The 202694-nt window shown below is 34.6% G+C and overlaps 7 protein-coding genes and 1 non-coding gene across 12 annotated transcripts; 5 read left to right on the forward strand and 3 right to left on the reverse strand.

Moving 5' to 3' along the window:
• Positions 1-6507: 6507 nt before the first annotated feature.
• On the forward strand, positions 6508-11929 carry RpLP0-like (ribosomal protein LP0-like). The gene is made up of 3 exons (XM_089649945.1): positions 6508-6732; positions 6869-7113; positions 11467-11929. Exons 1-3 carry the CDS (start codon positions 6705-6707, stop codon positions 11920-11922), a joined length of 729 nt encoding a protein of 242 aa, XP_089506071.1. The 5' UTR covers positions 6508-6704; the 3' UTR covers positions 11923-11929.
• Positions 11930-14259: 2330 nt separating this feature from the next.
• Lpin (phosphatidate phosphatase LPIN) lies at positions 14260-115579 on the reverse strand. Of its 5 annotated transcripts, XR_016305190.1 has the most exons (17): positions 85688-85851; positions 54342-54675; positions 32243-32490; positions 31079-31759; positions 30616-30809; positions 29209-29424; positions 28315-28465; positions 25631-25859; positions 24734-24888; positions 24352-24479; positions 23527-23759; positions 22621-22769; positions 22350-22488; positions 19713-19928; positions 18201-18304; positions 15428-15738; positions 14300-14437 (listed from the first exon to the last, which is right to left on the reverse strand). XR_016305190.1 is itself a non-coding variant. In XM_089649896.1 (16 exons), exons 2-16 carry the CDS (start codon positions 54528-54530, stop codon positions 14260-14262), a joined length of 3210 nt encoding a protein of 1069 aa, XP_089506022.1. In that variant the 5' UTR covers positions 54531-54675; positions 115448-115579. The 5 variants fall into 5 exon arrangements, 4 of the variants coding, with proteins under 4 accessions (XP_089506022.1, XP_089506039.1, XP_089506014.1 ...); XM_089649896.1 differs by lacking the exons at positions 15428-15738; positions 85688-85851 and adding an exon at positions 115448-115579 and having other exon boundaries at positions 14260-14437; XM_089649913.1 differs by lacking the exon at positions 15428-15738 and having other exon boundaries at positions 14260-14437; positions 24358-24479.
• Positions 115580-120411: 4832 nt separating this feature from the next.
• On the reverse strand, positions 120412-128727 carry RagC-D (Ras-related GTP binding C/D). The gene is made up of 8 exons (XM_089651002.1): positions 128533-128727; positions 128302-128450; positions 125468-125696; positions 124384-124479; positions 123190-123408; positions 122100-122242; positions 121575-121723; positions 120412-120758 (listed from the first exon to the last, which is right to left on the reverse strand). Exons 1-8 carry the CDS (start codon positions 128533-128535, stop codon positions 120538-120540), a joined length of 1209 nt encoding a protein of 402 aa, XP_089507128.1. The 5' UTR covers positions 128536-128727; the 3' UTR covers positions 120412-120537.
• Positions 128728-130166: 1439 nt separating this feature from the next.
• Positions 130167-134589, forward strand: LOC149425185 (uncharacterized). The gene is made up of 3 exons (XM_089651003.1): positions 130167-130525; positions 131824-131959; positions 133462-134589. Exons 1-3 carry the CDS (start codon positions 130343-130345, stop codon positions 134502-134504), a joined length of 1362 nt encoding a protein of 453 aa, XP_089507129.1. The 5' UTR covers positions 130167-130342; the 3' UTR covers positions 134505-134589.
• An 8691-nt stretch (positions 134590-143280) lies between these two features.
• LOC149425186 (uncharacterized) lies at positions 143281-165536 on the forward strand. The gene is made up of 7 exons (XM_089649866.1): positions 143281-143435; positions 158519-158655; positions 159716-159980; positions 160352-160563; positions 160646-160868; positions 162678-162934; positions 164428-165536. The coding sequence occupies exons 1-7, from the start codon at positions 143423-143425 to the stop codon at positions 164653-164655; spliced, it is 1335 nt and encodes a 444-aa protein (XP_089505992.1). The 5' UTR covers positions 143281-143422; the 3' UTR covers positions 164656-165536.
• Positions 165537-168303: 2767 nt separating this feature from the next.
• LOC149425187 (uncharacterized) lies at positions 168304-172124 on the reverse strand. The gene is made up of 2 exons (XM_089651004.1): positions 171781-172124; positions 168304-170705 (listed from the first exon to the last, which is right to left on the reverse strand). The coding sequence occupies exons 1-2, from the start codon at positions 172040-172042 to the stop codon at positions 169753-169755; spliced, it is 1215 nt and encodes a 404-aa protein (XP_089507130.1). The 5' UTR covers positions 172043-172124; the 3' UTR covers positions 168304-169752.
• A 1937-nt stretch (positions 172125-174061) lies between these two features.
• On the forward strand, positions 174062-196714 carry LOC149425188 (A disintegrin and metalloproteinase with thrombospondin motifs adt-2-like). Its single transcript, XM_089650745.1, has 12 exons — positions 174062-174148; positions 182777-182961; positions 183351-183534; positions 183657-184094; positions 184434-184645; positions 185772-185963; positions 186161-186289; positions 186493-186751; positions 188296-188517; positions 189233-189356; positions 190226-190401; positions 196478-196714. The coding sequence occupies exons 1-12, from the start codon at positions 174062-174064 to the stop codon at positions 196712-196714; spliced, it is 2445 nt and encodes an 814-aa protein (XP_089506871.1).
• On the forward strand, positions 191937-192077 carry LOC149425189 (U4 spliceosomal RNA). Its single transcript, XR_016305721.1, has one exon. It is a non-coding gene; the product is annotated as a U4 spliceosomal RNA (small nuclear RNA).
• Positions 196715-202694: the final 5980 nt, after the last annotated feature.

The raw sequence follows: 202694 nt of genomic DNA on the forward strand, positions 1-202694 counted from the left end.
AATAAGAAAAAATCAGAAGTCAATTGAAATGCAGTTTAAAATAAAATCAGAGATACTTAAAACAAACACAACATATGTAACTAATAAGTACAAGATAAAGGTCTTACATCTAAATAGGAACATAATATTTAAGGAACTTGAGATCATTCTTGTGAAAGTTTTTGCTGGAAAACTATTTCAAATCAAAGTTCGGCAAATTTTTGAAAGTGAATTGTCCTCTTTCATTCTCATCTGGATCTTGCAAGCGCTGAAGAATTTGTGATTCCAAAATGAAATCGTCGTCACTAATTGTTGGCCAGACAAATTTTTTGGAATTCCCTTGAGCTTTTTTCAAAACAATTACTTTGTACTCTAGTGTGTACTCATGTTTTCCAATAATTTTCCCAATGAAATGATGTGTCGTGTTAGTTATTTTATATTGAACCATTATCCAGTCATCTAAGTAGTATTTGAATGGCGCCTCCTTATCCTCTTTGTTGGTTTCCTCGTCAATGTCCATGTGTGGGAGTTCCACAGTTTTGGGGGACTGCTGTTTTGATTCATCGAAATCAGGATATTCTACTCTTAGGGATCGGATGAACTTCTCGAACTCACATTGATCGAAAGGATTGAATTCTTGCGTACTATTTTTATAAAGGGAATAATGCTGATAGTCGAACGGGACGTTTGAGAGTATTTTCACTTTACATTTCTTTTCTATAGTTTTAGCAGGCTCTGGCGTTGAAGCTATGTTAACTATGTCGTTTACTTTTTTCTCTACTGTATCTTCGATTGGTCTATTTACGTTTTGTAGCTGCAACGCCTTCAATTTCTTTTGTTCGTTTCTTTTCTCGTTCCTGAGTTTGCTTATCTGGTCCTGTAACGTCTTAATGATTTTCAATGATCTATACCTCAATTTTCTAACATTCGTTAGACCACGCACATTTTTTTTAATGATTTGTTGTTCATTCTCGACTGCGAGAGGGTCAGGATCTAGAGTATTTTGCACATTATTGGGTACTTCCTTGACATTTTCATGAATTGGAGGCATATTTTCTACTGTAATCGTTTCTATTTTACGCTGCTCCTCTTTTTTCTTCCAATAATTTACAGAGTTCTTTCGCCATCTTCGTCTTTGCTCTCTCTGGGCTCTTTCACTCATATCTTCAATGCTGCAAATCTTTTTTTGCGCTTTTCGCATTAAGTATCTTTTTGAAGTGAAACTTCTTTAGGCGCGTAATGGTTTGGGGACGGAGTAAAACCGAGTCAGGATCGACACGAAAATGCGGGTACCCCCACCACCGCTCACCGTTCACTGTCCCTCTCTCACCATATGCGCTTGTTGAGGTGGGGGAGCCGCTCACGAACGTTCTCTCTCTTCTCTTCTTTCCTCTCTCTCAGACACCAGCGAACTGCGCCACGCCAAGCATCAGCTGCTTGGTTAGTATACTGCGTCGTGAGTGTAATACGAGTGAAATACGTAATTGATTGTGGTTCATACGGTTTAACAAAAGAAGTTTCACTTCTGTCTTGCGTAGGCTTGACACACCCACTTTTTTTTTTCTTTCGCTTTCTGAAGACTGTACAGTTCCGGATTGTTTTTAATCTCAGCATATTTTTGTTGCTTACGCAGCCTGTCCTTGGATAACTTTTCTTCTTTTTTCAGTTTTTTATTTAACTTTGCCATTGTGGATTATGGTGTTTAGCCTGTAACAAATAATAAAGAAAAATTATCATAAGTATCGGATCAAGTGAGAAGTTGAATAACAAATATGGATAATTTCAATTTCGTTACTTTTACAGGAGAGCCCAAAAATTGTTACACTACTTTTATATCTTTGTTTAATATTTTTTTCCCTAAATGATTTAAAATCTAACAGTAATGATATGGTTTTTTAATCAAGAAATTTGCGTAGGACTCTTAATAATGCCCTTTATATAGATTTTTGTTCAAATCTGGATTTGTTTAGAAACTTGAAATTTTGTAAAAATTCATCTGTTTTAATAGACAACTGAAGTAATGAAGATAAGTAATGAAAATAATTGTGACTGTAGGGGAATAATTAAACCATTTGTTTAATATATTATTCGTTTACATTTGAATAATTATAATTATATCATTGAATAAAAAAATCGATTTTCAAATAAAAATTCGCAGGGTAAATTTTAACAGATTGTTTTTCCATATCAGTAAATAGATAAAACGAAAATATGTATTTCACCAAAACTGAAATTGTCCGACGCTAGAACGCAAGATACTGCTTTTATTGATAATATTAACTTTTATGAACCCCCAAACATGGTCCCAGATGCACGTAAAAATAACCCTTACAAATTTATCATTACCCTCCACACCTCTAAATTACCATCCGGCAAAAAATTTTACGATACGGAAGGTAATGAGACGGAGGGTAATGAGGTTTTGACAATCTTTCCTTAATAACTCGCTTAATAATGACATTACAAATCTTTATGTTTCAATAAAAAATAGTCCGACTAATTATAGTTTATAGGTTCATGATTCGAATTTTTAAAACATGTACTTACTTTAAAAAATGCTGGAAGGTAATGATGCCTGGTCGGTGACAAAGTCGTTTTCGAGCACGGAGATCGCAGATATTTCTTTATTCAGCGACGCACGTCCTCCCCCGTCCAGATATAGCGGTACACTGATTAGTAACGGAGGCGCGGGGTGGGGTACAGCTGACGAACAGTGACAAACACGGTCACAATTTTAATTACCGCTTTGGCGGAAGACGACAGCGATTTTTTCTGGACAAAAACAAAATCTCAATTCTTTCTATGATACAGTAACTTTAAAAATAAATTAAACACCAATAAATATGCAAAATTAGTTGTACATTCAGGTTGATTAATGAATGTAGTGATTTTACTAGTGTAAAATGTTCTTATTTATTGATCAATTTACCGGTCCCTCATTTACACGGGGAAGGTAATGAGATTTTAGCATGTTTTTTGTATACCATAAAGTTATTAAGTAACAAATGCCTAATCCGGTAAATACTACTTTTTCCTTTTTTAAATAACTACATTTTCCAATAAAACTTTCTTGAAAAACATTATTTTTCATATGACTTTTTTGCAAGAACATGCGATTTGAACGAAACGGCGGAATGACCCATAAATGTAAGAAAGAAAATATTTTTTTTAGGAAAATACAATTTAGCAGTAATAAACAATAAAATCCAGATAGGTACATGTAAAATATAAAATAAAAATATAATATATCAATGTAAGAAAGAAAAATAAAAAAATATTTTTTAGATAAATACAAAATACAAAATCGAAGAAATCAACTCAGACTACGTTTTTTAATAATTTTTCGGAATCTGTCCTACCTAAGTCTAATAACCATTTAGTAATTTTAGTACCGAAGGCTGATAATTCACACAGTTTAAATTGATAGGGGATTTTGTTGTATATTTTTGGTCCCAGGTATGAGAAAACTTTTTGATAAGCCGCAGTATTGCTAGTTGGAATAGAAAGGTCGTTTCTGCTCTTACTTCTGGTTTGATGATTATGATCGACTGTTATCGTTTTGTTTTTATTTTTGTGGACGCAGATTGTTAATTTTTTTATGTAACACTGTCAAACATCAAGCACATTAAACTCCTTGAAGAGAGCGTCGCTCGAGTATCTGAAGGGTTTCTTCATAATGACGCGTAGAATGGATTTCTGTGCCTTCAGTAGCGGGTATAATATTGTTAATCCTGTTCCACCCCATCCAATGCAACCGTAGGTTATGACTGAGTTACAGAGCCCGTAGTATATTTTTTTAATGTCTTGAGTTTTTATAATTTCCCGCAATGCTATAAATATATAAATAAGCTTGCGCACTTTATTAGCTGTGTTTTCAATTTGTTGTTTCCATTTAAGATGGTTATCCACTATTATACCTAAATATTTAACAGATTTAACACATTCAAGGGTTTCGCATTTACAAGTATGGTTATTATTTCCAAGGCTACACTTAATATTATGTATTGTGAGGTGATGAGGTGTTTTGGGTTGACCTGCAAGGGTAGCGCTAAATGTGAGATATTTTGTTTTTTGTATGTTTAGTGTAAGCAAATTACTGTCCAGCCACTGTTTTACTCTGTTTATACCTGTGTTCGCAAGGTGGTGTGTTTCTTTCCAGTCATCTCCTTCAAACAAAATAACTGTATCGTCAGCGAACGTGATAATTTTGCCACCAATGTGTTGGTTACAAAGTTCGTTTATGTATATAATAAAGAGAAGGGGCCCAAGTGTACTTCCTTGTGGTACCCCAAAAGTGTATTTTAGTGAAGTGCTAATAGCTTCGTTAATTCTGGTTTGTTGAAATCTATTAGATATATAACTTTCTATCCATTGAAAAGCTTTTTCCTTTATTCCTATGTTTCTAAGTCTCTGTAAAAGAATTTTATGAGATATAGTGTCAAATGCCTTGGCCAGGTCCAGGAAAAGGGCAATAGTTTTCTTGCCACGGTTCATATTCCCTGCAATAGTTTCAGTGAGACATGCGATGGCATCATCCGTTCCCTTACCCGACCGAAAGCCGTATTGGTTAGGACTTAGAATGTTATGTTTCTCCACATATTCGTTTAACCTAGTTTTGAAAAGCTTTTCAATGACTTTGGATATCGCGCTTAATAGTGATATTGGCCTATAGTTTTCTACAAGAGATTTAGGTCCACTTTTGTGAATTGGGACAATTATTGATTTTTTGAAGTGATCAGGAAATATTCCTGATGCAAAACTTAAGTTGTAAATATATGATAGCGGAGCAGAAATCTGATTTTTAATTTTTTTTAGTATTTGTGTATTTAGACTATCTGGACCCTTTGCATGTGTAGTATTAAGGCTGTTGATTATTTTTAAGACCTCTTCTACAGTAGTTGGTTTAATATTAAATGAAAAAGATTGTTCCTTTGTTTCAATTGTCGATGCTAAAGAGTCTTCCGTTTTCTGGGTTTCTAATAAATTTTTTTTTGCTAGATTTGATCCAACAGATGCAAAATATTGATTAGTATGACATGCAATTGATTGATTGTCAGTTATAATCAAATTTCCGGTATTTAATTCAGTTACAGATGCATTGGTATTTCTTTTACTTTTAGTTATGTCTCTGACAACATTCCACATGTTTTTGCTGGAATTATCCTTATCAAGTAAGAATTTATAATAACGCTCTTTACATTTGCGAATAACGGTTTTGCAAATATTACGGTATCGGTAATAGTTTTGCTGTTTAGTATCGTTCAATGGGTCTCGTTTAGCTATTTTATGAAGGTGATTTCTTTTGTGTATAGATTTAACAATGCCGTTGGTAATCCATGGTGTGAGATGTATTTTACTATATGGAATGCGTTTAGTTATTGTGTGTTTTGTTATGAATGTATCGATTTCATTAATAAAATAGTTTAGAGCATTGTTAACTTCAGTCTCTTTATAAACATATTTCCAATTTTTATTATTAAGATCATTTAATAAAGCCTCATAATCGATAATCTGTTTGTGATTAATTTTATGTTTTTTGGGTGTTGAGTTTGGGATACTGATTGCAGTGGTGTAATGATCAGTGATTGTATTATGTATTACAAATGCATTTGAATTTGTTATATTTCTGGTATATATATGATCCAAACATGAGCTTGAGCTACCTTGTACCCTAGTTGGAGAATTAATATTGGAAATAAAGTTACTTTCAGCCATAGCACATAAGTAGTCGTCGGACTGCCTATGCAATACTTCTCCTATAGTATTTATATTCATGTCCCCGATCAGTACATATTGTGCATAATCCTTAGTTTTTTTTAACTCACCAATAAGATTTTCCAGGAAATCTTGGATGTCATTGAACGATGGTGATCGGTAGATAGCTAGGATACCTAAATTTTCATTAATGTTGATTTTTAAACAATTACACTGATTGATGTTTATTTCTTGTACTAAGGAATTTAATGTGTTGTCGATATATACTACTACTCCGCTATGTGTCTCTTTCTGTTTTTTTCTCTCATTATATTTTTTATGTATATATATGTCTGTATGTAATTATAATTAGTTAATTCTCGCCTTGTCCCACCTAATTCTATTTTCGTCATAGCTTCCTTGTTTTTTGCAAAATTATGTTTTTGCAAATTCTACCGTCTTACCAAATAACGTGTTTACATATTCATGAAAATTGTTTGTAATCTTCCATGCGTAGTTTCCCCATAATAGCCGGTCATATTTTGAAAAATGATATTTTAAACGTTTTCTTAAGGATACGCTGTCGTTTAAGAGGATAAAAAGTAACTCAAAACTGAAACATAGATATACTACTCAATTGAAATCAAGGATCATTTTAAATTTAGTTTCAGTTGTGAGTGACCAACCGACTTATTTAACCGTTTTTTCTAGTAAGAACCCCGCCCGATCATGTTCATGCGCCCGATCGACATTTTATTCCTGTAGAAGCTCGATCACGAGTCGCAACACTGAACATGAACATTTAAAATAAATAACATAATTTACAATCTTTTCCCTTCATCTTTGCCTCTCTTGCTTCTATTTGCATCCTTAACTTTATCTATGATTAGACTGACAACATGGGAATAGTGGTCAAAGCACGTGTTTGACATTTGTGACTGATTTGTAACCTATAAAACGCATTATTGTTGCTCCAAATAAAGATTTTAATAATATTTCTCCCGATTTGATTGTCCTAAAACAAATTCAAAATGCCAAGGTCCAAGAGAGATAAAAAAGGTTTGAATTAACTTGCAATTACAGTACATTTTAAAATTTTCATTTGATGTTTTAATTTCATGTTGTCTTGAGCATTTATTTCAAATGAATATCATTTGCATAACCACAATGAACTAATCTTTTTTTCTTTTTTCAGTGTCCCTCACCAAAACGAACAAAAAGGGTTTAGCTCTTAAACAAAACATAATAGATGAAATCAGGAAGTCAGTCGAAAAGTTCTCCAACATTTTGTTATTCACAGTGCACAACATGAGAAATACAAAATTGAAAGACCTTAGAGCAGAATGGAAGGATTCCAGGTTTTTCTTTGGCAAAAACAAGGTCATGGCTCTAGGACTGGGGAAATCAGAATCCGATGAAGTACACACTAAGTTACACCTGGTGAGGTTCCTTCTTATTATCTTATTAACCCCTCAGGCCTCTGCCATGTTGATCTTTATAGTTAAAGACGCAATCAGAAGGTCGGAGAAATTGTATGTATTTCCACTTTGCCATAAAATTCACAAGATGTAATATTTCTGAATGCATTCGAAAACTAAAAACTGTATTTGAAAGGTGATGAAATACCTTTTCAAATTTTATTATTATAAATAAACATAAAATTTTGTTAACCTGTTGAAGGCCACAGCACATAATAGAAAAATTATTTTTAAGCGCTCAGGCTCCATTCATAATATTAAAAGTGGAATCTAAAGTTTTATTAGCCCAAGCGATGTTGATTTGGTTTTCGTACATTTTTCAAAGCATTAAGGTCAAAAGCGCATTGCAAATTAGTCCACTTGTTAAGGCTTTAAAGGTTTCTTCATCTGGTTCACTGCTACCAAAAAATTCCTCATTTATATAATTTGTCCATAATATCTCTAGCTTGCACTATTGTTATTTGTTCCAATTCTACACTCATAATACCACCATCACTGCTCTCATCATTAGCATTGTATCTGTACGATATCGCTATCGTACATATACAATGCTATAGATATCGTTGGCTTTAGCCGTGTTTAGTGACTAGATCTGAATAGCCAGGTACTTCCCCACCTTCCTCTTTCTTCCCCTTCCCCACTTACCTTCAGCCTCACAACATCCCCCAATTGGGGATGCCATAGTCTCACTGGCTCCAGACGGGAGCAGTTGGGACCAGAAGCGGCCCGTGACTGTAATTACCAGCAGTGCATTTCACTTTTAAAATATACCTAGTCTGTAATTTAGGTGGAGCATTTAATGAATGGGAACACCTACTGCAATTCATTCTATCTTCTAAGTTATATTTGTAAAATAACTGATTAAATAATACAAAATTATCTCGAAAATAAAGGACTCTCAATTCATCGTTGAAAATATAGCGAAACCGTTTGATTTCACCGCGAACGAGTTCCAATGTGTTAATGTTGTTGCGTTAACATTGAACATTAGTATTTCTAAGCGAATCCATTCCAAACGCATTGGATTACGCATGATCAAAGTGATGCAAAATTCACTCGCCGTCAAAACACTTCGATAATGCACGGATGGGTTATGTATCTGCACTGCTCTAACACGTAATTTGACGTTAAGAGTGTAATCTGTCTCGCTCATGTCACCGTTTCGGCTACTTCGGGCTGTCTCGATACTGCCCGACGCTGTTTTAGTAGTATGGTAAAAGTTGGTTTTGTGCATATCTGGGTATGCACGACCGCTTGCTCTTGGACGGGATTTTTTTACTAGAAGATAGCTCAAATAATGACCTGACGGGAATTACGAATTTCTTACATCGATCACTGGGGCACAGATGTCGTTGTAATTTGTTATGTGGAGATTGAAGACAAGCAGTGCAATGCACAAATGCACGTACCAAGGAACCGCCTCTGGTTGGGACTCTTGTGAGGTATTCACTATAAAAAAAAAAAAAAAAAAATCTGTTGGGAGTCTATATGTCGACAAGCCCATACACAAAGTTAGCATTGTCCATGTTGTCTTCTTCGTGCAGATCATCGGTGCTTGTTGTTGACGAAGATTTTACGAAACAATTTGCTATTGTTCTCGATGAAACATTATTCCATGCACTGTTCAAAAGAATAATCACGTCCAATATTGTTAAAGTTTTATTAAAAAATTTCGCCCTCTGGCCAATAAGGTGTGGTACAGCGAACCTCTGATAAAATTTCTTTGAACTGTTTATTACACCCATGTCCATTGGCTGCAAAATGGATGTAGTATTCAGCGCCAGAAACACAAGCTTAAGGTAAGACAAGTTTTCAATGTTAGGATGCACAGGACAGTTATCTATACTGGAATGTTTTTATCTATAAGGAATGTTTTTCGTCTTAAAAAGCTCTTTGTTCCAGGAATGTAATAATGAAAAATCTCTGATGTCATCTGTGCTTTATTTTTTGTTGTGTAATCTACAGCCAGTTTTGAGAATTGACAGACACTTCCTCCTGTTAGTGGGTTTGCAATCGAAGGGTTTACTTATTACGGATTAGAGATTTGGTTTTAATAAACTTACGCTTTGTACAAAGGTACTCACGCCTGCCTATAATAAACATTAAATTTATGTTTTTTAAAATGTGCCTGGGAAATTGGGAAAACGGATACACATTTGACATAGAGTGGTAAAACAAAAGAAGTTATAAAAGGAGAACAGAATTAGAAAGCCCAACTTTCGTATAACTTGTTTCGAGAATTGGTTTTTTTTCAGACACAACTATCTATTTAGAAATTGTGTTGACAAAATTATTTGTACGTTATATCAATGAAGCAATCTCCTTTCTTATATGTGTTCATAATTAACTAATTAAGAAATAAATTATTTTTATTAATTATGTTAAAATTAACAATTTTATTTTAATTCTGCTCAAGCGAAACTGTAGGAAAAGCTTCAATTTTTCTGAAGCATATTTTGTGGTATTCATAAAGATTAACCGAAAGTGATTTCACTGATAGGTTCGCCTTAATACACAAAAAAATATATCCTCCTCACTGCGGTTTCTAAATGAAAAAGCTGAGGATCCGGCATCGGGATATACTCCAGGTCTTACGGGGACTTGATGTTATCCAAGTAAAAGTAAAGCTAGCGGGCTTGACGGAATACCTGCCCTGGTATTGCACGGGTGTGCTGCAGAAATAGCTCCAATTTTAACAAAGTTTTACAAAATGTCCCCTAAGTCTGGCTCTGTACCCTCTGGATGGAAAAAAAGCGGTCATTCACCCTATTAAATTATTATTATCAAAGAAGGGTGACCGCTCCAACTCGACCAACTACGCCCCATAGTGATTATATCCATTCTATCCAAGGTGATGGAACATGTGATCAACGACAAACTGCTCACATACAGATTCAAACTGAATGAGTATGTGACGCGTGTTTGGGGGCTTGTGCATAGATACATCTGGCGTAGTGGCGAGCTCTGGCGTCATGAAAGTTGCACAACTTTTTCTGTAAATAATTTTTGTACTAAATAAAGCCAATATTCATTTGACATTGTACTTTCGACAGTTTTATAGTTCTATGGAGTAATGAATTTTTCATTAACTGCAGATAAGTAACATTTTTTAAAGACAAGCATTTCTGGGTTACGAATAACCAATATTTGAAAAACTTCTACTACCATCATTATAAACAAGTGCAATGACATAAAAAAATTTACGTGCAATGATGGAGGACTTACAGGAATTGAACCCACGACACCAGGGTGGGAATGGGACACCCATCATTTGTCAAATCAGTCATTAATGGCTGATTTAACAAATAAAATAAAAATTTCATTTTGCCTAAGTTTTAAAAAGTGTTGTCATTGAGATAATGACGTTTCTTTGGACAACTTATTGTATAATTTATATTAGAAATAAACAAAGTTATACAAAATATATGTTTTATAATTAAGTATGTATTTATTTAAGAACTTACTTACAAATCATATAATTTTTGAGGAAATTTGGTTTTGATTTATTAAATAAGAGAAAATAGGAAAAAAAAATTTTGGCGCGAGGAAACTAAGTACAGAACTACTAGTTATTTATAAAGAGTGTTAAAAGTCAAGCTTGGCTTGATTGTAACTATCAGCTCTACTTATCGGAAATGAGTATTCTGCAAAATACTAATTCACTCCAGTCAACCCTCGGGTCAGCAGTGTCATCAGCTATCGGAAGGTTGAAGAAACCAAAGCACACACCAAGTACCAAGATCGGTGAGAGTGCTTTTGGAGTATCAGGACCTAAAGCCTGGAGTGGACTGCCAAATGATTTAAGAATGATCACAGAATTCAGAGCTAAACTTAAAACTTACCTTTTTATAAAATCAGAAACCTTTCACCGTTGCAATCCACGACATTGTGATTAACTAAATGTGTAAAAAAACAACTAAGAATTTGTAAGCTTTTTAAGGTCATTTCATAAAAATTCTCCTGTCCTAAAGAGTCCTTAATTTTCCAGTCCTTATATAAATATCAACTCTACTTTTGCCACTAATTTTCTAATAATTGTAATATCAATATATTTAAAATCAATATTCACAGTTTTTACTATAGTGTCCTCTGCGCTATGAAAAGAATCTTGAGGGTGAAAAACAATAGTCCGTAATTTGGTAATAAAAATATCAGGTCTAGGAATGACATACGAAAGGCTTTATCTAGTTTTAAGTAGCTGTTTTTAATTCCCTCTGAAGCATTATACTAAAACCTACCATTTTATGTTATTGTGTGAATATTTGTAAACTACTTTTGTGTTTATTATAATATATTAGTGCTATTTTTTTTATAGCTATCAAAGCGACTCATCGGACAGTGCGGCTTGCTGTTCACAAACCGACCCATCAAAGAAACAGTAGCATGGTTCCAGACATTCACAGAAGCAGACTACGCCAGAGCGGGATTTAAGGCCACAGAGGATGTGCTTCTACCTGAAGGACCCCTGGCGGACTTTCCTCATTCCATAGAACCTCATCTGCGTCAACTGGGGATGCCAACCAGTCTACAGAGAGGAATCGTCACACTAGTTAAGCCATTTGACGTCTGCAAGAAAGGACAAACACTCACTCCGGAACAAGCCAGAATACTTAAACTGTTAGAAAAGAAAATGGCTGCTTTCGAGCTGACAGTCAAATGCTACTGGTCCAAGGACAAGGGTTTCCACAAGATGGAAGTCAAGGATGCGAAGGAGGTTGACGATAGTGTCAATCAGGATGAAGATGAAGAGATGGAAGAAGATGAAACATAAAATGAATAAACTCTTCAAATCTGGCAATCAGCATTTTTATTTCAATACACAGTTCACATAATAAGCGGAACATAACTCTAATCTTCCAGAGATTTTTATGTCACAAAAAGATTTTTTAAATTCAAGCATTTGAAAATACATATTTATTTATTGGTAACAAAGCTTTGTGCCGAGAAAATCTTCAAATGTGATAAATAAGCCTACAAAATAATTGATTGTTCAAACTTATCTAACTCTGCAAATAACTCTAGAAACTTTGCATTATGCTGCCGCACTCACTTCTTGCGGTTTAAACATCTTAATGATGTAATGGAAACAAAAAGACATCCAATTGCGAGTCAAACCAACACAATCGCTGTAATATTTGGAATATGTTACCACCATTTTTGGGATAATTCAGGTTCATCTTTTATCTATTGTCGAGTTGTCAGTTTCACCAAATAGCAAGAGAATAACTTGTGATAGAAATTATCAGAAAAGCCATCGACGAGTATTTTCAAATGCTGTTTGTTTTTTTAAAGTAGTTTTCAGTGAAGCCGCCAACAACACCCAAGATTTAAATTGATTTCCTGTTCCCTACAAATTATAAACTAATTTTATTAGCTTATACATCACATGGGTGAACATTTTATACAAAAATATTTAAAATAAAGCCATTTTTCCTAACGTAAATAATAAAATAAAATTACCTAACATTGTTTGTATACATACATAAAAGAGAAATAAGATTTTAGGTACTTTTTTATCACTATTTCTATGTATGCCCGCTCTCATGAAGCAATACATTTATTATAAACATAATATTAAAACTAGGTGGATGATATCGATACTCGTAATCTCTTAGTGATTTGATTTAAAACATGAAAGATTTATAATTACCTTCATGAAATAGACTTGACATTGACAAGTTACAACAAAATATTGAACTCTCTCGCGACTGAGTGTATTTGTATTTTTATGCAGCTGGATCGCATGTGATCGTCAAACTCTCTATAAACGAACCATCATGCTAAACTGCTTTGTTTGGTGAGGTGTTCTTCCAGATTCCAGACATAGTCTTCTAATATTACATATTTTTCAGTTGCGATGCAGTCAAACAATTTCACTATTTTCTCTCACGAGGTGAGCACGGCAAAATGGTTGGCTTTACATTATAAAGAGCAAAAATGATGTTCTCAGTTAGAATGCATTTTCAATGCAAATCATTTCAAAAGCAAAGAATATCATCCAATGCCAAACATGTCAATTTCATTGATAGTTTTTTTAGTAATTTAAAATTAAAGGTGGTATGTTCATTAAACGTTTTTAATACATATAAACTAAGTAATGTCAAAAAGTAGCTGCTTATAATATTACGCAGAACATTTAAAGTGCACAAAAATATTGAATTTTCTACCGTTATATAATTCTGCCTCCACAACTCAAATCTAAGAGATAATTTGGGCATGATTTGGCACAAACTATTAAGTATTTAGTTTTCAGTGTCTCCAGCCACCCTTCATTGTCCTCAGAAGATGTGATGCGAGTCTACAAATTTTGAATCTAATGATTTGATGAAATGTAAATATAACGATTTTAAACTCTAAACTTCTAGCAACTCAATTAGACATTTTCCGCAGCCTATAAAAATTGACTGAAGCGAATACATTTGGCTATTAAAATATTTAAACATAATACATTATGTATTTATTGTGGTAATAATATAATATGGATAGTAGCCAACGCAACACTCAATAAGATATTAAAACCGTAGCACGAAAAGCTTAGGTTAGTTTAAGTTGATTATTAACTAGGAGATCTTTATTTAAAATATTCAAATGTTTTAAATGCTTCTGTCTATATCCATACAAAAGAAAAAATACATATGTTTTTATAGTTTGCTGTCAAAATGGAAACTGTTAATTCAATAACAATAATAATAATCATCTTAAAACATAGTTTGTTTAATTCACACATAGGGTCCTAAGATAAACATCAAGGAATGGTCCTTTGGGGGTAACGCAATGATGGAAACATCACACAAAGGAGCCCTGTAAAAAATTCTAAATAAATAAATGAATAATCTTAGTCTTGGGCAGATACAAAATTACATCTAACACGGAAGGCTAGTCTCTAGTGCAACAATGGGCTAAATAAGCGGCCAAGGCTAGGTTGTGGGGGAGTTGAATCTGTCTAGCCGGAGGGCCCCTCAGGTATGGAGGCCAGCATGGTGGGCTGCGAGGGGGAGGTGGGGGTGGGGCAGCGCGGCCACGGGCTCCCTCCAGAACACAAACTGGGAGAAGTCCTCACACAGCTAAATAAGCGGCCAAGGCTAGGCTGTGGGGGAGTCGAATCTGTCTAGTCGGAAGGCCCCTCAGGTATGGAGGCCAACATGGAGTGCTGCGATGGGGAGGTGGGGGGTGGGGGCAGCGCGGCTACGGGCTCCCTCCAGAACACAAACTGGGAGAAGTCTTCACACAGCTCCCCGCGCACCGGTGGGAACAAGTGGTCCACAATGTAGCTCATGTTTGAATACCTGAAAGATGCAATTCTGTTAGTATTTTACCCTTTATTAGCGCATTCCTTCCAAAGTTGATAGTAAATTATATTATATTCAATTTTGTGTGCAGTTTTCAATACTTTATTAATTTGGGTCAAACGTCAAAGTACATACACGTACTCCAGTTATTAGTAGGTTGTGCATCAATTTTATTAAAACAGGGTCTGATTTTTAAATAACCATGATTGGAAATTGGATATTAGCATATATTATGGGTTTTTGAGTGTTGGCTAAAAGAAAAAATAAACAAATGGGATTACTGGGAGCTCATGGGAAACAGCATTTCAATCTATTTGTGTTGTTTATTTTTAAAGGTGACAGTTATGATGCAATTCAAAGTTTATCGAATCAAGACTGGCAGGGCCCATATTTTACGAATTGAAAATTTTTAATAATATGTAAATATTTTTACAATACCACACAAATCAAACCTTTAATGTACTAACTCAGAAATAACTGCAGAGGCAATGTGTTTTTCATAAGAATTAGAAATACACAATAGCAAGTAAACATTGAGAGAAGGTTAGAATCTGCCGTGCAATCAGGGGAATGTATTTTTAAAGTCAGGATTCATTATGAATGTCATGTTCGCTTCTTTATTTGTATTTTGTGTATATGAACTAAGCAAACTAAAATTTCAATCAGACTATTGCGTGGATTAAAAACCAACGGTAGAATATTAATGGTGACCTGTTAACAAAATGAAATCAAAAATTCAGTAAACAAAACACAATATTATAACATTTTATCTTCGGTTTCCGCATATAGCGATACTTTTGATAAACAGATACAAAAACAATCAACAAATGAATAATAATATATTAGTGGACACATCCACCACAGCACACCCGATATAATGAAGTAAGCAATAATGAATCCAACACAACTCGATTAGCAGTTATCAAGCACAGATGGGAGGCCAGAGTGATTGAGGCAGTGATGAGAGAGTGTTTCAATTAGGCTTACCGCAGTCAGTCAAATCTGGGCACCGGACATCTAAATCCATTCCTCATCTACTATCGATATCTCATCGATGTCTACAAAATATACTGTTGCACATAAAATATCACATTGTTGTCTTTGACTATAAAATACTCGTAAAAAAGTGTATAAAAATTACATATATAATAGATATATATAATTTTATTTGATTTATGTTAATGATTAGGTTTATTTATTATTAAATTGACATGAATCGATTGTATGCAATAGGATGTGCAAGAGAATGTTTAACCAGAGGGAATAACTCATTCACCATGTCACTGTGTCCAGTATAGCTGTAAAATAAAAATATCAAATAATAATATGTGTGCAGGCTACAATAATAAGCATAATAAGTTAAGCTAAATAGAAATAACGATCTTCTCACATAATCACCATTGGAGAGATGGAAATATTTCCTTCCAAATAATAAAATATATAAGAGAGTAAAAACAATCCAGAACAGACTTACAGAAATATATTGTATTATAAACACATGTAGAATATGTACATGCAGTGGGGAAAATATTTGATAAAATTAATACTTTTTTTTGTGATATACATATATATATTTCACTAGTAATAAGATAAAAGATACTATGATATGATTAATATTTATTATTTTTCAATGTTCTCCCATAATAAGCAATTGCTTGTGTGTATGGGATGAGGTATGTAACACATGTATGCAGTGGCGGCTCGAGCACATTTTCGGTGGTGGGGACCGTCATTTTTTATGTGTAGATACTGACATTTCATTGCCAGAAAATGGGAGTACGAGATCCAATATAAATATATACACGAATAGGTTTTTTACTGCAACAAAAACACTAGCACATAACCAAGATTTTTTAGAAAACCACTCTGGATTAAAATTTAACTTTTTACGAGTTTTAACAACATGAAACTCCATTACAATGTCTCTAGGTTGGTGAGCACCTAGGCGTTTCACTTCTACTTTTTCGTCAAATGTTAACGTACTGAATTTATTTTTCAGTAAAAAGTCGACTTCATTCATTTTTTTCGAATAATTTCTAACAAAAATTATTATTAGATAAGAAGATAAGTCACGCACCTAACCAGAAACACCAAATATTCATAAATATTACGTTTAATAAAAAATAACACAAGTTAATCGTAGATACTTCAGTTTAAAGCGCTTTTACCACGAGAACGGCGCTATAGAAATAAGAAATGATCCGATCAATCGATATCAATACTATTATTTTACTTAAACGTCACAAACGATTATAACACGACTAACGCATATTCTGACCCGTGCATAACTGACCTACTTCAATAATTAGAACTAAAACAAACCATCACAAGGGGATTTTCAAGTCTGTCCCCTGAGATTTCGTTAGAAGATTCAAATACGCATGCGCAAATTCATAACATTTCATACAAGAGTATTCTGTCCAAGTAGAATAATCACTTTAGTGGGAATAAATCCCTGGGGTTGTCCCCCAACTGCGCAGAACGTTCTGCGCATAACTGGACGCTAGCTAGTTCGGGCTCGTCGGTCCCGTTGGTATTTAGTATGCTGCAAGGAACGGAGGAGGCTAGTCGCACGATCGTCGGAAGAAACTTTTCAAATTTCGAGCTTAAAAATTACCCTAATGAATTTTTAGTTGAAATTTCTGCAACTGTTAATTACTTTCATGTAAAGAATGCATTCATTATTTTTTGCGAACTGAAAGAATTGTCATTTTTTTCTTGGTAGATTTCTGGAATATCTGTAGTGGGGACTGTCCCCACGGTCCCCTTGTGAAGAACCGCCACTGCATGTATGTATATACATGTGTTCATTACGCAAACAACTATTGTTTGTCAATTCAATTGTGAAAATGTAAAAGTAAGATAAAATAAATATGATTTTCAAAACATATTATTATGTGGTGTTTGAAAATCATTTGGACTACGGGAGGGGGGGAGGGGACAGTTGTGACTGAATGTTTGTGAAATTTTTAAAGGATTTTTTTTACATGAAAATTAATTAAATATTGATGAAAATGTTAAAAAAAAAACCAGTCAGTGAATATTTATTATTCTCTTCTCCAAAATAGAAAACTAAAAAATAATAATAAAAAGCATATTATTTTATTTATATTATTTTTGTAAGTGTGACACTACATAATTGAAAGTAGGTATACATTTTATAAAGCATTAGTAAAAAATCTAAATTCTTACTTTTGATAATCTTGCTATCTAGCACAAATATTAATAGAATAAACCACAAAGCCCATATTAAAAGTAAAACAGTGCATACACACACACACATAAATGAGTACAATATTGAAGTTAAGTTGTGTAAAAATCAAATTTAAAGTAGTGATGTGAAATCAGGTGCTTGGCACAATTTATTTTTTTATATTAAATTCAAATCTTTGCCAAAATAAACCATAATAAATCAGGGTTGTGCCACATTTTATCATCACAGGTAATTTATCATATGGGAATCAAAGTGATGAGAATAAACCAAGGACAAAGTGTTCATTTGGCTAAAAGCCAAGTTATCATCGGAAGAGTAACTCAAAAAAAGAAAATTTAAAAAAAATCTACTCATTTATGCAATGGAGCTATGTTCTTAAGGTTTCAATAAAATCCAAATCATTTGTTAGTATACAACGTTTGTTAGTAGACAACCTTTGTTAGCAAAAAGCGTGCATTAGCGATATCAACATAGTTAAGATTGTAAAGGAAAATTACAATTAGTGTATGTGAGAATGATGATTCATTGAATTGTTTCAAAACTTACGATGATTGGAATGTCTGTGTTAGCTCGTGCTTGAGTTCGCCTTTGTAATTAATAGTGAATATACGGACTATGGGGATTCCGACAGTCTCATAAGCACAAACATCCTGAAAACAAAACAGATAAAAAATTAGCAAGCTTAAATAAATTTACCATAATTTTCAAAACTTTTAAGCAATATGTTAACAGTGAGCAAAAAATATTAGTGAATGTGACTGTTACCAAAGAAATCCATATCTCTAATTAGTATAAAGAAAAATCAGTCAGTTTGTGCGCTTAGTTCCACAAAACTATGCAACTGATTTTGACAGGGTTTTCACTATCATTAAGAGAATTTCTTCCGAAAGGTTTATATATAAATACATAATACTTGCATATAATGATATTAAATATTATCATATAATGATATTACTCATCTAAGATATTCAGGAATTTAAAATTAAATTAAAAAATTACCTAAAACTACTATAAAAGTCCATATCTTACTCTTATTATTATTTCCTTCAAATCTTGAAACTGTATTATTGATAAATCTTGCCTATTTCTTACTTATCCCTTTGGTTTTGCAAATATATTATTTACTTACTTACATGATTCCATATAATTGAGCTAGGATTCACTCACCAAACACAAGAGCCTCGTCTCTTTATGGTGAGGAAAAGCTATTATTATTTACCTTACCTTGATAATATTTATAGAATTTAGAGAAAAATCAATGTTTTGTAATCAAGTCATAAAAAACATAATTTTCGGACGCTTACATTGCTAACGCTGCCTAACCTTATGAGATACATCAAAATAATATACTGCGGAATTGTATATCGTAAAAAGTCCCCAATAGCATACGTCTATCTCCTAAGGATAACCCCCAGCAACACCAGGTTTACGTCATGCTTATAAAGTTATTGTCCAAATACAACAATATGTATTAACCTTCTAAACACCAGTATACTTAAGGATATGTTTAAAAAATCATATCAACCAAATATTTCTCTGAATATAACTTCATAGTTATTTTAGGGAAAATTATATACTTTTTTCATTAATATATTAACACATTATTTGGTAAGACAGTACAATTTACAAAACATAATTTTTCCAAAAACAAGCAAGACGAAAATAGAAACAGGTGGCAAACGGCGAGAATTTTGCTTCGACAAATCAAGAGTTAGTAAAAATTATGATAGAAAAATCACTAATGTAAACTATACAGCAGTACCTAATCTGTATGTTTATCTCAACAATTTGAGCAAAACAACTAAAAATTTGATTAGCTTTTCCTTTTGAATTTCTAGGTCAAATCAATTACTTTTAGCTTACAACACTACTACCGTCATGAGCTGTGGAGCTTCAAAATATCCATTTAAGTTATTTACAAAAAAAAATTAGAGGCTATCATATTGTTTGTTCCTTACATTCTATCTAAATCTCAGGGGAAGCAAAATGTAAAGCTAGTCATGAAAGAATAAAAAATAAAAATTATACGAGTAAAGAAATATGAATCTATTGACTAACGTTCACTCTGTTTCCATAGCCAGCGTAGAACGGCTTGCTTCCTTCCGGGAAGAGCGCCATGATGTCAGAGAGACACTGGATCTTGAACTCCTCGGGCTTCTTCTCGATGACCTCCCGGTGGAAGGCCCTCAGCAGCGAGGTGGGGTTCAGTAGTAACGGACCGTCAGGCAGAGAGAGGTCACCCTGTTTGATGGAGCGCAAGTATTCACGGGTAACCTAAAAAAAACAATGAGTTAAATGAGATTAGACTCAAACATAAGAGGCTGAAGACTCTCAGCTTTAAAAGAGTTGTAGATACTTTCAGCATCACCCTAGGGAAAGACCACTGTTAGATATTTCTAGTTATATTTGGTGACCAGATCTGAATAGCCCCATGTTTTTCCTTCCCCACTATGTTCAGCCTCACAGCTTACCCCAATTGGGAATGCCACTGTCCTACTGGCAGTTTAGTCTCTTATACGGTTTTCATGTGTTCAGGATCCAGAATCCTGCCAGAGGACAAAAGTCTAAACTGCCGTGGAGTTCCATTTAAATGCACTGCATACCATTTTCCACGCTCATACCACATAGGGGGGGAGGGAGATTATTCAAAGCAGTTCTATTTAAATAAAAATAAATTGTCTAGCGTAATCGTAGATTTACTTTTGGAAGGCGTTAGGTACATGCCTAAAGCCTAGTAACAGCGGTTATTCATTTCCAAAGACATTCCAATTATCATTTCAAAGACAAACAATTTAAAGAGTGTGCATAAATTTAAAATCAAGTAATTTATAGAACAGCTGACCGACGACTGCAGAGAAATAATAATAAGTAAAAAGGTGTGTGATTTATATAAACATTTTGTAAACTGCAGAAATCTAATCAGAGAATTTCGCCAAAGTGTGTACATTGCATTTTTCATACTTTACAAAGTTTCACGGTACGAGTGTGGAACCCGGTTTATTTGATGTATAAGAGAATTTCGCCAAAGTGTGTACATTGCGTTTTTCATACTTTACAAAGATATATATTTTTAATACTTTATAGGGTCAGTTAAATACAATTATGGAAAATGTATGTATTTTTTATTAATTATTTAGATCAAAAGAAGTGTGTTTTATTATGTCCTATTTCTACATTCAATTAAACAAAGACTGATTTCGTATTTAATTTTAGATATGAGATTAATTTGGTAGTGTCTCAAATAGCTTGCATAACATATTTTTGGAAAATATACAGTTTTCACATAAATTTGAACCAACATTGAAAAAAATCAACATTTCTGGTAAAGAATCCATTACATAGTTCTATTCCGTGTACATATATTATTTTTAAACCCTTTTCAGGGGCTTTCACATAGGAATAGTTTATAAAATTATTTTAATAAACAGTTTTTTTACACATAACTGTAGTGGTCAGCAACCATGTTTTGAATTTATTAAAAAGGAAAAAAAAAAAAAATGATAAATTGAAGAATCACATTATTACCCTCCATTAGTATTCTGAACAACGAGGAGTACATAAAGTCTCAGAAATTCTGCACTGAAAAAAAATCCTGTCTTCTAGTAATCTGGTATTGGTGGAAACTTGTAAACGTATAAAAATGATAAAAACATGTACACATTTTGGTGAAAATACCCACATAAGTCCACAACGTTTTTCATTTGAGGAAAGGAAAATAATTATGTAGGTTTTTTCGGGTAACATCTATGTGACCTCTGTAGAGTAGGAATTTGACTTTAGTCAGAAGTTTAGTATTCAGTTACTGTTACAAGGAAAAATATACTGATAACAATTTTAAAAAATCGATACATAGTTGAGTATTATGTTACTTACAAAAAGTCGATACATAGTTGAGTATTATGTTACTTACAAAAATTCGATACATAGTTGAGTATTATGTTACTTACAAAAAGTCGATACATAGTTGAGTATTATGTTACTTACAAAAATTCGATACATAGTTGAGTATTATGTTACTTACAAAAAGTCGATACATAGTTGAGTATTATGTTACTTACAAAAAGTCGATACATAGTTGAGTATTATGTTACTTACAAAAAGTCGATACATAGTTGAGTATTATGTTACTTACAAAAAATCGATACATAGTTGAGTATTATGTTATTTACAAAAAGTCGATACATAGTTGAGTATTATGTTACTTACAAAAATTCGATACATAGTTGAGTATTATGTTACTTACAAAAAGTCGATACATAGTTGAGTATTATGTTACTTACAAAAAGTCGATACATAGTTGAGTATTATGTTACTTACAAAAAGTTGATACATAGTTGAGTATTATGTTACTTACAAAAAGTCGATACATAGTTGAGTATTATGTTACTTACAAAAATGGCCCTACAGCTGTTTAACCCCTTCAGTAATCATTTAAAAAATTAAAAATGGAAAAAAACATCCTTTTTTTTATCAATGAATTTTATTTACTCAAAATATATATCCTCATATGAAAGCCATTTCGGGCCCAAAATGGGACTGAATATTGATGTTGTGGTGCATAGTGTGAAAAAATAATTAAAATTTTTCTTTAGTATGAATTCCGAATTCTGGCACTATTATGTGCCGCCCGAGTATACTCGGGCGTGGTCCTTAAGAGGTTAAGGATCAATAAAATATATATTTTTTAATGCTTACCTTGGCTTGACCAATGGCACGGGCAGACAAATAGAGAATTTTGTATCCGTTGTTCTTGATTTTGGTGAACAGTTGTGCGACCCCACTCTGCGCCCAGTCCTTCCCAACCAGAGGGAATATGTGGCCGAGAACATCAGACCTGGGTACAAATAATTGGATTATTCACAAAAGTACAAAAAAAACGATTAAACTATTAAATTAGTAAAATAGAAACAGAATAATAATAAATATAAAACAAAAATAATGCCAGGGACTCATAAATCAGACTTACTTGGTAATGGTGCCGTCAATGTCAGAGATGACAATCTTGTCATCGTGCCGCCAGCGGAAGACGTGGCACTTGCACCGAGAGGTTCCCTGGTAAGCCGTGGTGACGCTGAACAGCATCTCGTTCATGCCCTCGCGCAGGTTTAGACTTGCCTAAAATTGCAAAGAAAATAATATATAATGTTATTTAGGGGAATTGTTTTTCAAAGAACTTATGATGGATAGATTGAATTAATATTGTGTAGTAATCAGACTCTTCACGATGATAAGCATTCAGGTTGTAGGCCCATTGTGTTATCTCCCATGTTATACCTTATTCTCTTGACATTAGCCTAGTCCCATTAATTAAATGCTCTTGGGTTGCCATTTGGTAGATATTTAGCAATGATTCCTGCTTCTGTAATGCGGCTCCCCTGGTATCAGAGCCATCTTCCAAAGCGTACAAATTAAATAATGTGTTTAATATGTAATATAATTTAATTTGTCTGTCTATTTAACAAATTTAATTTGTCAAATAGAAACAATTTTTCAATTTAAAACCGTTGTGTGATAAAAAAAATGTATTCACAAATTTATAAAAAAACCATTTTGATAAGGAATTTGTTGTATTTTAATATTCTTCTATTATCTTAAAAATACATGGTTAGTTTATCTTAGGGTAGGCACAGCTATACAGTCGTTAAGGACTGCATGCCACTGGCTGCTACACCTAAACCAAACTGATGATAATTTTGGATTAGGTGAGGTTAGGTTATATTGTAGGACTGTACAAAAAACAATTCACAAACTGGGAAATAATACACCGTAGTATGTATTTACATAGTTAAATCTTGAAGGTAAAAAAAACAGTAAAGTTACATTTGCAAGAAACTACATGACAGCGAATTAGTCAGATTTTTTATCAACTTACAATCTGGTCGGAGGAGAGTCGCAGGGTCTTCCTAAATCTATCGGAGTATTTGGAGTGGCCTTGGGTAGTGTTGGTGGAGGTGACGCCGCCCTCATCAGACTCCTCAGAGCTCTGGGAGCCGCTGTAGCCACCGCCCGCTCCCGAGCCCCCGCTGCCTACCAGCAGGGGGAAGGAGGTCTGGGTGCTCACCTCCTGGGGGCTTTCGCACTCGTCCGTTTTGGGATTGTCCAGATCTGAATTTTTTTAATTGGATTATTGTTAATTAATGCGACAAAAGTGGGGTAATTCTCTAAAGACAAGTACAGATATTATACTTCAATGAAAACCTAACCTAACTGAGAGACTATTGTATGAAGAATGAAAACCGAACCCATATAGCTACGTAAGCAACGTAAGACAAATACATAGTCTAAGTAAGTAATTCATGGGAGATTGTGAACATAACCTAATCAAAAGATTAAAAAAGTCAGTTTCAGCTTTTGAACAAATTGTGATCAGCAAAGGAGGACATCTACCATGTTGTTGAAACTGAAATGCATCTAGAATCAGTGTTTAACGGGGATCTTTAAAACGTCAAAAAAAACAAAATGGCGCTGAATGGCCATTTGATGACTTCGTCAAACGTGAATTTCTACAAAACAACTGGGCATAAGATTAATGAACAAATTGTTATGTTAGATTAATGATAACCCAAATTAACTAAGTAAGGAATGTAACACTAACAAAGAACGTTACATTGATTACGTGTAAGTAATCAATGTAAGATGAATGAGATAACTAGTAAGTAATGTAAGGCAAATGAAAATGAATAATCAACGGACTTACCATCACCTTTTTCTATGTCAAGATGTTCGATGGTGGTCAGTTTCTCCTGAATGTTGGTGGTAGAAGGTTCCTGCTCCAAGATGATCCGACTTCCGTCAATATCATCAATGCTAGGCTTAGACGCATCTCTGAAGAATAAACAACTCCATTAATTCTCTATCATGCTGAACAGCACTAATGCGTCACAGGTTAACGTTCTACAACACTCATCAAGAGGGAAAGACTCGGGAAGAAAAAGCACTAATAAAAGGTGAATAGATAGTAGGGAATATTGGCATGGCAGAACTTTATGAAACTTTGAGAAATATCTGCTAAAAGTTATTTACATAGAAGTATGTTTGTAGTGTTTTAAAGAAGGTATTTAGTAAAGGTTTAAACTCACGCAGGTGTCTGCTTGTCGGTGGACCTTCTCCAGTACCACCAGGAGTAGCCCTGCCTCTGCTGGGCCTTCTCTGGGCCTCCTTCAGCCCCCACCCCTCCGCCACCAACTTTCTCCCTAACTCCATCCACCGCTCCGGGCAGGTTCTGCACCACACTCTGGAAAAAGTAACACAGATTGTTATAATTAATCAAAGGTTAATTAATATTTATTAATGACAAGGCCTATAACCGGCAGTTAACAGGGACAGTTCAAATGTCATAAAATAAAAATGGCGCTCTTTGTCAACTTGATAATGACGTCAACTGTAACAGGGGTTAAAGCAACTAGATCTAAATTAAAAATATTTTAGGTACTGATTTGTATATACCAAAAGACTGTGGCAAATAAGGAAAAAGAGCAAATCTACTGTATATATATATAAAGAAGAGTGTCTGTCGTGGGTGGCCTGTTTTTTAATATTTTTACTATCTACAGTTTTATTCCGAGATCGGTGAAATTTTGCACACTAGACCTTCAAAACAGGAGGAAAGTCACTGTCTACATAAAAAGAAAATTACTGTCTATATCAGATTTCGAAAAAACTCTGTGTAAAACTCGGGCAATGCCGGGGAGTTTGGCTAGTACAGGAATAGATAAGAGCAAAATATAAATTGATAAAGTAATTCATATAAAGGATTTCAGGCAATGATAGAAACGAAAAAGAATATTTAACAGTTATAAGTCGTTTATTAGATTTTTAACATGCCTATGCATCCTGGGTTTAATTCTTCTGCAGGTTAAGTCCGCCATCATTACAAAAGTAAAATCATATATTAATGGTAGTAGAAGATTTTCAAATATTGTCAGGTTATTCTTAACCCAAGAATATGACTTTCTTAAAGAAAACAAAAAATGTACCTTGGGCAGTGGGCGATGGAAAACGATCAATGAAAGCAGCATGGGTGCGGCGGCCAGCCACGGCATGTACTGGTCTCCCAGGCGCACCACCAGGCGAGGGTTCTGCAGCAACGAGGGGTCGGAGCACAGGCTCTCGAACCTGATGGCCTCCTGCTCAAAGGCCTCGGACAGGGCGGCCGGAGACTGCTGCAGGCAGGCGGGGCCGCAGAGGGACAGGCCTACGTACCCCCTGGAATAAAATTATTAGAATTAATATTTATTTTAGGTAATTAAGCAATGCCAGTGGTTGAAAATGGAGTTCTGATCAACCCTGATGAATGGAACTGGTAAGTAAGAAAAAGGATAACAGTAGACTAAATGTATGTACTAAAAATAAGATCCCCGAGATGAATGTATTTAAAAATACATGTGCAGCAAGATTACAAATGTGGGGATCCAAAAATAATGTAATACCAATGTAAATTTAACTCTTGACAGGCCAAGATGCCAAACAAAAAGTCTGTAACCAAGTGGGTCTTCTGAAGACTTATGGGCTTTTAAACTATAGAAGTCTCAATTATTAATGGTAACTTATGTATTTGCGCAGGAATACGTAAAATACTAAAATGATATGTCAAATATTTATATATACAGAATATCGACAAAATACATTATTTGCGCATGGTCGGATGAAGAAATGGCAAAAGAAGATATTGCTCAAGTGAATCAAGTACTGGAGTCGGACCATGTCATTAAGTCATAATAGAAAAGTGCGTGTGTAAGACATGTATGAATGTGAAGGCATTACGAAGTGTGTGCCAAGCAGAGATGTGCTTTATTTCAAATAAATCCATTTCAAATGGAAATGCAAAATGCAAAATGGGTATTTTCCATTTTGCATTTTAAATGCTTTTCTAAAAACCATTTTGCATTTTGCATTTTAAATGCTTTTCTCAATGCATTTTCCATTTTAAATGCTTTTTTGCAACATTCTTCCTACTATCTCCACTCATCTTTTTTTCATATGCCCCAAATATCAGTTGGTCCTCAACCTCACTATGAGAGATAATTTACATTTGTCAAGTTGCTCCCTGATAGGAGCCCTGGCAATTGAGTGATACCATTACAAAAAATACTGAACATGGGGCCATGACGCTGTAATATTAAATGTTAGATAGCAGTTTCTATGTTTTTACGTTGGCAACATTAGTCCCGCGCAAATTTTTTTGTGGTTTCATATTATGTAGTCGTGTTGTTTTTGGATTTACCATCATGTTATATGTTTGTTCTACATTGATGTCCATTATTAAATAAAAAAAATATTTAAAAATTCTATAATTATTTTAATTGTTTGACCTGAGAAACCATTTTGAATTTTCATGGCATTTTGAAAATAGGTATTTTGCATTTTGCATTTGAAATGCTTTTCTAAAAACCATTTTGCATTTTGCATTTTCAAATGGAAAAGTTTTGACCCATTTCCATTTTGCATTTCAAATGGTTTTGGGTACCCATTTTGCACATCTCTGGTGCCAAGACACTCGTATGGCACTTCATCCTCTCTGCCTACCCTTTCAGGAAAATAGCATGATGGTTAGTTAGTTATTGATGGTAGTAAAATAACATAATATTATTCAGTCAACGTCATATCAATGTCATTGTCTAAATTTCAACCTTAACACTATTTTTCAAAACATAATGAGCATAAGTAGCATTCTTATTGACTGATTAACTCCTCATGCTAATTTGTTCAGTTTTGGAAACAAACAGCTAGTACCCTTAAAGTGAATTTGTTCACTTTTTGAACAATTCATATGGTCTCATAAAAATTGTTGTCTCCGTTACCGTCATAGTTAGAAATATGAACTAAACAGTGTTAAAAAGAGAAAACACCAAGCTTTATATTCAAATATAAAAGTTACCCATAGAAAAATGAAAATTTACACCTCTATCGAACCAAAGGTTACGACCGCATTTTCAGAAAAATGTATGAATTTTTTTGTTTTAATTATTTTTATATGACAACAAAAAAGTGAGGTGGCTATAATTTTTAGAATACATTTGTATATTAAAATATGTTTAGACAGAAAAACGTAAGGCGAACCATTCTTAAAACTTTTTTATGTTTGCATTAAATACATTAATATTTCAAAAATTATATGTTTATTTCTAATATTAAAATTTGAAAGTGTATTTCATCACCTTTCAAAAACAGTTTTTGGTTTTCGGATATGTTCAGAAATATCCCATTTATTTGGATTTAAGTCAAAATACGCACAAATTCTCTGACAGCTTTTTTAAGAAATATAATAGTCAATATGTCAGAGGCCTGAAGGATTAGTATTATCTTTTAAAACTAGCGCATAAATAGATGCGGAGATTATTTTTTCATAATTTGGTTTGGAAAAGATGTTGATGAATTTTCATGTATTCTTTATTGTTATTTAAATTGCAATAAATCATTTCAATGACGACTACCGTGTGGATGAGTCAAAGTTAAACCCATGTCACTTTGTTATCGTATACCCTTGAAAAGCTGAGAACGTAAAATAGTTACTTTTGCCATTAATGCAATTGTAGTTGTAATTAAAAAATATTTTATATTTAAATATTGAGGGATAAATAGATTTTTTAAACCAAAAATCTTTAACAATCCGACAACAACAAAAAAACAGTGACAAGTACATTTGTCGATATACACTTACTTGGAGAAAATTTTGATATCATCCTCGTCTGAGTTACACATGGGTCCCTCCACAGATGAAGGAGATTGGGGAAGAGACGGTCCATTTCCTGATTCGTAGTCTTCCTCTGTTGCCATGGCAGCGTTGACATCCACAGTTAGGGATTCTGTCACTGAAACAAGACAAATTAATAAGGGCAATTGCATTAAAGTAGCCGATGAAGGCTCTGATAAACAAACAATTTTTTAAGACAAAGTATTTCCATCAAGATTTCCGAATTTATCAATGTTATCATGTATCGCCTATTCTTGTCCCTATTTTGTCAGTGAGTTCCCTACCCTGACTATTATTGCTCTGTTTTGATGGTGAATTTGCTCGTCTACCGATATTACAACAATATTGCCGTACCAAATCTATTTCCTTCTCACTCTGTTACATACATGTTAGTCTTTGTTCGCCACCTACCCAATATTAAAATTTTCATAATTTTATTAATATTAATAAATAATTTATCAATTTTTTTTCCAAGTTTATACAAATTTGGTGGAGTTATTGCAGGGGACCGTTTTATTATGTTGTGAATTTGTCATAAACATTTGCAATTATATTATACATCAGCAATCTGGACGGGACCCGCCAATATTGAGTGCCAGCACCTTGTCCGTCAAGTCAATTTTTCTGCAATAGGCAATAATAGGAAATATTTTAACTTGCTCGTTTACCAGCGCCTTAATACATTAATATTATTGATATGAGGTTGGTCTACACAGAACACAGGCAAAATGGACGGAGGCTGTTGAAGAAGCACACGACAGAGATGCTTGGATATACTTTCTCGAATTATTGTGTCGAAACAATGGGTCCCCGGCCTCTATAGGACAAGGGTAAGGTGTTCTATATGTCATTTGGACTCACCATTAGCAGAGGAGTTGTTCCCCTGGCTGGGAGGGAAGTACAGGGCAGCGACCTCGGGGTCTATGGCCCCCGTGGCCAGCTCCGCCAGGTACATGCCCTCGGTCTCGGGGGCGGCGGGGTGGGCACCCCGCGATGGCTTCATGAAGTTGAACATGCCGCTCAGCATGGAGGAGCTGGTGCCCGGGGCTCCAGCGGCGGTGGGGATCTCCATCTGACCTGGACATTAGAATTGCAGATTTGATGAAGTTTATTTATATTATTGTTGGTTAGATTACTGATGTACTATGTTTTATATACTTTGTTTTATTTTTGTTCGGCTTTTAAGCTATGCTCGCTTGTTTAAATAATTATTGAAGTATAAGGAGGGTAATTCTCTTTTACTAATTGAATTGAATATTTTGAGAACAAACAGCAAGTTTAAAAGCAAAATAAAATAGGGTCTTAATTATTTTGAGTAAGTAAGCCGCAGTTATTTTTGTGAAAACATCAATGGTGTATAATATGGGTGTGGTAGTAATATTGAAATTACTATGCAACTTAAATTTATTGAATACAGGGAGAAGTAGTACAACATATGGCATCGAAATTATTTGAATACCTCTTGCAAGTGTCAAATCTAGTCATTCTCTTTGGAATTTTGTAATTCTATTTGTACTTTACCCTTATATTATTTACCAACGTTTTAAGAAAATCAGTAAGTTTCAAACTTTTTCAAATTTACACTCGAATATTTTCAAATTTTGAGATACACAATTGAAACGCAGGATGAGTCATGACTTACATACTTCTCTTCAAAGCAATTGGTTCACTCGGATCGGATAATTTTAGATCCCGTTTATAGATAAGTGTGGAAAATCGTGGATTCACTTTGCGCATGTGCAATTTGCGATGTACGACTGCCACGAATGTCAAAGCAAAGGGACGAACTTTCATCTTTCCTCTTTAAAACGAAACTAAGATGGCGGCGCTGCCTATTTTTAGCTGAATTATTCAAGTTCGAAATGACACCAACAAAAACTGTCAAACTCTTGGGCTCGATTACTCACACCTGGCATTGATTTTAAAGGCCTTTTTAAGTCAAAATCTCTATAATCATAAAAAAAAATTAAGATTATTGTAATGGCATTTTAGCTATAATTGAACTGCACTGCAGGCTATAATAATGGCATTGTCATAAAACAGTGTTATTTTCAGATAACCTACTTTATGTAGGGCACAACTAGAAAACTCCAAGGTTTTATTTTACAACTACATTGAATAGTTCAAACACAACAACATTTTATTAAAACATATTTAGTTAATAATATTTTATCTCTTTGATGTTATTAATATTAACATATTACATTATTCAAGTTTACCTGTTCTGGGGCTAATGTCTGGAGTTAAGAGAGTAAATAGAGTTAATACCTTTATCCTGCATATTGAGCTCCTCCTGGGCACAGGTGTCCAGGGGCTGGCTGTTGATGGGGGGCGGGGAGGGAAGCTCCCCCCAGCGCCAGTTCTGGCTCGGGGGGCCACCCTGCTCGGCCCCCGGGCACACGGCCCCGGAGCCTCGGGCCATCTCCAACTCCGAGTCGGACTGCACCGGCGTGCCGTCGCTCCTGGAAAAATAAATCAGATATAAATAAAAGATGGAAATAAGATTTACCGTCATTCTTTTAAAACATACGCGAATTATATGGAGGCACAAGTTATTTGCACATATTACTTGGTTATCAGCGGGTGGGTTAAAGCAATAGACAGTGACAAATTAATGAAAAAAAAAACTGTTTTTACTCTTGCTGAACTCTTAACAGATAATTAACCAATAGTCGAGTCATCTGAGAAAAAAAATCAGCCTTCTAAAGAAAATAAGAGATGTTTTTCCTACCTGGCGGTATCGCGTGCCACGTCTGTGTCACTGTAGAAATGCACATCGGGAATCATCTTTGCCATGGAGAAAACGGGACTAGGGGAGAGGTCTCCCGTTTCTTTCTGCTCGACACTTAGCCTATCAATGGCCTTTTCAGTCTCAACGGGTTCAGAAACAATAGTTTCGGATTGACTAGAATAACCATTCGAACTGGAGGATGACTTCCTCTGGGCATTCTTCTTCTTAGAACCGGATTTCTTTGTCTTCTTCTTCTTTTTGTTGTTTCCGTTCTGTGTTTTTGGCAGTTCTTCTGGTTGGTTAAGGGTAGTGGACTCCTCTACGCTTTTCACTTCGGTCGTGGGAGGAAGAGTGGGATCTTCGATGGTCATCGATATTGGTCTAAAATCATTGTTTATACTAATTTTCCTAACAACTTCTTTGGCATGGCTGTCTTTGTCATTTACTTCTTCCGCTCGGAACATTTTGGCTGCTCCCATATTGGTAGCGGAGACTGGTTCAATCTTGCAGGCAAAGTCTGGTCGAAGATCATCGTCCATTTCCATGGCGAACAGAGGCTCTTGTTCTTGGTTGGTTCGACTTTGGTCAAAATCGAACATTGTGTCTTTGATCAATTGGTACTCTCGTTTTTGTGCTGAGAAATCTGTCTTTTGGGCTCCATGATCTTGGCCGTCAGTATACCTAGAAAGGAGTGATGTTTAGAACATAAATTAAAAAATGTTAGGTTACAACAAGTATGGCAGACTAAACATTAAAATTCATCAATGAGAATATAATGCATCATAAGCAAAATATCTTTTGAGCATCTCCAATATTTTTAAGTTTCCTGGTTTTAAAATGTTGCGGAAGGTGACTTTTTGACTTGACTGGAGGGCTAAGATTGACGAAACTAATATAAAGGGCAAAGAACAAGGATGGAAGATAGCTGACCACTAAAGGCGGCAGGACAGAGCACGTTGCGGGGCTTATACATATTGCTGAATCTGAAGGCATAAGGAACCGGAAGAAAAGAGCATATTCATATCAAAGGAACTGTACAACAAAGTATTAGAATATCTCGGAGTAAGTTAGTATCACTGACTAACCCAGTTCTACCCTATCAGATTTGTCGGCAAGTGGCAGGTGGCGTTGATCGCGCAAGTGGTAACGAAGAACATAACCCACCTCCTGTGCGAGTAATCCGACACCTGATTTTGGTACTTGTCCAGCGGGTAGTCGGCAGAGTTACGGCGCGGCAAGGGGGCGGCTTGCGGGGGGGGGTACAGGAAGCCGCTGTCGGGGATGGGCGAGGTGGCCAGGTGCGCGGATGCCTCCACCTCGTCCTCAGGCACTTCCTCTACGAAGAATGCTTCGCCCGACTCCCCCAGCTTCATGTGGATGTTGAGCGGCTCACCGTTGAGTTCCAGATCAACCTAGGAATAAAAAAATTTGTGATTATTGATTTGCAGACGTTGAGTACTTAGGTTGGGTTTATAGCTATAACATAATATTAAAGCTTCTCTCGCCTTAACCCTCAAGGCATCTGAAAACGATGGTGAGAATATGCACTTCAGGATGAAATTTGTGATTTATTTATACTACATAATAATAAAAGCTTAACTAGTGAAGAGTCAAATCTCATAGTAGGAATTAAGTCTCCTTTTCAGTAAAAGTTACATGCTTAGTGAAAAGATTCGTCTATACCTACAATGCTTAATGTACCACTGCTTATTTCCTAAATAAATAATCTTAAGCGCAGAATTCACAAACTGATCTGCTCGGCAGACAGATCCACCCGTGTATTCATGCAACAGACAGATCGGCTAGGTCCGTCGGTCTGCTGTCCGTCACGAGCCGATCCGTGTAAAAGTTAACACAAATCGTTTTGCCGAGCATGACGTCATTTGCAGTCGATGAGCATGAGACCTAATTCTGCGATGGTATATGTCCAAATTTTTTTTCCCCTAGATTTCTGAATGAGTTTGTATGAGGTATGTAGTGAAATAACCCTGAATATTCTTATATCCAGAAGGCAGGGGGTGATTTAGTATTAGATTTTGTGCTCTTTCCCTTGTCTGCATGTATGCCGAAAAAATTTGTTTGTGAATTCTGCGCTTTCGAGCTTTTTTAAAACTGCAAGGTGGGAATAGACACCAAACATTTCATTTCACGACTATTACTCAAGTACATTATGATTTATTTCAATCTAATTCGTTGGTAGAATAGGGTCTATAAATTCTAGCGTGTTATTTGTACGACATAAAGGGAACTTCTGTTTGCATCAGAAGTATTTTTCTAAGCAAGTAAAGCCACGAAAACGAAATATGTAGACAACGGTCGCCATAAGAAGCCATCTAAACCCCTCAATATGAACAGGGAGAACTTCGACATCAAAATGTCTCGACACCGTTTATTTACTCTCGTTTGAAATCGCCTTTATCTTTCGTCAGAATATAATATTATTATGATGGACACCGAGGTCACAGTCACCAAGTCTGACAAAAAGTTCAAACACCCCAACACAGGACCCCAACCTAAAAGTAAAATTAAAGTTCTGATAGCAAGATGGCTAAACTAATTGAATTCGATGTTTACATTAATTAAGAGATAAAATAATATTATACATTTGACATAATGTACAAAATCCAGGGACAACCACAACAGCGTACGGCACAAATCCTTAATGTTAATTTTATTATGTTTTAAAATGTTGCTGTGAACTTTGTTTTGTCCCTCACTGTAATATTAACGTCCACCATAAATATCAATTTCAAATAATATCATTGTACCTTGCGCAAGGTTGGGTTCACTTTCGGGATCTGTGAAAGTCCTATTCAAGTTCTGATATTATATTATTAGAGACTAGTTGCTTGACAAAACTGAAATAAAAATAGAACTTGAAAAAATCCTTCACAGAACTTGAAAATCAACATTGAAATTTGATGAATTGTTCAAATTCTCCGAAACAACCCATCCTAAGACTTCAATTTGGGATTTTAACTGACATTCCTTGTTTTTCCCCTGTGGTCTTCAATTGTACCACCATGAAATTAATATTCGCGATATTAAGAGATTATATAATAAAAAATTGACAGTAGAAAAAAGGTTAGCTGTAGTGGAAATTCAACAAAACAAATCGCTGTGTAGTATTTGGATGGTTTATTAAATTTATCAAATTGATAAAAAATATTAATCGATATAAATAGCATTATTTGAAACTGTAGTGGGTACAAAGGAGCTGATAAAATAGCAGACATGTTAGGTAATGAAAATAATACTGTGAAAATTCTTGCTAATTCCGTGGATGACTATCTAATGATAGGAACGTTCAGATTTGCCTTGCTGAAAAATCAAAGTTCACATTGCTCGAAACGACTCTGTACACTGAGAAGATATCAAACAAAATAGTACCTAATGCGCAAAGTGTTGCTTGAAAAGTAATTTTCATAAAAATGTAGCGGGACCATAAAAGTTACCCAGCGTCATCCAATGAAAAATACATTAAAAATACATTAAGAAATACAAAATAACAGTCTGGGAAAGAATGCTTTACCGATTTACCTTGGTATTTTAAATACCTGATAGTAAAACTGGGTGAGTAAACAATATATTATTTAAATGTAAATAACGAACAACAAATATAAGGCATGATTACTTTTATTGGCCGTACAAATTTAATAAAAGCATAAAACTGGGATCATTAAAAACACTACAAAACAGACAATAGTGACAGGCCAGTGATATGTGGGCTTCTGTGTTCTATCAACACCTTCTTTCCCCTATGAATGCCTAAAATTGGCAGCCAAGATGGTAGCTGATCATGAGAAAAACAATTTCTTACATGGTGAGTATTTATTTATTTTATTGAAGGAGAAGATAATACTAATAAATCTAAACAAAACATGAAAAGATAAATAAAAAGGTAACGGTATCAACTGGGAATCGAGCACAGGATCTATCTTACCGGGACAACGCCTCTAACCACTCGGCCAATAACAATTAAATATTTTACATCACAACAATATTATCTTCAAATAATTTTTCCCATATTTTTAGCTGCTTGCTAACATTTTGAATGATTGCAAAGTTGTAAAGAATTTATTAGTAACCTAGATAGTGTCCCGGATAAATACATATTCATATATATTAAATTTTTCTAAAAGACTAAATGAGTATTTAATTTTTATTGGATTAACCACTTCTTAATAACTTTTGAAGGTTATACACAGTAATGTAATATCGTTGCATTAATTCGTAGAATGCGTAACTCCCAAATGTAAAATTTTACAGGAGGCACAAAAAACCTCGTAGTGAAAAAAAATGAAAGACGGCTTATTCTTTTTATTTATGTTTCGAACATATAATATATTTGGAAATTTATTTTCAATCATTAAACTTTTGTAAGTTAAGGCTTTCTATTTCAAATCGGAGTTAGGAAGTTTACGTAAAAACCGAGAATGGAGATACGCATTTTACAAAAGATACATACTTTTCTGCGAACAGTTTTATGAACAACCTAGCGGAAAATTTGGGAGATAGGAATTTTACATTTACAAAATAAAACACAACAATGTATGTGTATGTCGAGGCAGTCTATTTAGATGCATTTTAATGATTTTAATGATGCGGAAGGTTATCGTTAAAGGAGTGGTAATCCTTTTCTAATGTCTGTTTTAAGTCTTGTAAATGCTGGTACTTTTCCTTCCTTAAGGGATTAAATCTGACTCTCAAGTGAAATCTTCAAACTCTGGAGATCATTACAGATTCGGCGACGGTTTTGTGCTGGGTGAGATCTACATTGACCGGGAGTAGTCGTGTCAGAGATGATCGTTAAGTGACGCTTGGAGTTGATGAAGGAGATTGTAGAAGAATTTGATCTGACATTGTCGATCACCCTTGTTGTCCTGTAGAAATAAAACTGATGTACTTACTAGGGTTTGCAAGACCCGGGCAAAGAGTAGCCATGACAGGAAACGTTGTGAAAGAGACTCCTCAGAGTGTGAAGATAGGTGGGAGAGACTTGAAAGTGGAACTGGTGAGCAAACATGTGCTTTAAGCGTAGAAACTCTTCATGCTCAGCATCACTTTGGAGTAAAGTGAACGCTTCATCTTGCCCGGCTGGTCGATCCCGAGGCGAGAAGAAAGGACGTCGATAGATGCGTGCGTTCCTGCGTACAATGCAGGACAATTGACCCTCCACCATCATCCCATGAAGCGGGTAATCTTAATGTTGTGACAACCTGGAGTCGCTTGGCAGTTGATGTTACTCATTTCGGTAGGAAATGTTTACTCACATTTATCGATTGCGGTCCAAGTAGATTTGCCGTGTGGCGGGAAATCGAGTCAGATAATGCAGCTTCGATTATCAGACATTTGGAAGAAGTATTTCGGGAAAGAGGCCCGCCCAAAGTAGTTCTCATGGACAATGGTACTGCATTTTGTTCCTACAGTGTTACAGACAGAGATGTGCAAAATGGGTACCCAAAACCATTTGAAATGCAAAATGGAAATGGGTCAAAACTTTTCCATTTGAAAATGCAAAATGCAAAATGGTTTTTAGAAAAGCATTTCAAATGCAAAATGCAAAATACCTATTTTCAAAATGCATTGAAAATGCAAAATGGTTTCTCAGGTCAAACAATTAAAATAATTATAGAATTTTCAAACAATTTTGTCATTTAATAATGGAAATCAATGTAAAACAAACATATTACATGATGGTAAATCCAAAAACACCACGACTACAGATTATGAAACAACAAAAAATTTGCCCGGGACTAATGTTGCCAACGTAAAAACATAGAAACTGCTATCTAACATTTAATATTACAGCGTCATGGCCCCATGTTCAGTATTTGAATCAGTATTTTTTGTAATGGTATCACTCAATTGCCAGGGAGCAACTTGACAAATGTAAATTATCTCTCATAGCGAGGTTGAGGAACGACTGATATTTGGGGCTTATGAAAAAAAGATGAGTGGAGATAGTAGGAAGAATGTTGCAAAAAAGCATTTAAAATGGAAGATGCACTGGGAAAAGCATTTAAAATGCAAAATGCAAAATGGTTTTTAGAAAAGCATTTAAAATGCAAAATGGAAAATACCCATTTTGCATTTTGCATTTCCATTTGAAATGGATTTATTTGAAATAAAGCACATCTCTGGTTACAGATAAGTGTAAGAGATGGAATGTTCGTCAAAGATTTTGCGCGGCATACCGACCAGCTGGAAACGGTAAAGTTGAACGACATCATCAAACAATAAAGAGAACTGCAGCCAGAAGTGGAAGCGATCCCCTGCAGGCAGTGTTTCGGTACAATCTTTGGCTGCAAAAAGTGAGGATGATCGAGGTATTGCGCTGTCTAGTATAGTTCACACTTCACACTCGTGGAGACACCCTTCGGCGCAAGTGAATATAGAAGAGGAAGTATTGACTGAGCTCTAAGTGGGCGATCTTCTTGCGGTTAAACCAGTAGATGGGAGATGCACATCGTGCATGGAAGGGTGACAGGACTTACTTCAGTCAACAACATCGAAGTAGATGGCATACCAAGACATGTGCTTGACCCGCGGAAGATGCCTGACAGAGAACGGACTGTGTCTGAGGAGAGACGAGATGGAATTGCCGCACGTTCCACCGTAAATATTTTGGGTATGTTTGAAGAGGACAGTGAAGAACCGGATCCGGATATGCATCAGGAGGAGATCCACTTGCAAAGAGATGGTGACCTTGAAGAAGAGATAATCACAGAACAAGGACCTATTAGGTATTTACGAAACCGCAGAGGCACATAAAACAAGAGAGCTACGGCAGAGCGTCACACGGTGCAGAAGACGTCAGTTTAGACTACGGATACAAAACACTATTTGTGACTTCATAATTAAAATTAAGGTTATAAAATGTTCAAAATTGATTAATCAACTTATCTCAGTTAATTTCACGGTAAAACTATTACACCGTAAATAAATTTCCTCAGTCAAAAACACAACAAGCGTGCACGGCTCACCGGCCAATACTGAATTAAGGAGTTACGAAGTATTCGCGAGTAAAAATGGCACCATAATTTTACGCAGTTTTCTAATTTGTGTTTATCTAAAAGGTTAATTTTTTTTTAAATTTTCGAGTTTTACTAGTCGATGCGTGTCTAATTTTAACACCAGATGGCATTAAAAACGTATTTTCGAAAAATTTGGAGTTACGCAGTCTACGAATTAATGCGACGATATATCATTGAAGATTCCCAGTTGAGATCGTTTTTTTTCTTCTATGTCTTGTTCTGTTTCATTTTTCGTATAGATTTATGAGCAATATCTTCTTCTTCAATTATGTATTACATTTAGTGGGTATAACTTTCAACGGGTTTTTTCTCTCTGGTCCTTATTAAATAATAGTTTATTATGTTTTTTTTACAAATTTTCGCCAAAAAAATATTTCGCGATAGAGCACTTAGCCAGACATTGTTGGCATTCTGGCTCATCGCATATGGTTGTTAACCTTGAATTTATTTCACTTGAATTCACAAACACCGATGAAACTTCCTCCCATTTTTTTCTGGTTTTCATTTTATTATTTTTTTACAGGATTTCGTTTTGGCAAATGATTATCATCAATGTTCTCTAATAAGTACATTTAGAAAAAAATTACAGCTACAAAATATTTAAAAGAGCGGGGCGAGGGCTGGGAGATTATTGCTTTCCGCCGGAAAAAAATCCCCACCGTGGAAAAAAGAAATAAAGAAAAAGCTTTTTTTGTTATTTTTGTTATGTGTTACACATCTGCCCTGATGATGGACACTGCAATGCTGTCCGAAACGTTGGCTAAAGAAGGAGTTAGCGCAACACGGCATAATACCCCAAAAACAAATAACAAAAATACTTTTGGCCGTGAAAATCTTAAATCATATTTAAAGAAAAAGCTGTTCCTGAATATTCATTTAGACTTTAAAAAAAGTCCATAGGTATCCCATATAAAAATCGGATATGTTTATACCTTCAAAAGTTATTCCAACATAAATATGTTTATTTATTTACTCGTGTTCTCAACCCTAATACATAATACTATTATACAGGGTGTATCGGCACGTACCCGACAAACTTTTACCAGCTATTCCTTAGCACATTTGGAGTAAAAAATGTTATGGGCACTTTGCTGTCCGGTAACATTTTTTTTAATAAAAAATTTACTATTCTTATTTTCATCACATGTCACCAATGTTTTATCCTTTGTCAAAGTTTGAAAACCCATCTGGCAATATTTTGTTCGAGTTTCGTTGAGTAATGTACGTACGTACCTACGTTGGCGCGCTTTTACAATCACAACGAAATGGCACGGCATCATTCGTCTCATTTTTAGCTATTATTATTTTGTGTGTACGAAAGAGCGAGGACACTTTTTGACACACTTGCTAATAACAGCTGTTGAACACGAGAAACAATGCAAATAACAGTGACGGAGTGTGGATTTTTTATTGATTTTTTGTTTTTAATGGAAAAAAAATGTTACCGGACAGCAAAGCGCCGATAACATTTTTTACTCCAAATGTGCTGAGAAATAGCTGGTTAAAGTTTGTCTGGTACTTGCCGATACACCCTATATGTATAGTAGACAAATATTAGTATTACGAAAAAATTATAAACCAAAATGCATGAATTCGTAAAAAATGTCAATGCATTTACGAATACCTCTTAAGATTTTTGGCTGTTTTATATCTTCTCTCTCTCTCTTTTGCTGTTCCGGGATTTGGTGTTAAACAATTCAGGGACAATCCAAATTTGGAATCATACAATGGCCAGCGATAATATATTTGGTAAACATCTATAGGTTAACGACAACATGCAAGCATACGCCAGCTGCACGTGGTAATAAGTTGTGTCAATGCTCGTACGTAAGTCGAATTCGCGCCATATGTGTCAGATTTATTTAGACGTATGAGATTTTTCGCTGTTGATTGTTGACCAATAGTTGCACATGGTTTGGCTTGAAAAAAAAACTGCGCCCTGTGCGAACAGAGCTTTAGTGATTGGCGTATTCGATTTTTTTACGATCGAGCATGTTGATAAACGAAATATGTTGATAATCTAAAAAGAAATGTAGATAATAAAAACTATGTAGATATTAATCGGCGATTGGTTAAGAAACGTCTTTTGGATATAAAAAAAACGACGAATACGACTTTGATGTCGAAAAACAGACATCGAAATCGTCACACTGTCACAACACCTTACAATAATTATTAAAATGGTTCGATTATTCCTACTACATACATTGTTTATAATTGTACTAATTTACTCTGTTCCATTATTTCAAACAAATATCTGAATTATGCCTATCACTGCTTGTTTAATTAAAAAGCTATATACAGGACAATTCGCAGTGCACACAATTATGAATGGTATAATAACAATTCAATATTAATTGTACATAATCCAAGGCAATGTTTCCTATTGGTCACTAGTATGTAATGTTGTGAAAGAGTACCGTACGTACGCTTATTCTCGATTCGATTATTTCGGTACAGATCTCTCGATTATGTCCATCACTACTTGTTTCGTTAACAGCTGAACTGTAGTGCAGGCATTATGATATAATAACAACTATTCAAGATTAATAGTTACTTATTATTGTACCCAATCGAAGTCTGCGTTTTCTATTGGTTACGAGGATTGGGTAACAGTTGTTACTGTTCAGATTGCGATCGGCGACCAGCTTTTTGTTGATAGCAGCGAGTTTCAATAGAACCTGCTCGAGACTGGAGCAATGGTGAAAGAACTATGAACGGATTTATGGGCAAAATCCGTCGTATATTCCTGCGACGGACGACGGATCGGATCGCCGAGCGTGACCGCAGCCAGCGCTTGTGTTTACATCTTTTACGCTAGATCAAATCAAAATTACAATTTAATTTAATATTAATTTAAATGAGGTTCCCAAGAAATTCCCCCAGAATTTATATCCTAGGGGTGGGGGGGGGGTTTAGAGAATTTCAAAGATTCCAGTAATTTCCCAAGAATATTATGAAAATTCCCAGACTGGCTTGAGAATATTGACTACAAAATTAAACTTGGAAAGTATCCCATGACTTTGTAACTTTTCCTGAAAGTTTTTTCCCTAGATGTAGGGAAATTTTCCTAGATATACCAACACTGTATGAGATGTTTGCCGCTCGAACGTTCGAATGTGCGCGTGTTGCCGGACAGATCAGAGTGTGTGAATTCTTCCTTTAAATTTCGACCGCTTTAGACCGGTCACTCTGTTGTGTTAGGAAAACTGGTGGCATCCCGGAGGCAACAGGACTATGGCATCCTTAGTTTTGGGAGTGAAGTCAAAGGAAATGGAGAGGGAAAGGAGACGGGGAAGAGGAAAGTATCAGATCTGGTCACGAAAACGATTGAAGCCATTTGGAGCAACGTTTCAATTCTGAAGTTTGGACTTTTACTAGGTTAATAGGTAATGATAATAATACATAATAGTTTTCAGACATTTATGACAAATTCTTAATACACATTACTTACTGATTCCGTTTAATTTATTTCAGCGATCTCAGCTGGAATGACAATATTATGCTATTATTGGTATTCCAGCTGTAGAGAGCTAGAGAGGGTGTGAAGTAATTTTGATTTGAAAATAGTGCAAAATAATTAATAAAATAATCAATATTGCACACAAACTACAGTGTATCTGTGTTTAATTTTTATTCAAATAATGTATATAAACTCACAAACAAATAACAATAAAAGAAAATTAGTAATATAAAACCGCAATTTGGAATACAAACTGGTAAATTGGTTATAATAATTATTATTCTCTTCGTTAAATAATTCAAGAAAGCTGTTTACTGTGAGCATTGATTTAGAGTACTTATCTTTGGGATGAGAATAACTTTCACTCTGCGAACTCCGCCATAATTTATTTAATTATTTTACGGTAAGTTTACTTCGTCGGCGCGGCTCAGTAGGTACTTGGTGTGGCGAAGTCAAGTAATTTACTTGGTTAGGTACCTACGCGTGGCGAATATGAGGCAAACGTAGATTCGAGTGCGAGCTCCGAACAATGAGAAATTGAGGACAGCGTAAAAAGGACACGAAAGAGGCGAAGGAAGGATGACATTTATTTGAACATGGCGGAAATGTTATCTTTTATGAGTGGGAAGAAAAACCTATCTGTTATTATTTGATACAATAAAAATGGGCATGGTTTATGAGTGTCGTATGAAAGGAAAATGCATACTCTAAGCTAAGGTATAACTAATTAACCACTTTCATGCCGTTTTCTGGAGGAGTAGGTACTCAGGGAGGATTTGTGCATCGTTTCGTATATAGTTTTGTAAAGAGCTCTTGGGGGGATTATTCACAAAAACGACGCTATAAAAATTATCCAAATTCAGTACTCTTTCGGAAATCGAGGTTAAAACTTATTCTTATTACACTGTCAATGGCAGAAATAACCCATTATTTATTTACTCACGCCATTGTATACGTGTATTTTACACGTATAAAATGCTTAAGGTAAGCTGATCAGGAGATCAATAATGAGTGCATATTACATAGCATAATAAGCAGATACAATATTAGTTATCGTTGAGAGCTGTTGTACATTCAAGTAATAGTTCTTCAATATATAATAATAAGAGTACGAGATACGTATTTGGCACTATGAATGTAGTAGCGGAACAATATTTAATAACATCGTTGATGTTAGTAAAATAAATATGAAATGTTTTTTGTTGAGCATGTTAGTATTTAGCAAACCTTTATAATGCAAGATTGGGTACTATACACAACATAGCTTAACATTAGTTTAAAAACAAACAAGAACGCTTTGTTGTAAGTAGATTTATAATCAACAAACGTTTATTACGCCCGATTGGGTGTTTTAAGGAACATAGAAAAAATTATATAAAGATAAAGTATGCGTGTAAGAAAAAAAATATTTTGTGGAACAGTTACAAATATTCTAACTTATCGTTTTTTAGTTTGGTCACTGAGTGGTGACGGTAAACATCGATTGAACTCTAATTATTACCTAGTCTGTGTAGCCTCCGAATTGGTGAATTTTAAAAGACATTAGAGAATTACAGAAAATATTTTAAATTACAGAAAATGAAAATTGCACTGTGATTCTGCTGCTGAGAGCTCCACTGTAACATTTCGTTCGGTTAAATGTGTGGTTTATGAGAAAGAGTAAAAGGTTACAACGGAGCTATCACCGATGTGATTTTTATACCGTAAATGCCAAAAAACATCAGGACCGGTCTTGTGCAGGCTCAATTGGAGCGGTCTGCTCCGGGCACCGAGTTGCCAAAGAGCCAAGATGCTGATAATTCATAACACCTAACACAGCACCCTTGAAGTTTTTAGCGCCAGGCGTCGTTTGGCTCAGGGCCGGCCCTGGGCAAAATGATTGTAAAACTACAAAGAAGATACCCTTTTCACAGTCCGCATGGAACTGACGTAGTCGTAATGGTAATATAATCTTATTGCCAAATTATCAGTAATATCGGTAATATCAGGAGGAAGTACCGGGAAGGAAAAGGGTATGAAGGTTGGCTAGGAAACTGGAGGTCTGGATGTTCAAGAGTGACGGATGTATGAATCCATCCCTCCCTCTACGGTGCAAGGCGATTATCTGAGAGTCCTGCTGGAGATTTCATAAGGTCAGGTTTCAGAGGCATCTGTTGCCAAGACCCGGACAAATCCCATCCCATGAACCCGGGCACCCTTGCTAAGTCACAAAACGTAGCGAACCACTTGGGGTGACCTATGGCAGAAGTGTTGTTTATCCAATAAATTGTTCCCGGGCCGGTGGAACCCTTACCCGCCTCTCAAATTGAGGCGACATAACTTTAATTTTGAACTGCGATTGTGTGATTCATTAATAAAATCAAAGAAGAGAGAAGTCACTACTTAAATGCGAGCTTTGAACTCCAGATATTAATTTAAACAATAATGATAACATTTACGCGGGACCAATTAATGCACTATAATTTTGATGAGGTAACACGAGGTTTTTCCGACTATATCACTGTACAGTGTATATTATGATTGGGTGGGTACCAAAGTACACAAATTATACTAGAACCTACTGATTTACCTGACAGCCGTTAAATAGAGGTTATCAACGAAGCTTATTGCTGTCATATTCATTAAAAAAATGATTCAACAAAAAATGCCATTTTATATTGTTTATCTTGCACAATTCCGGCAATTGAACATACTTCACAGTTATTTTCCAGAGGATTGCGAGGTAATCCGTACAAAGTTCAAGAATTGATTTCACATATTATTATGGCGTGATGTTATTTAGTTGTTAGGTTTTAATCGTAATCCGGTGGTGACACACTGTTATATATTAAATTGTAATGAAACGGAAATGGAGAAATAAACTAGAAATACATTGTAATTCTGGACAATTTTTTACCATGAATGTTTACCGTCTAACTTTAATTTCAGTATTTTTTTATATTTTTTTACATAGTTAAAATAATTTTCAAAGTTTGCATTTTTCAAAGCCCGCCAATACGATAGAAATCTATCGGGGTACGCTTGACGTCATAAGTACCTCGGTTTTGTCGGTTAACAGTAAGGTCAATGCCACTTGGGTCGGTATGAAAACAAAAAAATGCAATTTTAATATTTTGTAAGATTTCCAAAAAACATGAATTCTTTTGAAATAATTTATAAACCGCAATATTTAGGACGGGTTGTTTCGGAGAACTTAAACAATTTCAAAGTTAATTTTCAAGTTCTGTGAAAGATATTTTTAAATTCTGTTTTTATTTCAATTCTGTCAAGCAACTAGCCTATAATGATATAATAACAGAATTTCAATAGGACTTTCACAGAACCCGGAAATGAACGTTGAAATTTGATGAATTGTTCGAATTCTCCGAAACAACCCGTCCTTAGTGAGTGACCCGTGTGAGTGTTACAAATTTGAACAACTTTCATTATACGTTTGTCTAATTAAATATGTTTTTTTTTAGTTTCGTGAAAAGTAGTAATTACAATTTAAACGATAAATATCATCGATATAAAAACTTTATCCTTGTTTGCGTTCAAAACTTTAATATTTTTAATAGTGTGCCTACGTCAATTTGTAATATTAAAATTTGACAGCCTTTCTTCTGGTTTCAAGAACAGTATTTTTATTTTGAAATACCTTCAAAAACAGCGAATCATCTGAAATCGAACTTAATGAGAAAATATTTTCCACGCAATCTACATTCTGACAGTTCTCAGAAGAGAAGTGCATTGCAAAATGTCAGAGGCTTTAGGGGTTAAACATAATGCCGAGTTTAGTACAAATAAAAATATCTCAATACATAATATAAAAGTAAGCGTACAATGTGCGTGACGCGAAACTCAAAAACGAGTTCCGGTATGATCAAGGGAGTTTGTATGATGTGGTAGTGGCCCTCTATCCCTCATCCATGTAGAAGGTTCCCGTTTTTACATGAAAGGCGTGCTTTTGAAGGGTTCCATGATAACTCAACACAGTGACAATTCAACACACCTTTAAAAAGTGATATAAAGTCATTAGAAACGATGAAAAAAAATTAAACCTTACCTACTTAACGCAATTAATAAAGTTTTTGTTTCATCACTTTCCATGACTTTATATAACTTTTTAAAAGTGTGATGAATTATCATTTTGATGATTTATCGGGTCACCCTTTTGAAGATACAAGCGCTGAAAGTTTCGCCCTCTAGAAATTTCTAAAACAGTCCAGAACATTTGAGAGTATTCGAGAGCATTCCACAACGTTCCAGAACATCCCGGAACATTCTGGAATGTCGTGGAATGTTCGGGAATAGTCCGAAACGCTAGGGAACATCTTAATATTTAAAAAATCAGCCTGATTATGATTGTGCTCTGAAAAATCGAAAAGTAGTCTACCGACATCGCTGAAAATTTCAAAGTTTGTTGTTATTATTGCCAGGAGTGTTTAGAGATGTTTAAATGGTAGAAGTAACCCGATATCTCTGCACCGTAATGAGATAAGGAGTAGAATTAAAGTCGAAGTAACGTAGTATTCTAACAGTAACATTGTGGTATACAGTAGCGAATGATGGAAGAAGTCGGAGGCGCCTGAGAAAGAAATTAGCAATAGCGAACCATTGCGAGGTATTCACTAGTAATATAATAAATTATTGTAAATTTTTATGAAAATAAATATGAGAATTATTGTTTAATAATAAATAACTATATATATAAAAAAAATTATTAAAAAGAAAGACAAACATTCCCGGGTTACGAATAACCTGACAATATACACATAACTGACTTAGCCAGTCTAGGAAATGAAAACACTACGCCTGGGTGGGACCCAAATGCGATGCCAACTCGGCCACTGACCGGTCATATAAATCCAATAATAATCCATCATACAAGGTCAATAAATCTACTTCTCATTTAATCTAGGTATTCTAATCAGTTACAAAAACCGTAACCAGTAGATTTGTTTTTGTAGTATTCAATAAATGTAATTACGCTAGTAATCATTACCTCCAACCGTTAGGCCACAGTGCCGTCCTTTCTTTGTTTACTAACACAACGGGTTCAACATCCACGCATGTTTTTACCGTAAACTGGTTAAAGATAACCCACGTGCTTACTTGGTTACTACTTTTGTCCATAGACAAATTTATTCCGCAGATGAAACCGGTTAAAAAAAAACAATAAAGAAAGTAGCTACTCAACTCGGTAGCCGTTTAAAAGATAACACAAAAACAATGCAGAACAGTCAAAGCTTATCGGAGGTTAATCCTTACGAATGATGATGGCTTAAAACTAAAGTGGGCCACTCAGCGATAATCATTGATGTACCCATAATATAAATATATAACTCAATGGTAATGATACGCTCAGTCGCGTTTGTGATATGGCCTATGAATATTTTTTAGCAAAGAGGTCTCTTGGTTCGATTGGTGAAAGCGATCGGTAGATCAGATCAGATGCATTTTCAGCATCGGATGATTTTCAGCCATCATTAACACAGATGTTAATTTTAATGATAATTGGTGTATTGTTTATTGATATATCTAATCCCGTTAATATAATCACTGGACAGATAAAAAATAATATGTAGGTATGTGCTATATATTTAATAATCATAAAGATAATCGGTTGAATTTACGATGGTCTAGGTATGATGTTAAATTGTCAAAGGTACATTTTTTATTTCTTGTATTACATTAATTATTAAATCAAACAAAACCAGAGCAGGATCAAAATACAGGGTTTTCCAATAAGATGTGTTATTTTGATATTCAAAGAGTTGTTATTTTGATATTCAAAGAGGTGTTATTTTGATATTCGTTGCTTGTATGGCACGTAGCGCCGTCTTGTTGAAAGTAAACGTTGTCCAGATCCATACCATCCAATTCCGACCATAAAAAATCATTAATCATCTCTCGATAGCGCAATCCATTCACGGTAACCGTTGCTCCAGCCTCATTTTCGAAAAAGTAAGGTCCAATGACTCCGCCGGACCATAAACCGCACCAAACAGTCACACGTTGAGGATAGAGAGGCTTTTCAACAATAACTCTTGGGTTTTCCGAGCCCCAGATGCGACAATTTTGCTTGTTGACGAAGCCACCGAGGTGGAAATGGGCCTCATCACTCAAGATGATTTGCATTTGATTCACTCAAGTGAATTTTAATAGTAGTAGTATGTTGACGGCCTCCGTGGTCGAGGGGTAAGGCTCTCGACTAACAATACGAAAGTCGCGGGTTCAAATCCCGGCGTGCGCAAGTAAATTTTATTTGATGAATTTGTGGTATTTCACAAAAAAAATTTATTAAAAATAATATATAGATAGTATACTGGCGGCACGTTATTCAGAATTGAAACGTTGCTTTAAATGGCTTTCGCCGTGTTTGGTGATCATATCTGAATAGCCGGGTACTCCCTCATCTTCCTCTTTCCACTTTGCTTCCCGTTCCCACTAACTTCAGCTTCACAACATACCCCAATTGGGGACAGTCTCACTGGTTCCAGACCTAGACGGTTGGAAACAGTTGGGACTCAATCAAGGGATAACGTTGCGTAATGTTACAGCAACTTATTTAATACACTTCTAATCAACATGAAAACACGTTTTATTAGTATGGTGCTAATTGAAATCAATTATTAATTTAACGTGGTCAAAGTTATACAAGTTGTAACAGAATTAAATTTATTAACGTTAAGTTTCGTTTATATTTTGGTAAGCGGGTAAGGGTACCTATTGGCCCGGGAACTATTTATTTGAGAATCAACACCTCTACCATAGGTCACCCCACGTGGTTCGCATTGTTTAGTGACTTAGCAGGGGTGTAGGGATTCATGAGGTTGAGGTTTGTCTAGGTCTTGGCGGTGGATGCATATGTCAAGTCACTGTGGGGCGGGCCGGATTCCAGGCTTGAGGGATACCTTTTGACCTCTCCAGCAGTACTCTCTCGGCCCTTCGCCTTCACCGCAGTGGGAGGGATGGAACCATACGTCCGTCACTGCTGGACACACTGACCCCCAGATGCCTAGCCACCCCTCATACCTCTTTCCTTTCCAAAACTTATTCCTAATAAACTTATACCTCCTGTGTGAAGCTAAATAAAAAAAATTAGAGTGCTATACTCGCCGTTTAAAAGTGAAGAAAATCTACACCTAATGCAGAAAAAAAAAACTTGCCTTTTCAAATAATTGTATAAATTCTATATAATGTTAACTACCAGATTTAAATAAATATGCACCTGGTTATTATTATTTAGTGTATAAATGGAAATAAATTCCCCGAAATCATTTTTTTCTCTCAAATTTTACGAACTACACTACGTTTACAATTTTTTTCTTTTTTTTTCTTTACGAGTTAAATACACATATATTACAAAACTCTAAAGCTCCATGATACAAACTACGTATCATGGAGCTATGAAAAAAAAGCTGTCGTGAAAAGGTTTCCGTTGACCTACAAATTTCAGACAGAAAAAGCTGAGGAAATTTCTTGACCTCAGAGCCAAATCGCGAGAAATTTGCGCGGCTCAATATTTGATAATAACTGATTAATGAAACAAATTGTTGACAACACTTTGTTCTTACCCACAGAGTAATGAAATATAGACGTCAGTGTTTTAACCACAAAAACAAAACATGAAATATAAATGCACTTTGGTATAATATAACATGTTATTACTATCACAAAATGATCATCTTTCATTATCTGGAACACATTGCGGTGGATTCATTATTATAATACTATCTGTTGATAGAATTCGCGGTATAACAGGGAGTCGACAAGACAACTAGATTTGCAGATACAACAAATTAAGGCGATGCCATACGTAGTAATTCAAAATCATGTGTTTTTGGTTTGAAAATTTGGTCGCCTAGAAATGTTTCAGATGCTTCAATTAAATACTGCGAGTAGAATACATCTTGGCCTTTGAAATAATCGAGTATTTTTTAGATAAGTCTTTTTATAAGCCCAGAAAAAATAATGTAAAGGCCTATGAAAACTGCTTTAAAGTTCAGAATCTCGTACTTACGAACCCATTTTCGGTTATGATTTTATTTTATAATGTGGTAAATTAAGTTATTTATAAAATGATCGAAAAAATTTAAATATTTATGCCTGAACATTCACAAAATAAAATAAAAGGCAGTTTTTGGCCATGTTTTTTTCTTGCACAAATCAAAACAGGCGGATGGTGTTAAGCGGGAATTTAAACCTTATCGCCATCTACGTAAGGGTTGTAATAATTGATAGTGGCTCAATTTAAAATATTACACGACGTAGTGCATCGCCTTAAAGCGGTTTTCTGCAGTCAGCTTATTACAGGTTTTTTTACTGAGGTCGTTTCTTTAGTTGAAAACTTTGCAAAAAGGTTGTCAGCATTGTCCAAAATAATAATTGTTATAATATTGTGATATTTTACAGTACACTCCAGTGATGGTACGCCCAAAATTTGGGGGAGGCAGGCGGGTGGCTAGACAATTACAGATTCCCCAGAATTTGACACCATTTTATCAACATTTCAGAATTTCCCAAGGTTGTTATGCTTTTTCCCTAAAAAAAATTTTTCTTTCTTAGATCTTGTCAAATTTCCCTAGAAATTACGTCACTGGTACACTCTCGAATGGTGAGCTGTCGTCGTGAAATTTGTACAGTAATTCCAGTCTGAAATTTCTTTAGGAAATACTAACTAAAAACTCTAGACCGGTGAATCCGTCACCATGAAATTTGCATAGCATTTTCTGTCTGAAATTCCAAAGCGAACGTGACTATATATAATTCGCAAAATTATTTCCATCATGAGCTACAGTGCTTTCAACTTTCAAAACGAAAAAAGAGTAACCTAACTACGTATTATATTTTATATTTGTGTGCACAATACAATTTGGTTGGTACACATAATATTTTAAAATTTCAATTTTATAATTTCAATCGTATTATTTATCGAGCTAAGCTAAATCTTTTTAAAATTAATATGAGTACTTCTAGTTTTTTTTACAGCGCTTGCAAAACATTCTTGATCTGACCTACATAAAACCAGAAGGCACCACTCTCAACTTGTGAATAATTCTAAAAATAATTCCGAACAAGAACGAAGAACGACAGAATACCAGGTTGACGACAAGAAAATGACGAATATTATTCAACCATAATGTGGAGGGGCTTAACCCATTCTCACACAAGGATAAGAAAAAACCATTTAGCATTGGTTGAAAACGACCGTGGTTCAGAAGGGTAAAAACTATAGACTCATAAAAAACTTTTTTATATATGCTATTTTACATGAAAAAACTAAAAAAAATCCTGACAACACTGGAACCGAAACAAAAGGTTGAGCAAATATTTAGCTGTCATCTGGTAAAAGTCGAAATTCTGGTAAATCATTTTTAATTGATATTTTTTCTTTTGTCGTCTTTTAGTTTGAAGTTCTAATTCAAAAATACCAATGAACAACACTTTTAACACATTTTGAGTTTTTGTTTTTACTATTCAAATTCTGACTTTTCTTCGATTTTCTGCTTCTTCCAGACTAGTATTAACCCTTTCAATCAGTGTCAATCTGAATCATTTAAATCTTATTTTTTTAGGAAGCATTCGTTTTAGAATTTTTTATTGAATTCTCATTCCCTTCACGTCTACCACTGTGATTCTCGATCATTTAGCATTTAATCTGTCTGCAAATATGTTTATACGTTCTGGTTCATGGCGATGGCCGTGTTGGATACCACCTTTTTATCCCACCGATCCCGCGAGTTAAAACAGGACTCCGTTACGATCCGTCAATTATATATAACAAACAAATGATAAGACTAGTGGAGATATCTAAATGCTTTTTATGGTACCCAGATAAAACAAAACATTGAAAATGAAATAATATTTAGGTTACGTTTTTAAGAATTGTAAAATGAATACTTTTAAAAAAATAAGGTTTAATTAAATGATTCAGATCGCCACTGATTGAAAGGGTTAATACTAGTCTGGAAGAAGCAGAAAATCGAGGAAAAGTTAAAAGTGTTGTTGGATGGTATTTTTGAATTTGAATTTCGAACTAAAAGACGACAAGAGAAAAGATATCAATAAAAAAATGATTTACCAGAATTTCGATTTTTACTAGATTACAGAAAAATATTAATCGACACTTTTTTTGGTTCCAGTGTTGCCAGGAATTTTTTAGTTATTTCATGTAAAACCGCAAAAGAGTCCCAACTGCTCTCAACCGTCTTGAACCAGTGAGACTATGGCATCCCCAATAGGGGTATGTTGTGAGGCTGAATGTAGTGGGGTAGGAAAGGAGATGAGTAAGAGGAAGGTGGTGATGTACCAAAGCCATTTTTAGCAACGTTTCAACTCTAAATGGTGATCTTACACAGAGTATTTTCAACTTTGGAACGTGCCGCAAATATATTATGTACTATATATTATTTTTAATGAGTAATTTGTGTTATAACACAAATTCATCGAATAAAATTATTTGCGGACGCCGGGATTGAACCCGCGACGTTCAGCTAATCATTATTATGAGAATGATGACGTCACTGCCACTCCAGCGTGATGCCAGTTAGTTAGTTCAATAACTTGGCCATGTCTAATAATAACACGATCAAACTGAAGCATCTATAAATTGAAACATGTGTTGAATTCGCCGGCCCGCAGAATGCAGAGCTGTCCAGATTTCGTAACAGGTAAACTCGTTCACTACATTTTTTTACGTATCATTGTACAAGTCTATAATTACAAGCAAGTAATAGCATAAATCAACATAACATAAATATGTTATGAAAGACGTAACATAATTTATGAATGATCTGGCGCTAACCTGTCTTCAAGTAAAAAAATATGACGAAAATCTCGCCAAGTAAAGAGATGAAGACCTCTAATTTTTTTAGACGTGTTTGGTGTGCACGTTTTAACTGCACTTGTTTAGCCTTGTGCGAACTCAGTTTAAAAAATGTATTAGCTAATTTTTTAATTTAATTTTTTTTATTTTTATTATCAATATAAAGTTTTTTTACAGGTTTTTTTTTTCGAAGTCTGTCTCACTAGGATAAACCTGTGTCGAGACAGACGTATTTGATACATGAATTAATGTTTACATATTTTTTGATACATAAACTATTTCATTACATAATGACATTGTGAAAAAGATACAAAATAATAAATAATAATAATAAATGATAAATTTGTTAATCAGCATCTAGTTGGAGTACATACTTATGTGGGGATTTTTATAAAATTTTTGATCATGGATCTGTCTTGGCTGATGATCCAAGACTTGATGTCTGTTTTATATTTCAAAAAAAATTCGTTCAGTCTAATGGCTAGTGGGAGAGCATTATATAGCCTTGTTGCAAAATATCTAAAATTTCTCTGGCCAAAAGTTGTTTTAGCGAAAGGGATTTGTAAGAAATTATGTCCTTTGGTTCTAGTATCACGAGCAGTTTGGATATTGTCAAAAGTAGTTTTGTGTTTGAAGAGGTATGTTAGTATGTTTTTGGCATAAAGTTGCCTAATGTCCATAACACAGATTTTCCTAAAGATTTCATCCGAACTGTTTGTGATTGGTAGTTTGAGGATAATCTTTATTATACGTTTCTGAGCTTTAGATATTGGTTCAATGGCGGCAGCGTTTGCTCCTCCCCATGCTATGATACCATATTCTATTAAAGATTGACAAAGTGCATAGTAGATTGTTTTGAGCTGGCTTAGGTTGAGAAAGTTGCGAGTTTGTCTAAAAAAATAAATGAATTTTCTAAGTTTGTTTGCTGTAGTGGTTATATGTTGTTTCCATTTTAAATTGCTGTCAAAAATAATACCTAAGTATTTAATTTTAGTTACCTGTTCTAAATTAAATGGCTAGTTAGGTAATGCACCTCCATGCGAACTAATGTAATAGAGTTATGGTTAGATTTTTTTGTAGACGTGTTGTTAGTCAAGACCTAACTGCTTATTTTATGCCGTAGCTTTGGTGGCCTCGATTTAAAAATAAAACGTTTCATTGACTAAAAATCTCGTCCTGACGAGACTTTGGTGCACCGCCTGTAAAGTAAGTAACTCTACAAGATGACGAGATATATTTGGATGTTAAGTTTTCTTGACGTGTGGTATTAGAAAACATTAATGTTGTGAGGGATATGGCAGAGGAATAAGAAAAGATATTACGGCACAAAATTAGAACAAAAAGCTAAGAAGAATTGAAATGGTATCGGAGACAAGCGAATGGTCGAAAAATCAGGAATGAATGATGAAAACCTAATTTTCAGAAGCCTCAACGTTCCGGAAGCATCGAAACGGGCGTACCTGAAACCCCTGAAATACAATACTTTTTTCCTGATTGTATATCGCAAAATATTTGAACGTAATGTTTTATGTTGTGAAAACTAATCATTGGTAAGATTTCAAACCAATTAACCTTTTAAAAACTAAAGTAAACTATTATAACAACTAAAGCAATACAAGTTCTAGAACCATGCTGTCTTTTGATTGTCGAGAAAAACACCGCAGCAGACCTCAAGTCTAAAATAATCAATGTCTAGAGTCGATCGTGCCAGGTTGATGTGGGCTAGAAAAAAATCACAGTTTCGATCAAACAAGACACAGAAAGGCATCAAATTTGTTTGTGCCAATTACATTACGGAAAAAGCGATATAATTCGGAGTAGGTACAGACCACTGAATAGTTGATAGTTCTCCTTTATAGTATGGCACACAAACGATTGGCTATTAGTTGTGATCAAACAGATTGATGTATTGTACACAAGGGTCAGGGAAAGAGAATGATAATGAAGGTTTACCACTTTGAGACGGCTCCTCAGCACTCCCAGCTTCCCGAACCTGACGTGGAAAGGAGAACACGTGAAGGTTCCATCGGGCTGTTCCACGACCACCACATCAATGGCCCCCGTGAGGGTGGCTGCGTTGATTTCATTGTAAAACTCCCTGAAGTTGGCAAACACCTTGCCCAGATAGTTCATGGAATACATGGCTGCAGATTTTTATTTCACACTTGTCACTAATCAGAATCCTTTATCACTGTTAACTTTTATTAAAACACGCACGTGTCAGTCTATATGATATCCATTGTCCGACTCTTCACCTGAGGCCCATGGCTGTGGCAGGCTGAATGACCTGGAGAAGAAAAAAAATTAAGAATAAGTTACAATACAATCAAAAAATAATGATAAAAACGTTAATTAATATGACAGTAAATGAAATGCAATAAAGATAAGAATAATATTAGTGGAATTAGCTCCTGTTATCTCATTCCTAACGCAATGTCACTGATACAACTACAGTGTTTGGTTGTTAACGCGCTTTTAGGTAGGTGTCTGTATGCATGACGCGTGATATTGTACGTGTTGACACGGTGTTCACAATAAATCCCAAAGTCGACATTGAATGTTTAACCTCACATAAAAAATATTTTGTTTTAATTTAAATCAAAGTGGGCTTTATAGGCACAGTTGAAAAGTGAACAGATGATTTTATTAAGGTTAAGATTATTGTGATGGAACAAACAGATTCACGTAAACACGAATTCACAAACAGATATCAATTAAATTAATCATAAAGGTTGTGTAATCGATTTTATTGTATACATTGTATAGATAAAGCATTATAAGATGACAATACATTTTACGATCTACGAAGGAAAAAGGGTAAACCAAGGGTAATCGAATTTGCTTGATTTGAGTCGCCCGTATGGTATGTATAAAATACTTAAAAAATTGCCCAAAAAACTATTTTAATAATATTATGTAAAAACATGGCGTTAATAATTGACGTAAAATTATCCGCTTTTTTAACGAAACAGCCACTAAAATGCATTATTTTCCATTTCCGGAAATCGAAATACCTACTCGTACTTCTCGTTATTATTTAACGGATACAAAGTCTCTCATACACATCTGCCTGATGGTGGACGCTGTAATGCTGTTCGAAAGGTTGGCTAGGTAGGTAGAGCAACACGGCATAATACCCCAAAAATGAATCACTACAATACTTTAGAAATAATACTTTGAAAATCTCAAATCATATCGGATGCAATTGTTTTTAAAATAAAATGTGCGTCTTATTTTCTGTATATTTACGTGTAAATGTGATATGGATACAAACATTATTGAAAATAATGTAAGCTGAACGTGAAAACAATAAAAAATAGATAAATGTTTGTCGTCAAATCGTTTCGTAAACGTCCAACTGATAATTAACCGCTTGAATAAACACTGCCAAACCAAACACACAAGAGGACAATTGACACAAAATAAATAATTATATGATATTCTGGAATAATATTGGCACGATGACGCAAAAGCATAAATAATACACATTATTATGTTTAACAATGCGTGTGCTAGCGAAAGATTTCCAAATAAAATACGATCACGTTTTGTAAGTTTGTCACGGACGAGACAATAAATTAAATAAAACAGTACATGATTTATAAATTGAATTTCCCGTCAAGAAAAGGGTGTTAAAAATTGCGATACATACGTAAAAACTTTACATCAAATTGAAGAAGAAAATTCAATATTGCAAAACAAAGGTCCTTTGCATTCGTGTTTTTTTTTGACGAGTTTATAAAAAAAAAGTTAATTGTTTCAGCAAAGCGACTTGAGACATGAGGTAAGACGTCCATTGACGAATAATGGACAATCGAGACTGTACTCTGTAGTCTGCGTTTACAGGAAGGTTTAGAAAAGGTGCCCGTATAACGAGAAAAATAATAGCGAATTGGCATCTTTCCCTGGTCCGGGTGACGCACAGTGGGCTGAAAATCGGCTTTCATAGACATAGAGACTTGAATTTTCAAGGGTATTTTTTTTGGCTAGAAATGGATTCTGCTGATCATTACTATGCTATAAAATGTCGTACGAAGCAATTGCGTGTACAAATGAAGGAGTTATAATTTTTTTAAGAAAAATTTGTATGGCGCTGACATTAAAAATGAGGCTATCTCTGGAATCATAAGGTTGGCCGTTCTATCCTTACACACAGATAATACTACTATTTATTTGTATTTTTTTGACATACTTCATATTGTGGCGCAAGGTGCGATTTTTTTTTTTTAAATCCTAAAGTGGAAAAAAAATCTTTTTTTTTGTTGATGATTCATTTTAATGCTTAAATGCTTTTGGGCTTGCAGTGAGCAGAATCCATTTCTAGCCAAAAAAAATACCCTTGAAGATTCAAGTTTCTATGTCTATGAGAGCCGATTTTCAGCCCACCGTGTGACGCCGGATTGGCGAGCTTCCACTTTCCCAACTAGAATTTGGCACCCAGACGTACAACTCCCAGATTGGCAAAATCTCTTCCTCAATGACTAGTACAGGATATTAATAAAGTGGCAGATGGTTTAGTCTCTAGTCACATCATATTATTACACCTGCAGCTCGAAGTCCAACCTGTCACCAGTCAATGAGATTGTAAACTCAAACGGAAGAACAAGAAATAAAATCTGATCTATAAAAGTAACTTATCTCAAAGTTGACAGAGTGCACACGAAGGTGTACGTATAAATAATAATATTGGCTAGTTTTGGGTAGGTATAACACAAATACAGAATAATTCTAACCTCTCTAACCCACCACCCAAAGGGTCAATATTTACTTATTTTCAGCAAAATGTTGCAGTTTGAATCACGAGTGATCGAACTCTCCTGATTCCATGAGATTACACCATTACTTTTGTGCTTAGACTAATATTAGACACGAAGGTGTATGTATAAATAAGCGTATTGGCTAGTTTTGGGTGGGTATAACAAAAATACAGAATAATTCTAACCTTTCTAACCCACCAACCAAAGGGTCAATATTTACTGATTTTCAGCAAAGTGCTGCAGTTTGAGTCACGAGTGTTCGAACTCTCCTGATTCCATGAGATTACACAATTATTGCTTTTGTGTTAAATGGCCTCTCGAATAACTGTAGGTGGGCATTTAACTGCCAACAAAGTTACTGATATACTCGTATATCCGACTGCACAGTTTTGGTAAAATATGAACCTTCTGAGTTAATCTGTTGAAACCCACTTATGTTAAAATAATATTGTCAGAGTTGGCAGTTTGTCTATCCTTTGATATTATTTATCGTGTTATTTTTACTGGTATACTATTTAGTAATTAGACATTACGTCTTCCTATCTAATTAATTTATCTGACGATATATTTAGGACGATCGAACGGTAATCAATGATCGATAGCGAATCCGATATTACTGCCATTAAATTTGAATTATATGAACTGCGAATTTATGATAACATTGATAACCTACGGAGAGAAGAAATGACGTAGTCGACGATTGTGAAAGATGCATAATCTTTTTGTGTTGACTTCACGATAGATTCACGTCCGCTGGGAAAATCTGGCAGTAAACAAATCAAGCGAATTGTGATGATGTTGAAAGAGTTCAAAACCATGCCATAACATATCGTCTGTAAACACGATTTATTTAGCAGGTAATTTGAATAAATCTATCAAAGCCAGTGATGGGAAATGTTGAAATATAATATGTGGTATTATTGTTTACAGTTAATAAATAGTTGGAATAACAATGTTGTAAACATAATTTTCCGGATAGAAGAAATATGCATTATTGTTTACAGTCAATAAATAGAATAACATTGCTGTAAACATAATAATTGAATAGAACGACGGATGTTGACATAAATATAATTTAAGCGTAATTTTGTGCATCACTTTGTATATTGTAAACACGCGTTTGAGTAAACAAGCATGAATAACACAAACACTAACATTGCACCAAGTAATAAATTTAAATATAAAACACATTATGTTCAAATAAAAAGATAGTTATATTATTTTTGTGAAGAACTTATCGGTCATGACTTGCAAGAATGTAAGTAATCCAAACACGCTGAATTGCACGTATCCTTGAAGAATATGTGGTAATCAACTGGGAGAAAATATCAATTTTGTATTCAAAGGTAATCCAGAAATATGTTTAAGTTGTCCAACATCTTAAGAGGTGACAAATATAACACTCAACTGATTATCTAGGGGAAGATTTATGGAAGACGTAGTAGAGATAAACGCCGCAATTCAAGGCTTCGAAACCTACGAGACTGGAAAGAGTGCAGTTCTACCGTTGTTCGGGATGCAGCTTGCATGGCGAAGAATGCCCTGATGATGGTCAACCTCCGATAGGACAGGGCACCAGTAGAAGTAGTAAATTGAATAATTGGTAATCGATAGAAAAGAAAAACTTTGAGATACCCTTATCCTAGAATTGGAAAACTGGTATACATAGAATTTAATATTTCTGATTATAATGAAAACTTCTTACTTCAACCTAAATGACTGAAATTTACGAGCTTTTAAGGAATTTTCCGTGGGTTTTTCTTCTGCCAAAACGTGAAGATAAACAGAGACGTTACATCCACTAAATAACAACTTCATTATTCAACCGTTTAAGCATTTGAAAGTTGTTTTTAAGCACACATATTTTCAATGAAAACTTTCCGTACACCACGTTAAAATTAATATATGTATTTTTTTAGTGTTTCGATCGATTTCGGTCAGTGTTTACTTTATGTATTATTTTAGAAACGTGGTTTTATAAATGTAATAAAATGTGTATAAATAGTATGCGAAAGTACTTTTCCAGAAAAACGTCTTAAACTCAAACACTTGTACAAAAATTAAAAAGATATTTATTTTACTTTTTACCGCAAGAGTTCCTACTGCACCCGACTATCCGAAATCAGTGGAATTTATGGTTCTTATCCAAGAAGACGGGGATATAATATTTTATATGGCACAAATCCGACGGGGAGAGGAAGGTTTGTAAGTACTAGGCTATTTAGATTTGGTCACCAAACACGGCTAATGCCAACTGGTTTCGATTGTGAATTGAAATATCTACCACTCCGGTCTGTTTATAATTTGTGAGATCGACCGTAAAGTTTGCTCCGAAAGTAAATTTAAATCAATCACACCAATTTTTAAAAAATTAATTGAAGGAAAATGAGATCGGGTGGAAATACGAGGCTGTTTAGCCCGTTGAATAAAAATGATTCATATGCAATTCTCCAATTACGTAATTTGATTCGTTGAATCGGTCGAGCAACTCTAGTAAGCACTGAATAATTTATAGTTAAATTAATACACAATAACATAATGAGATTCATGCAATGAATAATGTCAGGTAAAACTGCACGGATGAGTAGGTACTGAATAATATCCATTGATTTCCTAATTAACTTCCTGTCCACCACTGTAATTAATGTGCCAACTTAATCACAAGTTTTAGCAAATAAAAGCTCTGTAGCTCATGATGTAAATAACGTTTCCGAGCAGAAAATATGTCCAAATTTCATGATGCCAGAGCGTTTTTTCAGAGCGAGCCTTTTTATATGCCTAGAAAAAATTATGTATCAGGCCTTTAAAAACTGTTTTTAAGTTCAAAATCTCCTACTTACGAACCCATTTTCGATTATAGTTTTTTTGTATAATGTGGAAAATTAATTTCTTTATAAAATAATAGTAAAACATTTAAATATTTGTGCCGAACGTACGCAAAATATATTTTTTCCTTGCATAAATCAAAACAGGCAGATGATGTTATGCGGGAATTTAAACCTTATCGCCATCTACATAAGGGGTGTCATTGTTAGTGGCTCGATTCAAAATGTTACGCGACGTAGTTAACTCGTTTTCTTTCCCGAGCACGACTGCAGTATTGTCCGAAAACGTTGACGTATAATCGTCACTGTCGATAAAACCTTTTATCGATATGCTTTTGTTGGGGGTCTAGAATGTCTAGATCATGCATGCACATGCATTGAAAATAGGTCATTTACAAAATTATTATACAAACGCAGAATAATAATATTCTATTTTATCAGTTACGTTTGTACTTACGTAGATATATTTGAATTTTTTAATCAGCTGGCTAATAAGATAATGTTTAGAAAAGATAAACTTTTCCTACGCTACGTGATATTCCACTGGTGGCCAAAAAAACAATAATATTATTTACATACATCTTTGTCATTTTCTACATCGGAAAAAAATAATACGTCATTTAGAAGAGCGTCAATAATATGAGGATAAGATTAGAGAATGTTAAAATATCAAAAGTAAATATTAAAAAAAAAAATTATAAGTTTTCATAGTTCAAGGCCATGTAAATGTAAAATATTTAAATGCATTATGAATTCATAAACAAGGAACAAATATATGGTATTGGATAACCATATTACAAAATTTATTTATTCAGAGTTGAGAGCGTGTTTACAAGAGTGTCTTATTTACAACAGGAGTCTGTTGTTGTTTTTCAGCGATTATATTTTACACTCATTAAATTTTGTTGCATTTTCCGAACAGGGGAGAAAATTTTAGTAGGTAACTACCTGACTAACTAACCATCATGCCGTTTGCCGACGCCGCCGATGCAGGCAGAGAGGACGGACCGCCAAGCAGCTCGGTCTTGGCACGCAATCCTTGCCTTATTCACATTCATACGTCGTCTCATACATAATCTTCTATGATTCTGACTAATAGGTACAGCATACATAATATGTTCGCGTTATAGTAAAAATCCGAAATCGAATTAATGTATAATGTTTTGGGATACAAGACATAATACTGTTACAAATACACGGTGTCCGGAAACTAGTCGTAGAAGAGAGGAAACTGTGGAATCTACATCACATAAAAAACCCAAAAAGGGTATATTTTTTGTATTTTAAATATTTTTTCATACATTTTTCAGCCACTAAAACTTTAAAAACACTTTTGGAGCAGGGCTTACGTTTTTATGTACATATTTAAAATACAATAAACAGTCGATAGAAACCCCTCAGCCAACGATTTTGTTTAATTTAATATTAAAATTTTCAACTCCGGACTCGATTTACTCGAAAAAGAAAATTCAAATCAAAAGCCGAAGGTCGCGGGTTCAATTCCCGGCGTGCGAAAGTAAATTTTATTTGATAAAATTGTGTTTTTTCACAATTTATTCATTAAAAATAATATATAGTATGATTGCGGCACGTTTCAGAGTGGAAGATACTCTCAGTATCACCCTGGTGTAAGACCATCATTCAGAATTGAAACGTAGCTTAAAATGGCTTTAGCCGTGTTTGATGACCAGATCTGAAGAGCCAAGTACTCCGCCAACCTTCCTCTTCCCCATCTCCTTCCCACTACCTTCAGAATCAGGGAGCTAGTGGAGACAGTTCGAATCGTGTTAATAATAGTAACTACTTGTAGTTCTGTGAAAGAGTGAACAGCAGACCTCGCGACCAAAAAATGATGTTTCTAATTTTATCTTATTTTAAATGAAAACCACAATTTGTAAGATGGTACTTATATGTCTACCTACTTAAGACGGGTTGTTTCACAGGATTTGAACAATTCATCGAATTTCTAAGTTAATTTTTAAGTTCTGTGAAAGTTATATGATTAGTTCAGTTTTGTGAAGCAACTGGACCTACATTTATAAACACGACGATTTCACATTCGTAGAAAGAATCTTCACTGCATATATCGATATTACTGAAACGTTAAAACGGCCACGATCTTAAACCGGAAAGTAAAAAACAAATTGATAGACGGACGAAATGCTCGTAAATGGTCGAGTTAAAACAAGACTTCGCTAATCAATAATTGTTCATATTAATGGACATGTATGGAGTTACTCAGTGACCCTGAATATAAACGCATGTTGCGTTTACCATCTCGGCGCAACGTGCAAACGGTGACTGGTAGAGAAGACGTAGATCGTACGAGCCAATTATAATATAGAGTAGTGATGCACAAAATCAAATCTAGACACAATAACAGTAAATCAAGCAAGAAACAAAAGCCAATTATTCGAAACATTTCGTCTGCTAATTCACTGGAATTCATTTTGATGGTACTTATACAGGGTGTCCGGAAACTCGTAGTACAAGGGGGAAACTGGTGAATCTACATCACATTTGGAGTCGATTTTGTAGTATATTTTTTTTTATTTGAGCTTTCGTTATCGAGTAAATCGAGTTTGAATTGATTTTTTTTTTTTTTTTTTTTTTTTTTTAATCAAATTCTTATAAATTATTACTGAAGATCAAAGTACCCAACTAATTAAAACTGTTTGAAAGTAAAACAAATAAGGAAACACGGATTTGAAGCATTATTTTGAAATCACCCTTCATTTAACCCGGTGTAATCATAAAATATTTCTGCTCTGCAGGGTTAAAACATCTGATATTCAACCCTTAACACCAGAAAAAACTTTAACCCTAAAATAGCCGAAAAATATTTTTTTTTTGTTTTTTTTTTTTTTTTTTGAAAATGCTCAAATCAAAAAACTTTATGTTTTTTTGGGTTCCCCATGTGGTGTAGATTCTCCAGTTTCCCGCTTGTACTACGAGTTTCCGGACACCGTGTATATCTATTTTCCTGTAAGCTGGAGTATGTTTGGTTAGGCTATATACAGCATTATTATATTTTAGAGCTGGCAGAGAAATGGAACCTAGACAAAAGAAAAATACAAAAGTAATAATTATAGCCAGTGGAAATCTCGGGATCCGAAATTGCTGAAGCTGAAGAAACTGAAGGGAGTATGCGAGGAAGGAGATGGGTAAGAGGAAGTTTTGGAACTGCCTTGCTATTCAGACAGTCACTAAAGTCTGTTCAAGCAAATTTTCGATATTGAATGATTATCTTTCACCGAGACAATATTGTGATATACTCTAGAGCATTGTTACAATATAGGAAACCTCCTGGTTTTTTGTAAAAGTTTAGAAAAATAACCAAAATGACAGTAGAACTTTAAGAACTATTATTTTCTAGTAATCTGTAGATTGAAAGAGCAAAGTACACTTTCAGATGTGCTCAAAATGCTTCAGTAAAACGAGAAATACTTGACTATTTCTTACTTAGAAGCGAATTACCTATTTATGCAATATCGTCGTAGTAAAATATACACCACCGGTGTTAGATTATAAATTATAAATAATGGATTCAGTTTGATACGCGTCGGGAGGTGTGTCTTGGGATTCACAATCTCATTACGTCAAATGTGTCCTTGGCTCAAGAAAATAATATGTTCATAGTCACAAACTAACTCAACGCAATGGAGAATGTATTAAATTTATTATTTACACTGCTAGGAGAGAAAAACATGTTTTTAAGTAATAACCGACACGAGGCCGAAAAGAATAAAAAAACGATAACAGAGATAATAATATTACGAGATACGATAGTAATTTTATAGGTGCATAGATTTTCAACGAACATTACAAATCAAATTTAGGATAGGTTGTAGAAATGTTAGGTTAGATTTAATTCCATTTGTCACTAAGGTACATTGAAACAGCAGTAATGAATGTCGAAAGTTGACAATCTAAAATCTAAACGACTGAAATTTCATGAACAAACTGAAACATTTACGAACTTATTTGTGCAGGCAGCCAAGCGAGGAACTAATGTGACTACCGTACAAGAGTCTCTATTGCCCGGAATCAGTTACGGCATGCCTCGAAAGACTGAACAGAAAGAAAAATATAAGGGAAGTATCGATCCAGAACCCGGAGATCTGCCACTTTGCAAAAATTCTATACCCAGCTATACCTACATTATTGACGTTTTCAGTTTCTCGATTCATAATATTAGTAGTAACAGGAGTTGTTAACTCAATACAGTGCGAACTTTACAATAAATCAACTGTTCAGTAGGCACATATGACACTACACACTCTAGATAGTGTATTTAATCGGCCAAGGTCAACCGACTTAATTGAAAAATGGGCTTGACTCAAAGCAAAAAAGAAATTTTATTCATCTGTCCAGTTGAGGAGCAATAACAAACACTATTCAGCTTACTAAATATAAAATAAAGCGACTAAACTATTTATTGTTCACGGCCATTCACCGCGAGAAGGGTAATAAATAATAAATTTTAAAAAATTGAATACATTATAAAGTAGAATATTTGTTTGTTTGTTTGTTTCAGCAAAAAAACTCTCGAACGGCGATATCTGGAGTTTTGAAATTACATACACACTGCACAGCTCTTTCAAAACGAAATGTCTAGGTTAATGCAATTTCCATGATGAGCTACGGAGCTTTTCTATATCAAATTGCCTATCGTGTTCTGAAATCCTCACAACACATGGGTGTATCGGCTCGTACCCGAAAAACTTTAACCAGCACATTTGGAGTAAAAATGTTATGGGCAATTTGCCGTCCGGTAACATTTTTTAAAAATTAAAAACAAAAAAATTCCACAGTCCGTCACTATCCACAGTATAGGGGTTTTGTCCACAAATAAGCAACGCCGCGCTACCTAGCTGCTACCTTGCTTTTATTAGCAAGCGTGTCGAAAAGCGTCTTCGCTCTTTCCTACACACTAAAAAATAATAGTTAAAAATGAGACGAAGGTGTTGAGTTGCGACGCGACATGTGGTGAAAATATGAATAGTAATTTTTTTTTTAAAAAGTTACCGGACAGCAAAGTGGCTTTAACATTTTTTACTCGATAAATGCTCAGGAATCGCTGGTTAAAATTTGTTGGAACGTGCCGATACACCCTGTATACAGGGTGTATCGGCACGTACCCGACAAGCACCTATATTGGGGCACTTTTACAATCACAACGAAATGGCACGGCACCATTCGTCTCATTTTTAACTATTATTATTTAGTGTGAGCGAAAGAGCGAAGACGCTTTTCGACATACTTGCTTATAACAGCTGTTGAACACGAAAAGCAATGCCAATGACAGTGATGTAGTGTGGAAATTTTTAATTTTTTTGTTTTTAATAAAAAAAAATGCTACCGGACAGCAAAGTGCCCATAACATTTTTTACTCCAAATGTGCTAAGGAATAGCTGGTTAAAGTTTGTCGGGTTAGTGCCGATACACCCTGTATACATATCATATAGTCAATTTGTTAGGAAATCTGTCAATTCATTCGTTAAATGCCCGCGGTCCTGTTTTCAACAGGAATACGAATAATCTTATCGAATTTTTGATAAATTAGCAATATTTTATATCAGCAAGTTTTCTCCGTGTGTTGCATTATGTATTACTTGTTCATCTATCATAGACCTTAGACTTTGGATATTATCATAAAACAAAACCTATGTGACGCAGAGCACGTAAATGCCAGTTATCATTAGTGAAACAGGTTTTGTTCTACGAATCTCATTAGAGAAATTTAAGGCAATACAGGATCTGAGTTAAAAAGACGTCGTGCGTCTTAAAGACGTGGCACGTCTTCAGAAACAAAATGTGAGATATGAATATAATAAACTCAAAAGGAAATTGATTCAACTCAAAATAATTTAAAAACATACGGCATTAAGCCTAGTTGGCGTTTAGTTAACCCTATCAGTACCGCACTTTTATTTGCACATATAGATGATATTTTAATATTGAAAGCACCCTTCCAGCGTTTTAGGGACATATATGACCGGGCGTCCATGTTTTATAAAAGTATTTTTATTTTTTTTTCTATCATGTGGAAATACGTTATTTTTTAACGTTAGAAATAAAAATAATAATTCTTTCCAGTTTGCCTCAAACTTTTGTACTGGATGCCATTAATAAAATACAAAAAATAGTCAAAAAGAATAATTCATATTCCGCGTAACAATCGGTTTAACTTTAAAAAATATTCTTATTTTTTTGTATGAACGAGATAAAAGTGAAGTTACAATTTTTTTTCAAATTCCGCATACAAAACGAATGTGTATTAGAAATTTCGAGTTCTTTCAATTTGTCCACGATTACAGTAAAAAAAAATAAGTAAAAATGTGGTTAGCGCTTCTGACAACATTTTTCACTTTGATATTATAATTTTATTATTTAGAAAAAGTAATGTTTATTTTAAATATATACACCGGTAAGATTATTTTATCTAGTTTCTAAAACAGTATTTTTTTAAGGAAAATTTAAAAATAAGAATATATAGCGCATTTGAAATACACAGAAAACAAGGGTTAAACAATTATTTGAAAAATTTTGATGTAATTTTTTTTCTAATTTTATTTTTATTATTTTTAGGTCTCGAAGGGTTATTTTAGTCTGGAAAAAAACGTATCGAACAACCAATTGTTTAATTTAAAAACAAATAATGTAACATGCATAAATATGAAGATAGCATAAAAGAACATAATAGTAAAAATGGACCCCAGTCCAAGCAAAAAAGTCAAAGCGGGATGTGTCATTTTATTTACAGTATTTGTAGCTAGAATAAAGGTTGCAACCTAGCATAAAAAAGTGGGTGTGTCAAGCCTACGCAAGACAGAAGTGAAACTTCTAGTTTCAGCTGATGCTTGGCGTGGCGCAGTTCGCTGGTGTCTGAGAGAGAGGAAAGAAGAGAAGAGAGAGAACGTTCGTGAGCGGCTCCCCCACCTCAACAAGGTTTCACTTCAAAAATGCCACAGCCGAGAATCGAACCTCGCTTAACTGATTGAAAGCCAACCACGCTGAGCACCAACTGTAAGCAAAGCCGCATAAATTGATTATATTATGTAGGTTCTGAAAATATGAGAGCTTGTTATGTTTTATAATGTTACCTACATCACACCCAAAATATAATATATTTTTAAAAATAATGTACAATGTACAGAAATAGAATCCCACACAAGATCGCGTAGTGCGCTCTAGCGAACGGATATTTTATCAGAGGGAGATAGTTTTAATTTTTTTTTCTGTAAATTATTACATATTATCAAAATAAATAAATTAATTAAATAAATGTAATACAATTATCATAATATACGGATTAGATAATAATTTTAATCCAACACAATAACGCAAAGCGCGCTCTAGCGGAGTAATGTTTTATCACAGTGAGATAAGTGTTTTTATTATTTTGCAATATTATTTTCTTTTAAAAAATGTTCTGACCTACTAAAAAATAAGATATTGAATGAAAAAGGCGTTAAAAACAAAAAAATAATGTGCGATGGCCGAGAATCGAACTCGGATCAACTGCTTGGAAGGCAACTATGCTGACCATTACACCACCAACGCCAGTTGTCGGGATGAGCTAAGAAGCATTTATATGTTACTTCAAAACTTTGACTAGATCAAATGAACTTTAATCGGTGGTGGGGGTACCCGCATTTTCGTTTCGGTCATGAGTCGGTTTTACTCCGGTCCTCGAAATTGCATGACGCGCGTAAAGAAGTTTCACTTCAAAAATAGACGCCATTAGGAATATCCTTCACCAGCGATACGCAAAATATGGGGCGATTTGTCTGACAAAATCAAGAAATATTAATTCTTTTGTTCAGGAGTTCCACAGGAGGAACTTTGGTATTGAAAGGGTTAAAAGAAAATGTCTTTTAGCAAACTCATATTTCCGTTGTCTGGCGCCTCCCCAACCCTTAACATAAACCCGCCCTGCGTCTGAATAATAATATTTTTGTGACTCACCACTGTATACACTTACGTGGCAGAATATGACTGCATTATGCGAGTAGAGGGACACAACCAAGTGCAGTACATGAGTACACGATGCACATGATTTTAAGATCGCACGTTCGAATGTATTATAATTTGTGCACGCCGGTAGTGGCTCAAATTCGTTCGAAATATTTTGAAAAACCCCCACGCAGTCCATCTTACCCGCAGTACTCTTAGGATATAGTACACCACTACTACACAAGCAAGAATCTCTTAAAAATAATTCTATTGTAAGCAGGTACATGTTATGGAAGCACTATGATTCTTAAACAGAGAAAAATAAGTAAAAATGAGAGATTTCTTTAAGAGGAAGCTACAAGCCAAAAATGTGTATATTCTTGGTATACCTTATATCGTAGGTAATAGGCATTAAAATCGCTTGACAAACGGAGTCTAGAAACGTTCGATTTCAAGCAAAAAACTGCTTTTTATTTATTTTGTAAATAATTTTGTAAGAAAGAAAAATAGTTAATCAAGTGAAACTGTCACAGATAATCTTAGCTATAATACTGTATTTTTTTAAAGTTGTTTCGTTTATGCGTTCATACGTTTCTATTGAAAAAAAATTTTTAGTACTTTGCATTTATATTTTTTATTGAGTAATTTATATATTTATTTGTATTCTACTCTTGCGAAGCGATAGAAAAACCTTCAATTTATCTAAAGCATATTTTTTTTGTACTCATAATGTACACCAATTCGTTATAAAGATTAATCAAAATAGTGATTTGGCATTAAGCTTCGCCTTAAAAATAATTATATTGTAAGCAGGTACATGTTATGGAAGCACTATGATGCTTACACGGAGAAAAATGAGTACGGCTTTTTTTAATCAAGATTCTGTTATAAATGTGATCATGCATAATCATTTCCCAATAAAATATTAGTCATTCAGAATATGTCAGAACACGTGTTCACGCAGGTGCCCTTGTCCGAATAAATATAATGGACGAGATTATTATTTAGACATATCATATTCGTGCTTTACTGATAGTTTGTTATGAACTTTGTCAAATCATTCGTTATAGGCCTCCAGTCCCATTTTAACAGTAAAACGAATAATTTGACCAGATTTTAATAAAATAACAATACTTCATACCATTAAGTAACGGAGATTACGAGAGTTACACGGAGTAGGTACTACAAGGTATCACGGAAGGTACCTACTACACGGAGAAAAATAAGAATTGCTGATTTATAAATATCATGTTAAGAACGTGATGGCAGGCCATTTCATAACAAACTATAATTTAGAATATAGCGGAACACGTGTTCATGCAGCTGCGTTTACCCCAGTAAATATAGTGACGAAATGCGAAAATATTATTATTATGAATACGTGTTCCAACATCCCCATAACACATTCGTGTTTTACTGACAGTTTGTTGTTAGGAAACCTGTATATTCATTGCTAAAGACCTGCTCCCGTTTTCAAACGGAATATGAATAAGTTGACCAGATATTTGATATATTAGCAATATTTTATATCAGTAAGTTTTCTCCATGTAAGGTAAGTACCACGGTAGGTACTGTAGGTAGGTACTGCGTTAGGTAGGGACAAGGTATTGCAATACGTAGGCACTACGCTAGGTGTGCTTATATAAGGCACTATGTAATACGGACTCAAGAATTCAAAGTAACTGAGGAAAATTCCAAGTTGAACAAAACTGGCTGTAAGAAGGTGATCACAGAAAACAGATTTCTCTGAAAAAAATAGACGTTCTCCTAATTACCAATATCTCAATGGAAAAAAGGTGGTACGATACTCGGCTTAGGGCACAGAGGTCGGGGGTTCAAATTACGGGCCCCGTAGTAAACGTTCAAAGATGGTTTGAAAGAGAGATATGTAAATACGAATGTTAGAGGGAGCGCACTAATATTAAAAAAAAAAACGATATCAATTATGCGAAAATTAGTTACACTGTGAATTTTTTCATACCTATAAAATATTAAATAAGAGAACAAAACGTGTTTTAAATAATTTTCGAAGCTTACTTAGCAATTTTTTTCTATAGAGGGAATTTCATATAATTAAAGTTTCGGCATTACACATGTATAGATATTATCTTAAAAAATATCTTTTTTTAAACTTAAATTGTGAGTGCGGGGACTTAAATAAACAAAACCATATTTCACACACCGTTTCTGCGTGTTTCCCGGTTAGACACCATAATTCAGAATCAAAAGTTTTTTTAAAGTGACTTTAGCTATTTCTAATGACAAGATTTAAATAGACAAGTACTCTCCAATCGTAATCTTCCTCTTCCCAATTTCTTCAGCCTCACATTATTTTTTCAAAAACGGAGATCCACCCGTGGAACTCGTTTCAGAGAGTTAGACACTTGAACGGTATCAAAATTTAAACTAAACTTTTTACTTTAAAAAAAGTATTTCCGACATCCCAAAAGGGTTTGGCTTCTCGATCTGTGGTTAAATAATTCACGCATTATCAGTTAACAAAATTACTTAACTATTAGTTACACTTAAGCATTGAAGTCGATATGTATCATTACGTTATCGAGTAATAAATAAGTAAAGGGGATAGCAACGAATTGATCCAGACAGACATTGGAAAAATTCAAAATCCAATAAGACTGAAAACTTACAAGAACATTGTACGTAGTCCGTGTAGGGTGGAACGAAATGAACGAATGGCTGAACGCCAACTGGCTTTATCGATCCGCTTGGTCCACGGGGTGAAATGAACATAGACTGAAGTAAATGTAAAAATACCAAGGAGTTAAAATATGGATTTAAATTGGCATATTTTATCGAGCACCAAAATATTTTTTATCACCAAATCGCCTACGATAGTAAGTAATATTTAAAAGGTACTAAACTACTACTTTGGCGACAAAGACAAGTATTTGGGCATCCAATCTGTCTATATAAAAAAAATGTTTGTTCAAAATCTGAAATCTCTGAAAGTTCTGATTGCTTTGAAATTATGACACAAAGTTGAATTCGAATACGCGTGTGTATGATTTATCATGGTTCCATGATAAATCAACACAGTGACAATTCAACACACCTTTAAAGTGATATAAAGTCATTAGAAACGATAAAAAATAATAATTTAAACCTAACCTAACCTACTTAACCCAGTTAATAAAGTTTTTGTTTCATCACTTTCCATGACTTTATATAACTTTTTAAAGATGTGATGAATTATAATTTTGATAATTCATCTGGTCACCGTTTTTATATAGATATGTAAAAACATGTTTTTTTGAAAAAAAGCGCCATCTGTTGGACAAACATGTTTTGTTTGTTTTTTTAAACAGCGCCACCTGTTGGATATAAAATCAACAAGCGCTATATTTCTCTATCTGCACAGACAGACTGAGCCACAGCAACGTATGGCGGGGTACAGCTAGTAACTAATAAATTAGTGTTAAGTTAAATACAAGCCATTCAATTACAAGATTGGATGGTGAGATTTTGATTTATGAAAAAAACATAATATTAAAATAGATCGCGTCAGTGTTCAGTAAAGCGATGGCAACTTTCTTTTTTATAAAATTGTGTTCATTTTTCACATTAAAAGATAAACATCTATTCAGTTGTCGTGCGAAGCATCAAAGGCTTCGTACCAGAAACAGCACGTTAACTGGCAATTTGTTGGTAACGCATCGTTGAAATAAATAATATCGTATTCAAACACACAATCATCACGTATATTGTCGTGGAAAAACCTCGTTAAAATTTGTCGTCAGGATCACGTATGATAGATTTCTAAAGCAAGTATTGGGTCGTGGGATGTACTGGAATGGAGATAATCGGGTGATCGGGTGATTGGGTTATCAATTTAGTAAGAAAAGTCCCAAGAAACGAGATTCGCGTTACTTGCGCAAGACAGAGTGACAAAAAATATAGCAATGGAAACAAACGTATTTAAGCCAACCTTTTGTGGTGCGAAATTTTAGCAGAAGTCGGACGTAACCAATTTGAAAGTAAAGCACGAGGTGAGAAGGTTAATCCATCAAGGGCCTTGCCTCCTATCGGAGGTTGACTATCATCAATTATCAAGGTAATATCACTAGCGCACTTTTACCACCTGACACCCGTATATAGCTTGGTCATTAAAGTTGCAAACAGATGTTTTAAAATACTCCTACAATGGAAATTTTATTAAATTACTATGGATTTATAATAATTATGTAAATAAAGCGAAACACACCATTACAGCATGATGTTACGATGAGTCGGCGGAAATATATAATGCCAAGATTTGATCTTTGCCCAGAGTCTCTCAGTATACCTATACCCAGTACCTACTAGGGTGACATGTCAGCTGCCACACAACACATGAAATACCTAGCTCGAATAAAAAAAGCTTCATTCTCATGAAACTTCAACTTTGAACAAGACATGGTGTGCCAAAACTGTGAATCACGGATGGAAATAATCGTAAAACGATCTACAAGATATTGTAAAGAATTAAGTAGAAATCCAAGGAATTAACAGACACTACAAAAACAAGAGACGGGTTTATCGCAATAAGATAATAAGACAAAGTGTTCGATATTCGAAAAATTTCGGAAAATTCTGACAAGTATTATACCGATATTTGCGTTATAGGGAGATAGTGGGAGGAGTTTTATAAATTAACAGCTGTTCAAACTGAGGTTATAGATAACGGATTATTAAAACAGTGTTAGTATTATACTCAGTGCAGAATTAGCACTCGAAAATTTTCGCATTTCATGGTAGGAATGTATTAGGAAACTGTTTGCTATCCAATTTTCAACAGGATTTTAATAAATCGGAAATATTCATCAAATTCCATAATTTGTTTCCAACGAAATGTAATTTTGAAGTGTCAACAGTTGATCAAATAGGATATTTGAATAATGGCAATAATTAATAAACAAACATTAGTTGTAGTGACAATAAGTTAAATACTCAGGAATGTAGCAAGTATTAAGCACCTTTACAAAAGACGCTCTGGCCAAATTAGCGTGCTACGACGTTATTGTGCTCGCACTCTAATTCCATTCAAAAACGCGACAGCGCCAAAACGTACTCGAAAAGCTATAGGTATCTAGGTATATACTACCTCTTAAAAGACAGAGATTTTTAAATACCAATTTTTTTATTGAAATTAGCTGTCAGACCAGAGACAATCAAACCCCAGACGTGGGATCGGTATACTTTGCCAAAATATCTATTCCGAGCTTCAAGGGTACCTCTCAGTGGCTTGTGACTTGCCATTGGAATAATCGGTATACGTTTATTTATTATTGTTGGTGTCACGTGGCAACACTTAGTGAATAAAATAATACATTATATCGCAATGTTTAAAACAAGTCTCTGGTGCGGTTTACTCGTTGAGACGGACGACAGGTGCTTTGGCAGATAAATATTTGCTGAAAGGTGGACGGACGAAGAGGACATTAAGTTGTGCTTATCATGTTGTCACGATAGCAATGTAAGTTATATCCTTATAAATGAAATTAACTACAACATTCTCATTAATTTGGGGTTGGTGTTTGTCAGTCATTCGGTGACATCCAGCGTCACTCAACTACATGTCCCGGGGATCTGGCGGAGTGGAAATTCCTCAAAATGTGATCTGTGATATGAACCCGTTCAGGATTAAGAAACAAGATGAACAAGGAAAAGCCAAAAAGAGGGAAAGATATGTAAGAATAAGCAAGAAGAAGGAAGCCATAAAGAAGAAACAATAACGCTCAATCAATTCCTTTATTCCTGTCCATCCTAAATTCCAATATTGGTTTATTAGGTTGCCATGCATACCGGTTGATTAAACTCCAACCTCCTTCCAATCCTCCGAGCACGTGTTCCAAGTCCTAACAAAAGAGTTCCCCCTGGTAGTCTAATCGGGACAGGAATGTACAATCGTATCGTAACTGCTCCCGACTATCAGAATACAGCGAAACTGTGCGAGGCTGAAAGGAAAAAGGAAGGTTAGGAAGTATCCGGGTATTAAGATCTGATCACCAAAACACGGCTAAAGCTTTTTAAATCAAAGTTTCGATTCTGAATGGTGGTTTTTCATCGGGGCGATACTGAGAGTATCTATCAATTTGGATTAATAAAGGCAATACTACTACTACATTCTACAAGAAATTAATGTTTATGTGTAAAATATGTTCAATAAATTTAAGGAAAAAGTTTAAGGAACCGACAAACGCACGTTAAGTGAGTGCACGTTTTATAAGTTGTAAGAATGAATGTTTATTTCACGCCTATAGCTGTACACCATGTGTATACCTATACAGTAGAAATTAAAAAATACACCCTCGATTTATTTATTAAAAATAATCACTTTGATGGTGTGTCTCTGTGTCTGTGTATAATTCCGGTTCAATGACCTCTGAGATTGCTGTGATTTTCAAAATTGAAACAGTACTGATTGCGGGAACGATCCAGACAAGCGATACGGTATATACCAAAATTATTTAATTAGTTAATAAATCTATATTTGAAATGTGTAATTTCTTTGTTTAAATTTTTAACATGTATCGTAATTTTTCAAGTTTACCAACTGCATTCATTTGAAAGATAAATTTCTGATCGTCTTTAAAATTGACAATTGGAAGGCAACGATCCTGAGGATAATATTTTTTTATAAATACTTTCAGCTTCAAATATCCTACAATTATAATATCAAGTGATTTTATCACGCGTTTGCGCTAGTATTACATAAAAACAAACACATGTGGATACTTCCTATTTCGTAAACAATTAATTTAATAAAACTTTATTAACTTGACGAGCCAAGTTTATATTTTCCGTGACCATTTCAAAACACGATATAACCTAATAAAATATTCGTGTATATTCTTTTGCAATGCAGCAAAACTGTTTACGTGCTTAAATGAAATTACCGAGGCGCTTATCAAATAAATCATGCAACGAACCAAAGCGCATTGATTCAAAGTTATTTACTATCAAACTAATAATAATTAGACAGGAATCTTTGGCATGAAATAGTACTGGACCAGTCCACTGCAGTTGTGAAGAAGTGCAGTTGGCAAACAGGCTGGACGCATATTTCAAGTGCAGGGTCGATCGAAGAACGTGAGTCAAAGGCTCGATACGTCTGCACATATCCAATACACACAAAGGTCGAACACTAATATGCCTTAACCATTGAAGAGATATATATATGGCCTCTACAAATACAGTCTTCAACACTGATGTAACAATCGTTTACATTTCAGGTAGTACCTAAAATGCTTTGATAGAAGCACAAGTAATAGATTTACCTTACGTGTAACATACATACATAAATATATTTATTTATTTTATTTGGACGTTCACATTCACAAGTTATAATATACTAAATATTAAATAGGTACATGGTCAATGTAACTGTTATTTATGTCCTTAAATGTCTTCTGGGATAAAAAATATTGTTTTTAATCCTTACTAATGATGTAGGTATGAGAAGTAATAACAAACAATACTCAATAGGAAGAAAATGCACGGAGAGATGTAGAGAACAATTGAAAAAGTAAGAATTTGTGCGATGATATAAAGAGATTTTTTTTTTTCAATACATAAGTAAACGAAACTACGAAAAACTGTATTAAATTATAAATTAATTAAATATCACGAAAAAAAAGGTATAAATTTGTATGCTAGCAAAAAATCGCGAGAAATGTTTAAGGACGGGTTGTTTCACAAAATTTGAACAATTCATCAAATTTCAAAGTTCATTTTCATGATTTGTGGAGATTCTATTCAAGTTCTGTTATTATGTCAGTTTTGTGAAACAACTGGCCAGTAGTGATATAAGAACAGAACTTGAATAGAACCTTTGAAATTTGAAGAATTGTTCAAATTCTCTGAACAACCCATCCTTAGTGTAGTAATTTTTCGTAGTGGGTGTATGTTGTGATTGCGCGAGTAATTTGTGAGTTATTTGCTGCATAAGTGTTGTTGGATTCTGTATGGAAAAGCGCGGTGGTGTGTCTGGTTCGTCTGATTGGAACATTTAAACCAGTGATTCCCAAAGTGGTCTATATCGACCCCCAGGGGTCTATGACAACCTGCAAGGGGTCTACGTCAGCGAAAAAAAAAATTGGGGGTCCATGAAATGAAAATGGGGGTCCACGATAGTGGATCTCAACATACACTGATAGTACCTATTTACTTACACTTAACCGACACTAAAGGTGAATCAATATTTCATGTTTTGAAGGATTACTTAATTGAAAAAGCAATCCCTTCATCAAATATAATGTCAGTAGCTACAGATGGAGCACCTGCCATGGTTGGACGTTATCGTGGATTTATAAGCTATTTAAAAAAAATGTGCCAGGGGTGTTAGCAATACATTGTGTCATCCATCGACAACATTTAGTTGCTAAAAATTTGAGTGTTAGATTACATGAATCTCTTCAATTAGTCATTGATGCAGTAAACCGAATCCAAAGCAACGCGTTGAATACGTTATTTGCGCAGTTGAGTGAAGAAAATGACGAACATTTTCATCAATTACTCCTTCACACTGAAGTACGCTGGCTGTCGAAAGGCTTATGTTTGACAAGATTTTTTCCACTTTTTGAGACTATTTTAGAATTTCTGGATACTAAAGATAAAATTTTTAAAGACAATTTAATGAAGTGGAAAACAGACATCGCCTATTTAACAGATTTGTTTACAAAATTTAATATGGTTAATTTGCAGTTACAAGGCGACAGTCAAAATTTGATTAAAACAAAGTCCATCTTATCAGCGTTTCTTGCCAGAGTTAAACTAATGAAGCAAAATATTGGACGGGGCGAATTTTCCCAGTTTCCCAATTTGTCACAGACAAACTGCCAGGAAGACGAAGTTTCAACCTACGTTCAACATTTAAATGCCCTCTATTCAGATTTTGAAACTAGGTTTGAGGATGTTTTGACTATGGTAATACCACCGTGGATAATTAACCCATATGGTGACATAGAAGAAATGAATGTCATAAAACAAGAGGAACTGACTGAAATAAGTACGAAAGAAGAACTCAAGGTTCAGTTTAAGCACGGATATCAGCACTTCTAGCTGCAAAAAAACATACCCGTTACTTATCCCGTATTATGGAATATGGCGAGGAAATTTTTAATTTCCTTTCCATCGTCATCATTCCATCATCGAAACAGACTGGACATCACTAGCCGAGGAGACTTAAGATTAAACCTTACAAAATTGACGCCAAATGTTGATAATTTATTATTAAAGCATCAGGTTTATCCTTCCCACTAAAAACATTTACCTATTGCTTAGTTTATTTTATATTACGTTTATTTTGTATAACAGATACAAAATTTTATTTTGAGTACCTAGTTTTAATTTAAATTCAATTAATAAATGTATAAAACTGAACATGTGTTTTTACTTTAAGTTTATAACACTAAACTTCACTACAGTTAGAAATTTACAAAAAATCAATATCAGGTAAGTAGGGGGTCTACCAAAAACAGAAAAACATGGCAAGGGGTCTACGACACAAAAAAGTTTGGGAACCTCTGATTTAAACCAATGACGTATAAGTAATTCGGTACTATCTACTTTATTACTAAGCAGATTGTGAAGAAACAATCAATCTGACAATATATGTCTTTTTTGTAAAGTTAACACACAACTAAGAGACAAGACAACTTAAAAACTCTTCTCCTGGAATTGATAATATCAGAATGAGCGATATTAAAAAACACATATCTACCTTAGGTCCAATTATAACCCATTTTGTTAATAGAATCATATTTGAGGCAAAAATTCCAGATGACTTAAAATGTAGTATCATCCGACCCATTTATAAAGGCGGTGATCACACTGTATTGGGTAATTATAGACCGATTAGTATTTTGCCATCACTCGAAAAAATCCTTGAAAAATACATTCAGCTGAAATTGATTAAATATTTAGAAGATTTTTCTATTATTGATACAAATCAATACGGCTTCCAGAAAAAAAAGGGCACTGAAATGCTAATTCAGAAGTTTGCCAGCCTAATAAATAATGAATTAAATAGTAAAAATCATGTATTAGTCTTATTTATAGATTATTCCAAGGCATTTGACACTATTGATCATAAAAAATTATTGAAAATATTAGAAATCATAGGAATAAGAGGGAAACTTCTAAAACTCTTTGAAAATTACTTGAACAACCGATGCATGAAAATAAAACTTTTGAACACCTTAAGTAAACAAAGGAAAATATTAGCAGGCGTTCCTCAAGGTTCCATATTGGGACCAATTTTATATATTATTTATGTATCTTTTATTAAGTACATTTTTAAACATGTAAAACACTTTGTATATGCGGACGATACTGCATTGGTGATTTCTCACAGTGATTTGCAATTATGTATTGAACTATTACAAAAAGATTACATTGAACTTTTGAAATGGTCTCACGACTCTGGTTTAATTATAAATGCCAAAAAAACTAAATTGATACATATTAGATCACCCAATGCTAAGGCAAATATTATTACACCTGAAATAAAGACACACACTTCAAATTGCTTACATGTTGGTATTCCTGCAATATGTACATGTGAAAATATTGAGCTGGTCACAGAGTATGTATATTTAGGTATTATTATTGATTGTTTTTTCAAATGGGACTTACAAATAAATAAAGTATGTGAACGTCTGAGATCTATTGTTAATAGATTATATAAATTGAAATTCTATGTTCCAATAAGTACACTTAGAATAATTTATTTATCACTAGCTGAATCTATTATAAGGTATGGAATCACAGCTTGGGGGCTTTCATGTAAAACAAATATAAACCATGTTCAATCAGTTCAAAATTCACTAGTTAAATTATTAGCTCATAAAAGTTTATACGAACAAAGGCATAATGTTCCATACCTTTATCAGAATCTTAAAATTTTGTCAGTAAGATCAATTCTGTGGTATAAAATTATATTTCAGCATATGAATAGCCCTATATACATAAATAGACTAGACCACACTTACAATACTCGTTTTACGTTAAATGAAGGACTAATTGTACCTAAGCATTTAAACAAATATGGACAAAGAACACTGGACTACATGATACCTAGGTGCTTAAATATGTTACCTGCTGAAATAAAAAAATGTACAAATGTAAAAACAAATATTATGTTGAAAAATTGGCTCGCTGAAAGAAATAGTTTGTATTAGAGTCTAATACAAACTATAGGTAGATACTATCACTGTTGTGTATATTTTTTTATATTTTTAAAACAAATTGTTATTTTTATTGTTATCACTGTTGTCATTAAGTAAAATAAGTTTTTATCTTTTTTAAATATTTTTTATGTGAAAAGTTGCCATCGACAAACTACTGAAAAGTAGTTTATTGGAACTTTTCTATTTTTTTTCTGTATTTTTTATTTTATTATTTACTGTAATATGTATTTTTTTTGTCTTGCTTTCTTTAAATATAAAAAAAAAAAAAAAAAATTATTATTTTAATTTTGTTGTAAATGTTGAGTAAATATTTCAAAAAAATATTCTGTATACTTTCTAGTAAATCTATGTATTCCTTATATTGAGGATTCCGCATTGTAGAAGCATACACGCATTGAATACAAGTTATTCAGGAGTCAAAACATGACTATTATCAGATGTCTAGCTAAATTTAATTTATTTTTAATTTCGAAGTTTACTTTGAAGAGCAAGGTGTAGTTTTATAGTACTTACCATAAACACCAATCAAAAATAATAATTTAGGTCTAATACGTATTTATCAGAAAGAGACGTATCAGCGGAACTGTGTAAGCGGCAATACCACATTATAGAATTCATGGCGATGAGTCATCGCAACAATGGAAACATGTTGTGCGTCTTGCGTCTTTGTTGCTGTGGATGAGGTTGAGCGAAATATCAAACATTGTTTAAGAGTATTCGGTACAAAGAAAGAATTCCATTGTTATCAGGCAGAACCGTTTCTAAACATGGAATCTATTGTAACTTTACAATGACACAAAGCTGGTACATTAGTTGCTCTTTATGCTCGCTAAGAGAGATATAGGTTGGATAAGCCTAGATGATACCATTACTAAAAATTACTGATAATATACCGGGTCTTAATTTACACCGTTTTCAAAACGGAAATCATAGTAGGAGTTAAAACTTATACGAATTAAACCCTTATGGACAGAACGTTTTTTTAAAACTGAATATTTAACGTGAAAGTTGGTTGACATGGCATCAGCGGTGTTTAGTGTTCAGAACTAAATAGCTAGTCATTTCCCAACCTTCCGGTTTTTCCATCACTTTTCCCCTCGCCACGTCCTTCAGCCTCAGCCCATTTTCCCACGGGAGCAGTTGGGACTCTTGAGCGGTATTCACGTCAAAAGGTCATGGTAAGTTTTGTGGTATAACACCCCACGAAAAGAAGAAGAATATGATGTCACGAGAACCTAAAACATGGGACGTACAATTTTCCATATTATGTTCGTGCTTGCTTAAAACATGCAGTAACATGGTGTGGGTAGTACCCACCTATTCGTGTTTCCCAGCTCCCGCAGTCTAATGCTACGTATACATACGCGAGCCGAACTGGCGAATTGAACATCAACTTACGGGAAAGGAACGAAGCAACAAAGGCGCGAAATACTCTTTGCAGTTGACTCGGCTCGCGTTTTGGTTCGCAAATTTATACACACCAATAGAGAAACGTTACCACTGATCATAAAATCCCAAGAAGTGAGATCTATACCGACTTCAAGAAAACTGATTTACAAAAGACTTTTCGACGTCTAGGACACAGACTACACAGACGAATGAAATGATTATTTTCAAGAACATTTCGTTATTTGAAATATGTTATCAATTTCAACAAAAGTAAGGAAAAAATGACTATTCTCCGGTCACTTCTATAGGATTAACTCTTCAGTTAACGTTACCTTTTGATACTAAAATAACAACTCCACGCTCTGGTTAGTTTCCATTCGCGTGTCGTAAGTCAAATCTCGAGGAAAATCAATGTAAAGCGGCCTGCTCAAACTAAAACCGTTTTTAGCAGGAAAATCAAATAATAATATTAAAAGTCAGTATCTCACCAATTAAAAACGAAATTGCCTAATTAATAAAATCGAATAAATTATAAGCACGCCGAACTCTGCAAGGCTGGCAATAGTTTGTTTTAGAAAATGTACAAGTACATATAATGTAGCACACGTATTTGGTGGCCTTCAAATTCGTTTAAGCAATGGGATTATATTTCAGGAAAAAATATTTATGTCAGATAATAAGAAAGATTATCAAGCCAACGTATTTTCATACAAATAGGTGTTTCCAATACGATAAAAATATTATTAAGGTAAATAGTGCAATTACTGATCTCTAAAATGATTGAATGCCTTTGAAGGTGCAAACCTATTGGAAAGATATTCCTAGATGGCGTTTATTTATTTTTATTTTATCTTTTTATTTGGCTAATTTATACAGCGCCGTTTTCGTGAAAAATTACCTCAAGTGCGCTGTAACGAATAGTTACACTGAGAGAAACCGATTTTTGCCCTCGCAATAAATTAACAGCCCTTATTAATAAAACATCAGATTAAGAATGTTTTATGAACTATTTGCCTTGATAATACACAATGAACACGTGTTCGGAAAAATCATCATTCTAACGGGCACAAATGCAAGACTTGGGTTCGAACTTTGAGAGTCATTTTCTCGGGCTCTATGGCGCCGAACGGACTGAAATTAAGGAATCGTAATATGAATCACGGTCTGAAGCGAAATCAATATCAAAATCTGCATAAAGTAGCATTTGTGGAAAAATCATGATTCTAACGGGCACAAATGCAAGACATGGGTTCGAACTTTGAGAGTCGTTTTCTCGGGCTCTATGGCGCTGAACAGACTGAAATTAAGGAATCGTACTATAAATCATGGTCTGAAGCGATATCAATATCGGATCAATTTTCGTTGTAATGGAAAAATATTCGAATTTTCATGAACACGTGCTCGGACATCATGACAATATATTCGTAATGTTTATCAGGAAACCTGTTAATTCATTCGTAAGGCCTGCAATCCCGTTTTTAACCGGAATTACCAATAATTTGAATCGATTCGTAAAAAATTAGCAATAGTAATTTTCTCCGTGTAGGATCCAAATTTCCCAAGAACAAGATTAGAAAAGTGAGTGTTTAGTTCATAAAAGTATCGTTTCCAAATACAACGAAAATTTCTAAATTCGATACGCAGATGTGTTCCAGAATATTTATATTATATTGCTTGAAGTCTTACCCAAGAAATATTACCGATAGTGAGTTAATCAGGTGTTAATTGGATTAGACATTTGTAGCAGAAACTAATTACGTGATAAGTGATGATAAGCATCGGACTTCAATCTCATCCATCTTCTTGGATCTCAAATTTGGAACAATAGAACGTAAAAAACCTTCATCAGTTTTTGATAAAAACGTCGAACTAAGAAGTTATTCAATTATTTACAATAACTTTGACGTCAAGAAAATGTAAATATTATGTAGATTCTAATCTCAGTTAAAAAACTGTTTACATTCTTCATTCTGATAGTAGACCTATTGTTTTTCCAAAATAAATTATAGTAGTCACGGGCAATTCAGTATAAGTCACGGGTTCATTCTGAATTGAAGGTTGAAAACATTTTTTTAATAATAAATCGATTGCCACAAACTATTATTACACTAGCTGAGGTGTACCAGTCGTTGCTGAGGGCTAAGGAGATTTTGTAGTTTTTTTTAAGATATACAATTCTGTGGTACATTATTTTGACTTATCTCGTAAGGTTTAGCCAGAGTTAGAAATGTACTTACATTTCTAAGTAGCCCGAAAATATTTTATTTACGACTTGATTACAAAACATCGACTTTTCTCTACCTTCTATAAATATAATATGAACGTTTTATACATAAACCTTCCGGAAGAAATTCTCTAAATGATAGTCAAAACCCGTTGCGTAGTTTAGAAGAACTAAGCGCACAAACATGCAGACGCAGGTAGTGACTTTATTTTATAGTATTTAGAGATTACTAGCTAAGTCCCCGAAGTTGTCAGGGATTGACGCAGTTTTTAATAATAAATCGATTGCCACAAATTTATATTATATTACTAGCTGAAGTCCCCGAAGTTGTCCCGGCAGAGTTTTTCGAAATCAAGATGTAGTAATTTTGCTCTTATTTTGAACATCAAGTGCGCAAAATTTCAACAAGTATCAACTTTAAGGGGGTGTGAAAAAAGGGTGGGGTGGTTTTTAGAATATCATATGGACAATGACCTTCCTCTTGTTTTAAAGGTCGAGTGTGCAAAATTTCATCAATGTCGAAATAAAACTAAAACTTACTGATGTGAAATACTGTTAATTTATTAAAAGTCTGGTCAAATTATTCGTTTTCCTGTTTAAAACGGAACTGCAGGCATTCAACGAATGAATTAACAATATCCTAATAAAATATCACTCAAAAGCGGATATTATCAAATTCCTTCATGATATTTATTAGAAAAAGAACACGTGTTCTCTATATATTCTGAATGACTAATATTTTATCAGAAAATTGGAATACAATCACTTTTTTGACAGGATCTTTTTTCGCCGTGCAGATTTGTTTAAATATCAAATCACTGCCGCCCGCCACAGTCACTCTTCTTTATTTAAATAGATATTATGATATGTTGAATAATATCCAATTAATAATCTTATTATTACTACAGGTAATTGATGTTCTTTAATTTGTATTTTAATGTCTTCCTACATTGGAAGTGTCACGAATTTACTGACGTTGCATAATAAATATTCAATTTTAAGTCGTACATAAACAAACAACGGAAATGCATTTCCCCGGTGTTAAAAGTCAGCGGATCAAGAAAGCAAATGGACTTCCATAGAGTTTTCATGTACTATTATTATTATTCACTTTACATTAACTCCACACCGGAGGCCTTGAGTTGACGCGAAAATAAGGTGTTTTACAAATAAAAGATATTATTTGCTAACTCTATATAACTTCATCATTGTGGGCATATTTTTTTCATGCATAGAGATGTAATACTCAATACAATATGAGCCATAAAAGAATTACGTGTTCATACAAAATTATTTATTTATTTAATCAGTTCAGTTGCAACAGCAAAAAACAACGACACAAAGAGTATATATGAATTAATAAACAATGCGTCAGCTTTGTACTTCATTCTGAAGGTTGTTATTATATTAGTGAAAATAGCGGATTCCATTTTATTCACAGATCTTTGGGTTTGAAAAAATGGTATGTGGGGCTGAAAATCTTCGAAAGCTTTAACTTATTTCCGAACTAATCTAATACTTCGTATTATAATGTCAAATCATAACGTATGTTTTTAATAAATAGCATCTTACTAGGAACAGAGGATTAACTTACATTAAATAATTACCCTATCTGTGAATCTTACGTTAAATACCCTATCTGTGATACCAATTTCCATACAAAACGAGAACAGAAATAAGCTATGACGAAATATTAACGTTGTGACGTGAAAAGTGAATTCATACCGATATCAAAAACAGCTGATTTGCCAGTAACGTCAGAATTTCCTTCAAATAGTAACGTGAATAAGAGCGTTGTTATAAAATAGTCAGCGGTTTTTAGTCTACTTGAGTCTACCAGCGTAATCTTATCTTAGTAGAAGTTATATTACATCTTTGTCTGTATTACCTGTGATGCTTCTGTCGACATATTACTGAAAAAAATGCATGTTGCCTCACAGTTCCACGTGCAGTTCAACAACCGGTAGCGATAAGCCGGCGTGTTTTATCTGTGTTGTGTCCGGCAGACAAGGGAAGAATAATAATTTATAAATGCAGCACTGCCGCTATAATAAAGTGACTAAACAGGATAAATGCGCGGACTTTGGACGGACAAGTGCTGGCTCCATCTCAGAGTAATATATTTGCACAAAACTCACACGCGAGTGTAATGATATCAACTTTGGTTCAGTCATACAACAAACACTACTGTCGTCAGGGGATCCCATGTTCGGGGTCATATGCCTTGTAAACTAGTATTGCAATCGGTTGCAAAGTTTTGCAATTGACCGCAGCACACAACCCTTTGTGCGACTGGAGGCGGCAGGTAGCAACAAAGCAGTGAAATTAAAAAGAAAATATTTTGAAAAAAAAACGTATGATTCACATTAAGTAAACTTTAAAACATCAAGCTGGCAACTATTTTCTAAAAGTAATTGGACAACAGCAATAATAAAAATATACACAATAAAAGCGCTATTATCAAATTCAGACAAAGGAAATGTTACCTGCTAATAATAATTACGATTGATTCGTTGTATTAATTATTCGTTGACCGGTCAGTGGTTGAGTGGGCATAGCGCTTGGGTCTCACCCGAGCGTCGCTTGTTCGATTCCTCGGCTGGCTAAGTCCTCCATCACAACACAAGCAACATTTTCGGCTTTCTGTGGTGGTAGTAGGAGATTTTCAAACATTGTTGGGTTATTCGTAACCTGGGAATGTTTGTCTTTCTTTTAAAAAAAAATAAAAAAAAAAAAAAAAAAAGGGGACACTGATGAACGAAAATGAAAAATTAAGTGAGCAGGATAAAGCCTTAATAAAATTTAACGTTTTGTTTATTTACGAATAATCAAATAGCACAAATCTTCAAAAATCACTTATGATAACGAAAACAAAACACTGGAAAATAATTGCAGTGTTATCGAGAATTTCCCGAGTTTTACCGGCGTAAAAAAAAAAAAGAAATTATATATTCACCTGACAGTGCGAACTCGTTGAACTGGCACGATTTGACGTATCTTATTCTTGTTGACGTTTATTCACGGTCACTGAAAACTTGACAGCTGTGAATGCCAATAATAATATACGCGTGCAGAAGACGCGTACTAGCTCCGACTTGGTCAGAAACAAACTGATTGCAACGAGTCGAACTCGCGGCAAACCGATTCCATCCACGTAACTTTTATCAATAGCCTGAAGTAATCGCACCTCGCCACAACGTAGAAATTCAATCAACGTGTGCTTGTCTCGGCCCAATGAAAGTAAGCATACTTTGTATAAAGTGGCTCGGTTTTCCTCGGTTCTAGAGGCTTCTTTTTTCCGCGGTGCGGAACGAGTTTATCACGCCACATCTCTCTGGTGGTTGGGAAAAATTTTAAGGCTGCTATGACTTGTTGACCTTTCACTTCACGAACGTTATTTATAATTTTAAAGTTTCACGTAAACATGGGATGTTTTAAATTCGCAGAGTTCAGTGACATACTTTCCTTTTACCCGGCAGCATTATATTGTATTGTATTTTACAACTTTTAATGATCAGCTGATAATGCTTTAGGACCGGTATGAAAACAGTGTCATTGCTTGTTTTGAATGACACCCAAGAAATTAAAACGGTTCCATTATAACTCAACACAGTGACAATTCAACACACATTTAAAAAGTGATATAAAGTCATTAGAAACGATGGAATTGTTTTTTAAACCTAACCTAACCTACATAACCCAGTTAATAATTTTTTTGTTTCATCACTTTCCATGACTTTATATAATTTTTTAAAGACGTGATGAATTATCATTGTGATGATTTATCCGGTCACCAATTAAAACATATCTATGTTGTGGTTTCTGCCACACTACTTATTGAGGTAATTTTCAATACTGGAAAAACTCCGGGAAAAATTAAAAAAAAAAACATATACTTCATTAGTAAATAATGGCAATTAACAATAAAAGATAAAATAATACACAATATAAACACTAGCCCATTTTCTTTGAATTTGATCTAATATTAATTAATTAGTAACCCTTTTTAATTTTTAATTAGTAAAAAAATCATTCGTCATAATTGATCTACACAAGGTGTCCGACGGTAATTCCACATGATAGTACAAGTAAAAAAGAGAAATAATTAGCACGTTTTATGGTACTTTACAGACTAAAAATTAGAATTGTTTTTATGGAAAAAAAAATTTACTTGGGAAAAATATTTTTGTACGGAAGAAAGAGTGGAATCGAAAAAGTGATTAATTTTTTTTTACTTCTAACATCATGTAGAATCATCTCCCAAAGTTAGTGCACTTTACCCCCAGGACACCCTGTATATTGACGAGTTTGTTAGATGCGGAATCCAAGAAAAAAGCAAAAAGTTAGTAAATTTTCATGTGACAAGTTTTCATATCATAATAAAATCAAGGTGAATTTGACGAATTCTGTGCCGAAAATTCAGACCTCGAATCTTGTCGGGGTTTAAAAATATTATATTTGCACTTCATTCCAGAGTGGAAGATACTTTCAATATAACCCCAGTGACTAGCCGTTATTAAAAAATGAAGACTCATTTCGTTAGTAATCAAATGAGATTTGTAATAGGCCTGTAATCCCCAATATTCAAATATATAAATACTTCGTTTACATATTCCTGTCGTCTCAACATTCTTCCAAAATATGAGTGTCATAAACCCACTGACTCCAGGAATTGAGACTCTGGTGTCATATTAACGTACATGAAGTATAATCGAAAATCTATATAAATAAAAAAAAATGTAAATGTTCGTTTCTTCAAAATCTTAAATATCCGAAAGCTTTTTCACTCATTGCTTTGAAATTTGGACACAACGTTGTATTTGAATACGTGACAGGTAAATACATGCTTTTTTCGAAAAAAAAAAAAAAAATAGCGCCATCTGTTGGATGTAAAAGCAACACGCGCATTTTTTTATCTATCTGCACAGACAGACTGAGCCACAGCAACATGTGGAGGGGTACAGCCAGTAACAAATAAAAACATAGATAAAGGTGTCAAAAAGTAAATTTATGTGAAAACCAGTCAATCGCCATAATCTTACAATATAAAAAAGGTTAAACTGAAGTGCAAAGCAAGCAAGTATGATGATATAATAATTTATTAGTTGACCAAACAATCTGACCGAGCAGAGTGCGGATTCGTGCTTCTGAACACTGATAAAAACACAATATTATGTTTCACGTTAATAGTCCAGTCAGTGGGGGATAAAAAAGGGCTCCACCTTGCAAAAGGTTAGGTAGTAGCGATTTTCACATATGTTGTTAAGATTGGGACTCTAAAGAAAAAAAAAAGTTTTCGACCTTGGGAGGGTCGAGCTCGATCCGCCATCTTGGATTGAAGGTGCCAAAATTTGTTTTTTTCAAAATAATTGTGAAGTGGTCGTTTTTACAACCAAATTGTTGAAAGCAAACTTAAAGACAACTAAATTACCTACATTTTTTGTAGAAAGTTTTTTTTTGTAAGTCTAATAGGTAACGAGTTACAGTGGTTGAAAGAAGAAAATTTTGACAAAAAATTGTAAAACTCCAGTTTTCTTGATAAATTTTGTACGAACATATTACACAATATCATTTTAACAAATTTCTACGTTACAATATACTTATATAGCATCATCCGTGTGCTCGATGACGTTGATTTGTTATAGTGGGATCCTAGTCTACAGCTGACTTGGCAACACTGATTGAGTCGGGGTGGTTACAGGACGTTGCCTGGATGCTCGGTCACACAGTGTGCTCGTGCGCAAAGGTACGAAATCATCATTTTATGGTGTTTTCGAACAACTTCCAGAAGGCGTGCAACTTGAAGGTAGCAAAATTAATGTTGTAGATGGAGGATATCTTTTACATAAAGTTGTATGGAATCGGAATGATTGTTTTGGGTCAATTTGCGAGAAGTACGTTCACTATGTAAGAAATCACTATGGATCATATGCAGTCATTGTTTTCGATGGATATCCGCTTGATGATGGTGAAAAAAATACGAAAACCGCAGAAAGACTTCGCCGATCGAAGAAGCACATGTCTGCAGATGTTCTTTTCGATTAAACAATGCCAGTTCAAGTTTCACAAGAACGATTTTTAGCCAATGAAAATAACAAAGTCCGTCTGATTTCGATGCTTACAAAGCAATTTATACATGATGATTTTACAGTTAAGCAGGCTGAAGAAGATGCTGATGAGTTGATTGTCAATACTGCGATTTCCTTGTGTTCATCATATGACGCTGTTTTCATTATTGGCGAAGACGTTGATCTCCTAGTTCTGCTGACAGCATGACAGCATTAGCACCACAAAAAAATAGTATATATCTTCGCAAACCCGGTAGAGGCAAAACTTTTGAAAGATTGTATTTCGCGAAAAGTGTGAAATACAAAGAGGCGGCTGAGAATATTCTGTTTCTTCATGCCTTTAGCGGCTGCGATACAACATCGTCCTTCTTCAACCAAGGAAAAAATAAATTTAGTTCGCTTGTGCAAAACGACACAAGACTCAATGCCATGATAAGAATCTTCAAACAACATGATGCAACACCAGAAGACATAGCAGTTGCAGGAACACGCTTTCTTGTTGCTTTATACGGGGGTGACATGGATAAGGAAACTTTGGAAGAAGTCCTCTACAAACGTTTCGCCATTGTTGTCGTTGTCGACAACAAAAAGCAAATTCAATCTTGCCTCTTTGCCACTAACGAACGACTAAACGGTACCATGCATTTAGAACGTACCATCAAGTCCAAAAATGGTATGGAATCCAAAAAAATCCAGAAAACTGGGCCTGGAAACGTGACATCAACGGGCTTGTTCCAGTAAGAATGACAAAGAAACCAGCACCCGAGACTTAAAATTTATTTCATGCAATAGTAAAAAAGGATGCGGCGTTGCATGTGGCTGCAGGAAAGCTGGATTTAAGTGTTCTATTGTATGTGGGTGCTGTAATGGTCAAACATGCCGAAATTCGCCAGAGGTTCACATCGATGTCGAGGACGAAGAAGAAGAGATTTTGTCAATGGAAGCCCAAATATCACAGGCAATGAGTTAGATGATGACATTGATGACGAAGACTGTTATTAAGTAACATAATTTATAGTAACATAATTCACAGTAATGTAACATAATTTACTGTAGCATAACGCTGGTATATCTGTGGAGTTGACCTACTGGGGATACCACAATAAAAAAAATGCGCAATGTTCTCTACCTCATGGTGGTGTGGAAATGAGTTAACAAAATTATTATAATTATGTAATGAATAACCCGCAAAAATTACAGAGTTGGGAATTTCATCACTTTTTTGAAAAATATTTACATTTCCGCCACTGTAACTCGTTACCTATTAGACTTACAAAAAAAAACTTTCTACAAAAAATGTAGGTAATTTAGTTGTCTTTAAGTTTGCGTTCAACAATTTGGTTGTAAAAACGACCACTTCACAATTATATAAAAAAAAACAAATTTTGGCACCTTCAATCCAAGATGGCGGATCGAGCTCGACCCTCCCAAGGTCGAAAACTTTTTTTTTTCTTTAGAGTCCCAATCTTAACAACATATATCAAAATCGCTACTACCTAACCTTTTGCAAGGTAAAACTCCCCACTGACTGGACTATAACTGCAATATTCTGCGTTGAAACTCACCGACGCAAAACGCAATATTCGTGAAATATTAATAATAATTCTTTCTCTCCGACTTAGAATTATTCTAAGTCGGAGAGAAAGGAAAACATGGCGTTATAAAAAATATATTGTGTGGATTTTTAAAGCAATTATTATTCTTTTCTAACGATAATTAAATCCTAAAAAGAAAAGCTAGTCACAAGTCTCAAAGATAATCAGGTGTTAGGCCTTATTTATTGGAACGGAGAAAAAAGGAAAACATGGCGTTATAAAAAATATATTATGTGGATTTTTAAAGCTTTTATTATTCTATTCCAACGATAGTTAAATCCTAAAAAGGAAAGCTACAGTCACAAGTCTCAAAGATAATTAGGTGTTAGGCATTATTTATTGGAACGGAGAAAAAAGGAAAACATGGCGTTATAAAAAATATATTGTGTGGATTTTTAAAGCTATTATTATTCTTTTCCAACGATAGTTAAAGCCTGAAAAGAAAAGCTACAGTCACAAGTCTCAAAGATAATCAGGTGTTAGGCATTATTTATTGGAACGGAGAAAAAAGGAAAACATGGCGTTATAAAAAATATATTTTGTGGATTTTTAAAGCTATTATTATTCTTTTCCAACGATAGTTAAAGCCTGAAAAGAAAAGCTACAGTCACAAGTCTCAAAGATAATCAGGTGTTAGGCATTATTTATTGGAACGGAGAAAAAGGAAAACATGGCGTTATAAAAAATATATTATGTGGATTTTTAAAGCTATTATTATTCTTTTCCAACGATAGTTAAATCCTAAAAAGGAAAGCTACAGTCACAAGTCTCAAAGATAATCAGGTGTTAGGCCTTATTTATTGGAAAAAAAATTGCAGCTCATATGTGCACAGAAATGAATACGCGGAAATTATTAAGATTTGTACTTTATGCATATTATATTAACTAGCTAAACCCCGCCACGCGTTGCTGTGACTCAGTCAGTCTGTGCAAATAGAGAAACAATAGAGCATGTTGCTTTTACGTCCAACAGATGGCGCTGTTTTAAAAAAAACACGTTTTTACCTGTCACATGTGACATCCATATAATATCTTCATACATAAAAAATCACGTGTCACTTTGTTCGTACAAGCTAATCTACGAAACCGCCTAGCCGATTTCAATGAAATTTTGTGATGTATGTGTGTATGGTTGGTTCCAGCTTAAAATATGGGATAATTTTTCACTTGATAGGTGGTACTTTATGAACGATTTTTTAAAAAATATTTGTCATCCAAAAATACATATACGACCATAGACATATGAATATTAGTAGACCTGCCCTAAGTGATTAAAAGCGTATTATCCCCACTCCCCATACCGGTTCCATTGGAGCCGGCTGTGCTCGCGTATGGCCTCCTCAAGTGAAATTTGAAAACGTGACGTCATCATTCTTGTGCGAACTATGGTCGAGGCATCATCGGTTCATTTTATGAAATAACACGGCAAAATGTTGACTTGTGCTATGAAAACTTGTAAAAATAGATGTGAAAAAGAGAATAAACCCAATTGTCGTATTATATTTCATATACAAGCATTATTTTAAGCATATTCACATCGTATAATATAGATCAGTTTTAGAAACATATACTATCACATCGAGAAACGTCTGGACGCGAAACACAAAGCTGGTTGGTTGCTGGGAAGTAAATTATGAACATTTATAAAAGTGTCTTAACTAAATACTTAAACGAAATATTCAACTCTGAAAATAGAACCGAATTTTTTTGCCGAATTTGGACTTCGCAAATTTGTTCATAACGTGGCGAGTAATTTGCGCTCCCATGTAAAAATGTCTATTCATTCAAAAGCAGATTTTACTTTTAAGAAGTAAATGGTGATATTATAATGCGAGATGCCTATTTACTGTCAGATTGATTTATTGACGAATCACAGTCAGCTTCACTCCCTTCGTTCTTCAACAGTTGATTTTACCCCTCGCCATTATCTTCTCGTCTATTAATTCCTATGTCTGTGTATACGACCAATTTTAACCTTCCTACAGAGAAGGCGGTATGTGGTAGGACAATGTCTGCCTGGGCTCAATAGCAAACACGCTTATTCGATTGCGGAGATTTAAGATTTTGAACAAATGAAAATTTTATTTATTTATATAGATTAATAAGACAGAATTGCTGTTGCAATCACTGCGGAGATGACTGCGTTAAACAATTAGTATCTTGTGATGGACACAATCGAGAAATTACGATAGTAAAAACATTAAAATAATTGCCGTTAAAATTAAAGATGTCTCCCACTAACAAAGGCTGGCTGAATAGTGAATTGTTCGCGGAAGTAGGGAAACTTAATATTTTGAACCATTCCCAATAGATGAGTAGGTAGGTACTAATTAATTCCAAATAATTTAGAATACCGCGAAGAGTAACGATACATAATTCAATTAGGTTATGGAATAATCGATCACTATTACAGATTTGTTTTGATATGATTGCTCTGTCTGGCATTAATAGCCCAAGTAAGAACTCGTGTCTAGGATGAACGAAGTATGCATGAAGAATGAGTTAATGATGAATGTAAGTAAGTCTAAAGTAATGGTGTTTGAAAGAGAGAGTACGAAAACAGTGTGCAATATAATTGTGAATGAGGAATACTTGGAGCAGGTGGATGAGTTTGTGTATTTAGGAAGTATGTTTACGAGAGATGGGAAGGCTGACAGAGATATTGAAAGAAGGGTAAATGCAGGTAATTCCGTTAATGGGGGACTGAACGCCGTTGGCGCTAACAAAAAATTGTCCAAAGAAGCGAAGTTAGCAGTCCACAACGGAGTGCTGGTACCTACCTTGATGTATGGAAGTGAGGCATGGAACTGGCAAAGAAAGGATGAAAGTAGATTGAATGCTGTTGAAATGAGATCCCTGAGGCGTATGTGTGGTAAAACCATGTTTGATCGTGTGAGGAATGTGGAGATCCGCAAAGAGTGCAAGGCTGATGTAAGCGTAATGAGTAAGATTAAGAAAGGGACGCTTAGATGGTTTGGGCATGTAGAGCGAATGAGCGAAGATAGGAGTGTAAGGAGGATATATGATGCAAATGTGAATGGTAGCAGAAGTCGGGGACGCCCGAGGAAGACATGGCACGATCAAGTGAATCAGATACTAGAGTCGGGCCATGTCAAGAGTCAGAATAATAGAAGAGTATGTATGAGACGATGTATGAATGTGAATGAGGCAAGGAGTGTGTGCCAAGACCGAGTTGTTTGGCGGTCCGTCCTCTCTGCCTACCCCTGCGGGGAAACGGCGTGATGGTTAGTTAGTTAGTTAGTTAAGTAAGAACTGGGACAAATGTACCCATCAATACGAGTCTCGTGCAAGACCTTTCGAAACATTTCGAAAGATATCAACTAGATTCGAAACATTTCGAAATACATATTTCGAATAGGTAATTCGATCATTTCGTTATCATTATCATTTTCAGAGAGTCCAGCATTAATCGCCCGAGCAATTGAAGAACTGGGCCGAATTTTTAGATATAAATTAAATGGCGCCATTTATCACTCCACTATTTAACCCGTTGCCCGGCGCCGCATTCCTCTGCGCGCAGTGTGTGTTTTGTTGTGTTGACCGGCCGCTATTTTGGAACATCACTAGAATTTCGAAATCCTCTCAAAAATGTCACAAGAATTTGACATTGGCCGCTAATAAATACACCAAAAGAAAAATATCGGACGTTCACTTTTCCAAAAAGTCGTTAACCTAGTCCCAGGGGTTACGTCAATGTTATGTTTTGTTTATCGAGTTAAATTTATACAATTATACAGGGTTTTCCAATAAAAGGTGTTATTTTGAATAGCCCGCTATTTCGGTAGATGTTACTTTTAAAGCTGTCATTTTGATATTTGACAAGTAGAAACTACGCCATTAATAAAAATGGAACGATACACGCTTTAACAACGCATTGAAATTATTAAAATTCACTTGAGTGAATCAAATGCAAATCATCATGAGTGATGAGGCCCATTTCCACCTCGGTGGCTTCGTCAACAAGCAAAATTGTCGCACCTGGGGCTCGGAAAACCCAAGATTTATTGTTGAAAAGCCTCTCTATCCTCAACGTGTGACTGTTTGGTGCGGTTTATGGTCCGGCGGAGTCATTGGACCTTACTTTTTCGAAAATGAGGCTGGAGCAACAGTTACGGTGAATTGATTGCGCTATCGAGAGATGATTAATGATTTTTTATGGCCGGAATTGGATGGTATTGATCTGGACAACGTTTACTTTCAACAAGACGGCGCTACGTGCCACACAAGCAACGAAACCATTGATCTTTTACGATTGAATATCAAAATAACACCTCTTATTGGAAAACCCTGTATTTGTCTATGTTTTTAACAAGACAAGATTCCCAATTGTCCGTGGGAATATTGCATCCTCAATAATTGGGCTATGCTGTGAAACTGAAGGGAGAGGGGAAGATAAGGAGATGGAATAAGGAGTCACTAAACACGGCTAAAGCCATATTTGGGCCGACGATAATATTAGCATCGCCCTGGTGACAAACCACCGTTCAGAATCGAAAAGTTGCTTGAAATGACGTTTGCTGTATTTAGTGATCAGTCCCGAATAGCCTTGCTTGAAATGGCTTTAGCTCTATTTAGTAACCAGCCCTGAAAACACAATTTAATTTTTTTATCATTTCCTCAGCACTTTCTCCAGTCTCAAAACATTTTGCCAAATGGCGACGTTAATAAGAGTAAACAAGCCGATTAAACTGCATACTTATTATATTGTTTAAATAGGTCAATTCAATTAAATCAATAACAGAGGTTTGTTGATCTTGCTTCGTTCAAATAATTTATTTAAGAGCGGTGACTGGCTAAAACGAGGCGTCCGTAAATTTCATAGACAGATTACAAGTTCATTAAATAATTTACTACTTACTCAATTAAAGTTAAGTGAATTTATATTGAAGAAGAACGAATTGCAGAACGAAGAGCAGACAATATGGAAGGTTCACAAAAGTATCAATTCGTTCCTTCCCTTTGTGGATCATTGTTCGTATGTTGCTTACATCTTGGAGTGGAGGGGGGGGAGGGGAGGCTAGGGGAAGAGGAAGGTGGTGAAATGGCTTTGGCCGTGTTTGATGACTCGATCTAATATCAGATCCCTAATATGTTCAATTTCTGACATTTTATTATCAGAATACTATCTAATTGTACGTATACATTTGCGAACCGAAACGCGAACCGAGCCACGAATTATGTGAAAGGAACGAAGCAACTGCGAGCGGCGTTTCGCGCCATTTGCGGTTACTTCATTCCTTTCCCATAAGTTAAGGTTCAGTTCTGCAGTTCGGCTCGGGTATGTATACGTCGCATAATGTGTACCCAGACTTAAACCATTGTGGTCTTTTCTGTAGGCCTGTTATGATATTCAATTCCATAGTAAATACATTATTTGATCTCATAAGGCTTAGCCAGCGTTAGCAATGTAAGCGACCGAAAATATTTTTTTTACGACATGATTACAAAAGATTGACTTTTCTCTACTTATATCGAGCTCCCAGAAGAAATTACTCTAAATGATAGTGAAAACCCCATAAAAATCCGTTGCTTACTTTACAAGAACTATTTATTGTTTTTGTGTTTAATTCGTAGAACTCCATTTCATTTTATTTTAAAATTTAATTAAAATTAAATTAAATAATATAATTATTAAGTTCGGCAAGTATTTTTTGGTTTTTGTTATTGTGTTTTTAGCCACGTTTAGACAGACGACTTATTTATATGATTCTATTTTAACCCCTTCCAATTTAACACTGTTGTAAAACTGCAACATACCGTTCAAACCACCTTTAACTCTTTGGTGTATACTTAATGCATGCCGTTTTAGAATTATCAAGTTCACGGTGATATATTTTATCGAGTGGCATCACCTTTTTTTTCTTTCGCGAGTCACTTTTTCTTCAACAAAGTGAAGATTCTCGAAAATTGGTTGGAGGTTAGAATTACAGTTTGGTTTTGCTGTTATTATTTTGATTTTCTTAGGTAAGTAGATACAATAATACAATACTTATATGTAATAACTCGTATTTTTCCGGTACACTTATTAGTTTTGAGATTTTTTTTTAGGTTTTTTATTTTTTTTTTCATACGTAAATTGTTCATACTATTTTTTATTAAATACATGGTGTTGTAAATTTGCAACAATTTTTTTTAATCAAATATCATTAAAAAATTACAAATAAAATAAATTCTTTATATTTCCTTGCATATGCATGTAAATATCTACAAAATATATTTTTTTCCAGAAAATTTAATAAATCATGCATTTAAGGGTTAAAATGATTTATTACCGGCTAAACCGATTTACTAATAAAATAAATTTTACAATAATAGACAATAGTAAATCGGTTTAACCGGTAATAAATCATTTTAAATTGGGAGGGTGTAAAATAGAATCATATAACTAGGTCGTCTAAACGTGGTTAAAACCACAGTTTGAAAATGGCTTTGAAAGCCGAAACAGCTGTAACAATAAAAAAAATAGAAGAACTAGGCGCACAAACAGACAGACGCAGATAGCGACTTTGTGTTACACTATTTAGAGATCAGAGAAAAAATATCAGTCGGCCATTGATGTATATATTTTTTTTTTTTAAAGAAAGACAAACATTCCCGGGTCACGAATAACCCAACAATGTTTGAAAATCTCCTACTACCACCACAGAAAGCCGAAAATGTTGCTTGTGTTGTGATGGAGGACTTAGCCAGCCGAGGAATCGAACACGCGACGCTCGGGTGAGACCCAAGCGCTATGCCCACTCAACCACTGACCGGTCAGTAGGTTTTCCTATATATATGTATATATTGTATATCCTATATATATTTCCTATATATATATATGCAGTAGGTTTTCCTGAAACTAATAAAAGCAAATCTATAACGAACTTAATAAATATTTATTATTTTTAACGAAGATTGTCGAATTCATTTCGATTGAAATTTTAGATAAAATACAACGGCGCTTTTCAAAATGATGAAATTTGATGGATTATTGATTTCAGAAATTTTTATTAGAAAATATTACATACCTAATAAATTGCAGGAATTACTGCAGGGGTTGGTCCTTCTGTAGGATAATAAAAAAACATTAAAAAACATACCACCGGCTGAGAGGATGGTGAATCGTATCTTATAAAGCTTTTTTAATAATTTCTCTTAAGTACTCTCAAAACCAAAAGCGTATAATAAATTTTAAGATAAAAACATAAAATTGAAGATTAACTCTCCACGACAAGAAAATTCTACTTAAATTCTAAGCATTATTGCCATGACGCGTTTAAATTTAAAAGATTATTTTATACGTCACTTATTACTAAAAGCTATTTTATATGATAATCTACATACCTACTTACTAGGGTGGATCGATTTTTTGTTTTTATGTTTTTCTTAGTAGCGGGGTGTGGAATGGATGCTCTATGGGGATACTTTTAAAAGTCATTATGACAGCATTAAGATATTTCGAGTGCAAGTACTGCCCCAAGTCAATTCAAATTTAAAAAAAACAGCGAGAAACTAGAAAAAGAAGGGTTTAATCTTTGCTCAATAAAAGTAGTTAAAATATAAAAAAATAACATTTCATTTACTAATAATATTATCTACTAATCAAAAAACAATAAAAGTACCATTGCTACACAAAAAATCAAAATACAATGTTAAAAAATAAAGTCAAAAATCATAAAAGTTATTTTGTTTTATAGTCCTTCTTCGAATTGAATACTGGCATTATACGACAAGATTCTACCTTGTTTTGTATCCACCCTTCACCTCTTTCAGGGCCGCAAACAGCAAAGCATAATGCCGTTACCACTTTGATGCATCTTTGCGTGGCTTGCGTGTGACTGGGCATAAATCGGAACCTACAAAAAATGTTGGATTCGATAATTTCGTGGTCTGCAATGGAATCAATTATTGTCTCGCTAGATATCAGTTTTGTAAGAGGTGGTTCTGATGGTTTTTTCCCAGTAGATCAAGTCAATATAGTCTGCTGCGTTGAAATTATAAGTTGGTAGCTTAAATACTCCTATTGGAGAAAACCGTGACGTACGTTCTCGGATACTTAGAATACGTCTCAGAGCCAACTCTCTAATTTGTCTTCCTTCTTCGTTTAACATACTAATAAGTGTATTTTAATTACGGGATCTACCACCTTTTTCAAATGCTCTGGAAGGTAACGATACAATTTTATGGTTTTGTGGAGGTTTCTCGCCCCGTAAACACACGAGGGTTGTGTTTTTATTTTAAACCACATCGGAGCATACACTCTTAGCACCAATTCAGTCAACATCACCTGATTTTCTGACGGATTCTTGGTTGAAATGTAAAGTCAAAGATTAGAATTGGCTGTTGTTAATCAGCGCGAATGACAGATTTTACTCGGGTTTCTTTTCGCTAAGTTTTCGTTACATTGTCCTTCGGCAATTGCTCGGCACATTTCCAATAAATAAAGCTGGTCTGTACTAAGGTCGTCACGGAATTTTGTAATGTCCGGTAAGTTGCATTCTATTGCTTGAAATTCTATCACAGGAAGATGTTCACAGTTCTTGAGTAACTTTCCTAGTTGGCTGCTAAAGCTTCCAGGACCTGTTGTCGTTTCATCAAGATATTCGAAAAGGTGTCTTAAACTTAACTTGTTAGCATGTAACTGACAGACCAACCACTGAAGTAGACGATGGAGCTTTCCTTCGAGAAGTCGAATAATGCCAGACTTAGTTCGAGTATTAACTGCTGTTCCGTCACATCCGATGGCCACGATGCACGCTAAATCAATGGATTTTGCCACAAAATATACAAAAAATTTGTGAGCTATTGTTTTAGCACCGTCGTGGCCAATGTATTGTGAGCCAGATTCTTTCAAAAGACTGATATGTTCTTCTATCACAACTTTTATGCGTCCATCCTCCATGATTAATGTTTTATCCTTTCGACCGTCAAACGATATGCAAATGCACGAATCAAAATGGGGCTGATTGATGGCAGTCAGTGTGGTCCTAGTTTTGGCACGAGCACGTCGAATCTTATAACAATCGATCACGTTTGTTAGATTATCTGTTGTCACTATTCCAATATCTTGTAATGTGGTGCAGACGATGGCAGCACCTGCCCAATCAGAAATACTGTATCAATCCAATGTTCTGGATACAACAAATCCACTGTCTGTTGGATTTATTACATAAGACGAAGAAGTAGATGAAGCAAAGTATTGTTGGTCAGTTGGAATATCAACGTTAGTAAAACTTGAAACTGTACTGCGAGATGTGGACGGTTGATCTAAAGATGTTTGTTGTGTTTCTTGGTAAAGTTTTCGCTTTAATTTTCTTAACATATTGCTCTCATTTTGCTCAGTAGTTTTTCTATCTAAAGAACCAATCATCATTTTTTCTGTCACTTCTTTGATCTATCAAAAAATGTCTTTCTTTAATAGGTACTTTTTGATCTTGCGCACAAAAAAAATTTTCGAACGAAGAACATTTGCAAGCAGCGATATCAAATAACGTCTGGGTGCGTCTTTTGAAATCATCCAGTTTTTTAAGGTAACTCTCACTATGCTTTCTACCTTTGCATGGTTTAAGAATCGCCTGATATTTTTCATGGTAGTCCTTTATTCGCGCCAAAATTGTGCGATGTTCCACAATCGATAGAGACGGTCGTTTCCAAATATTTTCTATTTTAGTAGCAACAATTTCACTAGTATCTCTTACCAAATCCTGGAATCGTTTTTTCTGTGCTTTGCGAGACGTGAATAAAATATTTCATCATGTCTTCATAACTTGGTAACACACTAGCTGCCAATTACAATTATTTACTGATGATTGCAATAACGCATGCAACACCCCCGTGGCCCCGCGTCACTGCGCGCGGGAATGCGCGGTGCGCGAGCGAGGCGTGAAATTGGACTCAGCAATTTGTCAAATTTTCGCGGGAAAATAAATATTATCACATTTTTTAAATATTATTATTTAAGGCGCGGCAATTTTTATTCATTATGATTTGTAAAAGTAAAAATTGAAGTATTAATATTGACACAAAACTGTTTTATAAGGGGACATTTTTTTACCAGATTTTAAATAATTCAACTGCTTTGGGGCAGTACTTCCTATCAAAATTTTAAATTGATATTTTGTATGCTTAATTGTATGTACCTAGAGCATCTATTCCGCACCCCGCGAAAACTGATTTTTAAAAAATAAATAATTCCATACAATGGCGATCCACCCTACTACTTACGTGTACCGGGAGTGACAGTTTTATCTTGGCCGGTCACGCCACAGTATGACTAATAAAGGCTGATATTAAGAACTAAGAATCGAGATTATGCAACAAGCAACAATTTTCCACAATGGAAATTGTGGAAAATGGGAAAGTCCAACTAAAAAAAATAATGGATTTCAATGCTTGAACAAAGAAAGGGTAAATTAAAATGACATACATATTCATATATTTCAAATATTCAATAACAAAACGATATAAAAGAAATTCGGGTAAAACCGGCTAGTAAAGCTAGTATAAATATATATTTTGTGTGTATATCCTGGATGCGAATTCACAATCAAAACCTCGCTGTTTATATCAGTACTCGGATGATACGGCATTTAAATTTATAAATCACCGGGATTTCTTTATTACCTCACAACGTAAAAACTTAATTTAACACGAAACATTTAATTTTTCCGACTATTTATTAACGCTATATCCGGGAAATGATTCTCCATAACAACGATAGGCGCATGGGATGAGTACACAGCGGTGTCTGTACGTGGCATTATCTACATATTATATTATATTCATTATTTTATTTATTTATTAATTATAATTATTCACTCCAATAATATAGAAAAAGTTCAGCACAAATTTCTTAAGTACGTAAATTTTAAGCTCAGAATTCCTATTGATTACATTAATTATGTCAGTTTGATGAATCAATTGCATCTAATAACACTGTCTGACAGGAGAATTATTTCAGACCTGGTTGTGTTACACAGTCATTAACAACTTAATTGATAGTCCTGCCATCCTTGTCACAATTAAACTCCATGTGCCGACTAGGAATACAAGACAAAATATAACATTCTTCTTCAATACATAGACGACTAACTATCAGACACACTCACTGACCAATAGGATGCATGATCTGGGCAACAAGTATGGGGGTGCTATTGATTTATTTATTGACTCCATTTATAGAACTAAGCATAATCTATACCAACACTTTGTTAAATCCTACAAATCAGAGTAGCGTTGGTAAATTAGTTTTAATGATTTGTCTTATATGTAGTGTTGTAATTTCTTTTTTACTTTATGTTACTCTTACGTTTTACTAATATTGCTTCATATTTAGTTTTTTTTGTCTTTATTTAGTTTACTTTTAATTATTTCTTAATATTTTCTCATTATACTTGTAATCACAATTTTACAATTGTGTATTTTGTACCTTCTTTACAATGGATTACATCTATTTACTGTCAGTATCTCCTGTATAATACAGATATTCTCCTATGTACACTGCATTTTTTTTTAAAAGAAAGTCAGGTTACGAATAACCTGACGATATTTGAAAATCGCCTACTACCACCACAGTAAGCTGAAAATATTGCTTGTATTGTGATGGAGGACTTAGCCAGCCGAGGAATTGAACCCACTATGCCTGGGTGGGACCCAAACGCGATGTCAACTCGGCCACCGACCGGTCAAATAAATTATAAATAATACTGTGTAATGAATTTATTTAAATAAATTCATTACACTATTACTACACATTACACTATTTATTTAAATAAATTCATTACACAGTTTGTTTATTCACACATATGAGAGAACTTTGACTGTCCAACTAGGAAGAATTCCCGTTTTAGGACAGACAAATAACATAATATCCTCATAACACATACCACTCTTCATAACACTCATATTACATAATTGTATGTTATCGCAGAAGTACATATTCACATGTTATCGTAATATTATGTATGTTACATGTAGTGAAGTGATAATGTTTTAGGATTAGGGATAATAATATATATTTTTCATACACGACGGATTAAAAATATTGATAGTTCTTAGATAAATTACAGAAGTGTAATATAACATAAATATGTAATACTGTTTTACATAGACGGGCTGGACATCCGAATATCGATGCAGGTTTTTACTTACATCACTTTTTACTCGCGTAGTTTCGTTATTTACACTTATTTTTTAAATCTATTAATCTGCTTTATCTCTAAATATTATAAAATAAAGTCTTTATCCGCGTCTGTCTGTTTGTGCGTTTAGTTCTTCTAAACTACGCACCGGATTTTGATAGAGTTTTCATTATCATTTAGAGAATTTCTTCCGGAAGGTTTACATGCATATTATATTTATAGAAAGTAGAGAAAAGTCGGTGTTTTATAATAAAGTCGTTAAATTATTTTTTCAGGCACTACATTGCTAATGCTGGCTAAACCTTATGTGATACATCAAAAAAATGTATTACGGAATTGTATGTCTTGAATATGCTAGTGTCATTTGGTCTCCTTTCTACAAGATCGCTTCCTACGAGGAATTGCTAGGAGGTTAGGACTTGAAAGAGGCGAATACTCATATGGTGAAATTGAATAATTTTAAACATTTCTTCTTTAGAAATACGTAGAAAAGACTCTGATTTAATTTGCATATTCAAAATTATCAACGGTATTACAGACACACCTGCTTTGTTGTAACTCATCCAGTTCAACACCCCTTCCCGTAGACTCAGAAATAATGAATCGCTGTTCCTCAATCAACATTCCACTAATTTTGGTTACCATTCTCCTTTGTCCAGAATGTCGAGACTTGTCATCTCACCGTCAAGTCAAAGCATTGGTTTTTTTCGGTGTGAGCCTAAATGAATTTCGACAGTCGATACGTAATGTCTAATTTTTAAAGCCCTTTAAACCTTCTTCATACATTGTAATTGTAATTGTCTTCCATCTGTACTTTTTATATTATATGTAAATTGTCATTGCTCATCATTTATATATACTTACTCTCCTTTCACTGCCATCTCTGTTTCTTATTCTTGTAAAAAATATTATATTGTTAATGGACTATTTGTCCGTAAATAAATAAATAAATAAAAGGCCTAGAGAAAAGTCCATGATTGTACAGGGTTTTCCAACAAGAGGTGTTATTTTGATATTCAATCGTAAAAGAACAATGGTTTCGTTGCTTGTGTGGCACGTAGCGCCGTCTTGTTGAAACTAAACGTTGTCCAGATCAATACCATCTAATTCCGGCCATAAAAAATCAATAATCATCTCTCGATAGCGCAATCCATTCACCGTAACTGTTGCTACAGCCTCATTTTCGAAAAAGTAAGGTCCAATGACTCCGCCGGACCATAAACCGCACCAAACAGTCACACGTTGAGGATAGAGAGGCTTTTCAACAATAACTCTTGGGTTTTCCGAGCCCCAGATGCGACAATTTTGCTTGTTGACGAAGCCACCGAGGTGGAAATGGGCCTCATCACTCAAGATGATTTGCATTTGATTCACTCGAGTGAATTTTAATAATTTCAATGCCTTGTTGAAGCGTGTATCGTTCCATTTTTATTAATTGCGTAGTTTCTACTCGTCAAATGCCAAAAAAATGACAGCTTCAAAAATAACATCTACCGAAATACCGGGCTATTCAAAATAACACCTCTTATTGGAAAACCTGTATATGTCCATCTCGGCAACGCCGGTTACACGTCAGCTAGTTAAATAGTATAAAACAAAATCGTTATCCGCGTCTGTCTGTGGGCTTAGTTCTTCTAAACTACTCAACGGATTTTGATGAGGTTTTCACTATCATTTCAAGAATTTCTTAACCTTTTTATATACGAGTATAATACATGCATATTATGTTCATAGAAAGTAGAGATAAGTTTAGCAACGCCCAGTACACGTTAGCTATAATCATATACAGGTCGTCCAGGGGTGCGCTAAATTCGAGGGGTGATTCTACATGATAGTACAAATAAAAAAGTAAATAAATTTTTTCGAAATTCCAACGTTTTGAGGGAATTTTAGGTAAAAATAACTTTAATTAATTGTATGGGAAAATAAATATACTTCTATGGAAAAATATTTTTCTAAGGGAAAAAAATTATATTTTTTATTTCTACCATCATGTATAACCTTCGAACGCCTGAATAAAAATTCAGCCTGCGTATGTTTGTGTTCGCAAAACTCGAAAAGTAGTCGAGAGATATCGCTGAAAATTTCAACGTTTGTTCTTCTTAATGCCAGGAGTGTTCAAATTAAAGTGGATGTAATGTAGTTTTTCAACAACAGTGTGCTATACAGTAGCGAATGGTGGAAGAATTCGGAGGCGCACGAGAAAGACATTAGCAATAGCAAAACATTACGTGGTTCATTAGTTGTGGTCCTACGCTTTATAAAACACATCAACTTTTAAATCAATACAAAAGCTCCAAAATTCACGATAGAAATTACGTTGGCGTTGTGGCGTTGTGCGTGACAGCCAAGTGCCCATAACATTTTTTACTCTAAATGTGCTAAGGAAAAGCTGGTTAAAGTTTGTCGGGTACGTGCCGATACACCCTGTATGCCAATATGATGATGACAAAGCTCACAGTTCGAGTGTTTTTAGTGGGACACACAAACAGATTTTCTGCTTTGACTGCAAGATAAAAACAGTTTCGTTGACCTAGAAATTCAAGACAACATATTCAAATTTCATAACGCCAGTTCTCACGGTTGAGTGTTTTAAATAACAAACAAAACATGGTGGGATATTATACGACAGTTTTATAAAAAACATGGCGAGTTTTAGTGATATAGTATCTGCGCAGTGCGCAAACAAGCCCCGGACATTCCGAGAAATCGGATTGTTCCCAAAACTCCTGCGTATAATTCCGGGGCAGGATCGCCACACGGCCACACCCACACGGGGTTGTAAAAACACAAACAAACTAGTCTAGCATTTAGCAGGCCGGTTTATTATTATTACAGTGTTAGGCAGTGAAGATATAAAACCAATAGAAGTGTGATCAATGCCGATTTCAAAGAAAATGACAATGATGATGTCAACAATTATTCACACAAGACCTATCTCCACTCCGTCGCTCTAGTACGTTTTTGTCCAACAGACCATTTTTGGCGAAATTTGAGTTAAGTATGCATTGTTCTCCGAAAGCATTTATTTATAAGATTCAAGTGAAAAAAATAAATTTTAGTGTGTTTTCAAGACCAGTTTGTCTTAATTCCACCAAAATTAAATCAATATTCCGAGCTTGTTTATCTAACACTGTGTCCTAAATTCAAATTAAAAATGTGTTTTCTGCATCATTTTAGTAAGCTTAGAATGAGCTAGTTTCATTGTATATGCGTTTTTTGTTAAAAAAACTTTGAAGCCCTATTTCTCCCGATTTACGTTTTGGTCTGTTAGACAAAAACGAACTGAATCGACGACTCGAGTAGATAAAATAATAGATTATGTTAAGTTAGTTTAGTTTAGGTATGTCGTTTTCCAATGTTCTATTATGGGACCTCCCCAGATAGACAACTGAAAGTTACCAGCTGCTCGAGAAATAACTTCGATATTTTTAAATACATCTCTATTTGAATTTGACTTTTGTTTTCTATAATGAATGAATGCAAATCTCGGAAGCGGAAATTAACCCACTTCCCGACATCCGATCGAGCTGAAACCCTCGCAGATAGACTCGTTGTCGATGACAATATATTTTATCAACATTTGGTGTCAATCGCGTACTCACACACGGACGTAATATATACGCATTTTTCCGGCGATATTACAGCAGTTAATATACGAAGTAACTGACGGTCCCACAAGATCGGCATCTGGCAAGGTCGGTAGCGCAGGTGACTCCGGTCACCAATCAAAAAATTTAAAAGACCTTTAAAATAGATGTATCAAAGTTTAAAACAAATATTACTTTTCGATCTATTTCAACAAAAGTAAGAGAAAATTAAGCTTACTTGGGGTATACGGACACGCCTATAATACACTTCTATTGTTTAACCTTTCAGTTGTATTAGGTATGCTGGTATGCAGACGATTTAGACCAGGGGTTCCCAAACTTATTTATGTCACGCCTCTTAATACTAAAAAAAATCTCCGCGCACACAGACAATTTTAGGTTGAGACCAGGTTAGAAAAAACTGTTCAACAACATCACAGTTTTATTACTTAATTATTTTAATGTGATGGATGAGGTTTTCACAAGGTTTCCATATACATACCTACACAGTGCCTACCGACACAGTTACAGACGTTTCTTGTTTAAGTTAGTCTTGTTAAGCTTAATGCTAAATCACTTCGATTAATCTTCATAACGAATTGGTGTACATTATGAATACCAAAAAATGTCCTTTAGATAAATTTAAGGTTATACTATCGCTTCGCTTGAGTAGAATACAAATAAATAATATAAATGTAAACTACTAAAAAAAAGATTTTTTCAATAGAAAAGTATGAATGCGTAAAAGAAACAATTTTAAAAATACAGTATTATAAGAATATCTGTGACAGTTTCATTTGATTAACTTTTTTGCTTTCTTATAAAATTATTTACAAAATAAATAAAAAAAACAGTTTTGTGCTTGAAATCGAACGTTTCTAGACTCCGTTTGTCAAGCGATTTTAATGCCTGTTACCTAAAATATAAGGTACACCAAGAATATACACATTTTTGGCTTGTAGCTTCCTCTTAATGTGTAAATAAAGTCCTGGCCCGCTCCCCCCTGCGCCACCCACTTTGAAAAACCCTGATGTAGACGAACTCGGAAAACAACGACTCGAGGACACCGCTCATTATCCGGAAGCGCTATCATAACAAGTTCTACTATTATTATTGCGGCCGATGTAAACAGATTATAACGTCACAGTAGTAGTCGCGCCAAAACTGACGAGACAATAATAACAAAAAAACAACCCGGGAGCTCGATTCTACATTCAATATTTACGCACAGTTCAAATCGAACGAGAAAGCTCACGTATCTTCCAGGGATGCTGATCATAACAACGAGAAAGTCCATGTCTGTGAGGAAAAAAGAATTATCAGGGCTTGTGTCATCCTACAAATACATTACATTGAATCATCGATATCTTGTTCAGAAGTGGAGGCGGTGTCAGAATTAAATTTGTGCCCCATTATGTAATGAATTGCAGTTGAAATTATTTTTTGGAATGACAAACTATCCTCTACTGTTATTGGCGTGCATTTTGGATGCAGTGTGGAGGAAAATGAATTATGTTTGCGCAGTCGTACGTTTTCTGTCATAATTTTAAATAAAGCATAATAGGTACATTACAAGCAGAGTAACAGTTAAGTATGATAACAAAGCTTCATATTTTAAGGAATATTTTTTTTATTGTGTTAAAAAAATTATACACATCTAACGTAACTAGTAAAGAAAAAAGTGATAGATGTCAAAACGAATAATAGAAATAGTAATGGGATAAATTGAACAATCTAAATAAATATTAATACTAGTATTTAAAATAATATTGCATTAATATGAATTCGAAATATTATGAGTGGAAAAATAATCAATTAACATTCATCCAAAACATTTTAATTTAAAAAAAAATCGAATCAGTTAGAAACATTGCGATTTTCTATATGTATTCGAACGATTCACGTCTGTGCAGATAGATAAACAATAGCGCGTGTGGATTTTACGTCCAACCGATGGCGCTGTTTTACAAACATGTTTTACCTGTCACAGGTGACATCTATAAAAATACACGCGTATTAGAATGCAATGTTGGGTCAAAAATTCAAAGCAACCGGTGAAGAACTTTTGGAGATTTAAGATTTTGAACATTAACATTTTTATTTATATACAGATAATTCGAAAAACAAACTGCACGGTCTTTGCACGATGTGTAACAAAAAAACGTGTCGTGAAGTGATTTTTCTTTAGTAAGGCTGTTAATGTTTGACTATCCCGGTAGATTCGAATCTAACAATGAAAATTCGGACAGAGTGTCGTACCAACACTATGAGATATTAATTGTAGTAGAAACTCGAGAATAGAGCTCGACGAAAACAAGGTAAGTTTGCACCGATACCGTTGCGGCCTTGAGTCTGATTGTGATAATGATACAATAAACAAGCATCTGTTGTTATTGCCCGCTAGTTGTTACGTAACCGTGCGTGCGCATTCACAAATTTAATAATAGGTACTTAATGTGATGGTTTTGGCACACAGTTTTCATAAAAAAATCTGATTATTTCGTTAACAGTACCTATTGCACTTGAAGCCGTACATCATATATGCTTCAGCAATGTTCTTCCTGTTGTAACCGTACTGACTCATTCAAGAGTTGCAAGTCAAGTCACTACAAATCAAAATCATCAATGAATATAAAAACAACATAAAAAGATTACGTTGCTATTTCTGCTGCATACTTTTAAATGATTTATTACGTATACTACTGCGTCTTATTCCTAGAGTCGTAGACCAGATTTCCCGACAAGCATATTTGAAGTTGGAAAACAGACTAAACATTTTTTACTTTTCTTATTATTTTTAATTAAATTAAGAAATAACACAGACACGTTATTTTTGATTGACCTACGTTTGATACAGGAAGTTGTAACCTTTCCCTCTTTCTCATAAACGACGTTTGTAACAGAAAGAGGGTACCTACCCACAATTTAGTTTTCAGCGGCAGGACAATAATACAATTGACTGGGCCTAGCTAAATACCCTATTACATTAATAATAATACGTCAACTCCAGTGAAATAGTGGCAATATCAACAACGCTGGCCGTTAGACACGCTAGTGTAGCATATTGACTTTGGCATTCCTTTCAATGGCGCAAAATGATTTTATTTAGTACTTGTTGGCGGTGTTTTGCGCTTTCTAATGTGTAATTTGACCAGTATTGACAAAAAATGTGCCAAATAGTAGATGAAATAATTACAAAAAACAAAAACACTCCTAGTCGTTTTATAGGATGCCAAAAAACGTTTACAGGTTAGTTGGTTAGTTAAATACTAGCAAATAAAATGTTATTTATTACGTAATAAGGGGATTACACCGTGAAAAATATAATTATATAAATTTTAAGGTAACACTAAAACGCTGTGTTAGTTCCTTGTAGCATTCTGTGTTCACGCTGAAGTTTAAATTATATATTTTTTTCAATTTTAATAATTTAATAGCGTAAAAACCATTAAAATGTATGAAAGAAAACCAAGGAGCACAACCCACGCCGCTAGAAGGCGCGATTGTAGCATGTTGCCATCAGAACGTATGGGAAATGTCAGAAGTTGGAGGTATTATTAATATTATAGGGTATTTAGCGTGGCAAAGTCCTGCTTTAATTCGACCATTTGGCATTTCATTTTAGAAAATCTGCCTCCGCTTTATTTTTCAAGCAAGCCTTATTTTGACTAGGGTGGCTAACTTTGACCATAAAGCATGACTTTGAATATGGTCAAATACCTTATACGCTATGGTCCAGTAAAGATTCTTTCATCAAATTATTTTATTAAAATTATTACTTTCTTATCCGCATTTCTCCAATATGACGGTACCTACCTTCCCGATTTCTTCAGTTCGAAAAAATAATTATCGTTCAAATTGAATAAATCCTTATTTGAAAAAAAAACAACGTGTTACATAAATTGCATGGTTTATAATTAATTATGTAAGTGCCTACATACAAATCTTATGATTTGAGATGAAATTTGACTTATTAAATGAGCTAAAAGTAGAAAAAATACTTTTTGGCCGCGAGGCATACAGTTCACAGAACTACTAGTATTATTTATTTCTATATTGACACAAGAGATAAACTAATACATAGTTCATACAATTAACTACGACGCTTTCCTAAACTATTCCTTGAAGCGTAACGAAGCTTTTCCTTTAAAGTGCGGTATTAAAATACACGATGCAAATACACACAATGAAATGCAAATTAAATTATGTGGCCTCATAAAAGATAGCGGATAATCACACGAATTGAGATCGTATGTTGTTGTCTCGTGACGTATAGGTCGAGCCTCCGCGGCGGGAGGGGATTTTGGCGGGAAAACGCGTTATGGAGATTCAAGATGGCGGGGAAAAGCGCGGGAGGGGGAAGTCGCGCCAGAGTCGCGTGGCTGCTGTCGGCCAATCAGGAGGCCGCGCTCCTCCCCCCACCACAAGTATCGTACGATACGCAGGTGCGGAAGTCGAAGTCGCGCCACAAGACAAGGTAAGGTTGTTTACACCGCGGCATAATATAAATTGAGAGTAAATCATAAGGGTAATAATGAAACAGAAGAAATAATAAAAAACGACATGAGACATGAACAATGATAGTGAATTTTTTTCAGTTCTGGAAGGCATTCAGGTACCCGGTAACCGTCATATCTTGGCCCGTTTCGGCGTTTGAACATTTTTCTCTCGACCGCCAAGCATAACGCAAAACATGTTTTGTAAAAATTCCAATCTCGTGTCAAAATATTTTTTTATTAATAGATGTATTTAATTTTTTTGTTTTGACTGAGGGATTGAACCTCCTCCCAGGACTGGCTCATTTTTAACTGCAGTGAACTTTAGAAATTTGTATTTTAAAACTTGTATAAAATTTGTATTTAAAAAAAAATATATACATTTATATTTTTGTTTATTACCACGCTAACAAATGAGCCGTATCACCATTGGGTAGGACCGACATTTATTTCGTATGTTAACTGCTTTAATGTCATCCAATTTCAGAGAAGTGCTTATATATCCGCGTGTGTATACGTGATGGCCACCAAAAAGGTTGTAATTAATTCTGAAATAATAATATATTTTCGAAACTTGTACTTTGTTGTTGATAGTTGTAAAAGCAGATAAAAATTAATAAAATATCTAAAAGTGGGTGAAATCACCGATACTATTAATAATTTATTTTGTAATAAAAATAAAAGTAATTCGATTTTCATCATAAGTATCTATATGTATAAAAGAAATATAAAATAGCCTGTAGGTGGTTTCACAATAATCTGATCATTCGGAAGACGAAACAGTTGTAACAGTTGTAATCACACAGGAGAACTAGTTTAGATTTTTTTTCTATATTAACAATACAATAAAACTTAAAATTGAAATGGTGTTCCACAAATTAAACTTGATGCAATAAAAAAATCAATAAAATATATAATTTTATGCAATACGTAGTATAAACATATTTTTTATGTGGTGCCAATGTAGGGTTGGCTTACCCACCCTTGCTGACACAAAAATGAGTCAATGGAAATAAAATTTAGGACTTTCCCCTCAGTGACCAATTCAACAATACTTAAATAAACTCTTTTGCCATTCATTCGATGTGTTTATTTCCTTATACCCATAGATGTATTATATTTAGATTAGACATGGCGAAAAAAAAAGGTTCCGCTTTTTACCTCCAGCTGACCTCCAACTCTCCCAACGCTCTAACTAGCGATTCCAGTCTACGCGCACTGCTTTTCGCGTTCTAATAGTGGAATAAGTTTTGATGAGATATTAGTAGGGAGTAGCGCCTCTAATTGTAGCTCTATGCTTATTTCAAGTTTGTTTAAAGGCTGCTAAACAAATATATAAGTATGACGCAATGATACAAATTAGACAGGCACCTACTATAGTCACTAGAATGGCAGATACTTTAAGGATCGCCTCAGTGAAAGACCACCACCATTAAGAAACGAAACGTTGCTTAAAATGGCTTTGACCGTGGTATGTTTGGTGACCAGATCTGAATAGCCAGCTACTTCCCAACCTTCCTCCTCCCTATCTCCTCTTCCTCCATATTTATATCTTTCTGCCTCACAACCTACACCGATTGGAGACGCCATAGTCCCAGTAGCTCCAGACAGCTGGGTACTGTTGGTACTCTTACAGTCGTCATAACAAGGGTAACTCATTACATAAAACCAAAAATGATCAAGACTACATAACATAAACAAGCACATCTAGCATAGTATATACTACCGAAGCGACTACCCGAAAACTACTAGACATGTGAATTGTAAGAAAAATAAACCCAATTTTACTAAAAATAAGTTGTGAAGATTGTAGAATTCCGTAGATATATTTATTAAAAACAATCTTTTTTTAAGTTTTCAAATACTTCCCACTGTTAGCATGTTTTAATAATAGCTTCTATTTATGTTTGCATTTCTTTAAAATGAGACTGTCATCATCACCAGATATGACAGACCTTACAAACACCACAGCTGATAAAACTGCTGTGTACAAGCCGTAAAAGTAGGAAAAAACCAATCAAATTATGCAACCCTTTCATCTGGAGTACCCCAAGGGTCCGTTCTGGGTCCACTACTCTTCATCCTCTTCACAAATGATGTCGCTAAAATAATAGAATCATTCGGCCTTCTATCTCACTGCTACGCTGATGACCAGCAAGTTTATTTTTACTGCTTACCAGAAGAAATAAACAGTCTAAAAATTCGTATAACTGAGTGTATAGAAGCAATTACTCGCTGGATGACCTCAAATAGATTGAAACTGAATCCCACAAAGACTGAGTTTCTGTGGACTGCTACAAGCAGACGTCAGCATAACATTGAAAACTCCCCAATAACCATTTCCGGAAGTGACATCACTCCAAAAACGTGCATCAAATTACTGGGTGTCAATCTGGATGCTAATTTTTCCCTTAAAACTCAGGTGAACAGAACTGTAAGCACGGGGTTCTTTCAATTAAGGCAAATTAAAGCAGTGCGGAGAAACCTGCCAACAGAGGCGACTAAATTGCTAGTCAATTCCTATGTTGTTTCACGTCTAGATTATTGCAACGGAATATATGCAAGTCTCCCTAAATGTCAAATCAACAAATTACAATCCGTTTTCAACGCCGCGGCAAGGCTTATCACCGGAGTATCTAAATACTCCCACATTTCAGAGCATCTCAAAAATCTGCACTGGCTCAAATGTCCTGAAAGAATCCAGTTCAAGGTATGCTGGATGGTATTTAAGTCACTTAACGGAATGGCTCCGGCTTATTTATCAGAATTGTGTATTCCAGAAGATTCCAACTCCCGACAGTCAACCCTTAGGTCAGCAACGTCATCAGCTATCGGAAGGTTGAAGGAACCAAAGCGCACACCAGATACTAAGTTCGGTGAGCGTGCTTTTGCCGTGTCAGGACCTAAAGCCTGGAATGGACTGCCACATGATTTGAGAATGATCGCAGACTCGACAGAATTTAGGTCTAAACTTAAAACGCACCTTTTCAGACAGTCGTATCCATAATTTCAGAAACCTCCACTTTCACAGTTGACGGCAATTTAAATTTAAATTAACAAAATGTAAAAAATAAAATAAAATAAATAAAAATAATAATTAAAAATAAATAAATAAAAATGATAACAACTAACAATTTGTAGGCTTTTAAGACAGTTAAAATACATTTAAATTAAAATAAAAACTATAGCAGACTTAAGATCATGCGACGACCAGTGTTTTTTGATATAGTGTCCTCTGCGTGCAGTTCTATCTTTTATAAGCATAAACTTTTTAATATAAGTGTGTTTGTTGGAAGTGACTTGCCAGGTAAGTATGTTTTGGTATCATTTCTAAATAACAAATGTAGATCCTAGGAAATAAATTGTACAGCGCCCTTGAGGTGATTTTTCACAAAAACGGCGCTCTACAAATTATCCAATTATTATTATTATTATTATTATTAAAGGCCCTCTTGTTTAGAGCTCATCGAAAGGCAAGTTTTAAGATCTTCAGGTTTGGAGATAAACCAAATTTAAAAATAATGGTATATTTATTTAGATTTTAATAAATTAAGTAATATCTAAATAATTAATAAATTTTATAAGCTTTAAACTACAACATTCGATAAGCTCTAAATAAAATGACATTTAGGTAAAGTATTCGAATTCCACTGCATGTAAAGGCTCTTTAAACAAGAGGGCATTTGGATAAACTTTTGGAAATCCGCTGCATGCAGAGGCTCTTTAAACAAGAGGGCATTTAGGTAAACTTGTCGAATTCCATTGGATGCAAGGCTCTTTAAAGAAGAGAGCATTTAGGTAAACTTGTCGAATTCCGCTGCTTGCAAAGGCTCTTTAAACAAGAGGGCATTTAGGTAAACTTGTCGAATTCCGCTGCATGCAGAGGCTCATTAAACGGCATTTAGGTAAACTTGTCGAATTCCGCTGCATGCAGAGGCAAACAAGAGGGCATTTAGGTAAACTTCTCGACTTCCTCTGCATGCAAAGGCTCTTCATCACAAAATAGGTTTTTAGGGTTTAGTTTGGGTTATTTTAATAATTGGTGCATATTTCCTAATCTTCAAACCTAACTTTGATTGAGAAAATATGGAACTTTAATGTATCTTTTACCATCTCCCACCACTTAAATAGATTTAAACGAAGTGCTGTTCATTATTTTTTGAGTACTAAGCGTACAGCGGAATTCGACAAAATTAATGGCATTTACAATGCTTCTACAACAGCTTCTCAGCTCTGGTGTTTAGTAAGGTCTGTCATATCTGGTGATGATGACAGCCTTATAATAAAGACATGCAAACATACAGTGAATAAAAACGAGGCGTGATTTTATGGAAAATAAATCCCCGCTATTCCAATTGCGCTAATGAAAATACCAATAGAAACTCTGTGATCTAATATTATTATATTTCCAAACATGAAAGAGACCTAAACATGCGCCATCAAAGGTGGCTTTTATCCATCCATTTTGTAAAACAAAGAATTTAAGATGTAAGCGTAAAAATTAAAATTATAATACGTTTAAGTCATACACAAGACATTAGAAACCACCACCTTCCATTTCGTGAATAAAATAATACAAAGGACGAAGCTAATTATTATAAAATTAGCTGTATTAAATACGAACATTTGGTTTAAACGAATACGAGGTATTTAAGTAGAATCATTAGATTTGCCATTCAAAAATTGAGTTCATAAAATTGTATTTTTCCTTCCGCAGACGTTAATATTGATTTATTTGCGAATCGTTTCACAAGACCGTGAATTATTGTGGATATATTGTGTCGTTTTCGTCTAATCTACAAATAAATTATAAATTTCACTCACCTTTTATGATAAATGACACTCTTTTATTAGCTACACTATTGTAAATATCTGAATAATTCTTTAAAATCTTCGAAAATACGACAAACCGGAAAGCACCATGAAATCTGACAGAAATCGCAAGTGCAGAAAAATGACAGCTAAGGTAAGGATAATGTTGTCCACAATATAATTATCATGCCTACTCCAGCCCAAAAGCGGGGTAAATTGTGCTTTCATAATTTATAAAAGACAATTCGTAGAAATTTAGGTTATTTATTTATGAGGTTTGAACTACTACAAAACCTAATTTAAAAATTAGATTAAACTCAGATTTCTGAGTAAACCGGACCTACACAAGCAATTTTTAGTTATGGCATCACCGAGATTATCTAGTAAGGTTTTTAAAATAGAGCGGCCCGAGGGAGATAAAATTTAGGCATTGGTTTTCCACTAATATTTCAAAAGTCAATATTAATTGAATTTTTATAACTAACAACTGTTTTATGCTTTTAACAACGTTTTATATCTTAGGTTATTTTTAAACAGTGCTGCCAGATGCATGGTTTTTGCCATGCAAGATACACTCAGGGTATGTCTCTCCGGATAAAAAAGGAGAGGAGAAGAAAAAATTCTTTCCACTCCACGTTTTGGGAGTAGGAGAAGATAAAAGGAAAAAAGAAATATTGAAATTTTTAATTTAAACAATTTTTTTTCAAAATGGACGATAAATGGGGAAAAATATCAACTATCTTGACTCGGACCTTGGAGAGAAGGAAATGTTTTATTTTATTTTAGAATATGAAACCATCTACTTTTTTGGTTCATAGATACACTCAGTTTTTTTTTTCAAAAAACTGTAGAACAAGAAATAGTTTTTACCAGTCACCAAAAATATGTACATTTGAGTGAAATACGATTTTTTAGCATAGCGACCTACACGGGAATGTTAATGGAGCCTGCTCTAAAGAGCTAGCAGCATTGATTACCAATGCATTGGTGCACGTGCGTGAAACGCATTAACACAGCATCTCCAAATATGACATAGGCCCTGAGATAAATTATTTTCCTCAGGGCTTCCTGTGTGGAATGTAAGAAAAAATCCACAAAATTTTCTAATTACAATTATTCATACTGTCAGAAGTAGACATACGGCTGAAATGCTAACGCACTCAGGGACGGACGTAATAAACTACTAAAAGTGAGATACAAAAATATTGAAATGGCCCTTGGCGACAAAAAGGGTGGGCACACAGCTGTAGGTTTTAAAAAATCAAAATTCAAGACCCTGTTCATAATGTATATTAATATAACCATCATAATATGTATGTATAAACCCTTGGGCGTATAATATTATAAATAAATATATAATATGCGGCCTGCTCATTAAATAATACATTATAACTTAAAATAGTTCCACTTCATGTGGTCAGGGCCGGTTTTGTGCAGGTGCAATTGGAGCAGTCCTCTCTGGGTGCCGACTTGCCGAGGCGCTAATGAGCCAAGGAGCCAAGGCACTGATCATTATATTGTGCCCTTGAGGTTTTTACTGTGGTCGTTTGGCTCAGGGCTGGCCAACAGAAAATGAATAGAAATTTCACAGAACTTGGATTTTAACTTTGAAATTTTATGAATTGTTCAAATTTCTGGAAACAACCCGTCTTTAATCTAAGTGTATTCGTAATTTTATTGGGAACTAAACTACACAATTGGATGCCTTTATAAAGAAAACTATTCCGTGTTTTGATTTCTTAATTTTTTTTAGTCTAATGTTTTCTTTCTGTCATGTATGATGTGTATGAAAGTCTTTATTGTGATGTAGTGTCTCTAAAGTAAATTGGTAGTAAATCGTTAAAAATCATTGTAGATAAAATACAAAACTATACAGAAAATTTATTTAATAACGCATTTTCTGTATTGATTTATATTTATTACACTTCAAAATTTGTCTCATTGCTCCATTCTGGATTATTTGGAGTTTTTTAAGCTACCTACATTACTATTATACAGAATATTAGAAAAGTAGTCTCACGACGCTGCCCAACTGGGTGGTGATATAATTCCACTGTCTTTACACTGTGCAGACAGGGACGCTCTTGTGACATGTTACATAAAATTTTAAAAAAAAGTACCTACACTTGTCAATAGGTTAATAATATATTTTTTTTTAAATCTCTATACAGGACTACTAGACAAAGGACCGGAATGATTTGATGATAATAATATATGATTTAATATAAATGTTATCAGTGCTGAAGAAGGTATCAAAAAGAGTATTTTTTTAAGACTAAGAAATGAATTAAGTAGAAACACTACAAAGCAAACTTTTTTTTACTACTGCTCCACAATATTATATTTGGTCAATAAAGGAAACCTGAACAAGCTGGAAGTTATTCAAAATAGAGTAATGAAATGTATACTAAGGAAAGGCAAATACGCAAAGGTCAATCAAATGAGAGAGGAGCTGAATTGGATTCCAATAAAAAAGAGACTGCCACATAATATGTTAATTTTTATACATGAATAAAATCAACTGCTGAAATACTTTAAGGGTGAAATAGTATTTGATAAAAATATTTATAATTATGAAACCAGGAATTTTAATAGAGTTAGATTGCCGCGTATGAGAAAAACAGAATGTCTTAATCTAAAAAGGATTAAATATGTATGATGAAATGCCTGAAAGTCAGAAGAATGGAATGTATATAAAAAAATTAAATTAATGTTTACTGCAAAAATAAAATTTTATAAATACAGTAATTAAAGGTAACATTGGACCACTTTTTGATAGTTTATGATATATTTTTATTTTCAGAAAGGGTAAGTTATAACCATTTGGGTTTTGAGATGTTCTGACCAAATTCTTTAATTTAGGTCGCAATATAATTGAAAATACAAGAAAACTCCATTGCATGGTGGTACAATGTTAAATTGACATTTGGGTGACTTTGGACATTCTCAATTTGTATAATATTTTTTCTGGGCAACATTGGAATGTTATATGGTAGCCTATTCTGATTTAAAATATCATAAAATAATGACTTGCCGTTGATGATTTTTTTTTATTATTTGGCAAAAAATTAGTTATTAAACGTTATACAAAAATAATATTTTAGATTCACTTTCTAATTATGTAAAAAAGAAACTTACGCATTCCATTTGCGGATTCATCTGCTGACGCATTTTGTAGAAAAACATTATCGTGTTCGAAGTTCAGTTATACAATCCAAGATGCAGACTGCGTGCTGCAAAAATCGGAGGAAACCATTTTCATGTGCTGGGTGTAGTTTTAATCAAAGCTCGGACTCGCACTAAGATTCAATTAAAAGCAGTTTTGTCTTCAGAATGATATGTTAAAATTCCAGTTGCAGATCAGTTCTATATTCCGTTGCGGAAAATATATATCGAGAATTCCGAAACGAACCCCCCCCCGCCAATCTTGATGCGGCCCGCAGGTTATACTACAAACATCCAAATGGCCCCCGATGGCAAAAAGGTTCCCCACCCTGGTCTACACTCATTTTATGTACTTGTTTTTAAGTTTATCTATTTCATAGTTTAAGAAATTTTTTTACTAATTTGGAAAAATCTGTTTGCCTATTTCATGTGACAGTAAAATAAAATAAAAATATTTTCCTTTAATTTTTGTGCGCTTACGCAAAATTGTCGCCGTGCGGAAGCCGGTTGTATTTTCGTAATAACTTACTTGTGTTTTTGTAAATTGTACTGTCATTTCAGATAATGTGTTTATTCATTTATAAAATTAGTATACAATCTACCATAAGTAGTTTCCCCAAAATAACTAGGAACTTATATTCGGAGAAATAATTTTTTGATTGTGACTATCGGCAACGGCGGAGCACACAAAGTTAAATAAATGCTTTTATTTTTTAACACTTATTTTACATTTAATAACAACCTCACCATCCCCCACTAAGTACTGTACTTCAATCGACTATGTGCCATAGTTCTCATAAAGTATATGGTGGGATATATTGGGGTACAAACTGCGAAAATAAACTGCTAAACACATGAAAATTCTTTAATTCTATAAAAATATATTTGTATAGATCAACAAACGCTGATTCTGAATGTTTTATTACCCATAGAATTTATAAATCGTCATTTAAAAACAAACAAAACACATTGGTTGGTTGGTATGACTGAATCTGCTCATTCATCACAACCAGTCTACGTGAGTACTATATCTACAGTCTACAATATCAAATTACAGGGAATTTCTAAGATCTTTCAAGAATTGGGTTTTTGGCGGGGAGAACCTTTTTGTGGGGATTCTGAGCATTTATTGACTATCCAACCGTATTGAAAAATAATATTTATAAAAATCGTGAGAACATACTATCATTTCATTTTCATTCGCAGAAAATTTTCAAAAAAAGTCTATTTAACTAAGTAATCATCATGCCTTTTCACAGGGGTAGGCAGAGAGGACGGACCGCCAAACAACTCGGTCTTGGCACTCACTTATTGCCTGATTCTCGACATGGCCCGACTCAAATATCTGATTCACTTGATCATGCCATGTCTTCCTCGGGCGTCCCCCACTTCTGCTACCATTCGCATCAGTCTATTTAATAGTTAGATCAATGTTTCACCGGTGTGCCCATAGCTGGATGGGTGTGTCAATTTTAAATCTGCCCCATACTTCATACTTATATATCGAAAAGGGAAATATAAAATTGTACAAGTATTATTTTTTGTAGTGTTGAATTGTCGAAAAATGGGTCGGTTGTGTAAAACGATTCTTATTATTTGTCAGTTTTATATTTCCTAACTAAAATACATTATTGTGTTTCTTTTTTGTAGAAACAATATTATTAAGCTATTGAAATCAAGTCATTCTAGCGGAATTGAAAATATTCACACCCTATATTATCAGGCATCCATTTCAGACCTACAATAATTAGATAATTTTTGTTTATTATTTTAGATAATAATAAATTAATGACTCCAAGTAAAAGCACCAATTAAAAATAATTCAATATATCTTTATTAATATCTGTACAGTTATCAACTTGTAGCTTATTTGTACAGCATAATATTTGTTATAAATATAGACAACTATGTCATTATAATAAAATAGTGATATAGTTTCAGGTTGTTAGAGTGGTATTATTTCTAGATGGGTTGTCACCGGGTGCGTTGCCGTTCATCATGATTGGTGTGGAGTTGATGGGCATCCCAGACGATGACACGGGTAGTTCCAGTTCATGTTCGGTAGGTGTGGAAGCAAGCATTGACTGTCCTTTGCATCTCAGCTCGAACACTTGAGTTATTGCTTCGCGAAAGCACAAGAAGTTGTAATCGATAACACCTGAAAATATTAAAACAATCAATGTTGTTTTTATGTAGTAAAGCCATATTAAAAATGTGGAGATCCGGAAAGAATGCGTGGCTTATTTAAGCGTAATGCATAATATTAAGAAAGGGATGTTTGGATGGTTAGGGCATGAAAAGAGGATGAATGAAGAAAGGAGTGTGAGGAGAATATATTATGATGCGGGAGTGAACGGTAAAAGAAGTTGAGGACTCCTGAAGAAGATGGCACGGTGAAGTAAATAGAGTCTCGAGTTGGACCATTTCAAAAGTCAGAATAACAGAAGTGTGTGAATGAAGCGAGTGTGTGGTAACGCACAGTTGTATGACGGTTTTCCCCTGCCTATCCCTGTGAAGAAATGACCTCGTACCATGAACTTGTAAGTTTCCATTGGTCCTAAAGGCAGACCGCATGAAAATAATGCCGGATTACAGGAAGAAATTACACTACTGGAAGCCTCTGAGGCACACCGGCGAAGAAGTGAACGGCCTCCATGGTTGAATGGTTTAGATATTTGACTTTGATTTGATTTTAGATATTCAGAATCTAAATGTTTGCTTGAAATGTATTTCACCGTGTTTACTGACCAGATTTGAATATACAGGTACTTCCCCACCATCTCCTACCCCTCCCTGCCACCCTCGGCCTCACAACATGCCCCAATTGGGATACCATAGTCCCATTGTTCCAGACAGTTGGGAGCATTCGGGGCTCTTCTGCAGTATTCACTTATAAAAAAGGTAAGAAGGGGATGAAGATTGCTGCAGAATGGGTTCAACTAATCACAGTAAATACGTATCTTGTCATAGGTACCTTGTTTGTCAAAATTATCTTCCCTCAAAATGCAGACCAATGCAAGAAACTTGTTGACTTCTCGCAGGTATAAAATGGTTCCATTATTCAGCTTTATTAGGCTAAAGCTTTGACTGTTAAATGCCGCTGCTTCAGTGTCATCGACTAACCTAAATACACATAAAACAAAATTAATCACAAAGTAACAATTACATATATATCATTGAAGAAGAAGATAAAAACTAATAAATCCAAACTAAAAATGAAACAGAACAAGACACAGAGAATGAAAAGTTACAGTCGCTACTGGGAATCGAACCCAGGATCTCAGGATCTCAGGAACCCAGGATTCCCAGCATCAGAGATCCAATATTCCTGAATTCAAAATAACAATAACAATTCTATATATAAATAAATATTTAATAAAATCGGTCAACACGATTCCATGGTGAAATCTACAGCACTTTGATTGTGTAAATCCAACACGGTACATATTATGTGTTGTATAATTAAATAGGTTAGAGAGATTAACGGTCGTATACATACCCGTATATGCACGAGACATCAATAACAACATCAATCATGTCACAACAGAGTTCATAGCTCTGCATGTCCACTGGGGAACTGTCCGTAGCAATGTATATTTTAGAAACCACGTCAAACAGAAAAGCTTTTTCAATCGCTGAATTCTGAAAAAAAAATTACAATGTTATTTCATTAACACAAGGTATTTAAAAATAAAACTGAAATGATTCGTAATATAAGCTGACAATACTGTGTATCAGTGGCGGTGCGTGACTTTTCAATGAGCTAGTAGAGTGGTAAGATTAAAAAATACGACATAATACATATAAATATTTATATAATTTTTATTCAAAATCTCAATTTTTTGTATGAAGATTATCAGGATTCTCGCGCATCTCCAAACAGAAAAATCTTAATAAAAAAAATAATTATATTTTCAGCAACAACATCATTAATGTTATATTTATTTTTAAATATTACCACTCTAGCTCTATGAAAAGTCATGACCGCCAGATGTAGTTACATCGCCTTATTTATGGGTATGTTGGACTCTTGAATGTATAAAACATAAAGTGATAACTCTCACAATTATAGTTGTTGGTGACAAACATACCTCTAGACAACAATGCTTTTGGGCAAAAAAATTTTCAACAATCAAGCGGGGTGCGAAAATCGAGTATGATAGACACAAATATTAGCAGAAACAAAAATGGCTGGCCCGTGTGCTCACTCGCATATATACACAATATACATAATATGTTGATAGCACATAAACCTTTTTGTATGTAGGTACTGCATATAAGAGATTTTTAAATTTACAGTGACGATTTACCGATTGTTTAGATAAGTATGTCAATCTGTTGCATTTAACATCATGGTAATGTACACATTTCTAGTAAAACTCTTTTTTAAGATGTTGACCGATGACATTGTTGTCACTGGAACTGCAGATAAAATTTGAACTCTTTATAATAGAATTAATTATATAAACCCCCGTTAAATACATGAACATATTTGTACACCGAGCACACTTTCCGCAATCTGGAGCTGGTTCCAAATATTATAAGTGGTGAAGAAGTCATCACAATTAATAATATGTAGTAATACTTACAGAAATCAAAATATTTAACAGATTCTCCAGAGTGGGAAGTTGAGGAATGAGTTTTTGAACTACTTTTGAGAATGCTTCAAAAATTGAATGGTCGTAGATGGAGGTCAAATGAAAGCTCAGATGGATTTGGTCCGCTCCAGAGTCGGTCAGGTCATCGGTTGCTCGTTGGTGAATGTCTCGTTGAGATTCCATTTTGTAGTCATCACTCAAACCATCAACCTGTGAAGAAAACAAAATAATTGGTCAACTTTATATTATAGCGCACATAGATAATAGAAACAAAGTGTACCGACTATATGGCACGAAAGCATACCGACTGTCGCTGAGCTACGACCAATTGTACGGACTGTTGTATAAGGCAGCCTTTTCTAAAAAAGCCTGTGTTTTTAACTGACTCAAGTTTTTAAGAAACCAGATGCTGGTCGTTCTGAAAATGTGAACCCAGTGCTTTGAATGCTCTGACCCCTAAGCATTGCAAGCAGTGGCGGCTCGTGACTTTTGGGAGTAATAGAGTGCTAATATTAAAATAAAATGGCATTATTGATGTTGTTGTATCCAAAAACTTTTTATTTTTTTTCAAAAATTCGATTTTGTGTGAAGATTTTCAGAAAATCGGTGCAGTACATTTCCAAACTGCGACATTAACACGAGAGGGTTTAACCACAATGTTTGGCACACCAGACATAGCCATATTTTTCTAATTTGAATATTACGAACCAAATTTAATGTTAAAATTAGAATTTGAAATAAATACATGATTAGTGTTTATGTATTTTGATAGATTCTGGAAGAAATCAAAACCAAATCAAGGTTTGGTCAAAATAGAGTTGGCGTCTTCAAGGAGACTCACTCCAATAATTTAATGTTTTTGCTTTTCCCACTGCCAGCAGTAGTTATAACCAAGTTTTTTGTGAATGAACAAAATGTAATTGTTTCAACATAGTTGTAAAAAATGGTAAATAGTGGAATTATTTCCTTTGCTTTCCGCTCCGTTGAACACCGTCCCTTTGATACTTAACAAAGATAGGAAAGTATACTATATTTAATAATTTGAGTCATTTTCGATACCTCTCTTCACCAGGTAATTAAGGTCAGTAAGCAGTACATACAATCAATTTACGTATTCAACCGTTGTGTGGTTATTCTAGTAGAGATAGCAACTCTCTCAATTATTATGTATAAGAAATTTCTTACCTTATGAATAAAAACCTCAAATTTGATAGCAGGATTAACCTTGTAAGCCTTTGTCACCGTTAAGTTTAATTTGTTCAAAGCTTCCATGTAGTCATCCTAAAAATTAAATTAAATTTGAACAATAACCACACAAAGAAACTGGAAAGACGGTTATTTAAACTAGGCGCCCTTTGAATCATAATACATTTTCTCAGTAATATTGGTAGAACATTAATAAGCTTCCAAAAAGATTAAAACCATTGTTTTTCAAAGTTTCTTTGTTTCAGATAATGCAGGATGCAGGTGCTATGTACATAAATATATGAGTAAATTAATATGAATCATTACAAATAGTTGGTACATTATTTTTTTGCAGGCTTATCTAAATGAGTTATTATCTTCCTGAATAATAATCATCTGCCATATGGCCCATTGGTTAATTTATAACACTGACAATAATACTGACTTAAATGATAGCTTTATCTATTTTCTGTGATCCCTGATGTTTTTATGACAGTAAAAATAAACAATTTAAGATTTCGCACTCAGAAAGTCAAATTTAAAAATCATCTTGAACCAATTAAACATTAGATACTTAACCAGATACATCTTCGTATAAAGCAGAAAATTTGTTTGATATCTGAAACAGCACAACACCCAAACAGTGATTGGCATCTTAAAAGTTTTCTGTCCGAAAACGCAAATATTTTCAGCTTGCAACGTAATTTGCATTAAGAGTTCAACAGATATTTAAAATATTAACCCCCTTTGTCATCAGCCGCTTTTTAACAAAAACAAAAAACCTAACATTTTAGAATAATTTCTAACAATTGAATTTATTTCATGACAATGGGTACGATACATTATGTAAAAAGCTATCGTTGAATTTTTTGTTTCAATGTTTCATATGTAATTGCATTTTCTTAAGGTACATAAAAGTTTGCACCGATCGTTCGGTGCTGTGAGGGTAGTCATGAACCTAAGAGACTTAATATTGTTTGTTCAAGAAGGAAAAAGACATAGCTGCAATACTTATCACTGGAATAATATCACCTAGTAATTTTTGGGTTTTTTGAAGAAAAGGGTTAATAGATAATAAGCACACCTGAGCATCAATAACGAACACCAACGCTCCGCATCCTCCAAATATCATATCCGAGTCAAAAGCCGGGTCGAAGAAGTCAATCTGTCCGGGGAAATCCCAAATCTGAAATTGGACAAAGCTGCTATTGTTGATGTCATCCTTGACTATCTTATTTGTGGATTCCAAGAATAGGGTTTCATTCGGGGACATTTTGTGGAATACCACCTTTTGTATTGATGATTTTCCTGATCTGTAAAAATTTAATAATAAGAATTATTTCTACACTTGTACAATTGCAATGTATGAACCAAATTAAAATGTGTGAATTTATTAGGTTTCAAGTTCTTAGTATGTACTAAAAGAAATCAATAAGAAAATAATTAATGTTGTTAAGATACCTTAACAAACCGTGTGATAAAAACATTAATAAAAAAATAGTATGTAAATTTCCATTGTTCTGTACATTACTCAGCAAATACGGATTTGATATACCAATAAATACATTACAAGTGCTTCAATGGTATTTAGGATAAACTTTTAGAACAACTGGCCAAGTTTAATACACTACCGGTGGGAAGGGTACATAGTTCTACCTTTTACACCGGCCACTAGAATGGCAGAAAATGTTCTGATGCAAAATTTTTAAGAAATTATAAATATTAAAAAAATATTAGACATGGGATTGTGATGGGAGAGGTATGTTATTTACTTTATATACAGTTTAACTTGGTTATAACCGACTAAATTTGCTCCTTAGAGCCATTACTCGTTATATCCTAGTAGGTTTTTAAAGTCATATGTACCTACCTACCGCTACTATCAATTTATTCGCAAATCTATAGTATATTTTCAAAATACGAGTAAGTATTACTCATTAAAAAATAAATTAGAAAAATACAATTTTATTAACCAAATTTATATTCAATGATTGCTTTAAAGATTTCGCTTTCATGCTTCTCAATTTCCTCCTCAAAACAATCAACGTATTATAACTTTCATCACATGGTTCGAGGCTTCCAAGAAAAATAACACCAAATTGTCTATATTATCATCACTAGCTTGTGCTTATCGTACCCCTTGTAAAATCTCACTTGTCATAAATAACCAGCTTGCGGGATTTTTATGGTTTTCGGCTGTTAAAGTTTACTTATCACAAACCAGTGATGCACAACTCGCGGCCCAATTGTTCCAGTCCGCATCTCAATTTCATACGGCCCACTAGGCTATTGAAAAAATCAAAATGTTTGGGTTGATTCTTAAAAAACCTTGGATAAAAGATTTGGTTAATTTACGATGCATATCCTAAATGGAACTTGATTTGAAGAATCGGTTTGCATAAATTCAAATTCTAAAAAATCAACAGAAACCCTAAATCTCGCATTTTGCTGTCAACCCCCTCCCTTACAACGAAAACAAAAAAATCACTTGAAGGTCACGGGCTCTTTGAAAAATAGGCAAAGCGGCCCCTCCGCTGAAAAAATTGTGCATCACTATCATAAATTTACCCCGTGCAGGGTTATAGGTACTCATAACTAGGAGACATATTTTACTCGTAACATAGAGACATATTTATTGATTTTTAAAACAAAATTGACGATGAGTTGTAACACAAAAGAAGACGTTCAAAGGGAAAAAATTTTATGACAATTTTACGTAGTGCCCGATAGATAGCAATGTTCACAAATATACCTCATATAGCCGACAATCTTACACAGGTAGTGAGATAAAAATATGAATCCGTCCCTAACGGGATAGGAATTTCCTACCAACCACCGTTGTGCGCCAGGCAGCTAACCGCCAGCGCTGTACCGCCCTTTTGTTTGTTACTACTTACTTCGAGAATAATTTCCAATTATTGGTTTTTCTTTTCAGGCCCAACGACCCATTCAAGTATTCAGAAAATGTGTTGACAAAATTATTTGCACGGTATATCAGTGAATCTACCTCGTTATTACAGCAAACAATTATATGAAGATAAGCCTGAAATAAAATATTGTTTTGTAATTGCTCATTATTGCCGTGAACGTTATAACCAAGTTCGACTGTAATAACAAATATTTTTTTTTTTACTTAAATAAATTCTTTATATTAAAATTAATTCCTAAAAACCTATTTTATATTTAACCAGAGAAATGCCAATGGGTCTCTGAAGAACATGCGAGCATTCTAATATTATCCTTTTTAGAATAATTTGTGATGCGATTTCGACAATAATGCTTTAAAAAATGTATGGAAAACAAAATCAGCATTGCTTGGGCTGATAAAACTTTAGATTCTACTTTTGATTTTTATGAATGGCGCTCTCTGAAGGCTAAAAAATATATATTTCTATTTTATGCTCCGGCCTTCAACACGTTAATACGAAATTTCAGGGATACCTACCTACAAAATGTCACTGTAGAAATTGTTGTAAAATGTAATATGGCGGTCTTCCCATGCAAAAGAAAATATGTATTCATTTCACATAATTGTAATTTCAAATGAAGAGTTTGCCTTTCCCCCGAATGCAAATAGTTTTCCTTTATGGTAATTAAGTTGAATCAAAGTGTTTTTTCAAAAAAATATATTTGTAAAGTGTGGCCAGCCGTTATAAAAGTTTACCATGTTCACTGCAAAAATATTGCTAGATTAATACACCCTGAATTAGCAAAGAATGGTGAATTTGTAGAAATAAACAATAGCTGTGCAACTTCATTTTTATTCAATCTTTGATTGTTGCGATAGTCAAGAATTTGTGCATTCATTACTAAAACACAATGCATCAGAGATCCAAAGTATCATTGTTCTGGTACATTAGCAAATTGTGTTTGCACCAAATTGAATAGATTAGTTTGCAGGAATTATTAATGATTAACCTGCGGAGACCCATGAGGAGTATTCTTGGTTTTTGTTCTGATTGCATCGATCCTGACTGAGGATCTGAGTCCTGTTCGAATGGTCCATAGCCAAAGTCTTTGGGAAATGATCCCACGTCGAAACCACCCACTGGTTCATCTTGATAACTCTGAAAATTGTCAAAAAGTTCTATGAAATTGTCAGATCTTTCAAAGTAAAAAAAATGGTATTTAAAGGCATTTCTTTCTCACCATGGCAGAACGCCAGAGTGCCTGTGAAGAATAAAATACTCTTATGAATTATGTGAATTAATTCGTGAGGAAATAAACATTTACGCAGCACAATTTTCCAAATCGCAAAATTTCATGAATCACAATACAAAATGTCAATTGACAGCACAATGGAAACACGAACTACGAACAGAACATCTATGCAAGTTAAAAAAGTAATGTAAAATCGAAACATATCCAATAAATTTATACTGTCGAGTAAAAAAACACTAGCATTTACGTGCAGTAAACACAACACGAAAAAGTTAAAACTTACTTTTTCAAAAACGCCTTCCATGTCGTACAGTGTTGCCAACTCGATTTTTAGTAATAGTAGATAACACCCGAAAAGGAGCTAAAAAAGAGCAAAAATTTTGTAGAGCCAAGTTGGAACCAAAAATATTATCGTTTTTCGTATGAGTTCTGTATTAAAAAAAAAACTAAAATATTTGAGCCAAATGGTGCCTGGCGCGGGTAAAATTTTGACGCTCTTATCAAACCACAATGTACGCCTCGGCCTAAGGTAGTAAGTAGGTGATCACTGTAATCGATAATATTTGGATTATTTTATTTTTGTGTAGCGTAGTGTAGTTTTCACGAAAAATAGTCTCAAGGACGATGTGCTAGGACTGTTAGGTATTATCAGCGCACTGGCATCTGAGCTAGAGCCGATAACTTACCAACGATAAAAGTTTCAGTCCGACCTTACGCGAACCTATTCCTATATAACAATAAAATTAGTCAAATTACTCGCTTCAAAATTGGCACTAAGGTGTCAAGATTTCAGATACGCGAGATAATATCTTCTTATATTACAATATTTCTGTGCCAGAATATTATTATTCTGTTCTATAATTGGATTTTTTATTTCTTATGTTTAAATTTCTTAGGTTTAATCAAACCACAACCATAAACTACAACAACAACCACAAAAAGGGCTAAACACTTCAACCCGAATTTCAATCAAAGATATGAGTTTGGATCTAACGTAGGATTCAATGGAAGGTGTAAATTTCATGTAATTTGTAGGTATTGTTTATTATTTGTTCTGTTCTCCCTACTAATATGTATATTATTTTTTCTAATAACTCTCCTATTGGAAGTTGTTTGTCATCACATGGTTGCAGCTCTAAACATCAAGCTAAAGAAAAGGGTAGAGAAATTCTGAGAACAACGAATTGTTCAACACGAAAATAACCGGTTACTCGGATAAATATCTTTAAAATGAATATTTTACATTCTGTTTTAAAAAAGTTAAAATATATATTATGAAAAATTAGCTAAAAAGTCAAAGCAGTAAAAAATAGATAAATCTTGCTCAATAAGGGCTGAGTTGGCAACACTTATGTCATTGTCATGAAAATAATATTGGAAGTAATGTTGCCAACGCGACAAACATTATCTGTCAAATGCTATAAAGACCGTACAAATTCTCACTGTTAATAGAAATAGATATAAAAATAACTCTTAAATAATATTTTTATGTTGAATCTGGTTTCTAATTCAATGGATTTCTATTTAGTATGGAAAAGTTATATTTAAGAACTGCTAACTAGCCCCGAAAACTGTTTTTTTTATTACATCAGGCAATACTAATTATGATATGTCATAACATGTAATGTTATGTCAAAAATATTAGTCAACATGGTAACGTACTAAAATATATAATACACTCGTGAATATTTTTTATGACGTCTGTAGTTAAATCAGATACTATCGATTATTTTGCATGACGAAATAGACATACCATTATATATAGACGTACCATCATTCGATTTCGTTTCTATTCATAATGGATTTATCAGAGTTACTCAGCGCAGCTGAAAATGAGCCAAACGTTAAAAATGAGCTGTATTATGGCATGTGTCAGTGCTGTCTCTCTGAAGAAGGACTGCAAAATATGTTGCAGTCCTTCTTGTATGATGGCACCCTTGAAATATACTCAGATATGCTACTCAAATGTTTTTCTATTGAGGTAAGAAATACATTTTATTCGACTGTCACATTTTTCTCCACCGTGAATGTAAATAGTTTTTTCTTGTATTAACTGTTGAAACAAAGTGCAATTTCTACAATCTGTGACTAAAAGTGCGGCGGTTAGGGAAATATTTACCCTTTTCTGGTACCTATAAGACTTTGGTAACATTACCGAATTCCGCTAAAAACAAACAAAAACACTTGATATTAACTTAATTACTACTGGAAACAACCATTTAAGGGAGATGTAAAACAAGCACTAAATACATATGTTGTTAGTTTGGGTTATTTTAATAACCCTCAAACTTAACTTTCAGAAATAATGAAACTTGAATGCAGTTTTTACCACTTCCCTGACTTAAACAGTTGTTTCTTGTAGTAATTAAGGCGATGCCATACGTAGTAATGCAAAATCATGTGTTTTTGGTTTGAAAATTTGGTCGCCCAGAAATGTTTCAGATGCTTTAATTAAATACTGCGAGTAGAATACATCTTGGCCTTTGAAATAATCAAGTATTTTTTATATAAGTCTTTTTATAAGCCCAGAAAAAAATAATGTATAGGCCTATGAAAACTGCCTTAGAGTTCAAAATCTCCTACTTGCGAACCCATTTTCGGTTATGATTTTATTGTATAGTGTGGAAAATTAAGTTATTTATAAAATGATCGGAAAAAAATTAAATATTTATGCCTGAACATCCACAAAATAAAATAAAAGGCACTTTTTGGCCATGTTTTTTTCTTGCATAAATCAAAACAGGCGGATGGTGTTAAGCGGGAATTTAAACCTTATCGCCATCTACGTAAGGGTTGTTATTGATAGCGGCTCAATTTAAAATATTACACGACGTAGTGCATCGCCTTAATTTGAAACCAAGTGATATATTTATTTTTTATATATTCAATAATATTGTTATTGGGTTAATAAAAACAGTTTATTTTTAAACAAGTTCTGATGTGTAATTATTATCACGCGTGACAGCTGTTTCGCCCTCTGAGGGAATTATTAAACTTCAGAGGGCGAAACAGCTGTCTCCCGTAATAATAATTACACAGCAGAACTTGTTTAAAAATAAACTGTTTTTATAAACCCAATAACAATATTATTGAATATATAAAAAATTAAAATTAAAATGGAGTTCTACAAATTAAACTTAATAACAATAAATAAACAAGTGATATATCTTTTATGTGTACTAAGCATGAGATGGAATTCGGCAACTTTATTAAGGCTAAGCAGTATAACATTGGAAATTTGTAAAATGATTTTAGGAATTAATTATAACCTTTTTTCAGGTTCAAAGTGACAATGTGAATATAGAGTCTCTGTACCTGATATGTGAATCCTGCATTGAACAATTGAGGAGTAGCCTTTCATTTCGGCTGCAGGTGGAGAAGGCACAATCCTGGTTTCATCGGAGTTCATTGACAGGCACGGCACTTAATAAATTATTTATCCATAAAATGTTGTTCCTCCATAAATTAACAGTTGAAAAAAATATGAAAAAAGTTTTGCATCTATATCTTGTGGCGCAGTCCCACCTCCTCTATTCTACGATTTAGAAACTATGAAACAAATCAGTTAGAACAAATTTTCTATGCCATAGAATGCTCAATAGAAATAGAAGCCCAATGTTGAATTAACTTCAACCTTTCGTTATTCTATTTAGATTCAATCATCAAATAGTGTGAACACAGTATTCTTTTCCATTTTCAATTGATTCATTCTATGAAATAGATCATTGAATAGGAATATATCAGGTTTGGTCCCAGCTTTACTTATACACGGTGTCCGGAAACTCGTAGTACAAGCGGGAAACTGGTGAATCTACATCACATTAGGAGTCGATTTTGTAGTATAATTTTTTTTGATTTGAGCTTTCGTTTTCGAGTAAATCGAGTCAGAAGTTGATTTTTTTTTGATCAAATTCTTATAAATTATTACTGAAGATCAAAGTACCCAACTAATTAAAACTATTTAAAAGTAAAACAAATAAAGAAACCCGGATTTAAAGCATTATTTTGAAATCACCCTTAATTTAATCCGGTGTAATCATAAAATATTTCTGCTCTGCAGGGTTAAAACATCTGTTCTTCTAATATTCACACCTATCTCTGACATATTCGCAAAATATAGCTTTTTTCTAGTATGTTGGGTTCTACTAACATATGAAGGAAAGAGACGCACAATAGTTTTCAAAAAGTGAACAGTATTCTAAGCAGATGTCCCATTTCTGTTAAATCGTAAGTAGGTCAGTGTTGATTTATGGGTCGCCGCAGGTGGCCGTATTTATACATTGTTTACATTGCATTTTGCTTTAAAAAGTTTTCTCGCTAATTTAAACATAAAAGCGAATTGTGGGCAAAATTTGTGTGTTTTAAAACGCGTTATTATTGTTTTGATATTGATACCTTAAGATTTATCATCGATGCCTTCGACGTGTTTGAAAACAGTTGAACGTTTTTAATGTTTTGATTTTGAGACTTATCATCGATGCCTTCGACGAGGTAAAAATTAACTCCGACATGATTCAAAGAGTGCAATAATCAATCATCAGACGGACCCAACTGTGCTTGGAAATTAACGGTGAACATTTTAAATAATTTTTGTGACGTGTTTGTGTTTTGAATTGGAGCTCATTGCTACATATTGTAGGTACCTACCTATGCTAATAATAATTCCTATCCGTTGCGTCGACGTCGCATTGAATAACGAAAAAATTTTGACCCTGAAATTACCGAAAAATATTGGTTTTTCGTTTTTTTTTTTTGTGAAAATGCTCAATTCAAAAAACTTTATGTTTATTTGGGTTCCCCATGTGGTGTAGATTCTCCAGTTTCCCGCTTGTACTATGAGTTTCCGGACACCGTGTATAATTATGTTCAAGATTATTAGTAGAAGTGTAATTATTCAAACATTTTATGCCTTTCCAGATAGTGTGATAAAAATTGAAAACTCTGATGAAGAAGAAGATAAATTAGAACAATCTGCTTTTGGGGAAAATCTTCGTAAACCGAACATCCATTTACCTGCAATCCGACCAAAGAAAATTAAAAGAAAAGCATATAAATTATCAAAAATTGTACAGCTGAACAGAAGAAGAACAAATCTGAAAATCGTCCGGAGAGATATTTCCAAAAAGATTTTGAAGAGTTTCACTAAGGACAAAATCAAATCTATGCCCAAGAGTGAATACAAAAAATTGTACAATAAAGTATACCACTCAGAGTTGATCCCATTTAAATTAGATAAACAGGCGGTTACTTGTCATATTTGTGAAGAGACATTTAGGTTTCATAAAGGACTTGTCGATCATATGAGAGTTCACTATCCCAACTTCGTATGCGACATTTGTGGGAAATCATTTGTTACAAAAAAGTGCCTGAAAAAGCATATAATGCGACATGACAATGGTAGAATCCCGTGTAGTGTTTGTAACAAACTGTTGAAGAAATCAACCCTACGAGATCACATCAAGCGCCACACCGGACCTAAAGCCAAACATAAATGCTCAGTTTGTTCGGAAAGCTTTGAGGATTATTATAAGCGTCGCGAACATATGGAAAAGGCTCATGCAATTGATAAACCGAGATACTTATGCAACCTTTGCCCAAAATCTTTTGGATATTCTAGTGCTTTATCGAGACATGTGCGAAGTTTTCACCTTGAAGAAAAAAACTTTGTATGCATCGAATGTGGGCGGGAATTTTTTTGTAGGAAAACCTTTGACGAGCACTCTCTTGTTCACAGCAAGGAGAGAAATTTCCAATGTGTCATTTGCTTCAAAAACTATGGCAGAAAGAACACTCTGAATCAACATATGAAAATTCATAGCGATATAAAGCTGCACATTTGCCCCGTGTGTGGAAGGTCTTTTACCCAAAAGTGTACCCTGATCTGCCATCTCAAAGTTCATGAAAAGACTGATGAAATCATTATCACATATCGAGATGTGACAGAAGAAAACTCCATTTAAGTACACAGCTGGATTTTTAATTTTAAGGTTATTTTTTATGACAAACTTCCTTATTATTTATCAAAAATACAGAAATTTTATAATACCAATACATTTTCATTTACCTACCTTCCTTCTCAAAAGTAAATTGCAGACTCTTGTTCATTTTTGTTACAAGGAACTTTTGTGTAAATACCAAAATTTGATTTTATGTTAGTATCAAGTAAAAAAAACCCGCTACCTACTGTGGTTTTTATGTTGCTATTCCCTGCGAACGACTTTTAGATGGTTATGCCAAATTTATAGGACTTCACCCTTTTGTTTGGCTAGCAACTGATTTAGTAGCACATTTACATAAAAAGGCAGGTATTTAAAAATTAAACAACTAAAAAAATTACCACGAAAACTCTAATATTTTTATTTTTTGGAATAATTTTATTGAGTAAAACATCAAATTGTAATATTTAATTATTGAAGACAATATTAGCGATTTCTAAACGAAAATCTGAAACAAAAAAATCAGTAAAGGATACGGTCACATATAGGACTTGAGGACCCTTGCCTTGCCGGGGCACCGCTCTAACACTGAGCTAATGGAACCCTATCCCCTTCGGTCACATTTAACTTATATTATTTTTGAACTTTATCATACTTCGAATAAGAACTACCAACATTGTTTTCATTTTTACCGCACATTTTTTATTGGCAACTATCTTATATGAACTATGAGTTAAGTAAAAATTTGAATGGGTTCTCCTTTTGTACCAGCCAGCAGAGGCGGATTTGTAGTCTTGGCCGCCCTAGGTCCCAGAGCATGTAGCCGCCCCTTTCTCAGTACCCATCATAGGTGTGGCGAGGGCGGCTGCGGGGCGTGGGGGCGCGCTGTGTGCTGTGTGTGAACACGCTCTTGCATATCGCTATTTCGTACGTAGAATATTTAGGTACTTAGGAAGTAATTTCTTGTTATCATCTGTGACTTTTTTGTCACGATTGGCCGCCCCTAATATCTGGCCGCCCTAGGCCCGGGCCTACATAGGCCTAAGGGCAAATCCGCCTCTGCCAGCCAGTGAATACCAGAACATCTTTGGACAAGGGAGTTTTTCTTATAAAGCTTCGTTTCTTTATAATAACTATAGGTACACTAAAAGTATTCAAGAAAATGGTAAAAAAATTCTATACTAGCTGAGAGTGGTGATTTTTGATTACCCATGTTGTGGCTTACGTCATAAATCAGCCCGGAAAAACTATATTTAATACTATCCATATCTGCCTAAGTGCTTTACTTATTTATTATTAACTTAGGAATAAGTATGTATTTAATTTTCTTATTATTATTATTTAATGCACTTATTTATAATATCATCTACTTAATGTACTTATTTTCATCTAATTAATTTACTTATTATTATCCACATAATTTATGTATGTACATACATTGAAGTATTATATTTATTTTCTTATTATTATGTACTTAATTTGCTTGTATTTATTTACTTACTATTATTTAATTATTATCACTTACCCATTTTTATATATATATCTTTCTAATGCTTATTTAGTCAGTAGAATGTTATTGTTGCTAACGGTTCCATGATACTTCATCGAAATGAAAATTCAACACATCTTAAGTGATATAGAGTCATTAAAAGTGATGAAACAAAAACAAGGTTTAATAGTTACCTATGTAACCTATTTAACCTTGTTTTTTGTTTCATATCTTTTCATGACTTTATATCACTTTTTGTGTTTTTGCGTTGAATTCTCATTTTGATGAGATATCCGATCACCGTTGCCAACGAACTGCCCAGCTTTAATTGTAGTTTAATAACTGTAGTGTTTATTTTTATAATAATTTCATAGGTTTGTGTTCTCGATATTATATTGAGTTCACAATATGTTTGTGTTCTCAATATTTTATTGAGTACACATTATGTATTTTTGTTGTTATTATTTAATATAATTGTGAGTCTGCATATCTCGCCACAGGAATTCCCTAGTGAGATGGGCGGCTTATGATTTTGTTGTAATATACCAATTTTGAATAAATAAAGGGCCGGGTACTTCGATTTGTTTGATATATTTTCATGAATTCTAAATGAAACATCCCGCTGAATACGTACATTGTTTACTTATTATATTACTTTCCTGTTAAATACTATATCATTAGAAGACGGTTGTTACATAACTTCTTATTTAAAACATTAAACACTTAATTAGACTGTTCCAAACTCCTCCAACTTATAAACTGACACGTACCCACAAGAACAACACGACACGATACTCTATTCTACCGCAGTATGCATAAGCGCAACTATATTGCCCATTCTCCGATACTTAGGTGATATTGACATGTTTAATGTTAACTTTGTGAATTTTGTGGATCATATTAAAAACCTAATCCAACCCTATTCTTGAACCTTTAGTTGTCTCTAAACCAAAATTATTTCTCATGTCAACATTGTACTACTTACCTATGTTTATGTAAAATAAAATGAATACATAAATAAAACTATAAGAAAGATCTACAAAAGCGAATGTACCGAGTCATATAATACATATGTACAAACATAGAGGCTTATCTTCAATTATATGATCAAGAGAAATACACCCGGGGTTCGTTTTATACAAAATTTGACTAAAATACCGAAACAAACTAAATGATCTTTTTACTGTGTATCTGGATGAATAACATGTTGATAGTTTTTTTTAATTAAAAATAGTGGTATTGACAGAGTTGGTTATTTCCACTTGTATGTTCTCCGTGAAACGGCTACACACGAATATATTATAAAAAGAAACCCGTGTTTCCCTACTCGCTTAATTTTCTTACCAACCAGCCACTGCCACCCACCAGTGGTAAATAGCCCTTGGTGTCACGTCGAAAGTAAGAGAGTTTGGTGGGGGTGGTTGAGCGTGGGTGGGAGTGGGTAACGAAAACGTGCTTTGTTATGGGAAGGCCGCGAGTGCTTCAGATTATTTCAGAATGGGCCTGCCGACTGTGTCGGTGAATCTGGAAGGTTCCAGAAAGTTCATGAAGGTTCTCAAATGCTATAGAAGATTCTGGAAGGAGAAAGTTTAAGAAGGTTTTTAAGCATTTTTTGTTTTTAATGAGTTTTTATTATTCACAATGTACATTTGTTACGTATAATTTTTTTTTTTTTTTTTTATAAAATTAGCGACCGGTTTCGACACGTCCGTGTCATTAACTAGCTATTTTAAAACTAAATTTGTGCAGAAAGTGCAGAAATATGGGGTTTTATTGAGTTTGGTTCTTTGGTGGGAGGGATTTGAGGGAGGGGGAGGGGGTTGAGAGGGAAACGGAGGGAGGAGCCAACATAACGGGGAACATTGTCAATAGAGGTGATTTGCAAGGTGCTATTATTTTATTTACTATATTAATGTTTGAATTAATTTTTTTGTTGATTTCTAATGTTTCTAATGCGCACAAATTAAAATATTTATTAATGTTAGAATGTTTAAACTTAGTTTTATCCCGGTTGAAGCTATGGCCTGTCTCTATCAAATGATTAGCGAACTCGGAGAAATTATTATTTTTTAAACATAGTTCGTGTTCCCTAATTCTGGTTTTGAAATTTCTTGTAGTCATACCTACATACTGCGAGTTACAATCATTACACTCTAAAGTGTATATCCCATTTTTATCTAATTTATTTGAAACATCCTTGTTATTAATTAAGTTTTTTATTTTAGAATTAGTGTAAAAAGCTGTCGAAATATTAACTGGTAACATGCGGGATATTTTTAAGGATAAGAAATTTATAATAGATATTTTAAAATAGCTAGTTAATGACACGGACGTGTCGAAACCGGTCGCTAATTTTATAAAAAAAAAAAAAAAATTATACGTAACAAATGTACATTGTGAATAATAAAAACTCATTAAAAACAAAAAATGTCTAGAAATTGTTACATAGTGAATGCCAAAGAAATACAAAAAAAGGTTTTTAAGGTTCCAAACTGAGTGGCAGAGTGTGTCGGTAAGTCTAGAATGTTCCGGAAAGTTCAAGAATGCTCTTGAAAGTTCTGGAAGGAGCCACAGCAAGGCGTGGCTGGGTACAGCTAGTTTATTATGAAAGGAAAATTAATAAGTATGTACATACCATTTTATGTTGAATTTTAAAACTTCCACTCTTACCACGGAAAGCCATAAAAATATGAAATTATAATATCAACGCCAGGCACAGGATTTGATTTGTGCCTTTGTGGAATATTTGGTTTATCTATTATAATAAATATGCCTTGACCTTGTTCTTTGTTCTAGAAATATTTTTTATATGGTAACACCGTGAGTTTATAATGGCGGGAAGTTCGGATGTCATCGTGGCGCGGATATTTGAAATAATGACAGGTTGCGACCTTATTCAGATGCCGAACACTGCATAGTTGTTTCTATTTTCATGACGCGATTTTTGGTGCAATACTATAATGACGCTCACGAACTTTGCGCATAAGCATTTTGAGCGATGACTGCATTGAAGTAGCATTTGAATATTATTTAGAAACGACCTCAGATGGCTGACTAAGTACTAATCTACCACAGGTGAATGAATTTCGATGACGTTATAATACAAAAATCACGACCAAAAATTATAAATTAGATAAGTAGGTACTGTTATTTATTTGCGGTGGTTATTCAACTCAAATTTCTTTCGATTTGTAGGTCTGAGTGGGTCTGAGTTTGAGTCATCGTCGAGGTAATAAACATGCAATAAGACCAACGTTTTTGCTTTATTTAATTTGATTTTCGCTGAGAACTTGAAAGATAAATTTTTACCGTTATTTAGAGCATTGCACGGTGTTGAATATTGGCGTCAGTAATTACCTGCACTATCGCGAGTTGCTAATTTAAAGTGCACGATTTGTATTTTAATTATGCCGGAGAATGTGTCAATAACCTCTGCAACCGCCACGGTAAGGCAAAGCATTTTTACCGCTAGAAATTTCCTAAAACATCGCTGTTTGCAGTCACACCAAGTCTCACCGAATCGACGAATCAATACGAACGTTTTCGAACGCAAAGGCACAACATCAAAATAATGCTAATTATATTACTTGCCTGAACATAGATCGAACTTAGAATGTGTAATGTATCATCAACTATACTGACAAATTACAGAAAACATAATCTTAATCTCAGAATTGGGTTCGTGGTAAGAAAAAATAGAAAGTTTATTCTTCCTGAGTGATAGTTTTTTATAGGATTGTCGTCAGATTATTTTATATTGAGATATGACGAGTTGATTCTCGTAAATAACGAGTCTTTTAAACCATTATAACACCAACCTACATGCATTAAATTAAAGAAGATTCTGTTCTTTGATATTCCATAGTCAATCCCACGCTCAAAAAATATAATAGATTCTAACAAGGATGATATAAATATTTCGAAAAGACAAGATCAAATAATAGATCATTGTTGGTTGCAAAGTAGTGTACATATATTGACCATGACTACAAAGCACCGGTTGCATTTAATTGATTGAAAAATTAGTGTTCTTACTCATCAATAGAACATTCTAAATAAATGAAAAACGGCTCTCAATCTTCTAGAAGTCTAGTAGTAAGTTAGTCAGTAGTCCAATAGTCTGGCAGCGGGGATATGACGAGATCAGTGTCAGAGGCGGATGCTGTTTTTTAGGACCATTCTTTCACGGTTGTTTATTCGCTAATTAAACGGCGAAAGCGTTATTGAGGTTAGAATACTAAAGCATTCATATATTTTTAGCATTTTAACTAAAATGTTTGTAGTATAGTATCCGACACCTGGATCAGGGCAGATGGAAAGCCGGTTGCGAAGTAGGTATGGTATATATAATACAAAACACGAGGCGAGGGTTGCTGCTCTGTTAGATACTAAGCATAAGAATAAGCTTTTCAAACTTCTTGGGACATTTAAGAAACCGGACAGATTTAAGGAGTCCGTGAAATAAAAATAGCAAATCATAATATATTAAAATAAGTTTTTGTTAGGAGACTTGTAAGGGAAGAATTGTAGTAATCAAAAACATAAAATAAGTTTCTAAATAACTATCGTGATTAATTATGAAGTAATTTTTATGTTTTCCCTGATTATGGACTATTATTACTATTATTAGTGTTCTCTGAAATATTGGCTAAAGAAGGATGAAGCGTAACACGGCACAATATATTTGTCCCAACTCTTTTTCTTTGTACTACTACAAAATGGATCGATACAAATATTTTGAAGTGCTTTAAAAGTTTTTAGGTGGTGAGGTGTTGTGTATTGGGACTGCATTACTACATTTGGTGTATGCGACATTTTGTGTCGCCCCTTCCCCATTTAGGAATCGAAAATATTCTGGGGAAAATATACTCAGCTGTACAAGATTTTAGCTCCTATTCGCCTCTTTCAAACCTCACCTCCTATGAGGTGGGCCACCTCATTCCAGTATTTGAGTACCTCATAAAAACTTATTCTGGAATCGTGTTTTACCCAACACTAATTACGATGATCTATTTCTATAGTAAGAGCTTAGAGGAATAGTAAGACATTAAAAATCATAGATACCTGAAAAAGGCGTTTGAAATTTTGTCGAACTAAAATTATCATAATGTTAATGACTCAAGTGAATAAACAAACTGACATTTATCGCAGAGTTTTCGAAAATTCATAAAACTGAATAATCATCATTTCGAATAAAAAAATAATTAACCCTTGGAATGCTGACCTCCCGCGACCTTGTACGCCTTACAGTCCCAGGGTTAAAACTATTGACATTATTTTCTTAAAAACTTATTTGTTTTTAGCAAACTGATGTTTATTTAGATTGTACGATCTTTCAATATGGTTCCATGATAACTCAACACAGTGAAAATTCAACACACTTTTAAAAAGTGATATAAAATCATTAGAAACGATGAATTTTTTTTTAACCTAACCTACATAACCCAGTTAATAAAGTTTTTGTTTCATCACTTTCCATGACTTTATATAACTTTTTAAAGATGTGATGAATTATCATTGTGGTGATTTATCCGGTTACCTTACAATATATTTAAAAAAAAATAATAAATGACTTACGTATTTTCCCCAGGATAGCTACTTAAATTCAGAGAAATGTGGTAAATGTTATAAAAATACAAAATAAAGAAATAATACGAAAATATTCTTGGGTTTTATTGTATTTATCGTAAAGCGAAATATGTGAACTTCTCAATAAAAAATAAATTATATAAAACTGTCTTGTAAATAAATACACAAATACGAAATATTTTTCATGTCCACAAATCTTTTAAAGTTAATGACGAATATATCGTAATAAATTATTATCACCTTGCCAGGTGAGTGAACAATATTTTATTACCTATGCCATCATGCTATTATTAAACCGGGGAAAGTGCGGTGAACTACCGGCGAATCAATGATGGACGGGTACAAATGTCACAAACCAAACTGAAATGAAACCAAAATGAATTCCTCGGCACATTGAGGGTTAAGTAACATTTTCATTTCTTTACCTACGTTATACTCGTAACTATGCTTTCCCTGCAAAATGAGATAATATTTGAATTTCAGTTTCAGTGCCGGCAACCCGGCGTTTATTTATTTATTTTTAAATATTTACAGGGTTTTCTTTACCCGCCTCATTAGACAAACTCTGTTCTGAAGCGGATAAAGGCGGGGAGTTGTTTCTCTATGGAAACAGCAGCAAAATACTAAATATTCATAACTAACTCAAAATCGGCATTTTTTTACTTATCTCAAACTTAACACAAATATAGACTAGGTGAGATACGATTTTGATTCAGTTATAAAAGATTTTATTTTGTTTGTTTGAAGATTTATTTGAGGACGATCTCCAAGAAAAATATTGTATTGTCAAACTTTTATTAGCTTTAAAATGTTAAGTAAGTACCTCTTGGTACCTGCTTTACTTCTGTTGACCTCGTTAACCCTTGAGACGTTGTTGATTTGCACGGATCGAACCTTCTACAAGCTTCCATTTTTTCAAAGACAATAACAAGCACTATTTCGTTCTCTTTCTAACATAAAAGAAATAATTAATTTTTAGATGAGAGGAAGAGAGATAGATGCATTTTAATAATGTGCGGTCGTTCTGGGACAAATATGGTCTTAGGAGAGTATAATGCGCGCACGGCATTTGGGACTGTTTGGGTCTTAGAAGGTCCCAAGGGTTGGGTTATCAACACGTCGGGCAGTAAGTTGTTTGATATTTGGGTGGCGTGAAAGAAATCAATTCGTTCCCCTAGCTACAAGTTCAGATGAACTTCTAAAGCATTTCGAATATTTTGCTCATTTTCGTAAAACCGCTGGACCAAGACGATGAGCACGTTCGCAATTCAACAGTTTAATATTAAGAATAATAAAATGGAAATAATTGTGATCACAGTCGATAGTTCTACTTGGTTCCAAAGAAAATTAGTTTTTGTTGAAGTCACCGGCCTAATAGGCCCTAATAATTAATAAAAAAAAGTCCCTTCGATCTGCAGAGACCCCGGATAATGGGCCAGGGTACAGTGCCATATTGTGCGAAGCATGAGGCCACCACTGGATGAGGCATTGTCGGCTGACGATGATGTGTGGCGGTGCCTTTACTGGCCTTCCTCGATGTCAAAGAGTCACCGATTACTTCACTATCCAGCATCACAGATTGTGAATGACTCAATTCTTCATCGAAAAGAAGCTACTAGAAGCAGCGGTCATCCAGTTTTCTCTTTCTATCTAACTCCACATTGCCCCGGTTTGTAAGAGACGGAAATATCGACTGCGCGGCGGGTGACGTGAAAACCGGTGGTGTGGTTCATATTATTATATAGTTAGGCAACGACTCGTACCGGCACCGGCAGTGTCCAGTTTGAATCTAAACCGCGAGCATCGTTGTGTCGTGTGAATCTCTCTTTATTATATTTGGAATTACTCCATCAAAAGCTAAAACATGGCAACAATCGGTGAGTAAAACTAAACTTAATTTAAAAAAATATATACACAAAAAACTGTGTAAAGTATATCACACTTTTTACTTAATACATTTTCTTATTTTTCCCTACCTACGTGTCATCTGTTAGAGTATTTTTTTATCGGAATGTTGTATTTAGTGGAACTTTCCTGTCAGAGGAAATAGAGATGAACACTTTGTAAGAGAGAATGCGCTTTGAATAATATTCTTGACGCAAGTTCTGCAAATACCGGCATCGGTTGTTTGGAATCTCGCCAGATCGAGGCGTGGTGAGCGGTGAGAGAGAAGACAAATCTAACGGTACCCATAAATATAAAATTCTTTAAATAATGTTACTTTTCCATCTGTTTTGATTCACGAAGAGATCGCTCGGAGAAACATTGATTTTCCCCTGCCCTCATTCCCGTTTACCCCACTCTCCCTGCAGTGAAGTTATGCAACTTGGATTCTGGGTAGGTAGGTAAACATTAATTCAATGTCAAATTTCTCCATTTGGTTCGAAAATTGGACTGAACAGAACGTTAAAAATTAATAACTTTCGTCTTTAATTTTTTCTCAAAGCTTTTCCAATAATTTTCTGTAATATTATTTTATCGACATAGCTAGTCTACGCGTGAGTATGTCAGACGGATATAACCAATCCTAAATACGAACCTTATTTTCTTTTAAAATTTTAAACAGATTTTCCTGCTGAAAATCATTTCCATACCTACAACCTACCTACCATACACGTTTATTTGTGATAAATTTACACGTGATTAATTAATTAAAACATTTTCGTTGCGTTTTCACGATAGCATTAAAATAATTATAGTTAATTTCATTGTATATCAACATTGTTTTCTTTCCAACCGGCGTTTTAAATAAAGCAAATAAGTGTCAGAATAATGTCCCCGGTTTGCTATAGTGCCTAGTGACGATACGATAAATTCATAACAGCAGTATTTACTAGGGCAACACCGAAGTCTTTAAAACTTCTGTCGCATATAAAAAAAGTAGTCCAAGAGAGAGATTGTACGGGCGTCATCGACGATCGTCTCCTTCATTCTCATATGTTTTGTAAGAAAACGAAAAAGACAGAAGATATTAGAAATATGACGTCACATATAATCTCTCTCTCAGACTACTATACACCACGCCCCCTAGCGATATGTAGAGAGGCTAAAGCATAATATGCAGATAAAACTAGCAACGGGTATATCTGTTTACTGATTTACTCATGTGTACCTATCGTCAATTAATTCTTCTAATTATTCGTCAGAAGTTTTAGGTTCTCACAAACGTTTCCAGCTATTTATCCTTCTTTAGTTTGTCAGTCCATCTCATCTGTGGGCGGGTTTCTTCTTCCCAATAAGGGGATCTTATTCTTGAGTCGTTCCCTCATTTCTGAAGATTTTAACCTCCACTCCATTTGCTCTGATAAACCAAGGGATATCCCATAATAATAGAAATACAACTCCACTTCAGTGTGGAGGTTGGACGGTAATTGCTTACTTGTTCATGCGGAAAATACAAAACAAGATTAGTTTTCTTGAAGCACGCTAAAAATAAGCGATTAAATATCTATTATTTTACAAGCAATAATTATTCGCCTGAAACACTCATCCACATTGAAAAATCTCCTGATAAAAGATACATGACGCCAACGGGACTCGAACCCGTGTCCCTTCGATTTCCGGTCGACAGCTCTGACCACTGAGCTATGGCGGCTTATCTCTTACCCGCGAAATTATTCAATATATACTAGTGTTTCATTCAACAATTACTGCTTGTTACATTTTTTCACCTGAAAACAACCAACTTTATTTTATATGAGAAAGGCATTGTAAGTGCTAACTCTCTCACTAGATGGCGTCGAGACAAATTGTCTACATTTTTGTACTTGAACTTGTCAAATATTAATTATTATTTTTTTAAACTAATGTTTTTAAGACAAGATTTTTTATGCATAGCAAAAAGGGTAACAATCGATTTTTTAATGTGGATGAGTGTTTCAGGCGAATAATTATTGCTTGTAAAATAATTGTTACCCTTTGTGCTATGCATAAAAAATCTTGTCTTAAAAACATTAGTTTAAAAAAATAATGATTAAATATCTCTTGTCACATTAAAAACAAACCATAAAATATCTCTCGTCACATTAAAAACTAGCGATATAATATCTCTCATCACATTAAAAACAAACGATATTTCTTACATCACAAAAAAACATGCGCCATATTGATTCAATAATTTATTTTAAACATTCCGTTACAAGAGTCGTCTTTTAAATAATTATGTTTACGGTCACACCTTTTGCCCGAACACATTTTCTCACATTCCTGTGAATTGAAATGGTGGTCAGCAGAATAACAAGTTGTGCTGACAATATCCATTGCTGGTTTTATGGCTGTCTTGAAATTACTGCTGAGGAATTCTTCCTACGCAGTAAAAAATGCATTCTCCAACTGGAGAGGCAATTACGAAATGTAGCCAGTTATTATATCTTTAGAGATGATAATTCTTGATCACAATCTTTAGAAGTAAGTACCTCATTTGTAGTGGATAAAAATGGTAACGTCTGGAATTTAATGGAGATGCAGTAACGCCTGTTATAAAAAATAAGTTTCTTCTTTCTTAGATTTCTACTGGTCTTAGTTTTCTTATGTTCACATATTTTATGTCAACAGTAAATCTTTTTTCGTAGTTAAATATTGTTCAAGGTTCAATATTTGCACAGAACAAACAATTTTTTTCGAGGTAGTTATGTTTTGGGAGCTGTGAATGTGTAGGTACCCTTACAAAATTTAAATACTCGAGTTGTATAGGTAAATTTTGATTCGCTCCAGTTTATAGACAATAAAAACTTTTTTTTTCTGAATCTGCACACACTTTAACGGTGAGATAACTGTTTTCATGTGATTTGCATAGATAACTTTAACTGAACCGTTTTCGGCCAGGAAAGTCGTTTCCACCGTGAGCTATAAAGACATTTGGCAGTCCAATGAAATGAGACACCAATTTATTTTTTTTACATATTTTTCTATTCATAATTCGGGCAAGGCCATGTACTTAAGCTATTTATTCGTGTATGTACTACGCCTACCCAAAATCTTATTCATTCGATTCATTACACGATATCGTGCTAAAATCTTAAGGTTAAGGTAATTCTAGGTGTGTGTTATTGTAGGTACCTACCTTTAGGAAGGGGATACTTAGTTTGCCTCTTAATCAATAAACAAATATGACCATGTTTGTTTGCCGTGTCCTAAAGATATTAATTCCTACCCACTACCTACCTACATACTGCCTGGCAATTCAGACGAAACGAGAATAGGAAAAAATAATATGGATTTCTTATACTCAGAAATGTGAGGAAGTCACACAAATCATAAAACATGTATTTGTAAAGGGCTTGTGTATAAAAATAAACCATCGTATGTGTAAAGGGGGGTGACAGATTAAGCTATAAGTTCAAAGCGTTTTATATAACTCCATATTACTCGCCATACAATCCCATACAGGCCTGTCACACCTGGAAAGATGATGTGTTATAAGTGTGGGCGTGCCGACGATATGCGCTGTGATCTGCTAGCCAGACAATATTCGAAAATTATGCGACCCCCTCTCCTAACTACGTCAGGAGAAGGGGTCAGAACAATATACGGAGCGCCGTACTTACGCGGCTGTCATCTGTCAAGGTGACAGATTCCATACAAAGAAATGATATTCCGCGACAATCCCCCCAATTGATCTGACCCCCTTTCCCTGGAAAGATTATAACGTAGTGTGTCAGCCAAATATATAATACGTACATGCCACGCCCAATTTATGCGCGCATAATATAGCGTAATGTGTCAAAGGCTTAAATTTAAAAATGATTTAAATGAAGTAAAAATGATAAATGGAGTATCAAATGAAGTTTTCATGATATAAAAACAATAATAGCTCGAACATGATACGATGGGGATTTGTAGATATTTATTTGATGATATTATTTGTCTTTTACATATTATATAATATCATGAGTAGTCTCATTGGTTTTTTTTACATAAAAAATTGGCATCGTCAGTTTTATAAGAATATAAAAATTAGTGTTTTTTCGTGACATTTCAACAACAACATGTCATTTGATTACGGATGTTATATCGATTTAAAAAAATGTTTCGATTATGACCATCACTATTCCCGTCGAATTTGCGCGGCGCCAGTCTTCTTTGGATAGATTTGTGTCTTCTTCTTTCTAGGTAGGTAGTAGGTATTGATAATATGGTTTTCTAGTATCTACTTTTTTGTTTTCTGTCTGGAATGGCCTGTCTAGAATAACACAATGTAGGTATTTATAAATAATACTGCGCCATAAAGGTTTTTAGCACTGGTCTGCACGCCACATTGAGATATTAAATTTGCTGAATGTATTCAGCATACAAAATAATTAGCTTATTGTTAATTACATTATAAAAATACAAGACACGTTATATTAGAGAAAATGGCTTTATGAACGGCCAGTTGAAATATGTCCACTGGACCTAGTTCATCTAATCGTATTGTTCTACTTTTACTAATTCAAAAAAAAAACTAAATTCGAATTTGGGTTTATTTGCATTCTGCAATGCATAGACTTAGTAACCAGTGATATTGACTTTTATTTTATTTTATACATCAGATCAGACAGATCTGTGCCATCTTTATGTACCGCAGTGTCACAAATATGACACATGGATTTGAGTCTAATTTTATTCAAATTTTAACAACGTGATCGCTCAATTTGATTAATGAAAGCGCTCGTTAGATGTCCTAAATAGATTCTTGTTAGTTTCTTACAAGATTAATGAGCCGTCTAAAATTCAACCACGTTCATCTTTTTATTTTAACGTTTGGCTCATAAAACAGAATAGTCAATCAATCGCGGGTAACACACTACCATTGTGGTGAACACCTTTCTCTGAAGTCACGTCTCTGCAATATTAGGTCGCAAGTCGCAAGCAGTTCCAAAGTCACAGACAGATCCAACTCGTAATAATTTCCATTCCTCAGAGTCTTATTTCGCAGACAGTTCTAAGTCGCAAGCAGTTCCAAGTTGCAAGTCGCTGGCAGTTCTTTTTTCTCAGCCAAGGTTTCCCAACCTTTCGCAAGTCGCAAGCAGTTCCAAAGTCACAGACAGATCCAACTCGTAATAATTTCCATTCCTCAGAGTCTTATTTCGCAGACAGTTCTAAGTCGCAAGCAGTTCCAAGTTGCAAGTCGCTGGCAGTTCTTTTTTCTCAGCCAAGGTTTCCCAACCTTTTTGAGCTTCGGAGCTACTTTTCATCTTAATTTTCATAGCATCTAACTGAAATTTGTGTTGATTTTTGTTTTTGATTACCCGAACATGAATTTTTAAACACCTGAAATTCGCTGAAAACCGCTGTCGAGTAATACCACAAAAAAGGCCCCTTGTCAAACTTATTAACATCAAATCGCTTAATTAACGGATACGCACGAATCTAGCTAAACCAATTTGGTCTATTATGAGTATTTTTTTTTTTCATCAATTAAAGTAGGAAATAATTTATATTTTCAAATTTCACGGTCATATCATTTTTGGGATAGACCAAATTTTGGTTGGAAATCTTCATGATCGACCGGTCGTAATCCTTGTTCTAAGCATTCCATAGATGTTGCAAAGTAGGTGGCCGCGGCCCATGTTGATTGGTGAGTCAGCCTGGAGCGACGCTCGCTATGGTGCCTATGAAATCAGACTCGCAAACAGCGATGACATCATGGGTCAACCTTATTAATAGCCAGGGGTTAAAAACAACACACACAAACGCGTAAAACATTATCATTTTATATTTTCATATGTAGCGGACACTTTGTAATGTATATATGTCACAATTTAAAATAACTATAAATATTTTTTAAATCATTTTTTATAATAGTTTTTTTTTATAATCATTTTAGTTTAATTAATCGAAATGTCGGTTAATTTTGATGATGTAACGCATTTTGCGGTCGGCACTTACGTCAATGATAATATTAGCCATAAAATCATGCTAACAGTAATATATTATGAATTATCACAATGACCCAAAGAAAAAGCATTACAAATGTCAATGTGGTAAATAAGAAAATAAATGTTGCCGTAATTTGCCCTTTTACAAATTAGATAAATGTCTCAGTAGTGATATCACGTTCGAATTTCTCCGAAAACATTTAGAAATTTCTAATATTTAAAAAATATGTCCGTACAATCGATGTATTCTAGCACACTAATCAAATAATAGACGCGGATTAAATTAAATTAATAATAATTTAAATTATTTCAAATTTAAATATTGAAGGCAATATTAATGATTTCTAAACGAAAATCTGAAACAGAAAAATCAGAAAAGGAAACGGTCACATCAATTTTTTTTTTTGATTTTTCTGTTTCAGATTTTCGTTTAGAAATCATTAATATTACCTTCAATATTTAAATATTACAATTTGAGGTTTTACTCAATAAAGTTATTCCGAAAAATAAAATAAATTATTTCACATTGTAAAATAGTTAAACTAACCGTTTGTTTAAGGTCTACTTAAATTTCTGGCTTGGATATTTTTCGAACGAGGTTTTTAGTGAAAGTAAAATAAAACGTAAATAAAATTCATTGTTGCATAACTTTTTTTGCTTCTATTATCTATATAACATAAATCAAGACGCGCTATTGTTTCTCTATCTGCAAATAAAAACTGAGCCACAGCAACGCATGGCGGGGTACAGCAAATATTCCATAATCTTCTGTAAAAAATACAAATAATATGATCGCCAACCACTGCAAAACGAAAAAGTCGCAATACAGCACACGACGTCACAGTACTTACTCACACACCAATACTAATACTTCGTCTTATTCGTCACTCTTATAGCTGATTATAATGTTGATTATTTCTAGAAGGTAAGAAGTAATCAACAACATCATTAATTAGAACATCTACTTAATAATTATTACGATGATTATAAAATTATAAGTCACATTCTTAGTTCTATCAGATCGCAATTTTCATTAAAATATTCTGGTTATTGTCATTCTAATGAATATTTTAGAGTCCCAATTTAAGCGTTAGTTTTATAATTACACCTTCGTTAAATTATTTATACTAACATGAATATATAATCTAGTCTCTTTTCCAGGACCTTTACTAGCAAACTCAGTTAATAAGTAAAACACAAAACATGTTTTTAACAATTTCATCAAATAATTAGCTAATTTTAATAAAAAATTTATTTGTTTAATTTTAATTTAATTAAATTTTCTAGCAAATCCATGTCGAGTGTTACATACGTCATAACTCACAAGTAGTTTTAATTTAGATTTATGAAGTTTTTCTTCCACGTCCCTGATGTGTTTTGTTCCCGGGAACTTACAAGTTTAATTAAATTATTTCCCCAAAATCAATACAAAGCTCACGGAACATGGCAACTGTGTGGCGAAACAACATCACGTGACAGAATACATCGCCGTTGTAAAAAATATTCAAATTTTCCTCGTTACACAGAAAGCAAAAAATTCCAACACAGTGGCGCTAGTAATCACCATTGAACATAATAATAAAGCAGCCAAATTGGCTAATTATATTGAAAGTCTAACTTGTTAAATCAATGGCTAATAGCACCTTTTATTCAAATGAAATAATCTTCTCAGATCAGCGAGTTCGGGAATAAGTTCGGGAAAATAATAATCATTACGTTTTTGGCGCACAATATTTTCATATTTTTGCAGATTTCTCAAAGTTTACTAATCTTTGTAAGTAACTTCCTATTATTGAGCTACAACTGTATTTTTAATTAGTGACTAACCGACTTTTACCGGCGTTGCTCGACTTTTCTCTACTTTATATAGTACACATGTGTACTACTTTATATATTTGTGTTTATTTTATAGAAAACTTTGTGAGTTATAAAAACATTTTTTTACCAAATTTTTTTTTTTAATAATTCTACCAAACATGTTTACACTACACTTAAATTCAAACTAACCATTCCTCCATTGGGCACCATGAAACAGGCAGTTGTCAAGTATGGTGCTCTAATGTATCTTCTCTAAATAAATGTATTAATCATGTAAGGCCGGGTTCCCACTACGCCGGACCGGCAGATCTGCCGGAAACCGGACACCGGACAAGAGTGTTCACATTACACCGGAGCCGGAGAGAGAATGGGAGGACATCGCTTCAGGATTCGAAAGAAAAGCCAACTTTCCTCACTGTGTTGCAGCAGTAGATGGCAAAAATATTATAATTTTGAAACCAGCCGAGAGTGGTTCTATGTTCGTTAATTACAAGGAATATTATTCTTTTGTATTAATGGCAGTTGTTGATTCAGAGTACCGATTTATTTTTTATTAGTGTGGGCTCATATGGCAAGGAATGCGATTCTAATATATTAAAGGATAGTACATTTTTGCAAAAGATCAATGATGGTACTTTAAATGTACCAAAGCCTAGACCGCTTCATGAAAACTTGCACGAGGGATTACCGTTTATACTGGTTGGCGATGAAGGCTTTGCTTTAACACCTAATCTCCTACGTTCGTATGGAGGTACACATTTGAATACTGATAAAAAGATTTGAACGAGCGGAGCGGGGCGAACACGTCTACTTTCTTAAAAAAATGCGAGCCGACGACGCGAGGGGAGCCCGGAGCGCGGGCGGGGCGAGCGGGGACAGCCGGATACCGGCACAAACTCGTTCACATTACTCCGGTCTGGTGGTTCTACCGGCACTTTCGCAGTGACAAAACGCTTGGTAAAAATGCCGGGCTCGGCAAAAATGCCGGACCCGGGATAATGTGAATAGCTACATATAAATTGTACAGCCACTAGCCCTTCCGGCAGTTTTACCGGCCCGGCAGATCTGCTGGTCCGGCATAGTGGGAACCAGGCCTAACATGTACTTATAAATAAAATATATATTCAGTACTAAGACAGATTCGGGTAGAGACTTTGTTTGATACTAATGTACTTTCACGATTACGAATTCACTATAAGTTTATCAGGAAACGGACTGTAATCCCGTTTTTAGTTTGTTATGATCTGGGATGTTTTCGAACGTTCCAGACTTTTCCCGAACATTGCAGAATGTTTCGGGTTGTTCTGGAATGCTCTCGAATACTCTAGAATGTTCTAGAATGTTCTGGACTGTTCTAGAATTTTTTCTCTTCCAAAGCCCTTCAGGTAAAAACGGGAATATTATTCATGGATGGGAGATAGAGGGCCACCACAACATATAACTCCTTTAATCGTACCGGGACTCGTTTCTGAGTTTTAGCGGTAAAAACATATTGGAGGTTGTAGATTTGAACGAATAGGACGAATAGTCATTTTTAGTAAAACTGAACATTATGGCGTAATGACTACTTTTAGTCAAGCTGAATGGATATTTGAAAACATGACAGCTTATGATAGCAATGAAATATGGAGCTGAAGATTAATCTTGAAATTATTTGACAAGACAAACAAGCAAGTTTTCCGCTTTATTAATAAAATATTGTTATTTGCCAAGAAAATGTTTGAGTTATGATGAATAGCAAAACAATACGTCTTGAGCTGTAAAAACGTTGCGGCAGTGTGACCCAACAAACATTTATTTAAATTTCGAAATTCCAAACGTAAACAAAATATATAATATATTATAAACGAGACAAACAAACAATTTACACGCTTTATTAATAAAATATTGTTGTTCGCAAGAAAATGTTTGTGGGTGAAGAGTGAAACAGTAAATTTTCTTATTTAGGCAGTGGAAAATCAAAAAATATTTTTCATATGAACGAATTGTCCAGATTGTCCACCAAAACTTTACTGATAACCGCTGCCTCGGAGGACGAATAATACGCAAGAACGTTTTTTTTATAAATCCAGTTTGGAAGAGTATTTAAATAAAATTTCTGTTTAACTGTTGGTATACCCTGCCTGTTGTTGATCATAGTTAGTTGAATACCTCGATCTATTGTACCGTCACAGGCAGTGCACACACCTTGAATCTCAATTACCCACATCTATTCTCTGCATTTCAGTGGGAGTCCCACTTTGCGTTGGCATCACAACCTTTTCAGGGTGCCTATAATAACGGTCTATAGATTCGTTGATTTTGTATGCAATAGTTGAACAGTTACGTATTTTTATGCAATATAACGCCTCCATTGTTGGACAAATATGTCTTGGCTTTACAAAGTGTCACGTAGAGGAACTTGATTGCAATCAAAATGCAGTTTTTATTTATTTGGAACAGGATGAGCCTTTGGGATGGGTTGAAGCAAAATGCACTGCATGCATAATGCAGTAAGTAGTCTTCGAAAATGCGGTTCTGGAAGCTTATCATAAATACCTACGTTTTTCTATAGATTTACATATGTTCTGAATTATTTTCGCTAGATACTTACCATAAAATCAAGTATATATTATTGTGATAATTTTGCTTTTTTGATTTTTGTTTTTATTTCTTCTTAATTTCTTTCGTTTACTCTAAACTAATGTATATTCATTTTTCTTTTGTCTTGTTTACTAATATAATCTTATCATTTGTCTTTTCTTTCTTCTTTCTATATTGTATGATGACTGTCAATAATTATCATGTATATACATATACATGGAGAAAAATGAGTGTAACTGATTTATTGAAATTCTGTTAAACAAAATAAAATCTTGATAGTAATCCATTTTCTGATAAAATATCAGTCCATTCAAAATATATAGGAATACTTGTTCATGCAGGAGTGCTTTTCCTGATAAATATAAAGACGAAATGCCAAAATATTTGAATTTTTACGAACACGTAACCCGCCGTTCTCATAACACATTTGCTTTGTAATGACACTTTGTTGGTAAATCTGTCAATTCATTAATTAGAATGAATTGGCCTGCAGTGTCATTTTCAACAGATTTATAATAAACGTGTACTACTTGTGCCGTTAATTCTTAATAAATAAAATCTCCACCCCTCAATTTCAGATCCCTAAATATTTACCTTTCTTCAAATAAAATTTAAAGTAAACACTTAGAATATTATATACATATTTTATTTCTCTGTTCTGTGGTTTGTATTAGGTATTATGCATATCAGATTTACCGTCTTGCAGCAATTTAAGTCACCAACCGCGAAGGTAATATGATTCTACAATTCATTACACTTGCCTACTTAGATACTTTAAAAACATGATTCAATAACCAATACTCATTGTATCAAACCAAGCCGCTCTAACACAACCATAGATATTTCCGTGGACTTTACTCACATCGGTTGTTATGTATCATATACATATAAACCACGAACTATTTAAATATCTGAGAATTTCAGTTCTATTTTTTGTCAGAAGTCCAACATGATGCACATGAATAAGTAGGTAGGTACTGGATTTAAATATTTTTCCTCAAATATCATATTTCGAGATTCAGTGAAATGTAGGTACCTACCTCAACAATATTTTTTTAAACAATTTTTATAATTGAGTCTACATTTATTGCACTGTATTTTTTCACGCACAAATAACGTATACTTTTATTTATTGTTTTTTATTACTACTTTTGTCTATTGTAGGTAAAAGTTGTTTGTAGCGAATGTAACAGTTTCAGATAGATTCAAGCTTTAGTTATTCCTCGAAACTCCCATATCGATGATTGTACCCGAAGGTTGCAAAAAGGCTGTACAATCGATATGATTACGTTACATTTTCTGAGCACAACACTAACGACCCACACACCCGTGCCACGGGAAGGGTATAAATAGCAACGTTATTTGATTGCCAAGGCTTCTTGGTGTGGGGTGTGGGCTTAGACATTTCGCCATGAAGTAATTTTGTCTAGTAACAGGTCTCACCCAGGCTTTATGGCTACTACGTAGAAAATCGTTATGCTTGCTCTATTCTCTAGGCCAGTGGTTCTAGAGTATCTAGAGTCTAAACATTTATAAGAGTCCCTCCTGAACTTATTTTAATTTGTTTATACGTGAATGAGTTATGTTTAAAAATGAGCTAAGAAGCTAAATAGCTAAACTACCTTACTCGCACTGAAAGCAAGTGCTGCCAACTAGCCTGGCAGGTTTGAATAATCCAGCATTAAATTTACAGATTACGTTATATGTTATTTTTTTTTTATATAACTCCATATTGCTCGTCATGCAATCCCATAGAAAAAAATATGTGTTATAAGTGTGGGCGTGGCGACGATATGCGTCGTGATCTGCTAGCCAGGCCATGTTTGAAAATTATGCGACGGTCAGAACAATTTACGGAGCGCCGTAATTAAGTGGCTGTCATCTGTCAAAGTGACAGATCCCATACATAGAAATGATATTCCGCGGAAATCCCCCAATTAATCTGACCCCCTCTCCCGGGGAAGATTATAGCGTAGTGTGTTACCCCAACGTATTATACGTATATGCCACCCCCAAATTTGCCTCATAATATAGCGTAATGTGTCTAAGGCTTTAATCAAGGCAGTTAAGCAATTTAGATGAGGCAGCGTTAAATTTTGGCTTTCATCATTTCGCGGAGCTTGTTCACTGTTCCGCGGAACATTGGATGACCGGATAAGGTTACCATTGCGTCTAGACTTTAGGCCAGGGGTGGGGAACCTTTTCGCTGTCGGGGGCCATCTGGATGTTAGTAGTATTACCCGGCTGAGGGGGAGGGGGGATTGGAGAAACAAGAATGGTTTCCTTCCTAAATGCGTCTGCAGATGAATCCACAACTGTTATTTTATCTGTAAGCGAATCCCCAGTTTAATTAGCGTTACGCTTATAATATCATATTACACATTTAATGTCATATTAGTAAAATAATAAGAAATAAAATTTTAACATAGTTGCATATGTACGTACCTGTCCGCTATCCTTTCGGTTTTTTTTTAATAATGACTTAAAAACGTATCTGAAACACCGTGAAAGAAAACTGTTCTCGCGTTCTGAAAGCAATTATTGCAGGCCGCACCGAAAGTGGTCGCGGGCCTCACTAAAAAGCCTCGTGGTCCGCAGGTTCCCTACCCCTGCTCTAGGCGAAGCGATTGGGATGAGGGAGTCCGACTACTATTCTCTCGACTCTCGTATCGTTTGTTGCTTCGTTTATTATTGATTGTGTGTTGTTCTGTCTGTCTCGGGTGATGATTTTGGGTCTCGCGTCTTTTGAATCGAGTACGTAAAAGAGTTAACAGACCTACACAGGACGGAGGCGATAGGAATGACGAGTCCCCGGATGGTCTGGTTGAGGTTATAGAGTTATAGAGCAAGCAATGATTAGAAGACAAACGTACATAAACTCATTTCGCAATAACTATGCCGTCATTTATAATGATAATGAGTCTCGGAGTGAAAAAACAGGGCTTATAATATTATGCAATGTAGATTAAATCTTCAAGTCTGCTTGATATTTTGAGGCTGCGATCACTTTGAAGTAATTAATAAAGTGTGAGTAAATCATTTTAAAGAGGACACTTTTGTGTCTAAAAAAAAGTTTTTTTGTCTAGTTTGTAACCCCCGCCTACAGTTCCCTCTTAAATGCCCAAAGATACTACGTACGTAGCAACGTTTATCAATTTCGTTTAAATTTAGACACGCGATTCATTTCAAAATTGTTGTTTTCATGTTTTTTCTGTCATTCTTCAGCTTCGTGGCAAAGACATTTTTATCCACCCAGTACACTGCAACGCATGCAAGCGTCCTTTAAAATGATTTTATTATTAAAACTTCAAATCTACGTAAAATCATTATTATAGATGCTGATATAATTGGTAATTGTAAAATATATATTAGCGTCTGAAGTCATTAACAGTGGCTTTTTACTGCGTGATGGTCGGATTACAAAATAAAGAGGACAAAACATGCCTACCTACTATCTAGTTACCCACTGATGTACATATTTTAATTTGGTATAATAGGTACATTATTCCAAGGTATGGTTTGATGTCGAGCAATCTAACAATGACAGAAGACGTGTCCTTTTAAACCATGAATAATGCTATGGATAGATTAGTCTTACTATTATACTATACCGTTTACACTATATCCAATAATAGGAACGCATTCAAGGAGAGTTGCAGCTCAGAGAAGGTAAATTTACAGAATGCCATGACCAATATGCGCGTGGGTCTACGTATTTATAAATGCACCCATATGGATTACATCATGGTCCATAAAGCATGCATGACTAGCTTCTATGATAGAACAAATTAAAATATTAATTAATGTTTATTCAATGGTATCAATAGAAGTTTCTGAATGGTCGTTTAGTTCAATAAATATCTTACTCCAGCAAAGCGCTGAAAATTATCGTGCATTTTTTTTTGGCCAGCATCCATATTTTTGTTCGTCTGGATTTTTTCTTGTAGCTAAGCTGTTTGCTTGGTTCTTATTTTTTAGTCGTGAAAACCATATGTCCAGATGATGTTACTATAATATATCATAAAAATTAGCGATATTATTAATGGGTTTTTTGTTTGGTCCCCATCTTTTTAGTATGTCTGGATGTTTTAATTTCATTATACTGGCTGGCTCTTATATTTTAAATGTGAAAAGCATGTGTGCAATGTGCAAAAATGATAAAGCTATCATGCTGTTTATTTTATATTCATTTGGGATATATCTTTTTCAAATTCAATCTACATAGTGCAGCTGACTCAGCCAGACAAATTTTAATAATAACATATTGATTACTCCGTAATGCATTCTGGTTAATAACCGTTTTATGGAGAACATAAATAAATAATAATTCAAATATTTATGAAAGCATAATTTCCAGTAAAATACTACTGTCTTCGTAGTTTTTATAACAGTTTTTTTTGCTTTATTTTAAAGTTTGTTAGCTTTCAACAGTAAGGTGTGAAACGATTTTTTGCTCTTTGAACAAAAGTCAAATATTTGCAAATCTTACTGAGTTCCAGATGAACATTTCTTAAAGCAAATAAAGATTTTCTTAAAACATTTATTCAACGTTTGTACTACAAGCTCGCAAACATGTACCATCTTCGGCAGCATCGGTTAGCGAGTTTTTACAGGAATGGCATATTTGTTTCCACACTGTGGTGTCATTTTCTTCGCATGCTCACTAATGATTCTAATGAACAAATAACGATTGTTTCCAGATGTTTCCACCGAGGACAATCTCGCATACACCTTCTACCCCGTGACGTCAGGATGCGTCAACTTCAAGGTCAGGGCTGCCAACGATGCCCACATTGCACTCACCACAGGACCTGAGGAGACCAGCCCAATGGTCGAGGTAAATACCCTAGCTACTTCATCATAAGTTATGGCGGAATGAGACAATAGCATACGTGGGATATATTTTGTAAAAGATTGTAAAGAGTGCAGGAACAGAGCAGGAACTAAGCATAAGTCATTTGGGAGCCACCTATGGGCTGGAGCAGCACAATACTTGATAAACCTGCTTGATTCTGTGCAAAGGAGGACATTTCAACAGATCGCCATCTTTTCTACTTTCAGTGTGGTTTCCGAAAAAGTTCTAAATATAAAGGATAGAAGTGGCGAGGGTAGTTAGTTTGACAGATGTAAAAAAGTCGCAAGAAGATCAGGAAGCTTTAATCTAGCTAAATATGAAGCTTATTATCTGAGAACGGTAAGAAAGTTGGTAGTTGCCGGTATTGATTCTGGCTGGATTCCAGTTAAGTATGTTCTGCCATAAAAATCTCCACCGATACAATAACAAGATAATCTACCTTTTCTAAACGACTTCTCTCCATAATTTTCTTTGGCTAATGTTTTGTTTGATTTAAAATTGTGGCATTCTTTTGTTGATTCTGTTTCCAAATCATGCCAAACGCAATAAACTCTTCTTTTGCTGAAAACTTTTGTCGTGTTCTTTCTAGCTCCAGTTCGAATTATTAATCGTTGCACGATTAGTGTTTATGATAATTTTGTTACTTAAGCTATTATTTGTCCTGATGACATTGAGTATTAGACCAGGTAGACTGGTGTTTTCGTTTCCCAGAAACAGGTACTATCGAATTGAATACTTACTGGTTTAAAATTTGCATAATACATTTGCCGTGAAACGTCGCCATTTGCGTATTATGTGGTTTCATACAACACACAACTACAACAAAATATTTATTGTTTTTGTGTTTAATTCGTAGAACTCCATTTTACTTTTTTCAAATTTAATGTAAATCAAATTTAATAATATTTTTAAGTTCTGCAAGTATTTTTTTCGGTTTTTCATGTCCATCACTGTCCACCGGTGTCGAAGGGATCAATAACACTAGTACTTCCACCTTTCATAGAAATAGTGACAGAGCTAACAAAAATATTGAATATTTCAGATATTCCTCGGAGGCTGGGGCAACACCAAGAGCGTCATCAGGCGCAACCGCGAGAAGCCCGACAAGGTAGAGGTGGCTACCGGTGGAATCCTCAACGCTGATGAGTTCAGGGCCTTCTGGGTGCGCTGGAGCGATGGAGTCATAATGGCCGGCCGCGAGGGAGAGGCTGCTCCCATCCTCTCCTGGGAGGATCCAGAGCCCTTCGCCATCAACCACTTCGGCGTCTCCACCGGTTGGGGAGCCAGCGGCACTTGGATCATCGAAGGTCAGTGCTCATAGGAAATGGAATGTTTTATACAAATGTACCCAAATGCTTCTAAATCTTTGGAATTTAACCCTTATTTATTATCTTTAGCCGTGCGGTCGGGTTGAATTCCCACAGAATAATATTTACTTTTCCACGCATGTCCATATTGATTTCATAGTTTAATAGATTTGTAATTAACGCTGTTAACCAGTGGTATATTATCAAGAGATGTTATAGTGCCTGGAAGAATATTGTTCGGTTTTCTATCAGCTCGATCGCAAGGTACACATTAGCTCTCGTAGTATATCACCACGGGTAGTGGGTAGCACAACAGCTTAGAAGTTTTTGGCAGTTTTTCTCCACACCGCTTGACTCTTGGATGTTTGTAGAACGCGACGAAATCACCACCGATGATTCGCTCAAGTACACATTCAGCCCCGTGATATCCGGAGAACTGGAGTTTGAATTCAAGGGCGCCTCTAACTGCCACGTCTGCCTGACTATGGACCGCGGGCTGACAGATCCCATGTATGAGATCATCATCGGCGGCTGGGAAAACACCAAGTCTGTTATCCGATACAGGCAGACCAAGCCTGATCAGGTACAGTCCATTTTTAATGTCATTATGAATGGAGTATCGCGTGCTGGGAAGTGAAACTTAATTGGCTGTTGTTGTTATAAAGGTGGTTGTGGACACGGCTGGAGTCGTAAATGCCGGAGAGCATAGAAAGTTCCTGGTGCAGTGGAGGGCGGGCAGGCTTATAGTCAGGTCTGGGTCTGGATCCGGAGACGTGATCATGGAGTGGACCGACCCCACCCCCTTCAACATCTCCCACTTCGGAGTGCGCACTGCATGGGGAGCTACTGGAAACTGGAAGATTCGCGCCGGCTGCATTGGCCGCATAGGTTAGAAGAGCATTATATGGGCATTGTCCTTCATCGCGCACTTCAGGGCAGCTCTAAAACCACTAATATTTATGTTAACATCAATAATGCATGCCTAATACGAAATTGATTAAAATTCATAAAAAGTTCAATGTCACAACCGCAGCGTTGTTCGTTTCGTGAAATTCCTAAATGTTCAATGTTCATTTATGTTAGTGAGTTGGTTTTAACCAACATAGTTTTATTAGTGCCTTAATGCATGTTTAAAGGTGGTTTGGATATTATAATTTAATGTTTTGCTGCAATCGGTATAGATATTCTTGCCTTTAAATACGTAATCAATGTTATTGTGATGTTGTAAAATTTGAAAAATAAAAGTTTTGTTTATGTAACTTAAGTTACTTTGTTTTGTGTTGTTTTGTGTGTTACTGAATTAATAATGTTTTTCCCACTAAACGGGATATGAGAAGGTTTTATATTTCATAAATGAATATGGTTTATTGCTGAACCTACTTGGATACAGTGCTTTTGCCTTATTTTAAATTCCTCTATTTGAATTTCACTCTTGTTTTCGATAATGAAAGGATGCAAATCTTGGGAATGGAAATTAACCCACTTCCCGACTCGGCAGATAGACTCGTTGTCGATGACAACGAATTCTACCAACTTTTGGTGTTAATTGATCTGAACCTCAACTTATGGGAAAGGAGCGAAGCAACCGCAAATGGCGCGAAATGCCGCTTGCTGTTGTTTCATTTCTTTCTCGTAATTCGTGGCTCGGCTCGTTTTCGTTCGCAAATGTGTACGTACCATAAAAGCAATTAAATACTAAATAAATATCGGTCCTACACGACGGCATCTGGCAAGGTCGGTAGCGCCGTTGACTCCGGTCCCCTGAGAAGAAAGGTTCAATCCTCAGCATATAAAACTTAGTTTTTTTTACGGGTTAATTTTTTTGGTATTTAACTGCGAAAACCAGTTATGATGTGATATACCAATATAACAATTTTTGTCATAGTAAGCGCTCAGGTAAATGGCAGAACTCAACCTCACACGTAAAAAAGTGTCTGCGACGAATCTTTTTGCCGCGTCGCGTCGTGTAATTTTGAACAGGAAGCGTTTTAGACGGTACATATCTAATTAAAAAGTTATCGTCGTTGTCCTGTATTTACTTAGAAGTACCCATAGATTGTATATTCGTACATAATATTATCAGCAATGTTTTAAAGTATCATATAATATAAGCAGCTCTTTTAGTTCGCTTTCCAGCTTTAAAGTAGTCCAATATATCTCCGTGAAGAACATTTTGACTACATAAATGTTTGAGTTTCGATAGCAACCAAGGAGAAACTGAAAAGAGAAGTACAGAAGTTTGAATTTTGCAAAGCTAAATTAATTGTGTTCGTAGTTAGATAATTACAATTAAGTATGAATTATTAACAATCATCCACGTTTTTAACATTTATTGTCATCCATAATTAATTCAAGGTATCTAGATAATAATCCATTCTTCTAATTATTTTTATTGTAGCTTTGGTGAATGTTGTTATCATTTTATCCAATTATCGCATCGTAATAATATATTATTATTTATTTATTATTTTTATTTTTATTTCATCATTGTCCATGTTTATTTGTATACTATATCGACATACCAAAATATATTTAAAATCCTTACGCAAGGCTTCCTATACATGTTCAAATACTTTCATAATTCGCAATTCGAACGCTTTTTAAAAAAAGTATATGGGTACATTTTAATTTGCGCTTGAAGTTTTTTTTTTTTTTAATTTAGACTGTTGTATTAACGTGTTTTGTTTGTTTGTGTAGCTGACAGTGTGCGCCCGAGCGCCCCCATGGCGGCTGCGCTGACCATGGGCGGGGGCCCCGGCGGTGCTGGGGTGTGGGTGGACGTGTCGGGAAGCAACCTGCCCGCGGGGGCCGTGGTTGGGGGAGAGGATGGCGAGGTGCAGTTCATCGGCAGGGCACAGCACGAGGGGGCCCTGATCCCCGGCAAGGTGGTGCAGTCCCACGGAGTGTGCTATGTGGCGTGGGGAGGTACCGAACACGGCAAGCCGGAATACCAGGTAAGAAAGATATTAATAAAACATTAAAAATATTATTTATAAAATATAAAAACGATAGTGATGTCATCGTTGTAATTGGAATTATGTTGTTTTTTTCTGAAAGCATAATAAAACATGTTATCTACAAGTACGAGTATTAACGACAAGAATTTATTATGCACTTATACTTGAAGAAAATTTGTAAAGTTTTAACCGGTTGTGTTCGTGATAAATAATGTTGTATATTATCTCTCTGACATCACGACTTTTAATATTTTTGCATTGGCCTTACAATTGAATGTATTGTTGCAATGCATAGACATTACATGAATAGCTAATGGTAAATGTTAGCATTTAAGAACAGTACTAACAAAAATATCAATGTGAATTCTTTTTTTTAATTATGATCATAAAATCATTAATCAAAGAAATCTGAAAACAAAATAAGGTAAATATTCGGAATCGCTATATACGAATAATACGAAATATTTTTAAATAAAACCTTCTGATTTACCTTAATTACTATAAAAGGAATCTTACTGCAAAAATCAAAAATGATAAAATTAAAAATTTCCCAAATGCAATCAGATTCCTTTTATAGTAATGAAGGTAAATCAGAAGGTTTTATTTAAAAATACTTCGTATAATCCGTGTTCAGCGATTCCGAATAATTACCAAAAATAAATGTGGTTGATACTATTTTAAATTGAGTATACGTATCTCATTTTTAAAGTTATCATTATCTCCTCAACTAGCAAATAAGTAAAGGTAAAATAAAGCTTACGAAATCATTTTGTGCATCTATACAATACTGTCGGTATTTTTCTATAAAGATTGAAAATATTTGTATATCTTCGGTATTTTTCGAAAAACAGTACGTCCATTGTTTCCTTTATATTTAATTGTTCAAAATTAAAAATACAAAAAAATATTTATTGCACAAAAATAAAGAGTAGAAAGGGTATATATTATAGGTTATACCCTTATTGAAAGCACCTTTGTGTAATTTTCCTTACAAATCAAGATTATTAAAAAGTATTTTTTTTTACATTGAACTTCTCTTTAATCGCTTTTAGTAGGTGTTTATCGTTGTCGATTGTTCTGTTATTTTCGGGAAGGCTGTTGAAGTATTTTTTCCCTAGATATGTGGAATGATGTTGAGCAAAAGTGGTGTTACATTTTCGTGTTGTAAATATATATTTTTGAGGAGTACGACTTTCAGTTAAAAAGCTGTGTATTATATTTGATTACATCCTGGACTTAATGTTTTTGACATAACTTCATGTTTGGACTTTTCGAAAAATACCAACGATATATTCGAACATTACTGTTCAAATATTTCTTGATAATATTGCTTGTCTTGCTCGGAGTCCGGAAAATTACGATTTAGGGATGTTTCCAGAAATTGACCTCCAATGTCTTGTCTGAACCTATTATACCTTTACATTACCCGAAAGAAGAATATCGTAGGAAAAAGCTTTTTTTTTCTCATTACATAAATGTTAACCTTCCAGGTGCTGGTAGGAGGGCCCGCCAACTGGGTGCCCACGAGCGGCGCCGCCATCCCCGCCTCAGCCATGCCCGCCGGTGAAACGGAGGAAGGCGAGCCCCTGTTTGTGGGTCGCGCCAGCCACGAGGGTTCCCTCACCGTCGGCAAGGTGCAGGCTTCCCACGGCGTCTGCTACATCTCCTACGGTGGCCAGGAGCTCGGCTTCCAAGACTACGAAGTGCTCGTCCAGTAGACTACACTGCGACACGCTGAAACATTTTGGTCCTTCGAGCCTTACAGGGCACAGACACCGCGACGGGCATTTACTTGACATTTTTGGGATATCTTACGTTATCAAATATTTATAATTTTTATGTTGGAGCACATAATATCCTAACATAACGACATAATAACACAATGCGCCATGTTTTAAGCTCGTATCGAAAAACTTAAATTATTTGTAATAATTTAGAAAACAAACTTTGAAATGTTTTTATTTTCATTTAGCGGAAAATTTTAGCGAGCCTATATTTACTTTTTACCGAGAGGGGTTACTTCGCAAACTCTTTTCCTTATTTTTTGTGAAACGCGGTGCATAAAGAAATGACAGCTAGAAGTAAAATCGATGTCAAAATTCAATCATTCAGTATAAAAGTTTTAATATGTCGAAAAAACGGCAAAAAATTGTAGTATGTCAAAAAAACGGCAAAAAATGGTAGTATGTCGAAAAAACGTCAAAAAATTGCTTTATGTTTATAAATCTAATAATTGTTTTGCATTAGGGATATTGTGTTTATATAAATGCTGTATATGAAGTTTTTTTTTCAATTTAATGTGTACGTAGGTTATTTCATAGTGCCTTGTTGCTGCACAGATCACGAGTTGACGACCTCTGCCGTCACGTGATTAGCTTATAAGACTGCCACATAAAAACAAAAATATGAAAAAAACGAAAAAAATTGTTTTAAAAATTATTTTATTTCATGCATTTTAACCGTTATTTTAAAAATACCGAAACAAGATAAATTTTGAAAGCAATGAAGTAAAATTTTGTTATTTTAAACACTGCTAATAATTATATATTTATACAAATTATATTGCTGAAAATGCTAAATATAAAATTATATAAATATACTTTATACTGTTTTATTTACACAACATTTCCTGTACATTAGGCCACATTACAATTCAAGAACTCATTGCAATTCTATAACAAAAACCGCACAAGATTCGAACTGTTCTGAGCCAGTTGGACTATGGTATAATTAGCATCCCCAAATAGGTAGATATTTTGGGAGATTGAAAGGAATGCGGGAGAAGGGAGATGCGGTAGGTATTTTATGAGATTGAGAGGAGAGTGGGGAAGAAGATGCGGTAAGTATTTTGTGAGACAGAAATGAGTGTGGGAGAAGGAAATGCGGAAGGTATTCTGTAAGAGTGAAAGGAGTGTGAGGATAAAGATGCGGTAGGTATGTTGTGAGACTCAAAGGAGTTTGGGGGAAGGAGATGCGGTAGGTATTTTGCGCCACTGAAAGTAGTGTGGAAGAAGGAAATGCGGTAGGTATTCTGTAAGAGTGAAAGGAGTGTGAGGAAAAACATGCGCTAGGTATGTTGTGATACTCAAAGTAGTGTGGGAGAAGGAGATGCAGTAGATATTTTGAGAAACTGAAAGGAGTGTGGGTGAAGAAGATGCGATAGGTATTCTGTGAGAGTGAAAGGAGTTTAGGGGAAGGAGATGCGGTAGGTATTTTGTGACCCTGAAAGGAGTGTGGGGGAGGGGGATGCAGTAGGGGGAGAGAAGTAGTGAATTTTCGAACGGAAAAAAATATAATTTCGGAACGAAATATAATTTGAATAAAAAAGTGACTGTGTATATACACCACTATTTAATAAAAATAATTGACACAAAACCATTGGTTCATTATCCTGATTTATATTAAATAGTTGTATGCACAAAGTTATTTTATACGGTAAATTTTCAATTATTGATGAAAATAACCATGCATAGTAATTACTGAGCACCGTTCAAGCATTATTAACTTACCCCCTGTTTTTTAAAACCAAAGTAACATTTTTAAATTTTTACACAACTGATAAATAACCATTTACGATACATAAATAGTTGTTTATCAGTTGTGTAAAATTTAAAAGACGTCCATTAGAAAGGTCCTTATTGTATGATAGAAATAATAAATATAATTAACCACTCAACCAGTTGTGTGCATCTTTGTTTGGCTTGTGAACATTTTTTTCTGCTAAGAATACTAAAAAAGTAAATAAACAAAAAAATTGATTGTCGATTTAATATTTGTTGCCCACGGGTTTCGCGTAGGTATAAGAGAAACCCCTAAAATCCCCAGGATAATGCAACAGTTAATCAAATATATTTCATGACAAAGTAATAGTTCGTGGATGTGATTTTTATAATGGCCACAATTCATTTATTTACAAATTTAATTTGATTAGATTTGTCTATTCTAGGCTGCTGATGGTACAGGTATAATCACACATATATAAATAATTACGTATTGTGCAATATGTGAATCATTCGAAAATTTTAAGCGTAAAAAATAAAAATTTCTCAAACGCATCTCCGCTACCTATCCTAAAAAAACATATTTTTTCATCTAAGTCGATACTGACTGATACAGACCAAATATTCAACAGTTGTTACGTACTAGATTTACGACAATTATACGTTAAAACACTACTGAACTACATTTTTGACCAAAAAAACAAATTAAAACATACACAAAATAGCACTAAATAGAATATCAAAATAGACCAGTTAGACAAGAGTACAAAGAAAACATAAAAACTCCGACGTTAAATACAAGCTTTGGACAAAGACACTATCAATACCACGCTATAAAAGCATTAAACAGTCTAACACTTGAAAATAAAATTGAGGAAAGCAAAAATAAATTCAGACACAAAATTAGAAAATGGATGAAAAAAAAAAGACAATATTACCAAAATTTCAAAAAACATAAAATAATAAAACCTACACAAAACCAATATTAAATACGCATTACTCACAAACACAGAACATATAATATAAATATACCGATTTTACCTTTATTTCATTTAATTTCTTTTTGTTTAAATTTTATTTTACTTTAATTTTAAATCTATATATTTTTTTCTTCACCAACATTATATATATTTTCTTTAAGTGTATTATGTATATTTGTTGTATTATAAAATGGAGCCCTCAGCACGGGTAAGCCACTTAGTGATTCCAACATTACTGAATTGTACTATGAAATGTAAAATATTGTACCAAAAAAAAAAAAAAAAATACATTTTTTAAATATCTAAAAAAAAATATTTTCATATTTAATATTTTCGCTTAATTATTATCGTTTTTTATATTAGCGCGCTCACTCTGACAATCGTATTTACTTATTTCCCTTTCAAACCATGTTTGAACGATTGAATGAACTCTCTTTTTCTCGGAAGATTTTTTTTTAGTATTCCTTTTAATGTATTCAATTAAAAAGGAATATTTTTTCCGACTTAATTAAAAACATTTGAGATTTTCGATAAACTAATGTTTAAGGGACAAGGCTTTTTTTAAAAAGAGTATGGTATTATTTGTAAGCAATAATGATTAGCCTGAAACACCTATTTATATATTTATATTATGTATTTATATAGGGGTTTCAGGCTAATAATTATTGCTTACAAATAATACCATACTCTTTTTAAAAAAAGCCTTGTCCCTTAAACATTAGTTTATCGAAAATCTCAAATGTTTTTAATTTAGTCGGAAAAAATATTCCCTTTAAATTGTACGGTATTAAGCGAATATTAAGTGGAAATTAAATATTGGAAATCAATTGGTAGATTTAATTATGTTAGGGCAGTTGAGTTGCATTTTTGATTTTTTTGCGTTTTATTGTTTAGTTTTTTTGAAAAATTATTTGTTTGCAATACTTACAAGAATTTGTTCGCCAGTTGTAAGTTCGTTTGTAAAAAAATTAAATAAAAATACACATATCCGTCAAATTGTACATAATACATGACGGAGTATTTTAATGTTATGCTGGTATTGAGTATGAAGTAACAAGACATGTACAACCCACCAATATATCTACTTGGGTTCAACATTCAATACCTACCTATTGTATTTCACCTGCTTCTAATCTGTAAAATGAGTTCGAATAAGCGCACCTGCGGGATTCGAGTTGTTCGAGCAGGTGAATGTTATTGTTGAAATTATTATTGGCAGGAAAGGAACCTCATTATTAGCGAAATTGTATCTGTCTTCAACCCCTATATATTTACATCTAAAATTGTTTAGCGGCCGCTACACTACTCGCTTCGACGCTTCGACGAAGTCCTCGACGAAGTTCGAAGTGCGTGCCCACACACTCGTGTACTTCGCGAGTAACTCAGTCCAACCAGTCAGTGATTGGTTTATTTATGCCGTGACGCTTCGAGTCCTTTGACTCGGGCGCATTTACCGACAACAATCGGAAGTCTTGCGAAGCGAAGCGAAGATGCCCGAAGCGAAGCGAAGTTCGTGCCCACACTATCGTATTCGGTCAACTTCGATCAACTTCGCGAGTAGTGTAGCTAGGCTATTTAGCTTTAATTCCTTCCACGTGTTTCATTGTAATTATTGTTATATTTTTGAAAAAATTGACCGATTAGTAATTACTACTAGGTGTTGGGTATTATCAAGTCGGCGCCGGGAGCGGACTGCTCCAATTGCGCCTGCGCACGGCCGGCCTACTCCTACTTACCTACTCAGAAAGGTATCTGCGAAGTTAGGAGTGTCACTGCACAGATATTATAATATTTATTTAGCTTTGCAAAACAATAATGTTAACATATAGTAGGTAATAATTATTACTTATGATTTCTGTATTGTCTGGTAATTAAAAAATATATACATCTAGATCTTATTCAGTCAGTTCTCTCTCATTTATTTAACAGAATTTTCTCGAATACTTGAAGATCGGCAATTAACAAAAAAAATCCTTTTAAAAATTATCTTCCCAAAATTTTTTTCACATAAAACATTAAAAAAAATCAGTACACAGGGTCGGCCCTGAGCCAAAAGGTGCCTGAGGCTGGTAAAAACCTCAAGGGCGCTGTATTAAGTACACATTATCAGTCCTTCGGCGCATTGGCAAGACTGCTCCAATTGCGCCTGCACAGGACCGGCCCTGTCAGTACCTAGGGGTATTGGAGAGTAAAGGTAGGGTTGTGGTGTGTTCTTGGGCGGTTACTCGGTTTAAGCTTGGGGTGTCAGCTTAATTTTTTACACACGCTTAAGTACCACTCTCTACCTACCTATCATATCATTAAAGAGCATTTCAGAACAAGAAACATTCAGCAATCACAGAACTTGTTCTCGATTTGCTTTCTTATATTTTACAAAAATCGTGAACATTTTTCTATTTGGGCTCTTCGTGAAATAAACATAAAAGATCGGCTTTACAGCTGAGGCGAGAAAGTGAAAGAAGCTGAGAGTAAAGGGTACAGAGGCCGGCACGTGGGAATTATTCAGTGGGGGAGTTTTAAAGCGGTCCAGCCCCTCCCCTTCCGCCTCCCCGCCCAACAGGAGATGCACGCTGGAGAGAGTCGAACGAGGAACACTCAGCACCAAGTACATGCAACACAAAAATAGAGACAGTCTCAACACCCCACTTGAGTCATGCACCAAATTCTCCTGGAATTCAGCTTTCCTTTTAGTCATTTTATTCAGTTTGTAAGTTATCACGGCGCTCGATACCAGGAGCACAGGAAGTGGGATAAGTAACTGAAATATAGATAGCAGCAGTCTCATGCTCGTCAGGTAATAACCGTCCGCGAAGGTGCAGATAGTGGGGCCTGACCGCACGTCGATAGTGGTGGACAAAGCGAATTCCGGAACGCTCAACGACACGGACAGAATCCAAACGAGCATGGCGGGAAATATGACAGGAACTTGCGGCGACTTATTCTTATGGGCATCCGCTGATTTTGTCTGCGTTGCTGATTCACTTCTCGATACGAGGCTGTGTCGGGAAGATTTCATCTCGGTTATGTCCTCCAGTAATTCTTCTTCTGCTTCCTTCTTGGTTTTGATAGCCAGCGTGAGGTTGGCCGTGGCTATTGCGTGGAAGCAGAGCGCCACAAGGAAGTAGACCAGGGAAGTGCCGGCGAGCACCTCGAAGCCCAGGTAGATGACGCACATGTCGGGCCCGAAGTCCCAGGAGCCGTGGTTGTGCGACCACATCTCCGGGACGGCTACCACACTCAGCATCAAGATGTCTGATGCTGCCATCTGGGCCAGTAAAGATTTCAGTCCTTGAGAATGAAACATAAAATTGGTCAATTTACGGAATACATTCATGAACTGATTGCATTGTTGAATAATATAATCCTTCCATTCCTCGTTACTTTATCGTAATCTTTTATTAACAACCCATGCAACCCCGTCAGAATGGAAATTTAAACACTTTTCAACAAAAATATTATATTTCACATAAGTAGGCACTCAATTCCTTCCAATTTTGAAAATGATACTTAAATTCAAAGCAAATTTGAGTGCATTGAACCATAATTATGCAGAACACACGCACAACCTAAATTTGTATTTTTGTTAATAAGGGTGGTTATTATTTTTTTTATTAAGTATTTTCACAATTTATTTATTTAAAATACATAAAATATAAAACATTTTAATTTATAATATTGTTACAATAATACATAGTAAAAGTCATATAAGTTATGGAAGTCTATTGAATTTAGCGATGTCAATTTAGTGGTGGTCTTTATATACAAATGTGTACGCGCCGTTAGAACTGGTACAGGTGTGGGATGAGAATATTTATAAAAATATATAATTTGTTAATTAATAAATACATAAAAATACCAATGGATTCCCGTGAATATATATTGCGAAACACTCTTATTTCTCCACCCACGAGACCTTCACCTTGCACATCCACAAGAATAATAATAGTAAATCATTTTATTTACCTAGCTAACGTACTCATTACTATAATGTCTTTTGTAAAAATAATCAATTTATAAAATTAATAATTAGTAATAGCTACCGTATATTACTAAACTGTATTTTGTAAAAGTAATTAATACAACTATAAAGCTTTGTGAAAATAGATTGAAAGCTTTAATTATTCTTCAACTCGTATAAATTAAAAACCATCATCTAATTGTAAGTAACTTTCCTAGAAGCGCGCAATAAAGACAAATCATTTCCAATCAGTCACACAACACATCAACAATACCAACGGCTCCAGAAGGCCTTACAAATTGGGAACAACAGAGGATACAATATACGTACATATCATTCGATATAAATATTTGGAAAAATCTTCCGCAAATCAAAAATTCGAATAATGAAATCAATGAGTCTTACCACATGTTTTCTTCTTCAAAAGCTCAGCCACAATAAACAAATTCAAAATTACACCAATTCCGTTGACGCACACCAAGTACGAAATGAGAGCTTTCGTCGGCACAATGGGAAAACTACCCCCAGTGATTTCGCCGCCAACATTCTTCAGAAAGTCTCTCACATCAAAATCACTGTCGTTGACACTAGAAAATCTCTCGATCAGAACTTCGTCACTGGCCGACGAAAAGTTAGCCACTATCGATGTTTGATTTAGCGGATCCATCGGTTTGTTTGGATCGTGATCAGATAGTATTGGATTGTGGCATACTGGATACTGGCGCCAATGTTTAACGGGCAATGACAGGGAATTTAGTAAGAGACGGATGACACATGTAGTCCTTTAGGGGGACTTTGACTGTCTGTCAGACTTCCTCTTCCCTCTCCTCTGTGTCTGTATTTAGTCAAACTCAGCACATGGTATGGTATGCTAATGTAATCATTTGTTCCTTTTTAATTTTTATTCTTTTCTTGTTTATCCGACGCTTTCACAGCTGTGGCGGACTGAAGATGCGCTCGATCCGGATGCACTTTATATTATCTGGAATGAAGGGTGTTTATTGTTTGTTCAGTTGATTTTTAACTGCTTTAGTAACACGCGTCGCTATACAAATGCGTCGGTGTTATTGCCCCTTGGTGAATGGAATTAAGTATCTCTGTGACGCATTGCAACATTGGGAGCGAGACTCGTAAATGTTGCGAATAATTGATCTTTTATTGAACTTATTAGATAGCCAATAGACATTTAAGCATACAAGATCTCATGAGTGCAGTCTGCATAGTAGGTACCTAGAGTACATAATAGCGATGGACACAATTGTGATAGGTACTTGTATCCATTTGGAAACAATTTATCATGATAGGAATAGAAATAAAAAAAATATATATTTCCAAAAGAAGAACCAACAAAAAGACCAAATAATTTGTTTTACACAGATGATGAGACGAATTGGTAAAAAAAGTGGAACCATTTTTATCAATTCGTATATAATCTAAAAATAATTAATGAATGTGAATAGTTTGAATTCCCATTGATAATCAGTTTTTTAAAAGACAATTAAATTAAATTTCTGTTAAATATAATATTATAGGTCGGTATATGACCGGTTAGTGGTTGAGTGGGCATAGCGCGTGGGTCTCACCCGAGCGTCGCGTGTTCGATTCCTCGGCTGGCTAAGTCCTCCATTACAACACAAGCAACATTTTCGGCTTTCTGTGGTGGTAGTAGGAAAACAATGTTGGGTTATTCGTTTTCAAACATTGTTGGGTTATTCGTAACCTGGGAATGTTTGCAACTTTTTCCGCTTAGGCTAGCTTTAGACTTGTAAGTTTTTTCGTAAATTTACGACTTCTAGCCAATGGGCGTATTGGATTTTCAAAATGCAATAGGATGCCCATTGGCTAGAAGTCGTAAATTTACGAAAAAATTTACAAGTCTAAAGCTAGCCTTACTGTGGTGGTAGTAGGAGATTTTCAAATATTGTCAAGTTATTCGTAACCCGGGAATTTTTGTCTTTCTTTTAAAAATAAATTTAAAAAGTATAAATATAGGCAGGTACTTTATCACTTGTATAAATTATCCAAAATATTGAAAATGAAGCTTAAATTAAAAGCAATAGTTCTAGAGTTTATTGAACTGGAGTGACTGGAGAGACAGAGAAACTGAAATTACCATTTTTACTATCAGTAAATAATATTATTTGGTTGATTTGTATAGCGCCGTTTTTGTCCAAAACCACCACAAATTGTGAATCGAAATGTTAAAGAAAAGTAGGTTATTTTTTCTTAAACAAACACCGGTGTTAGTTCGATTAGTTCGAATTCGGTGTATCCTCGCTTATCTATTTAACTAAATAATGTTTTTTGGCATCGAATAATCCCACTAAAAAGTTTTACCAAAAGTGTTTGCTGCGATTTTGTAAACAGGGTCCAGAAAAACATACAGTGCAGTATTAAAGGGCCGATACGACCCGTATGGTCGGGATGGATCCTGGGAAGCGTCTCATTGTGTCGGGAGGGTCGTGCCGTTTTCAGTCGTTAACGTGGTTTGGAGCGTACATCGCCGGGCTTCGCCGTCCACACGTTTCTTAACAATGGCAGTTCTTTCGTCGCTACCCAGCAGGCCTTCCGGCAACAATTTGCGACTTCTTCCTGAATGAAAATGTTTTTAAACGTCGGTCTTTTGAAGAACTCAATGATTGGATTCGGGAGAAAATCGCCCCTATACCCATCGAGATGTGCCAAAATGCGACCAAAAACTTCAGAAATCGCCTTCATCAATGTATTGCTGCAGGGGGCCATCATCTTTCTGATGTCATCTCCAGGACTTGATGTATAAAACGGCACGATGTACCGAATAAAATTAAACAAACCCAATTTCTGTAAGTTGCGCCGTTTTTTTAATAGCCCTTCAAAACTGCACTGTCTGTTTTGCCGTACCCTGTACATAATAGTACTTAGGAACTATCTAAGTTTTTAAGTGCTGTATAGTAGTGTATGTAACATTTTTGATCGATGGGTGGGATAAAATGTAATGTCTTGTACTATTTTTACGACGATGTTCACAACTCATCACATCATCACCTGTTTCTGACGTGAATACCGAATATCAGATTTTGACTACCACGTTTCTATATTTTTTATCTGGCGACATAAAACCCATGCTTTTGATTTAGTGTCAACTATTGTTTAGAAACGTGAGCAAAATATTCATTACCATCATTACAAGTAAGTAGGTAACTTCATAATACTGTAATAGAATAAAATTTCACATTGTTTATTTTTATTTATTTCCTGTTCTGGTGATAATTTCATATATATTATTTATGTTCTCTTAGAGCACACATAACATTTAGGTGCCTGCAAGGAGAGTCAGAAAATATGACAAGTGGCTAAGGGTAGCTGACATTATAGTCACTGTACAAATAATAAAAATGTATTCTATTTGTTCGCAATAACTTGGTTAGATCTCTATTAGGAAAGACATGCACGAACTGCTACAAGCAGTCGATATCGACAGCTTCAAGCGGCAACGGCATAAACGGTATAGAAAAAACACAATAAAAAAATAACTCGGCAGTTCGTGTATTTCTAAATGCTTACGATAACCTTTAGCGAACCACGAGCAAAATTTTAGAAGGAATATACTTGGCTTTCTGTTAATTACCTTTTTTAATAAACAGTGTTAATCTCAAGTGACCTACCTGGTAAGTATGGTACTGTATATTATCTGCCTGTACACAATATATAAAATGAATAAGAATAATAACATATGTACGTTTGTGGAAATGTATTATATATTTTTACAACACTTTAAAGGTGATTTTGCACAATAACGGCGCTATACAATTCATCAAAATATTACCATTAAATGGAATGCGAATTCTTTTCTCGAGTAAACAAGGCGAGAACTGAGAATTATTAGTTGTTAGCGAAACGTCAGTACGGTTTAAAAGGTGAGGAAAATGAAATATCGATCGTGTAAGTGAACTCCCAGAATGTTATCCCAATTTAACTCGGGTTATTAACCTGAAATATGTTGGAGAACAAAGGAATATGTTGACTATTTGGGTGCAGGTATAATCTGCCACCATGTGAACGGCAATATCACCAGGCAAGTGTAATCTTCATTTACTCGTAACTTGCCAAATATGAGGGCCAAATAAATTATCATTTTATTGCCCATCGGTAGCTACATACCTACGTACAAAAATAACAATGAATAAAACATAAGGAATATTAAGATATACGAGTGAAGCAATGAATTTGATTTTGTAAAAATGATCAGTTATTAACTGTTTTTATAGGTGCTGGTGTAGTATTTGTATTTAGAAATAAGGGACATAATTTTATATTTATCGATCCATCATCCCCGTTCCAACTCGTGAATAAGTCTTGATCACCATTAAAACGCCTGCACTTTTACTGGTATTCTGCTGTTTTCCTCCTGTTCTTTATTTATAAGACTGCCTCCTATTTGAAGGCCGGCTTTATTTGCTGCCGGTGGAGACGTTCCAGTTTTAGCACAAAATATCTAGTATAAATAATATATAGACAGGTGAAGACTTAGCGATCTGCTCGGGGCAGGGCCGGCTCTGAGCCAAACAATGCCTGGCGCGAGTAAAATTTTGGAGCCTTTTGGCAAAACCAGTAGACGATCACTGTAATCAATAATATTCAGATGATTTGTATTTTTGGGTAGTGCCGTTTTGATAAGTAATAATGTCAAGGGAGATGTGTTTGGACTGGCCAATAAAGACAATATTATAATTGTTGCCTTGGAAATTCGGCGCCCAGAGCAGACTGCTCCAATAAGAAAGTTCAGTAAAAAATATTTGGACTTTTGAAAAATAAGTTCATGTAGACCAAAAAACACCGATTCTGAATATACATACATAATATATTTTTACTCTCAGAATTAATAAATCGTATTGAAAAGTGGTTTATAAGCAATAACGCTCCCATGATTGGTCGAACGAAATCTGATGTCCAATGTACTACGTGACGCTCCGTGTTAAGGCGTATTAACCAGCGACCGAGAATTCGAATTTCGTCAAAAGACAGTCTCACGATCGGAAGTTTTTTAGAACGAGACAGAAATACCATATTCATTCCACTGCCAGCCGTATACTCCGCGCGGCGGTCGAAACCTACAGCATGGTTCCGATGAAATAACAATTATTGTGTTTGAATTTTCGGTTGTAGCTTTCTTCCTAATAAGTAGTTACATACATATTTGTAAATTATACGTCGGAGTGCGTAAACATAAATAAATACAAATGTAGTGCGTTGACATAGCAGGTACAAAATAGGTAGGTATTTGAATAAACTTTTTTTTTTAATTTTTCAAATATTTTTATTCACTTGTTTTTTTTTAAATTTTATTTTACATAGGTTTTACAAAAGTGATTAACATTAAGTTTGATTGTAAAAAATCTCTCGTCTTACATATTTATCCGTTTGTAAGATAGGTATTACCAGTAAGTTTTATTTCTAATACTTAAAGTAATTATATCAAAATAACCTTGTTTTTTTTCTTCTAAAACAAGAAGCTCAATTCACAATATGACATTATTAAACTGACAAAAAGTAACACTAAAAATACTAAATATGTTGAATTATACCAATGTAATAGGGAATTGGACAATAGAATAGAAATTATTAACAAAAACATGATTTGAATCGCACATCACGATTCAAAACCGTTATTTTGACGGGAATCATATACGCATAGACTAGAATGCGGCATTGCCTGCTCTTTTGTAGCCAGTTAAATATATTTATATGAGGAAGATTTCGAAACAGAAATTGTACAGTTTAATGTGTAACTAAGAAAATTTTATTACAAATAAGTTTACATGGAAATGGAATTAATCTCCTTCGAAGTACTGTGCTTGACTAGAGATATACTTATCCCAACGTTGAATCCATGACTGGAAACATTTTACCACGAGTTACCCGACACCGTGTGTACAAGGTACTGTTGCATACGTGTTGCTCGCGCAACGTCGGGTAGTAAATTATGGTTTATGATTATCGCGGTAATTACAGTTGAATCGGTCACCGTAATATACCATGCATTTCCCGACACCATAATAATAATAATAATAATAATTGGATGACTTGTATAGCACCGTTTTTGTGCAAAATCACCTCAAGGGCGCTGAAATCACCTCAAGGGCGCTGGTATACAAGGGTATGGTTTTGTGCGTGTAACTCGCGTATTGCCGGGAATTATTGATATTTTATAATTACCGCGATATTCACGGTTTCAGTCACCGTAATTTCACCACGAGTTTCCCGACACCGTGTACACGTGGTAATGTTGCATGCGCGTAAATCGCGCAACACCGGGTAATAAATGCTTGTTTATAATTACCGCGGTAATTAGAGTTGAATCGGTCACAGTAATATACTACGCGTTTCCCGACACCATGTACACAAGGGTATGGTTTTGTGCGTGTAACTCGCGTAACGCCGGGAATAATTGCTAGTTTATAAATACCCCGATATTGACGGTTTCGGTCACCATAATATCCATGATTCACAATATATTGTAGGTATTACCTATTTACATAATAAAATAATAATAATATTAATGTAAATTACACATACCGACGGAATTTTAGAGACAATATTTGCTTCAGAATCACAACCATTCGTCGGTAGGTGATTATTTTCCCTGAAAATTAAACAACACAAAATTATCGCTAAATGTTATAAAAAATATATGCGTATTCTGACTGATTCGTTTGAACGACCCTGTAGCATATAGAGTACGTACAATGTACAAGGATAATTAAATATGACTAACCCTTTTTTTTCTGCAAATATTTCTCCCATGTACGTTTTTGATGACGAAATTTTTGTTTTCTTATAAAAATTTTGTCCGATAGTATTTTTCTCCTCATTTTTAAACGAGGAATTTCGTTAAAATGTTATCAAGTAGACTGGCGTGGAATAGACGTCTGCTCGCCGCGCTGTCGCAGCGGGGAATGATAAAATTTCGGCTTGCGCCGAGGTAATCAGAAACAACGAACAAACAATAAACGCGAATCGAAATTAATTACTATTATATACTTTAAGAATATATTTCTTGGTCATAAATTATTTTTAATGTTTCAATAATATCATAGTAAATTATTTTTGTAAAAAGATCTCAACTATACCAATTTGTAAGGTCATAAATAAATAGTCAAATTGAGGGATTTTCGTCACAAAACGCGTCCTCGGATTTATTTATTAGTAATTTTATTTGAAATAAAAACAAAATTCTTATACATATATATGATAGATAATTTATTGATTGTTTATACTGTATTATTATATGATTTGAAATATTTGTTGTATGATACAACTTCGCCTTTGAAAATGCAACAAATCTGCATATCGTCCAACGGTAACACTTTATTATGGTATGAAAATAATATCATTTTCCAAAATTTTACAACTTACTTTACAAGATAAAATAACGATCTTTTGAAATCAATTTGTGTTTTTTTCTAGAAAAGTGTCCATACGTCTAAAAGTGACCTCAAAAATGCCAAATTTCAGGTCAAGTCTACCTATTTCGCCTTAAGTTTGAACAATGTAGGTAATAACCTTAGAGTAATAGTAATAACTAAACATCTCTGTGCATCTCTTTCTGTTACACGGCGTACTTTGCAAATAAACGGGAATGGTGGCCATACAATTTGTGTTGTGTTGTTTTGTATTTGTATGATATGAGGATCTAAGATGATTTATTGTGGTTGTGTTTTTAGTTTTATCGATGGTTATTACTGTGATCTTCATAAGTTATTGTAAAACATGTTAATAAAATGTCTTTTTATATAATAATATGCTAGAGAACAGATCGCATCTACCATTTTTTGCGTGAAAACTTCCTGGAACATCGATAAATTGCATCGTAATGCTTGTGTATTTTTTAGACATCGGTTTTGTTAAATTTAAAGCTGTAATATTGAAGCTATTCGCTCACATTCGACGTGACTAAAATCACATACTGCCAAAATGAACGTTTTTGTAAAAATGAATAAGTAGAAACTCATTTCAAATTTAAGGTTAAACGCAACGCTCGTTGTATTCTACGTGTTCACAGATGGCGTTAACTACTTAATTTTGTTTAAATACGCTTTTGCAAGGTATTGCTTTACAATATTAAAACAAATTATTTGTTTGCGCCCTCATATACGCAATATGAATATGAATAAATAGTTTTGTCCATATAAAAACTCAATTCTATCGAGAAAGGCATACAAATACAATATTGGATTGAATCATCGGTAAAATATTGTATTTGTGTGCCTTTCTCGAAATAATTAAGTCTTTAAACGAACAAAACTATTGATTCATATTCATATTGCGTATATACGGGCGCAAACAAATGATTTGTCTTAATATTGTAAATCAATACCTTGCAAAAGCGTATTTAAACAAAATTAATTAATTAACGCCATCTGTGAACACGTAGAATACAACGAGCGTTGCGTTTAACCTTAAGTAAGCACGATGGTTTAACCCCGCTGGCGAGTCACCTTGAACAGATATCCTGTGAGCTGTGATATTATATGGTTAACCCCAATGACCTGCGATGTTTGGGCGCGAATAAAAATAAAAAAATTGATTAGTAATTGGTAATTAATTTATTTAGACGGTTAACATTGAGGTTTTTTAATGGATTTTCATAATGAAGAATAAAGAAAATCTCCTTACAAAATGCTTTCCCAGTACCTACTACTCACGGTAGACGTGCAGAGCACAGATGACGTCACGCATCCATCTAGCTCTCCCTGCTCGGATTTGGTCGTTTTGGCGGGCTTAAAAAAATTCAAACTTGGAGAATTAATTTATCTATGAAAACGAACTTACTGATAGTTTGAATTTGAACATTGATAATATAAACAAATGGACTCAAATTCCTTATTGCGCCCGCATCGGGCCGGCCCTGGCTCGGGGAGTCGTTACATTAAATAGGTACTTTTAATTAAAGTACATAAAATCGTTCGTTCGTTCCTCTTTTGCAAATTTATATCAATTAGTTGAAAAGACCCAGAGATATTTTCTAGCCGATACATTTATGAAAGGTCTCTGAAAGGTTTCCGTTGTTACCAGTTGCCATATGAAAGAAAAATACACCAGGTGCAATACAAAGGCTTTAGGGTTAATAGCTTAGTTATTTAAATTGAATAAAATCCTCTTCCCTGGTGTACAGTTTAGTTGACTGTTCGGACGAAACTGTACATTATTGTAATAACCTGCATAAAAATTATCATATTAGCATGACAACAACGCACTGAAGTTCACGTGTGTATAAATATTACCGCGGTGGGCTTTTAGGCTCAGTTCCATCAACCTAAAAGAGTTGTCCGGACATCCGGTGGAGGCAATACTCGTACTTCCTACATCCGGATTTTGGTGGCACTCTCGTCGTCTTAATTATTTATATATGGTTAAGATGTTTGTTTTTACGATTACAAGTGTTTTGGTGATGTGGAATTTAAGTTGCGTTGAAGGATTTTATCCAAGATCGCAGGTAAAGCATTTATGTTTTCACTTTAAGAATAAGTTAATCAATTCGTTGCTTCTTGCATTTATTTAAGAAAAGTAGTATCGAAGTAGAGTAGACTAACACAACAGACGGGTTAGTAGCTGTTTTATCCAAAGCGTCGGGTTCTGCGCTAGCCAAGTCCTCCATTTTTAGATAAGCAACATTTTCCTCTAACATTGTTAACATATTAATGATTTGCTACGGCTAAATGACGCAAATTGAAAACTGACGATGTTGTATTTAATAATAAAGAAGTCGAGCTGGAGCATACACGACGAATACTTAAAAATTGAAAAGAAAGGTGTGAAAGGGCCGTTAAGGCGAAGCTTAATACCAAATCACTATTTTGATTAATCTTTATAACGAATTGGTGTACATTATGAATACCAAAAACTATGCTTTAGATAAATTGAGGGTTTTCCTATCGTTTCGCTTGAGTAGAATACAAATAAAAAAATAAATTACTCAATAAAAATATAAATCTAAGCAACTAAAATATTTTTTTTTCAATAGAAATGTATGAACGCATAAAGGAAACAACTTAAAAAAAAACATTATTATAGCTAAGATTATCTGTGACAGTTTCACTTGATTAACTTTCATTTCATTATTTGCTTTCTTATAAAATTATTTACAAAATAAATAAAAACCAGTTTTGTGCTTAAAACCGAACGTTTCTAGACTCCTTTTATCAAGCGATTGTAATGCCTATTACCTACGATATATACACATTTTTGGCTTGTAGCTTCCTCTTACAAACGTGTTGTAAGAAGGATCGGGGACGTTCAATGATCTAATCATTCAAATCTAACAATTGCTTGAAGCTGGACATACCAAAACTCCGCAAAGAAATGGCGTACCATTATTAGTATGATGTAAATATGACTTCGGTTCTATTACATGATATTAATGAAAAAACACCATTTCTAAACATTTTATTAAACTTTTTATAGGGTTCTTACGTATGATCTGACCTACGTGAGAACGATCCAGTTATAAAAAATCAGTTAATATTCAAATAGGTACATAAAATTTAATACTATCTGCATAAATGTATAAAATTATATAAAAAATCATTCAAATGTCAAATCATACGAAGAGAGGCAAGAGACACACTAGACACAAAGGGGGACACAAGTGATACATAAGATGATTAACTCAACATATTTTTTAGCTCAATAGTAGAACATTATTTATAAACCAGTATATATTACCGACGATAATGTCTAATTCAGCACACTTAATCTTATCATATATAGTGGACATATTTAGGTCACAGGGCTAAAGCAGGTGATATTATTTTTAAATGTCTTCAGGTGTTCATGCTATGGTGTCTTAACTTCACGTTATTACAAAAATCATTTCCCTGAATATGACTAGCTATTCTGGGGAAACTACTTGCGATAGATTAAATACCGTTTTGATAAATATTTAAACACAATGCATTGTAGGGTGGTACATTTATAAATATATCAATTTGAAAAACAAAAGAAAAAGTTATTCTGAAAATAGAATCGGCTAGCGAATGGCGAAAACGGGCACATCAAGAGTTAAACAATAGGAAATTGGAATATGAAATGAATTCAGTGAATTATTTTATGTAAGATTATATAGTTTATATAAGATACTAATTGTTTTATGTAGATCAGTCGTCTAATTTTATCCTTAATTTTAAGCCTTCTAATTTTAAGTGAAAATATCAATCAAGTTATTCAAGACGAACGTCGTATTTTAAATGTAATAAAACTATTTTACAGACTTTACAGGCGGTATTTTCCAGATTCGTAAGGTGCTTTATTATATTTTTTTCTGGGGAGATTTTAACAACGATATGCAATTTAATTTTGAATCAAAAACATCATTTTATGCAAAACAAATAAGGTTAAAAATAAGTTTTTTGTTTGTTTTTAGAATATCCACGAGTTCATGACAGTGCCGGAGTTGGGTTTTTATTTCGGCACCTCGCACCGGGCTGATGTGTCCGAGTACCAGGTGGTGTACCTGCCCGCGCTGCTGCAGAGGGCGACGCAGACTGATGAAGATGGGAACCCAGGAGTGCCGGAGCCTGTCTCCTATGGCTTTAACGCCTTCGGGAGGTAATCAATCTCCGCCACTAAACAGAGCTTTATTTCAATCTAGCTTTCTGTTACATTCGCTATAGTCGAAAAGAATTTAACTTTGTTGTATGGGAAAGCGTTTTGGTGTTTACTCTTTTAAGGAGGAGATAAATTTTTAATGTGTTTATTTATTACGTTCATAAAAAAATACCACAAATTATAAATCAAGAACATTTGTTCTGTCCAATTTAAATCCACAACCTTTGTTGAAAATATGTTTCAATACGTGGATACAATTTGTACGTACTAGTAAAATCTGCATTAGATTTTACCAATGCAATAACGCTAGTGATATTGACCGATTTATATGTAACCTTCCAGTGATTCTTATTGTGCTAGTACAATCATTTGCAAATGTTTTGTTCTAGACAAGTAGATCTGAAGCTATTACCAAATACGAACCTCTTGGCTCCCAACTTTAAGCTCCATCGTCGAGTGGTGGAGAGTGGGGAACCAGAGGAACTGAGATTTGAGGGAGGACTTGACTGTCACTACCTTCACAGGGGGGAAGATTCCGTTGCTGCCATTTCTTTATGTCAGGATCAAATTATTGTAAGACTTTGATTACACTAATCATTACCATGATAATATCGTTCGATAATTCCATTAATGTCTGTTTCTTATTTCTATTGATAATTCGTTCATTATGTTGAAAAAAATATTGTTTGTTCTAGCATGGATTGATATTTTTGGACAACTCTACGTTAGAAATCAGACCTCTTAGTCCACGACTAAAGTCATTTGTAAAAATGCAGGAAGCTCTTCAAGAAGACACACCGGAAGGTCTTGAGAGAGTAAACGAAGGAATTCCTCACATCATCCGAAGAGCAGCACTAAACCCTGACGTATTTGCCGATGATTTCCTTCCGTTTCCAAAAGAACTGACTTCAATGATCAATTTAGAGAGATTGAGGAAAAGGGATAGTGACGATGAAAACGATGAAGAAGAATCGGAAAATGTTTCATTTAGACGCCAGAAAAGAGCGAAGAATTCTAAGTTCACTGTGGAGTTATCCATGTTTTTCGATGAGGCTGGATATAATATTTTCGCACCGTATTTGAACAACAATGATCAAGAAATGCGAGACATGTTACTGGCTTATATGAATGGCGTAAGTTTAACAAAAAATATACTATTATATTACAAAGATTTAACTAAAACGTTACTTAAAACTGCACAGTTTGATACATTCTTGAATTATCGTCGAGGTGCTACATTCCAATATCAGTGTTTTTGGATTCCTACACATCTTTTACAATAATGTTCTTCCATTGAATTCCAATATTCTTCACGCGCTCATTCAGCTGTTCTAAATTTACTGTGTCCTATCATCTAGCCACTTGGACAGCCTATCCTATTATTTGGCATCTTCAGCTTCTTACCGTGGTTCCATCTGTGATCCATTTTGTAGGATAGGTCAAAAAATGTATATGAATTTTTATGTTCAAAGGTTCAAGCGCTTTACCACCATCCAAGCCTGGGAATCTCCATTGAGCTGACGTTGGTGAGACTGGATCTCCTCAAGAAGCAGCCAATAGATCTTCCCCATTACGATGGAGAAAGGGGTTCACTCCTGGATTCATTTTGCGCCTATCAGAAGAAAATCAACCCACCTGGCGACTCTAACCCTGATCATTGGGACATGTCTTTGTATGTTTCAGGGTGAGTAATTCATATTTTATAATCATGAATTAGGATTGCGTTGTAGAAAACAGCACCTTCAACTGCGTGTACTGCTGTTAGGCTAAACAAAGAAAGGGTTTTAAAAATGAAACAGATTTTATATTATTCTTGACAATGTGGGCACAACTGGACCTTGTTTCCTTCCAAAGGATGGTACAATGAAATGATGCATTCTTGAAATTGAAAGGCATTTTCTTTTGAATGTATGAAGCACACATCCACTGTCTGAAGAATCATGTCAGTACAAAAATTTGAATGCGTAATACACATACATATAATTTATTTGCATATTTATATCTTCGTAGAAAGATATATCCCAAAACAGCAAATCTACATCAATGGTGATGGAAGAAAGAATTAACTTAACCAACGCGTTTTGTGTGTGTGCTTATTTATTTATTTATTTATTTCACGCCTATTAAGGCTTTTACATACATATATATATATAAAAAATATTTACGAAATTATACATGAAAATAGTGCAGGCGACTATTTAAAACAATTGCAGAAAAATAACTATAAAGTCAAAATATCACTGAACTTGATCTACACAGCATGCAGGCACAAAACATAAAAAAATCCAAAATATTTTTTTCTGTTTCAGTTGACAAAATTATTATGTGTTAGTCAAATCAAATTAAATACCTTTATTAAATTATTCCACCACTTGATGAAAAAAACTTCAATAGGGTATGCTTATATATTGAAATTGATGTACAAAATATATCAACAACATCGTAGTATTTGTTTCCTAGCTGTTGAATCCGTCGCATAGGAGTGTGATCTTATGGTGATATTGTGATAGTGATAGTGTGATATTGCTTGTACATATTTTCATATGAATTATCGTTTTGTTTCTACTGATGAAATTTATGACTTACTTTTTTACTTTATTAGTAATTAGTGATTTTTTAATCTCAGTATAGTCCAGGTAAAAGATCACATTTGAATAGCCAGGTACTTCCTCATCTTCCTCTTCCCCATTTTCTCCCCCCACTACTCAGCCTTACCATCACAGAATTATAAATGCCATCGCCATAGTCCCATTGGCTTCAGACGGTTGGAAGCAGTTGTACAGAATGTACGATTTTTTCGATTGTTCCAGGTTGGATTTCTACGCTATAGAAAATGGGAGGAAAAGCGGGGTGACTATGGGCCTGGCTACTGTTGGAGGGGTGTGCATCGATGAGTATGCCTGCGTCATAGCTGAACTAGGCACTACCAATACCTTCGGAAAACCATATCCTTCCGCTGGGTTCACTTCAGTTTACATACTGGCGCATGAAATTGGACACAAGTAAGACACCAGTTTTCTTATTCATCTTCGTGAGCTTTCTGGCATCCAGCTTTGGACAGTTTTCTTCATAATTCTCCATTTACTAATTCATGGCGACTCTCATCCTTCCGCAGCTGGTAGCTCTTCAAAGATCGGGCATTTTTCTCTTATTTGATTGGTGTTCTGAAACTAATACTGGTATATATATATTTTTGTAGCCTTGGTATGCATCACGATAGCAGTGGCAATTCTTGCCCGAAAGATGGCTTCATCATGTCTCCGTCGAGAGGCACAAACGGAGAGACGATTTGGTCCAGGTGCAGTGCTGATGTCATGGATAAACTGGGGTAAATTGGAATATTATAATTTTATGCTTATTATTAAGAAATGAGAACCTCATTGATGGCTTACTAATTATATAAAAAACCCACATAAATAGTTTCTAAAATATCTATTTTGATGATACTGAAAAGTTTCAAAGATGGATCACAAAACTCGTACTACAAGAAAACATAATAGGTATAATATAAATTATACATTTTTATTTCAGTTCTTACAAATGCCTTCTGGACAAACCTGGAAGTCATGCAAAAGACCTAGATCACAACATTTTCTTGGATGCTCCAGGCCAAAAGTGGGGAGCCAAAAGACAATGCGAGGTTCTGCTGAGAGATAGGGACGCCAGGGTGAGCACTGCTGGGGGAACTCTTGCAGACATCTGCAGGCAGCTGGACTGCAAAACTCCTCATAGGAGCGGATACTATCACGCAGGTCCAGCTCTGGAAGGAACAGACTGCGGGAATGGATTGGTAGGTACCATATGAAAAACGTTATATGTAGCCTGACGCCTAACCCAAATATTTATTAGCTTCTAAAATAATTACATGAGCTAGAAGTCAGATAATAAAGCCCCCGATTTGTACAAGTAGGTAGATCAACTTGGTACTTAGACGAATCATGAAAGATGCATTCACAACATTTTTGCTGTTTAACTTTGACCACGGCACAATGTCATATCCAGAAAGTAAGTGTACTGAGGCTCTCACGACCGAATGAATTTTACTTTCGATATGTTGGCTACACTTACGTGTAGCCTGACTCTTCCTCTCCGCAACGAGACCTGTTCAAGGTCAGTACGTTGAGAAGTGTCAACGCGACAACACGTTTCGTGAAAAATGTCAATCCAATCTCCCGCCAAATGCGAAATACGCGGCGTCATCCGTTATCTCGTTTGGAAGGAAAAACCTCCGTTTGAGGTTTATAATGAGGTTAAAACTGCATATGGTGATAAAGCTATGAATTGTACGAGTGTGTACAAGTGGTATCGCGAGTTTAAAACGGTTCTCACCTCTTCACCCTCCACCAAAAAGTTCAAAACAACAATTTCAGCCAAGAAAATCGTGGCATCCGTGTTTTGGGACTGGGAAGGCATAATTTTGATTGAATATCTGCCTCAAGTGGAGACCATCAACTCTGCAAGATACTGTGAGACCCTAAAAAAATGCGGAAGGCGATTCATAACAAGGGGAGAGGCATGCTGACAAAGGGAGTCAGCCTGCTGCACGACAATGCCAGACCACACACGGCCAACGCCACGAAGGAACTGCTTGCTTCGTTTAAATGGGATATCCTGAACCACCCCGCGCATTCCCTTAACCTAGCACCTTCAGATTATTATCTCTTTACCTCCCTAAAGCTGTACATGGGTGGAAAAAGTTTTTCAACCGACGAGGAGGTAAAGGAGGAGGTGGAGAAGTGGACGAAGGGGTTGGCGGGAAACTTCTTCGAGGAAGGCATCAAAAATTGATACCCCGCTTCACCACCTGCATTGAGAGGAATGGCGACTATGTCTAAAAATAGCTTACATATGTACTACGGTAATCATGTAACTTTTTTGTTTCAATAAAAAGATTTGTAACCTACAAAAATTCAGTACACATACTTTCTGGATACGCCTCGTATACCAAGGGCTTTTCAGAATGCGGTCCTTCACTGAGAACTCCGTGGTAACCTCTCTTTCTGTATTACGTATTTACCTAGTCAATTAGTAGAAATAGTATAAGAAAAAGGAGTTGTAAGGGAGCGATCAGTTGTGTGTTTTTGTCAATTTAAATACTATTTTAACGACAACAAATCTGCTTTAGTTATGTTTTGTGGCCTGTCGTGTATCCATATCGACAATTCACCACTTTCCTCCTATTTTTCACTTTACCATATCCTTACTATCTCTAATCCATATCCATCACATTTTCTATATAATCACTAATAATCCTGCCTCCGGGTTTGCCAACTACATATACGAGTATATATATAAATATTTATAAATGTACGACCAACGGTATTTTTATTGCAGTGGTGTCAGGGGGGAGGCTGTGTGACGATGATGACCAAGAAACCCAGCATGGTTCAGGGTGGGTGGAGCAACTGGGATCTGAGTAAATGCAGCTCCGGCTGTATCCTCAAGAGCCAGGGCTATCAGACGCGGACCAGGACCTGCAACAACCCGACACCGGTCAATACCGATGAAGGGTGCGACGGAGCATCGTTTCAGGTCAACCTCTGCAAGGACCAGCAGGTAAATAAAAACGTTGACAGAATTTGTAAGTCTTTTCTTATAAGTAACACATTTTTACTTCATTAATTTGTACACCTCAATGACCATGGTCCAGTTATTCAATAGCTCCTAAAGCATAAACTTGAGATTATTCCTGATCACCAATTATAGGGCACCATATGGGCTTAAAAGGACTGTTCACGTCTTTCGGGTTATAGGTACTTACGGTTATCATATTTTTGGCTTTTAAATGGGATATTGGCAGCGATGCGGGAGGTGAACACTTTGCATTTGATTTTGAACCCCAATCAAAGTCACCGGGACCATTTCTAGACATTGGATCCATCATACCCACTGTAGAGATAAAATGGTGGTGAGATAAAGATAAAAGTGTGCTGTGTTTATCTTACTCCGAGTGAAATTGAGTCAACATTTACAAATATCGAAAGTTCTTCTTGTACATATATGAGTCGAAATGTTTTATCGCTTATCTAATTGGCAAAATCAATTCTCTTTCACATCGGTATAATACATTACACTTCTAATACTATTCGTTTTTCTACGAGATTTACTAACATATGAGAAAATCTTGTGCTTTCAATTAAATAGGATATCGTGAATAGACCACTTTCTGAAACGGGACATTTCCGCGTCCCGACTGTTTCCTCCGGGACAACGGGACAGAAGCCCTAACACTGTATGAGTATTTTAAAAGTATCATTGTTTCTCTTTCCAGTTTTGTAGGAAAAAGAAAAGGATTTCAGTTGGAGACTACGCCGCAGCCAAATGCAAGGAATTCAGTAAACGTCTGCCGGACCTTGATCCAAAGGGTGCTGGTCTGCAAGCTCCTCACGAAGAATGTAAGTAATATTAGTAAATTAGCCCTATGACCGATAAGTTTCACTTGATCTAAGGAATCGATGTGCACCACGATTTTACATCGTGTTTCGTTCGTGTCCTCTCGCAAATACTACCTACAATGTAATTGGGTTTCCTCACGTACATCAAAAGCATACTGCATACATAACCTTATACCTTTATTGTTCATCCTAGATACGAAACGACGGAATGAACCATACACATTTTCTCCTCACGGCTCTGAGGTTTCCAGCTACTAGTTGTGTCATCTTTGGAGATGGTGTGAGGAAGGTCGTTTCATGGATAAGAAGGAGTTAATCCGGGTTTTGGATGGAAATCGGCAAACCATTCAGGAAATACCAATATTGGACAAACGATTTCCAATGAAATCAATGTCATACGTCGTCAATTTAAAGTCGGTTCATTCATGACTCCTGCTCCAATTTCCATGGTGGTCAAGGCTCATCTACTCCTTGAGGTTCTGCGGTGCGTGTAGAGCCAAGGACACCGACGTACCGCACGCCAGTGATACTAGGTCACTCCAGCGTATTGGTGACCTTCCTCCGCTTCACTCCTGCTTTCCACTTTGCCGGTGACTATGAGTTTCTCCATGTTGGAGTCCTCAGTTTGGCGAGAGTTGAAAACCTATACAATTTGTGGATGCCTTACTTTTCTAGAATGGATACATTTGTGCATGTTGCTGTTCATGGATTCCTGAACATTTTCCAGCACCGTATTTCGAGGGCGTCTACCCGCTTTCTTCCTCTGGCTTTAAGTGTCCATATTTCCAAAAAATATGGGTTATAGCAGAAGACCATCGATGTTGTGTTTGTAGCAAAAGACATAATATTAGAAATAATTTATATTTCAGCCCGCCTCTGGATGGGATGCGCCATCTTCTGCAAGCGCAGCGACACGGGCAGCTTTTACACGCCGCGCATTGACCTCAACGACCTGGGGGTGGACCCCTATTTCCCCGACGGTACCTGGTGCCACAACGATGGCAAGGAGAGCTACTTCTGTCTGCAGCACCACTGTCTGCCAGAGGTAATTAAACTATACTATCTCACTGCATTGAAGCACTCTTACTAATTTGTAAACTTCAGACAATACTAATTACACACATCAAGATTTGACGAACCTATCTGATTAGGACTATCCTAATCTTTTAAATATTACCAAATTACCCACAGTTACAGAACACAAAGAAACTCACCGTCAATTTTTACATATACAACTCCATAAATGGTGACCGGATAAATAATCACAATGATAATTCATCACATCTTTAAAAAGTTATATAATGTCATGGAAAGTGATGAAACAAAAACTTTTTTATCTGGGTTAAGTAGGTTAGGTTAGGTTAATTTTTTTTCATCGTTTCTAATGACTTTATATCACTTTTTAAAAGTGTGTTGAATTGTCACTGTGTTGAGTTATCATGGAACCCCATAAATACCTCGACCAATACGATGATAATTAAATAACACAACACAAAAAGCTAAACAAGCTTTTTTAGAGCATCTACCAAATGAATACTAACCAATAACTATAATAATAACACGATAAAAAAGAATACTAACACAACACAAAAATATAAACAATAATTAATTTACCAATTTCTACCGATTTATAACAAGTTTCTCGCTAACTCTTTAAGTTTTTAAGTTAAAAAAATGTTATTTTTGAAGATAATTTCTATACATTTGTTTTGCAAAAACGTTAATTATATGAAATTCCTTCGATAGAAAAAAAAATCGCAAAGTAAGCTACGAAAATTATTATAAACACGTTTTATTCTGTTATTTAAATATGTTATAGGAATTAAAAAAAATCACAGTGTATCTTTATGCAACTAAAGCATTTGTTGAGAGATTTTTGCTCTATTTCAAACGAATCGTTTTCGTCAATTGACGTTTTGTTATCTCACTCTAACATTCGTATTTAAACATCTCCCTTTCAAACCCTCTTTGAACTCTTACTACGGGGTCTTCGAACATCTAACAAAAGAATAGTAACCAATACACCTGTAATAATAAGACATCACCTCTCCTTATACCCATACAATGACAGTCAGTTTCAATGGATCAATGTAGCTGAAGGGCTCCGTAGTAAGGTTTATAAAAAGAAGAAGAAGATAGTTTGAAAGGGAGATGTGTAGATACGAATATTAGGGGGATCTCGCTTATATAAAAAATAACGTTTATAATTAATAAATGAAAGCGAAAATAGAATAATGCATGACTTTAACTTTAAAATTAAGCAAGAATCTCTCGATAAATGTCTTCATAAAGGTAACTGTCAATTTTTGCATACTTACCTATAACTTAATTATTTAAAAAAAAACTTGTAAGATAAAGTTTGAAAAAAATACAACGACGGTAAGAAAAAACGATTATAAATAAAATTGTCTTACACAAAATAATTCAATCTGTATTAGGTAAGTTGCTTGTTAAAAATTAGTCGAGACCCAAACTATTCAGTACCAACAACTGATAAAAGATGGCGTCACTTTCGCTAGCAGCTCGCGTACGCTAGCTTCCAACAAGTTGGTTTATACTCTGGAATAAGCCTATCACGTTAACTTTGCGCAGTGGCGATATCGTAACCAATGAGGTTTATCCGAGGTGCGATTATTGCTAGTTGAAAACTTTTACCAATACCCCGCCATGTGGACGTGAAATACCGTCCGCTACGGCAATTTTTGATAGCCCGTAACTGGGCTCCTTTTAAGTAAATGGTTGAGTTTAGAGTAGAGGTGAGTCGTACTAGCTCTTCTTGGTACTCGGAACAATTGGTACAAGTATGAATAAATACCTAGTCCAAATACCTGTTCCCTAGTATTTCACTTGCTCATTACATGGGGGGGGGGGTTGCTAGAGAATTTCAATGGAGCAAAATAAAATAAATTTTTAAAACTTTATTTATTTCTCTCCGAACGAACCGGTTTCGGAGATTCTCATCTTACCTAACCTAATTAATTTGATAAATGAGTCTTGGCACGGAAAACTTGCTACCTAAATAAGAGGCCCCAAGAAGTTAAATTATTAAATGACTGTCATCCCATACAACGAAAGCGAATTTTCATTTTATAATGAAAATTAGAATGTTAAAATTTAAATTTCCCAGATGCAGATTGCCTTTTATAGTAATTAAGGTGAAACAAAAGGACGACTCAGTGCTACTAATAAACATGGACGGAAATAAACAACATGGCCAACACAGATACATCAATGAACTAAAAGAAGTGGTTTGACATAAATTTACTACTTAACACTATGTTTAAAAAAAATTATTATATACAATTCTGCATAAAAAACAAGGAACACTAAAGAAAAATAAATTATAATCTACTCTAAGCAAATACACAACAACATATCTGCAATATCTTGTGTTTAGTGATAGAAAGCCAAACAGAAATAAAATACCTATACATTACAGTAGACAAATTAATGGATAAAATCGTCAACACACATTAACGTACTCAAAGACAGAGTGAGGAAACTAAGATACATCATAGATTCATAAAAATAATAATTCAAAAATAATTCCACTTAAATCATATAGGTACATATTCATCAGAACTTCTGTTTAAAGAATTTAAAGTCAGAAAACTAAATGCATTATTTTTATATCACGTAATTTTACAAATTAACAAAGAAAATAGTCTAAATAAAACTGCACCTTTTAAAATAATAGAAAACCCAGATAAACATCAACAACTCGAAAAAGTAATTAAAAAAACAGTGCAATTCAACTATAAATATCTTGGAGTGAATTTTTTTTAATACATTATCAGAAAGTATTAGAAATAACAATAAACATTTTAAATACCACCTGAAAAATACACTGAAAATATAAACAGAATACTCATAGTAAAAATAACGAACATAATATTACACCCCCACATACACAAGCCAAGCTTTATTATGGTGGTGCATCTCAACAACAAAGATTTTAAATGCCAACAAAGAACACAGTGAAAATATTTTTTTATAAAGCTCTAATATTTTATTTCTAGATGGCGCCATTTTCGTTCACAGTTCGCACAAGATAGCTTCCAATTTTCGAAAGCGAGAAATAATACATTAGCCGTGCACTAGGTAGGAAGCGCCCGGCCGGACTTCGTCTCCGGCGATGCTTTTGTACTCTTGCTAAAACCTTTTTTAACTGGTGGACGCATACTGTCGGAATTTATTGACAATACCAGTCGAGATCGCGCTGATCGCGATCTACTAAATTCAGTATCATATCCTTTCTCGCTTACTCACCTACATAAGAAGAGTGTTTCCCTAATATTCAAAGATTAGGGAAACACTCTTCTTATACAAGCGAGTAACGAGATGCCTATACATATGCCCCGCCCTCGGTATGAATACGCGAGACGCGAGACGCGCAAGACTAGCAAGACGCGTAAGACGTCCAATACTCGCAAGACGTGCAATACTCGCAAGACTCGCAAGACGTCCAATACTCGCAAGACGTGCAATACTCGCAAGACGTACAATACTCGCAAGACTCGCAAGACGTGCAATACTCGCAAGACGCGCAATACTCGCAAGACGCGCAATACTTAAGAACAAATACTAAGTACGAAAGTCTCTTTGAAATATCTGTTCCAAACATCTGTTCTAGTAAATACGCTTCACCTCTAGTTTAGAGCATAAATGAACCTACACCTAGATCGTCATCTTCGTGCTTTTAGTACTGAACATATTTCGTCCGACGGATTTTTTTGGAACTAAGAGAAAAAGAAAGAGAAGGGCGAGAAGGGCATGAGAAGGGAATAGTTGACATAGTTGTCACGACGTCACAAACCATCGACCAAAGATAGAGGAAAGTAAAAAAAAAAAAACGGTACTACCATAGACAATATAAATACGGTCCCAATTTATTAGCCTAAAATATTATTTAAAAATGAAAAACTCGTAATTGCATGAATTATTTTATTACTCAAACACAGATAACACAAAAAAGGGACATACAAGCTTGTGTAAACACAAAACACATTTTAAATGAGATTAAAATGTTAACACACCAAAACAGAATATTAGAATATTATTTCATTTAGAGAAAAATAAAACAGTTGTATATAGAAGCGTATGAAGGTATACGCTTCTACGTCCATTTTGGCAGCAATGAGCCCGCTGCTGGGTTCAGGGAAGAAATCTGAAATAAATAAACATCACATTACTCAAACAAAACATAGAATATTATATCTGTAATTCAGTTGCTGGCTTTGAAGAAATAATAATTCTATTGAATGAATATCTTTATCATAATAACGACTCAAATCAACGTCTATTCTTTCATTCTATGTCTCTAATAATAAATAAAGTTAATGATAAGTTACATTAGAAACATTAAACAAACAGAGGGAGATTCGCACCTGCATTTTGGTTAACATCCCGGGTCCCTTGTGCACCAGGTAAATCCCGATATATTCCGATATCTGGAAGATTAAGGGTCGGCAAAGCATCTTTTTTCAACGAGCCACGTCGTTTTTAATTCTTTTGCAAAATGCGAACTACAAACATGTGCATAATTTGCCAAAATCGGGTAATAAATATAATCTATTCTGCCAATTCTCCACGCACATTCCCGAAACAGACTCTCGTTATTGTCGTGTCGCACTGAAACAACATCCTCACAGCTTTCGACACTACAGCGAAATTAGCGAGGCATTTTAACAAATCTACTTTCACTTTTCACAAATATTTACGTCGGCGAAGAACCATGAATATAACCATAAACATGTGGTGTTTTGACTTTTGACTTTTGTTACCACAGATATCCCATTTTATACAACTCAGTTCTTCTATGGCGTTCAAAGTGTTCCTATTGGATATTGGCATTTTAAATATTGCTATGACGTCACCAAACCGCCACCATTCTAGGACCAAAATTTAGGTCGGAGTCGACCCCCCCTGGTTTAGAGGTTCGTCTTGGGTCTTATAGAGTACTCTTCGTTACTGGGTAGTGGGTATTGGGTTCGGGTACGTTTAAATACCGGTGACAAAATACTCAAAAGTATTTAATACTGACTACCGACCTGAGGATTGACTCACAATTCTAATGATCTCGCATAAATTCTGCCCACATATTCCACACAAATATTCTACGGGAGCTTGATTCCCCGTTTTATTATTCGAAATCCATTAAATGGGTACTACCCACGGAATATTTGAAATCCGTGGGGGCGGGGTTGTTACGGAACTTCACTGAAAAAAATTCCGCACAAGCAAACTAATCTAATATGTGATTCCCCACAATAATTTTTCGAAAACCATGGGGGGTGGGGTAGCTACGGAATTCCATTTCGAAAAAATTCCCCACATTTTTCCCGTCGCTAGATATCAGATCACATACCAGTCAATACTCAAGTCGAATATACCCATCAAAAATACCTACTACATACAAATAACTACATCATAAATACCTACTAAAAATACGCATCAAAAATACCCATCAAAAATACCTATCAAAAATACCTGGTAAAAGTACCTATTAAAAATATTTAGTCCCGGTATAAAATACTCATGAGTATTTTGGAACCAGGTATTTTAGAGATCTGTCACAAGTACAAAGTATCGCATGGAAATACCCGGTACTTTTCAAGTATTTCGTGGGGAGTACTCATTTTGAATTTTTTTTGTGGGAAATTATGTTTTACAGAAGTTCTCTAACAACCCCCCTCCCCACGGATTTCGAATAATGAAAGGGGGAATCAAGCTCAAGTAGAATGTTTGTGGGGAATATGTGGGCAGAATTTATGCGATTAGAATTACTCATTCTGAATCAATCCTCAGGTCGGGATTAAATACTTCTGAGTATTTTGTCACCGGTATTTTTACCAGGTATTTTCCTGTACCTGTACTCATTGTACCCAGTAACTAAAAGTACTCATAGGACCCACTTCTACTGCACACAACTACTGTTAGGCGCGCGTTTGGCGTCTTTTCGGACTGTGAACCGGTGCAGAAGAAATCAATGACGCTAGTTCCTCGGAGTATCTTCCATTGAAATACCGGTAGTACAAGGACAGCATTCCCACCTGACGCCTGTTTAATCTATCAAACCAGCAGTATCCAATCATTTAATTCCAAATAATCTTCCATTCCAGTCCTTCAAATTCTCCAAGCTGTGGGGTACGCTGGGCGAGGACGTTCCGCTGCCCAACAACGCGCGGCCTCACACCGCCTCGCTGCCGCCCGCCGTGCAGCGGTACCTCTCGCTGGGCGCTGACGGCCGCCCGCTGCTCACCTCCCTGACTCCCGGTGAGGCACCGCACCCCTTCGACGAGGACTGGACGGACCACGACTATGTGGAGTTGCCTGTTGAAGACGACCAATCTGTTTAATACTTCTGGTTAATGACAACGTTTGAATAAAATAATCTAGAAATTTCGATGACTGCTATAACAAGGTTTCATCTGACACAACTAACGTTATGCGATAATGAGCTCTAGAGCTGAAAGGGTAGCTAATTTAGAGATAGTTTTCACATAACATTGTCAAATCGAACTTTGTAATTCCAAATTCCAAGGGGTCGATTTATAAGTGGAATTTTTTCGTTACCATGGCAACACCAGTTTTTATATAATATTTGAGAGCATTCAAATGATACAAATTGATGCTTGAAAAGTTAATTTTTATGTTTTTTTTAAGTTGCAGTATAAGATATAATAATTTATTTTTAAGTGTGCATTTCGCAAAAAAGGAACTAAAAATCATGCTTCCATGCAATGATGCAATAATTATCTCGCTTGCAAAGTAGTAAAAAATTATATCCTCGTGTATTAAATTTATTTATTATTTACCTTAGATTTATTATTATATATTTATCTTTGAAAATGAATATGGAATTTTCAACTTTCAGAAAGTAATACTAATTTCTGAACACTGAACATTCTGGAAATACATATCTGAAAATAGTGTGTACATTGTTTTTGATCATCGTGCTATTAATTTATGGACCATGAACATTTGAGGCGTGTTGAAACAAAGACAGCAATCTTCACCATTGGTGTAAAATGAGTTGATATGGCGATGGATAGAGAATCAAAAATACTATCGACTGCTGCAAAGGTTTCGGAGCATAAACGACAATATTCCATACATTTTTGAATTTTAATATTTAGTTCCACAACAAACATGGCGATTTCCTTCAGGTTACGGAACAAAAACAGCAGTTTTTGTTTGAGCCAATCAGAGACCCAGAAATATGATATTTAAAACCGCCACCCCATACAAAGTGTGAACAGCTGGTGTGATACATAAGGTATTGGAAAAATACAAAAAAAAAACATTTATTGCATTTTACTCAAAATGAAAAGAAGTGGAGATTGCTGTCTTTGTTTCAACACGCCTCATTTGTACATAATGTGAACATATTGATCACAGTGTTAAGCTATAGGTAGGAACTCTATTATCCTTGAACAAAAGATAATACAATAAAAGCTTAGAACCATCTTGGTGTAGCCATTTTAAACGACTTTAACACCCATGGACCTAATAATATACCAAGACGAAACTATTCGAGATAAATTTGAAGCCGCGGGGTTAGGGGGAAGATATATGAATAATGCCAAACCTGCTTAATTTTTTTAAATAATGTATCCTATTTTCTGTTTAGCTAAAGAAAATCATAAGACTTATCAATTGTCATAAAAATTACACATAATTGCTTTAAAAATATGAAAATAAAGTTAAAATAGTTTCAATAATACCACTTTGCATACAAATCATTTCAAAAGTTTGTCATACAAGATGGCTGCCAGCTGCCAGGCAATTTCTCCTCACCCTAGTTTTGGCTTCAATGTCATTCATACAAAATCGTACCAATGCTCTGTCCAGGGATTTTTGAGGTTCATGTTGGCACCCTGCATTTTTTCTACTATTAATTTTTATCTTATCAGATGTATGCGTTTTGTGTATGCTAAAATAATGACGATTTGAAAGTGTTTGGTGAAGACCTAGTATTTATTATATATACATATTTTGTAAACATTTGTGATTATCAATAAATTTTTATAAAGTTTTAAGATTCATTTTTTTAGATAGGTCTTTCTTATTATTAGACATTGAATACCACCTAAAAATGTGAATCAATGTACATTTTACAATGCATGTATTTTTCATTTTTTTTTTTTTTTAAATTTATTTATGACATTTTTTAGGATAATAATTATTTGTGTACACACCTCAAACTAAACAAATATATTTTCTAAAATATACCAAAGAATGTTCGTAAATTTATTTGACTTTGACAACTTTTTTTAATCACAGGCATTGTATTTTCTGTAAAACGGGTAATAAAACGATGAAGTTTTTTGTCGGTGCCATCTGTGTTTTATTGCGTGAACTATTTAAGATATGTTATTTTGGGGTTCATTTGATAACAAATAAAGTAGGATGTCATTTGCAATCAAAATTACCCCAAATGTAATGGTTCGTTTCTTAACCGTTTCAATATCACATCGATTTTTGTGTTTGTTTTTTAAATACCCAGTATGCCATCGAAAAGAGCAGTGTTTTTGGAATTTTATTTTATAATATTCGTTGTTATGTAGTACCAATTTGATTTTATTAATTATAATTAGTAATATTAATTTAAACACATTTTTTAAAGCCACTCTTCATCTGGTACTTGGTCGATGGGGGCTCCAGATTTCACTTATTATTATTGTTCATTGAAGCAAACCATTACGGTAAAACAGGTTTCATTCATTTTACTTAAATAATAGAACAGAACCATTCAAATGATTCATAGATGTCACTAGTGTGTAATATTTGTCAATTCATTATTATTATTATTTTTTATTCGGATTTTGGACGAACGAGTTTTGGCGGCAACAAACCGCCTTTTGAAGCCACTGAATTTTATTCGCTGAAAATGAAACTGGTTTTAAATGCGATATTTTGGCATTCCAATAAAAGATGAACGCGGTTTGTTAAGTGGAACAAGCAAATATTTTGAGCGAGTTAAAATATTTATTATTTAAATCTTCAAATAATAATATTATAACAATCAAAATGATTTCAATAAAAAAAAACGGGTACCTACCTACCCGAGTAAGAGTCAAATAAAAAATAAATATTCATTAAAAAATAAAAGTCTTGAATGTATGAGTATGTAGAATTATGAAGAAGAATTTCATTTTTTTATTGATAAAATAAATGCATATTTTAGTAAGTTTCTTAGATTCCTACTTACTAGAACTATTAATATTATTATAAAATTACCCCTACTCATTTAGTTATTTGGTCTTCGAAAGAGTGTCATGAGTTTTGTATGGTATTTTTCCGTACGAAGGGAAGGAGCTTTCTACCCTTCGTGTGGAAAAATACCTGACTTATTGTACTAGAAAGGTAACGGGTACGATCGAAGTAAGTATGTAGGTACTTTCCAGACCTGACCCTTGTCATGTTCGAGCCGATGCATACGTACCTACCTATTCCCATTATCATATTATCATTTGAACAGATTTACCATTCTTTAACGGTTACCCTCGAACATTAAAGAAGGCGATATTCCTAACTACAGGGTTTTCCAATAAGAGGTGTTATTTTAAATAGCCCGCTATTTCGGTAGATGTTACTTTTGAAGCTGTCATTTTTTAACATTTGACAAGTAGAAACTACGCCATGAACAAAAATGGAACGATACACGCTTCAACAACGCATTGAAATTATTAAAATTCACTTGAGTGAATCAAATGCAAATTATCTTGAGTGATGAGGCCCATTTCTACCTCGGTGGCTTTGTCAACAAACAAAATTGTCGCATCTGGGGCTCGGAAAACCCAAGAGTCATGGTTGAAAAGCCTCTCTATCCTCAACGTGTGACTCTTTGGTGCGGTTTATGGTCCGGCGGGAGTCATTGGACCTTACTTTTTCGAAAATGAGGCTGGAGCAACAGTTATGATGAATGGATTGCGCTATCGAGAGATTATTAATGATTTTTTTATGGCCGGAATTGGATGGTATTGATCTGGACAGCGTTTACTTTCAACAAGACGGCGCTACGTGCCACATAAGCAACGAAACCATTGATCTTTTACGACTGAATACCAAAATAACACATCTTATTGGAAAACCCTGTATTATTGTTACATGTCACGATGTGTATGGTCCTGCTACCGAGAGTTACCTGTTACATCTCTTTCTGTACTGTGCAGTAGTGTTGTGTACCACGTACAAGACGCACTACAAATGTTTCATACAAAAACGTAAATGTTCCGCTACCTCACAACTCTTTTTTTTTGTAAAAAAAAAAAGTTTTGTACTAGGTACCTATTGTTTTGGGGTGGTGAGTTGATGAGTTGGCGAGGTGGTAGGGTATTTGTGTATTCGAACTTCATTACTACATTTCGTGTATGCGACATTTTAGGCCAACCCTACCCCCAGGATACGAAAATATTCTGGGGAATTTTTCTCTCTGTAATTCTCTAACCACCTCTCCCCCACCTAATTTGATTATTTTGAGTACCTCATGCAAACTTATTCTGAAATCGTGTCCTTTACAGTATTATTATACAGTGTGTCTGGGTAGAGGGCTTTATCGCCGAATTACCAAGAATAATATTGGAAATGTACCAGCTATAAAAATAAGAGAGTGAAAGTAACTTTGCAGTCTGCGTTACTGGTAAGATGTAGCCTGCTGGGGTGAAGATTGCCACGATCCATGATGATAGATAGATCCACGATGGAAAGGATATGGTACTAGAAGAAGCAGGCGGTCAAAAGACAAACTAACTAACTCGAATATCCTTTTTCAAATCCAATATGTAGGTACGTATATAATAGCGGCGCCTCAATTGCACAGCTAAGCATGTACTGCAAGAAGACGCGATGCCAAGTCTATTATCTGCTCCATATAAAAAGATCCCCATGGTTTGCTGAAAATCTTCGAAGCCTGATAGTAAAGTTTGATTAAAAGTAATTTTATAAAAAAGAGCCAGGACTACTACAATGATGTTTTTGATGATAAATGATTTCCATTGTTGCAAAAAATTTCAGAATGCTGTCTTTATTTTTATGAAATGGAGAGAGGGAAAGAGCAAATACCACGTCAAATAAAATCAATAAAATCTTTGATATAATTTTCTCATTAATTATGTTAATTCCACAGGATGATATACTGAAAATGATTTATTAAATGTCTCCATAAATAATAAACATCAACGCAATACTACTTTATGACTTAGCAGTATTCAAATAAAAGTTCCCTTTCTTATTGTTAGAAACGTCATAACACATTCACATCATACACATCAAAAATAATATCGCATATTTTAGCCCTCTGTCGCAAATGTATCGACTTAAACACGATAAGTTTGAACATGCTGACATTTTTGATAATACGTTAATATTATAATGTTTAAAACAATTATTCCACTAGGTACCTACTGATGAAAATATACCTAGTAAGGAAGAAATGGCAAGATCCAGTGAATCAGATACTTGTGTCGGGCCATATGTCAAAAGTCAGAATAATAGAAGAGTATGCATGAGACGATGTATGAATGTGAATGAGGAAAGGAGTGTGGGCCAAGACCGAGTTGTTTGGCGGTCCGTCCTCTCTGCCTACGCCTGCGGGGAAACGGCGTGATGGTTATTGAATAATAATAATAATCATTTTAATTTTAATTCGGCCAGTAGCCGAATTAAAATTATACCTAGCTCATTCAAAATTTAGACGTATTAGATCTGTCAAAGGATTTATATATAAAAATGCAAAAATCAGTCATTTTAAATTTTACATGTAGGATTACGAAAGATTTTTTAAATATTTACATTGACGGATCAGTAGGATTTATAGGTCCAGTTAGGAGTTGTATCGAGCCGAACCCTCTGATATGAAAATATCTGGAGTCGGTGAATTATTTTCCCATTTGATCTCTGGTGAGTTGACGTGTTGTTCTTGTATTGTTTATTTATTTATCATGCTTATATAATGCATTTGCATAATGTGAATTGACTAGATAATCATTTGTGGAAAAGTGTGTGGAAGGGTTTAGTTTTGCCTATGGGGAAGATTTAACCCGGACATAAAATCGGAATGAAATTAAAAAAAAAATCGGCTACTGGCATTATACCTAGCTCTCTCATTCAAGATTTAGGCGTATTAGATCTGTCAAAAAATTTATGCATAAAAATGCAAAAATCAGTCATTTTAAATACATGATTTATTAAATATTTTTATTGAGGGATCAGTAGGATTTATAGGTCCAGTTATGAGTTCTACCGAGCCGAACCCTCTGATATGAAAATATCTGGAGTCGGTGAATCATTTTCCCATTTGATCTCTGGTGAGTTGACGTGTTGTTCTTGTATTGT

The sequence above is a fragment of the Hesperophylax consimilis genome, chromosome 3, assembly GCF_061612785.1.
Source record: "Hesperophylax consimilis isolate HC1 chromosome 3, BYU_Hcon_1.0, whole genome shotgun sequence".
Taxonomy (NCBI): domain Eukaryota; kingdom Metazoa; phylum Arthropoda; class Insecta; order Trichoptera; family Limnephilidae; genus Hesperophylax; species Hesperophylax consimilis.

Excerpts from the sequence above, each read along its gene's own strand:
- Lpin (XM_089649896.1), bottom strand. The coding sequence starts at position 54,530 with ATGTATTCCATGAACTATCTGGGCAAGGTGTTTGCCAACTTCAGGGAG. Across the intron at positions 24,480-24,733 it reads ACCGACAAGCAGACACCTGC|AGATGCGTCTAAGCCTAGCA; the intron begins GTGAGTTTAAAC and ends TTTATTCTTCAG. Across the intron at positions 23,760-24,351 it reads TGACATAGAAAAAGGTGATG|ATCTGGACAATCCCAAAACG; the intron begins GTAAGTCCGTTG and ends AAAAAAATTCAG.
- RpLP0-like (XM_089649945.1), top strand. The coding sequence starts at position 6,705 with ATGCCAAGGTCCAAGAGAGATAAAAAAG. Across the intron at positions 6,733-6,868 it reads GTCCAAGAGAGATAAAAAAG|TGTCCCTCACCAAAACGAAC; the intron begins GTTTGAATTAAC and ends TTCTTTTTTCAG. Across the intron at positions 7,114-11,466 it reads TACACACTAAGTTACACCTG|CTATCAAAGCGACTCATCGG; the intron begins GTGAGGTTCCTT and ends TTTTTTTTATAG.
- LOC149425185 (XM_089651003.1), top strand. The coding sequence starts at position 130,343 with ATGGATTTATCAGAGTTACTCAGCGCAGCTGAAAATGAGCCAAACGTT. Across the intron at positions 130,526-131,823 it reads TCAAATGTTTTTCTATTGAG|GTTCAAAGTGACAATGTGAA; the intron begins GTAAGAAATACA and ends ACCTTTTTTCAG. Across the intron at positions 131,960-133,461 it reads TCATCGGAGTTCATTGACAG|ATAGTGTGATAAAAATTGAA; the intron begins GCACGGCACTTA and ends ATGCCTTTCCAG.
- RagC-D (XM_089651002.1), bottom strand. Across the intron at positions 124,480-125,467 it reads TGTTCGTTATTGATGCTCAG|GATGACTACATGGAAGCTTT; the intron begins GTGTGCTTATTA and ends TTTAATTTTTAG. Across the intron at positions 120,759-121,574 it reads AGATAATTTTGACAAACAAG|GTGTTATCGATTACAACTTC; the intron begins GTACCTATGACA and ends TAATATTTTCAG.
- LOC149425186 (XM_089649866.1), top strand. Across the intron at positions 158,656-159,715 it reads AGACCAGCCCAATGGTCGAG|ATATTCCTCGGAGGCTGGGG; the intron begins GTAAATACCCTA and ends TGAATATTTCAG. Across the intron at positions 159,981-160,351 it reads CGGCACTTGGATCATCGAAG|AACGCGACGAAATCACCACC; the intron begins GTCAGTGCTCAT and ends GGATGTTTGTAG.
- LOC149425187 (XM_089651004.1), bottom strand. The coding sequence starts at position 172,042 with ATGGATCCGCTAAATCAAACATCGATAGTGGCTAACTTTTCGTCGGCC. Across the intron at positions 170,706-171,780 it reads TTTGAAGAAGAAAACATGTG|GACTGAAATCTTTACTGGCC; the intron begins GTAAGACTCATT and ends TTCATTCTCAAG.
- LOC149425188 (XM_089650745.1), top strand. The coding sequence starts at position 174,062 with ATGCGACCAAAAACTTCAGAAATCGCCTTCATCAATGTATTGCTGCAG. Across the intron at positions 182,962-183,350 it reads GGCTTTAACGCCTTCGGGAG|ACAAGTAGATCTGAAGCTAT; the intron begins GTAATCAATCTC and ends GTTTTGTTCTAG. Across the intron at positions 190,402-196,477 it reads AGCACCACTGTCTGCCAGAG|TCCTTCAAATTCTCCAAGCT; the intron begins GTAATTAAACTA and ends CTTCCATTCCAG.